The 279,989-nt window shown below is 55.3% G+C and overlaps 2 protein-coding genes across 2 annotated transcripts; both read right to left on the bottom strand.

Moving 5' to 3' along the window:
* Positions 1-36,396: 36,396 nt before the first annotated feature.
* HSD3B7 (hydroxy-delta-5-steroid dehydrogenase, 3 beta- and steroid delta-isomerase 7) lies at positions 36,397-55,442 on the bottom strand. Its single transcript, XM_009910728.2, has 6 exons — positions 55,276-55,442; positions 49,138-49,293; positions 42,859-42,967; positions 39,566-39,665; positions 37,860-38,022; positions 36,397-36,894 (listed from the first exon to the last, which is right to left on the bottom strand). Exons 1-6 carry the CDS (start codon positions 55,421-55,423, stop codon positions 36,452-36,454), a joined length of 1,119 nt encoding a protein of 372 aa, XP_009909030.1. The 5' UTR covers positions 55,424-55,442; the 3' UTR covers positions 36,397-36,451.
* A 9,931-nt stretch (positions 55,443-65,373) lies between these two features.
* COL26A1 (collagen type XXVI alpha 1 chain) lies at positions 65,374-268,528 on the bottom strand. Its single transcript, XM_054167110.1, has 18 exons — positions 268,377-268,528; positions 239,601-239,723; positions 220,316-220,423; positions 170,877-170,888; positions 165,000-165,007; positions 125,833-125,850; positions 113,769-113,830; positions 96,420-96,573; positions 92,394-92,438; positions 87,271-87,387; positions 86,405-86,557; positions 81,378-81,470; positions 77,734-77,795; positions 73,535-73,597; positions 70,765-70,809; positions 69,419-69,463; positions 67,845-67,929; positions 65,374-65,546 (listed from the first exon to the last, which is right to left on the bottom strand). Exons 1-18 carry the CDS (start codon positions 268,526-268,528, stop codon positions 65,374-65,376), a joined length of 1,518 nt encoding a protein of 505 aa, XP_054023085.1.
* Between the last annotated feature and the right edge of the window lie 11,461 nt (positions 268,529-279,989).

Raw genomic sequence — 279,989 nt, 5'->3', positions numbered from 1 at the left:
ATTTCTAGTTCTGCTCCATCCTCCCCAGTCCTATCCCTCCCTGACACCCTCAAAAGTCCCTCCCCAGCTTTCCTGCAGCCCCCTGCAGACCCTGGAAGGCCACAATGAGGTCTCCTCAAAGCCTTCTCCTCTCCAGCCTGCACAACCCCAACTCCCTCAGTCTGTTCTCACAGCAGAGCAGCTCCAGCCCTCTGCTCCTCCTCATGGCCCTTCTCTGGACACCTTCCAGCACCTCCAGATCCTTCCTGGCACAGAGGCTCCAGAACTGGCCCCAGAGCTCCAGCTGTGGTCTCAGCAGAGTGGAGCAGAGGGGCAGAACCCCCTCCCTGGCTCACTGCTGGCTCCTGTTGAGCTTCTCCTCCCCCCACACCCCCAAGGCCTTTCCTTCAGGGCTGCTCTCACTGAAGCTCAGTGGAAAACTTTAGTCTGCTGGATGAAACGCTGAATTCAGCACACAGAGATTGTGGTGGAACCTCAATGCTGAATAGTTTGTGTCTTTACCAAAAGTTGGGGGGGGAAAGCCAGAAGCAGTGTCCTGAGAATGCAGGGAGCTCAAATGAAGCTCAAAAGCAAATTCATTTCAAGGGGGAGGCTGATTGCTGGCTCCCAAACCAATTGTCTGTTTGTGTTTCATAGTTCAGAAATGCTGGAGATGCTCAGGGCTTTGGCCAAGATACCTTTGCCTGTTTGTTTCTTTGCTTGTTTGTTTGTTTGTTTGAGGCATTTGGATTTTTCAGGGACAAACAGGGCAAGCATTTTCCACACAAACCAGCAGGGTTTTTGACAGCCTCTCCTCTCACCTTTCCTTGGGCATTTTCCTTCTCATTTTTTTCTTGGCCTCCAGCTTCCCCAAGGGGAGGGATCCACAGCCTACCTGAGTGACAGCCTCAAGATCAGCCTAACCCAACCCCACTCCACCTAACCACGGCTCTGTGGGCAGAGCAGGGATATTCCTGTGCTCCCTCAGCCCTTCTTTCAGAGACTCACAGAATGTTAGAGGTTGGAAGGGACCTCCAGAGACCATCCAGTCCAAGCTCCCTGCCACAGCAGCATCCCCCAGGGTAGTCCACACAGGAATGCATCCAGGTGGGTTTTGAAAGTCTCCACAGGAGGAGACTCCACAACCTCTCTGGGCAGCCTGCTCCAGGCTCTTCACCCTCACTGGAAAGAAGTTAATCCTCATGTTGAGCTGAAACCTTCTCTGGTCAAGTTTGTCTCCATTATTCCTTGGCCGATTACTGTGCACCCCCAAAAGAGCTTGGCCCCCCTCCTCTTGCCCCCCACCCCTCAGCTATTGATAGATGTTGATCAGAGCCCCTCTCAGCCTTCTCCAGACTAAACAGCCCCAGGGCTCTCAGTCTCTCTTCACAGGGGAGATGCTCAAGTCCCCTAAGCATCCTCCTGGCTCTCCCTTGGACTCTCTCCAGCAGGTCTCTGTCTCTGGAACTGGGGAGCCCAGAACTGGACACAGGACTGCAGGTGGGCAGAGCAGAGTGGGAGAAGCAAATGGTTTCTCCTGCATCATTCTGTGCAGTATTCCCAGAGCAAGAGCTTCCATCACTTACTATGTGAATTGCTTGATAAATTGATCAGTTTGAGCATTAAAATGTTAAAGTGTAACTCCAGCATCTTTACCATGAGCCACCTGCAGCCATGACTAACAAACTTCTCACAGCTCAAATTTACTTTCCACTCAAATTTACTTTCCCTCAGCCTTTACTTCAGTTCAGCTCTGCTCAAGGTTCTGCAGCTACCAGGCAATGGTGTCTGGGGGACATCTGCTGAGTGCTGTATGTGGCTTGCTCTTCACTGAGCCAAGCACAGAAGGCTTTTGCTAGGAAGCTTCCTCCTGAGTTGGCTCAGGCTTGGAGGTGCACCTCAAGCGCTTCTCAGTGAGCCTCTGAGGAAAGGTTCCTCCCTTAGTCACATCCCCCAGGGCAAGGCTGCCCAGGTCAGTGAGCATTCAGATTTCCAAAAGCATGGCTTTGAGCTTCTGGAAGCTGGAGGTTAAGAAGGAGCCAGGAATGGGTGAAAAGAGAGGATGGCTGTAGTGCTGCAGGGAAAAAAGGTGACAGTCCCCAGGGCTTTAAATCTGAGGTTTTCCTACAGAGAGCTGGAGCAGATCCAGAGAAGGCCACAAAAAGTGATCAGGGGACTTGAACCTCTCTGCTGTGAGGCCAGGCTGGGAGAGTTGGGGTTGTTCAGCCTGGAAGAGAGAAGGCTCCAGGGAGAGCTTCTGGCGGCCTTTCAGGGCTAAAAGGGGAGATCAGAAAGCTAGGGACAGTTGTTTTCAGGGCCTGTTGGGACAGGCTGAGGGAGGATGGCTTGAACTGAAAGAGGGAGATTGAGAGTGGGGAGAAGGAGAAATGTTTGACCCTGAGGGTGGGGAGAGCCTGGCCCAGGCTGCCCAGAGAGCAGGGAGAGGTTTCCTCCCTGGCAGCAGTGCAGCTCAGGTTGTCTGGGGCTGTGAGCAGCCTGCTCTGGTTGGGGATGTCCCTGCTGACTACAGGGGTCTGGACTGGGTGAACTTTAAAGGTCCCTTCCCACCCAAGCCAGTCTGGGATTCTGTGCTTTCAGGCTCCAAGGAATTTGTGCTTTTAAGTTGCAAGGCAAAGGAAGAGTTTACAAAAGGAGACTGCAGAAGACAAGCTGCCCCCAGGGAGTTCCAGTTAATGAAGCAGGGCTGTGTGGGGATTCCCAGTGTGGATTTAGCTGGGGGCAGGAGGGGCAGTGTGCCCCTCTCAGCCTCTGCTGACGCAGGGGTGCCCCTCTGCCCCTGGCACCCTCCTTGTTACAGCCACACCTGGCCCTGAGCGCTGTGGTTCCCGTGCCTGGATTCCCTCTCTGCTCCTTTGGCTTTAGCCTGTTAGGCTGCAATTTGGGTGTTTGTCAGCAGCACCGAGCTGCCCTGTTTGTACAGGAAATCGATGTGCTTTAGCTCTTAAGTGCTCTCACTCCAGCCTTTTGGAAGCTTCCTCCATAAATAACAACACAAGCCAAAGCCAGGTGTGTGTGCCCAGCTACCCAGCTCCACAGGGCTCACACCAAGAAGTCAGGAGGTGCAGCAGGACCACATCTCCCAGCCATGAGCTGCAGCAGGAGCTGGAAGGAATTATCTCTGAGCCCTAATTTCCACAGAGAGAACTTCACCCTGGCCTGCAAACGTTTATTCTCACAAAGTGAGCCTGCTGCAGAAGCAAAACACTCAGCCTTTTAATGTCTTGTATAATTAAGGGCCACTTGATTTTCTCCTTTTATTAATGACTTACCTTTAGCATTAGCCTGATGACACAGTTGTGTAATTTCATGTGGAATGCATTATTCAGCTTGCTGCTGCCTTACAGAAAGGTTTTGACAGGCTGTAATGGGTTCCAGGACAATAAAGCAGCTTTTTTTTTTTCCCCCTAAATGCTGGGAAGGAACTTGGAGGAAGTGAGGTGACTCCTTGGAGCAGTTGGATGGGATTAATGTTTTAAAAGGAAGTGTAACCCAAGGGGAAAAAAAAACACAGCAAAGGCAAATGTGGTGTTCAGGCCCCAGTTCAGAGCAAGCATTTAGGCATCTGCTGAAGTCTCACAGTGAAGCTCCACAGCCACAGCCTGAGTTCAAGCAATTCTTTACCCATTGCATGGTGAAGTTTCTAGCAAGACAGAGAGCATCTTCTATTAAACCAGGATTAAACTGTGTCCACTTCTGGGACCCCCAACACAGAAGGACATGGAAGTGTTGGAGAAGGTTCAGAAACAGCCAAAAAGATGATCAGAGTGGGGCAGGCTGGCAGAGCTGGGGCTGTTCAGCCTGGAGAAGAGAAGGCTCCAGGGAGACCTCAGAGCAGCCTTCCAGTACCTGAAGGGGCTGCAGGAGAGCTGGGGAGGGACTCTGAACAAGGGCTGGGAGTGCCAGGATGAGGAACAATGGCTTTGAGCTGGGAGAGGGGAGAGTGAGAGTGAGGAGGAGTGGATGTAGTGAGACTCTTTAGAGTGCAGGTGGGGAGACACTGGAACAGGTTGCCCAGGGAGGCTGTGGATGCTTCCAACCTGGAGGTGTTCAAGGGCCAGAAGAGACCACAGCAGTGCTGGCAGGGCTGGAAGCCCTCTGCTGTGAGGCCAGGCTGAGAGAGTTGGCCTTGGGCAGCCTGGAGAGGAGAAGGCTCCAGGGAGAGCTTCTGGTGGCCTTGCAGTGCCTCAAGGGGAAATCAGAAAGCTGGGGACAGAGTTTTTCTCAGGGCCTGTGGTGCCAGGCCAGGGGGGGATGGTTTGAACTGAGAGAGGGATATTGAGAGTGGAGAGAAGGAGAAATGGTTGACCCTGAGATTGGGGAGAGCCTGGCCCAGGCTGCCCAAAGAGCTCTTGTTGCAGGTGTCTCTTCTCACTGCAAGGGGAGCTGGGCTGGGTGACCTTTGAAGGTCTCTTCTAACCCAAACCGTTCTATGATCCCTAGCAGAAGGGCAATGCTTAAGCCATGAGGGCTTTTCTTGCCATCCTGCCTCCAATAAGCAAATCCCTTGGAGAGATGCACACAGAGGGGAAGAGAGGTCTCCACTGGAGACAGTGGTGTTTGCTCCCTGCCCTGCAGACCATCTCAGCAGCCCTTCCAGGGCCTTCTGGGTCCTCCTGTAACCTGCATACAGGAGGAGGCCGTGGGGAGGAGCTTCTCCCATGTCCTGTCCACATCAGGCAGCACTGATCTGCTTAAATTATGATCTTGCAATTAAAAAGTGTATTAAAAATCTTCTGCTGGTGCTGGAGTGGGAAGCTGCAGTAGTAAATCAGCTGGCTACATGGAGACTCTCAGACAAGGCAGGAATTATTCATAACCAATTATGTAAATTCCTCTGGAGCTGTAACAGCAAAAAAACATCCCAGAGCCCTGCACAAAAAGTGGGTTGGTTTGGTTACCCCCAGAGAAGGAGAAGCACTCTCATTGTTTAAGTCTGGTCTGTAAATGTGTTAATGGATCCACTCTGAGGCATCTGAGGGGAGAAGGAGCAGACACAACCTATTAGCTGCCCATGTCCCAGTCATCATTGAATAAATTGACTTTTATTGTAGCCAAAAGTAAGAAATCTTCTGGGATAAAAAAACCTTTTGCTACTTGGCTGCTGATAATTGGAATCAACAACTCAAGGAACTGGGGAGGCAAGCTCAGCTCCATGCTTTTAGAGCGATTTGCAGGTGATGTGTTGCTGCCAGCTCTGCGCTCCCCGGGCTGGGCTCTGGTTGTGTTTTCATGTGTGGCTCTGGCCTGAGTGGGGGGGGTCATGGGACACACTGTTTGATCTGCTCATGGCCAGCCCTTCTCTCTGTGAGGCACTGAATCTTGTCTCTCTTGATGTGACTCAACAAAGATAAAATCACCTTTGCTGCTGGCCCAGACAATGGCTGATGGCTATTGGGCAGCGCCAGAACAAGAGGACACAGTCTCAAGCTGCGCCAGGGGAAGTTTAGGCTGGAGGTGAGGAGAACGTTCTTCCCAGAGAGAGTTGTTAGCCATTGGGATGTGCTGCCCAGGGAGGTGGTGGAGTCACCATCCCTGGAGGTGTTCAAGGGGGGATTGGATGTGGCATTGGTGCCATGGTTTAGTCATGAGGTCTGTGGTGACAGCTTGGACTGGATGATCTTTGAGGTCTCTTCCAACCTTGGTGATTCTGTGATTCTGTGACCCCCCTGGATAAGGACTCTTGGGAAGGTGCATAGATGAAGGTTCTCACCAGGCTGCAGCTGCCCTGGATAATGGGCAGAGGCCTCTGCTGTCCATACTCTCTGGAATACACATACCTAAAAACTGTATAAAAGGTCTGAGCAACTCCTGAGGAGAAGGAAACCACAGGAAAAGGAAACAAGGAGAGAAGGCAGAGGCCAGGGCAATGCTGCTCTGAAGAAGAACAGAGAGAATACCAGGAGACATAAAGGAGAGAGACATCCCCATGGAGCCTGGAAGAAGCAGACCAAGAGGAAGCCTCTCTCCATGTCCTAAGTTCCACCTGCTGCAACTCATGGAGCTGAAGAGGCTGCTCAGAGGACAGCACAGCCAACAAGGACAACATCTCCTGCACGCCAAAGCAGCAGCAGCCTTCCTCCACAGACTCAAACTGGCTTGGGGGTGAGTGGTGTAGTAATATAATTTCTTCCCTCTTCTCTCTCCCTCTTCCCTCTCTCCCTCTCTATTTTCTCTCTCTCCCCTTCTGATCCATCCACTTTATTCTGTTAATAAACAGCCTCAAGGGCTGTTGATATTTTGGCCTCATTTGTGCCTCTAGTTTCATGCCATGGGAATATTCAAAAGAGCTGAGGCTCTTTCCCTCTCTGGACTAAGACACTCTCCCAGATGAAGCTCCCTGTCCAACAGGTCCTGTCCTCTGCCTTGGCTGGTGGCTGGCAACCTGATTGCATGGAAGTACCCTTGGCTGAGGCACACAGACAGGCAGAGGTTCAGCTGATGCTGAAAATGGTGATGGTTGGCATCATGATGACAGGCTGAGAGAGCTGGGGCTGTTCAGCCTGGAGAAGACTCCAGAGAGACCTCATAGTGGCCTTCCAGTACCTGCAGGGTAGAAGCTGGGGAGGGTCTGTTCAGAAGAGCATGTGGAGATAGGACAAGGGGCAGTGGTTTTGAACTAGAGCAGGGTAAGTTTAGATTGGACACCAGGAAGAAGTTCCTCATTATGAGGGTGGTGAGACACTGGAATGGATTGCCCAGAGGAGCTGTGGATGCCTCACCCCTGGAAGTGCTTAAGAACAAGATCCATGAAGCTTTGAGCAACCTGGGCTGGTGGGAGGTGTCCCTGGCCATGGCAGGGGCTTGGAACTGCATGAGCTTTATGATCCCTTCCAACCCACTGTGTGAATCCATGATCATAACTCATGCTTGGCCACTATGGTCTTTAAGGTCTTTTGCAACTGAAATGATTCTTTAATTGTAAGATTCTGTGATTGTGTGCCAGTGGTGCTGGGGCAGATGGCACAGTGCCTGCTGTCACCATGGCTGCTCTCCCTCTCTGGCTTCAGACACTCCTGCTTGAGGCCTGACCTCCCCATGACTGGAGCCACCTTCCAAGGCCACTTCAAACCCATAAAGTTGTTGCCCTTGTCAACTCTTTGGGAGCCTCAAAGCAGAACCAACAGACCCTCAAGTTTTGAGGGAAATGTGTGGTTTGGGCACTAGTTCAGAGGCCAGGAAACTGTTAGGTAGCTCTGCTCTGCGAGACTGAATCAGTGCCTCTATCTCTCTGAACTGGTTTCCACCCACTCCTTCTCCTGCATAATGAGGCTGTAAGCTCTGCAGGGCAGGGACCATCTCTTTATGAGCTGTTTTGTGTAACACCTAACACAATGGGCTGCCAGCCTCCCCTGGGGCCTGCAGGCACTGCTCTCGCCTGGATAATTAGGATTTTCTTAGGCACCACTGCAGTACAACCAACCAGGCTGTGGTGCTGCTGCTGAGGTTTACCCTTGGCTCAGTCCTGCTTGCAAGCCAAAGGCACACAGCAAGCAAAGGTGCAGCACATGCACCATGGACCTTGTGTTGTAGGCTGAGGCTAGAGCAGAGCAGATCCTCCTGTGAGCCTACAGAAGAGCAGATCCTCCTGTGAGCTTAGAACAGATCCTCCTGTGAGCCTGGAACAGAGCAGATCCACCTGTGAGCTTAGAACAGATCCTCCTGTGAGCCTGGAACAGAGCAGATCCACCTGTGAGCTTAGAACAGATCCTCCTGTGAGCCTGGAACAGAGCAGATCCTCCTGTGAGCTTAGAACAGATCCTCCTGTGAGCCTGGAACAGAGCAGATCCTCCTGTGAGCTTAGAACAGATCCTCCTGTGAGCCTAGAGCAGAGCTGATCCTCCTGTGAGCCTAGAACAGAGCTGATCCTCCTGTGAGCTTAGAGCAGAGCTGATCCTCCTGTGAGCCTAGAGCAGAGCTGATCCTCCTGTGAGCCTAGAGAAGAGCTGATCCTCCTGTGAGCCTAGAACAGAGCTGATCCTCCTGTGAGCTTAGAGCAGAGCTGATCCTCCTGTGAGCCTAGAGCAGAGCTGCTCATCCTGTGAGCCTAGAACAGAGCTGATCCTCCTGTGAGCCTAGAACAGAGCCTTCTGTGAGCCTAGAGCAGAGCTGATCCTCCTGTGTGCCTAGAGCAGAGCTGATCCTCCTGTGAACTTAGAAGAGAGCTGATCATCCATGAGCTTAGAACAGATCCTCCTGTGAGCCTAGAGCAGAGCTGATCATCCTGTGAGCTTAGAACAGAGCCTCCTATGAGCCTAGAGCAGAGCTGATCCTCCTGTGAGCCTAGAGCAGAGCTGATCATCCTGTGAGCTTAGAACAGATCCTCCTGTGAGCCTAGAGCAGAGCTGATCATCCTGTGAGCTTAGAACAGAGCCTCCTATGAGCCTAGAGCAGAGCTGATCCTCCTGTGAGCTTAGAGCAGAGCTGATCCTCCTGTGAGCCTAGAGCAGATCCTCCTGTGAGCCTAGAGCAGAGCAGATCCTCCTGTGTGCCTAGAGTCAAGCTGATCCTCCTGTGAGCCTAGAGCAGAGCTGATCCTCCTGTGAGGAGAGCAGTCACCTGTGTGAGTTTAGCACAGAGCTGATCTCCTGTGAGCTTGTGCTGAGGGTGGAAGGGCTCTGCTTTGCTCCCAGCTCAGCCACTCCTCAACTTACTACTTTATTACTTCTCCCCAACGTTTCCCTCCTGTGAGCAGTCTAATTAGCAGCCAGGTCCATTAGAGAGCTGTGGGATATTAACCAGAGACCAGGAGTGCCAGCAGATAGTGGAAGGAATTAGCCATGGCAAATTCTGTCTGATTCCTCCTTGCCCTTGCCCAGCTGTGAGGAGCTTCTTGCAGGACTTGTTTCATGTGCTGTGCCCTGGAAAGCCAAAGCCAGGGACAAGCACCAGGATTTCAGGTGCCAAGGTGTGTGTGTGCCCATCTGGCCAGGCCTGGGTGCCTGTGCCAGGTGCCAAGCTGTGTGTGTGTGCCCATCTGGCCAGGCCTGGGTGCCTGTGCTCACCTGCATCACAACTGCCTTGACTTTTCCCCTTCCCTCCTTTCTTTTCACTCCTCAGGACTGCTCTTTGTTTCCTTACTCTCCTCCTGGCCATTTCCTCCTTGGTGCCCATGCTGTAGTTCCCCCAGCAGAGCTCTGCCAGGAGTGCTGACAGGAACCAGCACAGCTTTGATGCAACAGCATAGTCCTGGAAACCAATCAAGAAAGAAAGAAAGAAAGAAAGAAAGAAAGACAAAAATTTCAAACTACTACTCCTGAGGAGCTTGCCCTTGTAAAGCTGCTCTGTAATTAGTGTGGGAGCCAAGATAGGGAAGATAATGAGGAGACAGCCCTGAATAACTTGGGGGAATTACAGCAGGTAATAATGCACTGCACCACTGCCAGACAGGGTTAGACAGACAGAGTGGCTGTGGGGCTTGGCCTGGGTTCTGCATTGTCTTAGGGCTGCTCCACCGCTGCCAGACAGAGGAAGGAGAGTGAGGAGTGGGTGCAGGGAGCCCTCCTGCCCTGGGCTGCACCTTCATGGCTGGCGCTGGGGGCCAGCAGTGTGAGTGAGGCGGTTCTTCCTCCCTGCTCTACCCTCATGAGACTCCACCTGGAGTACTGCCTCCACTTCTGGGACCCCCAACACAAGAAGGACCTGGAACTGTTGGAAAGGGTCCAGAAACAGCTAAAAAGATGATCAGAAGGGCTGGAGAACCTCTGCTACAGGCACAGGCTGGCAGAGCTGGGGTTGTTCAGCCTGGAGAAGAGAAGGCTCCAGGCAGACCTCAGAGCAGCCTTCCAGTACCTGAAGGGGCTGCAGGAGAGCTGGGGAGGGACTTTGGACAAGGGCTGGGAGTGCCAGGATGAGGAACAATGGCTTTGAGCTGGGAGAGGGGAGACTGAGACTGGAGATGAGGAAGAAATTCTTTGCAGTGAGGCTGGGGAGACTCTGGCACAGGTTGCCCAGGGAGGCTGTGGATGTCCCCTCCCCAAAGGTGTCCAAGATCAGGTTGAATGAGACCTTGAGCAAGCTGTGCTGGTGGGAGGTGTCACTGCCCATGGCAGCAGGTTGGAACTGGCTGAGCTTTGAGGTCCCTTCCAACCCAACCCATGCGGTGATTCTGTGATCTGTGGCTCCTTGCTCCCCTCACCCTGCAGTATGGTGAGGCTCCAGCTATGCCTCTTGTCTGAGAGCTCAAAGTGGCTGTTGAAGAGTGGCCTCAAACTTGCTGTGATTTCAAGGATCAGCTTTCCCTTCCTGTGCCTGCTGGGCCATGACATCTCAGCCACAAGAGGATGCAGAGGTGGCAGCAGCTGCCCCCTGCAGCGGGATGGCAGCGCGGTACCCAGCGATGCAGAACAGCCAAAGGGTTACCAAAACAAAGAGAGATCCTCCCCCCCAAAAAGCAGAAGTGTTGCTGTCTCTGAGGGGAGTGTCAGCTCGGCTCTGCTGCTTATGGTAAACAGTTGTACACAAGCTCACATCCTCAAACAGGGAATCTCAGTGCCAGGAAGCCCATGCAGCCTTGGCAAACAGATGGTGTGGGAGCGAGCTCCCGGGGAGCGGCTGCCCTGCCGCGGCTGTGCCTTGCCAGCAGAGCCAAGCCAGGATCCTGCTGCTTTCCTTTCACAGCCACCTTCAGCAGGGCAGGAGGAGCTGGCTAAAAGCAGCCTGCAGAGGAAGCGTGCTGGGTGCTGCTGCAGCCAGCCTGCCTCCAGTACCAGAGTGAGCTTGTCGAGAGCTGGCATGGGCCCCTCCGCGCTGCGGTGCAGACATATCCCTTGGGTGTAATAACAATGGGGAGATGAGATAGGCAGGTTTCAGAGGCTTTGGAGCAGTAGGGTGTTAAGATAATACAGGCAATCAAGCTCAAAATATATCTGGTGGTGGTTTCTAACCCTCCTGGTATTTCTCCTCAGGGTTCAGTGTGTTAGAAGAGACCAAGGGCATGTTTTAAAGTGTGCAGAACCCACAACCAGGAGTAAAGATTTCCAAGGATCTTAGCACTCATTCAGACAAACAGGAATCAGGCTGTGGCACAAAGATGCTCTGCAAACCAGGGGCTGAACTGGCTGGGAAATCCAGCTTGGTTTATTTTGCTCTGGAAAGACCTCAGCTGGAGTACTGTGCCCAGCTCTGGGGCCCCCAGTGCAAGAAGGACCAGAGGAGGCCACAAACATGATCAAAGAACCTCTCCTATGGGGACAGGCTGAGAGAGTTGGGTCTGTTTTGCCTGCAGAAGAGAAGCACCCAGGAGACCTTGGAGCTACATTTCAGTATCTGAAGGCTGGGTACAGACTGTTTCCAAGGACTTGTAGTGATAGGATGAGAGGCAATGGTTTGAAACTGCAGCAGGGCAGAGTTGGGTTGGACTTCAGGAGGAAGCTCTGCACAGTGAGGCTGGGGAGACACTGGAGCAGGCTGCCCAGAGAAGTGATTGAGGCCCCATCCCTGGAGGCATTCAAGGTGAAACTCGATGTGGCCCTGGGCAGCCACACTGGAGGTGTCCTTGCTGCCTGCAGGGGGATTGGACAAGATGACCTTGGAGGGTCCCTTCCAACCCCGTGCATGCTGTGACTCTCCGATTCTTCCCAGTGCTGTTGCTTTGCTCTCCATCAGGACAGGATCTTTGCATCCTTTTCAGCAAAGCCAGAGGTATCTGAAGGCACAGATGCACACTTCTGTTCTTAAACTGGATGCTTCTGTTGTGCAAGGGGGTTCTAACTCCAGGCTGGGGACACAGGGCTGCTATACCTAAGGCTGACTTCAGTCAGTCCTCCAAACTGAATCCTCAGCGTCAGCCACTTCACTTTTCCACTTCACCTTTAAGATGCACTCAAATACTCTGTGCCTACCTGAAATCAAAGGGGAAAGACGAGTGTGAGGTGTGCAAGCACTGGAAATCCAGGTAAAGCTGAGGAGCTGCCCTGCATAGCAGCACTTTCCAGGGGCACTCATTACCTCTCCTCTAGTGTCCTGCCACTCAGAAGCCGTCGGAGCAGAGCACGCTGCAGCTAAGTGCTTTTAAATTGGCATCTTAAAACTCCTCCTGTGGCTGCCTCTGTTGATTGTGAATCCATTGGGGTTGTGTCTCGTTTTTCCTTTCTGCTCTACCAAGATCCAGAGTTTTGGCTCCAGCACCCTCATCAGCTGTAATTACCCTGCCCTTTTACATGGAAAATGTGATCAACCTCAGCTTGCCTAAGCTGCTTCATCCCTCTGCACCTGTGGCTATGGAGGGACTGGCTCATGCTGGAAATTCTGACTCTGGCTATTATTAATCCTAGGAACTGCAATAAAAGAAGAACTTTTTTTTTGCCCCCTTTTTCTTTCTGTGTTTTTTTTTTTAATTAGTGCTATTAAAAGCAGGCTGCTTCCTGATGAGCTGCTAATCACCTGTCAGGGTAGTGCCAACGGGCAGTGCAAAGTCTGAGCCAAAGTCAGGGGGGTTTGAAAGGATGGAGGTGGTGAAGGGGTGGATGGGGTTGTCTGAGGGTGAATATGGCCAAGGGAAGTCCTTTCACTCCCTGCTTTAGACTAGACTAGACGAGACTAGATTAGACTAGTATGGAATGGAATGGAATGGAATGGAAGGTTTGGGAAGGGAAGTTTTGGGAAAGGAAGATTTGGGAAGGGAAGATTTGGGAAGGGAAGGTTTGGGAAGGGAAGGTTTGGGAAGGTTTGGGAAGGGAAGGTTTGGGAAGGTTTGGGAAGGTTTGGGATGGGAAGGTTTGGGAAGGTTTGGGAAGGTTTGGGATGGGAAGGTTTGGGAAGGTTTGGGAAGGGAAGGTTTGGGAAGGTTTGGGAAGGTTTGGGAAGGGAAGGTTTGGGAAGGGAAGGTTAGGGAAGGGAAGGTTTGGGAAGGGAAGGTTAGGGAAGGGAAGGTTTGGGAAGGTTTGGGATGGGAAGGTTTGGGAAGGGAAGGTTTGGGAAGGTTTGGGAAGGGAAGGTTTGGGAAGGGAAGGTTTGGGAAGGTTTGGGAAGGTTTGGGATGGGAAGGTTTGGGAAGGTTTGGGAAGGGAAGGTTTGGGAAGGTTTGGGAAGGGAAGGTTTGGGAAGGGAAGGTTAGGGAAGGGAAGGTTTGGGAAGGGAAGGTTAGGGAAGGGAAGGTTTGGGAAGGTTTGGGATGGGAAGGTTTGGGAAGGGAAGGTTTGGGAAGGTTTGGGAAGGGAAGGTTTGGGAAGGGAAGGTTAGGGAAGGGAAGGTTTGGGACGGGAAGGGAAGGGAAGGTTTGGGAAGGTTTGGGAAGGGAAGGTTTGGGAAGGGAAGGTTTGGGAAGGGAAGGTTAGGGAAGGGAAGGTTTGGGAAGGGAAGGGAAGGGAAGGTTTGGGAAGGGAAGGGAAGGGGAGGGAAGGGAAGGGAAGGGGAGTGGAATAGAATAGAATAGAATAGAATAGAATAGAATAGAATAGAATAGAATAGAATAGAATAGAATAGAATAGAATAGAATAGAATTAACCAGGTTGGAAGAGACCTTTGAGATCATCGAGTCCAACCTCTCACCCAGCACTATCTAACTTTCTTTGAGTCCTTCTCAACTCTCACAGCCAAGTGTCAACACAGTGTCACAGAACCACAGAATTCTTCCAGTTGGAAAAGCTCTCTAAGGTCATTGACTTCAACCAGCAACCCAACACCCCCATGGTCACCAAACCATGGCCCCAGGTGCCATGGCCACACATTTCTTGAAGCCCTCCAGGGATGGGGACTCCACCACTTCCCTGGGCAAGCTGTTCTCATGCATTTCTGGGTTTCAGTGTTGGTGGTGGCTAAACCTAAATGACCTTTGCAAGTCAAGAGCTCAAGGTGAGCTGTATGGCACTCAAATGTCAGGAGATCAGCTCACTGCCTACATCCTGTCGTGCTGCAGTTGACACCAGAGTTTGGTTTCTTCTGTGGCTTCCTTTTCAAGAATGGTTTCTCTCAATGAGGCCAGAAGGAGCAGCTCTGAAGGTTGGCTCTTTCAAATGACTGTTTTGACTGCTGCTTTTGGTGCTTCAAAGAAATTCAGGGTAAAGAGACAAAAGTTCACAGTCTCTGTGCTCAAACATAGGCACAGAGACAACAGGAAGAGTTCCCAAGTCCTGCAGCATCCCAGCAAGGCACTGTATGTCCTCTCCTCTTCTGCCACACGTGTGCCTCTGGCCTAAGACCCATGCTCAGATTAAGGCTGGCCAAGGAGCTGATGCATTTGACACACCAGAGGGATGTCAGCCAGAAGGACCTGGGGAAGAAGCAGAAGTGGGCCAGGTCCAAAACTTGGGTCAGGGCAATCTTCAGAATCACTCCAGGCTGAGGGATGAAAGGCTGGAGAGCAGCCCTGAGGAGAAGGGCTTGGGGGTGCTGGGGGTGCAAAGCTGGACAGGAGCTGGCACTGAGCACTGCCAGCCCAGCCCCAGTCTGGCCTGGGCTGAGCCCCAGCAATGTGGGCAGCAGGGGCAGGGAGGGGATCCTGCCCCTCTGCTGTGCTCTGCTGAGACCTCCCTGCAGTGCTGGGGCAGCTCTGGAGTGCTCAGCACAGACAGGGACCTGATGGAGCAGGGCCAGAGGAGGCCACAGCAATGTTGGCAGGGCTGGAAGCCCTCTGCTGGGAGCCAGGCTGAGAGAGTTGGCCTTGGACAGCCTGGAGAGGAGAAGGCTCCAGGGAGAGCTTCTGGTAGCCTTGCAGTGCTTTGAGGGGAGATCAGAAAGCTGGGGACAGAGTTTTTCTCAGGGCCTGTGGTGCCAGGCCAAGGGGGGATGGTTTGAACTGAGAGAGGGAGATTGAGAGTGGAGAGAAGGAAAAAACTTGTTTACCCTGAGGCTGGGGAGAGCCTGGCCCAGGCTGCCCAGAGAGGTGGGAGATGCTCATCCCTGGCACCAGTGCAGGTCAGGTTGTTTGGGGCTGTGAGCAGCCTGCTGTGGTTGGGGATGTCCCTGCTGGCTGCAGAGAGGTTGGGCTGGATGAACCTTAAATGTCCCTTCCCACCCAAACCAGAATGTGATCGCAGGTCCACATGCATGAGTAAGCTCAAGCAGCAGCTCTCATTGCTGGACTTTCTCTCAGTCCCCACTGCTCTGTGTGCGTCCACACAGCTGTCCCAAAGCCCTGCTAAGATTCCCTGACTGCAAGCCTCAGAGATCCACTGTCAGGAGAGGTGGGGCACAGATGTTGCTGTTGCAATCCCAAGCTGGTCTTTCCACCACCACTGCCTGGGTGGCACAGCAACCACAGGCTCTCAGCATTAGCAGCAATTGGTGGGTCCCAGATTTAGCTCTGTCACCACAAACCCTGTCTCCTGCTCCAGCAGACTCCAGCTTTAGCAAGTGGCAACTCCCTTAATTACACATTTTTATCTCCTCCACCCCAGCTACTGCACTCAGGGCTGGGGGAAGGGAGGCAAGCAAGGAGAAGGAGTCAAAGGGGGGAAGTGCCTGTGTGCAAGGAGCACCACAGGTCCATCTTGCTGGCACCAGCAAAACTTTGCTCATTGCTGCACAGTTTTAGCAGAAGCCCTGGCCAAAAGATTTTCCCCTTCTGTTTGGGCTGCAGTTCACAGCTGTGTTTGGATACTGCTCTCTATCCCCAGCCTTTTTTCCTGCTCAGGGAAGTTTATTGGGAGGCCTTAATACAAGACTTGGTAGTGCCATGACCTTGTCAATGGCTTTGAGCTGGAAGAGAGGAGATTGAGACTGGAGATGAGGAAGAAATTCTTTGCAGTGAGGCTGGGGAGAGCCTGGCACAGGCTGCCCAGGGAGGCTGTGGCTGCCTCCTGCCTGGAGGTGTTCAGGACCAGGCTGGATGAGGCCTTGAGCAGCCTGTGCTGGTGGGAGGTGTCCCTGCCCATAGCAGGGGGCTGGAACTGGATGAGCTTTAAGGTCCCTTCCAACCCAACCCATTCTGTGATGTGGAAGTTGAGGCAGAGGACGTTCCATGCAAACAGGAGGGGAAAAAAAGTTTTCCCTGTGAGGTGCCAGAGCCCTGGAGCAGGCTGCCCAGGGGGGTTGTGGAGTCTCCCTCCCTGGAGGTATTCCAAACCCACCTGGATGTGTTCCTGTGTGAGCTGCTCTGGGTGACCTTGCTGTGGCAGGGGGTTGGAACTGGATGAGCTTTGGAGGGCCCCTTCCAGCCCCTCACATTCTGTGACTCTGTTATGTGGTTCACCTTTGCTGGCCCAGCATTGTGCCGCGCTCAGCACCACCTCCCTGCGCATCCTCCCGTCCCGGCTGGGGGCTTTGCAGCTCCCTTGCGCTTCCCTCCTTCTCTTTCTTTCTCCTCTGCTGCCCTCTATGCCCAGCCCGGCTGCGCCGCGCAGCACGCCCGGGCCCGGGCTGCTGCATAGGCACAAACCCTGCGAGCTGCTGCGCCCTGTGCGCACGGGGAGCTCAAAGGAGAAGCGCAGCAGTGTGCTCCAACATGCGCAGGGGCAGCGCTCCTGCGGATCGGCCCGAGCAGCAGCGTGACCCAGATTTGCCAAGGTCTGTGTTGCACAAAGGCTGACAGGCGCTGACAGCAGTGTGTGCCTACACAGTTAATAGCGCTGCTAATTCACGGCACCGCACTTGCTGTTGGCATGGCTTGGAACTGATTCTCTTTCTGCTGTTTAGCCCTAGTCAGCTCGCTGGCCATCCTCCTCCCAGGTGGCACGTCTGCTGCCAGCCCTGCCTCCCAGCACCATGCTCCTCCTGGGAGCACGGCCAGGGGGCTCAGGTGGAGCCTGCAGGCTCCAAAGCCTCCTGTCCTGTCCAGTGCAAGCCCACTCCCTGCCTGGGAGGAGTTGCCCTAATCTCTTTCCATCTTACAATCACAGAACTGTCAGGGTTGGAAGGGACCTCAAGGATCAGCCACTTCCAACCCCCTGCCATGGCCAGGGACACCTCACACTGCAGCAGGTTGCTCACAGCCACCTCCAGCCTGGCTGCAAACACCTCCAGGGATGAGGCTTCCACCACCTCCCTGGGCAACCTGTGCCAGGTTCTCACCACCCTCATGGGGAACAACTTCTTCTTAACACTCAGCCTGAATCTACCCACTTCTAGTTTTGCTCCATCCCCCCAAGTCCTATTCCTCCCTGACACCCTCAAAAGTCCCTCCCCAGCTTTCCTGGAGCCCCCTTCAGATCCTGGAAGGCCACAATTAGGTCTCCTCAGAGCCTTCTCCTCTCCAGACTGAACCACCCCAACTCCTTTAGTCTGTCCTCATAGCAGAGCAGCTCCAGCCCTCTGCTCATCCTCATGGCCCTGCTCTGGGCCTGTTCCAGCAGTTGCTCTCTGTGAATAGAGAGGGGGCAAATAAATATTTCATTCCTTTATAGATGTGTTTCCCTTTTCTGTTTTTCTTTTCTAATCTCTTCAGATTGCTGTGGTGAAAGCCTGGCCCCATGGAAGGCAATTGCTGATTTCAGTGCAGCCAAGATTCACCTTAAGTGACTCTGCCTAAAAGTTCAGTGTCTAGTCCAAGGTAAGCATAAAGGCTCCTTTTATAGCCCCTGTCGAAAGACACTGGCAGCAGCAACTCACCCTCCCCTTCCCAGATAGCTATCTTGGGATGGGATGGGATGGGATGGGATGGGATGGGATGGGATGGGATGGGATGGGATGGGATGGGATGGGACGGGATGGGATGGGATGGGTAGCCCTCCACCAGTGCCAGTTTCTATCTCCATTGACGATGGTGGAGGCTGAAAGTCTGAACTTCAACTTCCAGGTGGCTCTTTTTTCAGTTGTAAGTGAAAAGGATGACTCAGAATCAGAGAGACACAGACTGGTTTGGGTTGGAAGGGACCTTTCAAGGCCATCCAGTCCAACTCCCCTACACTCAGCAGGGACATCAGCAACTAGAGAAGGTTGCTCAGAGCCCCAAACAACCTGGCAGGGATGGGACATCTCCCACCTCACTGGGCAACCTGGGTGAGGGTCTCAGCACCCTTCTCTCCAGTCCCAATCTCCCTCTTTGAGTTCAAGCCACCCCTCCTTGTCCTGTCCCCAGCTTTCTGATCTCCCCTTTCAGCACTGAAAGGCCACCAGAAGGTCTCCCTGGAGCTTCTCTTCTCCAGGCTGACCAACCCCAGCTGTCTCAGCCTGGCCTCACAGCAGAGGTGTGGAAGGATTCTGAACATTTTGTGGCTTCCTTTGGACTTCTTGCAGTGTGCTGCCCCTTCCTGCCTCCCTGCCAGAGATGAGGGCTCCAGTGGGATGCTGACCTGCTGAAACACTGCAGATATTTATTGCTGGACCAAAACCTGCACCTGGTTTCTGCCATGGCCTTGGGCACTCCCCTGCAAACCACACTCAGGTGGCCTTGGGTTGTGCCTTGCTCTGGTTGCTGCTGGCATCACTGAGTTAATCCAGGGCTCCAGAAGCAGCAGCCAGTGGTGCAAGTGTCTGCTGAGCAGCATTTTGCTGGGTGGTGCCAAGGGAAAAACTGAACCATTGGGTGGGTTTCAGGTTATGCTTTCCTCAGTGGAAAAGCTGGGCACAATCTAAGGACACGAACAGCTTTCCAAACCCAGTTTCTTTCCAGCAGTGAGGGAGAGAGCAGTATTTTGACTGCTAATCTCTCAAGGTGTGCAGCAATCACTCATCTTTCAGGTCTGAGGGACAGTAAATGGCTGCTTGGGGATCTTTGTGTGTGCCTACCCCTGGTGGTCACCAGGAGCTTGGGAGTTCTGAATGAAAGAGCCTTTAAGACATGTCCCTGATTGGTTTCCCACAAAACTGAGGATGCTGACTGGGAGGCACTGCCAACAAGGACAGTCTCCAAGGAGGCAACTGCCTGATGGGATGAATTCCTTTAATTGCAGCAGGAGTCTCGTTGGAATTGCAGTGTGGGCTCCTGGCTGTGGCCAGGGGGAGGCTGCTGCCAGGCCAGGGTGGCCATAGGTGCTGAATTAGAGCCCTGAAAGCTGCTGAGATGTCCTAACTGACAAATGAAAGGGAGAGAAGTTTCTTGGCTTTAAAGGAGTCACCACAGAGGAAAAGTCAACACAGAGAAGAAAATCAAACCTTTGTTCCCCTGAATCATGGAAGTTATTTCCTCTGTGGGTGTAAATTGATGGAGGAGACTCTGATTTATCAGGTAGGGATCTGGTCTAATATGTCATAAAAGCTTCCAGTTTTGGCTGTAACTCAGTCCTGTAGGTAGTCACACAGAGGGTTTTGCAAGGGGATCAGAAAGCAGGGCTCTTGGGAACCCCAGGGAAAATAAACACAGCCCAAAAAGCTGTGAGAGATTGCCTGACAGCCTCTGGTGAATGAGAAGTGACTCAACTCCAGGTTTTTCTCTCTCACAGCCATAAAAAGCAGGCAAAGGAGGCTGCCCCTTAACAGCTCCTCTGCGGCATCGCTGCCCCTGCTCGACGCAGCTCCCATGAGCTACCAACTGGGGCCTGGGCTTGATTTAGAGCTGTTTGTTCACCTCACCCTGCTGACATCTTTTAGTGCAACCTATAAAAACGAAGGGGTTTTCTTAAGCTGAGGAAATGAGGTTATGTGAGATGGATCCAACATGGAGGGGAGCATTCCAGGCTGCACTGTAACAGGCAAGGGAACCGAGGCCCGGCAGAGGCTGCCCTGCTCCAGGCCTCCCTGCCAAGTCCTCTGCACACAGGGCAGAAAAATGCAGGTTCCAGGGAAGCCTGCTGCATGTCCAAACCCAGCTGCATCATAGAATCATGGAAGTGGTAGGTGTTGGAAGGGACCAGTGGAGGTCAGGCAGTCCAACCCCCCTGCCAGAGCAGGGTCACCCAGGGCAGGGTCGCTCGGGAACACAGCCAGAATGGTCTTGAAAGTCTCCAGAGAAGGAGACTCCACAACCTCTCTGGGCTCCAGCACCCTCACACCAGAGAACTGTCTCCTCATGTTGAGGTGGAACTTCTTGTGCTCCAGTTTGTAACCCTTGACCCTCAGCCTGAGTGGCTTTTGATCATTTTGTCATGTGTGAAAGATTGCAGAAGCAGGGGAAAAAGGGTAATAGAGGCAGTACAAAAATCCAAAGAAGAGGTCTGCTTGAGGTACTCCTCTCATGGCCAGGTCTGAAACACAAATGTGTGCAGTCAGACACAAATTTCCTGTGGCTACAGGGACAAGACTCATCCCTGGAACTGTTTAAGCTGGGTGAGGCTTTGAGCAACCTGATCTAAAAGCCTTCCAGTATCTGAAGGGGGCCACCATGGGAGCTGGGGAGGGACTATTGATAGGGCCTGTGGTAACAGGACAAGGGGCAACGGGTTGAAACTGGAGCAAAGCAGATTCAGATTGGGCATTAGGAAGAAGTTCTTCACTGTGAGGGTGGTGAGGCACTGGAACAGGTTGCCCAAGGAAGTTGAGGACATCTCATCCCTGGAGGTGTTCAAGGCCAGGCTGGATGAGGCCTTGAGCAACCTGGGCTGGCGGAAGGTGTTTCTGCCCATGGCAGGGGGTTGGAACTGGGTGAGCTTTAAAGTCCCTCCCAGCTGTGGAAGCCATTCTACGAGTCTCTGACTTTGTTCCCCATAGATGAAAAAGGAAACTGAGGCCAGAGGGTGGGGGGATGGTGTGTCAGATTTTACGGTGATTTGATGGGTAGAGAAGAGATTTATCCAAGAGAGTCATCCTCCTGACTTTAGGACCTCATGGAATCCCACCAGTTCTGGAAATGTCAGCTCAGGATAACTGATTAAGGAAGTGTGGAGCTTGCTGGCACAAAGTGGTGATGCTCAGACAGGCAATGACAGGCCATTAATAGCCCCAGCACTATGGATTTGCATTAACTGTTTGGAGGTATTTTGTAAGCCCCTTGGCCTCCTGTCAAATCTCTAAGCTGGTGCATTGTTCCAGCACTGGAGTAACTTCTGTTGGTGTGAGTCCAGAGCTGTTGTGGTTGTGCAACCCCACCAGGTCCTTGCTCTTCTGCTGGTGGTGTTTTGCATGGAGGTCCTCTCCTACCTTTTGACAGCAGCCATTCGCTTCGCCTGCACCCACTCGGCCCCGCTGTGCTTCTCGGAAGCGGGGCAGGGGTTGGGCAACTTCCACCCAAGCATCCATCCCTACACAGCAGTTAATTGCCATCATTGAAGTTTCCCAACACCCCCACAGAGTGTCACTAAGGTGGCTTATCTGTGATAACCAGTGCAGACCGGTGCAGGAAAGCCCAGCAGCAGAGCTGTGTCATGCAGTCTGCTGACTGAACATCACCCCACGGTCCTCAGGGTGTAGCTGCTCCAGCCCTCAGCTTCCTGCTCCTCCCCACACTGTTCCTCTCCTGCTTGGATGCCCAGTGGCTGTATTCTGATCCCAGTACCTGCTGGAGCTGCCTTTGACAGCTCACCATGATGGGTTCCTTTGTGATGTGAGCAAGCTGGGCTGTAATCTCACCGAGTCCCCTCTGTTCCCACCATGCCTGGGTGGGTGCCTGCCACCTCAGAAGCTCGCTGCTGCATCACTCCCATCGCTGCAGTCACCTCATGCAGAAGGAGCTCACATGTTGCCCCATGTAATCTTTCTTCTAGCTGACATTTCTCCTCCTCCTCCTCTCATTTATCTCAAATCCCTTCCTTTTCAGATCCCTTCATCTCCTCCTGCTCTCAGTTTTTAAGCCTCCTCTTCTGTGACTTACTGTCTAGAACAGCTTCCCTCTGTACTTCTCCCCCCTTTCAAATCCTCCCTTAAACCACAGCCACTTCAGCAAGTCCTCCTTTTCAGAGGCAGTAATCCCCAGTTATGCCATAGCCCACAAACATTATCAGGAGTCATGTCAAGCATGTGTACTTCCTCTGAGGTAGGCCTGTGAGGTTTCTGAGGGAGAGCAGAGCTTCAACCTCCCCTTGAAATGTAATAGAAACCAGGCACCTAACTCCCTTTGGTTTAGAAGTCCTCATTCTCCTCCTGGAGCACTGGGGTATGGGTCTGGGGGATGTGCTGTGGTACTGCTGTACAGTGCTGGGGGAGTCTGGTGTGGAACCACAGATTCAGAGATTCTAAGAATGGTTTGGCCTGGAAGGGACATTAAATATCATCCAGCTCCAACCCCCTGCCACCAGCCCAGGTTGCTCAAGGCCTCATCCAGCCTGGCCTTGAACACCACCAGGGAGGAGGCAGCCACAGCCTCCCTGGGCAACCTGTGCCAGTGTCTCCCCAGCCTCACTGGAAAGACAGAAACATGAGCCATCTGAATGCACAGCAGGGTGCCACTTAAGGGCATGTGCCCACTATTAAGGTTGATTTGAGGGTGTCTCATGGGGCTGGTTCTTGCTCAGTTGCTCATTTCCAGGTGTGACTGTGGAGAAAGGCAGAGCTTGCAAGTGCTGTGTCTGTCTTGTGCTAAGGATGCCACACAGTCAGTCCCCACATCCATGTAAGTCGTTTGGGTTACTCCCAGTGGGAGCAGCAGGACTGTAGACACTTTGCTTCTGGGATACTCACTGTGCAGCAGGTTTGCTACTGGTCACAGCTGCCAAGCAGGTGCTTTAGGCTGGAGGTTAGGAAGAAGTTCTTCCCAGCAAGAGAGATTGGCCATTGGGATGTGCTGCCCAGGGAGGTGGTGGAGTCCCCATCCCTGGAGGTGTTTAGGAAGAGCCTGGATGAGGCCCTTGGTGCCATGGTTTAGCTGATCAGATGGTGTTGGGTGAGAGGTTGGACTTGATGATCTCAAAGGTCTTTTCCAACCTGGTTAATTCAATTCAATTCTATTCTATTCTATTCTATTCTATTCTATTCTATTCTATTCTATTCTATTCTATTCTATTCTATTCTATTCTTCTATTTCCTCTGTTCCCACTGAGGCTGTGGGACCCCTGTACAAAAGGTGACTTGGAGCATCCAGGAATACTTAGCCTGCTGTGCTCCTCAAAAGAGATAGGAGCTGGGATTGAAGAGGCTGCTGGTGTGGTCATAAAGAGGTTCAGGACTAGAATTAGACCTAGGTGTGACTATAGGATAAGTGGGCAAAGAGGGCATTCAGGTGATGCTGGGTCTGCTCCTATGCCCACTAGAGACAGGCTCTTCATACTGGGGCCCCCAACAGTCATGCACTTGGCCCTGCCCTGCACTTCTGCTCTTACTGAACTCAGTGGTAAAATTTCTGTGGAGAGTCTGTAAAGTCTCCTGTCCTGAGAACATCTGAGAACTCTCAGCCTCCCAGTTTTTAATCCATTACTTGTGTTCCTCATGTTGTGATTTAAATCCAAGGAGCATCCTCCCAGGCTGGGAGCAGCAGCTGACACCCCTCAGGCTGTGCTGCCAGCCAGCCAGACCTGGCCAGGCTGCAGAGCTGGGCACAGGGAACCTCATGGAGCTCGGCAAGGGCAAGGGCAGGGTCCTGGCCCTGGGGAGGAACAACCTCCTGCAGCAGCACAGCTGAGGGGGAACCTGCTGGGAAGCAGCTCCAAGGAGAAGGAGCTGGGAGTGCTGGGGGACAACAAGGTCCCCATGAGGCAGCAATGTGCCCTGGTGGCCAGGAAGGCCAATGAGGTCCTGGGGTGCATGGAGAAGAGTGTGGCCAGCAGGGCAAGGGAGGTTCTCCTCTCTTTCTACTCTGTCCTAGGAAGGCCACATCTGGAGTCCTGGGTCCAGTTCTGGGCTCCCCAGTTGAAGAGAGACAGAGAACTGCTGGAGAGAGTCCAGGGCAGGCTGCAGAGCTGCTGAGGGGCCTGGAGCAGCTCTGGGAGCAACAAAGGCTGAGAGCCCTGGGGCTGAGAGCCTGCAGAAGAGCAGCCCCAGAGGGCAGCTGAGCAATGCTCAGCAAGGGCTAAAGGAGCTGTGGGGGGCAAGAGGCTGGGGCCAGATTCTGCTGAGTGGTGCCCAGGGACAGCACAAGGGGCAGCAAGGGGCACAGGGTGGAAGCCAGGAGGTTCCATCTGGAGATAAGGAGACACTTCTTTACCAGAGAGGCTGTGGATTCTCCTTCACTGGAGACTTGCCACTGTGCTCCTGAGCAAGCTACTGTGGGTGCCCTGCTTTAGCAGGGGCTTGGACGGGATGCTCTAGAGAGGACCTTTCCAAACCCACTATGCTGGAATTCTGGGATCATCAGAAGCAGTCTCCCAGGGACTCTGTTTCTTCCTGCTGCAGCTCCCAGGTGACTCTGCCTGATAAAGGAACTCCCCTGGTAAATGAGAAGTGTCAGGCATGGGCAGTCCTTCATGAGAGATCTGCTAGATTCAGCTCCATTAGAAAACAATCTACTGTGTCAGTGTTTGTCCAGTGGAGTAAAACACAACCGTGCTGGGAAGGAGCTGGGAGTGCAGGCCAGGCTCACCCTGGGCTCATCCTCCCCAAGCTGGAGCTGACAGCAGATCCAAGGCAGCACGCTTGAGGGATACATTCTCCTCCATTAAGAAGATGAAAGGTAAAAGGAGGACAGGAGACTAATTCTGATCAATTGCCAGAATTACAAACACAGGGAGAGGGGCAGAAACCTGCTGTAAATTGCCTAGTGAGGCCGTGCTGGAGCTGGGGATTAAACCCAGGTCTGCAAAATTCCAGTCAATTACTCTGAGCATGAGGCCACTTGCAGCTGCTGACTCCCTGCTCCAGGTACTGCTCTCCTGAAGCAGCAAAGCTGTTTGCAGAGTGTGAGAGTGGCACAATTTGGGCTTGTCAGCAATGCTCTCCTAAAGCCCTGCAATTCCCCAAGCCCTTGAGTAACTGCAGGACGCAGCATCACCTACCTGCCACACGCTGTGTTGGAGGAACCTCTCAGCTCCTGAGCTCCTGGGCAGGATTTCTGCACTGGGTCAGGCTGAATGGGGTTCAGTGGCTGTGGTTTGGGCAAGAGGGAGGATTTAATCTGGAAGAGGGGAGACTGAGACTGGAGATGAGGAAGAAATTCTTGAGAGTGAGGCTGGGGAGACTCTGGCACAGGTTGCCCAGGGAGGCTGTGGCTGCCTCCTGCCTGGAGGTGTTCAGGGCCAGGCTGGATGAGGCCTTGAGCAGCCTGTGCTGGTGGGAGGTGTCCCTGCCCATGGCAGGGGCTTGGAACTGAATGATCTTTAATGTCCCTTCCAACCCACCCCATTCTGATTCTCTGAATGAGTGAGTGGAGAGGGTGAGCAGTGAGGGAGGGTGGGTTTCCCATCACAGGAGACCTGGATTTATTTCCCTCCCTTCCTTGCCAGTCAGAATCCATTCTCTTCATTTTTATTCTTCCATGCTGTGCCACCTTTCAAATCCATGGTACATTTAGCTTTTGATTTCCCTTTAATACCTTTTAAAGTGATCTAATGCAGACAGATGGCAGACAGGGAGGGTTACTGTCCTTTGATGGGGAATACCCAATTTAATAACCCATCCTCAGACAGATTGCCCCCTCCATGCTTCCACAAATGGAAGATATACTCAGCTGAGATGCCACAGCAGTAAAGCTTTATGGGCTGCTCCTTTACAGGCACTCTCCCCCTCCCCAAGGCTTCCTACCACGCTGCAAAGGGAAGCAACCCCCCTGCTTGGGAAAGCCTACAGAGCTGCTGTGGCAGTTGGCAGGATTCAATGCAGATCTATGGAAATTGCTGGGGGGTGAGAGGGGGGAGAGCATTTTGATCTTCAAATAGGACCTGGCCTGTTCTCATCTTGTCTTGTCAAGGCTGTTTTGAGTATTTGTTGCCACCTCCCTCCCAGTTGTTTTTTCCCTTTTCAAATATCTCAAGCCTCTCAAAAAGTTTGGAGGCTTTTAAAGATAAGGATCAGATTGTACGTGTTTTGCACCCTTAGTTCTCATGCCTTTGCCATTCAGGTTTGCAGACTTCTTCCCCTTCCACAGGGCTCTCACAGGCTCTGAAACAGACATTGACATTCTGGAGGAGAGGCTGAGGGACCTGGGGCTTGTCAGTCTGGAGGGAAGAAGACTTAGAGGGGATTTCATAAATGCTTATCAATAGCTGAGGGCTGGGGGTCAGGAGGGAGGGGACAGGCTCTGCTCACTCTGCTCCCTGGGATAAGACAAGGAGCAATGGATGTAAGCTGCGTCACAGGAGGTTCTACCTCAACATGAGGAGGAACTTCTTTACTGTGAGGGTCACAGAGCCCAGGAGCAGGCTGCCCAGAGAGGTGGTGGAGTCTCCTTCTCTGGAGCCTTCCCAACCCTGTCTTGGTGTGTTCTGTGTGACCTGAGCTGGATTCTATGGTCCTGCTCTGGCAGGGGGGGTTGGACTCGATGATCTCTTTGGGTCCTTTCCAACCCCTGTGATCCTGTGAATCTTATCCCATAATTTGACTCTAGGAGCCAGGACATTAAGGAAATTGCCAAATACCTATAGGAGTTTGCAGCCTTAAGGTTAATACTGAGTGCTTCTCACTTCTTCAAGCCTCCTGAGATTCTGATGTTCTGTCTAAAACCACCCAGACCCTGATGGTCTTTAAAGGTGGGAAGACAGTAGAAAAGTAGTTCCTGGGGAGAAGAACTGACTGCAAAGCAAGGATCCAGTTTCCAGTTTGAACCTCTTTAAATGTCAAATATTTTCAGGTCTAACTACAGCTCCCTGAAAGGAGGCTGCAGTGAGGTGGGGGTCAATCTCTTTCCTTAGGATCAGGGGCTAGAAGGAGAGGAAATGGTATCATAGTATCAGCCATGGTTGGAAGGGACCACAAGGATCACCTAGTTCCAACCCCCTTGCCATGGGCAGGGACACCCCACACTAGATCAGCCTGGCCAGAGCCTCATCCAGCCTGGGCTTAAACACCTCCAGGGACAGTGCCCCAACCACCTCCCTGGACAACCCATTCCAGGGCTTCACCACTCTCATGGGGAAGAACTTCCTCCTCACCTCCAGCCTGAACCTCCCCACCTCCAGCTTCATTCCATTCCCACTAGTCCTGGCACTACCTGAGATCCTGAGAAGTCCCTCCCCAGCTTTCTTGTAGCCCCCTTCAGATACTGGAAGGCCACAATGAGGTCACCCCAGAGCCTTCTCTTCTCCAGACTGAACAGCCCCAACTCCTTCAGTCTGTCCTCGTAGGAGAGGTGCTCCAGCCCTCTGCTCCTCCTTGTGGCCCTTCTCTGGACACCTTCCAGCACCTCCAGATCCCTCTTGTCCTGGAGGCAGTACTCCAGGTGGGGTCTCACCAGAGCTAAGTAGAGGGCCTGAAATTGTGCCAGGGGAGGCTTAGGTTGGAGATGAAGGAAAATGTCTTTGCTGCAAGAGTGGTCAGGGATTGGCAGAGGCTGCCCAGGGAGGTGGTGGAGTCCCCATGCCTGGAGGGGTTCCAGAAACCTGTGGCCATGGCACCTGGGGCCAGGGTTTGATGGCCATGGTGGGGTTGGGTGAATGGTTTGATTGGATGATTCTTTGGTTCTAAGGTTTCATTGCTTGGGTTTTTTGGGGTGTTGGGTTTTTTTTTTTTCCTTCCCTGTTCCTTTTTGCTTTGCTGGTGAAATGAAGAATTTGATTTAAGGTTATATGCCTGGAAAAATAAAGCATTTAATTTACATTTTACAAGGCAGTTATTGCAGGTTAATTAAATATCAATTGAGTGTTATAGGCCATATTAAGATTTATTAATAATCCAGCAGATAAATCTCTTTGGAATTCAATTAAATGAAAATCACATAAAAATATATGTGCAATTTTATTCCTAGAATGCATAAAAGCTGTGAATTACAGTGCAGCATTGTGCAGGAAGTTGATTAATGGGAATTAATTGCTGAAATGGGGAAAAATCAATTTCAGCTTCCTGTGGCAGACAGAAGAAGCCTGGTGTCCATCTGCCTTTCCTTGGGAAGCTGGGTTGGTGTCTGCACTTGAACCATCTCCATGCCATAAGCTGCCTCATGGACGGAAGTGTGCTCCCTCTTCTTTCACCTGCTTTAGCTCAGCGTTTTAGGCCTGGGGGAGAGGACCAGCTCAGTGCTGCCAGTTCACCCTGGGGAGCTGACTGTGTGACTGGAGAGCCTGGAGAGGAAGGAAGCAGCAGGCTGAGCCACTGGAGGGAATCCTTCACCCTGAAAGCACAAAGTGGGGGCCTGCCTCCTGTCACAGGCTCTCTGGAAGGGAGAGGATCAGGAGTCTATCACAGAATCACAGAATGGGTTGGGAGGGACCTTAAAGCTCAGCTAGCTCCAGCCCCCTGCCATGGGCAGGGACACCTCCCACCAGCCCAGGTTGCTCAAGGCCCCATTCAAGCAGTCATTGAACATCTCCAGGGAGGGGGCAGCCACAGCCTCCCTGGGCAACCTGTGCCAGTGTCTCCCCAGCCTCACTGGAAATATTTTCTTCCTAATCTCCAGTCTCAGTCTCCCCTCCTCAAGCTTCAGTCCATTCTCTTTCACCCTGTCACTCCCAGCCCTTGTAAAAAGTCCCCTCCTGGCTTTCTTGCAGACCTCCTTCAGTTACCAGAACGCTACTCTAAGGTCTCCCTGGAAAATTCCCTTCTCTAGGCTGAACAGACCCCAATTCTCTCAGCCTGTTGAGAGGTTTGGGAGTGTTTGTACCAAAGGATGTTGGATACCTTTGCCCTGGATCCTTTCTCAACTCCCCTTTGAAGCATTTGCAGGGTGCCACAGCAGCACTGTCTGCAAACTCAAGAGCACAAGGGCGTGCTGGGCTTTAGCCAGGAGGGTGAGTGGTTCTAGGCCCATTTGGGGAAGCAAAGCTTCTGATGTCAGAGATGAGGCTCAGGAACTGGACTTGGAAAAGTCTCTTTCCCATCTTTGCAGCAGGACTGGGGCCTGGCGTGCTGCCACCTGCTCCCCGCGCATCCTGTGCTAGCTCCTGTCAATATGAGATTATGTTCCAATTACAGGACCAGACTGACTGGTTTAACTCCTACCACGAATCTATTTTCCTTCATTACCATGCACTAACCCTGTGACTGATGTACCAGACACCAAAAGAGAAGGTCTCTGCCCAGAGGGCTTTGTCTGAGAGAAACACGCCGGGAGCGGGCGGCAGGCAACGGCAAATGCAGATGAAGGAGGAACTTGGTGGAGCTTTTCGTTTTCATTTGGGGAGTCTTTGCTCATTTGTGTTTTTGGCTTGAGTTGGAACACTACTGAACTTGCTTCCTTCAGACATTGCACAAGAGCAGAGGCTTCCTTAGGAACTCAAACAGGGTTAGGCCTGTGGCTTTGGGAAGCGTGTGTGCGCTGGGGGGGGTGAAGGCTGAGCTTGCAGCAGAGAACAGCAGAGAGAGGACCACAGTGCAGCTCAGATGCCAGCCCCAGCAGACACCAGGGCTCGTGCTGGGGAAGTCTGACCATGCTTAACACATAGAAGAGGTCCTTCTGTCAGTGCACTCCTTCTCCTCCTCCCTGCCCCTCTCTGGTGGAGAACTCCTGCGTCTGTCTCCTCTGTGCTTCAGCTCTGCTTCTGCCTGCAAGAGTTGTCAGGGATATTAGCATTAAATACTTACTGCCTGGCTTAACTAAGGGGTAAGATAGGATTTAATTTGTATGGCTGAAATCCAATTATATAATGGAGCCCCTGGGGGAAGCAGTTATACCTGCTGAATCTCTTGGATGAGTAATTGTGCACAAAGGCTCCTCTCCAGAAGTAGAAACAGAGCTCTCTCTCTCTCTCTCTCTCTCTCTTATTTTTCCCTTTCATTTTTTGGTGTGTGTAGGGTTTGGGCTTGGGGTTTTTTCTTTCTTTCTTTCTTTTTCTTTCTTTCTTTTCTTCTTTTGCTGCTGTTACATAATAGTGTTGAGACCCTGAAAAGAAAAGCCCACGACAACCCAGTGCAGCAGAAAGAATTAAAGCAGTGCCAGGAGAAAACAAGTTATAATCTGATAACATCAAGGATCTAAGAGGAAGTCTGCAGCAGCCCTAGCTCGGAGGAGCCAAAATGCAGGGCAGCCAAAGGAAGCTTACTCATCCTTTTGGATAGCAGCAGCGAGCCTTTGCTGTCTAACTTTTCCCCCCACTTCCACCACGAGCAGGGAAAGGGAATCCTCTGCGTGCTTCAGTCAGGGCTTGGGAGGTGGAGAGGTGTAACAAAAAGAACGGAGCAAGCCAACTAACGCAGGCACTTTAGACAAACGCTGCACTTAACTACCTCTATCACCCCTGCTCCTTATCCTGCGTGTCATCTGCAGCCTGATAAGCATCAGAATCACAGGTGATGATGAACAGGACAGGAACAAAAGCGTGAGGAGGTTCCCAGCAAGGTTTCTGAAAGCAGGCAAGCTTGTAAAGCATCGGTGCCTAGGAGGGGGCAGGGCCTTGACAGCTCTCCCATCAGATACTGGCAGCACCTCCGAATCCCACGAAGCCCTACACCAAGGGCTCTGCAGGGACTGGGGCAGCAGCTCTTGCCCTTGGACAGGTTTCCTCCAAGGTCAGAGTGCTGTGTTTAAATCTGGTTTTAAAAACAGAAGGCAAACTTTTTATGCTTTTCCTACTGAGTTCTGAATGGAGAAAGAGCAAGAGAGAGAAAGAGAGAGAGAAAAAGAGAGAGAAAGAGAGAGAGAAAGAGAGAAAGAAAGAGAGAAAGAAAGAGAGAAAGAAAGGAAAGAAAGAAAGGAAAGAAAGAAAGGAAAGGAAAGAAAGAAGGAAAGAAAGAAAGGAAAGAAAGAAAGGAAGGAAAGGAAGGAAAGAAAGGAAAGAAAGGAAGGAAAGAAAGAAAGGAAGGAAAGAAAGGAAGGAAGGAAAGAAAGGAAGGAAGGAAAGAAAGGAAGGAAGGAAAGAAAGGAAGGAAAGAAAGGAAGGAAGGAAAGAAAGAAAGGAAAGAAAGAAAGGAAGAAAGAAAGAAAGGAAGGAAGGAAGGAAGGAAGGAAGGAAAGGAAAGAAGAAAGAAGGAAAGAAAGGAAGGAAAGAAAGAAAGGAAAAAAAGAAAGGAAAGAAAGAAATGAAAGAAAGGAAGGAAAGAAAGAAAGGAAAGAAAGAAAGGAAAGAAAGAAAGGAAAGAAAGGAAGAAAGAAAGAAAGAAGGAAAGAAGGAAAGAAAGGAAGGAAGGAAAGAAAGGAAGGAAGGAAAGAAAGAAAGGAAGGAAAGAAAGAAAGGAAGGAAAGAAAGAAAGGAAGGAAAGAAAGGAAGGAAGGAAAGGAAGGAAGGAAAGAAAGAAAGGAAGAAAGAAAGAAAGGAAGGAAAGAAAGGAAAGAAGAAAGAAAGAAGGAAAGAAAGGAAGGAAAGAAAGAAAGGAAAAAAGAAAGGAAAGAAAGAAATGAAAGAAAGGAAGGAAAGAAAGAAAGGAAAGAAAGAAAGGAAAGAAAGGAAAGAAAGGAAGAAAGAAGGAAAGAAGGAAAGGAAGGAAGGAAGGAAGGAAGGAAGGAAGGAAGGAAGGAAGGAAGGAAGGAAGGAAGGAAGGAAGGAAAGAAAGGAAGAAAGAAAGAAAGGAAGGAAGGAAGGAAGGAAAGAAAGAAAGGAAAGAAGAAAGAAAGAAAGAAAGGAAGGAAAGAAAGAAAGGAAAAAAGAAAGGAAAGAAAGAAATGAAAGAAAGGAAGGAAAGAAAGAAAGGAAAGAAAGAAAGGAAAGAAAAGAAAGAAAGGAAGGAAGGAAGGAAAGAAAGAAAGGAAGGAAAGAAAGGAAGGAAAGAAAGAAAGGAAAGGAAAGGAAAGAAAAAGAAAGGAAAGAAAAAGAAAGGAAAGAAAAAGAATGGAAAGAAAGAAAGGAAAGAAAGAAAGGAAAGAAAGAAAGGAAAGAAAGAAAGGAAAGAAAGAAAGGAAAGAAAGAAAGGAAAGAAAGAAAGGAAAGAAAGAAAGGAAAGAAAGAAAGAAAGGAAAGAAAAAGAAAGGAAAAAAGAAAGGAAAGAAAAAGAAAGGAAAGAAAGAAAGGGGAAAGAAAGAAAAAAAGGGGAAAGAAAGAAAGAAAGGGGAAAGAAAGAAAGAAAGGGGAAAGAAAGAAAGAAAGGGGAAAGAAAAAGAAAGAAAGGGGAAAGAAAAAGAAAGAAAGGGGAAAGAAAAAGAAAGGGGAAAGAAAAAGAAAGGGGAAAGAAAGAAAGAAAGGAAGGAAGGAAGGAAAGGAAAGAAAGAAAGGAAAGAAAGGAAGAAAGGAAGAAAGAAAGAAAAAGAAAGAAAGAAAGGAAGAAAGAAAGAAAGAAAGAAAGAAAATTTCTACAGAGTCTTTACTGGAGATGAAACCATGACCCCCAGAGCAGCCAAGGCAAGCCCCAGCCTCCACAGCCCACAAAGTCTGAGACCTCCACCCCAGCCCCAACCTCCTCGTCCGGGCAGGTCTTGCAGTCGGTTTAAAAAGCAGCTAAAGCAAATGGGTTGCACCATTGGAAGCGAGGAGGGGAAGGGACCTGTCTCACAGCCTCACAGCTCCATCCAGTGGCTCCTTCTTGGCAGGAGAAACCCAAAGCTGCGGAAGCATGAAACCGGCTCAGATCAAGCTCGCTGCTGCGCTGCGGCCAAGGTGCAGGAGAGGTCTGGTGCAAATAGCTTTGTCAAAGCCTTAGCCAGCTGCCAGCTGCCGTTTCGATATGTGGTGGGTTAAAATTCTGCCCCCCGACCTTACCTTTGCCAGCCCTGCCCAGCTGGCAGCACATGGCAGCTGTATTGACGGGCAAACTCCAGTCTGCAAAGGGATACAATGAATGTGTACAAGATACCCAGGAGCTACAATAGTTGCAGGGATTTACAACTAACAACCAGTACAAGAACCCTGCTGGGCAAAGACCTGGGGAAGCTACCAGCTTCTCCCTCCCTGCCTCCCCCTGACCCCCCTGTACAAAAGAAGGGAGGAGAGAAAGGAGCAGAGAAGTTAATACCAAAGCAACGCAGCCAAGGTCAGGCAGAAGCAAGTTAGTTTCTCTCCCCAGAGTGAAGAAGTGGGAAGAGAAGAAAAATTGGTTTGGTGCAACCAGTTTAAGTTCCTCATCTCTCCAAGGGGAATGTTTAGCATTGTCTTTATGTCCCTTTTCACACCCCACAGTGATGTATTTACATTTCACTACTTTCTGCTCAAGATCTGTGGAAAAAGATGTTAAAGGCATAGCCTAAACCTGTCACAGAATAATGGGGGGGGGGGGGAAACCACCAGCAAACCACAATCAAACAAAAAAAGCCCCACAACAACCCTGCAGAGATCATCTGTAGAGAAACAGAAACCCAACAATCTGCCTACTCCTTATCACAAAAACCTTCTGGCACAAATGGTAGGAGACAGAAAGTAGAGAGCTGGTGATTTACACACTTCACCTGAAGGAGAGAAGGCTCCAGGGAGACCTCCACCTTCCAGTACCTGAAAGGGCTCCAGGAGAGCTGGGGAGGGACTTTGGACAAGGGCTGGGAGTGCCAGACTGAGACACAATGGCTTTGAGCTGGGAGAGGGGAGATTGAGAGTGGAGATGAGGAAGAAATACTTGGAAGTGAGGCTGGGGAGAGCCTGGCACAGGTTGCCCAGGGAGGCTGTGGCTGTGCCCTGCCTGGAGGTGTTCAAGGCCAGGCTGGATGAAGCCTTGAGCAAACTGTGCTGGTGGGAGGTGTCTCTGCCCATGGCAGGGGGCTGGAGCTGGCTGAGCTTTAAGGTCCCTTCCAACCCAAACTGTTCTGCTATGATTCCCAAATTCTCTGTGAGAAGATTGCTTTGTTCCCCCCCAGATTTATTTGTTACATGGAGTTACTAATGAATTGCCAGAGCTCTTGAGCCTTGGTTTGAAAGCTCATTTTGCAAAGAACTCTCTGGTGAGTGTGGATTTCGGTGAAGTGAGCTTGGCAGCTCACACCATACTGCTTCTCTTTCCTTCCTGGGTAATTACTGTGGCTAACAAGAGCTGAATTTTGATCACTTCCATCAAGGGCACCGTGCTGAAACTTGCTTTTTCCAGGAGTATTAGGGAGCTTGTAATTAAAATAATCTTTTCTTTGTGCATGTGCACACTTTTGCTGTAGGAAAGCTCCAGAGATGGCTCTGTGCTCACAGAGTACAGGATGCCAGCTGAATTAATCTGAGATGTGAAGCAGGGTTGTAGAGAGATCCCTTTCCTCCAAGCTCAAGTGAAAACTGAATGTATGTGGTTTCACATTGGAAACTAAACCCTCTCTGGTGCCACATTGGAGACTGAATCCTCCCTAGTGCCACTTTGGAAACTGAAGTCTCTCTGGTGCCATGTGTAGGTTTACCAGTCATAGAATCACAGAATTCTCAGGGTTGGAAGGGACCTCAAGGCTCAGCCCATTCCAATCCCCCTGCCATGGCCAGGGACACTTGCATGAGGCTTCCACCACCTCCCTGGGCAGCCTGTGCCAGGCTCTCACCACCCTCCTGGGGAACAACTTCTTCCTCACAGCCAATCTCAATCTCCCCATTTCTAGTTCTGCTCCATCCCCCCAGTCCTATCCCTCCCTGACACCCTCAGAAGTCCCTCCCCAGCTTTCTTGGAGCCCCCTGCAGATCCTGGAAGGCCACAATGAGGTCTCCTCAGAGCCTTCTCTCCAGCCTGCACAACCCCAACTCCCTCAGTCTGTCCTCACAGCAGAGCAGCTCCAGCCCTCTGCTCATCCTCGTGGCCCTGCTCTGGACACCTTCCAGCACCTCCAGATCCTTCCTGGCACAGAGGCTCCAGAACTGGACCCAGAGCTCCAGCTGTGGAGCAGAGGGGCAGAGGGGCAGAGGGGCAGAATCCCCTCCCTGGCCCTGCTGGCCACACTTCTCTTGCTGCAGCCCAGGCTCTGCTTGGCTCTCTGGGCTGCAAGTGCTCCCTGCTGGCTCCTGCTGAGCTTCTCCTCCCCCAGCACCCCCCAAGGCCTTTCCTCCAGGGCTGCTCTCCAGCCAGTCCCTGCCCAGCCTCAATCAGTGCTTGGGATTGCCCTGCCCCAGCTGCAGGACCTTGCCCTTGGTCTTGTTGCACCTCCTGAGGTTGTCCTGGGCCCAGCTCTGCAGCCTGTCCAGGTCCCTCTGGATGCATCCTTGCCTCCAGCTGTCAGATGCACCACACAGCTTGGTGTCATCAGCAGCCCTGCTGAGGCTGCACTCAGTGCCACTCTCCATGGCACCAACAAAGCTGCTCAACAGGACTGGTCCAGTCCTGATCCCTGAGGGACTCCACTTGTCTGTGGCCTCCACTTGGCCATGGACCATTGACAGTTTTAAGTCCCTTTGTATGCCTTGAGACCAGCAGAGCTGGTAAACTGAAATAGCTTCCTCTTGGCTTGTGTGGGTGGATGCTTCACTGAACTGGCCAAGGACTGGTGGTGGATGGAGCTCAATCCAGCTGGTGGCCATCCAGCAGTGGTGTTCCCCAGGGCTCAGCACAGGCCCCAGGTCTCTTTTATCAGTGATCCAGACAAGGGGATCCAGGCAGCCTCAGTCAGTTTGTAGATGCCACTGAGGTGGATGTGCTGATCTGCTGGAGGGCAGGAGGGCTCTGCAGAGTGACCTGGCCAGGCTGGATCAATAGGCCAAGGCCAACAGGATGAAGTTAAACAAGGACAAGTGCTGGGTCCAGCTAGTGGGTCACACCAACCCCATGAGTGCTCCAGGCTGGGGGCAGAGTGGCTGAAACTGCCTGGTGGGAAAAACCCTGGGGTGCTGCTTGACAGCAGCTGAAGATGAGCCAGGGGGTGCCAGGGTGGCCAAGGCCAGCAGCATCCTGGCTTGGATCAGCAGTGGTGTAGGCAGCAGGACCAGGGCAGGGATTGTTCCCCTGTACTCAACACTGTTGAGGCCACACCTGGAATGCTGGGTTCAGTTTTGGGCCCTTCATTACAAGAAGGACATTTAGAAGACATTTGAAAGCTGTGATGCTGAGGTTTAGTTGGCACAGCTTGAGACTGTGTCCTCTTGTTCTGGTGCTGGCTGCCTGGGTGAAGAGACCAACCCCTTCCTAGCTACAACCACCTTTCAGGTAGTTGTAGAGGGCAATGAGGTCATCCCTGAGCCTCCTCTTCTGCAGGATAAGCAACCCCAGCTCCCTCAGCCTCTCCTCACAGGGCTGTGCTCCAGACCCCTCCCCAGCCTTGTTGCCCTTCTCTGGACTCCTTCAAGTGTCTCAATGTCCTTCTTAAACTGAGGGGCCCAGAACTGGACACAGGACTCAAGGTGACACAGTACTCAAGGTGTTTAGGAAGAGCCTGGATGAGGCTCTTGGTGCCATGGTGCTGGGTGACAGGTTGGACTCAATGATCTCAAAAGTCTTTTCCAACCTGGTTAATTCTATGCTATGCTATGCTATGCTATGCTATGCTATGCTATGCTATGCTATGCTATGCTATGCTATTTCCAGTCAGGTATCATATTCCAGGTGTTAAGAATCACAGGAAACATCCTGGGAAAGGTAATTATTATTTTCCCTTGTAATAGGATCCCCAACAGGTCAGGAACTCACTGGTCTTTCCTTGTCTTCCCCCAAATCATCCCTGAAGCACCCCTGAGTGCATGAAACCAGGGCCAGGGAGAGGTCCACTTGCCAAATATGGAAAGAGAGAGAGGCTCAACAGGCTGTGAAACAGAACTGGTTCACCAATTTCACCCTAAAGGTGTCTGCTGTGCACCCTCTCCCATCTGAAACCCATCCTTCTTGCTCCCAGCAGTCAAGCCCAGGCAGTGGTGGCAGCATGGGAGTGAGAGTTCAGCAGCCCCTGTGGCTGTGTGCACACAGCTGTGTGATTGCTCTCTCCTGACCACAAACCTGCTGCTTAGTTCTTCTTCTGATCACCAAGCCGGGGGGGTTCCAGGTTTCCTGCCGCTGCTCTCAGCCACTGCACAGTTCTGTACTTGCTCTCTTGCCAGGTGAAGAGAGGTTTGTACCCAAAGTGCCTGGAGGCTTTGTCTGTCTCATAGGAGAAAGTGGTGATGATTGTGTGCAGCAAAGGCAAGCTGAGGAAGGGCTTTGGCTTCCAGAAGGGATAGAGGATGAGCTTCATGACCCTGTGCACCTGTATCATTAGCCACACCTTCCAGTAAGGGATGTGTGAGCCCAGTCTCACTGAGGGGTCCACAGAGGACAGCAGCTGGAGCTGGAGCTGAAGGCTCTGCCCTGTTGGAGTGTCATCATAGCAATAGTACACTTGTCCTGCCAGCAAGTCTGGTTTCAGCTGCAGGTTCCTGGCTGCAAGAACATGCATCCATGCAACGTTCCCTGGGGAAACAAGAGGGGGAGAAAAACAAGAGCTCAGGAGGAGCTCAATGTCCCTGTTTACTGCAGAATGTTGGCTCTGCTGGGGCCAGCACTGTGAAGTAGGGAGAGCACTCCCCCTCAGCTCTGCTGCAGGGAGACTGAGAAGTTAATGCAGACCTCCAAGATCCCTCAGACCTTTGGTCTCCCTCTGAGCCGCACAATTAATGTGCCTTGTGATCCCGGCTCCAGCCAAGCCAAAGGGCAGGGCCTTGGAGTGCCAGCAGGATGAATGGCAGGCAGTGCACCAGGGCTCTCCTCCTGGCTCTGCTGCAAGCCTTTGAAGACGTCACTTGATCTCCCTAGGCCTGATTCTTCCCTAACAGCATTTCCAGACTGCTGTTATCTGCTCTTTTTGAGAAAGACATCCAAGTGTGCTGCAGAGGAAGAATGGAACCCATGGGGAGTTATGCTCCCCTGCAATGACTTCTGCAGCTCTGTCTGCAGGCCTTGTGAGTAGTTTCTTGTCCTTGCTAAGACAGTCACAGAATTGTCAGGGTTGGAAGGGACCTCAAGGCTCAGCCAGTTCCAACCCCTCTGCCATGGCCAGGGACACCTCACACTACAGCAGGTTGCTCACAGCCACCTCCAGCCTGGCTGCAAACACCTCCAGGCAGGAGGCTTCCACCACCTACTTGGGCAACCTGTGCCAGGCTCTCACCACCCTCCTGGGGAACAACTTCTTCCTCACATCCAATCTCAATCTCCCCACTTCTAGTTTTGCTCCATTCCCCCCCAGTTCCATCCCTCCCTGACACCCTCAAAAGTCCCTCCCCAGCTTTTTTGTACCCCCCTTCAGGTACTGGAAGGCCACAATGAGGTCTCCCTGGAGCCTTCCTGGCAGTTTGTGGTTAAGCTGACCTGGCAACTGCTGTGTGGCTGAGCCAGCCTGGGGGCACTGTGTGCAGGGTGACCTATCCCTCACTCACCCACATAGGTGTAGTTCCTCTCAGTGTCCTCAGGCTGCAGGTAGTTCAAGACACCACTGCTGGCCTTGGCAAGGCAGTAGAGCTCCTGCAGGAAGGTTGCTCTCTCCCCATACACTGTGTTTGCACGGATGACACAGGTGGTGAGCTTGCCACCATTGCTGAGCTGTAAAACCAGGCAAGGATGTGGGTGAGTGGTAGGCTCAGAGATGAACTCTGCAGTGGTGCTGGGCTTGCCAGATAGAACCAAACCCTGGGAGTGCTGGGCCAGAGGAGTCAACATCTGCAGAGGTGCTTGGGACACTTCAGGCTTGGTTTGAAAATGCAAGGAGGTGCTCAATTTGAGTTTTAATTGCTGTTGGCAGTGTACCTGCAGCCATGTGGTGCTCACTGAGAGCTGCTGGATCTCCAGCACTAACACTGTGGTGCTGGTGGCATCAACTCTTCCACAACTGTGATGTATAAATGAGTGTTTTGCTCATGGCAGGGGGGTTGGAACTAGAAAATCTTTAAGGTCCCTTCCCACCTGAACCATTCTATGAATCTGTGATTGGCATCCTGGGCTGCATCAAAAGCAGCATTGCCAGCAGGGCATGGGAGGTGATTCTGCTCCTCTGCTCCACTCTGCCCTGCTCTGCTCTGGTGAGACTCCAACAGGAGTACTTTGCCCACCTCTGGAGCCCCAACACAAGAAGGAACTGTTGGAGAGGGCCCAGAGGAGGTCATGGCCATGGTCAGAGGCTGGAGAACTTCTCCTGTGGGGACAGGCTGAGAGAGTTGGGGCTGTTCAGCCTGGAGAAGAGAAGGCTCCAGAGAGACCTTAAGGCAGCCTTCCAGTACCTGAAGGGGCTCCAGGAGAGCTGGGGAGGGGCTGTTTCCAAGGGTCTGTGGTGGTAGGACAAGGGGCAATGGTTTGCAGCTGGAGCAGGTTAGATTTAGATTGGACATTAGGAAGAAGTTCTTTACTCTGAGGGTGGTGAGCCCCTGGGATGAATTGCTCAGAGGTGTGGTGGAGGCCACATTCCTGGCATTATTTAAGACCAGGCCAGGTGAGCACTGAGCTTCCTGCTGTGGTGGAAGGTGTCCCTGCCCGAGGCAGGGGGTGGGAACTAAATGATCTCTTCCCACTGAAGCCTTTCTGTGATTCAGGGATTTGTGGTAACGAAAACCACGTTCCAGAGCAAGGCAGCTACAGTGGCTGGCATCAAACTGTAACCCAGAGAGAAGGATGCTCTGGGCAGTGATCTGGGACACAAGCCTCATTTTCCCATTCTGCCCCATCCTGTACAGGAGCTGATGTCTCTGCTGATAGTGCTGGGAGCCTAAAAGGAGCAGCCAGCTAGCACAGGGCAGGGGCTGACTCTGGGCACAGCAGGATTTTTGGGTGTTAAAGCATTGGGGCACATCTGAGAAGTGTCCCTTTCTGCAGGGTGAGCTTGGTGAACCTGGCTTCTTAGGCCCTACTTGAGCACAGCTCTTTCCAAGGCCACACTGCTGCTGGCGGAGCTGAAGCTCAGGCTCAAAGGCCATCAGCACCCTCTGGTCTTGGCACAGCTTGTCAGCTGCCAGGAGATGTGGGGACAATGTGGTTTATGCTTCAGGTCAAGGCAGCAGCTGGATCCACACTCAGACCTGAGCTGTGGGAGCTTCTTGACCATCTCTGTCCCCCCACCCACCCTGTGCTGGGGCTCTGCCGCTGCTCGCTGTACCTTTGTGCCGTTGGCTTCCAACACAAGTTTCTCTGCCGCGGCCTTCGTCTTCCCGTAGGGCAGCTCCACTTCCCCACTGTACTTGGTGTCCTCATTGCCTCTGAAACAGAAGGTGGTGAGGGACTGTGGAAGGGAGCACAGGGGCTTGCAGACATTTGTCACACCATGGAGTCATTCAAGCTGGAAAAGGCTTCTAAGGTCATCAAGTCCAACTGCCAGCCCAACACTGTCGTGACCACTAAACCATGCCTGCAAGTGCCGTGTCTCCAAGTGCCATGTCTGCAAGTGCCATGTGTCCCTGGCTTTTGAGCACCTCCAGGGATGGGGACTCCACCACTGCCCTGGGTACTCTGTTCCAGTGTTTGAGAACCCTTTAAGTGAAGAAATTTCTCCTGAGTTGTAGAAACCTGATGTGGTGGGTTAACACCCATCCTGAGAAAAACAAAGCAGGCTGGAGGCCTTGCAGGGGCTTTGCCCTCCCTGCAGGGTGTTTTCCCCCTGGGAAACTGAGTCTGTTCCACTCCCCCCTCCCTGCCCAGCTAGGATATAAAAAGCAGGGCATTGCAGTCATTAGGCTCCTTTTTGGCTCCTGCCTCTCCTGGACAAGAGCTACTGCAGCTGCTTTCCTGCTCTTCTGCCACGTGGTTGGGCCTGATCCTTCTCCCTGCTGCCTCTGTGCCTCTTCAGAGAGAGACTGGTTTTGTATTCTCATTTTTTTTCTCCCCCTCCCATCCATCCTTGTGAGGGGCTGGAAGGGATCTCCAAAGCTCATCCAGGCCAACCCCCTGCCAGAGCAGGGCACCCAGAGCAGCTCACACAGGAACACATCCAGGCAGGTTGTGAATATCTCCAGAGAGGGAGATTCCACAGCCCCCCTGGGCAGCCTGCTCCAGGGCTCTGGCACCTCACAGGGACAAAATGATTCCTCCTCTTGTTTCCATGGCACTTCCTCTGCCTCAGCTTCCACCACTGCCCCTTGTGCTGGCATTGGGCATCCCCCAGCAGAGCCTGGCTCCAGCCTCTGGGCACTCAGCCTGCACAGCTTTAGCACCAGCAATGAGGTCACCCTCAGGCTCCTCCTCTCCAAGCTCCAGAGCCCTCAGCTCCCTCAGGCTCTCCTCATCAGGAAGATCTTCCACTGCCTTCAGCATTTTTGTGGCTCTGTGCTGGACTCTCTCAGCAGTTCCCTGAGGTCCTTCTTGAGCTGAGTGGCCCAGACCTGGACACAATACTCCAGGTGCAGCCTCACCAGGGCAGAGCAGAGAGGGAGGAGAACCTCTCTCATCCTGCTAACCACAGCCCTTCTAATCCACCCCAGGATGCCCTTGGCCTTCTTGGCCACAAGAGCACATTGCTGGCTTGTGGTCAACCTCCATCCACCAGGACCCCCAGGTCTGCCCAGGTTTCACCCTGCACAAACCCCAGACTCTGCCAGGTGTGAGGAGTTACCTTGCTTCTGGTGCAGGTGGGGCTTGGCTGCAGCTCTTGGAAAGAGCAAGTGGCCTGTGATGAGTTCATGCAGCAGATCTGCAGCTGAGGGGATTGGGAGATGCTGGGAGAGGAAGCTCTGAGCTTGGACAACTCACTCACTCTTTCTGCTCAGGTCTCCATGCATAAGGCATGGATGGTGCTGCTGCCTTTCTCTGTCCTGCTTGGCAGGCTGGGCTCATGTGTGGCAGCTATCCCAGCTGAAGTCAGGCTCTTCCATGTGTGCTACAGCAATGCATCAGGAGCAGCAGAAATCACACAGCCACAGAGTGCCAGCTCAGAAGGGACCTCAGGGATCATCCAGTCCAGCAGAGCACAGCTGAACTGAGCTGGCACAGCACCCTGCCCAGCTGAGGCTTCGAACTGATCCACCACTTCCCTTGGGAGAGGATTCAGCCTCTGACTGTTCTCAGGAGGAAACATCTTCTCCTGCAGTCCAGTTGGGTCCTCCCCAGCAGCAGCCTGTCTCCATCACCTCTTGTTGGCACTCCTTGTCAAAAGGGAGTCTCCAGCCTCCTGGAAGGCACCCTTTATGTGCTGGTCCATGGTAATAAGGTCTCCCTCAAGCCTTCTCTTCTCAAGGCTGAACAAGCCCAGCTCTCAGCCTTTCTTCCCATGGCAGGGCTGCCAGCCCCCTGGTCATGCCTCAGGAGCAGCAGCAGCACTTCAGGAGTAGCAGAAATGCTGGCAGCCTCCTCACACACCCAGGGCCTTCAGCACCCAACTCTCTTCCCTGTGTTTCCAGGTGATGAGCAAGAAGCAAAGCAGCCAAGCAGCCAGAAAAGAAGCTTGATTGCATAGGGCCTGCTGCCAGCCCAGGTGAGGCCCAAGACAATCTGGGGCCTTGTCTAGAAATCCTGGTTGTAATGAACTGCCCTTTAGGGTTGGTTTTTTTTTCCCTTTTCAATCCCAGTTTATTTTTTGCCTCACAAAGCTCTCAGGAAGCAGCAGCAGCACAAAGGGCCAGAGCTGCCTGCTGCTCCTGGGCTGCTGAGCTCTGCCTCTGCTTGCCTTCCCCCACCCCTTCTGAAGCCTGGTGGTAACAAAGAGCTCAGCACAATGCTCTTGCTGCTGTTCAAAGCCATCTGAGCCTGGGGCAGGCTAAGCAGGCTGCAGCAGCATTGTCAGAAGGCATCTCGGCAGAGGCTCTCTCAGAGGCACTGGGACTGACAGAGGCATTTCCTATGCTTGTGGGATGCTGAGGTGTGAGCACTTCCCCTGCACACATCACCCCCTCCAGACACCAATCAGGCTTTGTCTGTGCCACTGCCCAAGTATCAGAAAGCAAAGATGGAGAAGGGGGACAGAGGGGGAAAAAAAAAGGCAGGGAGGATGCTGGACTGTGAGGAAGAGGAGTGGAAGAGATTGGGGGAGATGAGGAGGAAGGGGAAAGCTTCACCACCTGAGCATCACTGAGCTGTGTAGTAATACAGGCACAGAAAGGGTTGGGTTGGAAGGGACCTTAAGCATCATCCATTTCCACCCCCTGCCATGGGCAGGGACACCTCCCACCAGCACAGGCTGCTCAAGGCCTCATCCAGCCTGGCCTTGAGCACCTCCAGGCAGGAGGCAGCCACAGCCTCCCTGGGCAGCCTGTGCCAGAGTCTCCCCAGCCTCACTGCAAAGAATTTCTTCCTCATCTCCAGTCTCAATCTGCCCTCCTCAAGCTTCAATCCATTCCCTCTCATCCTATCGCTCCCAGCCCTTGCCAAAAGTCCCTCCCCAGCAAAATCCCCAGCTGGTTGCTATTTCCTCTCTGTCTAAGCAGAGATCCAGAGTGCTGGAGCAGATCTGCTCAGCCTCACCTGAACATGGGCTCACATGAAGTGTTGGGTCCCACTGCAGCGATGGAGCTGGTGTAGACAACATAGGGGATGCTCAGGGCACAGCAGGCCCTTAGCACATTTTCAGTACCTGTGGGGCAGGTGGGGAAGGACAAACATGAGTCACCTTTGCTTGGTTCCTGCTGTGCAAACCCTCAGCACCACATCCACACAGCTTTTAAACCCCTCCAGGGACTCCACCACCTGCCTGGGCCAGTGCCTGAGGACCCTTTGTGGGCAGACATTTCTCCTCAGGTCTGTTTGCACAGGGCTGGGTGGTTTATAGCATGGGAGCAGCAGCCAGAGCTATAGCTATGGAGGTGGCTTCCCCTCTGTGGCTATTGACAGCTGACTTGGACCCAATGGTTGCTAATAAGAAGGAAGCTGATAGCTCTGCAGAGCAAAGCTCCACATCTTCCACCTCTTTGACTCATGAGCAGACTGTCAGATGGTGAAGTCCAACCTCCTGGCCAAGGAGCAGTGGTTAGCTGCATACCTTGCTCTGCAGGATGACATGAGGGTGAAACCACTGCAACAGACTCTTGATGGCTGCAGAGTTTTAAATCAAGAACTGGAGGCAGCTTGCAAGCCCCCACAAAATCCAGGTCAGTCTGAAGCATGGTTTCACAGGCTCACAGGATGTTAGGGGTTGGAAGGGAGCTCTGGAGATCTTTGAATCCAACTCCCCTGCCAGAGCAGGAGCATAGAATCCAGCACAAGTTGCACATGAATGCATCCAGATGGGGCTGGAAAGGCTCCAGAGGAGGCTCCACAACCTCTCTGGGCAGCCTGCTCCAGGGCTCTGTGAGCCTCATAGGGAAGAAGTTCCTCCTCATGTTGAGGTGGAGCCTCCTGTGCTGGAGCTTCTATCCATTGCCCCTTGTCCTGCACAGGGTGCAATAGAGCAGAGCCTGTCCCCTCCTCCTTCACCCCCAGCCCTCAGATATTGATAAACATTTATTAAACCCCCTCACAGCCTTCTCCTCTCCAGACCAACCACCCCCGGGGCTCTCAGCCTCTCCTCACCAGTGCTCCAGGCCCTTCAGCATCCTTGGAGCCCTCTGTTGGCTTTAGGAGAGGTTGTTGTGGCTGAACTTGTGGGTCTGTGTGGGGGTTTGTTTGGCTGGGGTTTGGAGTTTGGAGGGTGGCTTTAAATGATTTGTGGCTCCTCCAGGGATGCTTTTTGTGTTCATTGTGGGTTTGGTTCAGGTTGATGCTACAAGAACTTCAGTGACAACAGCATAAGGAAGCAGTGATAGGCTGAGGGGCAATGGGCTTAGGGCTTAGGTTGTGCCAGGGGAGGACATTAGGAAAGATTTCTTTGGTGCAAGAGTGGTCAGGGACTGGCACAGGCTGCCCAGGGAGGTGAGGGAGTCCCCATGCCTGGAGGTGTACAAGGAGCAGTAGATGTGATACTTAGGGTGAGGAGAGGCTGAGGGAACTGGAGGAGTTGGAGGAGGCTGAAGGGAGACCTCACTGCTCTCTACAGCTACTTGAACAGAGGTTGTAGTGAAGTGGGGGTTGGTCTCTTCTCCCTAGTCTCAGGTGATAGAAGGAGAGGAAATGGCCTGGAATTGTGCCAGGGGAGGCTTAGGTTGGAGATCAGGAAACATTTCTTTGGTGCTGCCCAGGGAGGTGGTGGAGTCCCCATCCCTGGAGGTGTTCAAGAAATGTGTGGCCGTGGCACCTGGGGCCAGGGTTTGGTGGCCATGGTGGTGGCAGGTTGATGATCCTATGGATGATCTTAGAGGCCTTTTCCAACCCAAGCAATTCTGTGATCCTATGAACCTACAATGTGGTTTAGTGCTCATGGTAGTTGGATTACAGCTGGGCTCCATCCTAAAGGTCTTTCCCAACCTTAATTATTCTGTGCCTCTATGCTAACCATGGCTGCACACTGAGGACCTTCACTCTGATAAGGCAAATGATAAAGGAAGCTGCTCACAGGGTTGGGTTCTGGGAATCTCCAAATCATTTATAGCTGGCTAACAGTCTTTGCCCTTTAGCTTTGCTCCAGACCTTGTGCTTGTTCCCTCTGCTGGTACAGGCACAGCCTGACATCATCAGGGAAATCCTGGAGTTTAGGATCATTTCAGAGGGTAGGAATGAAAAGGAAGACTTGGTGGGAAAGAATCAACTGGTTTCTCCAGGAGCCTATCACAACCTGTAAAGCTGACTGAGCACCCCCCGTGGTGAAACCCTGCTGGAAACAGCTGAGCTCAAATCCATTCAGCACAACAAAAAAAGCAGATTAAAAACTCTTTAAGTGACTGGATGGAAAAAATAATGCTTGTAGAAGAGGGCTCTCTCTTCAGGCTACTCAAGCAGGCTACAACAGGACTGGGCAAGCAGTGGTTGAAACAGAGGAGAGGATCAAAGCAGAAGGTGTAAATTTGGGGCAGAAGTGGTAATTAGCCATAGCCACACTAACGCTTTCCAGCAGGGTTATGGCTTGCTGGAGGACAGGGGAGCTGGCCCAGGAACTCCCAGCCCTTAATTCTGGGCAACCAGGCTTTTGAAAAGGCATCATCCAATTTAGCCACAAATTGTTGGGCTTCAGGCAGTAATTGGATGTATTTCTGTGTTACAAGAGGAGCCAGCCAGAGGATTACAGAGGTGACCTCTCCTGACCCTGCTTTCTTCCACGGAGCCTACAGCAGGTAGCAGCCACAATTCACTTTGGTTCTTTGACCTGCTATGATCTCCATGGAAAACTTTAATCTTTCAATTCAAGATGTCAAAAAGTTCTAGTGAGGGCAGCAGCCTCATCTCAGGGAGGCCTGCATGAAGCCATTCGAGGGGAGGCAGGAAGGCAGCACAGCTGCTCTGGAAATAAGGCTGCTGTCGAGACACCTCAGGCTGTGCTGCTCAAAGGGACACTCGGTCACCAGCCATGCTGGACAAAGCTTGGCTTGTGTGGTTTGCTGGGAGTGCCACAAACATCTGCAGGAAAGCTGAGGAGGGACTGCTTAGAAGGGCTTATAGTGCTAGGATGAGAGGCAATGGCTTGAAACTGCAGCAGGGCAGAGTTGGGTTGGACATCAGGAGGAAGCTCTGCGCAGTGAGGCTGGGGAGACACTGGAACAGGCTGCCCAGGGAGGTGGTGGAGGCCCCAGTCCTGGAGACATTCAAGATCAGACTTGATGTGGCCCTGGGCAGTCTGATCTAGATGGAGATGTCCCTGCTGCCTGCAGGCAGCTTAGAGAAGATGACTTTTGAGAGTCCCTTTCAACCCAATGCCATCTGTGAATCTATGAAGTGAACAGTTTGAAGACTGAGCTGGACAGGGTGCTGGGCCAGCTCACTTCAACTCCACTGTTACCCAGAATGGTTGGGTCAGATGATCCTTGAGGACCTTTTCAACCTGGTCTTCTATGACTCTACGATCTGCAAGAGGTTTCACAGAATCACAGAACTGTCAGGGTTGGAAGGGAGCTCAAGGCTCAGCCAGCCCCAACCCCCTGCCATGGCCAGGGACACCTCACACTGCAGCAGGTTGCTCACAGCCACCTCCAGCCTGGCTGCAAACACCTCCAGGCAGGAGGCTTCCACCACCTCCCTGGGCAACCTGTGCCAGGCTCTCACCACCCTCCTGGGGAACAACTTCTTCCTCACATCCAATCTCAATCTCCCCACTTCTAGTTCTGCTCCATCCCCCCAGTCCTATCCCTCCCTGACACCCTCAAAAGTCCCTCCCCAGCTTTCTTGGAGCCCCCTGCAGATCCTGGAAGGCCACAATTAGGTCTCCCTGGAGCCTTCTTCTCTCCAGCCTGCACAACCCCAACTCCCTCAGTCTGTCCTCATAGCAGAGCAGCTCCAGCCCTCTGCTCATCCTCGTGGCCCTGCTCTGGACACCTTCCAGCACCTCCAGATCCTTCCTGGCACAGAGGCTCCAGCACTGGCCCCAGAGCTCCAGCTGTGGTCTCAGCAGAGTGGAGCAGAGGGGCAGAATCCCCTCCCTGCCCCTGCTGGCCACACTTCTCTTGCTGCAGCCCAGGCTCTCTGGGCTGCAAGTGCTCCCTGCTGGCTCCTGCTGAGCTTCTCCTCCCCCAGCACCCCCAAATCCAAGGTTTGGTTTGCTGATTAGGGCAGTTCTCAGGGTCCCTTGCTGTCTGCCTGAGCCTCTCCCCACTGCAGTACCTTGCTCCTAGCAAGCAGAAAAGGAGGAAGAGTCACAAAGCCATCAAGAGGCAGCAGGAGCCGCGGGGCTCTGAGCGTCCTCAGTGCACACACACAGGGCAGGCTCTTAAAAGCATCTGGGTTTGAAAACATCTCCAGCAGTGAAAGGAAGGGTGGAATTCAAATGCTGTCCTTGAAAGTATCAGCAAATAGCAGAAGCCCTAAGCAGTAATTGGGTTTGAAAGAGAGAGACAAAAATATATCTGAATGTCCTTCCTTGTGCTTAACAACCCTGTGAGCAGCCAACAGCCCCAGGTGCTGCTGGCAGTGCTGCCCTAATGGGGCTTCATTATTTGTATCTCCTCTGCTTGTTTCCCACATTTAGGAACACATTTTCTATAAGCAGACTTCATACCCAACAGGAAGTCAGCTCTTGGAGATAGGAAGAAAGCCTTGTGGAGCCCTCAGTTGTGTGTGGCTTGGAGGCAGGTAGCAGTTGTGAGCTCTGACTGCGATCAAAATCACATCCTTGGTGCAGTGTGGGTGCAGTTCAGCTGCTCTGCTCTGGTACTGCTGGGGTTTGGAGGGTGCTGGAGCCCTGGAGCAGGCTGCCCAGAGAGGCTGTGGCATCTCTCCTTGTGTGGAGAGCTTCCATCCCCCCTTGGCCATTGTGCAAGCTGCTGTGGGTGCCCTGCTGGAGCAGGGGGTGAGACTGGGTGAGCTCCAGAGGTCCCTTCCAGCCCCACAGTGCTGGGATCCTGGGATTATGGAATCATAGAAGTGTTGGGATTGGAAGAGAGCTTTGAAGTCCATCAAGTCCAATTGCTCACCTAGAGCTCACAATCCCACCACCCATCCTATATGGCATACTGGAGAGCATTTCCCCTGGACGTCTCTGGCACATTATACGCTCTCTAGAATGAGGTTAACTTTTCATTGCTGTCCTTGTCCCTCCTCAACAACTGCTCAATAGTTTTGTACATCTGTAAGCTTGCTCTGAACCACCTCAGTGCCATTAGTGGAAGCTAAGTGGAGCATCTCTTTTAGGAGGAGAGGCTGAGAGGCCTGGGGCTCTTCAACCTGGAGAACAGACAGAGAGAGCATCAAGGGTGGAGGGTGGAGGTCATGAGGATGGGGCTGGGCTCTTTTCATCTGAGGACAGGGAGAGAAGGGACAACTGGCACAAGTTAGAACACAGAAGGTTTCCCTTGAAGCACAGATGCAGTTCTGCTGGTATGGTCTTGTACTGGGGAGTGTGTTGAGGCTGATGGACACTGGACTAGGCTGCCCAGAGAGGTTGCAGTGTTTCCTTCTCTGGAGACTTTCAAAACCCATCTGGATGTGTTCCTGTGCATTGACCTACAACCCCAGGCAGTGCTACAGGCTGGGGTCAGAGAGGATGGAGAGCAGCCAGGCAGAAAGGGACCTGGGGGTACTGGGTGACAGCAGCTGAACATGAGCCTACAGTGTGCCCAGGGGGGCAAGAAGGCCAAGGGCATCCTGGCCTGCATCAGGAAGAGTGTGGCCAGCAGGAGCAGGGAAGTCCTTGTGCCCTGTGCTCAGCACTGCTTAGGCCACACCTTGAGTCCTGTGTCCAGTTCTGGGCTCCTCAGGTCAGGAAAGATGTTGAGATGCTGGAAGGTGTCCAGAGAAGGGCAAGAAAGCTGGGGAGGGGTCTGGAGCACAGCCCTGGGAGGAGAGGCTGAGGGAGCTGGGGTTGCTTAGCCTGGAGAAGAGGAGGCTCAGGGGAGACCTTCTTGCTCTCTGCAGCTTCCTGAAGGGAGGTTGTAGCCAGGTGGGGGTTGGTCTCTTCTCCCAGGCACCCAGCAGCAGAACAAGAGGACACAGTCTCAAGCTGTGCCAGGGGAGATTGAGGCTGGAAGTGAGGAGAAAGTTCTTCCCAGCAAGAGATATTGGCCCTTGGGATGTGCTGCCCAGGGAGGTGGTGGAGTCCCCATCCCTGGAGGTGTTCCAAATAGGCTTGGGTGGAGCCATGGTTCAGTTGTCAGGAGGTGTTAGGTGATAGGTACTGGGTGATGATCTCTGAGGTCTGTTCCAACCTGGCTGATGCTGTGATTCTCTCTGAGCACACCTGGGAGTGAATTTAAGGCTGAGAGGAATTGCTTGCTTGAAAGAGCTTACCCCCAACGTTGACAGCTCTCATTTCCCAGAAGGGTTTGGTGCTCCTGTAGTCCACCAGAGCAGCTGTGTGGATGACCACATGAACCCCCTGCATGGCAGCAAGGAGCAGGGCAGGGTCTCGGATGTCTCCTCTCATCACTCTCACTTGAGTGCTGGCTGCAGAAAGAGAAGATAACAGAGATGCAGGAGAGGATACAAAGCAGCATCCTTAGGGCCATGAGGCTGGTGAGGGGTTTGGAGAGCATGGATTGTGAGGGGAGGCTGAGGGAGCTGGGGTTGGTTAGCCTAGAGAAGAGGAGGCTGAAGGGAGCTCTCTACAGCTCCCTGAAAGGAGGTTGGAGTGAGGCTGCTGTTGGCCTCTTCTCCCATGTAACTAATGACAGGACAAGAGGAAGTGGCCTGAAGCTGCACCAGGGGAGGTTCAGGTTGGAGAGCAGGAGAAATGTCTCTGCTGCAAGAGTGGTCAGGCACTGGCACAGGCTGCCCAGGGTGGTGGTGGAGTCCCCATCCCTGGAGCTGTTCAGTCCTGGTGGCACTTCAGGACATAGTCTAATGGTCATGGAGGTATTGGGTAGAAGGTTGGACTGGGTGATCTTGGAGGTCATTTCCAACCTGAATGATCCTCACCTTCCTGCAGGATTGAGGATCCTGTTTGGAAAGCTCTCTTTGCAGGGTGAGCTGAGGAACACTCTGACTAATGCCTGTGTTATTTGAATACCTCACACCAGGGGAGAAGACTTCCCTGCCTCTGAGCCCTGAGAAGCTAGATCTGAATCTGGTGTGACCCAGCACAGCACTTGGCCAGTCTGCAGCAGCTGTGAGTCAGAATGTTTGTGTCTGTCACTGCAGAGCTCCAGCATGCACCCAAGGAAAGCACTGAGCAAAACTGGGAGTCTGGGCGCCCTGTGGAACACTCCAGGCTTGGGGCAGGGTGGCTGGAAAGCTGCCTGGTGGAAAAGGACCTGGAGGTCTTCTTATCTGTGGCTGGAGATCAGCCACAGTGTGCCCAGGTGGTCAGGAAGGCCACCAGAAGCCTGGCCTGGAGCAGCAATGGTGTGGCCAGCAGGAGCAGGGCAGGGATTGTGCCCCTGGGCTGGGCACTGGGGAGGCCACAGCTGGAATCCTGGGTTCAGTCCTGGCTCCCTCACTCCAAGAAGGACATTGAGGGCTGGAGCAGGGCCAGAGAAGGGCAACAGAGCTGGGGAAGGGTCTGGAGAGCAGGGCTGGGGAGGAGCAGCTGAGGGAGCTGGGGGTGTTCAGCCTGGAGGAGAGGAGGCTGAGGGAGACCTCCTTGCTCTCTGCAGCTCCCTGAAAGGAGGCTGCAGCCAGGTAGGGTTTGGGCTCTGCTCCCAAGGAACAAGGGGCAGCAGGAGAGGAAACAACTTCGAGTTGCCAGGGGAGGTTCAGGTTGGACATGAGGAACAATTTCTTCCCCCTGAGGGCTGCCAAGGCCTGGCCCAGGCTGCCCAGGGCAGTGGTGGAGTCCCCATCCCCAGAGGGCTTTCAGAGCTGTGGAGATGTGGTGCTGAGGGCCGTGGTTTGGTGGTGCCCTGGAGGTGTTCGTTAGTGGTTGGACTTGATGACCTTAAAGGTCTCTGGCAACCAAAAGGATTCTCTGCTTCCATGATTTCAACCCTGGGGCTTCAGAGCACAGCCTGAGCACCATGTGTGTGAGCACCTGTGGGGTAACAGAGAGAGGAGCAGTAGCTGGCAGGGCTTTGTCAGGAGCAAATCAAGGCAGATCTCCCCTGCTGGTGTGGCAGCTCAGCAGCCCCTGTGGGTGTTGTGGGGCAGGTTGATGTGCCCTGGGGGCCAAGAAGGCCAAGGGGGTCCTGGGGGGCATTCAGAGGAGTGTGGCCAGCAGAGCCAGGGAGGTTCTTCTCCCCCTCTACTCTGCCCTGCTGAGACCTCACCTGGAGTATTGCACCCAGCTCTGGGCTCCTCAGCTCAGGAGGAACAGGGATCTGCTGGGGAGAGTCCAAGGGAGGGCTCCAAGGATGCTGAAGGGACTGCAGCACTGCCTGGGGAGGAGAGGCTGAGAGCCCTAGGGGTGGTTAGTCTGGAGAGGAGAAGGCTGAGAGGGATCTGATCAATGTCTATCAATAGCTGAAGGCTGGGGGTGAAGGGGGAGGGGACAGGGACAGGCTCTGCTCACTGTGCCCTGTGACAGGACAAGGAGCAGTGGATGGAAACTGCAGCACAGGAGGTTCCACCTCAACATGAGGAGGAACTTCTTGACTGTGAGGCTCCCAGAGCCCTGGATCAGGCTGCCCAGAGAGGTTGTGGAGTCTCCTTCTCTGGAGCCTTTCCAGCCCCATCTGGATGTGTTCCTGTGTGACCTGTGCTGGATTCTCTGCTCCTGCTCTGGCAGGGGCTTGGACTGGATGATCTCCAGAGGTCCCTTCCAGCCCCTGACATCCTGTGAGCTGTGAGCCTGTGTCATCTATTGATTTTAGGAGGGCTTTGGAGAGCCTGTGTCATTCTCAGAGGCAGGTCAGTGACACATAGTCTAAGGAGACCACATCAGGCTGGCTGAAACACAGTTCCCAGGGAGCTGCCAGCTGTGGTAGGTGGCTGCCCTGGGGCTCTGCAGGGCTTATTGCTGTGTTTGAGTCTTTTTGATCATTTTCATCAAGAACCTGGCAGCTTTCTCATTAAATCAGCAGATAACATCAGGCTGGGAAGGAGCTGGAGTACGCTGGAGGATTAGAGCAAGAGCTGAACAGAGCTAACAGAGCCTGGGAAAAGAGAAGGTGAAAGCTGAGTGGGACAAGGGGAAGGTGTGGGGCTGAGCAGGTAGCAGGTGCTCAGGAGAGAGCTCAGCTGGGCCAGGGCAGCTCAGCAGCTACTGCCCTTCAGCGGCGCTGTCAATGGGAAACAGGCAGAGCTCTGCCGGCAGGGGCAGACCGGAGAGGTTTGGAGGACAGAAGAAGCAAATCCATCAGCTCTGCTCAGCGCTGGGAAGGCCACAGCTGGCCTCCCCTCTCCCTGGTGACCTGCTCCCAGGGGACAGCATAGCAGTGCCCAGAGCCACAGCCAGCACAAGCTGTGGAAGGCAGAGGTGGCTTAGCCTGAGGCAGGAAAGAGCATGGAGTGGGAAGGGAGTGGAGGTGAATCACACAATGGGAGGGGTTGGAAGCACCTCTGAAGATCATCCAGTCCAACCCCTTGGCCAGAGCAGGGTCACCCAAAGCAGATCACCCAGCAACACCTCCAGGTGGACCTGGAGGGAACCCATCCACCCCTCCAGGCAGCCTGCTCCAGGCTGTGCCACCCTCAGGGAGGTTTCTCCTCTCGTTTAGATGGGAGGCTCATGCAGCACAGCCTGGCAGCATGAACCTAGCTCAGCTGTCTGGTTAGAGGAGAGCTCAAGGATTTAGGCTGCAGCTTGGACTGTGCCAACAGCAGCTGCCTGCTGGGGCAGACACTGGCTGCTCGAGGTGGCTTGGGAACAGAGTGAAATATGTCTTGGGAAGGTCCTGGCCAGGCTGCTTCTGCCTGGGGGTGAAAGCAACAGGGGTTGGGATGGTCCCTCAGGGCTGCCTCTGCCTCCTCCCTCTGAGACTGGCTGTGGAGTCAGGCCACAGACCTCTCCTGGAGGAGAGCTCCTTAGGGCAGCTCCTTGAGGTTCAAAGAGGTTTTTTCCTCAATTATGGCTTGTTTGAAGGCAGTTTGGCTACCTGAAGCCTGGGGAAACCAGCCTGGTGAGTTCATCAGCCAAGGCAAGGTTTCTGAGAGTGGTATTTCCATGGAAGTCTTTTAAACTGCTTGGAGAGTCCTCCCCAGGGCCAGCTCCTGGCAGATGGGACCTCCCTGCTCAGTTAGCTTCTCTCCTCTGAGGCAGGCTGAAGAGCTGGCCACTTGCAGAGAGGGCTTCCCAGCCCACCCTGAGCACTGGGAGCTGCTGTGGCTTGGTTGGAGTGGGTATTCCCAAATCCAGCACACCAGGCTGCTTTTCCCCAGCACACCTCTCTGTGCTCGACCCTGGTGGAGCATCAGAGGGTTTAACTTGATGCCTTTGAGGGCATTTGGTGAGGCTCATCTCTTGCCTTCTCCTGCACAGCACAGGATGGGTTCTGCAGGCTTCCCTGGTGTCTGATATGCATTTCACAGCACCTGTGGCAGATGCTGAGTTTGATTCTGTTATTGTCAGGGGGTTTGAGCTGTTTTCCTCAGAGTTGGTAGCTGGTTGGAGCAGTGCAGGAGCTTGTGGGGGTTGTCCCTTTGCTGTTTGACAGCTTGAGCAGAAGCTACCAGGGTAGCCAAGCTCCCATGTCAGGTACTCAGGGTGCTCCTTACTGATGCAAGTGAGGACTTAGCTGCTGGGACCCCACTCTGCAGGTCTTTTTGCTCTGATTTAGTCCTATGCTGAAAACTCTCTCAGAGCTGGAAGTTCTTTTTCATGCACCCAGGTTCCTACCTCATGAGCGTAGCTGTGACAGCATCTTCAGACTAGGGGTTGTGGAGTCATAGAATCCTTCTGGTTGCAAGAGGTCTTTAAGGTCATCAAGTCACAGAATCACAGAATCACCAAGGTTGGAAGAGACCTCAAAGATCACCAAGTCCAACCTGTCACCACAGACCTCATGACTAGACCATGGCTCCAAGTGCCACATCCAATCCCCTCTTGAACACCTCCAGGGATGGGGACTCCACCACCTCCCTGGGCAGCACATCCCAATGGCTAACAGCTCTCTCAGTGAAGAACTTTCTCCTCACCTCCAGCCTGAATTTCCCCTGGCACAGCTTGAGACTGTGTCCTCTTGTTCTGCTGCTGCTTGCCTGGGAGAAGAGACCAACCCCTTCCTAGCTACAACCTCCCTTCAGGGAGTTGGAGAGAGCAATGAGGTCTCCCCTGAGCCTCCTCTTCTCCAGGCTAAGCAACCCCAGCTCCCTCAGCCTCTCCTCACAGGGCTGTGCTCCAGACCCCTCCCCAGCTTTGTTGTCCTTCTCTGGACACCTTCCAGCATCTCTCAATGTCCTTCTTAAACTGAGGGGCCCAGAACTGGACACAGGACTCAAGGTGTGGCCTAAGCAGTGCTGAGCACAGGGCACAATGACCTCCCTGCTCCTGCTGGCCACACTGTTCCTGATGCAGGCCAGGATGCCCTTGGCCTTCTTGCCCCCCTGGGCACACTGTAGGCTCATGTTTAGGCAGCTGTCTCACCACCAAACCACAGCCCTCAGCACCACATCTCCACAGCTTTGAAACCTCTCCAGGGATGGGGACTCCACCACTGCCCTGGACAGCCTGGGCCAGGCCTTGACAACCCTTCTGGGGGAGAAATTGTTCCTCATGTCCAGCCTGAACCTCTCTGGACACAACTTGAGGCCACTGCTCCTTTCCTATCTTTTGTTCCTTGGGAGCAGAGCCCAACCCCCACCTGGCTCCAGCCTCCTCTCAGGGAGCTGCAGAGAGCAATGAGGTCTCCCTCAGCCTCCTCTTCTCCAGGCTGAACAGCCCCAGCTCCCTCAGCTGCTCCTCCCCAGCCCTACTCTCCAGACCCTTCCCCAGCTTTGCTGCCTTTCTCTGGATGTGTCCTTCTTGGAGTGAGGGCCCAAAACTGAACCCAGGATTTGAGCTACAGCCTCACCAGTGCAGGGGTGATGATCCCATCTGTGCTCCTGCTGGCCACACCACTGCTGCTCCAGGCCAGGCTGCTGGTGACCTTCTTGCCCACCTGGGCACCCCCTGGCTCCTCTCCAGCTGCTCTCACCCAGCACCCCCAGGTCCTTTTCCCCCATGCAGTTTGCAGCCACTCTGCCCCAGCCTGGAGCCTTCCTGGGGTTGTTGTGACCCAGGGTCAGGACCCAGCCCTTGGCCTTGTTGAACCTCACCCTATTGCCCTCAGCCTATGCATCCAGCTGTTCAGGCTCTCCTACACTCAAGCAGATCAGCACACCCAGCTCACTTGAAGCCATCTGCAGACTTCCTGAGGGTTCCTCTGTCTCCTTGTCCAGATGATCAGGAAAAACATTAGAGTGAACTGCCCCCAGTGCTGAGTCCTGGGGAGCTCCACTTGTGAGCAGCCACCAAGTGGAGCTACCTCCATTCCCCACCTTGCTTTGGGTCCTGCCATCCAGCCACTCTTTCCACCCTGCAAAGCCTCTCAGTAGGAGCTGCTGCTGTTTCCTTACCTGTGCTGAGCTTTTCTACTTCTTCTCTTGGTGCTGAATCGAAGACTCTGACCTCTTGGATGTAGTCTTGTTGTGACAGCAGCTCTACAATCTTCTCCCCAAGGAAACCACATCCTCCTGTCACCAGGTACACCCAGGCTCTGTCCATTGCTGAAGAGCTTTTTGTGGCTCAGGAGCAGGAAGAAGGCTGCTGCCAAGATCCCACCAGGCACTGTGAATTTCTCAGGCACTGTGGCTCCTAAGCTAAGTCTAAAGTTTAGCTGTCCTGTAAAGCCCCTGGCTGAACATTAACCCCCTCCAGTTACACATAAACCAGGCTTTCACTGCCCCACTCACAGCTGCTGCCACAGACAGCCCAATGCTGTGTCCAGGCCACTTCTGGCCTCTCTGACGCAGCCTTTCCCTTCTACCACGGCAGGCTACAGCCAAGGGCACCTCCAGCTTTCCTGGATGCCTGGATAGCCTCACTCCAAAATCTGGATGCTTGAACTTCTTCATCCTGGCCAGGCCCTGCCAAAGGGCCAGGCTGCCAGCTGGGGTAGCCTGGAGCTCTCTGGGTGCTGCACAAAGGAGGTGTGCCTTAGAGATAGATGTGCTCCTCTGGAGATCTGCCCTCTTCTAGTGCGAAGCTACAAAGACCTTGCTCCCATGGCCTGGTGAAGATCCAGCCAGGGCTGAGCTGTGCTGGGCATGATGTGGTTTAGGGCAACAGAGCTGGGGAAGGGTCTGGAGAACAGGGCTGGGGAGGAGCAGCTGAGGGAGCTGGGGGTGTTCAGCCTGGGGGAGAGGAGGTTGAGGGAGACCTCATTGCTCTCTGCAGCTCCCTGAGAGGAGGCTGGAGCCAGGTGGGGGTTGGGCTCTGCTCCCTAGGCTCAATAGACCCAGAGGAAAAAGCCTCAAGCTGTGCCAGGAGATGTTTAGGCTGGAGATGAGGAAAATTTTCTCTGCTGCAAGAGTGGTCAGGGACTGACACAGGCTGCCCAGGGAGGTGGTGGAGTCCCCATCCCTGGAGGGGTTCAAGCAAGCTGTGGCCATGGCACTTGGGGCCATGGTTTGGTGGCCAGGGTGGTGCTGGGCAGAGGTTGGACTGGATGAGCTCAGAGGGCTGTTCCAACCCAAACAATTCTGATTCTAATACAAGCAGGGTCAGGAATGAGCACTTGCAACTCCACAACAGCTGCCTCAACCACTTTGCTTAGCTCATATGGCTCCTGAAGCTGGAATAAATGCAAACAGCAGGGCGCTCACACACTTTCTTAGGGCAAGGCTCTCTTCAGCTGAAGAGCAGGAAAAGCTCTACCACAAGCAATGGCTTCACACTGGAGAAGAGCAGATTTAGATTGGATGTCAGGAACAAGTTCTTTGCCAGGAGGCTGCTGGAACACTGGAACAGGTTGCCCAGGGAGGTGGTTGGAGCCCCCTCCCTGGAGGTACTCAGTGTGAGGCTCAGCAGGGCTCTGGGCAGCCTGATCCAGTGGAGGAACAAAGGTGGCTCCGGTCCTGCCCCTGGGGCACTCTGATTCACACAGTGGAATTGCTCTCCACACTTCAGCCTGTGGTAGGTGAGCAGAGAAGGGCTCCCAGGGGACCCCAGCCCACTGCAGCCTGAGTCAGCATCTGTACCCCATGCACACAGGCTGGGGCTGGAGCAAGCTGGATCCTGCTGTGGGAACAAACCCACCTGAGCTTCCCAGGCAGCCCTGGCCAGCAAGGCAACTGCTGCTCTCTGCCTCTTGTGAAGACAAAGCAAGCAGGGAGAGCTCAGCAGGATGTCCCTGCTGAGTGCAGAGGGGGTTGGACTGGATGACCTTTGGAGGTCCCTTCCAACCCAGACCACACTGTGACTCTGGGATCATTCAGCAAATTGCTGCAGTGGTTAATTCTCATCATGGCTACAAGCCCACACTGCTGCCTCCTGTCAGCCAGAGGGGCTGAGCTGCTTGCTCCTGGCTGGGCAGGCTGTGTGCTATCCAGTCTGTCTGTGGATAAATAGGAAAGGGAGTTGGCTTTGTCTGTGGGAGCCTGGTCTTGTCCTAAGGCGGGGTGGTGGTGGTAAGTCCTGCCCTGTGACACAGTTGTTTCTCTGCTTCTCTCCTGAGGCCTCTCAGAGATAGACTCAGGACTAATCAGCACTGCTCAGCCACCAGGCTCGCTATGATGCCAGGCAAAAGGTTCCCTTAGGTCAGTAGAGGTCAGAGATGTTCCAGGCTATTTTTGAACCAACTTGATGCTGGTTTTGGTGAGCTGTAGACACTGTCCTGAGAGAAGTAGCAGCAACAGACAGCTTAAGGTAACCACAGAATCAGAATGGTCTGGGTTGGAAGAGTGTGGCCAGCAGGACAAGAGAGATTCTCCTCCCCTTTACTCTGCCCTAGTCAGTCTGGAGGCCTGGGTCCAGTTCTGAGCTCCCCAGTTCAAGAGACAGAGAACTGCTGGAGAGAGTCCAGGGGAGGCTGCAGAGCTGCTGAGGGGCCTGGAGCAGCTCTGGGAGCAGCAAAGGCTGAGAGCCCTGGGGCTGAGAGCCTGCGGAAGAGCAGCCCCAGAGGGCAGCTGAGCAATGCTCAGCAAGAGCTCAAGGAGCTGTGGGGGGCAAGAGGCTGGGGCCAGACTCTGCTCAGTGGTGCCCAGGGACAGCACAAGGGGCAGCAATGGGCACAGACTGGAAGCCAAGGAGGTTGCTTGTGAAGAGGAGGAGAAAGTTGTTTGTTGTGAGGGTGCTGGAGGCCTGGAGCAGGCTGCCCAGAGAGGTTGTGGAGTGTCCTTGTGTGGAGAGCTTCCAACCCCTCCTGGGCATTGTGCTGCTGGGCATTGTGCTGTGGCTGCCCTGCTGGAGCAGGGGTTGGCCTGGGTGATTCCCAGGGGTCCCTTCCAGCCCCTCCATGCTGGGGTTCTCTGGATGTGGAGAACATAACTCTCAGAGACATTTTTACCTCTCATTCCTGTTGGCCTGGCTTTAAGATTCAGCTGCAGGGCACCTTGCTGCTGAGCATGTGGTGGCAGAGGGGCTCAGGCAGTGCACTCACAGAGGTTTCTTTGTGAATTTCTGTATTTGTCTCCTCATCAGCTCCTGCTGGGGGCCAGGCTGCTCCCCTCTGCCTCTGCTGTCTCCTGAGCTGTGTGGAGCCTTAGGAGCAGCACCACTGCCCCTCGCTGCGGTCACAGCCAGTGGCCACTGTGGCCCCGAGACCAACCTTGGGCCTGATGCTGATTTGGTGCTTGGCAACCAGGACAGCCCCAAACGTCCTGAGAACTCCATTTAGCCTTTACCCAGCGGCTCCCAGCCTGCAGAGCAGTGATTAGCAGCACTGCCTGCCCGCAGGGGCCTTTGGCAAGGAGAGATGGATCGGAGCTGGGGGCGTTAGGACAGGGAAGATAAATCCAGCCTGAGAGACCCAGGGAAGTGCTGCCTGGGAATGTCTGGCACCAAGCAACCTTGAGAATGTCCTCATCAGGGATGCACAAAGCTGTCTGAAGCAGAGGGCCTGATGCTGTGGATGTCTCTCAGTGTTGACTGAACTCAGCCTTTGCCACACTCTTGGTGTTTGCATATCTGCAGGATAATCTGATCAGGAGGGGGAAAGGTTGGCTCTGATTTACATAGCTCCTGCTCTCCTCAGGCTGTCAGAAACAACTTCAGAAACCAGAACTGTCACAGGCACAGCCCAGGTCCTCTCCTGCAGCCAAGGCTCATGCAGAGCAAAGCCTCCCTCTGCAGGGACAGACGAGTGCTCTCCACAGCTCCCTGAGAGGAGCCAGCTGGGGGTTGGGCTCTGCTCCCCAGGCTCAGGTGATAGACCCAGAGGCCTCCAGGGTGGTCAGGGAGGTGGTGGAGTCCCCATCCCTGGAGGGGTTCAAGAAAGGTGTGGCCATGGCACCTGGGGCCATGGTTTGGTGGCCATGGTGGTGCTGGGTTGAAGGTTGGATCAGATGAACCTGGAGACCTCCTTCAGCTGAAGCAGTTCTGTGATTCTAAGGGGTAGGTATGCCCCAAGTGGGCAGTTGTTCCCAAACACAGCACTTGTTCCCATCACAGGAAGGTTAAACAAGCCCCAAGGGTTCCTAACCACATCCTCTTGCAGCAGTTTGAGTTGTCACAAGTGACTCTGGGAGGCTCCCTGAGCCCAGAGGCAAATTCAGAGGATGCAGCACCTGAGCACATGCTCTGGAAGAGGCAGATGACCAGGAGGTACCAGGGGGTGCAGGAAGGGGGCCTGGGCTGCTGTGGCACTTAGAGGAGCCAGCTCCAACTTCCCTGAGCTGTAAGGGAACTTATGGGGAAGTGAGGCAAGGAGCAAACAACAACAGATTGAATCGATGCTCCTCATCACTGCAGAACTCTCTCTGCCTTGATCCCCCCTGGTACAGTCTGCTGCAGCCATCCTGACCCCAGAGTGCCCAAACTCAGCTGGGGCAGAGCTGTGACACCTGGAGGAAGCCTCTGCCACATCCAGGTAGTGCCTTGCTCTGCTCTGCAGTGCAAGATGCTCAAAGCTGACACTGCTGGAAGGCTTCCCTAGGCTGCTGCAGGGGTTAGAGGGCTCTCCATGAATGTGTCTGCACTTGGTGAGTGTGGCTGGGAATGCAGAGCAGTGCTGAGGAGTGCCCCAGGGATGCATCTCCAATCTCTGAGGTGAGGCTCAAGCTTGCTGAAGCAATACCTGCACAAGAGTCAGTCCCATCACCAGGAAACATGAGGAGAAAGTTGTTTGGTGTGAGGGTGCTGGAGGCCTGGAGCAGGCTGCCCAGAGAGGCTGTGGAGTCTCCCTCCCTGGAGAGCTTCCAACCCACCCTGGGCATTGTGCTGCTGGGCAAGCTGCTGTGGGTGCCCTGCTGGAGCAGGGGCTGGGCTGGATGAGCTCCAGAGGTCCCTTCCAACCTGGAGTTCTGTGACTTGATCCCAGGGTTTAGTTCCTATTAGGTTGCCCACCCCTAGGTCACAACCTGCAGGCTCTCCTGTGAACCAAGGGCTCTGGGATTCTGGCCAAGGACACTGTCAGATTTGACTTTAGCTAATGAAGGTCCTTTTTGCCCTTCCACCCCACAGAGGATGAGCAGAAGCAGGACCTTTATCCCCAGTCTCAGAGACCTGCAAATGCAAGGTCAGAGAAAGCTGAGGTGGCAGGAAAGAAAAACAGACAGCAAAAAAACCCAGCCCAGGTTCCAGGAGTTTGCTCTGGGCTCTGAGCAGGACACCCAACACCATCTCCACTTACAGAATGTTTATTTCTCAGTGCATTACATGAAAGGTCTTTGGTATTTGTGGGCTCTTGAATACTGTCCCCACTCTGCTCTGCAAGAAAGGCTGAATACAAAACATTCCATACACAGTAACAAACCCCATAGCAAATAGAGAGCAATAGATACTTGGAACAATAACATAGCACTATGAAAACAGAGAAGGAACCATGCCAGAGGTGGAACAGACAGGCTGTGCTTGCAGCACGCAGGAGAGCCTGCCAGGGATGACTCCAGCCTGACAGAGGAGGCTTCCTCCTGCCCCAAGTGTGGAAGTGACACCTGAGTGCAGGATGCTGCACACTCTGAGAGGGTGCAAAGCTTGCTACAGGGAGAGGAGCTGGGACTGTCTGCACACACACCAAACACACTGAGAGAAAGACAGAGCTGCTGAGGCAAAGGGTGGGAAGGTGAGCATGTCCTTCCACAGGGGGGGATGTGCTTTGTGGACCATTACAGCACCTGGGGATTGCTTGGTTGCAATCACAGAAAGGGTTGAGCACAGCCCTGCAGCACCACCGAGCCCCAGCCTGGGCTGGGGTCTCAGGAGCTGCGAATGTGTAGGAGCAGAAGGGATTTCCAACAAACTGTGTCCAGAAGGGATTCCAGAAGCTGATTGTCCTTTAGAAGCCTTTGTCACAGTGCTCAGGTTCCTGCATCCCAGCAGTTCATGGGCAGAGAACCCCAATCCCCAGAGCCAAGCTTGCCAGACAGCCACCTGTGAGCCTCCTGCTCTGCTCCACCAGTCCCTGCTGGCTGAGGAGCTGGGGCTGGTTCCCAGGGGCTGACCCTGCTTGGTGGCACAATTATGGTGGAGTTTGCTGGGAGCAGCTGAGGGCTCTCCTCTGCTCCTGTTTCCCTGGGCTGCCATCAATTGTTTACAGTAAGTGCAAATGTGATACCCTGGAGAGAAGCATTCCCCACCCCCAGGGAGTGCCAGACTGCTGCTGAACATCACAGGGCAGAGAGGGTTTTGGCTGTGCAGCCTGCTGCTGCTGCTGGGTAGCTCAAGGCAAGGAAAAATGTGTTACAAGCACCAGGAAACCCCCAGCACCAAGCCAGGACAAACAACACAGCTGAGCTCAGAGGAAGAGGTTCACAGAAAGCCTTAGAAAAGGAGGACAGGAACACAAGTGTGGCAGTGCACAGGATGCAGGGAGGGGGAAGCACTAAACAACTCAGTTGAGAGCAGGCAGCCAGGCAGTAGAGCCTGAGGGAGCTGAGAGCTCTGGAGCTTGGAGAGGAGGAGCCTGAGGGTGACCTCATTGCTGGTGCTAAAGCTGTGCAGGGTGAGTGCCCAGAGGCTGGAGCCAGGCTCTGCTGGGGGATGCCCAATGCCAGCACAAGGGGCAGTGGTGGAAGCTGAGGCAGAGGAAGTTCCATGGAAACAAGAGGAGGAATTTTTTCCCTGTGAGGTGCCAGAGCCCTGGAGCAGGCTGCCCAGGGGGGTTGTGGAGTCTGCTTCTCTGGAGATATTCCTGGATGTGTTCCTGTGTGAGCTGCTCTGGGTGACCCTGCTCTGGCAGGGGGTTGGCCTGGATGAGCTTTGGAGGTCCCAGCCCCTCACATTCGGTGACTCTGTGATAATTCTCCTCTCTAAGGTACAGAGCACAGCAAGATGCACTCTGTGCCCTGGCTGAAATGGATCCTGGTCTGGCAAATGTGGCTGGAGTGGTTTGCTGAGCCATGCATCCCATCAATGGCACCTGCCAGGCTGTGTCCACCTTCCAAACAGAACCCAGCTGGGACTGCACTGCAGTGTGCTCCAAGCCTGGTGTAAGCAGAGCTGAGGGAGAAGGTCCATTAGGTCCAGCCCAGCTCTCCCCCAAATTACAGACACAGCACCACCAAGGAGAGAGATGGAGAGGACAAAGCCAGAAGTGTGGGGAGAACAAAAGCCTCACCCAGCCCATGCAGGAAGCTGCAGAAGGCAGGGATTGAAGTGGTTGCAAGCCAAAGCTCCTCAGCCTTTTGACAGCTGCCCTGGCAGGGCCCTGCAAACAGCTTCCATGAAATCTCCTTTACCAGGAGCTTGTTTGCAATCATTGACAATCCCCAGTGCCAGGCAATGTGGATGACTCCAAGAGAGCACTCAGCAAGCTAATGCAAGAGTTTTGAGTTCAGGAGGAGCAGCTTGGAGGCAGAAACTGCTCCTCCAATCCAGTGTGAAAGCTGCAAAATGCAGGGGAAGTGAAAATGGCCTCACTGTCCTCTCCTTCCCCACATCCAGCCCTGCAGCTACAGGAGCAGCAGAGCCAGGTTTTGCCACTTCCCTTTTCAGAGCTGCTTTGGTTTGGGTTGGTTCCTGCAGATGCCATGAGGCAACTTTCTTAACGTGGCTCCAGCTCGCAGCAGTCTGCCCAGCAGACACATCCAGTCTGAACTGGGATTTCTCCTCAGTCTTCCAGGCCTGATTCCCCTACAGCTGCTGGGAAGCAGGAGGGGTTCTCTGCTGGAAGAAGACACAGTAATGTCCTTCTGATCAGGACCAAGATGGTCCCCATTCAGGTCATCAAGTACCTCTCAGTCCCTGCCTGGTGATCAGCCTGGAGAAGGGCAAACATCTTTAATTTGTTAGCATTTGATTCTCAGATGGAAAGCTCATGCCAAGAAGAGCATCAGTGGCTGCACCACATTCAGCTGTCCACCAACAGAGCTGTTGCCCTCCTGGTAGGCAGTGGAGGGCCAGGGGCTGCTGCACAGCACTTGAGTCCTTGACCACGCACTGGCAAGCTGGGCCCTTGGTGTTTGTGACTGGCTTCAGGGTGAGAGCTGGCTGCCAGCCCTCTCTAGTTCAGCATCACACACAGGCATCAGAGCTAGCACTGGATCTGGAGTTGGTGCTGGGTCTGACACTAAGATGCATTCAAGGAGAGTTGATTTCATTCTCCCCAAAGGATTATAACTGTAGGACAACTGCTAGAGGTCAGCAAGCTGCTGGGCTTGGGCAGCTGGAGCTGTTTGCTTGTCTCTGAGTGTCTCACGCCGCACTTCAGAGCACAGGCAGGCAAAGCAGAGCTGGAGCCTGAAGCATCAGCCCTTGGCAGCACTCCACACTCACTTCAGAGGCTTAAGGAAAGAGGAGCTCCTGGGTGCACCTTGCCCTAACTCCCCAAACTTTTGTAATGCTTTGGAATGGCCAAAGGGAAACTGGAGCATGGTGCTGACTCCTGAGTGAGCTCCACCACTGGTGCTAGCCAAGCAGGGCACAATGCATTCACTGCAGCCTCCAAGCCTGCTGACACCAAGGCTGGTTATTGTCTTGCTGTCCAGCACTGAAGAGGACAAGTTCCTGGTGCATGCTCAGCATCCCCTTGCAGCATTTCACCTATCTGATGGTTGCACTTCTAAAGCACAGGGCCAAAGACAGACCTTAGTTGTTGATTTGTGAAGGTGCCATGCTCTTGAGAGGGCAGATCTGGGGCCTCTGGCACCTGTGTAGGTGTGCAGTGATTAATTATGGACACAGAAAGTTACTCCACTGTGTGGCTAACACTGGGCTGTCAGAGCTCCTTCCTGTTTGGGGCAGCAATACTGCAGCACAGTTTGCCTCTGCCAGGTTGCTGTATCTTGCCCTAGGCAGCAGACAGGACAGGACCAATTGTCCTGGCTGGTGCCATACAATGACACAAACCAACCCAAGCTGCTCTCTGCCATCCTGGGCTGGATTTGAAAACTGTCAGAAGGGGGTAGGTGAAAAAAATAAAGCAAGCCATGAGCACTGCTTCTGTTGCTTATTCTCACCCCCTCCAACACAGCTCACTGCCTGCAGGAGTGCCAGGGACTCCTCCAGCTGGGTTTGCACAGCAGGTGCAGTGCTGCCTCTGTCCCTGACAGGCAGGTTCAGCTTCTTCACCCTGGAGCTGGGACTTCCCCCCCCCCCAGGAACAAGTTATTGCAAGAGGTAAAATGACTTTGTTTTGAACTCCCAGTGCCAGATAAGCTCTTGACAAGGCTCTAACTCCTCAGGCTGTGGTTTGCTCCTATGCTGCCCCCAGCTTTCACTGGCAAGGCTTTACTCACAAGATCAAGAACCAAGGGTGAAAATACTTTCCCTTGCTGGTGGTAGGGTTCAGAAACTTCTGCTGCTCCTCAGGTGAATTCTCTCTGCAGGTATAAACAAGCTGAGCACAAGGTAGGAAACTTCTTGCACAATTCCATCCTCTCACATCCAGACTGCTCTGTCTTTTCACAGGAGCAGCCTAATCTCACTGAAGACAGAGAGAAAGTCAACGTTGCCATCACCATTTGCATCCAAAGTCCTCTCTCAGCCAGCCACGAACAGAAATGATGCCACAGGGAAAGCCAAGGTTGTGATGCTAAACTCCAGAGCAGCCTGAACCTGCTGAGCAACAGCCTGAAGTGTTCTTTGAACATCCCAATTTGTTGTTTGCTTCAAAAAGAAATCCTTGCAGGTGAGGAAGCTTTGATGGCCTGTGGGAGTGGTGTCTCCACCTAGAAGCCAGCACAGCACCACCACGGGAAAGGAAAGCAGGTGCCAAGGGGCAAGGGTAAGGCTTGGCTTTGAGTCTAGGTGGGACTGGCTGTCTCCTCCAGTTAAGCAGTGCTTTAACTGAGTGACCTCCAAGGCCAGTGAGGAAACAAGGGGAGGATTACACTCCTGAGGCACAGGCAGGAGGTGTCCTTTCTGCCACCTGGCATTCCAAAGGCAAAACAACAACAGCAAGAAAAATATTCATAGGACCCTCTCTGAGCTATGGATGAGACATTCCCTGCAACCAGGGGAGAAACCCCAGCTGCCAGCACTGCAGCCTCCTACCCACTCCACTTGCAGGCTGCCATCAAGCAGCGGGGGAGCGGATCTGTAACCGGGCAGCAGGCACGGGGAGCACGCAGAGGCTGCTACTTCATCCGGCCGCTTCTCCTCCTGGCTTCGCCCTCGTCCAGCAGCGAGGAGAGGATCTGCTGTGCCTGCGGCTGCGGGGGTCCTCCGCGCTTGATCTTGATGCTGGGCCGCAGGGGGGAGCCCGGGATGCCGTCCTGTCCGGAGCCTGGCTCAATGGAAGACAAAGAGTCTGTAAGGAGAGAAAGTCACGGGAGAGAGAGCGCCATTGAAAGGGGAGGCTGCGGAAGGAGCAGCAGTGCCCTCCTGAGCCGTGCCTCCCCTGCAGGAGGGGTGCCCCCCCGGCTGCCTCTCCAGCCAGTCACCAGCAGTGGGGCTTCAAGTCTGCTGCCGGCACACCACTGCTGACTCACAGCCTCACAGAATGCTGTCAGGGGTTGAAAGGACCTCCAGAGATCACCAAGACCAACCCCCTGCCAGAGCAGGGTCACCCACTAACACATCCGGGGGGTCTGGAAGCTCTCCACACAAGGAGACTCCTCAGCCTCTCTGGGCAGCCTGCTCCAGGCCTCCAGCACCCTCACACCAAAGAAGTTTCTCCTCGTGTTGAGGTGGAACCTCCTGGGGTCCAGCCTGTACCAGTCCTTCCTTGTCCTATCACTGGGCACTGCTGAAAAGACCCTGGCCCCTTCACCCTGACACCCACCCCTCAGATATTGCCAGAGATCCATAAGCTCTCCTCTCAGCCTTCTCTTTTCAAGACCAAACAGCCCCAGGTCTCTCAGGCTCTCTTCAGAGCAGAGATGTTCAAGTCCCTTCATCACCCTCAGGGCTTCCCCCTGCTCTGTCTGAGCTCTTCCTGCCCCTGCTCCCAGCTGGACTTCCAGTTCCAAATTCCTCTTCTTTTATTGGTTAGAAATTTGCTGCTCAGCACTGCCCACAGCCTCCTGCTGTTGAGGGATGGGGCCAAGCGGAGGCTGAGGGTTTGAGGAGTCTAAAGGAGACTGAGCAAGAGGATTGATCCACCCCAGGCTACAGCCAAACTGGCAATGAAGAGTGGAATGGAATGGAATGGAATGGAATGGAATGGAATGGAATGGAATGGAATGGAATGGAATGGAATGGAATGGAATGGAATGGAATGAACCAGGTTGGAAGAGACCTTTGAGATCACCAAGTCCAACCTATCATCCAACGCTATCTAATCAACTAAACCATGGCACCAAGCACCCCATCCAGTCTCAGCTGTCCATTCCCTCAGCATGCTGGTGGCAGCACTCACATCTCCTCCTTCCACAGCCTGCAGCTCTACAAAGCTAAATAGATTTGACTGCAGCCACTCTTGATTTCCCTAGCAGCCAGCCACAGATGCTGGGCAGTGCTGCCTCATCAATTTTAACGCCCCAGTTGCCTCACACCATCACAGAATGCCAGGCTGGAAGGGGGCTCAAGCACCAGCTGGGCCAACTTTGCTAGGCAACAGCAGAGTTGCCATGAGCTGGCCCAGCAGCCTGTCAAGCTCAGCCTTAAAACTGCCCAGTGTAGGGGAACCCTCTGCTTGCTTCCCTTGGGAGAGGAACAACGTGAGGAGAAACTTCTTTGCTGTGAGGCTGCTGGAGCCCCTGAGCAGACTGCCCAAAGAGGTTGTGGAGTCTCCTTCTCTGGAGACTTTCAAGACTCACCTGGATGTGTTGCTGTGTGCCCTGCCCTGGGTGATCCTGCTGTGGCAGGGGGGTTGGTCTGGCTGACCTGTGGAGGTCCCTTCCAACCCCTAATGTTCTGTGAGTCATGATTATTCCAGTGTCTAACTGTTCTCACAGTGAAACATTTTCTTCTTCCTTCTGCCATCAGAGATGGACATTTGCTCATTTCCCTGCCAAGAGCTCACCCTCAGAGGCCAGCCCTGCAGCCCTGCTTTGCTCCCATCCAGCAGCACTTCAGCTTCAAGCCAGTGTTTGGCTGCAGCAGGAATTGCACTGCCTTGGCTGGAAGCAAACACTGCTGGAGCAGCTGGAAGGGCCCTCCTGCTGCAGGGAAGTGGTCTGCTTGCTGCTCTGCTTTGCCTTGCTGCTTGGCTGGCTGTGCTTGTGGGAAACCATGGTGAGTGTGGAGCTTCTTGGGAACATGAGAGCATGGGCTCAGCATCCCTGCCTGGGTCCTCAGCACGGGGCTGGGGCAGGCTGCCCAGGAACTGGTGGTCAAACCCCAGCACAGGATCACAGCTCACAGGATGTTAGGGGTTGGAAAGGACCTCCAAAGATCATAGAATCATAGAATCAATAAGGTTGGAAAAGACCTCAGAGATCATCAAGTCCAACCTGTCACCCAACACCTCCTGACAACTAAACCATGGCTCCCAGTGCCACATCCAATCCCCTCTTGAACACCTCCAGGGATGGGGACTCCACCACCTCCCTGGGCAGCACATCCCAAGGGACAGAGAGCTCAGAGCCTGGGAGGGTTGTGAAGCACCAAGCAGGTGCTGGAGGAGAGCCCCCAGCTGCCCAGAGCAAACCCCAGCACTGCTTACCGTGGATCCCTATCATGTGCTCAAGAATTAATACCCTCTCAGCCAGGATCTTCAGGGCTTCTCTCAGCTGCTGCACACCTTCCCCCTGCAAGAAGGAAAAGACAACCAGCATTGGCAGCTGCTGCAGAGCAGGCTTCCTGCTCACAGTGCTGCCTCCATGGCGCCCAGCTCTGCGGTGTGGATGTTAAAAGATGCAAAACAAAGCAGGCTGGAACCAGCTGGAGCTTTAAGGCCCTTCCAACCCAGCCCTTCTGTGATGCTGTGCTACTGTGAAAGCTGCAGGGGCTGAGGAGGGGGATGCAGGAAAGCAAACTCCTCACTTGTACACCATGTTTGCAGAGCCTCTGACCCAAAGCCAAGCCTTGGTCCTTACAAAGCTCAGTCCCTGCTCCTGCAGAGAGCCCAGCCCAGGCTGGATGCTCCTGGCAAGCCTTTAGCACATGCAGCTTATGTTAACAACCACTCTGAGCCACCTGCAGGAGAGAGAGCTTTGCTCTCATCTGACCTCTGCCACCTGGAGAAGAGGTTTTGTTCTCATCTGGCCTGTGCTCTGAGCACCAGTGAGCTCCTTGGGCTTCCCCTGGGTTGGTACACCAGGGAGCTGGGACGTGTGGCTAACATCATCTTGCTGCTGCTGAACTGAACAGAGGGCTGCAAGCCCATCTTGATGGGCTTCATGCTGCTTCTGGCCAGCTCCTAGCTGGGCCACATGCTGCCCAAAGCCTGGCCACATACTTTCATGCATACTCAGGCTGCAGTTTGCTGCTCCCATTGCCTTAGGTATCGGCTTGAAGGGACAGAGAGATCACAGAATGTGAGGGGCTGGAAGGGACCTTGAAAGCTCATCCAGTCCAACCCCCTGCCAGAGCAGGAGCACCCAGAGCAGGTCACATAGGAGCACATCCAGGCAGGTTGTGACTATCTCCAGAGAAGGAGACTCCACCACCCCCCTGGGCAGCCTGCTCCAGGGCTCTGCCAGCCTCACAGGGAAAGAATTCTTCCTCCTGTTTCCATGGCACTTCCTCTGCCTCACTACACTGGGAAGTGTTTTAGAATGGGAGTGCAGACATTTGAGGAAGAAATTCTTCACTGTGAGGGTGGTGAGGCTCTGGCCCAGGCTGTTAAGAGAAGCTGCAGATGTCCCATCCCTGGAAGAGTCTCATGGGACTTTGAGCAGGTGGAGCTGTCTGTGGCAGGGGGGTTGGAATGTGATGATCATGAAGGTTCCTTCCAACTCCCACTCTCCACACATGCAGTTTGATCTCTTCTGAGAGTCTCTCTCTGACCATGTGGGAGGGACAGCGGGGCAGTAGCTCTCTGTGGGATGGACAAGCCCTGGGGCCTGAGGAAGTGTTCAGAGCTTGGTGAGAAGGGCAGCTGGCAATATGGCCAAGGAAACCTCACAGACCAGGGCTGCTTGCATGTGTTGAGACCAAACCCAAGCCTCAGGTCAGCCCTTGCTCTGCAGCTGTAGCTGTGGACAGGTCCCAGGTCCTCCTCAAAGCAGCCTACCCCAGGGAGTGTGGCTGAAGCAGGGTAAAGAGACAAAAAGGAAAGTAACCCAACATGCTTACATCAGCACCTTTGTCACCTTCCTCACCCTTCTTGCCTGGCTCCCCCTGAAACAGACAAGAAAGAGACATTTGCTTCCGTGTGACTCTTGCATCCCTTCCCTCCCAAGGACCAAACCAAAGGCAGAAGCATTCCACCAGCAGAAAGCAAAGTGATTCCCTGGCACTGCAAGAGCCAAAGTGCTCTTGTGAGCATTGTCCTTGCTCCCACCACCTTCCCAGGAGGTCATCACCGTGTCTAACCCTGGGGAACTCATCCAGGAGTGGCCAAGCTGCAGGAGGGGTGGCTGCCATGCCCTGGCCTCATGGCTGGAGAGATCTCAGTGAGAGATGCTTTGATCTCACACTGTGGTTAGAGCCCTGCTGCCCTCCTCCACACCTGCACATGCTCAGCTTTGATTTAGAACATGGAATCCTCCATTCTGCTCTCATTAATCTCTGAGGATGCTCATTAAGCTTTTCTTGAACAAAGCTCCCTCTGTGCTGTCAACCTCAGCCTGGTGTCCCCCCCTGACCAGGAGGTTCATGCATGGGCAGATGACATGGAGAGATCAAACCAGGGTGGTGAAGAGGATGGACTGGAAATGCCTGAGCTCCTCAAAACTCGTTGCACATCCCTGAGATACCTTCAAAGCAAGGGTGGGTATGGGAGGAAGGACTGAAGAAAAGAGTGTGTGAAGCCTACAAAATGTTGAATGAATGTGGAACACTTAATGTGGCGTCAAGGAAGAGAAGAGAAACCTCCCAGAGGACCTTGGACCTCTCTGGATGCTGCAAGCCAAAAGCTCCTAACTTGCTCCAGCAGCTCACTTTCATCCAAGCCTCATCTCCACTGCTGTGTCTGCACCCCAGCCATGTGTGCCAGCGCAGAGCTCTCCTGTGTGCACTGCCAAGGAATCTCCTGGAGACATCTTCATCTCATGAGAGGGTTCCCAGCTCAACTTGGCAGACCTCAAGGTGCAAGGGGGGGGTTGCAAGCACCTTTGAGTTGTTTGACAGTGCCCACCTTTGGGCCCTGGTAGTGCCAGAACCTCATGGGGCAGGGAGGGAGCTTCTGCCTGCCAAGGGGTGGCTGGAGGGGATCTGCAAGCAAAGCTCATCTCCACTCTGGCCATGGCACCTTCTTGATCATGGCATTTCAGCAGCATGCTCCATGTGCAGGAGGGCCATTTGCAGAGGAATAGGTTACGGTGAGGTTGCCCAGTGGTGCACAGATGTCTAGGCTGGAGCAGTGTTGCATCTGGCTGAGCTGCCTGAACCAGCTGCAGCCCAGCCAGGGCATATTTGAGGTGCCAGGGAGGCACCAAACCCATGTGAGCCTTGCAGACACCCACAAGTCCAGCACTTACAGGAGATCCCTTAATGCCCCTCTCTCCAGGCAGCCCTGCTTGCCCCTGTGGGAGATAAAGGCAGAGTCAGTAGGAGATCATTTTGCACTTGACAAGAACACAGAGGAGTTTTCACTGCTGGAATGAAGATGGTTAATGAAAACTCTTACCCTGGGGATAATGTGACAGACCCCTGCCTCTCCCTGGAGCTTGCCACTGGGAGGCAGCAAAAGGGGGCCCTGGATGTGTGTCAGGTGTCAGCTCCAAACCACACCACACTTTGGTTCTGTTCATCATAGTATCATCAAGGAATCAGTCAGGGTTGGAAGGGACCACAAGGATCAGCTAGTTCCAGCCCCCTGCCATGGGCAGGGACACCCCACACTAGATCAGCCTGGCCAGAGCCTCATCCAGCCTGGGCTTAAACACCTCCAGGGCTGGGGCCTCAACCACCTCCCTGGACAACCCATTCCAGGGCTTCACCACTCTCCTGGGGAAGAACTTCCTCCTCACCTCCAGCCTGAATCTCCCCACCTCCAGCTTCATTCCATTTCCCCTAGTCCTATCACTACCTGAGATCCTGAGCAGTCCCTCCCCAGCCTTTTTGTAGCCCCCTTCAGATACTGGAAGGCCACAATGAGGTCACCTCAGAGCCTTCTCTTCTCCAGACTGAACAGCCCCAACTCCTTCAGTCTGTCCTCATAGGAGAGGTGCTCCAGCCCTCTGCTCATCCTTGTGGCCCTTCTCTGGACACCTTCCAGCACCTCCAGATCCCTCTTGTCCTAGGGGCTCCAGAACTGGAGGCAGTACTCCAGGTGGGCAGCTCACTCAGCTCAGCACCCTCTGACAAGCAGCAAGGCTCTGAACTTGGCAACAGGCAGCTGCACTACCCCAGGAAGGCCTTTGGCTGCAGGTTGCATCCTTCTCTCCAGTCAGAGCCAAAGGGCTGATGCTGCCCCACACAGCAAGCAGAGCCCAGCATCCCCAGGTGCTCTGATTTGACCTGGTCCTGCTCCACACACATCTCTGAGCTAACCCCAGCAGCTGCTGAGCAAAGCACACCCCCAGTACTTTGGGGGTTTTTCCCCTGTTTTTCTCATTTCCATCTTGTTCTCAGTGGGGATCTTTTGGTCTTTCTAAATGGCAGCTGCTGGTTTGGGGCAGAGTGAGAAGCCATCAGACTGAGCATCTTGCTTCTCTCCCTTTTACCCTGCAGTGTTGGTTTCCCACTCTGAATCCCACTGGGGCAGGGCAGACTCCCTGAGCAGAACAGCTGCAGATTATTTCATGGCAAAGGAGGAGCTTGGGAAGTGGAGGCAAGACCTGAAGGAACCTTTAGAAACCCACTGATGAAAGAGCTACATATTTACAGGATCCAAGCATGCTGGGGTTGGAAGGGACCTCTGGAGCTCACCCAGTCCAGCCCCTGCTCCAGCAGGGCACCCACAGCACAATGCCCAGCAGCACAATGCCCAGGAGGGGTTGGAAGCTCTCCACACAAGGACACTCCACAGCCTCACCCCTTGGCCTGTCACAATAGGCCCTGAGAAAAAGTCTGTCCCCAGCTTTCTGATCTCCCTTTTCAGCCCTGCAGGACCACCAGAAGTTCTCCCTGGAGCCTCCTCCAGGCTGACCAAGCCCAGCTCTCTCAGCCTGTCTCACAGCCCTGGCATCATCAGTTGCTGCTTAATCTCATGAATGTGAGAAGCAGCAGACTGGAGTTAATCAGCTGCCATTTGTCTCATCTCTGTCAGACCTCCCTCTGTCTGTGGGGCTGAAAGAGTGAGCAGAAGTGAAGGAGAGGAGGAGCTGTCACAAGGGGGAACCATGTCTTCTGTAGCCACCCATCTACAGGTGGTGACCTCCATTTGCACCTCCATCTATGTGACAAGAAGAGAGAAGAACCACCTGGGAGCAAAGGGAATGGCTTCCTGTGGCACAGGGCTGTGCCAGTGCAGCCAGCACTGCAGCCTGCCAGCACCTGAGGGTGCCAGGCAATATTTTTCTCTTTATCTTCCTTTCTTTGACCCTGCTCCACACTAAGGGCTTTTAGCAATGGTCCTCACTCCCTGTGTCCACTGTGTGCAGGTCTCATTGCTGACTGATCCTCCACTACATCCTACATTCCCAAACAACTTTGTCCTCCTAATGGCTCTCAGAGGAGATAGCAAAGACTTTCAAAGCCTTTTGGAGGGCCAGAGGGAGCTGAAGGCTCACATGGAGCTCTGAAACCCTTCCTGCTGCTGGGCTGGCACTCACACACTGACATCCCTGCTGCATTGGCCTCTGCTGTCTTCAGACTTCAGCAGACTTCAGCAGTTTGGAAGCAGCATCCCAGCAGCCCTCCCACCTCAGGTTAGTTCCTCACACCTGACAACTCCTCAGGAAGAGAGGTGCAGCACACAAGCACAGGAACAACATCATTTGACCTGGGGAATGACTTTGGTTCAGGAAAAGCCTGACGAGCTTTTACTGCCTCAGTGTCACAGAAGCAAGACTTCAGTGAGCCCATCCCAAGTATTCCACACCAAAGAGCTTCACTGGCAGAAGGAAGCTGGTCTCCACAAGGCTTCCATTGCTACCTGCATGTCTCTATGGAACCTCTGCTCTGCAAGCAACTCAGCCCTCCATCTCTGCAGCCAGCCAGCAGCTTGGCTCTTGCAGAACACCTACAAACTCAGCATCCAACATTGTTCCCAGCTGTAGTTCCACTGAGTTCAAAAGCTGCCCACAACTTCTGAGGCATCACCCCAGGCACTGCTGGGGACGTCTCTGTGCATTTGAGCCTTACTCTCTCTCCTCGGTCTCCTTTGGAGCCTTTTGGTCCAGGTTGGCCTGGAGGGCCTGGCAAGCCCTGGAAGAGATGGAAAACAAGAAGGGATTAACTTCTGCTGTGCATCCTTGGTGTTGCTGCAGTGAAGGCCTGCAGGTGTAGTGAATGCAGACCACACTGATCCTGCACACCTCATACACCCCTTGAGCAGCTGGCCTGGGTTCTCTTTTACCCTCAAGCCACAATCATGGAAGCTCTGCAGAGATCCTGAGACCTACAGTTTGTGATCATCACAGAATGAGAGAATGGCTCAGGCTGGAAGGGACCTCAGAGATCTTCTACTTCAATCTCCTTGCCATGGGCAGGGACATCTCTCAACTAGCCCAGGCTGCTCAAGTCCTCATCCAGCCTGGCCTTGAACACTCCCAGGCAGGAGGCATCCAGGACCCCCCTGGGCAGCCTGTGCCAGAGTCTCACCAGCCTCCTATTGAGGAACTTCTTCCCCAGCTCCACTCTAACCCTACTCTGCCTCAGCTTCAAACCATTTCCCCTTGCCCTGTCTCCAGACACCCTCAGGAAAAGTCTCTCTGCAGCCTTCCTGCAGGATCCCTTCAGGTCCTGGCAGGCTGCCCTGAGGTCCCCCTGGAGCCTTCTCTTCTGCAGGCTGAACACTCCCAGCTCTCTCAGTCTGTTCTCTCAGCTGCTGAAGTGAGTCCAGAGGATCCCTGTGGCCTCCTCTAGACTCACTCCAGCAGCTCTGTGTCCTTCTGCTGGGGACACCAGAGCTGGAGGCAGTACTGGAGGTGGGGTCTGAGCAGAGCAGAGCCAAGGGGCAGAATCCCCTCTCCTGCCCTGCTGCCCACACTGCTCTGGCTGCAGCCCAGCACACAGCTGCCTGAGGGCTGCAGGAGCCCAGGACAGAGCCTGCATTCCCACTTGGATTATGTTTCATAGCACCACAGAATGGCCTAGGCTGGAAGGGACCTTAGAGACCATCTGCTCCAACCTCCCTTCCGTGTGCAGGGACACCTCTCAGTGTCCCCCTGCTTGGGTGTTGTGATGCACTGCAGGCTGCTGATGCAGCATTTAAAGAGTGAGTGTGACAGGATGGGTCTTGCTCTCAGGAAGAAATGAACACCCAGATCCTGTGGCTAGCCTAAAGATCTCCCACTACTGCCCCCCACTACTTTCCCCCTCCTCACAGCTGCCTCGCTGGGTGGCAGGGACAAGCACATACCAGGAAACTCATTGGACTGTGCAGTGGAAATGATTTTGAAGCTCTTCACTCACCCTCAAAAACACTTTTCAGATGAAGCCCAATCTGTGCTGTCATTCTGCTCCCTGGGTTGAGCAAATCCATGCAGGTCACCAAGGGAGAAAGAGGGCAGGGGCTCCACATGGCCACTACTTGAACTGCTCTGCAGAAATCAATCCAAATTCCTCACCTGCCCACCCAGCACAGCCCCAGCTAGAATCCAGCCAGGGAGAGGACAGTCTGGCCTCTTTGCACCCACTGTGGCAGCTCCCCAGGATGATTTTTCCCACCCCAGATGACCTGGTTCAATCCCTTGGAGACTGCAGCAAAGGAGACTTCTGCTCTGCTCAGCACCACTGGTAACAGCTCTGGGCAGCCTGATGATGTCCCTGCTGGCTGCAGAGGGGTTGGACTGGATGAGCTTGGGAGGTCCCTTCCAAGCCAGACCATTCTATGATTCAAGCCCTCAGCCCCCAGAAGCCCCCATCTCAATGCCCAGGGGAATGGGCTCTGAAGCCACCACTGTGAGGAGCCTCAGCACTGGCTTGTGGCCCAAGGAACTGGGCACTAGTGTTTAAAGGGGCACTCTCCAGTTCCAGGTGGGAGGCAGTAATTCTCACCATTAACAGGTTGGTCCTTGGCAGCAGTCAACTCTACCAGCTCACCACCAAGCCACACAGTGACTGGACCTCCACAGAATCCCAGAATCCCAGAGTGAGAGTTAGAAAGAGTCTCTGGAGCTCACTCAGCCCAAGCCCCTGCTCCAGCAGGGCACCCACAGCACAATGCCCAGCAGCACAATGCCCAGGGGGGTTGGAAGCTCTCCACACAAGGACACTCCACAACCTCTCTGGGCAGCCTGCTCCAGGCCTCCAGCACCCTCACAACAAACAACTTTCTCCTCCTCTTCACATCCAACCTCCTGGCTTCCAGTCTGTGCCCCTTGCTGCCCCTTGTGCTGTCCCTGGGCACCACTCAGCAGAGTCTGGCCCCAGCCTCTTGTCCCCCACAGCTCCTTTAGCTCTTGCTGAGCATTGCTCAGCTCCCCTCTGGGGCTGCTCTTCTGCAGGCTCTCAGCCCCAGGGCTCTCAGCCTTTGCTGCTCCCAGAGCTCCTCCAGGCCCCTCAGCAGCTTTGCAGCCTCCCCTGGACTCTCTCCAGCAGTTCTCTGTCTCTCCTGAACTGGGGAGCACAGAACCGGACCCAGGACTCCAGCTGTGGCCTCCTTAGGGCAGTAGATGAGGAGGAGAAGTTCCCTGCTGGCTGCACTCTTCATGCACCCCAGGAGACCTTTTGCCTTCTCAGCCACAGGAGCAAAATGCGGCTCCAGCTTAGCTATGTCTCCCCTGAGACAACAGCAGGCCCAGAGACTCAGGTCTGATTTAGGAGGTCAGTTGTGGCTGCCAGACAATGTAGAGCACCCAGCAGTCTTGGCTCCATGTCAGTCATGCTGCATGAACAAAGCTGAAGTGTCCAGAAGCATCCTTTGCTCTGGGCAGCTCTCAGCAGTGCCTTTGGCTCTGTGGTGGGATGGGGATGCTCTGTTAGCATTAAACCAAGCAGATTTCTGCTGTGCTGCATGGGCTACAGCAGGCTGCAGCAGCACAGAGCCCCCCTGTGAGTTCCCTTCCATCTAATCACCTCCAGCCACAGCTGCCAAACCTCCTGCCACCTTCACATCTCTCTGGAGTTTCTCCTCCTTCCCCAGAGCATTGCCCAACTGAAAGGGTTCTGCCACTCTGGCAAACTGCTGGCCACTGCTAGCCACTGCAGGCCACTGCTGGCCACTGCTCCTTCAACCTCATCTCCTTTCTCTAATTTTGAGCAATTCCAAACCTCCTCTTCTCAGGATCTAAGAGAAATCCCTCTGCCGACCTAATTAACCAGGGAGACCTCAGAGCAGCCTTACAGTATCTGAAGGGGCTCCAGGAGAGCTGGGGAGGGGCTTTGGACAAGGGCTGGGAGTGCCAGGATGAGGGGCAGTGGATTGAAGCTTGAGGAGGGAAGATTTAAGCTGCAGATTAGGAAGAAATTCTTTGCAGTGAGGTTGGGCAGACTCTGGCACAGGCTGCCCAGGGAGGCTGTGGCTGCCTCCTGCCTGGAGGTGCTCAAGGCCAAGCTGGATGAGGCCTTGAGCAGCCTGGGCTGGTGAGAGGTGTCCCTGCCCATGGCAGGGGGCTGGAGCTGGATGAGCCTTTTGGTCCCCTCCCATTCCATGAATGAATGAAGCTTTCTTTCTGTGCTCTTGAGTCACGTTTCTCTTTCTAGTCCCAGTAGAGTCCTTTGAAATATTTGCTTAACCTCCACATTAAGAAATATTCTTCCCCAAACCAGAGTCTCCTGGTGTCAGTCAGCCACCTCTTGGAGCACTTTGGCAGCTCACTCTTCTTCATGACTTCACTTCTTTCCACTCAGCAGCTTCCTCATCCCCTGTGAGTACTTACCAGCAATGTGAGGGAGCTGCTCACACTCCAGGGTTACCTCCCCCTCCACACCTCCTCTATCACCAAATCCCCAAGCTGGTGGCAATCTGTGCTGTTGGCTTGCCTGGCAAGTGCTGCTGCCCAGAAGCCAGGCTGAGCAAATTCCCTTGGGGGAGCTGGTGCAGTCCCAGCAATGCCTTTGGGATCTTTCTGTGTGTTCCAGAGGGAAGGCTGTGGGGTTTCCACCCCTGGCTTAGCAAAGCCTGTGTCAAACCCTCGGCATCAGCTCAGGCCACAGTGCAATGTTTTGACACAGCAACAGCAAGATGTGCTCTGACTAAGGGCAAAGCTGCAAGGTGCAACCATTTCAACCTCTCAGCACAACTCAGAATGGAAAGAGGGGGGAAAAAAAGTACTCAGATCACCAAAGTTTCACAAGGAACAAACCACCAGATGCAAGCTTTAGAAACCACTCACTCTCTGCAGCAAGCAGATGTCTCACACCTAACCCCCAACTCCCCAAAGCACTGAAGCACTCACCTGTGATCCTGGGACTCCTGCAGGTCCTGGGGGCCCTTTGGGTCCGGAGGCACCTGGGGGCCCTGGTGGGAATCAGCATTTGAGACAATTTTAAGGCGATTCAGAAGGCAGAAGCCTGAATTCCATTTGCATGAACTTCCCTTCCTTGTCCTTTAGGAGCAAGCTCTGCACCAGGAGGGCAGTGGAACACTGGTACAGTGGCTTTTGGCTGGCCTTAGCTGAGTCTTGGTGCCATGGTTGAGTTGATCAGATGGTGGTGGATGATAGGTTGGACTGGATGATCTCAAAGGTCTTTTCCAACCTGCTTAATTCTATTCTATTCTAGTCTTGTCTATTCTATTCTATTCTACCCTATCCAATCCTACCCTATCCTATTTCTATCCTATCCTATTTCTATCCTATCCTATCCTATTCTATCCTATTTCTATCCTATCCTATCCTATTTCTATCCTATTTCTATCCTATCCTATCCTATCCTATCCTATTTCTATCCTATCCTATTTCTATCCTATTTCTATCCTATCCTATCCTATCCTATCCTATTTCTATCCTATCCTATCCTATCCTATTTCTATCCTATCCTATCCTATTTCTATCCTATCCTATCCTATCCTATCCTATTCTATCCTATTTCTATCCTATTCTATCCTATTTCTATCCTATCCTATCCTATCCTATCCTATCCTATTCTATCCTATTTCTATCCTATCCTATCCTATTTCTATCCTATCCTATCCTATTTCTATCCTATCCTATCCTATCCCTATCCTATCCTATCCTATTTCTATCCTATCCTATTTCTATCCTATCCTATCCTATCCTATTTCTATCCTATCCTTTTCTATCCTATCCTATCCTATCCTATTTCTATCCTATCCTATCCTATCCTATTTCTATCCTATCCTATTCAATCCTATTTCTATCCTATCCTATCCTATCCTATCCTATCCTATCCTATCCTATTTCTATCCTATCCTATCCTATCCTATCCTATTTCTATCCTATCCTATCCTATCCTATTTCTATCCTATCCTATCCTATCCTATCCTATCCTATCCTATCCTATCCTACCTTCTGTGCTCCTTTCTCTTGTCCCTTTTGTGCAGGGGGTGAGGGGGAGGCAGGGGGTGAGAAGCTGGCAGCTCCCCCTGGTCCTTGTGCTGTTTGTTAGTTGCCAATCCCTGTCACTGTTGTCCCCCCTGGGTATTTTGTACACATTCCTTGCATCCCACCCTGGGGTGCAGTTCTGGCTTGTAAGTACAGCTTCAATTGCTTCTACCTGAGCTGCTCTGGCACAGTTAATGCTGGGGGGAACTTCAACCCACCACAACTGCACATCCCACTGTAAATATCGATTCTAACCATACACCCAACATGCTTGGGGCACTTTTCATATCAATAACAGGTTATTGAGATTTGTATTGATTATTCCCACATCATTACTAAATTAAGGAACATTACATACCCTTTAGCACAGAGGCAGACCAGCACCCAGCCCGTGCTGGCACCCTCACAGCCTAGCACAGAGCAGCAGCACCTCCCTTTCTGGGTGGAACTCTTTGTGAGTAATGAATTCATTGCCTCCTCGACCTTAGTGGTTCCTGCTGAGCCTCCCCCCGTGGCCGAGTGCCGGTGTGCACCAGGGGTTTCTCTCTGTCCCTGCTGTTCATGGAACCATAGAATCAACCAGCTTGGAAAAGACCTCAGAGATCATCAAGTCCAACCTGCCACCCAACACCTCCTGACAACTAAACCATGGCTCCAAGTGCCACATCCAATCCCCTCTTGAACACCTCCAGGGATGAGGACTCCACCACCTCCCTGGGCAGCACATCCCAAGGGCCAATCTCTCTTTCTGGGAAGAACTTTCTCCTCACTTCCAGCCTCAATCTCCCCTGGCACAGCTTGAGACTGTGTCCTCTTGTTCTGGTGCTGCTTGCCTGGGAGAAGAGACCAACCCCCACCTGGCTACAATCTCCTTTCAGGAAGCTGCAGAGAGCAAGAAGGTCTCCTCTGAGCCTCCTCTTCTCCAGGCTTGTGGTAGTTTTAGGCTATGCCTTTAACATTTATTGACAGATCTTGAACAGAAAGCAGCAAAATGCAAACAAATCACTGCTAGGTGTAAAAAAAGGGAAATAAAGGCAATTCTAAACAATCCCCTTGGAGAGATGAGGAACTTCAGCTGGCTGTACCAAAGCAATGTCTCTTCCCTTCTCGCTGCTTCGCTCTGTGTGGTGGTCTGCAGCTATGCCTTTAAAATTTGGTCACAGGTTTCAAGCAGAAGAGTGGCAAAGTGCAAACAAATCACTGCTGGGGGTGAAAAGGAAAACCAAAGATCATTCTGAACAAGTGCTGCTGTAAGTTTGGCTGTACCAAAATTCTCTGCCCTCTTTTCACCTCTTCTCTGCTCGCTTCGGGCTCTGTAGGGAGGCAAATCTGCTGCTGCCCGACCTTGGCTGCAGTGTTTTGGTGAAGTCTAACTGCTGCTTCTTCTCTGCTCTTTTCTCCCTTTTGACAGGGAGTGGGGGGCAGAGGGAGAGCTCCCCAGGGCTTCTGGACCAGCAGGGTTCTTGTGCTGGTTGTTAGTTGTGTATCCCTGCAACTATTGTAGCTCCTGGGTATTTTGTACCCATTCATTGCAGCCCACTGCAGACTGGAGCTTGCCTGTCAATACAGCTGCCCTTTGCTGCCAGCTGGGCTGGGCTGGCAGAGGTCATGTTGGGGGCAAATTTCAGCCCACCACACTCTGGAGAGAAACTAACTTGCTTCTGCTTGACCTTGACTGCATTGTTTTGGTATTAACTCCTCTGCTTTCCTCTCCTTTCTCCCTTTTGTACAGGGGGGTCAGGGGGAGGCAGGGAGGGAGAAGCTGGTGGCTTCCCCTGGTCTTTGCCCAGCAGGGTTCTTGTGCTGGTTGTTAGTTGTGTATCCCTGCAACTATTGTAGCTCCTGGGTATTTTGTACCCATTCATTGCAGCCCACTGCAGACTGGAGCTTGCCTGTCAATACAGCTGCCATGTGCTGCCAGCTGGGCTGGGCTGGCAGAGGTCATGTTGGGGGCAAATGAAGGATGATTGTTAAACTGTTAAATATTGCCTGAATAGAATCATAGAATCACAGAATTGCCAGGGCTGGAAGGGAGCTCAAGGCTCAGCCAGCTCCAACCCCCCTGCCACGGGCAGGGACACCTCACACCACAGCAGGTTGCTCACAGCCACCTCCAGCCTGGCTGCAAACACCTCCAGGCAGGAGGCTTCCACCACCTCCCTGGGCAGCCTGTGCCAGGCTCTCACCACCCTCATGGGGAACAACTTCTTCCTCACAGCCAATCTCTATCTGCCCACTTCTACTTTTGCTCCATCCCCCCCAGTCCTATCCCTCCCTGACACCCTCAGAAGTCCCTCCCCAGCTTTCTTGGAGCCCCCCTGCAGGTACTGGGAGGCCACAGTGAGGTCTCCTGGGACCACTGCTCATTCCCCCAGCAAATGGCAATTCCAGCCATACCAAACCTATCTGACCAGCTTTGGGGCAATTTTCCACACTAAGAAGAAGTCATTAATATTTTTATTACCATTCATACCTGCCATGCTATTCATGTCATGCATTCCTACACCCCACAGCAGCAGCTCACTTAGGTTTCTTACCTGGTGGCCCCACAGGGCCTGGGGCTCCCCGTGGTCCTGGCAGGCCGGCCATGATGGTGTCGATGACGGTGGAGGCCAGCTGGGGTTCTCCATCTGTGTCAGAGAGCAGAGCAGTTAGTGCTGGGCTGCAGGCCTCCTCCCCACACTCCTTTGGTGCCTGGTGCTGGCCAAGGGCAGGCAGAGCTTCAGCTTGTCAAGTTTGGGCTCTTGGAGCAATTGCAGAATACAGAATGAAGCAGGTTGGAAAAGACCTTTGAGATCATCCAGTCCAACCTCTCACCCAGCACCATCTGATCAGCTCAACCATGGCACCAAGGGCCTCATCCAGGCTCTTCCTAAACACCTCCAGGGATGGGGACTCCACCACCTCCCTGGGCAGCACATCCCAAGGGCCAATCTCTCTTTCTAGGAAGAACTTTCTTCCTAACACCCAGACCAAACCTCCCCTGGCACAGCTTGAGACTGTGTCCTCTTGTTCTGGTGCTGGGTGCCTGGGAGAAGAGACCAACCCCCACCTGGCTACAACCTCCCTTCAGGGAGTTGCAGAGAGCAAGAAGGTCTCCCCTGAGCCTCCTCTTCTGCAGGCTAAGCAACCCCAGCTCCCTCAGCCTCTCCTCACAGGGCTGTGCTCCAGACCCCTCCCCAGCTTTGTTGCCCTTCTCTGGACACCTTCCAGCAGCTCAACATCTTTCCTAACCTGAGGGGCCCAGAACTGGACACAGGACTCAAGGTGTGGCCTAAGCAGTGCTGAGCACAGGGCACAAGGACTTCCCTGCTCCTGCTGGCCACACTGTTCCTGATGCAGGCCAGGATGCCACTGGCCTTCTTGGGCACCTGGGCACTGTCTCAGAAGTGCCTTTCTCCACAGCTGGAGGCCACCATGCAGCAGTGCTGTCCCTCTCCTCTTGGCCATGATCCCAACCTTACTCATGTCTCCTGGCACTCTCTTTAAGCCATGATATTCAGGGGAACCCTTTGCAGCAGGAGCCCACAAACCTCTCACTGCTGGGCTGATGCCAATCCCAAGGGACAGCAGGGAGATCAGGGGGGCTTTGCTTGCTCTGCAGAGGCCAGCCTGAAGGACAGAAGGTGCAATCCCCAGCAGTGTTAGCAGACACATTCTGAAGCCTTTTCAGCTTCTGGAGTGGTGTCAGTGAGAGAGAGAGGACCTCAGGCTGGTTGTTCAGAAGCAGTTCCTGGGGAGAGCTGTGAAGCTGTGTGTATGCCAAGGATGAGAGCCTCTCTCTGCAGCGCCCTCCTGGCAGCAGCACAGCACAGGAACCATCCCTCTGAGAACCAACATCTCATGCCCAGAGCCCCAAAGCAAACAGGTATTTCTTTGACTGTTGTTTCCAACCCCATCCATCTTCCCAGCCCTGAGACAAACCAGCTGAGGCTGTTTTCATGTGCAGAAGGAAAGGTACCCCAGTGAAGTGTGTAATCCAATTAATCTGAGTTCTATTTGACCATGTCAAAATCCATCACAGCTTGGGAGGAAGATGGAGCTGGGAAATGAGCATCAAGCACCAGTGAAGGCAGTGACAACTGCAGAGCCTTTTGTGTTTAAAGAGCAATTGGTCAACAAATCCAAGTGCAGGAGGGAGAGGACGGGCTGCAAACAACCAGGGTTTAATTTCTGCTGGAGCCAAGCCAGGGAGAAGGATTTGGGTTAGGAAACATTCCAGCTGAATGGCACAGCATTGCCATGGCAGAGCTGCTCCCACAAATCCACCCATCCTGACTTTTGACTCAGAGTTATTTAGGAAAGGTGATTCCATAGCTCTGGCACAGAAGAGAGCTCTGCTCAGCAGCCTTTCAGCTCAGCAGCCCCTGGTTTGGCTTCTGCAGCACACAAGTGTGGACATGCAGGAAGCCCAGAGTGGCTCCCTGCTCAGCTGCCTGCCCAGGCACAGCTCAGCCCAAGCTTCCCCTCCAGGCTGAGCTCTGAATGAAATACATTCAGTTTTGGGTCCCTCACCCCAAGAAGGACACTGAGGGCTGGAGCAGATCCAGAGAAGGGCAACCAAGCTGGGGAAGGGTCTGGAGAACAGGGCTGGGGAGGAGCAGCTGAGGGAGCTGGGGGTGTTCAGCCTGGAGCAGAGGAGGCTGAGGGAGACCTCATTGCTCTCTGCAGCTCCCTGAGAGGAGGCTGGAGCCAGGTGGAGGCTGGACTCTGCTCCCTAGGCTCAGGTGAAGGAAGGAGAAGAGATGGCCTGAAACTGTGCCAGGGGAAGGTTAGGTCAGAGGTCAGGGACTGGCCCAGGCTGCCCAGGGAGGTGGTGGAGTCCCCATCCCTGGAGGTGTTCCTGGGGCCATGGCACCTGGGGCCAGGGTTTGGTGGCCATGGTGGTGCTGGGTTGGTGATTGGACTGGGTGACCATAGAGGTCTCTTCCAACCCAAGCAATGCAGTGGCTGTATGCAATGGGATGGCAGGGTTAAACTCCAAGCCTCACATTTCTTAAGGGCCTCTCTCCATGCTCCCATCTCAGCAGGGAGGACTCCTGCTCCTTACCCACAGGGCACACTCCGGGGCTCTCTGTGGCTGGAGGCTGTCAGAGCAGCTACAAAGTAGTTACAGCAATAAATGGGAGCAGGACCCTTCCCTTCTCAGCCACCTCCTGTGCTGCCCCAGGCTCTGCTGGGCACAGGGCTGTGTCTTGTTCCAGTGCTTCTGGATGCACCAAAAGCAAAGGCAGGCAACTGTCTGCATCATGTGAGAAGATCTGGGAGCAGAGTTTGCTCCAGGAGCTTTCCAAGCCCTGGCCAAGCGAAGAGGAAGAGCACAGCAGCCTGGCCTGGGCAGGTATGAGCACCTGTGGTCCCTGGAGGAGAGGGCAAGCACCCTGCAGAGGGCAAAGCTGAGAGCACAGCAAGGTCCTGCATGAGGCAGTGCCATCTGCTCAGGCAAAGCTTCTCACACACAGCTCTCAGCAGCACTGAGAGCCATCGGTGTGGTCTGCTACCAGAAATGCTGCTCCCTTCCTCTCCTGCTCAGCAAGAGCTAAAGGAGCTGTGGGGGGCAAGAGGCTGGGGCCAGACTCTGCTCAGTGGTGCCCAGGGACAGCACAAGGGGCAGCAAGGGGCACAGAGTGGAAGCCAAGGAGGTTGCTTGTGAAGAGGAGGAGAAAGTTGTTTGTTGTGAGGGTGCTGGAGGCCTGGAGCAGGCTGCCCAGAGAGGTTGTGGAGTGTCCTGGTGTGGAGAGCTTCCAACCCTCCCTGGGCATTGTGGTGCTGGGCATTGTGCTGTGGGTGCCCTGCTGGAGCAGGGGCTGGGCTGGGTGAGCTCCTGAGTCCCTTCCAACCTCTCCAAGCTGGGGTTCTGGGACACAACCCTTCACAGAGTTACATTTCCATCTTTTGCTCTTTTCCCTAAAAATTGCCCCAGCTTGAGCATGCTGCAGGGCTCTGGGCTGGCTGCAGGCCACAGCTGATCCACTCATTCCCTGGTAGCAGATGAAGCAAGAGCTCCCTGCACAGCAGCCCAGCTTGCACAGCAGTTTAGCTTCTGCCCTACACCTAAGGTTTGTGAGGGCCAAATGGCCTTGATTTGTTGTGACAGGATGGAAATGAAGCAAGCCTGTCATCATTTCTTGCTGCTACCTGATCTGGAGGGAGGCAACTGGGAGCAATTTTTTAACCACAGCACAGGGAAGCTGTGAGAAATGATTTTTCTCCCCACTTTTTGGCTTCTGCCTGCTGATAAACATTGCCAAGAGGAACTTGTGATTACCACAGGCAGATGCATTAACCATCATCTGCAGGCAGAATCAAACCCTGCTCCACTACTGCTGAGCTGATTGAGCTCTCTCACATCTCCCCAGGTCCACATGCCCATGAGCTGGAATCTGCTTCCCTCTGCTGTCAGCAGCTGGGATCCTGTGTTGATGGCTTTCAGATGTGCTCCATGCAGAGCACAAATGCATTCAAATGAAACCTACCCAGAGCTCCCAAGGCCAGGCTTTACTGGTTGTGAAGGATCAGCTTCCCACCAACCCAGGCCAGGCAAAACCATAGAATTGTTTGGCTTGGAAGAGACCTCCAGGATCACCCAGTCCAACCTCAACCTAACACCACCATGGCCACCAAACCATGGCCACATGTTCTGGAACACCTCCAGGCATGGGGACTCCACCACCATCCTGGGCAGCCTCTGCCAGTCCCTGACCACTCTTGCAGCAGAGGAAGTTTTCCTCATCTCCAACCTAAGCTTCCCCTGGCACAATTTCAGGCATTTCCTCTCCTCCTATCACTCATCCTAGGGAGAAGAGACCAACTCCAACCTCACTGCAGCCTCCTCTCAGGGAGCTGCAGAGAGCCAGGAGGTCTCCCTCAGCCTCCTCTCCTCCAGGCTGAACACCCCCAGCTCCCTCAGCTGCTCCTCCCCAGCCCTGCTCTCCAGACCCTTGCCCAGCTCTATTGCCTATCTCTGGATCTGCTCCAGCCCCCGCAGAGTTCTTCTTGGAGTGAGGGACCCAAAGCTGACCCTGGACTCAAGGTGTGGCCTCCCCAGTGCCCAGTGCTGGGTGCCAGTCTCTAGCCTGGTCCTGCTGCCACACCACTGCTGATCCAGAGCAGGATGAGGATATTCCTGACACAGGCAAAAATGAGGAACTAAGTCACAGCTCTTCTGGAACCATGAGTGAGAAGAGGGTTTGGGGCACTTATGGTTGTTCCCCACACCTGCTTTGCTGGGTTCATCACAGCTCTGAGGAGGTAAGTTGGTGTCCTCCCAGCTTCCAGCATTGAGTAGCTGCTGTGCAGAGGATCTCTGGTGAAACTCAGAGCTCAGCAGGATCATGAGAGGCAATGGGTAGAGAAATGCAGCAGAGGTGAACCCCTCTGGCCTCTAAGCCTTACAGGTTTCACCTTGAGCAGGACCTTCCAGGAGACACACACAGTGGTTGCCCAGCTGTCCCCAGGGAAGGCAGGGCTCTGGCAGGGAGGTGGGAGGAAGGTCTGGGCTGCTCCATGCCTGCCCACTCTGCTGCTGTCCCACTGAGGAATGGCAGCCAAGGAGCAAACTTACTTTCTTTCTCAGCTGTGGGCTGCAGTGAGTAGAGGACTCCTTGCTGGAAGGTCAGAGGAAGGCTTGGGGTGGCTGGTGGCCCTGGAGGACCTGGGGGACCTGGGATCCCAGTTTCTCCTGGAAGTCCTCTTGGTCCTTGAGGTCCCAGCAGCCCTGTGCAGAGGCAGGGGAGGATGTGTCAGTGCATTTGAGGATGTGCCTACGAGGCTACCCTGTAAGAGGGCAGTAAGAAGACAAAGCTTCTGTCCTGGGCCACTCTCAAGTTCCAAAGCTCTCTTGAGCACACATTCACAAGGCTCAGCCTCTCAGATGGGTACAAAGCACAGAGCCTGAGCTCTGGTTCCTGCTGTGTGGCACTGCCTGCATCAAAGGCTTTGGGAGCACGCTGGGGGTGCAGCAAGCCTGCTGGCTGAGGCATGGGCTGCCCTCTGCAAGACCCCTGCCAGCCTTCTGCTCCCCTTCCACTCAGCAGCATCTCCACTTGGCCATCTGACAGCCTGCACAGAGAGGGAGGGGAGATCAAACAGGCACAGAGGGAGAAGCAGGGAATGGTCTTCTCCAGAGGTGACAGAGCAGGGACTGAGCAGGACGGGGAGACAGGACCCTGCTCGGCACCCCTCTGGAACAAGCTCCCTCCAGCTCTGCAGGGCATCCCAGGGGCAGTCATTGCTCCTGGAGGTGCTTGCCTGCTCTTAGAGCTGCTGGCTGATTTCAGTGCCCAGGGGACTTGCTGGAATGGATTCAATACCAGCTCAGGATGTTCAGCATCTTGTGTTTCTGCAGCCTTCTATGGTCTGTTGGCACAGGGCATTTGGGTGAAGTGAACTATCTCCCATCCTGGAGCACTGCCCTGCTCCAGCACTTACCTGGGGGCCCTGCTGGGCCTCTCTCACCCGGTTGTCCCTTCTCTCCTTTTGGCCCTGGTGGCCCTGGAAGACCAGTTGGTCCCACTGGGCCTGGAGGACCAACCTGTCCTGGCAGCCCTGAAAACATTAGGAAAGGAAATTAATCAGAGGCTAGGACACTGCTGAGGTCAGAAGTCTTTAGCAACCCAGAAACCAGGAGAAGGACTCAAAAATGCAGGAGGGGAAGATGGAGCTCTGCACAGACAGGGTGGTCCTGGTGGCAAGAGCTGGCTGGGGAGGGGGCAGAAGAGTCAGCCTGGACCTTGTGCTCCCCTTTGTCCTCCAGTCTAAAGAAACAAGAATGTCCCTGTGCACAAGGCCACCCTACAGAGTCACAGAATCACAGAGTCCTTCTGGTTGGAAGAGACTTTAGGGGTCACCAAGTCCAGCACTGCCAGGGCACCACTGAACCCTCAGCACCACATCTCCATGGCTCTGAAACCCTTCCAGGGATGGGGACTCCACTGCTGCCCTGGGCAGCCTGGGCCAGGCCTTGACAAAGGTTTTGGGGAAGAAATTGTTCCTCATGGCCAACCTAAGCCTCCCCTGGGGCAACCTGAGGCCATTTCCTCTTGTCCCGTCTCTTGTTAGCTGGATGTGCACCTCCAGTGTAGCTGTGCACCTCCAGCAGGGATGTGCTGGTCAAAGCTAAACTGAGGCCAAGCTGTCCCTGTCCCAGGGTCTGAATGGCTCTGGGCAGGCTCTGGCTGACCCCTCAGGAACTCCTTTGCAGCTTCACCCAGCCCCGTGCCAGCTCCCCAGTGGTGCCAGTGTCTCAGAACACACCACAGCTAGGAGCAAAGGCAAAGCAAACCTTGCCTCCCACTTGCCTTGGCTGATCCCTGCCTGCCCCCCAGAGCCTCTGCCTCAGCTGTTTCAGCTCCCTGCTGTTTGCTCTCATCTGCCAAGAGGACCTCGCTGTGCCCCAGCAGGTTGCAGCCCACTCCTGAGCTGCCTTAGATGCCAGATCAGCAAACTGAGAGCTGAGCAAACTCATCTGGGAGCAGCACCAGCACAACCCCAGCCCAGCAGGATGCTCCTTGGCAAGGCTTCTCCAAGCCCCAAGGAGCCTACCCAAGGTTCAGGCAGCATTGCAGTGAGAGAGTGACTGCTGCTGCTGCCACCGAACAAACCCTTCCTGGCGGTTTCTTTAGACTAAGGAATATCACAACAGCAACTTCAGAGTGTTCTGGAGGAAAGCTCTGTGCCCTTGGCCTCAGGGAAGCAGGAGCTGCTTGGGAAAGATAGTGTCCAAACATCAGGGAAGCCTTCAGTGCCTCGGAGGGGTGGTGAGCTGGTCTGCCTGCCCACACTAAAACAGAGAAGTGGCAGAGCCAAGGGAGTCAGAGGGTTCTGAGCTACCAAAGATCATAGAACCAGAGAATGCATCAGGCTGGAGGGAACCTTCACCCTGCTCATTCAACATGCAGGCAGCAGGGACACCTCCACCTCCATCAGGTTGCTCAGGGCTCCATCAAGCTTGACCTTGAATGTCTCCAGGAATGGGCAACCTGTTCCAGTGTCACCACCCTCAGGGGGCAGAACTTCCTCCTAATGTCCAACCTAAACCTCCCCTGCTCCAGCTTCAAACCACTGCCCCTTGTCCTGTCCTTCTAAGCCCTTCTAAACAGTCCCTCCTCAGCCTTCCTGCATATCCCCTTTAGATATTCAAATGAAGCTCTGAGGTCTCCCTGGAGCCTTCTCTTCTCCAGGCTGAACAGCCCCAGCTCTCTCAGCCTGTCCCCAGAGGAGAGCTGCTCCAGCCTCTGATCATCTTTGTGGCATCCTCTGCACCTGCTCCAGCAGGTCCAAGTCTTTCCTGTGCTGGAATCCCCTGAGCTGGACCCAGCCCTGCAGGTGAGGTCTCCCCAGAGCAGAGCAGAGGGGCAGGATCTCTCTCTCCAGCTCTGGCCACACTGCTTTGGATGCAGCCCAGGCTGCCCTTGGCCTTCTGTGCTGCTAGTGCCCATTGCTGGCTCCTGTGCAGCTTCTCCCCCACCAGCACCCCCAAGCCCTTCCCTGCAGGGCTGCTCTCAATCTCATCACCCCCAGCCTGGACTGATACTGATCATTGCCCTGACCTAGGTGCAGGACCTTGCACTTGGCCTTACTGAACCTCCTGAGGTTCAATTTGATGCAGGCTACTTAGTCAGAGGAAGATCTTCCTGAGTTCCAAGTTCAGTGCAGTCAGAGCTCAAGTCTTAGGCTCTGCATTGTCTGACTGTGACCATCAGAGGAGAAGTCATTTGCTGAGAAGCCTTAGCCCTGTCCTTCCCCAGCCCTGGTATCAGAGGAGGTATTGGACCCTCCAAGAACAGTGCCTGGAGAAGATGCTGCATTTGGGGATTGGAGAAGAAGGGATGGGAATAGGAGAAGAGAAGGAAACCAGAATCAAAGAGAGAGAGTTTTGATTGGAAGAGACTTTAAAGGTCATCAAGTACAACCATGTACCTAAAGGAAACTGGCTGGCCTGGGCTGGTTCCCACCCTGGCTGTTGGACAAACCACTTGGGGCAACAAACCTTGTGCCAGCCAAACATTCATCCAACAGCTCTGCATTTACCAGAACAGGGAATTACCCTCAGGAAAGGCTGAGAGACCTGGGGGTGCAGGGCCCTGCAGAAGAGCAGCCCCAGAGGAGCTAAGGGAGCTGTGGGGGGCAAGAGGCTGGGGCCAAACTCTGCTGAGTAGTGCCCAGGGACAGCACAAGGGGCAGCAAGGGGCACAGAGTGGAGCCCAGGAGGTTGGATGTGAAGAGGAGGAGAAAGTTGTTTGTTGTGAGGGTGCTGGAGGCCTGGAGCAGGCTGCCCAGAGAGGTTGTGGAGTGTCCTTGTGTGGAGAGCTACCAACCCCCCCTGGGCATTGTGCTGCTGGGCATTGTGCTGTGGGTGCCCTGCTGGAGCAGGGGCTGGGCTGGGTGAGCTCCAGAGGTCCCTTCCAACCCCTCCATGCTGGAGTTGTGTGACTTGATCCCAGGGTTTAGTTCCTATTAGGTTGCTCACCCTTAGGTCACAACCTGCAGGCTCTCCTGGAGCTCTTGTTCTGGGTCTCACCTGTCAGGTGATGCTGCACTTGGCAAGCTCAGGCAGGGGATTAGGAGCCCGTTTAAGAGAGGAAGAGCCTTTGGTGCCAGCATCACAAATGGCTTCTCCACCCTACCAAACCCCTCCAACACACCTGAAACTTCATTGCAGTGAATTCCTTCCAGCAGAGAAGGAGGAGCAGAACTGCAAGGCTGCCACACTGTGCTGCTGAGGTGGGTCAGAGCATCTCCCTTCTACAATCAGCCTCAATCCTTCAGTTCAACCTCTGCAAGTCACTGCTGTGAACTTCTGCAGACCACAAGCAATCACTTGCTGCCAGCACCCTCAATCACCCTGCTGCAGCAGAGCCAGAAAGGAACTGGCACTTCCTCCCCTGGAGGTGGAAAGTGCTGCAGGAAAGGCTGGGAGAAGCAGCAGTGAGCAATGTGTCAGGCAAATGCTCACCCTGCTGCCAAGTGGAGTTACCAGCACGGAGGAGACAAGTGCAAAGGGAAGAGGAGAGGGGAAAGGACTCAGGGGGAGAGGGGGAGGGAAAGGAACAGCCCCAGCCTTCTGCTGGCAGAAAGCAGTGCAGGGGCATTCAGAGAGCTGAAGCCCATGGAGAGTGTTTGTCCTCTGAAAATAGAAAAGAAAGCCATGGGGCAAAGCAAAAGCAGCAGCAAGAAGGCAGAGGGGGAGGACCAGGCTGCTGGAGACCAAATTACATGTGCTGAGACCTGGATTTTCTTCCTGGCCCTGTCACTGACCTGTCATCAAGCCATCAGCTGTTCCCTTTCCTTGCCCAAGGCTGCTGCTGAGCAGCAGCAGGGCACACCCTGCCTGTATGGAGCTCAGCAAAGCCATGCCCAGAGCACCCCCAGCAGCTCCCAGTGCCCTGCAGGCACCACTGAGATGACAACAGTGTTTGCTCCAGAGGAACAGGGAGCTCCTGTGGCCAGGGAAGCCAATGGTGTCCGTGGGGGCATGAACAGTGGGTTGGACATGATGATCTTGAAGGTCTCTTCCAACCTGGTCTATTCTATTCCATTCCATTCCGTTCCGTTCCGTTCTACTCTACTCTATGAACCAGTGTGGGCAGCAGGTGGAGGGAGATTCTTCTCCCCCTCTGCTCTACCCTGCTGCTCTGGGAGCAGCAAAGGCTGAGAGCCCTGGGGCTGAGAGCCTGCAGAAGAGCAGCCCCAGAGGGGAGCTGAGCAATGCTCAGCAAGAGCTAAAGGAGCTGTGGGGGGCAGGAGGCTGGGGGCAGACTCTGCTCAGTGGTGCCCAGGGACAGCAAGGGGCACAGAGTAGAGCCCAGGAGGCTCCATGTCAAGTGGAGGAGAAAGTTGTTTGTTGTGAGGGTGCTGGAGGCCTGGAGCAGGCTGCCCAGAGAGGTTGTGGAGTGTCCTTGTGTGGAGAGCTTCCAACCTCCCCTGGGCATTGTGCTGCTGGGTATTGTGCTGTGGGTGCCCTGCTGGAGCAGGGGTTGGAGTGGGTGAGCTCCAGAGGTCCCTTCCAACCTGATCCATGCTGGGTCTCTGGGATTCTGTGAAGCAGTTCACAATGCTTTTATTCCACAGTCTGCTCTGATGCCAGACAAGGAAGGGATTGGTTCCACCCTCTCCTGCACTTCTGTGCTTGATCCAGGGTTGGAGTGGATGATTGTGACAGGTTGGACTTGATGATCTTTGAGGTCTCTTCCAACCTCAGTGATACTGTGATCTCCAGAGCTCCCTTCCAACTCCTCCATGCTGGGACATTGTGATTCCATCTCACACACCCTGCTTGCTCCAGCCAGGCATCCTCCATGGGGCAGAGCTTTCCATCCTTCTTGTGCTGGGAGCCATGAAGGTCTCCAGGATGAAGCTGGCATTTCCCCTCTCAAAGCAGAGCCGTCCATGATGCAGAAGCAAGGCAGCCCCTCTGAAAGGCAGCTCTCTCTCTCTCCCTCTGTGTCTGTGAGGCTGCAAACCACTGAGGCCCCTTCTGCTCTTTGGGACATGTGCACAGGACTGGCCATGGCCACATTTGACAGAGGAAACAGCAGAAGCCATCGACTTACCCTGTGGGATGAGCTGCTCCTCTGCACCTCTGTGTCCTTTGGGCTCTAGTTAAGAAGGTCAGGGGAAAGAAAGAGACAAAAAAAACAACAAACAAACAAAACAGAAAGGAGAGAGCTCTGACAAATGAGGCCTCTTGCTGCCAAGTGGCTCAGGCTGAGTGTTTGTTTTCTCTGCACTCAGTGAGATGTGTCCTGTTGATTAACAAGCTGGTGGGGAAGGCCAGCAGAGCAGCTGCCTCGGCAGCCCTGAGCGCTCCTAGCTGATGGCTGTGCTCAGCCCTGGGGCTCCCAGAGCAGCCACCCACCCAGAGAGACGGTAGCAAGCTCTGCTGGCCTGCAGCCTGCTGAGGTGTCAGCCAGCCTCCCGTGTGAGCCCAGCCAGCAGCTCTCCTACCACTCGCAGCATCCAGTCCCTGTCAGCTGCCTCCGTGTCAGGCACCGAGCTTCTGCCCTTGCTTGGGAGCCTTGGGGTCACCCAAGCTAAGCTTTGGCTGGAAACTGGGAGCAGGGCAGAGGAGGCAAGGTCTCACCAAAACCTCTGGGGGAGGGGGTGGGGGGGAGCAGAGTTTCAGCTTCCCACAGCCCCAGTCCTTGCAGGACACTCAGGTTTGGCTTCCACCTCCTCTGACACCACACCTGGGGAAAGATCTCCTGAGGTCTGCAACCTCTGCGAGTGAACCTGGGGCCAGCTTTGAGCCACAGGTCACAACCCAGTGCTGAAATCATGCAGAATAGGCAGCAACCCCATCCCCCCTGAGCCCAGCTGCCTGAAATTCCCTGCATTTCCCCAAGCTCCACTGTGGGCTGGCTCTGAACTGTGGATAGGAACTGGTGTGGGCAGGGAAGGAAGCCTGATATGGACCCAGACCCATGAAGCAACCCCACAGGTCCTTAGCAAAGCAGGGGCCAGCGAGCTGAGGCAGGGCTGGAGCAGGCAGTCAGGTGTCAATAGGCAACTCAGCTAATTACTCCTAATTGCTGCAAGACACTCTGCTGACCTGAAGGGCTCCAGTGCCTGCCTGGGTCCCACTTACTACTCTGGGGCTGTTATTCCAGGCTGGTTGGAAAAGACTTCAAGATCTTCAAGTCTCATCATCTCCCTGCACAGAGACCATGGCCCTAACCTCCTCATCCAAACAGCTCTTAAACCCCTCCAGGGATGGGAGACTCCACCACCTCCTTGGACAGCCTGGGCCAGTGCCTGAGAACCCTTGCTGGGCAGCATTTTGTCCTAATATCCAACCTGGACCTCCCCTGGTGCAGGGGAAAGTGTAACAGCAAGCAAGGACCTGCTCAGGGACCTGTTTTCTGGAGGTGATCGCCTCCTGGATGTGCTGCAGGGCTGGAGGGTGATGAAACTGAGGGTGGTGAGAGCTGGCCCAAGCTGTCCAGCAAGATAGTAGAAGCCTCATCCCTGGCACCATTGCAGGTGAGGTTGCTTGGGGCTCTGAGCAGCCTGCTCTGGTTGGGGCTGTCCCTGCTGAGTGCAGGGAGGCTGCACTGGATGACCTGTAAAGGTCTCTTCCAACCCAAAGCATTCTGAGTCATTGACTCCATTTAACACACTGCTGCCTTGGCACCTGCAGGCAGGGACTAGGTGGCCTTTAGATGTCCCTTCCAACCCAAAGCAGTCTTTGATTCTGTGACACTGGAGAATGGAGACCATCTCCTGATGTAAGGGCTCCAGGAGATCCATTCTGCTTTGCATCCCTGCCTGGGGGAGTGGCATCTGCTGCTCCTGGCTGAGTGAGAGCTCATCCTGTGCAGGGAGCCTCTGAGAGGAGAGGGCTCGGAGCAGAGGGGACAGAGCCACCCCTGCTCTGCTGGCTTGGCTCTAGGGGAGTGAAGGGCAAGTGCAGAGAGCCTGTGACAGCAAAACTAAACGAGATGGAGGAGGCAGAGTGAGCACACCATGGACACTGGGGGGAAAGGGCTCTCTCCTTCCATTGCTGGCAGCTGACACTGTGGGTCTGAAAACACTTTGCAGAACACATTGTTAGTGAACCTCCCTCCACGTTGTGGCATCCTGTCAAGTTCTAAACATGGACAACATCTGCTCTGTGGTGGCTGCTCCAAGGCTGCTGCAGGGCTGCCACAATAAACTGCCTCAGTCCAAGACACAGAAAGAAAAGATTAAGGGGGGGGGGGGGGGGGGGGGGGGAGGGGAGCAAACTAGGCCCTACAGAGGGTAAAGAAGTGCTGTGGGAGCAAGCAAAGCCACTGACAGGCAGGGCTGTGGAAGCAGAGGGCTGGGATCCTGCAGGGAGAATGCCAAGGTCAAGGAATTCAGCTGCAGGGGGCTCTGTCTGGCCAAGTGGGCTCCCAGGCAGCATTTCCTCTGCAGTGTATTTTGTTGTGGTGCCACAAGAGGGACCATAAAACAGCCCAGTGTGTTTATGGGACACTGAGCAAACACAGCTCAGCCTGCAGCTGATGTTGTGATTCCCTGGGAAAGTTCTTCCTCCTAATAAAAGCCAGGATCGTGCCCCCCCCCCCCCCCAGCACTCTGACTCCCTGCACTGCCCACAGGCAGGGGAATGCTGCAGCCAGCACAGGGTAGGTGAGGCTGAGCTCTCCCCCTCTGATCCCAGTGGCTCTCTGGAGATCCCTCAGGAATGTTTCAATCCATCCAGGCCCCCAAATCCACAGCCTTGAGGCTTGAACCACGGGCACCTGAGCAGGCAGGCAGGCACAGAGACCCAGCTGAGCTGAACAGAATCCACCCTGCCCAGCATCCAGCGCCGCGGAGAGGCTGCTGCCACAGAAATCAAGGCAGCAGCAGGCCACTGGGGCTGGCACAGGGGGCATCAATGGCTCAGGTGTTGAGCTTAGCTGCTTTGCTCCAGGAAGAAGCCTGCTCAGCACTGCCTTCACTCAAGGAGGGGCACAGACATGGGGAGAAAAGCCGAAAGTTCCTCTCTCTGAGCGAGTGGTTGGCCATTGGGATGTGCTGCCCAGGGAGGTGGTGGAGTCCCCATCCCTGGAGCTGTTCAAGAGGGCATTGGATGTGGCACTTGGTGCCATGGTCTAGTCATGAGGTCTGTGGTGACAGGTTGGACTGGATGATCCTCGAGGTCTCTTCCAACCTTAGTTATGCTGTGATACTGTGAGAGTAACCCCCACCCCTGTGTGGTCAGTGGGAAGGGGCCCAGAAGAAATCCTACCCAGCTTGCTGCAGCTAAAAGGATGGCTTGAGGTGGGGATAGAGAAGGCTGAATTCCTTCATCATCCATCAGGCTGCACAATCAGTGTGTGACCATCCCTGTGCCCACAGCTGGGCAGAGAGGGAGGGAGAGGAGGCAACAGCAAACCTCCAGACTCAACAGCCCCTGGTTTGGAGGAATCCTCTCCCTGTAGCTCAACAGTCACAGAACCCCAGCATGGTGAGGTTGGAAGGGACCTCTACAGGTCACCCAGCCCAAACCACTGCTCCAGCAGGGCACCCACAGCACAATGCCCAGCAGCACAATGCCCAGAGGGGGTTGGAAGCTCTCCACACAAGGACACTCCACAACCTCTCTGGGCAGCCTGCTCCAGGCCTCCAGCACCCTCACAACAAACAACTTTCTCCTCCTCTTCACAGCCAACCTCCTGGGCTCCACTCTGTGCCCCTTGCTGCCCCTTGGCCTGGCCCTGGGCACCACTGAGCAGAGTCTGGCCCCAGCCTCTTGCCCCCCACAGCTCCTTTAGCTCTTGCTGAGCATTGCTCAGCTGCCCTCTGGGGCTGCTCTTCTGCAGGCTCTCAGCCCCAGGGTTCTACCCCTAGGTCTCTCAGTCCTTATGCCTGGGGGATACAATAATGCCAATTCTGACCCTAAAGGAGTGACCAAGAACTCTCCAAACACCTCTCCAGAGGGAGGTTTGCCTGCTGAGCACTGTCCCTTGCCCTGAGTAGCTGCAAGAAGCAAAGCCAAGGTGTCCATGCTAAGGGTGCCAAGTGCAGGCATGGAGCCATCCCTGCCAGACTGTGCCCTGTGCCCACTGCCTCTGGGGATGGGTGATGTGGTGAGAGCAGGCTGTGCTTACCAGCAGGCCCCACTCTTTTCCTGAGCACAGTGCCAGGGTTCAGCAGGGGAAAGGCATCTGGCAGCAGGTCTCCATACCAGGTGGCAGTAGTGCCAGTGATGGGCAGGTTGTTCTCCAGCGCTGGGCTTCGCTCCGCAGCCTCCAGCAGGAGGATCTAGAGAGGGGACATGGGGAAAGCAAAGAAGGTCAGTGGGGTGGTTTCATACAATGTCTCAAACCCAAAGAGGTCCTGAAACTCCACTCCTTGCCCTCAGGAGCTGTGACTGTCTCTGCACCACAGAGTGCAGAGCTTTGCTGTCGAAGCTGTGTTGGTTTTCCGGGCAGGGGCAGGGAGTGGTGTGGGAAGCTGCTGTGTTAAGCTGCAGGAGAGTCCCACACAGGCCCTCAGAGGAGACCACAAAGATGATCAGAGGCTGGAGAACCTCCCCTATGAGGACAGGCTGGGAGAGTTGGGGCTGTTCAGAGAAGGCTCCAGGGAGACCTTAAAGCAACCTTCCAGTACCTGAAGGGCTCCAGGAGAGCTGGGGAGGGACTTTGGACAAGGGCTGGGAGTGACAGGATGAGGTTGTGTTTTGTTACAGGGAATCACAGTCACAGCATCCCAGCATGGTGAGGTTGGAAGGGACCTCTGGAGCTCATCCAGCTCAAGCAGGGCACCCACAGCACAATGCCCAGGAGCACAATGCCCTGGGGGGGCGGGTTGGAAGCTCTCTAGACAAAAGACTCCACAGCCCCTCTGGGCAGCCTGCTCCAGGCCTCCAGGACCCCCACAGCAAACTGGCTGAGGCTCCACTCCATCCCATCACCCAGGTCATTGGTGAAGATGCTGAATAAGACTGGACCCAGTCCTCACCCCTGGGGAACACCAAGAGCTGCAGGCCTCCAAACAGGCTGCACTGCTGATCAGAATCACAGAATCACAGAATTGCTTAGGTTGGAAGAGACCTCCAAGATCACCCAGTCCAACCTTCAACCCAGCACCACCATGGCCTTTAAACCCTGTCCCAAAGTACCATGGCCACATGGTTCTTGGTCACCTCCAGGGATGGGGACTCCACCACCTCCCTGGGCAGCCTGTGCCAGTCCCTGACCACTCTTGCAGCAAAGAAATTGTTTCCCATCACCAACCTAACCCTCTCCTGGCACAATTTCAGGCCATCTCCTCTCCTTCCATCACCTGAGACTAGGGAGAAGAGATCAAACCCCCACCTCACTCCAGCCTCCTTTCAGGGAGCTGCAGAGAGCAATGAGGTCTCCCTCAGCCTTCTCTGCTCCAGACTAAACATCCCCAGCTCCCTCAGCTGCTCCTCCCCAGCCTTGCCCTCCAGCTTTGCTGCCCTTAGAGCTGTTGTGTCCCTCTGCCACTCCCCTCTCCCTAGGACAGGTGCCAGGCTGTGGTGACAACTTTGGTTTATTAACATTAGCCAAACTTTCTGAGCTCTATCTTTTAGGCAGTGCTCAACCCACCTCACCTCCTTTTTGCTTCCCAGTGCTCAGAGAGCAAGAGTCTGGATCCATGGATAAAGATCCTCGCAGCAGAGGAAGAATGTTGCAGCAGCTGAGGTTCAGTCCCCCTGCACTTAGCCCCGCTCCCAGTTTAATTAGTTTCTGATTCACCCCTCCAGGCCAGTACATTCTGCAGGAAGTTGCTCATTTCTGGCTCTGCTGCAGTGCTGGCTCTCACCATGCCTCATAACACATGAGTGATAAACCTTCTAACAACTGCAACTCAAACCCAAAGAGGCAGAGCCAAGGCACTCTCACTTCTAATTGCCCTGTGACTTCATTAGCTAAAGACAACCCTGAGTGTGGAAGCTGAAACTTCCAGGGATTTAGTGGAAACTCTGAGCCATATTGCCTTTCACTTCCCTTTTCCCTCAATCACTCTCTGCTGAGCTGCTTTCCAAACAGGAGGAGACAACCCTGAAGCAAACCCCCACGGCCCTGGGGAGCTTTGTGCTTAGAAAGCAGATTCTGCTTGCTCAGAAGTCTCCTGGAAAGCTGCCCTGCAGAGTGCCAGGGGCCAAGCCAACTGCCAGGTGAGTGGCAGGGTTGCTGCTTCATCCCAGGGGCTGCCAACCCTTTGGCTGCCCCACTAAGAGGGTGGTGCTGATAGTGGTCTGGCAACTGGGGCAAGATCCATTTGGAGCAGAGGTCGTGGGCCTTGGCACCACACAACAGTGCTCCAGATGGGGAAGGCCTCCTGAGGAGGAATCTGGAAACCACTTTGTTCTGCCACCCTTGCTGGGTGGCCAGGAAGCCTTCTGGTGTGCCAGCCTCCCAGTCTGCTGTCACCATGGCTGACAGCCCTCAGGCTGTGCAGCCGTGCAGCCAGACCTGGGCAGGATGCAGAGCTGGGCAGAGGAACTTTGTGAGGTTCAACAAGAACAGTGTAGAGTCCTGGCCCTGGGGAGGAACAACCTCCTGCAGCAGCACAGCTGAGGGGGGACCTGCTGGGAAGCAGCTCCAAGGAGAAGGAGCTGGGAGTGCTGGGGGACAACAAGGTCCCCATGAGGCAGCAATGTGCCCTGGGGGCCAAGGAGGCCAATGGGGTCCTGGGGGGCATGGAGAAGAGTGTGGCCAGCAGGGCAAGGGAGGTTCTTTTCCCCCTCTGCTCTACCCTAGGGAGGCCACAGCTGGAGTGCTGGGTCCAGGTCTGGGCTCCTCAGTTCAAGAGAGACAGAGAACTGCTGGAGAGAGTCCAGGGCAGGCTGCAGAGCTGCTGAGGGGCCTGGAGCAGCTCTGGGAGCAGCAAAGGCTGAGAGCCCTGGGGCTGAGAGTCTGCAGAAGAGCAGCCCCAGAGGGGAGCTGAGCAATGCTCAGCAAGACCTAAAGGAGCTGTGGGGGGCAAGAGGCTGGGGCCAGACTCTGCTCAGTGGTGCCCAGGGACAGCACAAGGGGCAGTGGGTACAGACTGGAAGCCAGGAGGTTGGATGTGAAGAGGAGGAGCAAGCTGTTTGTTGTGAGGGTGCTGGAGGCCTGGAGCAGGCTGCCCAGAGAGGTTGTGGAGTGTCCTGGTGTGGAGAGCTTCCAACCCCCCCTGGGCATTGTGCTGCTGGGCATTGTGCTGTGGCTGCCCTGCTGGAGCAGGGGTTGGAGTGGGTGAGCTCCAGAGGTCCCTTCCAACCTGATCCATGCTGGGTCTCTGGGATTCTGTGAAGCAGTTCACAATGCTTTTATTCCACAGTCTGCTCTGATGCCAGACAAGGAAGGGATTGGTTCCACCCTCTCCTGCACTTCTGTGCTTCTCTGCAAAGTTTGATCTGTCTGACCTTCCAGGAACCACACCAAGAGCTCTGCAGACACTGAGGAGGTTCCTCACTAGAGCTGTCCTTAATTCACATTGGCATGGGACACAAGTGTGCCTTGAAGACCTTTCCTGAAGCCCTTCAGACTATGATGTTGTGCTCTTCCTTCCCAGCAGAACAACAAAGGATGGCACAGTGTGTGCCCAGGTGGCTAAGATGTCAACAGCATCCTGGCTTGGTGTGGTCAGCAGAAACAGGGCAGGGATTGTGCCCCTGGGCTGGGCACTGGGGAGGCTGCACCCCCAAGTACTGCGCTCACTTTTGGGCCCCTCACTCCCAGGACACTGAGGGGCTGGAGCAGGTCAAAGCAGAGCAACCAGGCTGGTGAAGGGCCTTGAGCACAGGGCTTGTGAGGAATAGCTGAGGGAGCAGGGCTTGTTCAGTCTTCAGAAGAGGAGGGTGAAGAGAGACCTCATCATCCTCGACCACTCCCTGAAGGGAGGTTGGAGCAAGGTGAGGGTCAGTCTCTTCTCACATGCAACAACTGACAGGAGAGGATATGGCCTGGAGTTGTTCTAGGGGAGGTTCAGGTTGGATATTAGGAGAAATTTCTCCCCAGAGAGGTTTCTCAGGCACTGGCCCAGGCTGCCCAGGCAGGTGGTGGAGTCCCCATCCCAGGAGGGGTTTCAGAGCCACATGGATGTGGTGCTGAGGGCTGTGGTGCAGTGGCAGTGGCTCAGCAGCAGTGGTGGCACTGTGAGCTCTGGGGGAGGAGCTGGGCTTGGTGATCCCAAAGCTCTCTTCCAACCTCAGCAGCTCTATGGTTCTATGACTCTAAGGGCTGTCTTGGACAGGCTGGGCCTGGTCTCTTCTCACAGCTAATTATTGATAGAACAGGAGGGAGCAGCCTTAAGCTGCAGCAGGGTAGGTTTAGACTGGACAGTAGGAAACATGGAGAGAGTGGTCAGGCACTGGGATGTGCTGCCCAGGGAGGTGGTTTGGATGTGGTACTTGGGGCTATGGTTTAGGGGTGACCCTTGCAGAGCAGGGTTCTGGGTTGGACTGGGTGATCCTGAGGGGCTTTCCCAACCTGAATGTTTCTGGGATTCTGGGATTCTGTCTTTTGCCAGAGCCCAGCAGTGCTGGGTGAGGAGGTGATGGGAACTCAACGGCAGGAACGGTCAGAGAGCAGCAAGCTGCAGGGGTCTGGGGCCCTCCTGGGCAGCATGAACAGAGCTCTGCCGAAGGTTGCATCTGGAGTGGAAGAGCTCCAAAGCTTTTTTATGGTGATAATAAAAGTGTGTTACCACATAATCAACACAGCACAGTGGCAAGGGTGTCCTGTTCATTAAAACAACATGTTCTGAACCAGGGCTCTCCTGATAAAGGCTGGAAAAGATTGCAAGGCATGCAGAGAACAACCCAGCCAGGACTAGAGATACTTAGTGGTCGTTAAGGCTCCAGCCATAGGAGCAAGTTTCTTTTCCCTGAGCACAAACTGATCGAGGTCAGGAAGTCTCCAGGCATGAAACTGCTGAGAAATTCTACTTTTTATGGTGAGGATTGAAGGAGTGCCCAGAAGAAATGAAGCAGAAAGAAAAAGAGTTCTCACATCTGCGAGATCCACGGAGCCAAGCTAAAGAGAGGGAAGCACAAGGGACTTGGTGACACTCAGAGCCTCAGGCTACACAAGCAGTGTCCTCTCCTGAGCCAGCACACAGGGGGCCTCAGGCCTCCTTGCAAGAGCTCTGAGCCATCCATCTACCTTCTGTCACGTCCTGTTTTTCTGAAGGCTGCCACTGCTGCAGTCAAGTGGCTCAGGGAGAATTCCCACTGCCCTTAAACAAACACCAAACAAAGCAGGAGTCTCTCACCCTCTGAGTAAACTGCTGGGAAATGACACCAGCAAGGCTCACAGCCAGCAGGAGTCAGCAAAATGTGCAATGCATTAAAGGCTCAGAGCTGAAGCCCTGGCGTTTCCTAGGCAAGAAGGTTGAGGCAGAGCAAGGGACAGAGCGAGGGAGGACACCGAGGGAAGAACCACCTGTGGCTTGGATGGGAAATCCTCGGCAGAAGCAGTGCCCTCCTCATTGCTGGGGCCACTGCCAGTGCCAAGGCTACAGCTCTGTGAGGAATGGGGCAGAACACACACCAAAGCCACCACAGAAACGATATGTGTCTTGGTGCCATGGGTAGTGTTACACAACCAACCCACCCACCAACCTACTAACAGACCAACCAGCCATCCCACCATCCCACCCACCAACTGACCAACCAACCTACTAACAGACCAACCAGCCATCCCACCATCCCACCCACCAACTGACCAACCAACCTACTAACAGACCAACCAGCCATCCCACCAACCCACCCACCAACCTACTAACAGACAAACCAACCAACTAGCCAGCCAATCATCAACCAACTAACCAGTCAGCCAACTAACAAACCAACCAACCAAGCAACCCAACAACCAATCCACCAACTAACCCACCCACCCACCAACCATCCCATCAACCATCCCACCAACCAACCAACCTACTAACAGACCAACCAACCAACTAGCCAATCATCAACCAACTAACCAATCAGTCAGCCAACTAACAAACCAACCAACCCACCCACCAACCAACCAGCCACCCATCCCACCAACCAACCAACCCACCAGCCAATCAACAAACCAACCCACCAACCAACCAATAATCCAACCAACCAATCAACCCAACAACCAACCAACCCAACAACCAACCAACAAGCAACCAACCAACCCAACAACCAACCAACAAAACAACCAACCAGCTAGCCAATCATCAACCAAACAACTAACCAATGAATCAATCAACCAACTAACAAACCAACCAACCCACCCACCAACCATCAATCAACCAACCAACCAATTAACCAATCAATCAACCAACTAACAACCCAACCAACCAACCCACCAAGCAAGCAAGCAAGCAAGCAGCCACCCAACCAACTAACCAAGCAACCACCCAGAGCATGCCCAGAGAAGCCCCTGCAGGGGTGTCAGGAGGGAAGATGCCAGCAGCAGCCATGGAGGCCTCACTCCAGGCCATGCAGAAGGTGCAGCATGGCCTCAGCTCACCAGGACCTCCTGCCTCTGGCATTCTGCACGTGTGGAGGCACAGTGTCAAACCTGAGCCTCCATGGAGACACTGAAGTGGAGGCTCTGGGCACTGGGATGCCAGTGGCACGGGGGCTGTCTCTGGGCTGCAGGAGCAGCTGAGCTGGCACGAGAGGAACCGGAGCTGCCCCTCGGTGCAGGAGCCGGCGAGTGAGCGGGCAGGGGGCAGGAGGGACGAGGCAGTGCTCTGGCCAAGGAGCGGGGCCAGTGGCAGGGCTTATGGCCTCCAAACCTCAGCCCTGGGCCCTCCCAGCCCCACAGAGCTGCTGGGCTCACCTCTGTACAGGGTCTGGTGCTTGCTCCTCTCCCATGGCTCAAAGCCTGGCTCCTTCCTGTGGGGCCTGCTCTTCATGCAGGGCTCTCAGCAGGGACATGAGTGTTATGTGCCTGAAGCTCAGTCCCAGCTTACTCAACCCACCTCCCCCTCCTCCCTTTGCCAGCATAAACTTTCCCAACTTGAGGCACATACCACATCTCCTGCGTCAGATCAAAAGCTCAGCCAGGGACAATGGGAAGGGGAGGAAGGTTTTCATCTTCTTGAGATGGTTGGTGTCAGAGGACCTTGTTTTTGGCTTGCAGTGGCTCTCAAGAAGCCTCTTTTGGTTGTTCCCACACATCAAATGAGGATTTCATAAACACTGCCTCCTCCCATCACATTCCTGATGGCCTGAAGACTCATAGGTGCTAGAAAGGAGGGAGCCAGGCTCCCAGAGATGTCCAGATTGATAGAGCAGGGCTCAGAATGCTTTGACTTTGGATAGAAATCCATGGAGATGCAGAGGGAATCATTTGAGACAATCCAGATGGATATTATTAATTAACAAGCAGGTCTCCTGAAGCATTGATGCAATTAACTCCCCTCCAACCCTCTTGAAAGAGGAGGGAAAGAAGCTGCCTGGATCCAGCTCACCAGCTAAAAATTCCAGTGGAAAACGAGATTCCCCTCAATTTGTAAAGATAGAAGGTGATTAATTGTGGTAATTGCATAACTTGTTGGACATATCTTTCTTGAGAGCAAAGCATTTGGCACTGCAGAAGAGCTTTTTAACCATTCATGAAGATGTGTACAGATAAGAGCCATGGCCAGAGGGCTGGAGCTGCTCTGCTGTGGAGACACAGTGAGGGAGTTGGGGTTGTGCAGGCTGGAGAGGACAAGGCTCCAAGAACACCTAACTGTGGCCTTCCAGGATCTAAAGAGGGCTACAAGAAAGCTGGGGAGGGACTTCTGAGGGTGTTGGGTAGTGTTAGGACTGGGGGGAATGGATCCAAGCTAGAGGAGGGGAGACTGAGATTAGACATTAGGAAGAAGTTGTTCCCCAGGAGGGTGGTAAGAGCCTGGCACAGGTTGCCCAGGGAGGTGGTGGAAGCCTCCGGCCTGGAGGTGTTTGCAGCCAGGCTGGAGGTGGCTGTGAGCAACCTGCTGTGGTGTGAGGTGTCCCTGGCCACAGCAGGGGGTTGGAGCTGGCTGATCCTTGAGGTCTCTTCCAACCCTGACGCTTCTATGATTATAAGACCCAGGGCTGAAGAGGGAGCCTTACAAAACCTGATGGAGAATGGCCTCTCCCCGGCAGCAGCACGACACAGTGAAAGCAAAGCTCCAATACAGATGCAAGCAGCTGCTTGCAAAAGCCCAGAGACATCGTTGGCCATTGGGATGTGCTGCCCAGGGAGGTGGTGGAGTCCCCATCCCTGGAGGTGTTCAAGAGGGGATTGGATGTGGCACTTGGTGCCATGGTCTAGTCATGAGGTCTGTGGAGAGAGGTTGGACTGGATGATCCTCGAGGTCTCTTCCAACCTTAGTGATACTGTGAGACTGTGATACTGTAAAGATCATTGAGTCCAAATGTCAACCCAAGACCACCATGGCCACTAAACCCTGTCCCAGAGGGCCACAGATGGGGACAGTTTTGCAGGGTTTCCTGAAAAAAAGAGGGTGAAAAAGTGACTGCGTGGTCAGCAGGGATCCTCTGGAGGGGACCCAGAGCAGAGACAGCACAAAAGCTCTGGGAAGCCTGAGAAATCTCATCTCAGGATGGAGCACAGGCAATGATCTTCACACCACTGATGCTTGGCTTCAAACAGCAGCAGGGAAGGAAGGAAAGGCAATGGTCCTTGGCTGGAGAAAGGGAAGCTGAGGAGGGGAGACCTCATTGCTCTCTGCAGCTCCCTGAGAGGAGCCTGGAGCCAGGTTGGGGTTGGGCTCTGCTCCTTAGGATCAGGGGATAGGAGAGGAAATGGCTGAAATTGTGGCAGGGGAGGGTTAGGTTGGAAATGAGGAACAATTTCTTTGCTGCAAGAGTGGTCAGGGACCGGCACAGTCTGCTGAAGGGCTGCTGGAGCCCTTCCACATCTAAGTTCTTCCCCTGGCTCTAACACCTTGGGGTGCCAGTGCTGGCAGACAGCATGGGCTCACAGCAGCACAGCACACAATGGTCAGCAATATCAGAGAAGCTTCCCAGGTGGCTCAGGGTGCAGTGATGCACTAGAATCATAGCCCTGTCTGGCTTGGGAAAGCTCTCAGAGATCATTGAATCCAAGCAGCAACCCCACACCACCACGGCCACTAAACCGCGGTGTCCCCAAGGGCCATGGCCACAACTGTCAACCACCTCCTGGGATGGAGACTCCACCACCTCCCTGGGCAGCCCCCTGTAGGCCTAGACCACCCTTTCAGGGAAGAAATTGTTCTTCATATCCAGCTTAAACCTACCCTGGCACAACTTGAGGCTGTTTCCTCTTGTCCTATTGCTTGTTCCTCGAGAGAAGAGTCCAACCCCCACCTGGCTCCAGCCTCCTTTCAGTGCGTTGTGGAGAGCCATTGGTCTCTCCTCTGCTCCCTTTTCTGCAGACCCAGCTCCCTCAGCTGCTCCTCCCCAGCCCTCTTCTCCAGACCCTTCCCCAGCTCTGTTGCCTTTCTCTGGACCTGCTTCAGCCCCTCAAGGTCCTCCTTGGCATGAGGAGCCCAAAACTGAACCTAGGATTCAAGGAGCAGCCTCACCAGTGCCCAGCACAGGGCACAATCCCTGCCCAGCTCCTGCTGGCCACACCATTGCTGATCCAGGCCAGGCTCCTGGTGGCCTTCTTGGCTACCTGGGCACCCCCTGGCTCCTATTCAGCTGATGTTGACAACCCCACTTACGTCCTTTTTCAGACAGTTTCCATCCAACTCTGTGCCAAGCCTGGAGCCTTCATGGGGTTTTTGCTGTGGACAGAGTGGCTGAGAGCAGCCAGGCAGAGGGGGACCTGGGGGTCCTGGTTGGCAGCAGCTGAACATGAGCCAGCAGTGTGCCCAGAGGGCCAAGAAGGCCAAGGGCATCCTGGCCTGCATCAGGAACAGTGTGGCCAGCAGGAGCAGGGAAGTCATCCTGCCCTGTGCTCAGCACTGCTCAGGCCACAACTTGAGTCCTGTGTCCAGTTCTGGGCTTCTCAGGTTAGGAAAGATGTTGAGCTGCTGGAAGGTGTCCAGAGAAGGGCAACAAAGCTGGGGAGGGGTCTGGAGCACAGCCCTGGGAGGAGAGGCTGAGGGAGCTGGGGTTGCTTAGCCTGGAGAAGAGGAGGCTCAGGGGAGACCTTCTTGCTCTCTGCAACTCCCTGAAGGGAGGTTGTAGACAGGCGAGGTTGGTCTCTTCTCCCAGGCAAGCAGCACCAGAACAAGAGGACACAGTCTCAAGCTGTGCCAGGGGAGGTTCAGGCTGGAGGTGAGGAAGAAATTCTTCATAGAAAGAGTAATTGGCCATTGGGATGTGCTGCCCAGGGAGGTGGTGGAGTCCCCATCCCTGGAGGTGATTAGGATGAGGCACTTGGTGCCATGGTTGATCAGATGGTGTTGGGTGAGAGGTTGGACTTGATGATCTCAAAGGTCTTTTCCAACCTGATTAATCCTATTCTATTCTATTCTATTCTACCACCTGATCCTAGAGAGCAGAGCCCAACCCCCACCTGGCTGCAGCCTCCTCTCAGGGAGCTGCAGAGAGCAATGAGGTCTCCCTCAGCCTCCTCTTCTCCAGGCTGAACACCCCCAGCTCCCTCAGCTGCTGCTCCCCAGCCCTGTTCTCCAGACCTGATAGAACAGCTCAGATCAAATTCTGCACTCCAGCTCAAAGCAGGAGCTGGGATTAATATCCCCCTGCCATGGCTGGCTGGTGGAGCTGATCAGAAGGAGCAGACTGTCAGAGCCTGCCTGCACTCCTGCCGGCACCGCCTGCCACACTCACTCCTGCCCCTGCAGCTCTCCTGAGCATGGCTCAGCCCTGTGACACAGGAGGGCAGCAGCAGCCTCAGGAAATGCAGGAGCGAAGGGCTGCAGCTCTCCCCACCGAGGGGCTGGGCTGGCCTGGGGAGAAAGCTTTCAGATGAAAGCCAAGCAAGGCTCATTCTGCTCGGCCACCAGGGAGGCTCCCTGCAGGGCCAGCGCTGCTGCACTGACCTCAGGTCAGCTGTCATGGCAGAGAGGTGAGAGGAGAGGAGACTCGAGGAGAGGAGACGAGAGGAGAGGAGAGGAGAGGAGACTCGAGGAGAGGAGACGAGAGGGAGAGGGAGAGGGAGAGGGAGAGGGAGAGGGAGAGGGAGAGGGAGAGGGAGAGGGAGAGGGAGAGGGAGAGGGAGAGGGAGAGGGAGAGGGAGAGGGAGAGGGAGAGGGAGAGGGAGAGGGAGAGGGAGAGGGAGAGGGAGAGGGAGAGGGAGAGGGAGAGGGAGAGGGAGAGGGAGAGGGAGAGGGAGAGGGAGAGGGAGAGGGAGAGGGAGAGGAGGATTGAACCTGATTCCATCTCCAGTCCCATTCTTTCTTGGAGAAACTTCTCCTCCTGCCACAGGGACAAGCTGGAGCAGAGGAGTTTGCTGTGCTGCAGAGCTGAGCCATGGCTCAGCCTTCCCTCCCCAGGGGCTGTGTGAGCTCCAGTCCCCCATGAGTCATTCTTCATTCCATTTGCTCTGTGGTCATTCTCACTTCTCACCTCCTGATCCAACTCTCATGTTACAAAAGGCTGAAGGTTACTTCTATTACCTCACTTGGATGCTGATCTTACAAGCTGGATGAACCAGCTCATCCCTGAGTATGAAATAGGAGACCATGGCAGGTTGCAGCCCCATTTTTTAGGGGGACAGCTACAAAAGCTTGCAGAAGAGGAATGGGGAAAGAAGAAACCACAGCCTTGTAGCCTCTTCTCCCGTGGCTGTACTCATGTTTCCTTACCCTGCCCTTCACTGGAGGACAAATCCAGGTTTTCCATCTCCTCACACCTGCCCCAGGAAGGCTCTTGGCTCCCACTGCAGAGGTGTGAGGACAAGATCAGTTTTCACCTGGCCCCAAGCTCCTCTAGTAAAGCAAAACTTCCCACCCAGCACTGACCTGCCCAGGTCTCCACAATGCCTCCAGGGGTACCTGTCCTCACATTTCCTTCACCCTTGGGCCTTGCAGCATTTAGCAGAAGCCTACCCTGGCTGCACTCTCCTCCAAGCCCTCACAGCAGGTACCAGTGGTCTGAGCTGCTTGAAGCTCAGTGGCTGCATTGAGCTTGGTGACCATTGCCATTCCCTGAGCTCACCAGGGTCATGCTGGGATGAAATTCAAAAGAGCAAAAGCAGCAAAGCTCTTTGGCTTCATTTGTCTCCAGAAGGAGCAGAACTTCCTCACCCTGAGGTGCCCAGGTTGCCCAGGGTCTCTCTGTCCTGGCTGTGGAATCTCTGCAGGGAAGGAGACTCCACAACCTCTCTGGGCAGCCCTCACACCAAACAAGTTTCTCCTTCTCTTCAGATGGAACCTCCTGGGTTCCACTTTCTGACTGCTGCCCCTTGTCCTGCGCCTGGGCACCACTGGCAAGAGCCTGGCCCCAGGCTCCTGCCCCCCACCCCTGAGCTATTGATGAGTGCTGCCAGCCAGTGCAATCCAGCTTCATTCTGGGAGGCCAGCTCACTGACCTGGGCACATTTTTGCTTGCAGGCTAAGACTCTTCAAGCAGATTTGGGCAGGTAGGACCTTCCTTTTCCTCCTCCACGAAGCCCTGCCAGGGCCCTAGCTGAGTGCTGCCCAAGGCTGGTGCTGAGCAGCAGAAGCCATCAGGTCTCTGATGTCCCAGCAGGCTTTGGTTACCATTTTCCAGTGAGCCTAATACAGAGAGTCCTGGAAGGTGCAGGAAGGTGCAGCTGGCTACAGGCTGAGCCTGGGAGGGCTGATTTCCACCTCCCTGAGGCTGGTCCCATGCCTTGCTTGGGTTCAGGACTGCAGACACAGAAGGAGGTCAGCCACACTCTCCTCTCCGAACGCCTCCAGCTCCTTGCTGCCAAAGAGCAGGCACCTGCCAGGCCCTGCAATCCAGCTCCTCTTTGTCCTTTGCACCACAACAGTTGTTTTCACTCCAACACTTCTGCTCCCCAGAACTTCAGTCCCCCCACCCCTGTAGTGAGATACAACTGGGAAGGCTTTGAGCATGTTCCAGACAACATTGCTCACCCCGTGTCAGCACAGACAATTCCCAAGCTGCCATCACCTCATGCACTGGCCTCAGAACCACCACACCTCCACCACCCTCCACCACAAAGGCTTCTCCTCAAATTCTTTCATGTCACTGATAACCATCAGTTAATGAATAATAGCAGCAGCCTTAAGTGGACCAAGGTACTGCATCCGACAGCCAGGACTGGGCTGTCACAGGAGGGACCACAGAGCAAAGGGGAGGGACTGACTCAGCTGCTTTGTTGCTAGACTGGAACCACTTATCTGAGTCCCAGGAGGCAGAAAGGAGAATCACAGAATCACAGAAACATGCAGGCTGGGAAAGCCCCTCAGGATCACCAAGTCCAACCATTGACCCTACTCTGCAAGGCTCACCCCTAAACCATAACCCCAAGCACCACAGCCAAACCACCTTCAAACACAGCCAGGCTTGGTGACTCCACCACCTCCCTGGGCAGCACATTCCAGTCCCTGACCACTCTTGAGGGGAAAAACTTCTTCCTACAGTCCAGTCTAAACCTCCCCAGTGGCAGCCTGAGGCCATCCCCTCTTGTTCTGTCACTAATGAGCTGTGAGCAGAGACCAGCAGCAGCCTCTTACAATGTCCTTTTAGGTAGCTGTAGAGAGCCAGGAGGTCTCCCCTCAGCCTCCTCTGTTTCACTCTCACCATCCCCAGCTCCTTCAGTCACTCTCCATCAGATTTATTCTCCAGGCCCTTCCCAGCTTCCTTGCCCTCCTCTGCCCTGGCTCCAGCACCTCCACATCTCTCTGGTACTGAGGTGCCCAGAACTGGACACAACACTCCAGGTGTGGCCTCCCCAGAGCTGAATCCCAGGGGACAATCCCCTCCTTGCTCCTCTGGACACAGCATTGCTGATCCCAGCCAGGAGGCCTTTGGCTTTCTTGGTGCCCTGGGCACACTGCTGGCTCCTATTCATCTGCTTGTCCATGAGAGCCCCCTGGTCCCTTTCTGCCAGCAGCTTTCCAGCCACACTGCCCCAAGCCTGGAGCACTGCTTGGGGTTGTTGTGCCCCAAGTGCAGGACCTGACACTTGGCCTTGTTGAAGCTTCTCCTGGTAACTTTGGCCATGGATCCAACCTATCCAAGCCCCTCTGCAGAGCCTCCCTGCCCTGGTGCAGATCAACTCTCCACCTAACTTGGTGTCATCTGCAAACTCACTGCTGACACACTCTGTGTCTTCATCAAGGTCATCAATAAAGATGCTAAACAGAAGTGATGCCAGCACTGAGCCCTGAAGGAGCACCACTTGTGACCTGCCTCCAGCTGGATTCAACTCCACTGAGCACCACCCTTGGGGCCTATTTGCCCAGCCAGTGCTTCACCCAGCAGAGCCAAGCCCAGCCAAGCCACCAGCAGCCAGTTTGTCCACGAGAGGTCTGTGGGGAGCACTGCCAAAGGCTTTGCAGAAGTCTAGGCAGACAATACCCACAGCCTGCCCCTCCTCCAGCAGTCACTCAGCCTGTCACAGGAGGTCAGGTTGGGCAGGCAGGACCTGCCCTTCATAACCCCATGCTGGCTGGAACTGACTCCCTGCTTGTTCTCTCTGTGTTGTGTAATGGTGCTTGAGGTGCCCTGCTCCATGCCCTGCCCTGGCACTGCCAGCTCTGTAGTTTCCCAGATCCTCTTTCCTTCCTTTCCTGTAGATGGGAGTGACATTTGCTGCCCTCCAGTCCATTGGGAGCTCCCCAGAGAGCCAGGACTTCAGGAAAGTGGCTTGGGGAGCACATCTGCCAACTCCCTCAGCACCCTTGGGTGTAGCCCATCCAGCCCCACAGACCTGTGTGTGTCCAAGTGGTGTAGCAGCCACTGACCACTGCCTCATTTATTGTGCTGACTTCATCCTGATTCCCCTCCCTGACTCCTAGCTCATGAGGCTGGGAGTCCAGGGAGCTGCTGGATCCACTGCTAAAGACTGAGGCAAAGCAGGCATGGAGCACCTCAGCCTTCTCCTCATCCTCAATCACTCTGTTTCCCTCTACATCCACCAAAGGATGGAGATTGCCCCCAGGCCTCCTTTTGTTGTTAAGGAATCATTGTCCCTAACAGCTGTGCCCAGGCTGAGCTCTGGCTGTGCTTTGGCTCTCCTAATTTTCTTCCTGCATAGCTCTACTATATCTTTATAGTCCTGATGAGAGACCTGTCCCCTCTTCCAAAGGCCACAGACTCTCCTTCTGCTCTTGAGGTCCAGCCCAAGGTCCCTCCTCGGCCAGCCAGATGCCTTCCCTGCTGTGTTGATTTTTGGCACACAGGGACAGCTGCCCCTGAGCCTTGGAGGCTTCCCTCTTGAAGTGTGTGCAGCCTGCCTGGACTCCTAGATCCTCCTGGGTGGCCTCCCAAGGGACTTTGTCCATCAGTCTCTTGAACAGGTCAAAGTTTGCCCTCTGGAAGCCCAATGTGGCAGTTTTACTGCCCCCTCTCCTTGATTCCCCAAGGACAGAGAACCCAAATATCTCATACAATCATAGAGCTCTTAGGGTTGGAAGGGACCTCAAAGACCATCCAGCTCCAACCCCCTGCCATGGGCAGGGACACCTCACACTACAGCAGGTTGCTCACAGCCACCTCCAGCCTGGCTGCAAACACCTCCAGGCAGGAGGCTTCCACCACCTCCCTGGGCAGCCTGTGCCAGGCTCTCACCACCCTCATGGGGAACAACTTCAATCTCCCCACTTCTAGTTCTGCTCCATCCCCCCAAGTCCTATCCCTCCCTGACACCCTCAAAAGTCCCTCCCCAGCTTTCTTGGAGCCCCCTGCAGATCCTGGAAGGCCACAATTAGGTCTCCTCAGAGCCTTCTCCTCTCCAGCCTGCACAACCCCAACTCCCTCAGTCTGTCCTCACAGCAGAGCAGCTCCAGCCCTCTGCTCCTCCTCATGGCCCTTCTCTGGACACCTTCCAGCACCTCCAGATCCTTCCTGGCACAGAGGCTCCAGCACTGGCCCCAGAGCTCCAGCTGTGGTCTCAGCAGAGTGGAGCAGAGGGGCAGAATCCCCTCCCTGGCCCTGCTGGCCACACTTCTCTTGCTGCAGCCCAGGCTCTGCTTGGCTCTCTGGGCTGCAAGTGCTCCCTGCTGGCTCCTGCTGAGCTTCTCCTCCCCCAGCACCCCCAAGGCCTTTTCTCCAGGGCTGCTCTCCAGCCAGTCCCTGCCCAGCCTCTATCAGTGCTTGGGATTGCCCTGCCCCAGCTGCAGGACCTTGCCCTTGGTCTTGCTGAACCTCCTGAGGTTGTCCTGGGCCCAGCTCTGCAGCCTGTGCAGGTCCCTCTGGATGGATCCTTGCCTCCAGCTGTCAGCAGCACCACACAGCTTGGTGTCATCAGCAGACCCTCCAGCAGATCAACTCCTGCCCCCAGCTTGGTGTCATCAGCAAATTTACTGATGATGGACTCAATGCCCTCACCCAGATCATCAATAAAGATGTTAAAGAGCACAGGACCCAGCACTGATCCCTGGGGCACACCACTAGTGACTGGCCACCAGCTGCATGTGGCGGTCTGGGTTGAAAGGGATCTCCAAAGCTCATCCAGTCCAAACCCCTCTGTAGTCAGCAGGGACATCCTCAACTAGATCAGGCTGCCCAGAGCCCTGCTGAGCCTCACCTTGGATATCTCCAGGGATGGGGCCTCAGCCACCTCCCTGGGCAGCCTGTTGCAGCGTTCCAGCAGCCTCAGTACTCCAGCAGACAGAAATGAGCTACTTGTGGTTCAGCAGCAGCTGCACTCTTGTGGCAGCAGTGAGCATGGTCTGAAGACATCACCACATGGCAGCCAGCAAACACATCACCAGAGCTGGCCAGGGCAGACAGGGAGGGAGGACACAGAGCAAGAGCAAGCCCCTAACAGGCAAAGGCAGTGATGAGCATGAAGGCAACACAGGACAAGGGATTGCAGAGAATCATGGAATGGATTTGGTTGGAAGAGGCCTTTCAGATCTTAGCTTTCACACCCCCTGAGAGCTCAGAATCAGCAGCACAATCATGAAATCACAGAATCATTTATGTTGGAAGAGGCCTTTAAGAGCATCAAGTGCAAGCATTAACACAGCACTGCCAGGGTACCACTGAGCCATGGCCCTCAGGATCACACCTCCAAGGCTTTGCAATCCCTCCAGGCATGAGGACTCCACCACTGCCCTGGGCAGCCAGGTCTCAGTCTGCACTCAAGTATAGTAACCCTTGTGTAGCTTAAATGCAGCTCAGCCTCCTCAGGTCTGAATGTCACTTGGGAGGAGCTGAGCTGAGCTGAGCTGAGTGGTGGAAGAGACAATGAGAGCAGAGATGCAGAAGATGTGGAGATTGGCTGAGGGGGGCCAGAGGTGAGCCATGGCCCCTGCAGTGCTGCCCACCCCTCCTGGGGCAGAGCCACCACTCCCTTTCTGGGGAGAGAAGGACAGACCCCTGCTCTCTCCAGGGGTGCCAATTTGCCATCTTTTTCAGCAAGGACTCTTGGAAATGTCAGCCAGAGGGCAGAAGGGAGGCAGGGGCTTACCTTGGCCTCCAGCGTGGTCAGCCTCTCGCTCATGTCCGCCAGCCTCGTGCAGTTCATGCACTCTGCAAAGAGCAAAACAAAGGCTCTCAAAGTTCTGTGGGCTTTCCATTGTCATCCATGGCTCTCTGTCTGCAGATCCTGATCCCTTCTTGACCCAAGACACACAGAGAAGCGGTTCAAGATCAGCTATGGGGGGGAAATAGACATTTGAACCCACTGTGCAGGTCAACAGCCACATGCCACCAGCCTCGCTCGGAGGTGCTCAGGGGGCACAGCAGGCTCCCACCAGGCAGGGGGCAGAAGCAGAACAGTTCAAAGACCCTTCATGGTGTCCCTCAGCAAAGACACTTATCTTACAACCACAGAATCATGGCAATGTCTGGGTTGGAAAAGGCCTCTAAGATCATTGAGTCTCCCCAGCCTGGCCACTAAACCAGGACCCCAAGCACCATGGCCACTCCTTTCACAGTCTCACAGTATCACCAAGGTTGGAAGAGACCTCAAGGATCATCCAGTCCAGCCTGTCTCCACAGACCTCATGACTAGACCATGGCACCAAGTGCCACATCCAATCCCCTCCTGAACACCTCCAGGGATGGGGACTCCACCACCTCCCTAGGCAGCACATCCCAATGACGAACGACTCGCTCGGTGAAGAACTTTCTCCTCACCTCCAGCCTAAACTTCCCCTGGCACAGCTTGAGACTGTGTCCTCTTGTTCTGGTGCTGCTTGCCTGGGAGAAGAGACCAACCCCTTCCTGGCTACAACCACCTTTCATGTACTTGTAGAGGGCAATGAGGTCCCTTCAGGGAGTTGGAGAGAGCAATGAGGTCACCCCTGAGCCTCCTCTTCTCCAGGCTAAGCAACCCCAGCTCCCTCAGCCTCTCCTCACAGGGCTGTGCTCCAGACCCCTCCCCAGCCTTGTTGCCCTTCTCTGGACACCTTCAAGTGTCTCAATGTCCTTCTTAAACTGAGGGGCCCAGAACTGGACACAGGACTCAAGGTGTAGCCGAACCAATGCAGAACACACGGCACAATGTTGCTCCTGCTGGCCACACTATTCCTAATGCAGGCCAGGATGCCATTGGCCTTCTTGGCCACCTGGGCACACTGCTGGCTCATGTTTAGGCAGCTGTCAATCAGCATCCCCTGGTCCCTCTCTGTTTGGCAGCTCTCAGCCACTCTGACCCCAGCCTGTAGCTCTGCCTGGGGTTGCTGTGGCCAAAGTGCAGCCCCTGGCACTTGGACTTGTTGAATGCCATCCTGTTGGCCTCTGCCCATCTGTCCAGCCTGGCAAGGTCCCTCTGCAGAGCTCTCCTACCCTCTAACTGACCAACATCTGCTCCCAACTTGCTGTCATCTGCAAACTTGCTGATGACTGACTCAATCCCCTCATCCAGACCATCAATGAAGATGTTAAAGAGGATGGGGCCCAGCACTGGTCCCTGGGGCACACCACTGGTGCCTGGCTGCCAGCTGGATGTGGCACCATTCACCACCACTCTCTGGGCTCAGCCTCCAGCCAGTTCCTAACCCAGCTCAGAGTGCTGCTGTCCAAGCCAGGGGCTGACAGCTTGGCCAGGAGTTTACTGGGGGGGATGGTGTCAAAGGCCTTGCTGCAGTCCAGGCAGACCACATCCCCAGGCCTCCCCACATCCACCAGGCACTCACCTGATCATAGAAGGAGATCAGGTTGGAGAGGCAGGACCTGCCCTTCCTAAATCCATGTTGGCTGGGCCTGAGCCCTTGGCCCTCCTTCAAGTGCACAGTTATTGCTGCCAGGATAATCTGCTCCATCACTTTCCCTGGCACTGAGGTCAGGCTGCCAGGCCTGGAGTTACTGGGTTCCCCTATCTGAACCTTCTTGTGGATGGGGACCACATTGGCCAGTTTCAGTCATCTGGGACCTCTCCAGGGAGCCAGGGCTGGAGGAAACTTGTTTTTTAAGGCCTGTGGTGTGGCTCAGTTGGTAGCACATAAGACCCTTAATGGGAAGCTTGTGAGTTCAAGCCTGCAGTGGGCACTATTGTCCTCCCTCCTCTAGTCATGAGGTCTGTGGTGACAGGTTGGACTCGATGATCTTTGAGGTCTCTTCCAACCTTGGTGATACTGAATACTGAAAATGATGGAGAGCGGCTTGGAGCTCATCTGCCAGCTCTCTCAGCACCCTAGGATGGATCCCATCCGCTCCCATGGACTTGTGGGTGTCCAAGTGGCTCAGGAGGTCCCAAACTCCTTTCTTGAACACCTCCAAGGATGGGGACTGCACCACCTCCCTGGGCAGCCTGCACTGAAGCAGGCTGCTATGGTACTGGCTGCTACCTCCCAGGACATCCCCCACCTAGCTCTCAGCTGTACCTCTCCTATACTGTGCCCTGGAAAGCAGTGAATATACAAAATGCCAGCTCTGTGGAGTTCTGCTCCACCCCTGGGCTCCCAGGCTCTGCTGCCACCCCTGCAACAAATCATCCACCTCAGTGACAGGGAAAACAGTCCAAGAGAAATGCCAGGGCAAATGCAGAATGAAGCTGCAGCTCCCAGTGCTTTCCATTGCTTTCTGTGGCATAGAAGCAACAAATGCCTGTGTCAGCATTCTGCCATGCACCCTGTCCTGCCTGGGCAGGGGTCTCCACAAGAACAAAAGTTAATAAAATCTCAGAACCCAGCAAGGTGAGGTTGGAAGGGACCTCTGGAGCTCACCCAGCCCAACCCCTGCTCCAGCAGGGCACCCACAGCAGCTTGCCCAGCAGCACAGTGCCCAGGGGGGGTTGGAAGCTCTCCACACAAGGACACTCCACAACCTCTCTGGGCAGCCTGCTCCAGGCCTCCAGCACCCTCACGATAAACAACTTTCTCCTCCTCTTCACATCCAACCTCCTGGCTTCCAGTTTGTGCCCTTTGCTTCTTGTGCTGTCCCTGGGCACCACTCAGCAGAGTCTGGCCCCAGCCTCTTGCCCCCCACAGCTCCTTTAGCTCTTGCTGAGCATTGCTCAGCTGCCCTCTGGGGCTGCTCTTCTGCAGGCTCTCAGCCCCAGGGCTCTCAGCCTTTGCTCCTGCCAGAGCTGCTCCAGGCCCCTCAGCAGCTTTGCAGCCTGCCCTGGACTCTCTCCAGCAGTTCTCTGTCTCTCTTGAAGTGGGGAGCACAGAAGTGGACCCAGGACTCCTGACTAGGGCAGGTTAGAGGGGGAGGAGAAGCTCCCTTGAGCTGCTGGTCCTTCTTGGCTGCAAGAGTACACAGCTGGCTCACGCTGAACTCGGGCTCTGAGGCCATGGTTAATGGGCTCTCAGTGCAGTAAAAAATGATCCCTTGATGCAGAGGAGATCACTTATCTAAACACAAGACCTGCTGCTCTGCCTCTGTTTGCACTTCAGCATTTTTAAATGAGTGAAGGAGGAAAAAAGACTGCACAGAGGATTTAATCCCAGAACTTCCCATTCCCAGCTCCCAGAGCAGCTTTCCAGACTGGAGCACTCACCCAGCAGGAGCTCTGAAGCACAGCAGTCTATAAACAGAGAGAAATGACCTGCAGCATGAGTTGTGCCAGAGAATAGAGCATCCCAATTCAGGTGATGAATTTCTACCATCTCTTGTGCCATGGAGCAGAGATGCTTCTCTCTGGGCACTGCTGGCTCCTCGAGGGCCAGAGCAGTTTGCATGGAAGCAGGACCTGACCCTGCTATTGCCACAGGGCTGGGGAGGCTGACCTGTAAAATTCTTCAGCCTCTTAATAGAACACTCAGGTGAAGCTCAGGCTGGGGTTCATGGAATCATAGAATGGTTTGGGTGGGAAGGGACCTTGCAAGGCCAGCCAGACAACCCCCTGCAGCCAGCAGGGACAGCTGCAACCACAGCAGGTTGCTCACAGCCCCAAACAACCTGAGCTGCACTGCTGCCAGCCATGGGGCAGCTCCCAGCTCTCTGGGCAACCCAGGCCAGACTAAGTCTCTTTCTTGGAGTTCAAACCATCCCCCCCTTGGCCTGTCCCAACAGGTCCTGAGAAAAAGTCTGTCCCCAGCTTTCTGATCTCCCCTTGAGGCACTGCAAGGCCACCAGAAGCTCTCCCTGGAGCATTCTCTTCTCAGGGCTGAACAACCCCAACTCTCTCAGCCTGGCCTCACAGCAGAGGGCTTCCAGCCCTGCCAGCACTGCTGTGGCCTCCTCTGGCCCTGCTCCCCCAGGTCCCTGTCTGTGCTGAGGGCTCCAGAGCTGCCCCAGCACTTCAGGGAGGTCTCAGCAGAGCACAGCAGAGGGGCAGAATCCCCTCCCTGCCCCTGCTGTCCACACTGCTGGGGATCAGCCCAGGCCAGGCTGGGGCTGGGCTGGCAGCACAAAGGTTGGACTGATGCAGGGGATGTTGAGTAACCTCAGTGCCTGCCTATGGGGAGGAGTGGGGAATGCCTTCTGGCCTGGCTAAACCCAGGTCTCCATTGTCCTCCCTTCACAAGTTTTGTCCTGTTCTGCACAGGCAGCCCCAAGGAGTCTTCCCCCACAGACACTGCAGTTTTCTGCAGCACCAGGTGTATGCTGGTGGCTCTCAGACCTCAAAGCTGTTGGCTCCTGGCTGGGAAGGTCAGGAGTCTCCACTGGTCCACGTCAGTCAGTTCCAGCCTAAGAAGATTGCTTGAGTGCCAGTGGCAAACAGCAACCCGCTGCATGCAGCATCCAAAGCCTTTCTCTCATTGCCCCTCCATGAGGAGCTGCAAATTTGCAGATGACACCAAGTTGGGAGCAGATGTTGGTCAGTTGGAGGACAGAAAGGCTCTGCAGAGGGACCTTGCCAGGCTGGACAGATGGGCAGAGGCCAACAGGATGGCATTCAACAAGTGCCAGGGCCTGCACTTTGGCCACAGCAACCCCAGGCAGAGCTACAGGCTGGGGTCAGAGTGGCTGAGAGCTGCCAAACAGAGAGGGACCTGGGGGTGCTGATTGACAGCTGCCTAAACATGAGCCAGCAGTGTGCCCAGGTGGCCAAGAGGGCCAATGGCATCCTGGCCTGCATTAGGAATAGTGTGGCCAGCAGGAGCAGGGAAGTCATTGTGCCCTGTGCTCAGCAGTGCTTAGGCCACACCTTGAGTCCTGTGTCTAGGTCTGGGCTCCTCAGGTTAGGAAGGACATTGAGACACTTGAAGGTGTCCAGAGAAGGGCAACAAGGCTGGGGAGGGGTCTGGAGCACAGCCCTGTGAGGAGAGGCTGAGGGAGCTGGGGTTGCTTAGCCTGGAGAAGAGGAGGCTCAGGGGTGACCTCATTGCTCTCTCCAACTCCCTGAAGGGAGGTTGTAGCCAGGAAGGGGTTGGTCTCTTCTCCCAGGCAAGCAGCACCAGAACAAGAGGACACAGTCTCAAGCTGTGCCAGGGGAGGTTTAGGCTGGAGGTGAGGAGAAAGTTCTTCACCGAGCGAGTCGTTCGTCATTGGGATGTGCTGCCCAGGGAGGTGGTGGAGTCCCCATCCCTGGAGGTGTTCAAGAGGGGATTGGATGTGGCACTTGGTGCCATGGTCTAGTCATGAGGTCTGTGGAGACAGGTTGGACTGGATGATCCTCGAGGTCTCTTCCAACCTTAGTGACACTGTGACACTGTGATACTGTGACACTGTGACACTGTGTGGCTTCCCAGAGGAGCCAGACACAGGGCTTCCACCTCCTGACAGGGAGCACTCTGCAGACAAAGCATCTGATGCTTGAGGAACACTGGGAGGATGGATTTCCTCACAGGTCAGGACTGACCTGGACTTTCTCCTAGGCAAGAGCAAACAACATTTGTTCAGCTGTGCTCTCTGCACGAGATCTTGGGCAATCTCTTTTGGCCTGCACTACCCCAGGAATACACAAGAGCCCTAAGTGCTTTGTCCCCTGGGGCAGGGAGGGAGGGAGGCCGTTGGGGCTGGATCTGCTGAGGGCTGTACAAAAGGGAATGATGTTCTGCTTGTAACCAGCTTCATGCTTTTGATCTTGCTCATCCCCACAGAGTGATAAGGCTGAACAAATGCTGTGCTCCCCAGAGCTGCACCAGATGTGCTGCAGAGAAAAGAAGCCATGGACTCCTCGTCTCCCTTCTGCTGGCTTGCACACACGAGTAACCCCCACAGGCTCAGAGAGACTGATTGGAACTGTCTGAAAACCATCTCTGAGCACGACCTGAGATGGATTGATCATTTCAGCTCTCCTTGGAGAGCTCAGCTCATCAAGAAGGGTTTGTACTACCCCTCTGCACGGGGCTGAATCAGCCAGCTGCCAGCGAGGAGGAGGCTGCTCCCCTCCAATCACCAATCAACCCCCCAGCCCCCTCTGCTCCTGAGGGCTGGCTCAGAGCCCTCCCAGGTGTGTTTGCAGCACACAAGGTTAGATCCAGAAGAATAAAATCAAAGAGGTGGGGAGGAAGCCGCAGTGCCACAGCACAGTGAGCTTTGGGCTAACATCATCTTCGTGTCAGCAATGTCTGGATGTGTTCCTGTGTGACCTGCTCTAGGTGACCCTGCTTTGGCAGGGGAGTTGGACTGGATGACCTCCAGAAGTCCCTTCCACCCCCTACCATTCTCTGATTCTCTCTGTTGAAACATGGAAAGCACAGCTCAGGTCAGACAGAACTCAGCCCAGGCTGGATTTCAACTCTGATCCTTTCCTTCATGAAGCACCCAGAAAGCCAGACCCACACCAAGGAACTCAGCCTGGGCCCAGAAGATATTTAACCAACCCAGGAAGTGGACATCCTGCTGCAATAGAGCTTCTTGCTAAGGCCACCCTGCCAGCTAATCCTTGGGACACCTTGGAGGTGTTCAGGAGGAGACTTGATGGGGTGCTTGGTGCCATGGGTTAGTTGTTTAGGTGGTGTTGGATTGGTTGATAGGTTGGACGTGATGATCTTGAAGGTCTCTTCCAACCTGGTCTATTCTATTCTATTCTATTCTACTCTATTCTACTCAGCTGAGCCTCAGAGGGATGATGCTCTCAGACACAGAGATGATTGCTCAGCCCAGCAGAGACAGAAACTTCATCCAAAGCTCACTCACAACACCCCAGGGACAGCCTGCTGCAAGGTCATTGCCTGTCCTTGCAGAAAGGCTGAGAATGGTGGTGACAAATCAAGCTAACAGAGCACTACCATGCACTGCAGGGTTCAGTGGCTAACCCTGACAGCTGGCAGCCCCAAGGCCTGGGACTGTGAGGTTGAAGCTAAAGCAATCTGCTGTTTTAAAATGAGCTGGAGCACCTCACATCATCATTCCACACCCAGAGAATGTAAGGCTGGGGCAAACACCCCAGCTCTCTGACCTGGAACTCCAGAGCAGATGCTTTCCATATCAGCAGAAATCCATCACTTGGGGCTGCACAGAACCACAGTCAGTTTCCCTCCAGGTCCCAGCTGGCAGACTTGCATTTTCCCAACTCAGCTCTGAGGCTGGAGCTGTGATTTCACTCCATGAAGCCCAACCTCAAAACACATGGCAGGATTTGCTTGAGAAGTGTTCCAGCAGGGAGGATAAATAATTGAGATAATGAGCAGGAGGCTGTCCCAGCAGATCCTGGGACACCCTCTCTGTCTCCTGCTGGCTCCTGCTGCACTCCCAGCACACCTCTGCACCCCCACCCTGCAGAGCATTGCAGCTGGAGGGGAAGGAAAGCCCTCATGTATTAGGGATGGGGTAGCCTCAGCCTGCTGGAAAACAACTCACATCCCCTGTGCCAGCAGGAACTCACTGAGCCTGCACCAGGAGTCACTGCATTTGACCAGCCTGGGACTGAAAGCTGAAGCAGTGCCCCCAGGGAGCAAGAGCTGCACAGTTCCACTGCTCCAGGCTGAAAGCCTCACAGGTCTGAAAACTCCTCACTCTAAACTAGAAACCTGGATCACAGGATCAGAGAAGGGGGGGTAGGAAGGGACCTCTGGAGATCATCCAGTCCAACCCCCTCCCCCAAGCAGGGTCACCTAGAACAGGTCACACAGGAACACCTCCAGACTCATCCAGACATTGCTGACATGAAAATGCCTTTAGCATCAAGACTGCCATGGCAGCCTTCAGGCAGCTGTGCTGGGCTAACCTGGGAAAATCCAGAACCCCAGCAAGGCTAAGCTTGGCAGGGAGCCCTGGAGATCACCCAGGCCAGCCCCACCTAAAGCAGAGAACCCACAGCAGCTTGCCCAGCACCACAGTGCCCAGGGGGGTTGGAAGCTCTCCACACAAGGACACTCCACAACCTCTCTGGGCAGCCTGCTCCAGGCCTCCAGCACCCTCACACCAAACAACTTGCTCCTCCTCTTCACATCCAACCTCCTGGGCTCCACCATGTGCCCTTTGCTTCTTGTGCTGTCCCTGGGCACCACTGAGCAGAGTCTGCCCCCAGCCTCTTGCCTCCCACAGCTCCTTTAGATCTTGCTGAGCATTGCTCAGCTGCCCTCTGGGGCTGCTCTTCTGCAGGCTCTCAGCCCCAGGGCTCTCAGCCTTTGCTGCTCCCAGAGCTGCTCCAGGCCCCTCAGCAGCTCTGCAGCCTGCCCTGGACTCTCTCCAGCAGTTCTCTGTCTCTCCTGAACTGGGGAGCCCAGACCTGGACCCAACACTCCAGATGGGGCAGAGCAGAGAGGAATGAGAACCTCCATCAGCTTGCTGGCCACACTCTTGCTAATGTACCCCAGCAGTGCTAACAACTTTTTCCCCATGGGGCTCTAATGATTTCAGGACAATTATCTCAGTGGCACTGAGAGAAGTGAAAAAATCACCCAGGGCAATGCTCAGGACAGGGCTGCAGGTCAGAGTTTGGTGCAGAACCACACAGAACCCTCCTGACACCTCAGTGCTGCCAGCCCACACTCCTCTGTATGTGCAGAGCCTCTGCAGAATATTCAAAGGGCTTTTGGTTTCCCTGCAGCCAGATGCTCAGGAGATATAAATTGCAGAGCTCAACCAAAGTCAAGGGATCAAGGCTCTGTCTCCCTTTTTTTGATGGATTACTCCAAAATTCATATTTCAGAGAGGAGGTGGAGGAGGTGGCTTGCAGCATATGAAAGAGGAGAGAAGTCTGGCCTCACAAAGCCTTTGTTGAAACAAATCAGCTCTTTGCAGCCAGCGTTTTCCAGGCCCTATTTTGCCATCAGAAGAAACTCCAGCCCTGCAGTGCAAATGGGGTGTAGCACACAGGCCAGCTCTGGGACAGAAGAATCCCATCTGCAGCTCATGCTTCAGCCTGCTTGGGGCTCTAAACAATCCTCTGCCCTCCTCCAGGTCTTAGCTCTCCTTTCATCCATCTGCAGGGTGTTGTTTCTTTGGTTAAGGACTGGAGGCCAGAGGATGAAACATGACCAAATGTGAGATGCATGTGGAGAAATAAATGAATGCATTTAATTGCTGTGATCAAAGCTGCCTGGCAGCTCTCCTCTTCCCCACCACTTCCATCACACTCTACAGAGATGGACAAAACTGGTTATCCTCCTGGTGGGGTGGGCAAACCAGAGCTGCATCAAGGTCATGTCTTATGAGGAAAGGCTGGGAGCCCTGGAAAAGAGAAGACTGAGAGGGGATCTGATCAATGGCTATCAACGTCTGAGGGGTGGGGGGCAAGAAGGGGCCAGGATCTTTGCAGTGGTGTCCTGTGACAGGACAAGGGGCAGGGGATGCAGCCTGGAACCCAGGAGGCTCCATCTCAACACGAGTAAAATGGTCATGACTGTGAGGCTGCTGGGGGCCTGGAGCAGGCTGCCCAGAGAGGTTGTGGAGTCTCCTCTGCAGACTTTCAAGACCCTTGAAATGTTCCTGTGTGCCCTGGCCTAGGTGACCCTGCTTTGGCAGGGGGGCTTGGCCTGGATGATCTTCAGAGGTCACTTCCAAGCCCTACCATTGCATGGTTCTAAGGTTCTGTGTCATCAGCCCATGCTGAGCAGCTCCACAACACACAATGCAACAGCTTTAAGTCCCCACCAGCAGCTCTGTGATCAGGACTGCTCAGAGCAGTTCTCCATGCACTGTGCTGTTCTGGCTTGGGATGCAAACCAGTGACACACAACTCAGTCCAGGATCATAGCATGGGTTGGGTTGGAAGGGACCTGAAAGCTCAGCCAGTCCCAGCCCCCTGCCATGGGCAGGGATACCTCCCACCAGCACAGCTTGCTCAAGGCCTCATCCAGCCTGGCACTGAACACCTCCAGGCAGGAGGCAGCCACAGCCTCCCTGGGCAGCCTGTGCCAGAGTCTCCCCAGCCTCACTGCAAAGAATTTCTTCCTCATCTCCACTCTCCATCTCCTCTCTCCCAGCTCAAAGCCATTGTCTCTTGTCCTGGCACCCCCAGCCCTTGTCACAAGTCCCTCCTCAGCTTTCTTGTAGTCTCCCTTCAGGTACTGGAAGGCTGCTCTAAGGGCCCCCCAGAGCTTTCTCTTCAGCAGGTCCAGTTCAAAGTGTGTTTTGCCTTTCAAAGGAAGCAGGAGACCACCTTTGCTGTTAGTAGACAACTTCCTCTAAGACAAGTTCAGATTAGTCTGAAAGAGTCTGGAAGAGGAAGAGTGAAGGCAGCTGACTTAGTCCAGGGACTCTGTTTCTGCACAAGGGAAAAAGGAGGAAGCTCAAAACTCCTGAGAGAAGCAGAGCTGACTTCTGCTGTCAGCTGGGTGAGCAGCTGAGATGCTGTGCACCTGAGGGCTTCTCTGGGGATGCTCACAAGATAATCCAGCAGAGCACTGCCCCTTTGCTGCCACACACACAGAGCTCAGCCAGGACACCCCCACACAGCCACACTGTCAGACACTTCAAGCCCAATTCCACCACAGAAACAGCAGCACAGATCCCCTGTGCCTACCTAGGTGGCCCTCCCTTGGGGTCAGCCAGCCTGGACTGGCATCTCCACCCCTCTTTGGTTTGTCTGATTCGACCCTTCCAGCCTCTTTCCCTGGATTCTGAGCTCCCCTAAGCAGTTTATGTTCTGGCCCTTTGCAAAAGCTTTCACCAGCACTGGTGGGGGAGAGCAGCCCAAGCCATAAATCACAGCCAACCTGGGATCTGCTTTTTCAACACCTTTCCCCTAATGAGACTCAGCTGTTGGCTGATGGCCTTTGCTAATTGTGCTTGTTGAGGACCAGGGAGGGCTGTGAGAAGGGCACAGGGCTGACAGCGGCCATGCAAAGCAGCAGAGCTGGAGCTGCGCAGAAGCCTCTGCTCTGAAGAGCAAAGAGCATCAAAGGGCTGCAGAGCTGCAGGAGGGAAGGGCTCCTGATAGCATCTTGGGTGCCCTGGCCACAGCTCAGGCCCCAGTGAGCTGGAGCAGGAACTCCTCTGTAAGTGGAAGCTCCCTGAGTTTCCTTTGGTGTAGGATCACCAAATGAGAGGAGCACAGAATGACAGAGGTTGGCAGGGACCTCTGGAGCTCACCCACTCCAACCTCCTGCTCCAGCAGGGCACCCACAGCAGCTTGCCCAGCACCACAATGCCCAGGGGGGGTTGGAAGCTCTCCACACAAGGACACTCCACAACCTCTCTGGGCAGCCTGCTCCAGGCCTCCAGCACCCTCACACCAAACAACTTTCTCCTCCTCTTCACATCCAACCTCCTGGGCTCCACTCTGTGCCCCTTGCTGCCCCTTGTGCTGTCCCTGGGCACCACTCAGCAGAGTCTGGCCCCAGCCTCTTGCCCCCCACAGCTCCTTTAGCTCTTGCTGAGCATTGCTCAGCTGCCCTCTGGGGCTGCTCTTCTGCAGGCTCTCAGCCCCAGGGCTCTCAGCCTTTGCTGCTCCCAGAGCTGCTCCAGGCCCCTCAGCAGCTCTGCAGCCTGCCCTGGACTCTCTCCAGCAGTTCTCTGTCTCTCTTGAAGTGGGGAGCCCAGAACCGGACCCAGCACTCCATTTGTGGCCTCCCTAGAGCAGAGCAGAGAGGGAAGAGAACCTCCCTCACCCTGCTGCCCACACTTTCCTCCCTGCACCCCAGGACACCTTTGGCCTTCTTGGCCCCCAGGGCACATTGCTGCCTCATGGGGACCTTGTTGTCCCCCAGCACTCCCAGCTCCTTCTCCTTGGAGCTGCTTCCCAGCAGGTCCCCCCTCAGCTGTGCTGCTGCAGGAGGTTGTTCCTCCCCAGGGCCAGGACCCTGCACTGTCTCTGGTTGCACTTCCTGAGGTTCCTCTCTCCCCAGCTCTGCAGCCTGTGCAGGTCTTGCTCTCACCTCAGCACACACAGACATGTGAAGGTCACACCAGCACTGAGCAGCTGCCTTCACAGTACAGAGGAGCCTGAGAGAGTCTGGGACTCACCCCCGAGCAGTCATGGAAGGAAGGATGGAGGAAGACAGCATCCTCCTCCTTGCTCCCTTCCTGGGTCAAATAACTCCTGAAAGCCACAGGCTGCTCACTTGCAGCACACAGTTCCTCAGCCCCAAGTTCAGAAGCAGCCCTGACAAAGCCCCACAAGACTTCCACTCAGTGTGACCATCAGCACAGCTCAGGTTCCTCACAGGTGTGAGCTGGAGGCTCAGAGAACTGACCACAGGGATTTGCTCTCTCCCACACTTCTCACAGCAGGATTCTACAGGCTGAAAGTTTTTGCAGCTGCAGAGGGACTTTTCCTGAGGGTATCTAGAGACAGGACAAGGGGGAATGGAGGGAGAGCAGGCTTAGACTGGAGCTGAGGAAGAAGCTCTTCAGTATGAGGAACAGGTTGCTCAGGGAGGCTGTGGCTGCCTCCTCCCTGGAGGTGTTCAAGGCCAGGCTGGATGAGGCCCTGAGCAACCTGTGAATGGTAAACTGGAGCAGGGCAGATTTAGTTTGGACATCAGGAGGAAGCTCTGCACAGTGAGAGTGGTGAGACACTGCAACAGGCTGCCCAGAGAGGTGGCTGAGGCCCCATCCCTGCAGACACTCAAGGTCAAACTCGATGTGGCTCTGAATAACCTGACCTACTGAAAGATGCTGGCCTCAAGGGGAGTGTGGGCAGCAGGGCAGGAGAGGGATCCTGCCCCTGGGCTCCGCTCAGACCTCACCTCCAATCCTGCCTCCAGCTCTGGTGTCCCCAGCAGGAGAAGGACACAGAGCTGTGGAGTGAGGCCAGAGGAGGCCACAAGGATGCTCCAAGGGCTGGAGCAGCTCTGCTGTGAGCCCAGGCTGAGGGAGCTGGGGCTGTGCAGAAGAGAAGGCTCCAGGGGGACCTCAGAGCTGCCTGCCAGGACCTGAAGGGATCCTGCAGGAAGGCTGCAGAGAGACTTTTCCTGAGGGTGTCTGAGACAGGACAAGGAGGAATGGTTTGAAGCTGAGGCAGAGCAGGGTTAGAGTGGAGCTGAGGAAGAAGTTCTTCAGTAGGAGGTGGGGAGACTCTGGCACAGGCTGCCCAGGGAGGCTGTGGCTGCCTCCTGCCTGGAGGTGTTCAGGGCCAGGCTGGATGAGGCCTTGAGCAGCCTGTGCTGGTGGGAGGTGTCCCTGCCCATGGAGCCATTCTCTGGTCAGTCTGTGATTCTGTGTCCCAGGGCTTGGACAAGGCAACCTCTGAGGGTCCCTTCCGACTCCCAGCATTCTATGGCTATGGCTCTCTGGTGGCTGAGGTAGTTCTCTGCCTATCAGTATGGAGCAGAACAGCTCCAGAACATTTGTGCTTCTCCCCATCACACACAGACCCTTCACCATCCCTGCCAGGAGAGCACTGCCAAAATGCCTCCATTTCACAGTCTCACAGTATCACCAAGGTTGGAAGAGACCTCGAGCATCATCCAGTCCAACCTGTCAACACAGACCTCATGACTAGACCAAGGCTCCAAGTGCCACATCCAATCCCCTCTTCAACACCTCCAGGGATGGGGTCTCCACCACCTCCCTGGGCAGCACATCCCAATGGCCAATGACTCTCCTCACCTCCAGCCTAAACCTCCCCTGGCACAGCTTGAGACTGTGTCCTCTTGTTCTGGTGCTGGGTGCCTGGGAGAAGAGACCAACCCCTTCCTGGCTACAACCTCCCTTCAGGGAGTTGCAGAGAGTAAGAAGGTCTCCCCTGAGCCTCTCCTTCTGCAGGCTAAGCAACCCCAGCTCCCTCAGCCTCTCCTCACAGGGCTGTGCTCCAGACCCCTCCCCAGCTTTCTTGCCCTTCTCTGGTCACCTTCAAGTCTTTCAATGTCCTTTTCGAACTGAGGAGCCCAGAACTGGACACAGGACTCCAGGTGTGGCCTAACCTGTGCTGAGCACAGGGCACAAGGACTTCCCTGCTCCTGCTGGCCACACTCTTCCTGATGCAGGCCAGGATGCTATTGGCCTTCTTGGCCACCTGGGCACACTGCTGGCTCATGTTTAGGCAGCTGTCAATCAGCACCCCCAGGTCCCTCTCTGTTTGGCAGCTCTCAGCCCCTCTGACCCCAGCCTGTAGCTCTGCCTGGGGTTGTTGTGGCCAAAGTGCAGCCCCTGGCACTTGGACTTGTTGAATGCCATCATTTGTAACCTCTCCCTCTCCTGTCTCTAACAACCCTGACCCTCAGCTCTCCTGGCTGCCTTTCAGAGCCAGCTCCAATCTCCCTCCTCCTGAGAGCTGCCAGCAGATTGCTTTTTCTCCTTGTGAAAGCTTCAGACTCCATTCTCAGGGCTGCTCTCCTCAACAGGGAAAAGAGCGCTTTCCTCTGTGTGTGTCCCTGGACCAGCAATGATTCACTGTGTGATTTTTGGAGTGGCTGTGAGAAAAACCTGAGTGCAAGTTTCAAGTGGAGGGGGTCGGGGGGGGGGGGAAGAAAAATGCTGCAATTTTTCAGGGTTTTGCAATATTTCCTCCAAATTGCTTTTTTGTGGCCTCCTCACTGAGCCCTCTCAGTCCTGGGTTTTGCAACAGCCTTCATTTCACAGCTCCAATTAAAACTCCAATGACCTAATTAAAGTCTTCAATGCAAAGGAATGCTTTGCTTGGGCTCCAGTGAAATCATTTGGGTTGACCCAAACCCATCTTTCACTGCTCAAAACCTTCACATTTTCCAGTGCAGTTTTTTCCTTCCCAATTTTTTCTCTTTTGGGTTTGGCAAATGAACCCAACCCAACCCCCCCCCCCAGCCCCCCCTGTTCCTCACCCCGGGTCTGCTCTTCCCCAGCTCCCTTCACTCACAGTGCTTTAGTTAACGTTTCACACATGCACACTCCCACACCACTCACTAATTTGCTCCATCACTGCTCTCAGCCTGGGGATTTGGGCTCCTGCACAGCCCCATGGAGCTCTTTCTCCCATCTGGAATTAGCTCATGATCTATTCCCAGGCAAGCAGGAGCTGTGAGATCCGTGCCCGGGGCGGCTCTGCCGCGCAGGTGGAGCAGGGAATGGTTGGGGGTTGAGGCAACAAATGCTGCTGGGAATGTAGGAGCTGCTGCCTCAAAGGCATTTGGTGTGCCCCAGGGGTCAGGAATGGGGCAAGTCTTGTTCAGCATCTCCATCAATGATCTCAGTACAGACCCTCAGCCAGTTTGCTGACGGTCCCAGGCTGGGAGCAGTGGCTGACAGCCCTCAGGCTGTGCTGCCATCCAGCCTGACCTGGCCAGGCTGCAGAGCTGGGCACAGGGAACCTCATGGAGCTCAGCAAGGGCAAGGGCAGGGTCCTGGCCCTGGGGAGGAACAACCTCCTGCAGCAGCACAGCTGAGGGGGGACCTGCTGGGAAGCAGCTCCAAGGAGAAGGAGCTGGGAGTGCTGGGGGACAACAAGGTCCCCATGGGGCAGCAATGTGCCCTGGGGGCCAAGAAGGCCAAGGGTGTCCTGGGGGGCATGGAGAAGAGTGTGGCCAGCAGGGCAAGGGAGGTTCTTTTCCCCCTCTGCTCTGCCCTAGGGAGGTCACAGCTGGAGTGCTGGGTCCAGGTCTGGGCTCCCCAGTTCAAGAGAGAGAACTGCTGGAGAGAGTCCAGGAGAGGCTGCAGAGCTGCTGAGGGGCCTGGAGCAGCTCTGGGAGGAGCAAAGGCTGAGAGCCCTGGGGCTGAGAGCCTGCAGAAGAGCAGCCCCAGAGGGGAGCTGAGCAATGCTCAGCAAGAGCTCCTTCCTTATGACACAGAGTGATGCCTAATGAGCCAGCAGTGTGCACTTGCAGTCCAGCAGGCCGCTGTGTCCTGGGCTGCACCAACACAAGTGTGAGCAGCAGCACAGGGAGGGGATTCTGCCCCTCTGCTCTGCTCTGCTCAGACCCCACCTGCAGCCCTGCCTCCAGTTCAGGTACCCCTTGGACCTGGAGCTGCTGGAGAGGGTCCAGAGGAGGCCACAAAGATGATCAGAGGGCTGAAGAACCTATGGGGCCAGGCTGGGAGAGTTGAGGCTGTTCAGCCTGGAGAAGAGAAGGCTTCAGGGAGACCTCAGAGCAGCCTTCCAGTACCTGAAGGGCTCCAGGAGAGCTGGGGAGGGACTTTGGACAAGGGCTGGCAGTGCCAGGATGAGGAACAATGGCTTTGAGCCAGGAGAGGGGAGATGGAGACTGGAGATGAGGAAGGAATTCTTGGCAGTGAGGCTGGGGAGACTCTGGCACAGGTTGCCCAGGGAGGCTGTGGCTGCCTCCTGCATGGAGGTGCTGAAGGCCAGGCTGGATGAGGCCCTTAGCAGCCTGTGCTGGTGGGAGGTGTCCCTGCCCATGGCAGGGGGTTGGCACTGGCTGAGCTTGAAGGTCCCTTCCAAGCCAACCCATTCTGTGATTGTATGATTCTACTGGACCTGGCTGAGTATTTTGATCCCAGTTGGACCATGGATCCCACTGTGCTTGAAAGCTCATCCTAAACTGAGATGTTCTCACATCCCTTCCAGAGCAGACTGCTAGGAGAAGCAGTCAGGGGAACAGTGCAGTCAAAATGTGGTGCAATGAACCAGGAAATGAGGAAGCAGCCAGAACAAGAGGCACTGAGGCTCACCATAACATCTGGAGGGACTCACAGCAGAAGTTCTGCACCTGTGTAGCACAGGTCAGGGAAGCTCTCACAGTCTGGAGCCAAACAACTTGTGCTTGACTGGAGAATGCCTTTCAGAAAGGCCCCCCAGAGCCAGCCAGCCCTCAGTGACCTGCATGCAGAGTGAGCCTTTGTGGAACAAATGTGCATCTTGTCTCCAGCTTGGATTGCAGACTTGAAATTCTACCTCTGCCTTGAGTTTTGTCACACCTCAGCCTCCGAGGCTGCAAGACACCTTGGGGTTAGAAGCCTGCACAAAACACCCTGGAGGGGTTCCAAAGCTGTGGAGATGGGGTGCTGACCTGGCAGTGCTGGGGTAAGGCTTGGACTCCCTGAGCCTCAAGGTCTCTTCCAACAAAACAGTTCCATGATGCTAAGTCCCTGTCACACCTCAGAGATGTTACATGGAGCATGCTCAGTCAAGCACCAGTGGTTCCACCTCCAGAGCATTTAGCACTGGCTTGCTTCAGCCAAGACTAAAAATCAGCTGAAAGACCAAGAAAGGAAACAATTGTTTAAAGAGCTGAGAAGGATGAGCTGAATTCAGAGGCATTTGGCTCTCTGAACAGCAAGGACCATGCTTGCCCAGGCTTACTGCAACTCTCATTCCTTTTACAGCCTCTCACAGCTGAGCCCTGGGGCTGAGAGCCTGCAGAAGAGCAGCCCCAGAGGGCAGCTGAGCAATGCTCAGCAAGAGCTCAAGGAGCTGTGGGGGGCAAGAGGCTGGGGCCAGACTCTGCTGAGTGGTGCCCAGGGACAGCACAAGGGGCAGCAAGGGGCACAGAGTGGAGCCCAGGAGGTTGGATGTGAAGAGGAGGAGAAAGTTGTTTGGTGTGAGGGTGCTGGAGGCCTGGAGCAGGCTGCCCAGAGAGGTTGTGGGGTGTCCTTGTGTGGAGAGCTTCCAACCCCCCCTGGGCATTGTGCTGCTGGGCAAGCTGCTGTGGGTGCCCTGCTTTAGTGAGGGGTTGGTCTGGGTGGTCTCCAGAGGTCCCTGCTGACCTCAGCCTTGCTGGGATTCTTGGACCATTACTCTGCTAATTGCCCTTTGCTGGCCTTTATCTAACCCCCTTGAGCCCTGCAATGGTTCTTAGAGACCTGGGCAACAGAAAGAAGATTTCTCCCACATTTCTCTGCAGCTGCAGCTTTGCTCTCTGAGGCACCCATGGACACTGGGAGGAGCCCCAGCAAATCCCTCATGCCTGCTGACCTCCATACCCTGCAGACCAAGGTGACACTTGCATGGGCTTGGGGACCAGCACAAGGCTGTGTCAGGAGCTTTTGTTTCTGGGTGAGAAAGAAACCAGCCTCCTAAAGGGAATGTTCTTGGGGTTAGGCAGCAGCACTTAACTCAGATCTTCAGCTCCCCAAGACAGCTCCACCAGGCTGCTCCTCTGCCTCATTACAGAATGGAAAACCAGAGGGTGGCCATCAGCAAAATGCTTTCCAGAATGCAAAATCCTTCTGTTTCACCCAGAACTCACCAAGTGCTTCCCAAAGGCAGGGCTCCATCAGCTCCATGGTGGGACCTGCTCCACACTCAGTGTGGCTCTGTTTCCAGTGAGCCACCAAGGCTCACTGCAGCAGCAGTGTCCCTTAAGAGGCACCATGCTGGTGGCAGCTGGAGGAGCTCCATCTGCTTCCACCTTGAAAGTCTCCTCTACAAGAGGCTTAACTGGCAGGTTGAGAGCCAGGAGTGCAGGGCCAGCATCCGGGGAGACTTCTGCTGGGGCAGGGCCAGCACTGGCTAAGGCTGGGCCCCAGCCAAGCTCCTCTCCCACGCCTCTCGCCCCACAACCTCAGCCTCACTATTAGGTTACTCTCACAGCTGTGGAGGATTTGACCATGAATTCTGACCCTCCCTCTGAGCACTGATGAGGAACAGGGAGAGCAGCCAGCCAGTGCAGAATGGCCACATGCAGAGCGGTGCAATTTGTCTGCACAGTGAACCAAGAAGGAATTGGATACCTCCAAAGACACCTTCGTGTGTCCCCCCCCACCCCAGCACCTTGTTCTCATAACAGTGCAGCATCAGCTGCCACTTCTGAGCACCAGGCAACAAGAACCTGGCCAAGAAACTCACACCAGGGCTGGAAACTCACACAGAGAGCTTCAGAGGCTGGCTGCACAGCCACTGCTGGCTGCTGCCCCACGTTGCTGCTGGCACCACGGTGGTGTTGGCACTTTGAAACAAGCCCAGGGCCAGAGTGCAGCTGGAGCATCCTCCTCCTGCAGGCAAAGGAGCTCTTAGGTTTCACACCCCCTGGGAGTTTAGAATTAGCAGCACAGTCATGGAATCACAGAATCATTTGGGTTGGAAGAGACCTTCCAGGTCACTGGGTCCAAGCTTTACCCCAGCACTGCCAGGGCACCACTGAACCATGGCCCTCAGCACCACATCTTTGTAAACCCCTCCAGGGATGGGGACTTCCCCCTGGGGAAGAAATTGGTCCTCATCTCCAACATAAACCTCACCTAAGACAACTTGAGGCCTTTTCCTCTTGTCCTACCTCTTGTTCCTTGTGAGAAGAGACCACCTCTGGACCCAACCTCCTTTCACAGGGAGTTGCAGAAAGCCAGAAGGTCTCCCCTCAGCCTTCTCCAGGCTGAACAACCCCAGTTCCCTCAGTTGCTCCTCACATGACTTAGCTCTGGATACTTCACCAGGTTTGTTGCCCTCCTCTGGACCTGTTCCTGCACCTGAGTCTCTCCTGCATTGTGGTGCCCCAAAACTGAACCCAGGATTTGAGCTGTGGCCTCATCAGCACTGAGTACAAGGGCATAATCCCTGCCCTGCTCCTACTGCCCACACCATTGCTGCTCCAGGCCAGGCTGCTGGTGACCTTCTTGCCCACCTGGGCACCCCCTGGCTCATCTTCAGCTGCTGTCAACCAGCACCCCCAGGTCCTTTTCCACCAGGCAGTTTCCAGCCACTCTGCCCCAGTCTGGGCTTGTTGTGCCCCAAGGTCAGGACCCAGCCCTTGGCCTTGCTGGACCTCATCCCATTGGCCTTGACCCATGGAGACAGCCTGCCCAGATCCCTTTGTAGGCTCACTGCAGAGCCTGATCCTCTTAACCTGTGAAGAATACAGAATTAACCAGGCTGGAAAAGACCTTTGAGATCACCAAGTCCAACCTCTCACCCAGCTCCATCTGAGCAACCCAACCATGGCACCAAGTGCCTCATCCAGGCTCTATAAACACTTGAAGGTCATCTCTCACCATGAAATGTGGCTGGAAGACACTTGTAAGTGATTCACACCAAAGTTAATTGCCTGGACCCAAACCACCACAGCTCACAAAACCTTTCCATGTTGGGAACTGGCTTCATGCTGAATGGCTGCCAGGCTCCCACTCACTAGCACCCCAGGAACAGTTTTCTCCTCAGCAAATGGGGATTGCTGTGTAACACAACACCCAGCATGGCAGCCACAGTGACTGTCAAATGCATCTGCTCTGAGATTAGGACATGCCCAAAGGGGTTCAGGCAGCTGAGAAAGTGCAAAGTGCAGCTACAGGCCCAGCAAGAGACACATCAAAATAAAGAACCAGCCAGGCCCCTCCAGAAGTGTGAGGAACAGCCAGGGTGGGGATGCCATAGAAATGTCCACATGATGCAGTGGGTCCAGAGAAGGGCAGCAGAGCTGGGGAAGGGTCTGGAGAACAGGGCTGGGGAGGAGCAGCTGAGGGAGCTGGGGGTGTTCAGCCTGGAGAAGAGGAGGCTGAGGGAGACCTCCTTGCTCTCTGCAGCTCCCTGAGAGGAGGCTGGAGCCAGGTGGGGGTTGGGCTCTGCTCCCTAGGATCAGGTGATAGACCCAGAGGAAAAGGCCTCAAGCTGTACCAGGAGAGGTTTAGGTTGGAGATGAGGAAAAATCTTTGCTGCAGGAGTGGTCAAGGACTGGCCCAGGCTGCCCAGGGAGGTGGTGGAGTCCCCGTCTCTGGAGGGGTTCAAGCCACCTGTGGCCATGGCACCTAGGGCCAGGGTTCGGTGGCCATGGTGGTCCTGGGCTGATGGTTGGAGTGGATGATCCCAGAGGGCTGTTCCAAGCCAAACAACTCTGTGATTTGCTATACACTGCTGGCCTTCCATACCCAGGACACTGGGGCTGTCCCCAGCAGGAAATCCCTGGGCTGCCTCCAAGGGCTGTTGGCAAATGAGGACTTCAATGGTGACAACTGCACCTGTGGAAAAGCAGCCTCCTGTTCTAGCCCCTTTGGTGCTGTGCTAAATCATCAGCCCAGGCTTTGGCTTTCACAGCTGAGAGAGACACATCTGTGAGGCTCTGGGGTTGCATGTGGTTTGTATTATCCCCTAGCACAATGTGGCTAAACCAAGGCTGTCCCACACTTGCCCAGCTCCTCCCAGCACCTCATCTGGCAATCTGAACCTGATTTATGAATGGGGGTGGATGGTAGGGGGCATCTGGGACACTTCACAGACGGAAACTGAGGCAGGGAGGGATTCAATAATTAGCCCCAGACTTGCACAATGAGTCAGCTGCAGAGCAGAGCCCATTGCCTGTGCAGGAACACCTAATGTCCCAGCACAGAGGGAGGTGACTCCTTCCCCCCACAGAAGTGTGCAAGCAAGCCCCAACAGCTCCCCCATGTCTGCACTCAGACAAAGCCTGGGGAGGAAGAGTCACCATGGACCCTGGGGGCAGTTCTGGGCCCTCCCTGCAAGAAGGACATTGAGGGCTGGAGCAGGTCCAGAGAAGGGCAACAAAGCTGAGGAAGGGTCTGGAGAGCAGGGCTGGGGAGGAGCAGCTGAGGGAGCTGGGGGTGTTGAGCCTGGAGGAGAGGAGGCTGAGGGAGACCTCATTGCTCTCTACAGCTCCCTGGGAGGAGGCTGGAGCCAGAGTTGGGCTCTGCTCCCTAAGCTCAGGTGGATACTAGGCCTGAAATTGTGCCAGGGGAGGGTTAGGTTGGAGATTAGGAAAATGTCTTTGCTGCAGGAGTGGTCAGGGACTGGCAGAGGCTGCCCAGGGAGGTGGAGGAGTCCCCATCCCTGGAGGTGTTCAAGAACCCTGTGGCTGTGGCACTTGGGGCCATGGTTTGGTGGCCATGGTGGTGCTGGGTTGCTGGTTGGAGTGGATGATCTTAGAGGCCTTTTCCAACCCCTCAAGTTCTATGATTCTGTATGCCACAGCACAGCCCCCCCTGGCAGAGAGCTGCCTCTGCTCTCACAATACAAATGCAGGCCAGGAGAAGGGTTAACTTCCCTGCAAGTTCTTCTGCTTTTTCCACATCAGTTGATCTAATAAAAAAGATTGATTCTCCCCACAGACCTGGCCCTGCTGTAACAAATCATCTGGTTGGACACCAAGGACTGTGTTCAGATAGCTCAAATTCCACTTGAGTCCCTGAAACTGAAGCTGAGTACTTAGAAGCAGCCAATGGGAGCCACCAGCCAGAGACACCCACCTTGGGCAGCACTAGAAATGGCTGAGTGTGGCCAGAAGCATCTGCAGATCTTTCTGTCCTGCAGTGCTTATGAGCCTGGAGGAACAGCACAGCTTCCTCCAGACCTTCTGGAAGCTCAGCAGCAGCTCACCCTTCTGAAGCACTTCAGTTCTTAAGCACAGCACCTCACCACCTTCCCCCCTTGCCCCAGACCAGCTCACACTACCATACAACTGCTTGGGTTGGAAGACACCTTGAAGACCATCGAGTCCAACCTTCAACCACCATGGCCATTAAACCATGTCCCCATGTTGCCTGGAGCAACATTGCCAAGGTCTTGGGATGCAGATCACCACGGGGCAGGAACAGCTGATGACCAAATTCAAGCAGCTCAGCCACTTGAGGGAGGGCATTGGCAACTCCTTTGGCCTGAGAACCATCTTCAGCCAGATCTCTACTGCAGCTTCAACCAAGCCTCCTTCTCAGCTCTCTGTTATTCCTTCTGGTCCTACCTATATCAAAGATAAGGAGATTGGATGTGGCACCTGGTGCCATGGTTTAGTCATGAGGTCTGTGGTGACAGGTTGGACTCGATCCTCGAGGTCTCTTCCAACCTTGGTGATACTGTGAGACTGTGATAATAGAGGCTGCAGTTGGAAGAAGCTGATTTGAGCAGACTGCTGTCCTTAGTCTTCCTGTTCTGCACTTTCCTGTGTGTTTCCTACTTTAAAAGAGAACACAGAATGCTCTGAGCTGGAAGGGACCTCCAGAGCTCATCCAGTCCAAGCTCCTGCAGTCAGCAGGGACATCCTCAACTAGATCAGGCTGCCCAGAGCCCTGTCCAGCCTCACCTTGAATACCTCCAGGGACGGGACCTCGACCACCTCCCTGGGCGACTTATCTCCAGGTGCAAAACCAGAGAGGAGGACTCCACCTGCCTTCCTAAACCAGCCTGAGGCCCATGAAGACCTCAGTATTCAGGAAGAAGTTGTTCCCCATGAGGGTGTGTGGTGGGTTAAGGCCCATTCTGAAAACAAAAAACACAGCAGGGTGGAGGGCTTGCAGGTACTTTGCACTCCCTGCAGGGCGCTTTCTAACACACACACACCCTGCAAGCTGAGTCTGTTCCACTCCCCGCTCCCTGCCCAGCTAGGCTATCAAAAGCAGGGCATTGCAGCTATTAGCTCTCCTTTTGGCTCCTGCCTGGCTCACCAAGAATGTGCTGGGTTGAGGCAGACCCCTCCCCACCACGGGCACAAATAACGACGCAGACAAAGGGATTGCAAAAGTGCTGGGAAGTTGAAAGGGAAAGCGGTGAGTGTGTACAGAGAGCCAGAAGCACTGACAGAAGAACTCCCAAAGCAGACCCAGGAACATCCCATCCCCACCTGGGTGGCACGCAGCAGTTTGGGCTGGGTGCCCTCTGCTGTGTTCGTCCGAGGAGTGTCACAGTGTCACAGTGTCACAGTGTCACAGTGTCACTAAGGTTGGAAGAGACCTCGAGGATCATCGAGTCCAACCTGTCACCACAGACCTCATGACTAGACCATGGCACCAAGTGCCACATCCAATCTCCTCTTGAACACCTCCAGGGATGGGGACTCCACCACCTCCCTGGGCAGCACATCCCAATGGCCAACGACTCGCTCAGTGAAGAACTTTCTCCTCACCTCGAGTCTAAACCTCCCCTGGCACAGCTTGAGACTGTGTCCTCTTGTTCTGGTGCTGGGTGCCTGGGAGAAGAGCCCAACCCCTTCCTGGCTACAACCATCTTTCAGGTAGTTGTAGAGGGCAATGAGGTCTCCCCTGAGCCTCCTCTTCTCCAGGCTAAGCAACCCCAGCTCCCTCAGCCTCTCCTCACAGGGCTGTGCTCAAGGCCTCTCCCCAGCCTCGTTGCCCCTCTCTGGACACCTTCTCGATGTCCTTCTGAAACTGAGGGGTACTTCCTGTGTCCAGAAGTCCAGCCCAGTGGGTGGACACAGGAAACCAGGTATTTCATCCCATAATTCCCTGTGCCACTATAAGATCCAGCACAGGGTCTGGCACTGCCTCTTTCTTCCCTCTCCACCACCCAGTAACTTGGGGGAGATGTCTCCCAGGGGGATGGGCAGTCTCAGGCCCATCCTGGAACTGGCTGAGCCTTGAGGTCCCTTCCAGCCCTGACAACTCTTGTGATTCTATGATGATTTGTCTGTGAACCACCAAGCACTTTCACCTGGGAAGCACAACAGGTGAGGAAACCACCTGCCTGAAGGGTAAAAGAGGAGAAAGAGAAACGCTAAAGCAGCAGAGGAAAGCATTGTCCTGGGAGCCCAAGTTCACAGCGCTGCAGGCTGCCGGCGCCGCCGCAGGGATGGCCAGGAGCCAGCAGCAGCACACAGCAAACCCTCCTGAAGATGCTAACTGCAAACAATCCTCAACAAGGTTTGACAAGAGCCTGTTTGCTGTGCCAGCGTCTAGAAACACCCCACTGCAACCAAACAAACAGGACTGGCTGATGCCTGGGGTATGGTTTTGGTTAGCTCGGGGTCCCCGTGGCTCCGTGTGCCTGGGAGCTGAGCAGCAGGCTGCTCTGCTGCCCTCCCACTCATCCTCCCTGGGTAAAACAGGACATGTTGGTGCAGTGACCATGGAGCAACCCAGGCACAGCCTGGAGTATTGTAGGACCCTCAAACATGCACTAAACCCCACACAGATTCCTTTGGAGGGCTGATGCTGCCATATGGCTCCAGCTCTTCTGTGTCACCTCAAGCTTCAAAGCCCCCAGGGAGTGCCAAGGGCCAGGTCCCACAGTCCTGGAGCACCCTGCTGCAGGGCTCCAGCACCCTCACAACAAATTTCTCCTCCCCTTCACATCCAACCTCCTGGGGTCCCGGCTGTGCCCACTGCTGCCCCTTGTGCTGTCCCTGGGCACCATTGAGCAGACTCTGGGCCCAGCCTCTGGCCCCCCACAGCTCCTTTAGCTCTTGCTGAGCATTGCTCAGCTGCCCTCTGGGGCTGCTCTTCTGCAGGCTCTCAGCCCCAGGGCTCTCAGCCTTTGCTGCTCCCAGAGCTGCTCCAGGCCCCTCAGCAGCTTTGCAGCCTGCCCTGGACTCTCTCCAGCAGTTCTCTGTCTCTCTTGAACTGGGAAGCCCAGACCTGGACCCAGCACTCCAGCTGTGGCCTCTCTAGGGCAAAGTTAGAGGGGGACAAGAACTTTCCTTGCCCTGCTGGCCATCAGCAGAGCACCACTGGAACGGTGCCAAGGCCAAAGAGCTGCACAGGGCTGCAGGGTCAGCCACACTGTCTTGTGATTGTGCTCTCTGGAGGAGACCTGCTGTGCAGGAGACAATCAGTTGAGTCTCTCAGTGCCTTTCCATGTTTGAAGACTTAACTAAAGAGCAACCAAGTGTGTCCTGCAGGAGGTTCTGGGAATGAGTGGCCACAGGAAATGGGTGGGAGACAGAAGCTACAGTGAGTCACACAGAGTCACAGAATGCATTGGGTTGGAGGGGACCTTTGAAGGTCATCTTGGCCAAACCCCTGCAGTCAGCAGGTTGACCAAGGCCAGATCAAGTTTGACCTGGAATGTCTCCAGGGATGGGGCCTCCACCACCTCTCTGGGCAACCTGTTCCTCTTCAGTTCTGACTACCTTGCATCACTACAAAGCATCCAAGCTGACTGCAGACCACACCAACATCCTCAGAACCAGGTGGGTTTGCACCTTCAACTGGATGATAGCAGAACTACCACACAGGAGAATCTCTTTCATTATTCCACCATTAACACCAGCTACAACCCCCAGGCTCTGCTCCTGGAAACACAAGGAGGAACTTTTCACTGTGTTCTGTGTGACCTGTGCTGGATTCTATGCTCCTGCTCTGGCAGGGGGGTTGGACTCAATGAACTCCAGAGGTCCCTTCCAACCCCTAACATCCTCTGATCCTGTGAGACATTCAAAACCTGTTCTTGTGTGACCTGCCCCAGGTGAGCAGGAGAGCTCTGGCAGGGGGGGTTGGACTGAGAGTACTTTCGAGGTCCCTTCCAGCCTCCAGCCTCGACTTCGAGGAGCAGATAAAGATTCCTGGTTTAGTCCTTTTGACTTAAAATGAGATAAATGGTTTCTGCCTTCTGCAAGAACTGCAGAGTCAACAGAAACACCAAGGGCCAAGTCCAGAGGAATCCTGTGAGTAACTCAGAGCCAGGCAGCATCCCCAGGGCAGCGCTGGAAGCATCTCCCACTGCGCCACAGCTCCAGGCCCGAGACCGGTGCCAGCCACAAACAGGTTTACAAGGTCCTTTGTGTGACAGCCACAGGAAGGAGAAAACTAAATCACAGGAATTACAAAAGCAAAGGCAATCAAGGGCAAAAATCTCTTCCCCAGCCCTGCACAGGGAATCCAGTCCTGGACAGCTGCCTAAATCCCTGCATCCGCCTCGCGCTGGCTCCGGCCTCGCTGCTCTTGGCAGGTGAGACAGCAAGAGGCTTATAAACCCAGCCCTGGATTTTATAAGTTTCATAAACATTTCTTTCCCAACACTGCAGGATGAGGTAGTCTCTGAGGTCCCCTGCCAGAGAGCAGTGTGGGCTGACTTGGAAACAGAGTCCCCACCTGCTCGTGGCAGCCGCTCCGTGCATCTCGGCTCTGTTTCATGAGCTGAGCAGCACTGTTTTATTAGCTGACAATTAGCTTAGGTTGATTTAATTAAACAAAATTGATGACATTACCTCCTCCTCTTTCTCCTTTTTTTTTTTTTTTTGTTTGTTTTTTTATTGTTGTTTCTTCCAGGGCAAACCTTGTGCAGGGCTAACAGTTTGGACAGCTTGGAGCCAGGCTCAGGGAAGTGATACCCCAGATCTCCGTGTCGAGAGGCACAGCAGGTAACTCCACATCAGGGGACACAGAGCTGCTCTAGAAGGGGTCCAAAGGAATCACAGAGCATCATAGCATCATGGAATTGTTGGGGTTGGAAAAGGCCTCTAAGGTCATCCAGCCCACCCCTCAACCCAGCACCACCATGGACACCAAACCCTGGCCCCAAGTGCCATGGCCACAGGGTTCTTGAACACCTCCAGGCATGGGGACTCCACCACCTCCCTGGGCAGCCTGTGCCAATCCCTGACCACTCTTGCAGCAAAGAAATTGTTCCTCATCTCCAACCTAAATCTCTCCTGGTACAGCTTGAGGCCTTTTCCTCTGGGTCTACCCTGAGACTAGGGAGCAGAGCCCAGCCCCCACCTGGCTCCAGCCTCCTCTCAGGGAGCTGCAGAGAGCAATGAGGTCTCCCTCAGCCTCCTCTCCTCCAGGCTCAACACCCCCAGCTCCCTCAGCTGCTCCTCCCCAGCCCTGTTCTCCAGACCCTTACCCAACTTTGCTGCCCTTCTCTGGACCTGCTCCAGCCCTCAATGTCCTTCTTGGAGTAAGGGACTCAAAACTGACCCCAGGATTCAAGATGTGACCTCAGCAGGGCTGAGTACAGAGGCACAATCCCTGCCCTGCTCCTGCTGCCCACACCATTGCTGCTCCAGGCCAGGCTGCTGGTGGCCTTCTTGCCCACCTGGGCACTAGTGGCTCATGTCCAGCCAACTGTCAAGCAGCACCCCCAGGGCTTTTTCTGCCAGGCAACTTCCCAACCACCCTGGCCCAAGCCCCATGCCTGTATCCTTGCATGGCATTGCTGTCACTGAAGTGCAGGACCTGGCAGAAAGGCAGCTCTGGCTTCCTGGTTAATGACAGAGGTGATGGTTACCTGGACACCAGACACCACTACCAGATAAGGTTAAATGGTTTAAGAAGTTGCCACCTTTGTTTCAAGACTGTCTGCACCTCACAGATGGATAATAAACCAGACAGCAAAGAGGCAGATTAAAAACCTGTCCCTGAGGAGCTGATAAGCACTGAGAAGATCTCCTCTTAGCCATCAGCAGATCTTCTGTGCTCTGTTGATGCCAGCAGATTTTTGTCATCAACTTTAAGCTTCAGGTAAGGACTCAAACCAGCAGAGTGAGGGAGGCTATTCTCTTCCTCTACTCTGCCCTAGGGAGTCCACAGCTGGAGTCCTAGGTTCAGTTCAGGGCTCAGATTAATGGAGACAGAGAACTGCTGGAGAGAGTCCAGGGGAGGCTGCAGAGCTGCTGAGGGGCCTGGAGCAGCTCTGGGAGCAGCAAAGGCTGAGAGCCCTGGGGCTGAGAGCCTGCGGAAGAGCAGCCCCAGAGGGCAGCTGAGCAATGCTCAGCAAGAGCTAAAGGCGCTGTGGGGGGAAAGAGGCTGGGCCCAGACTCTGCTGAGTGGTGCCCAGGGACAGCACAAGGAGCAGTGGGCACAGAGTGGAGTCCAGGAGGTTGCATGTGAAGAGGAGAAAGTTGTTTGGTGTGAGGGTGCTGGAGGCCTGGAGCAGGCTGCCCAGAGAGGTTGTGGAGTGTCCTGGTGTGGAGAGCTTCCAACCCGCCCTGGGCATTGTGCTGCTGGGCAAGCTGCTGTGGGTGCCCTGCTGGAGCAGGGGTTGGGCTGGGTGAGCTCCAGAGGTCCTTTCCAACCTCTCCATGCTGGGTTCTGGGATTCTAGGATGAACTTTCCCATGTCCCAACTTTCCATGTCCCATCCTGCACCAGGGCAGAGCTCATTAGTTAATTATCTCTGCAGATCTCACAGCAGAGGCTGTGGCTATGACTCTGGAGGATGGATGCTGATGACTGTAACAGTAGGAGACACTTGGGTGCAGTTAAGCACAGACAGTGCTGTGCTCCAGTGGCCATTCCTCAAGCTCTGTGTTGCCTTTGACACTGACAGAGCCTGGAGAAGCCAACCTCCACCATCAGTTCTAACTCCCTGGCAGCAACAGCTCTGATCCCTCTGACTGTCATGGACCAGTTCCCCTGATTGCAAGTTTGACAGGTTATACAAAACCCCCAAAACAACCCAGTGGTGGAGCTGCAAGCAGGCCAGCCCCACAATTAGGCTCTCCATTTTCACACCCTCTTGATCAATGGTGGGGGAATGGAGAAGCCTTCCAAGAGCCTTGTTTGGAATGAGTGGAGCCATATTGATGAAGCAGTTTGGAGAGGGCCCAGGAATCCAATTGAAAGTTTAAACAATGCAGCTGCATTTTATCATCCTCTATTGTCAAGCCTGAACCAAAATAGCTCCTAAACAGAGCCACATGTTTTGCCTGCTGCCCAGGAAAAGAAAAGCCCTGAAGGTGCACTTTAAAGCCCTTCCCTGCAGGGGGGGAGCCAAGAGTCTGCAGCCCCAGGCGATTGGTAGGACCCAGCAGGATTTCCCCGGAGCCTCGACAGGGGGCTGCAGGGTGTCTGTAAAAGGAACTGCATTTGTTACAGCAGAGATGGCTTAGGGGAGTGATGGACCTCTGCTGCCTACCTCTTCATCTTCCACAGATGGCAGCAGCAAAGGTCAGCCAGGGAATCCCAGCAGGGCAGGAGTTGGAAAGGAGCTCTGGAGCTCACCCACTCCAAGCCCTGCTCCAGCAGGGCACCCACAGCACAATACCCAGCAGCACAATGCCCAGGGGGGGTTGGAAGCTCTCCACACCAGGACACTCCACAACCTCTCTGGGCAGCCTGCTCCAGGCCTCCAGCACCCTCACAACAAACAACTTTCTCCTCCTCTTCACATCCAACCTCCTGGGGTCCACTCTGTGCCCCTTGGCCTATCACTGGGCACTACCAGAAAGATCCTGGCCCCTTCATCCTGACACCCACCCCTCAGATATGTATAAACATTGCTCAGCTGCCCTCTGGGGCTGCTCTTCTGCAGGCTCTCAGCCCCAGGGCACTCAGCCTTTGCTCCTCCCAGAGCTGCTCCAGGCCCTTCATCACACTCCTGGCATCCATTGGACCCTCTCCAGTGTATTCTTGTCCCTCTCAAACTGGGGGCTCAGAAGTGGTCCCAGCACTACAGATGTGGCCTCCCTGGGTCATAGCAGAGGGGGAGGAAAGCTTTCCTTGCCCTGCTGGCCACACTTTTCTCCATGTACCCCAGGACCCCACCGGCCTTCTTGGCCCACACGGCACATTGCTGCCTCATGGGGACCTTGTTGTCCCCCAGCCCTCCCAGCTCCTTCTCCTTGGAGCTGCTTCCCAGCAGGTCCCCCCTCAGCTGTCCTGCTGCTAGGTGTTCTTCCTCCCCAGGTGCAAGCCTCTACACTTGTTCTTGTTGAGGCTCATGAGGTTCTCCTCTGCCCAGCTCTCCAGTCTGCCCAGATCTCACTGGATGGCCACATAGCCTTCCAGTCCATCAGCCAAGCCTCCCAGGTTGGTATCATCAGCAGCCTTGCTGAGGGTCCCCTCAATTCCCTCACCCAGACTGCTGATGGAGATGCTGAGTAAGGATGGAAGACCCTCCTCAGCATCAGTGGAACCTTCAGTGCAGGGAGCATCAGCAGGGCTGTTCCTCACCCTGTCTATCATGACTGAACATTGCCTGCTGCCTTCTCCCCTCAGGACCTGGAGACAGATCTAATGGGGGTGCAGCACCTGCCCCAGTGTCACTGAGTCACCTCTCACTTTGGAGCTACCACAGAACACAGGAGGCTGGCAGGGAGCCTCCCAGCCCATCTTGCCCATGTCCCCTGCAGCCAGCAGGGCCTTCTCCAACTGGATCAGTTGCTCAGGGCCCCACATTTGACCCTGAATGTCTGCAGGGATGGGGCCCCAACCTTACCTCTTGCCTCTGGGGATTAAGATATGATGAAGAAAAACTTTTCAGTTAGAACCCTCTGAGAAGCAGAGCTCTGCTCACTCCAGCAGATTGGTCAAGATACACAGAAAAAGTATAACAAGACTTAGAGTTTTTAATATCCAAGGGTTCAGCCAGCTGGAAAATGAGGAAAAAACCTCTGCTTTTGGGCTTGTCCAGGGCTCAAATGGCCCTGAGGACTTAGGGGGTGCAGCCCACACAAATCACACAGGATTCAGCCTCCTGCACTTGTTAAGATTGCAAGACTCAGATCCATGCTGAGCAAAGTCTGTTGAGCCTCTCCCACAACCACTGAAGTGTCCAAGCTCCCTTCTGCATCTCCATAACCCCAGAACCAGCACAGAAAATCCCTCCAGGACTGGGACCCTCCATCTGAACAGCTCTGGTGGCTCAACCTTCACACATGCTGAAAGCAAGAGGCATTTTAATTGGATCTGTCAGGAAGAGCTTGCAGAGGGGTCAGATCCCTGCCCCCTAGTTGTGGATGTGGTAGATCCTCTCCTTGCATCTCCTGGAATCACTGAATCACAGCACAGTGTCTTGGAAGGGACCTTCCAAGCTCATCCAGCCCAACCCCCTGCAGCCAGCAGGGACATCCCCAACCACAGCAGGTTGCTCACAGCCCCAAACAACCTGAGCTGCACTGCTGCCAGCCATGGGGCAGCGCTCTGGGCAGCCTGGGCCAGGCTCTCCCCAGCCTCAGGGTCAACCATTTCTCCTTCTCTCCACTCCCAATCTCCCTCTCTCAGTTCAAACCATTCCCCCCTGGGCTGGCACCACAGGCCCTGAGAAAAACTCTGTCCCCAGCTTTCTGATCTCCCCTTGAGGCACTGCAAGGCCACCAGAAGCTCTCCCTGGAGCCTTCTCCTCTCCAGGCTGCCCAAGGCCAACTCTCTCAGCCTGGCCTCACAGCAGAGGGCTTCCAGCCCTGCTCAAGCACTGGCTGCTGTGCACCACACTCTGGTATAGGAGGAAGCAAAGTCCCTGCAGATGCACTGTCTAAGGGAGTGCTTTACCCAGCCCAGATGAGCACACACAGCCCAAGCCTGGCCAAAAGCCAGAACCTACCAGCAGGAAACTGCAAGTGTGGAAAATGTGACCCTTGGATAAGGAGAGGGAAGTGACCTTAGTGCCATGGCAAAGGCATTCACTCCCTGACTGCACACCTCTGCCTCCTGGAGCTCAGCACTCTGCTTGCTGCAAAGCCTCTGCCTGCTGCAAAGCCTCTGCCTGTCAGGCTCTGCTGCATGGAAATCCTAACTGGGGCCAGCTCTGGGTGATGCTCTCCAGTGTCACTGATGCTTTCACCTGTGCCCCTGCCCTCATGCCTTTGCCCAGAGAACACTGCTCCAATCCCAACTCCTTTTGCTCTCTTGGGACCACTACCAAGAGGTTTTCTGAATCATTTCCTTCATGCTTTGGCCCTGGGCTTCAGTGAAGAATCTTGTCCAGTGTTCTCCTCAAAGTCCTACTCTTAGTGGAGGAGATGCTCAAAATGCTGAGCAGCTCCCCAGGAGCCAGCAGTGCCTCCTGCAGCCCTCAGGCAGCTGTGTGCTGGCTGCAGCCAGAGCAGGGTGGGCAGCAGGGCAGGAGAGGGGATCCTGCCCGTGGGCTCTGCTCTGCTCAGACCTCACCTCCAATCCTGCCTCCAGCTCTGGTGTCCCCAGCAGGAGAAGGACACAGAGCTGTGGAGTGAGGCCAGAGGAGGCCACAAGGATGCTCCAAGGGCTGGAGCAGCTCTGCTGTGAGCACAGGCTGAGGGAGCTGGGGCTGTGCAGCCTGCAGAGGAGAAGGCTCCAGGGGGACCTCAGAGCTGCCTGCCAGGACCTGAAGGGATCCTCCAGGAAGGCTGCAGAGAGACTTTTCCTGAGGGTGTCTGGGGATAGGACAAGGGGGAATGGTTTGAAGCAGAGGGATAGCAGGGTTAGAGTGGAGCTGAGAAAGAAGTTCTCCAGTAGGAGGCTGGGGAGACTCTGGCACAGGCTGCCCAGGGAGGCTGTGGCTGCCTCCTGCCTGGAGGTGCTCAAGGCCAGGCTGGATGAGGCCTTGAGCCACCAGGTCTAGCTGAGAGGTGTCCCTGCCCATGGTGGGGAGACTGGAGCAGATGACCTCTGAGGTCCCTTCCAACCTGAGCCATTCCATGACTGAGAGAGAAGTGCCAGCAGTTTAGCCTTGACTTTCTGTTAGCCTTCCTTACCCCTCCTCCTATCCCTTCCTCCTATGCAGTTCCCTGGGGGCTGCCCTGTTCCAGCCTAAGTCTCTTTGGTTTCCACTGAAGCTGGGGCTGTGTTTTAACTGGAATGGAGTTGCCTTTTCTGATGCACAGCTCCAGCTTCCCCAGCTCCCAGCTGCTAAGGAAGCAAGAGCTCAGTGCTGCTTACTGACCCCTGCACACTTCCCTCTCAGGGCAGCCAGCTCCAAGCACCACTTGGCTTGTGGGCCTCAGATACCTGCCTGGTGCACTTAAGCAGAGAGAGCCTAAACCATCTGTGACAGGAGCATGAGAGGAGCAGGAGGCACTAACCCATCCCCAAGCTAGGCTAGCACATTTTTCATCTGCTAAATCATTGTTTTCAATTAACTGCTAGCAAGAAAATACAGAGTGAGGGAGTCTGGCACATTCCTGGGCAGGCACAACCCTCTGCTGCCCACTGGGAACACACCCAACAACTGCAGAGCGAGAGGAAATGTCTCCAAATGGCCACAAATTCCTCTCCCCTCAACCCACACAACCACTCCAGTGGCATCTGTCTGGCCCTGCTAGCCCCCTGCCAGTCTGAGTGGTCTGGCAGCCAGAGAGCCTCGTGGGAAATCCCAGAGCCCCAGCATGGGGAGGCTGGAAGGGACCTCTGCACATCATCCAGACCACCCCCCCTGCTCCAGCAGGGCACCCACAGCAGCCTGCCCAGGAGCACAGTGCCCAGGGGGGTGGGAAGCTCTCCAGAGAAGAGAGCTGCTCCAGGCCTCCAGCACCCTCACAGCAGGGAGGTTCTTCCTCATGTTTAGGTGGAACCTCCTGGGATCTGGGCACTGCCCCATCCCCTGCCAATGGCCAACCCTCCCCTTGCCCCCACTGCTGAGGAGTAACAGAGCTGCTGGAAAGAGCTGCAAAGCAGTTTGTAAGGTTCATAAAAATATTTCACCAAGTCAGTTTGATTTCCAACCCTCCCTCAATAAAGGCATATTTATAGCCTCTTTCCACACTCCTCATCCATTTATCCAGCTGCAGCTCCTCTAGGAGACACTTCAAAGGGTTGCAGCTCCAGGCACCCACTCAGAGCCCCAAGCTCCACTGCTGAGCTGCCCAGGCTGTGACTCACCACATTTGTCTTCAGAGGCAGAAACTGCAAAGCCAAACCAGAAACCTGCTCACAACCTCCTGCTCAGCTCCATGGGCAAAGGGCTTCCACATGAGCCCTGGTGGCTGGAGGGAGATAAGGAAAGGAGCAGAGGGAGGAGGTGCTGAAACCTCTTAGACATCTGAGTGTGGCCTGGGGTTATAGAATCACAGAAGGGGTTGGGTTGGAAGGGACCTCCAGAGCTCATCCAGTCCAAGCCTTCTGCAGTCAGCAGGGACATCCTCCACTGGATCAGGTTGCCCAGAGCCCTGTTGAGCTTCACCTTGAGTATCTCCAGGGTTGGGGCCTCCCTGGGCAGCCTGTTCCAGTGTTCCAGCAGCCTCCTGGTGCAGAACTTGTTCCTCACATCCAGTCTCAATCTGCTCTGCTCTAGTTTGAAGCCATTGCCCCTGGTCCTGCCCCTGCAGGCCTCTGGAAGCAGCCTCTCTCCATCCTTCTGGGGCTGCTTCATCTGCTCAGAGACAGAAGCACTCCAGGTCTCACTTGGAGAGCAGAGCAGCCATCAGATGACTTCCAGAAGAGGAGAAGGCCATTCTCTGAGTTCAAGCTTTCACACCAGTCCTCTGCCTCCACTGCCCCCTCCCTGAGGTGCAGGACACCCCAAGAAGAGGGCAGCCTGCTGCAAGAGCAACCTCACCAAGAGCTGCTCTCACCGTGGTGCTCCTGGGGGTGGCAGTGGGATTCAGACAGCTGCATGTCACAAAGCTCACATAAAGCTGCTGCTCATGCTTGGGTCACAACCTTCTGCTCACCAGCCAGGACTCAAGCCTGGAAACAAAGTTGGAACTGCTGAGCTCCAGCAAGGGACAGAGTAGACTCAGCAAGCTGGCTGACAATACAACCCAGACAGAGTGGCTGACAGCCCTCAGGCTGTGCTGCCACCCAGCCAGACCTGCACAGGCTGCAGAGCCTCATGGAGCTCACCAAGGGCAAGGGCAGGGTCCTGGCCCTGGGGAGGAACAACCTCCTGCAGCAGCACAGCTGAGGGGGGACCTGCTGGGAAGCAGCTCCAAGGAGAAGGAGCTGGGAGTGCTGGGGGACAACAAGGTCCCCATGAGGCAGCAATGTGCCCTGGGGGCCAAGAAGGCCAAAGGGATCCTGGGGTGCATGGAGAAGAGTGTGGGCAGCAAGATGATGGAAGTGCTCCACCCTCTACTATGACTTAGAGAGGCCACATCTGGAGTGCTGGGTCCAGTTCTGGGCTCCCCAGTTCAAAAGAGACAGAGAACTGCTGGAGAGAGTCCAGGGGAGGCTGCAGAGCTGCTGCTCTTAAAGAACAGAGCACTTTCAGTCTCAAAGTCAATCAGCACAGGAGAGAAGTTGGGGCTTAGTTTGCTTTGGTTTTTAACATTTCAAACCAGGTGTGTGGTGGGTTTGTGGCTCTTAAAAGAACTATTTGAGACAGACTTTGGTTATTAGAAGCCTAAAATGCTGACCAGAGCTGGAATTATGCATTTAATCAGGAATTAATACCCTTTATTCCTGGGACTGGTGTGGGATTCACAGGGTTTTGGGTCAGAGGAGGTTGAAAATCAGAGGTCAGCCTCCTTTTGCAGGGCTTTTCTGCCCCAGTAACAGCTGTTCCTAGGGCAAAAATACCCCAAAAAGGTCCTTTTCAGGCAGGGTTTTCCCTTTTCTGGTGGTTTTGTGACCCTTAAAAATACTATTTGAGAAAGAAATTGGTGGTTTGAAGTCTGAAACTTAATGAATAACTCATCAGGAATTAATAACCTGTATTTCCAATGTGGCATTCACAGGATTTTAGGTCAGAGGAGGTTGAAAATTGGAGGTCAGTCTCCTTTTTAGGGCCTATTCCCCCCAGAAACAGCTGTTTCCAGGGGAAAAGGGAACCAAAAAGGTCCTTTTCAGCCAAGCTTTTCTCTTGTAGGGTGGGGTTGTGACTCCTAAAAGTACTATCTGAGAAAGAAATTGGTGATTTGAAGCCTGAAACATAATTAAGTACTCATCAGGAATTGATAACCTTTGATGGTGGTATGGGAGGCAGGGGGTTTGGGTTCACTGAGCGTTGTGCTTGCCCTGGGAGATGAGCACCTATCACCCAGGGGGTGAAAAATCAAAGAGCTTTTGGTCAAAGTGGTGGCAGGTGTGTCTTTGATGTCAGCTTCTGAGGTGCTGGCAGTGGCTTTGTCTCAGGTTTTCCCCCCTCAGCCAGCAACAAGTGGCCACACCTCGAGTCCTGCGTCCAGTTCTGGGCCCCTCAGTTTAGGAAGGAGGTTGACTTGCTGGAACGAGTCCAGAGAAGGGCAACAAAGTTGGTGAGGGGCTTGGAACACAGCCCTGTGAGGAGAGGCTGAGGGAGCTGGGGTTGCTTAGCCTGAAGAAGAGGAGGCTCAGGGGAGACCTTATTGCTCTCTACAACTACCTGAAGGGAGGTTGTAGACAGACGGAGGTTGGTCTCTTCTGCCAGGCAGGCAGTACCAGAACAAGAGGACACAGTCTCAGGCTGTGCCAGGGGAGGTTTAGGTTGGATGTGAGGAAGAAGTTCTACACAGAGAGAGAGATTGGCCATTAAAATGGGCTGCCTGGGGAGGTGGTGGAGTCACCATCACTGGAGGTGTTCAGGAGGAGACTTGATGGGGTGCTTAGTGCCATGGGTTAGTTGTTTAGGTGGTGTTGGATTGGTTGATGGGCTGGACTCAATAATCTTGAAGGTCTCTTCCAACCTGGTCTATTCTATTCTATTCTATTCTATTCTATTCTATTCTATTCTATTCTATTCTATTCTATTCTATTCTATTCTATTCTATTCCAAGCATGGATGCACACACTGCAGGTGGTACTTCCAAGGTGACAAACCATCAGCCAAGCCTTGACACTTGCATTGGATCAACCTTGCAAAACCCCTGAATTTCTCTGTCTCAGTGGAATTCTCTAGCTGCTGCAGAAGGTAGTGATGCCCAAGTGGAAAGCAGGCCCATGGAGCATGAGGTGAAACCATTCCTGGTGGCTTTTAGGACTGGGGTAGAAGACACTGGAAGGTGTCCAGAGAAGGGCAGTGAGGCTGGGGAGGGGTCTGGAGCACAGCCCTGTGAGGAGAGGCTGAGGGAGCTGGGGGTGTTCAGCCTGGAAGAGGCTGAGGGAGACCTCATTGCTCTCTGCAGCTCCCTGAGAGGAGGCTGCAGCCAGGTGGGGGCTGGGCTCTTCTCAAAAGGCACAAGAAACAGGGTAAGAGGAAATGGCCTCAAGTTACACCAGGGAAGGTTTAGGTTGCACATGAGGAACAATTTCTTCCCCAGAGCATTGTCAAGGCCTGGAGCAGACTGCTCAGGGAGGTGGTGGAGTCCCCGTGCCTGGAGGCATTTAGCAGCCATAAAGATGTGGTGCTGAGGGCCATGGCTTAGTGGTGCCCTGGTGGTGTTGGGTTAATGGTTGGACTGGGTGATCTAAGAGGTCCCCTCCAACCCAAATGTTTCCATGATCCCATGATCCTTATTCCCATGGTTCCATGATCCTCATTCCTAGGATTCTGTGATCCTCATTCCCATGACTTTGGGATCCTCATTCCCATGATTCTATCATCCCTGTTCCCATGGTTCTGGGATCCCTGTTCCCATGACTCTGTGATCCTCATTCCCATGATTCTATCATCCCTGTTCCCATGGTTCTGGGATCCCTGTTCCCATGATTCTGGGATCCCTGTTCCCATGACTCTGTGATCCTCATTCCCATGACTGTGATCCCTGTTCCCATGGTGCTCCCATCCCATGCTTTACTCCTCCTGCCAGCTCAGAGCCTGCAGCACAGTTCCTGTCCCAGGCAGGAGCAGCTAATGCTGAGTCTGGGGAAGCCAGGGAAGTGTCAGGAGGTTTCTCAGAGCTGATGGCTGCTCAGGAGGCAAATCCAGCTGCTGCTTTCCTGTTCAAGCTGGAGCAGCACACTTCCAAAGCAGTCTGTGGCCATGCCTGGAACAATGAGGTGTAAATAAATTCAAGCCTTATCTTGGACAAGCCTCTGAGTGTCTCACTCCCTGCTCAGGCTCTTCAGGAAATGGGGGAGGGGGAGGCAACCTTCCCAGGACTCTGCAGTCAGAGAAAGGGAAAGGGAATACAAGGAGTAATTGAAAAGCAACCTTTGGCCAGGCAGGACAAGCAGCCCTGGCTGCAGGGGAGCAGGAGAAGCTCTTTGGATTCTGGCACTTGCCCTTCCTGCAAGGTAGAAGGAATTTGGCTGCCACACAGCTGTGGAGCTGACTGGCACAGGCTGGCTGCCTGACTACAGCCAGGGATGTCCCTATCATCTGAGGGCCACCACTCATCACTGCTCTCCATATGGACACTGAGATGCTGACCACAGCTCTCTGCAGTGCTTTCTTAACTCCCCAGTGAAAGAGCAGAGCCTGCAGTCCAGCCCTGACAATTCTATGAGCCTGTGACTAAGTTTTCAGATGAAAACTACTTAAACTTTGCTTGGGGATAATAGAATAGAATAGAATAGAATAGAATAGAATAGAATAGAATAGAATAGAATAGAATAGAATAGAATAGAATAGACCAGACCAGACCAGACCAGACCAGACCAGACCAGACCAGACAAGACCAGACCAGGTTGGAAGAGATCTTCAAGATCATTGAGTGAGTCCAACCTCTCACCCAACACCATCTGATCAACTAACCCATGGCACCAAGCACCCCATCAAGTCTCCTCCTGAACACCTCCAGGGATGGGGACACCACCACCTCCCTGGGCAGAACATCCCAATGGCCAATCTCTCTCTCTCTGTAGAACTTCCTCCTCACTTCCAGCCTAAACCTCCCCTGGCACAGCTTGAGACTGTGTCCTCTTGTTCTGGTGCTGGGTGCCTGGGAGAAGAGACCAACCCCCACCTGGCTACAACCTCCCTTCAGGGAGTTGGAGAGAGCAAGAAGGTCTCCCCTGAGCCTCCTCTTCTCCAGGCTAAGCAACCCCAGCTCCCTCAGCCTCTCCTCCCAGGGCTGTGCTCCAGACCCCTCCCCAGCTTTGTTGCCCTTCTCTGGACACCTTCCAGCATCTCAACATCTTTCCTAACCTGAGGAGCCCAGAACTGGACACAGGACTCAAGGTGTGGCCTGAGCAGAGCTGAGCACAGGGCACAATGACCTCCCTGCTCCTGCTGGCCACACTGTTCCTGATGCAGGCCAGGATGCCCTTGGCCCTCTTGGCTGCCTGGGCACACTGCTGCCTCATGTTCAGCTGCTGTCACCCACTACCCCCAGGTCCCTTTCTGCCTGGCTGGTCTCAGCCACTCTGCCCCCAGCCTGTAGCTCTGCCTGGGGTTGCTGTGGCCAAAGTGCAGCCCCTGGCACTTGGATTTGTTGAATGCCATCCTGTTGGCCTCTGCCCATCTGCCCAGCAATCCTGTTCTTGCCTCTTGTCTCTATGGACTCACAACTGCTTATTGCCTTCCTGCTTGTGAACTGGGAATGCAGAACTGGTTCTGGAGCAGAGCAGGAGTGCTAGACACTGCAGGCTGAGGTCTTCCTTTCCTCATTGCTGCAGGCTGTAGAAACTCAGGCAGGCATCTCCTCATCCCAGAGGAAGCCCCATCCATGCAGAGCTTCCTGACAGCTCCTGGCCCCTCTCTGGAATGTGTTTAATTTAGAAGACAAAAAGAGGGAATGAGCTGGGAGCAAGGAGAGAAGAAAGGAAGAGAGATTCCAGGCCCAAGATTTATGGAGACGCAGGTCAGTGGGAAGAGGGAATTCATAACTCAGGGTTATGGGGTTCCATGTGTGCATGATGGGAAGTGGCCTTCACTTGGAAATCCAAGAGGCAGAGCTGCTAAGGGGGGATGAGCAGGCAGCAAGCAAAGCCAGGTGTGTGGCTGGATGCAAAGTGATGCTCACTGCCACACCACTGCACTTGCATTGCCCTCCCCTGGCTCCTTCTCAGGAGAGAGATGAGGCTGAGCCTGTTTGGAGGTTGGGCTTTTAACTTGCCCCTTCCAGTGTTTTCCAGCTGCAGATCTAGGAAGAAGCAGAGCCTGTCCCTAACCCAAATGAAAGCTGCTCAGGTTACAATCACAGATTCACAGAATGGGCTGGGTTGGAAGGGACCTTCAAGCTCATCCAGCTCCAGACACCTGCCATGGACAGGGACACCTCCCACCAGCACAGGTTGCTCAAGGCCTCATCCTGCCTGGCCTTGAACACCTCCAGGCAGGAGGCAGCCACAGCCTCCCTGGGCAACCTGTGCCAGAGTCTCTCCAGCCTCACTGCCAAGAATTTCTTCCTCATCTCCAGTCTCAATCTCCACCCTCCCAGCTCAAAGCCATTGTCTCTCATCCTGTCACCCCCAGCCCTTGTCACAAGTCCCTCCCCAGATCTCCTGGAGCCCTTCAGGTACTTAAGGTCTCTGTTAAGGTCTCCCTGGAGCCTTCTCTTCTCCAGGCTGAACCTGAGCCAGGGTGAGCCTTCCACCTGCAGTCATTGCAGCAGATTGGGCAAAATAAGTGCAGAGCTCCAGTGAAGTGTTACTGTCAGCTGCAGACTGACATCTCCCATGGGTGCAGCCCCAGCCCTGGCCAGAGGTGGTCCAGCCCCTGCAGCACCAGAGCTCTCCATTCCACAGCCTGCAGCTCTTCCCTTCTGTTTGGAAGCTGCTCTCATCAGCCACCCATCCCCACCCCAGAGCTGCCCCCTTCCTGCAGCCTGAAGCACCAGAGGACAGCAAGCCCAGTGGGTGCAAGCAGTTCAAATCCCACATTGTGGCCACTGAGTGTCTGGGCCGGGCTGGAAGTCTGCACCACAGCTCAGGAGGTGAACTCCCAACCCCTGAAATCTGCTGAGGAGCAATGGAAGAGATTTACAGTCACTGATGGCCTACAAATCAGGGAGGTGATCTGAGCTCTGCCACAAACACTGAGTGCCAGGTGAGAAGGTCCTGGAGCCCCTCTCATTCTGAGACTCTTTAATCAGCCTGGGTTTGGAGCCCACCCTGCAGGGGTGGTTGAGTGGGATGAGGACTGCACATTCTTGCTGAACCAGGAGCTCCCTGGTGGCCTGAGCCTTTCACTGGAGAGCCTCAGTGCTCTTTGGCTCAGTCCTTGAAGATGAGCTGAGGGGAAGCATCATCTGCTGGGTTAGCTGGCCCCCTGCTCACCATGCTGACATCCACTGCTCCCCCATGGAAGCTGCAACAGCTTCCTGCACCTCAGAGTCAAACCCATGTTAAGAAAGAGTCCAAGACAAATGTTAGGTGCAACAAAGACCACAGGCATCTGCCTCTGCTCTTTTCTTGTCTTCATACAACCATAGAATTGTTTGAGTCAGAAAAGGGATCCAGGATCATCCACTCCAACCTGAGCCCAGCACCAGCATGGCCACCAAACCCTGGCCCCAAGTGCCATGGCCACACCTTCAACACCTCCAGGCATGGGGACTCCACCACCCCCCTGGGCAGCCTCTGCCAATCCCTGACCACTCTTCCAGCAGAGAAAGTTTTCCTCATCTCCAACCTACACTTGGCACAATTCCAGGCCATTTCCTCTCCTTCCATCTCCTGAGCCTAGGGAGCAGAGCCCAAGCCCCACCTGGCTCCAGCCTCCTCTCAGGGAGCTGCAGAGAGCAAGGAGGTCTCCCTCAGCCTCCTCTGCTCCAGGCTGAACACCCCCAGCCCCCTCAGCTTCTCCTCCCCAGCCCTGCTCTCCAGACCCCTCACCCTTCTTTAGCACATGATAAATACATTACTCCATTACAATTGAAAGAAAGGCAGCAAGAGGTTAAGGTTTGGTCTGTTGGAGCCAGACAGGAATCAGAACCAACTGCCCCATGCTCTCTGCATGGCTCTGTGAACCTCACAGGTGTAGTATCTGAACATCCCATAAATATGATCCACCCAGTTCCCTGTGGAACAGACACATGTAGTCCCCATTCCACAGACAGGGAAGCAAAATGCCTTGCCCCAGCTTGCAGAGCCTGTGGCAGAGAGCTGCCCTTTCCTCCAGGCTGTGTCCCAGCTGGCCATGGCTGCTGCCCTGTGATGCCATCCAGGCATGCTGCTCTCAAACAGTGTGTGCACAGATCCAGAACAGCTTGGAAGGGAGCTGAGGCTCTTCAGTTGGGAGAAGAGGAGGCTGGGAGCTCAGTGCTGGTGATGAAGCTGTGCAGGGTGAGGGCCCAGAGGCTGGAGCCAGGCTCTGCTGGGGGATGCCCAATGCCAGCACAAGGGGCAGTGGTGGCAGCTGAGACAGAGGAAGTGCCATGGACACAGGAGGAAACATTTTGTCCCTGTGAGGGTGCCAGAGCCCTGGAGCAGGCTGCCCAGGGGGGTTGTGGAGTCTCCTTCTCTGGAGATATTCCAAACCCACCTGGAGGTGTTCCTGTGTGAGCTGCTCTGGGTGACCCTGCTCTGGCAGGGGGTTGGCCTGGATGAGCTTTGGAGGTCCCTTCCAGCCCCTGGCATGCTGTGATTCTGGGATTCTGTGAAGAGGTGATGGACAAATCCATGGAGGGCTACAGAATGGAAAGAAATCATCTCCCAGCCATGGCCATGCCTTGCTGGGCACAGGCTGGCAGGGCAGGCAGGAACTCTACTATGCACTCTCCTTTTTACTCACTTTCCCTGAGGCATCAGCTCCTGGCTGCTCTCAGAGACAAGAATCTGCTCCACCATGACAAATGTGATCCCTGGGCCCTCACACCTCACAACCTGTGGACTACACCTTGAAGCCTGAGTCCAGTTTTGTGCCTCTCACTGCAAGCAGGACATTGAGGGGATGGAGCAGGGCCAGAGAAGGGCAACGAGGCTGGGCAAGGGTCTGGAGAACAGGGCTGGGGAGGAGCAGCTGAGGGAGGAGAAGAAGATGAAGTAGTAGAAGAAGTTTGGAGAAGAGGAGGCTGAGGGGAGATCTTCTGGCTCTCTGCAGCTCCCTGAAAGGAGGCTGGAGCCAGGTGGGGGTTGGGCTCTTCTCCCAAGGAACAAGTGATAGGATGAGAGGAAATGGCCTCAGGTTACACCAGGAGAGTTTTAGGTTGGACATGAGGAATATTTTCTTCCCCAAAAGGGTTGTCCAGGCCTGGCCCAGGCTGCCTCAGGCAGTGGTGGGGTCCCCATCCCTGGAGGGGTTTCAGAGCTGTGTAGATGTGGTGCTGAGGGCCATGGTTTGTGGTGACCTGGCAGTGCTGGGGTAAGGCTTGGACTGGATGATCTGAAAGGTCTCTTCCAACCCAAAGGATTTTATGATTCTATGACTCATTCCCCATCTGCTATCCTTAGCTTCCAAGACAAGGATAATTGATAAGGAATTTCTGCTCTGTATCACAAACTTATGAAGAGCAGAAATGGTTCTTGTTTAACCCTCCTTGGAGTCTCTTAGGGAAGCTGCCAGCATGAAGAGAGGAGAGAGAGGGATAGGATGAGTCCTTATCTCATCTCAAAGCAACTGTTGCACCTCACCAGTGACCTCTTGGACCCCCAGAGCAGGGCTGCTAAACCAGGCAGCTTGTGAGGGGTTTGCAGCAGGAAAATCTTACTTTAGTTCTCTGATGATTTTCCTGCCCTTTGGGATAAAGAAGACAGACAGCAGGATCATGGAAGAGTACCTGGAAAGTGTCTGCTCTAGCAGGAGTAAGCCTCTGCTGCTGTCTCCAGCCCATAATGCTGGGGGCTGAGTGCCAAGTGGCTGTGTGTCAAATCCTCCTTGTAGGCACCTGGTGGAAGCTCCACCAGCAGCTGCTCCAGGAGGATGAGCTGGAAGGCCATAAGGGATTGGGCCTGGGGCCAAGGCTCAGCCTTGCAGGGCTGCCTTTGATCTGCTCAGACAGCACTCTGGAGGCAGCAGATGATGCCTGGAGCTAAACCTCACTCTGCTGTTGCACAAAGTCACCCAGAGACCTTCTGCAGCACTTCAGGCTGAGGAGCAGACACCCAGGACCCAGCATCCAGCACAGGGGATGAACCTGCTCAGGAAGGAAGCAAGAGAACACCCCAGGGACTGCCCCAGGAGAGAGGGGCTGCACTCAGTGAGAGGGGACAGCCTGTCCTGGGCAAAAAGGACAGCAGCCACAGGGAGAAGGCTCAGCCCAGCCCCTGTCTGGCCAGCAGAGGTGAGAGCCACTTGGCTGAAAGCTTTTAGCTGCTGCTGCAAAGTCAGCCTCAGGCACAGAAGTGCTGAACAGTGCTGGGAGTGAGAACCCTGAAGGAAAGAGAGTGTGTGGATGGCCAGGAGCACATAGAGATGCTGAGAGAAACAGCTGTGGAGGCTGGAGGAGCCCTCTGAGATCACCAAGCCCAGCTCCTCACCCAGAGCTGACAAAGCCACCACTGCTGCTGAGCCACCAAACCACAGCCCTCAGCACCACATCCATGCAGCTCTGAAACCCCTCCAGGGATGGGGACGCCACCACCTCCCTGGGCAGCCTGGGCCAGTGCCTGAGAACCCTTGCTGGGAAGAAATTTCACCTAATGCCCAACCTGAACCTCCCCTGGCACAGCTGGAGGCTGTTTCCTCTTGTCCTGTCAATTGTGGCAGGTGAGAAGAGACCAACCCCCAGCTGGCTCCAACCTCCTGTGAGCCCAGAGAGCCAAGCAGGGCCAGGGAGGGGATTCTGCCCCTCTGCTTCACTCTGCTGAGACCACAGCTGGAGTGGAGCTCTGGGGCCAGTTCTGGAGCCTCTGTGCCAGGAAGGATCTGGAGGTGCTGGAAGGTATCTACAGAAGGGCCATGAGGAGGAGCAGAGGGCTGGAGCTGCTCTGCTGTGAGGACAGACTGAGGGAGTTGGGGTTGTGCAGGCTGGAGAGGAGAAGGCTCCCAGGAGACCTCATTGTGGCCTTCCAGGATCTGCAGGGGGCTCCAAGAAAGCTGGGGAGGGACTTTTGAGGGTGTCAGGGAGGGACAGGACTGGGGGGGATGGAGCAGAACTAGAAATGGGGAGATTGAGATTGGATGTGAGGAAGAAGTTGTTCCCCAGGAGGGTGGTGAGAGCCTGGCACAGGTTGCCCAGGGAGGTGGTGGAAGCCTCCTGCCTGGAGGTGTTTGCAGCCAGGCTGGAGGTGGCTGTGAGCAACCTGCTGTAGTGTGAGGTGTCCCTGGCCATGGCAGGGGGTTGGAACTGGCTGAGCCCTGAGGTCCCTTCCAGCCCTGACAGCTCTGTGCTTCTATGATTCTGTGCTATGCTAGTTGTGGATGATGAGGTCTCTCTTCACCCTCCTCTTCTGAAGACTGAACAACCCCTGCTCCCTCAGCCATTCTTCACAAGCCCTGTGCTCAAGGCCCTTCACCAGCCTGGTTGCTCTGCTTTGGACACCCTCAAGCACCTCAATGTCCTTGTTGGAGTGAGGGGCCCAAACCTGACCCCAGCATCGGAGGTGCGGCCAGAGCAGCCTGCGCTGCCGTGTCCCACCCCAGCTCCTGGCTCACCAGCTGCTAGCAGCACCAATTCAGCTTCATTTCAGTCATCACTGCCTGGGATGTGAGGAGTCCCTGCAGAGCCTGGTGGGGAATCCTCACTACAAAGCCAACACTGGAAATAAACTCTCAGCTCTTGCCAGGCCATTGCCATAACCACACATGGGCCACAGCAGCCACACTTCCCAAACCAGCTGCACAGAGCCTGTGAGCATTCATCTGTGACCTGGCTACAAAGAGACCTCAGAGCAGCCTTCCAGCACCTGAAGGGCTCCAGGAGAGCTGGGGAGGGGCTTTGGACAAGGTCTGGGAGTGCCAGGATGAGGCACAATGGCTTTGAGCTGGGAGAGGAGAGACTGAGACTGGAGATGAGGAAGAAATTCTTGGCAGTGAGGCTGGGGTGACTCTGGCACAGGCTGCTCAGGGAGGCTGTGGCTGCCTCCTGCCTGGAGGTGTTCAGGGCCAGGCTGGATGAGGCCTTGAGCAGCCTGTGCTGGTGGGAGGTGTCCCTGCCCATGGCAGGGGGTTGGAGCTGGATGACCTTTGTGTCCCTTCCAACCCAAACCTTTCTATGAATCTAAGAATCTATGAATCGATGAAGATGAAAATTCCCTGGGCAAGGGCAGATGAAGGTCACTACAGGAGGATTCTTTCTGCACATTCTGAAGTCACAGGGGAGCCAATTACACAGGATCACAGCTCACAGGATGTTAGGGGTTGGAAGGGACCTCTGGAGTTCATTGAGTCCAGCCCCCCTGCCAGAGCAGGAGCAGAGAATCCAGCACAGGTCGCACAGGAATACATCCAGACAGTGCTGCAAAGGCTCCAGAGAAGGAGCAGCCTGCTCCAGGGCTTCCCTCACAGGGAAGAAGTTCCTCCTCATGGGGTGGAACCTCCTGTGCTGCAGTTTCCATCCATTGCCCCTTGTCCTGCACAGGGTGCAGCTGAGCAGAGCCTGTCCCTGTCCCCTCTCTCTTGACCCCCAGCCCTCAGACACTGCCAGCTGAGCCCTGCACAAAGCACTGCTGCCTCAGTAGTATTCCAGTAGCTGTGACAGCTTCTGGATGGCCCCAGGAGTTAGGAGGCTAATCCTCATCCTTTCCTGAAGGACAGAACTGCAGCCCAACGAGGAAGGCTGGAGGGCTTGTGGGAGGGAAAAGCCATCAGAGCTTGCTGCAGGTAAGGAATTATCAACCCCTCAGGGAGCCCCTGTGGGATTCCCAGGTAATCATCCCAGAGCAGTGGGAAAGGCTCCAGGTCCAGCAGGAAAGGGGAAATGGATCCTGCTGTGTTCAGCCTTCAAAGGCTCAGTGCCTGCAGCCCCTTGGCCAGGCACTCCTGCTGCTGGGGTTCATCCTAAGGCATTGCTTGGAGAGGCATCCACAAAACAGAGTCAGAAACAGAGAGAGGCTGCAGCACAGGCAGCCACCAAGAGCTGCTGCTGCTCCCTCAGCAAGCTGTGAGCTGACTCCAGCAGTACCTCATCAGGGAAGGGCTCTGCTTTGACAGGGCTCTGGGTTAGGAGTTGGCCTCTGGGCACTGCAGGGCTCAGCACACAGCCAGGCAGGAGCAGTGCTGCCTTTTCTCCTGTCCCCTTTCTGTGTGTTTTGGGGCTGGGGCTTTTCCTGTCTTGCTTTATGCAAAGTGGTTAGAGAGCAGCAGCAATGCAGAGCACCCTTGCCAAAGGCCAGTGCTGGCAGGCAGCTTCAGCAGACAGGGCTCAGAGGGGAAGGGGATCCAAGGCTGTCTCCAGCGGCTGAACAAGTGCAGCAGCCTGGGAAAGCAGCTCTGGGCACGGGCTCAGGCCACAGGGTTGGGGCTTTTCCCTTAGTGCCCAGGAGCCAAAATTCTTACAGCTGCTTAAAATATCCTCTTCAAGTGTCCCTGGAGTGTTCCTGGGCCTGCCCAGAACGGCCCTGGAGCTCAGGCAGCATCACTGGAGGCCCTTCTCAGCAGCAGCATAGAATGGGAACAGTTGGAAGAGACCTTTAAGAGCACTGAGTCCAACCCTTACCCCAGGGCACCGCTGAGCCAGGGCCCTCAGCACCACATCCCCAGGGCTCTGAAACCCCTCCAGGGATGGGGACTTCACCACTGCTCTGGGCAGCCTGGGCCAGGCCTGGACAACCCTTCTGGGGAAGAAATTGTTCCTCATGTCCAACCTGAACCTCCCTGGGTGGAGGTGGACTGACCTCTTCTGCTGCTGTCCCTGCACCTCTCCCTGCAGCCCTGGCCTCAGTCATGCTTTGGGGACTGGACTGCAGAGCGGGGCTGGACTCTCAGCTTCACACCTGCACACCCACACCTGCACTCACCTCACACCTGCACACCCACACCTGCACACCCACTTCACACCTGCACACCCACACCTGCACACCCTCACCTGCACTCACCTCACACCTGCACACCCACTTCACCCCTGCACACTCACCCCTGCACACTCACCTCACATCTCCACACCCACATCTGCACCCTCACTTCCACACCTCCATACTCACACCTCCACACTCACACCTTCACACTCACTTCCACACCTCCACACTCACCCCTGCACACTCACCCCACACCTGCACACTCACCCCTGCACACTCACCTCACACCTGCACACTCACACCTGCACACTCACCTCACACCTGCACACCTACACCTGCACACCCACCTCACCCCTGCACACTCACCCCTGCACACTCACCTCACACCTGCACACTCACACCTGCACACTCACCCCACACCTGCACACTCACCCCACACCTACACACTCACCCCACACCTGCACACTCACCCCTGCACACTCACCTCACACCTGCACACTCACACCTGCACACTCACCTCACACCTGCACACTCACCCCTGCACACTCACCCCACACCTGCACACTCACCTCACACCTGCACACTCACACCTGCACACTCACCCCACACCTGCACACTCACCTCACACCTGCACACTCACCCCTGCACACTCACCTCACACCTGCACACCCACACCTGCACACCCACCTCACACCTGCACACTCACACGTGCACACTCACCTCACACTTGCACACCCACTTCCACAGCTGCACACTCACTTCCACACCTGCAAGCTCAGCTTCAAAAGCTAACCCTTTCCATCAGGTCTCGCACTCTGATGTTGCCCATGGCCAGGCTGAACTCCTCATCATTCCTGCTGCTCCCTGGGCTTAGAGGGAACTCTTCTGCCCCCCACCCATCACTGCCAGACAAAGATGAGGAACAGGAAGCATCCCAAGCTGTAATCCTCTCTCTGTCTTTCAGCAAGGTGGCTTTGTGGTGGCCTGGGGCTAGAAGCTGGAGCGAGGACACAAAGCAAGAAAGCCAAAGCCAGGTGAAATACAAACACAACCCCCTGACAGCTATCCCCAAGGAAGACCACAAAGAGTATCTCACAAGTGTTGATCTTTTCTGAGCTTCCCTGAGTTCAGGTTTCCTGTCTGTAGGCTGGGAAATAACAGCTTCCTTCATTTATCTTAGTCACTTAGCCCAGGGCCTCTGCTGCAGCTTGTGCTGCTCCCTGACCATTCCTGCCATGGAGTCAGCATCAGCTCTTCCACACAGCACTGCTGGGCTGTGGCAAAGCACTGTCCAAGACAGCCCTTAGGACCATGGAATTGTTTGGGTTGGAAAGGGCCTCTAAGCTCATCCAGTCCAACAGCAGCCCAGCACCACCATGGCCACCAAACCCTGGCCCCAGGTGCCATGGCCACAGGGTTCTGGAACCCCTCCAGGCATGGGGACTCCACCACCTCCCTGGGCAGCCTCTGCCAGTCCCTGACCACTGCTGCAGCAAAGAAATTTCTCCTGATCTCCAACCTAAGCCTCCCCTGGCACAATTTCAGGGCATTTCCTCACCTGATGCTAGGGACCCCCACCTGGCTGCAGCCTCCTCTCAGGGAGCTGCAGAGAGCAAGGAGGTCTCCCTCAGCCTCCCCTTCTCCAGGCTGAACACCCCCAGCTCCCTCAGCTGCTCCTTACAAGAGCTGCAGCTCTGAATTTCAGATGCTTTGCCATTCAACTCCAGCTGCTGGAGCACATCCCTTTCTTCACAAGCCAAATTAAATCCCTGGCCAGAGCAATTTTGCTGCTGATCAGATGGATCAGAGCCTTGTGAGAAGATCTTCCTCTTGCTGTGCTGCCCCAAGGCTGCAGAAGGCACACATCCCTGCAGGCTTTAGTCTTGGAGCAGCATCTCAGTGAAGTCTAATCCACATCTAATCTAAACCTACTCCTCTGCTGCAGTGACACTCAGCCCAGATCTGAATTGGAGATTCCAAAGGCTGACTCCATCCTCTCCTGTTTTGTTTCTCCAGTCAGGAAGAAGGTGGTCAGGCACCAAATGCACCCTCAAGAAGTTGGCTGACAACACCAAGCTGTGTGGTGCTGGACTCAGGTGAGGGCAGGGATCCATCCAGAAGGATCCTGACAGGCTTGAGAAGTGGCCATTGCTCAACAAGTCACAGGGCAAGGTCCTGCAGCTGGGTCAGGCCAACCCCAAGCACAAATCCAGGATGGGTGCAGAGTAGGGTGAGAGCAGCCCTGAAGAAAGAGCCTTGAGGGTGCTGGGTGCTGAGCAGCTCCCCAGGAGCCAGCAGTGCCTCCTGCAGCCCTCAGGCAGCAGTGTGCTGGGCTACAGTCAGAGCAGTGTGGGCAGCTGGGCAGGAGAGGGGATCCTGCCCCTGGGCTCTGCTCTGCTCAGACCTCACCTCCAATCCTGCCTCCAGCTCTGGTGTCCCCAGCAGGAGAAGGACACAGAGCTGTGGAGTGAGGCCAGAGGAGGCCACAAAGATGCTCCAAGGGCTGGAGAAGCTCTGCTGTGAGCACAGGCTGAGGGAGCTGGGGCTGTGCAACCTGCAGAGGAGAAGAATCCAGGGGTACCTCAGAGCTGCCTGCCAGGACCTGAAGGGATCCTGCAGGAAGGCTGCAAAGAGACTTTTGCTGAGGGTGTCTGAGACAGGCTAAGGGGGAATGGTTTGAAGCAGAGGAAGAGCAGGGTTGGAGTGGAGCTGAGGAAGAAGTTCTTCAGTTTGAGGCTGGAGAGACTCTGGCACAGGTTGCCCAGGGAGGCTGTGGCTGCCTCCTGCCTGGAGGTGTTGAAGGCCAGGCTGGATGAGGCCCTGAGCAGCCTGTGCTGGTGGGAGGTGTCCCTGCCCATGGTGGGGAGATTGGAGCAGATGACCTCTGAGGTCCCTTCCAACCTGAGCTATTCTCTGATTCAAAGGCCTCATGGCTGATGGTGACTTGGGGGCTTGACAGATTCAGGGTTTCTCTCACCACTTGGAAGCAGCAACTCAAAGACCTCACTGAAGAATTCATTTGCTAAATGGAGCTGCAGGGGAAGGTTGGGGTGGGCAGCATTTCATCTCCTGAGCTCACCACTTACCAGGAGCACTGGGAAGACTAAGTCACTGCAAAAATAGAGATGAGATCTCAGACTTAATCCTGAGGTGAGACATGAAACCTCAGCACAGCAGGAGTCATGAGCCAGGCTGACATCAAGCAGTTGTCTCCACCCCAGCTCCTTTCTCCCTCCTCTAAGTCTGGGAATGCTGCTTGTGCCAGGTGGAGGCCCAGGCACTGCCATGCCTTTAGATCCCCCTTGCAGAGCCAGTAATGGTCAATGCAGAGAGCAGCCCCAGGGAGTCTCCAAGCATGCAGGAATGCCAGGAGGGCTTCCACAGCCAACTTCAGAAAGGGAAGCAGCAGGGAAGCAGCAGGGAAGGATCCTGCACAAATTCCCAAGAGGAGGAAAGTCCTTGAGATGATCTCACTGCCTTTGCCTGAAGGCTTACTTTCTCCTAGCATGGGGAGGAGCTCCACAAGCAGCTTCATGGGAGACTTTGCTGTGGCCTTTCAGTATTTAACAGAGGCTGAGCAGAAAGCTGGAGACAGACTTTTGAGCAGGGCCTGCTGGGATGGGACAAGGGGGGGTGGCTTGAACCTAAAAGAGGGAGATTGAGACAGGAGAGAAGGGAGAAATCTTTGACACTGAGGGTGGAGAGCCCCTGGCCAAGATTGCCCAGAGAGGTGTGAGCTGCCCCATGGCTGGCACCAGTGCAGCTCAAGTTGTTTGGGGCTGTGAGCAACCTGCTCTGGCTGGGGATGTCCCTGCTGGCCGCAAAGGGCTTGGACTGGATGACCTTTAAAGGTTCCTTCCAACACAAACCATTCCATGATCCCTTCACCCTTGCCCAGCAGGGGAGCAGAGCTGCCTCTGCAGCAGCTTTTCCCCACCCCTCCCACCTGAGCTGCTTTCTGACCAGCGCTTGCAGTGCCACAGCTCTCCTCAACGCAGACAGGGCTAACAGTGCCACCCTTTGCAGGAAGGCACTTCAGTGATTCCAGCAAAACCTTCTGGAGGAGTTAGGCCTTGTTATTATAACTGAGAGCTGCTGACACAGAGTGGAGCTTTCCCCTGCCGGCTGCAGGGCTGGCTGCACGCTGCAGACATTCCTGAGCGCGCCGCCTGCGAAGCCCGCAGGCCAGCTGCCTCCAATTTGGGGCTTACCCTGCTGCAAGGCTATGTATGCACCATGGTATTCTTAACCTCTGTGGCTTTGCCTCTCCCCACAGCTTTCAGTCCTGTAATTGAGATGATGAACTGGTCCCTGGGGTACTTCTTTCAAGATGCCACGATCGAGACGCTCCAGCACCGATGCCTGAGGCTGGAAGAGCTTTGAAAGCAGCGCTGGGAGCAGCAGGCCAGAGCCACGTTCCAACCAGAGTCACCTTTGGGCTGCCATTCGTGGAGGGAGTGACAAACGCAGGGCAGGATGGATTAGGCCCAGAGCACACAACCCAGTCAGCCAGGCAAAGAGCTCTGCCATAGCTTTTGGGTGCTGACAGCTCAGTGATAGTGGAGCTCAGTTCCTCACTGTGCTGCAGAACACAAAGCAGAGCATCCAACCTGGAGGAGGGGAAGCACAGCCTTGGTGCAATCCATCACATTTCCAACTGACAAATAACTCAGGCTCATAAAAGGAAAGAGGAAGTGGAGCTTTAATCCCCTCTCCTCTCCTCCTCAGTGGAACATTTTTGAAGGCTGCATTTGCATCCTGGCCCAGGGATCCCTGCTCCTGCTACAGGCTGCTGTGTGTTCGTGGCTTCACCGCCCCAGCCCTGCTGCAGCATGCTCGGAGTGTAAGGCAAGAAGGAATGAGGCACTTGGGAGGAAGAGAGACATAGGAAATACCCTTGAAAGCAAGGGAGTCTAAGATCTTATCCCACTTCATAATGCAGCAGAGAAAGGAATTAAACACACTGACCACATAATCAAGAGGAGTTTCAGAACCCTCCCCTGCTCCCCAGCCAGAGTGCTGGTATCACATAACCCTGGCCACAGCCTGCGTGTCTGTGTTTGGTCTGGTCTCCCTAGGTTGCCTGTGATCACTGGGCAGAGTGAAATCACCTTCTGGATCTTCATCAGCTCCTGTTCTGAACAGACCCCTGGGGAAGCCTTTCCTGCTGCTCTGGCTAGAAAGGAACCTTGCTAGACAGGGCTGGCTCTCGGGGGTCCCGCGGCGCTGCTCCGCGGAGCGGCTGTGAGCCCCTGCAGCACACGGCCTGGGGCAGGCACCACAGCACCTCCACCAGGGCAGCGTTTGCCCACAGGCCTTGCACTTGCTGGTGGCTTTCTTCAGTCACAACGAGACTGGGCAATGGGGTCAGGGAGCAGTGTGATGCCCTGGAACTCCATGAGGAACCAGTTTGGGACTTGCTGAGCCACTTGGACACTCACAAGTCCATGGGAGCGGATGGGATCCATCCTAGGGTGCTGAGAGAGCTGGCAGATGAGCTCCAAGCCGCTCTCCATCATTTTCCTCCAGCCCTGGCTCCCTGGAGAGGTCCCAGATGACTGAAACTGGCCAATGTGGTCCCCATCCACAAGAAGGGTCAGATAGAGGAACCCAGTAACTCCAGGCCTGGCAGCCTGACCTCAGTGCCAAGGAAAGTGATGGAGCAGATTATCCTGGCAGCAATAACTGTGCACCTGAAGGAGGGCCAAGGGCTCAGGCACAGGAGCACAATGCCCAGGGGGGGTTGGAAGCTCTCCACACAAGGACACTCCACAACCTCTCTGGGCAGCCTGCTCCAGGCCTCCAGCACCCTCACACCAAACAACTTTCTCATCTCCAGGTGGAACCTCCTGGCTTCCACTTTGTGCCTGTTGCCCCTCATCCTGTTGCTGGGCACCACTGAGAAGAGTCTGGCCACAGCCTTTTGACCCCTGTGCAACACAGATTGATCAGCACTGATGAGATGCCCACAAGCGCTGCTAAGATCACTTATCCATCACTTGGCTCTAACCTGGCATACAACTGGGAACTGTGTGCCTGAAGAGAGCTGTGTGAGATGGAGGATCTCTCCCCTCTGCATCATCATCACAGACCAGAGAATGTCACAGAGGCACAGAGCAAAGCCTGAGACTAAGCAGCAGCTCTTCTGAGTCACCACAGAATGGTTTTGCTTGGAAGAGACCTTGAAGATCATCCAGGCCAACCCTTAACCCAGCACTGCCAGCTCACCACTAAACCATGGCCCTCAGCACAACTCCACAGCTCCATCCTAACCAAAAAGGCTGAGCTATGCAGTGGATGCCTTCAAATAACCTCCACAGAGTCACAGGTGATCTCCCCACCCAGAGCTAGCACCAGCAGTAGGCATGGAGTAGCTTCAACCTCAGGGAGCCTCCAGCAGCGCTGGGCTCTCCTGGCTGCCCTGCGGAGCGGCCTCAGCTCGGAGCAGCAAACACCCTGCCAAACTGCATGGAAAAGGGGCCACAGCCTCCTGCTGCAGCTGTTTGCTCTGCCAGGCAGTTGGCAGAGGAAATTAGAAGAGCTGAAAGGAATTGCTGACACCCAAGTTGCTGTGGTCAGAAGAACATTTGTTCAGTGTCCTGTGGAGGGTGGGGAAGGAGGACTCGCAAGGGACTGGAAGAGCAGAGGAGGAAAGTGGTGAAATTGAAGCCTGACCTCAGTCACTGCCCAGGAAACTCCACCAGGAATGGAAACTCCAGGAGTGAGAAGCAAGGAGGAAGAACTGCTAGGAGTGGAAGATGATTGAATCATTGCTGGCACCACTTGGGACAGCATTGCTTGAATGCTGGCACTGCTACACCTCTGCTCACGAGTCTGGTAGAGGCTTTTGGAGCCCATGGGCTCTGTCTGGAACTTCTTGCTCCTTGGAGCTGCCTCAGTCAGCAAGGCAGCTGGGAGTGAGCAGACACTGCCAGGCTGAGGGGACTGGGCCTTGCTGATGAATTATTCCCTTAGGTTTCTGCTTCTGCAAGAGGAAGGCTTCTCCATGCAACCACAGATCATTAGGGTTGGAAGAGACCTGTACAGGTCATCCAGTCCAACCTCCCTGCAGGAAGCAGGGACACCTGCAACTAGATCACAGAAAGGGAGAGTTTGGAAGGGACCTCTGGAGATCATCTCATCAGGGGCACCCCCAGCAGCTTGCCCAGGAGCACAAGGCGGGGTTGGAAGCTCTCCAGAGAAGGAGACTCCACAACCTCTCTGGGCAGCCTGCTCCAGGGCTTTGTCACCTTCACACCAAACAACTTTCTCCTCAACTTCAGATGGAACTCAGGGCTCTCAGCCTTTGCTCCTCACAGAGCTGCTCCAGGCCCCTCAGCAGCTTTGCAGCCTCCCCTGGACTAGAGATGATCTGGAGGGCTGGAGCTGCTCTGCTGTGAGGACAGACTGAGGGAGTTGGGGTTGTGCAGGCTGGAGAGGAGAAGGCTCTGAAGAGACCTAATTGTGGCCTTCCAGGATCTGAAGGGGGCTCCAAGAAAGCTGGGTGTCAGGGTGGGATAGGACTGGGGGGGGGGAATGGAGCAAAACTAGAAGTGGGGAGATTGAGATTGGATGTGAGGAAGAAGTTGTTCCCCAGGAGGGTGGTGAGAGCCTGGCACAGGCTGCCCAGGGAGGTGGTGGAAGCCTCCTGCCTGGAGGTGTTTGCAGCCAGGCTGGAGGTGGCTGTGAACAACCTGCTGCAGTGTGAGGTGTCCCTGGCCATGGCAGGGGGGGTGGGACCCTGACAAATCTGTGGTTCTGTAACCTCAACACCAGAAGGTATTTGCCTTCCTGAACCTACAATCCTCATCCCAGGCTCTTCCCACAGCTGCAAGCAGACAGTCACCAGCCACAACACCTCTGAGAGCAGAAGGGAGGAGGTGGTCCAGGAGTGCTGCACAAATGGGAGATGACAGTCATCTCCCACATGTCCATGGTGGGGCTGGGCACATGTGTGGGTGGGTCCTAGGTCAACCCAATGACATCAATTTCTCCCCCAGCCCCTGCTGGCTTCATTCCCTGCAGCTGAGAGCTTAGACTTGCCAGCAGCTCCCTCCCCAGCCCAGATTTGCAGGTTCAGAGATGGCCTTGGGTGGAAAAGAGCCCTCAAAGGTCATCTTGTCCAAGACCCCTGAAGGCAGCAGGGACACCTCCAGCTAGAGCAGACTGCCCAGGGACACAGCCAGGCTGATCTTGAACGTCTCCAGGGGTGCAGCCTCCACCACCTCCCTGGGCAGCCTGCGCCAGTGTCTCCCCAGCCTCACTGTGCAGAGCTTCCTCCTGATGTCCAACCTAACTCTGCCCTGCTGCAGTTTCAAACCCTTGCCCCTTGTCCTGTCACTCCAAGCCCTTCTCAACAGTCCCTCCCTAGCCTTCCTCTAGGTGCCCTTCAGATATTGAAATACACCTCTGAGGTCTCCCTGGAGCCTCCTCCTCTCCGGGCTGAACTCCAGCACAGCTGCCAGTCCCACTGCTCCGCCAGCCACTTCCACAGCGCTTGTGCCAAGGGTGGCCTGACCGCCACGAGTGGGCTGCAGCTGGGCACAGGGCACAGAGCCCCCGGGGTAACTCCTCAGGGCAAGCTCTCCGCTCCCAGCACGCAGGCAGGCGACTCCGAAGCGCCAGGGGGAGCGAGGCAGGCAGGCGGAGGGGCAGGAACCTCCCATCCCTCTCACCTCTTTAGCAGCTGCTGAATAAGCCTTTTTGTACACATTGCCCAACAGAGAGGAACAGAGGCTTTGCTGAGTGTAACTCAATAAATTTGGAGGGAGGGGATGCCAGCACACACTTCCAACCCCACCGCTAAAGAGGGAAACCTCCCTGGAAATTACAGAGGAACAAATCCTAAGCAGGCCCCGGGGACCTCTCTCCTTTTCATCCAGAAAGCAATAAATGTCACCGGGCTGAGCAGCAAATCACTCACAACAATGCAGCTTACCCAGCAGCCTGTCAAAGCAAACCTCTGAGTCACTTCACCGAGGGGATGCTATTTCAGGCCCCGTTGCTTTTGGGGTGGGGGTGTGGGGGCCGAGGCTCATGGAGTGCCAGTGGCTCACATTCTTCTCCTGTGCTTGCTCACGACAGGAGTGATTCTTGGCCAGGTTCTTGGCTCAGGTTTGGTTGTTGTTGGGTTGGGGTTTTTTCATTTCATTCTGAACTGCCTCCCTGACCTCCAGCTGTGGGGCCAGGGCCTTGGCAGCATCTGCCCAGCCTCTCCCTTCCCACGGCAGCATCAGCTCTGCTCTTATCATTCCTGACATGTTTGCCTAAGTGGCTCTTAAAGCCTTCCAAGGCTTGGAGGCTCCACAACCGCTTCAGGCGAGCCCCGTGTGTGTGTTTCACATGAATCAGCAGCTCATCCCCAGCCGAGTGTTCGCTTAGGTCCAACACAAACGTTTCAGGCGTGCATCCTGACGGGGAGAGACTGCAGAGCACAGGTCCGGAGGCGCCCACTGCCCACACGCCGCTCCCAGCCCTGCTCCCCGGCACCCCCCAGGAGTGCTCAGCGCCCTGGCACCCGCTTTGGCAGCCACCAAACCCAGCCAGAGGAGGGGAGGAAGTCTGCAGAGCAGGCAGCTATTGGGAGCACGTTTTAGGTAATGGTTACAAACCACTCCGAGGTTTAATCACTCAGAGCTGCAATTGCAGGGCAATTTCCTCTCACCCAGGAGCCTACTGCACCACACACCACAGGGCTTTGGGGGAGCCCAGTCTTCCCCCAAGGTTTTAGCTCATTCCACATTAATGCTCACATTCTTACCACACTGGGAATGTAAATTACAGTCTGCACTTTCAGCTGGGATCGTGCAAAGATTTCATCTGCTTGCTCTGCCCTGGGCTTCAGGCCTCTCTTTAACCCCTTCCTTTAAAGTCGCTTCAGCTCTCGGCACACTTCACGGCTCAGCTTTCCACCAGTCCCAGCTAGCAAGCACTGAGCTGAGTCAGCTCACTGAGAAGGCAGCACCAGCCCTGGATTAGAATCATCTGGGTTGGAAAAGCCCTTCAGGATCACCCAGTCCAACCATTCCTTACCTCTCCCAAGGCTGGTGCTGAACCATGTCCCTCAGCACCACATCTCTGCCTCTTTGGAACACCTCCAGGGATTCATCCACCTCCCTGGGCAGCCCTTTCAGTGAAGAAGTTTTTCTGATTCCCTAAATGTCCCCTGGGGCAACCTGAGGCCATTTCCTCTCATCCTATCACTTCATCCTTTGGGAGCAGAGCCCAACCCCTACCTCACCCAACCTCCTCTCAGGGAGCTGCAGAGAGCAATGAGGTCTCCCTCAGCCTCCTCTCCTCCAGACCAAACACCCCCAGCTCCCTCAGCTGCTCCTCCCCAGCCCTCTTCTCCAGACCCTTCCCCAGCTCTGTTGCCCTTCTCTGGACCTGCTCCAGCCTCTCAAGGTCCTTCTTAGAGTGAGGGACCTAAAACTGAACCCAGGATTCAGGTGTGGCCTCACCAGTGCCCAGCCCAGGGGCACAATCCCTGCCCTGCTCCTGCTGGCCACACCATTGCTGCTCCAGGCCAGGCTGCTGGTGGCCTTCTTGCCCACCTGGGCACCCCCTGGCTCAGCTTCTTCTGCTGTCAACCAGCACCCCAAGGTCCTTTTCTGCTGGGCCTGTACTCAGCCCTTGTGCTCAGCTCTGGGGAGCTCACACTTCAAGTACAGAGTTCAGTTCTGGGCACCTCAGTACAAGAGAGATGTGGAGGTGCTGGAGCCAGGGCAGAGGAGGGCAAGGAAGCTGTGAGGGGCCTGGAGAACAAATCTGATGGTGAGCAACTGAAGGAGCTGAGGATGGTTAGTGTGAAACAGAGGAAGCTGAGGGGAGACCTCACTGCTGTCTACAACTACCTGCAAGGAGGTTGTGGAGAGGCTGCTGCTGGTCTCTGCTCACAGGTCATTAGCGACAGAACAAGAGGGGATGGCCTCAGGCTGCCACTGGGGAGGTTTAGTCTCGACAGTAGGAAACATTTTTTCCCCTCAAGAGTGGTCAGGGTTTGGAATGTGCTGCCCAGGGAGGCGGTGGAGTCACCAAGCCTGGCTGTGTTTGAAGGTGGTTTGGCTGTGGTGCTTGGGGATATGGTTTCAAGGGTGACCCTTGCAGAGCAGGGTTCTGGGTTGGACTTGGTGATCCTGAGGGGCTTTCCTAACCTGAATGTTTCTGTGATTCTGTGACTCTGGGCAGTTTCCATCCACTCTGCCCCAAGCCTGGAGCTTTCCTGGGGTTGGTGTGACCCAAGTGCAGGAGTTGGCACTTGGCCTGGCTGAACTCTGCTTCTCACAGTTCTCTCTTTTGATCAATTTGCCTTAGTCCATTTGGCTCAGCATGGTTGGTTGCCAGCTTGCCCAGCAGCAGCCTCATCAATCCCATCCCCAGCAAATCTTGGGGAGTCTTCTCTGGACTCCTACCCTTCCCCCTCAGGTCTGAGATGTTCTAAGCTCTCTCTTTGTTTTTTAAAGAGATTTATACCAGTGTCTGCTTTGGGCCATTTGTTCTCCACATGATTTAGTAGTTGTTGTTTCTCTCTACCTCAAAGCCCTTTGTCTCTCTCAAACTCTTCTTTAATCCATTTCCTCTCAAGCTTATCACTTTCTTGATTTCATGCATTTGGTCAAAACATGAAGAGCAGATAATGAGAACCACCCCAAAAGCCTGCAGCAAAGGGAGCCAGTGCCAGACTCCCCATGTCAGGAGCTGTAAGCACCCCTCAGGAAATGCTTTTCATCAGCTCCTTGGGTTCCTTCCCAAATTCTCAATCCATTTGCCAGCTGCCTGTGATTTCTCACCACCTTGCTGATGGCTTTGTTTTGCTTTGCTTTGCTTTACCTTCTGTTTGTTTTACATCCACTTCCCCATGCAGTATACTTGGGGTAAGCCTTTCACTGAATTGCTTTACACAGGAAAATCCTTGTTGGGGCTTTTTCCACCCCCCTTCCTCTCTCAGTTGCTCCTGGGATGGTTTATTTAAGCCATTCCCACCACCAGCCCAGGCTGAGCTGCAGCCTGACAGCAGCTTTTTGTCTGTGTAACAGAGCACAGCCTTTGGACTGAGCACTGCTTTCTAATGGCAAAAACACGTCCTGGTGGCAGGGGAAGAGCTGTGACAAACTGGAACCTCTTGGCTGACAAAAGTATTCTGGAGGTTTCTATTTACATCCTGATTTACAACCTCCCCCAGCCAGGGCTGCAAGCTGCTCGTTAGTGAAAGCCTTGATTAAATCATTGCCTGATTTTCATCAAAAGGAAGTGCAGGGTGAGCTGTGAGTCACTGCAAGGCTGACACAGACCTGCTGCCTGGCAAAGCTCAGCTCCTCCAGCCAGCCAGATCAGCTTCACCCAGACAAGGAACGCCCGAGGTGACCACCCGCAGCCAGCTGGTGACCAGCCAGGGGCTGCCCAGCTGGCCAAGAAGGCCAACAGCATCCTGGCCTGGCCAGCAGGAGCAGGGCAGGGATTGTGCCCCTGGTGAGGCCACAGCTGGAGGACTGGGTTCAGTTCTGGGCCCTCACTCCAAGAAGGACACTGAGGGCTGGAGCAGGTCCAGAGAAGGGCAACAGAGCTGGGGAAGGGTCTGGAGAGCAGGGCTGGGGAGGAGCAGCTGAGGGAGCTGGGGGTGTTCAGCCTGGAGGAGGCTGAGGGAGACCTCATTGCTCTCTGCAGCTCCCTGAGAGGAGGCTGGAGTTAGGTCTCTTCTCCCAAGTAACAAGTGATAGAAGAGGATAAGGCCTCAAGTTGCGCCATGGGAGGTTTAAGCTGTTCATGAGGAACAATTTCTTCCCCTTGAGGGTTGTCCAGGCCTGGCCCAGGCTGCCCAGGGCAGTGGTGGAGTCCCCATCCCCGGAGGGGTTTCAGAGCTGTGGGGGTGTGGAGCTGAGAGACATTGGCTTAGTGGTGGCCTGGCAGCGCTGGGTAAGGGCTGGGCTGGATGGTCTGCAAGGTCTCTCGCTACTGCAGCAGCTCTGGGGCTGGCTCTGCTCAGGCAGGTGTGATTGCAGCTCAGGCTGTGTCCCAGGGGATTTGCTAAGAGCTTCACAGCCTGGGCAGCGAACCAGCCACAGTCCAATCCTCTCATTCTCGTGCCAAAGGGGGGCTCATCCCTTCCTGGAAAGCTTTGCTGCTTACAATTGAGAACCAAATTATGGATTGCAAATGACTTTTCCTCCACATCTCCCCCCTTAATGAAAAAAACATCCCTGCCTCTGCCTCTGAAAAGAGCTGAAAGAACCAGGAGAGCACAGCCTGCCAAGTCCCAGATGAAAGAGGTCCTGCACATCAAACAGTCGCCCCAGCAGACTACACCAGGGGGCTGAGGTGCTGGCTGCTCCTGCGCGCAGCGGTTACCTGCAGCGCTGCGCTGCGCTGCCGGCTGCTGCCAGCGGCGCCGGGGCCGTGCCAGAGGCTGTCCCTGGCTCCCTCCCTTCCCATTCATCCGCACGGGCAGGCAGCAGGGGAGCTGGCAGGGCAGCAGGATGTATCCTGTTCTCCTGTGAACATTCGACACAGCTGGGATGGTCGTTTGGAGGCTCGGTACAGAGCGCGGGGCTGGGGAGGTAGCCGAGCTCGCTCCCCTGCCAGACCAAAGCCTCCGAAAGCTGCTGAGTCAGCGCGGAAGGGGAGGCAGCGCCGCGGCCCCAGGCGCTCACAAGGGACTGCCCTGTCCTTGGGCGGGCAGGAGGGGGACCGGCAGCGCAGCCCTCCGGCCCGGCCTGCACACAGGCTGCGGTTGTTACACACGTCTGAGCTGCGGGATGGATGCTTGGACCCGGGTCAAGGACAGTTGGGAAAGAGAGGTGCTCCAAGAACGAGCCCACAGAGCCAGCCCAGCTCTGATAGCAGAGGGAATTTACTGCATGGAAAAACCTCCACATTCTGGGAGCACACCTGGGGCACCAGCCTTGGAGACAGACCCCAACTACAGCTGCTGGAGGGAGCTTTCAAGAACCTCATCATTCAAGGCACTTGAGCTGGCTGGGAAAGCTTGATCTGGATCTACCTCAAATCAGACCCAGGACAAGCTGAAACTGTGACCTCTCCATCAGGCAGATGCCCCTGGATGGCTCCTCCAGCACACAGCTCCTCTCTGTCAGCACACAGCACCTAAGCCAGCACCATGCTGAATGAAAGAGTATGAGCAAGGCTGGCAGGGGCCAACACTTAGGACCTTTCATTGCCTAAGGTTACACAACCCAAAGAAGGTCACCAAGGGCAAGGGCAGGGTCCTGGCCCTGGGGAGGAACAACCTCCTGCAGCAGGACAGCTGAGGGGGGACCTGCTGGGAAGCAGCTCCAAGGAGAAGGAGCTGGGAGTGCTGGGGGACAACAAGGTCCCCATGAGGCAGCAATGTGCCCTGGGGGCCAAGAAGGCCAATGGGGTCCTGGGGTGCAGGAAGGAGAGTGTGGGCAGCAGGGTGAGGGAGGTTCTTTTCCCTCTCTGCTCTGCTTTAGAGAGGCCACAAATGGAGTCCTGTGTCCAGTTCTGGGATCCCCAGTTGAAGAGAGACAGAGAACTGCTGGAAAGAGTCCAGGGGAGGCTGCAAAGCTGCTGAGGGGCCTGGAGCAGCTCTGGGAGCAGCAAAGGCTGAGAGCCCTGGGGCTGAGAGCCTGCAGAAGAGCAGCCCCAGAGGGCAGCTGAGCAATGCTCAGCAAGAGCTAAAGGAGCTGTGGGGGGCAAGAGGCTGGGGCCAGACTCTGCTGAGTGGTGCCCAGGCACAGGGCAAGGGGCAATGGGCACAGACTGGAAGCCAGGAGGTTCCACCTGAACATGAGGAAATCATTGCTCTGCAGGAAGGACAGGATGAGCTGCCTCTAATGGGTTAAGTAAGGAAAGTGGTTCATAGTGAAGAGAAGCAATTGAAATGCACAAGAGAAAGCAATCACTGTCACAGCATCACAGGGTGCAGCCCTGCCTGAAAAGTTGCTTAAATAATGCATTCAGGGAGGCATAACTGAGGACCACCATGCCCTCAACTCCCTTTGGTTTATCTGAAGAAAGAAGGAGGGATGCAGACATACCCCAGGAGTCATGCTGAGGCTGCTTAGGTGGAGTAGGAGTGGATGGGAGGATGAACAACAGCTCAGCTTGTGACCTGCTAAACAAGACACCACTCACAGGACACAACACAAGGAACAAGGACTGGATGACCTTTGAGGGCCTTTCCAACCCAAACCATTCTGTGATTCTTTGTCTCAGCTCTCCAAGTCCAGCAGCAGCCAATGGCTCCTGCCTAGAATCATAGAACTCAATCACAGAACTGTCAGGGTTAGAAGGAACCTCAAGGCTCATCCAGTCCCAACCCCCTGTCATGGGCAGGGACACCTCACACCACAGCAGGTTGCTCACAGCCACCTCCAGCCTGGCTGCAAACACCTCCAGGCAGGAGGCTTCCACCACCTCCCTGGGCAACCTGTGCCAGGCTCTCACCACCCTCCTGGGGAACAACTTCTTCCTCACATCCAATCTCAATCTCCCCACTTCTAGTTTTGCTCCATCCCTCCCAGTCCTATCCCTCCCTGACACCCTCAAAAGTCCCTCCCCAGCTTTCCTGGAGCCCCCTGCAGATCCTGGAAGGCCACAATGAGGTCTCCTCAAAGCCTTCTCCTCTCCAGCCTGCACAACCCCAACTACCTCAGTCTGTCCTCACAGCAGAGCAGCTCCAGCCCTCTGCTCATCCTTGTGGTCCTTCTGCGGACACCTTCCAGCACCTCCAGATCCTTCCTGGCACAGAGGCTCCAGAACTGGCCCCAGAGCTCCAGCTGTGGTCTCAGCAGAGTGGAGCAGAGGGGCAGAATCCCCTCCCTGGCCCTGCTGGCCACACTTCTCTTGCTGCAGCCCAGGCTCTGCTTGGCTCTCTGGGCTGCAAGTGCTCACTGCTGGCTCCTGCTGAGCTTCTCCTCCCCCAGCACCCCCAAGGCCTTTTCTCCAGGGCTGCTCTCCAACCCAGTCCCTGCCCAGCCTATACCTGCACACAGCAATCCTTGCCCTAGAAGCCCTCCCAGTCTCCAGTGGTCTGTGATTCAGCAGCTGCCCTGGCCTGTGCTCAGTGACACTCAGTGTGGTCCCTCAGTGACCCAGCATCTGCTCCCAGCTCCCCAAAGATGCAAGCAGATCCCTCTGGTGACAGCTCACTCACTGCCTGAGGGCATCTGCCATCAAAGCAGCTAAATGTCTCCCGGAATGGTTGATGGAAACTGAACATTTGCCATGTGAGCCAGCAGAGGAGGAGCAGCAGTGTGCCAGCTGCCTGGCTCCAGCCTCTGAAGAGGTAGCAGCAAAGAGCCATCCTCTCCTCCATGCCACTGTGGTGTCCCTGGAGGGAGAGCAAACAGCTCTGGCTGGAGAGAGAGATCACAGAGTCACAGCATGGTGGGGGCTGGAAAGGACCTCTGAAGGCCATCCAGTCCAACCCCCCTGCCAGAGCAGGTCACACAGGAACACAGCTAGGTGGCTGTTGAAATTCTCCAGGGAAGGAGACTCTACAACCTCTCTGGGCAGCCTGCTCCAGGCTTCTCTCACCCTTACTCCAGAAGCTGCTTCTCACATTCAGATGGAACTTCCTTATGTTCAACTTCATTCCTAGTACCTCCTGCCCTGGCCCTGGGGACCACTGAGAAGGGCCTGGCCCCATCCTCCTGACCCCCAGCCCTGAGGTATTTGTGAGCACTGATGAGATCCCCCCTGACCCTCCTTCAGATGGGAGATAACAGAGCCCAGAGAGTAGAGGAAACAGCTTAAGGACTATTCATCTGACATGTTTTTGGGCAGAGATCCAAATTGGGGCTAAATTGGGGCTATGGATTAGGGAGGTTGCGACATATCTTTAAAGTCACAACAACAGCGCCCCAGAGGCAGAAGCCAGGAGCCTGATGCTTCCAAAATCCCAGTGACTCAGAGGCTGGTGGAGATGACACCAACAGCACAGCCAGGCAGGGGTGAGCATGTCAGGAGAGGAGGAACTCCCCAGTGTGACTTGCTGAGCAGCCAACATGAGCAAATGCTGTGGTGTTCCCATCTTCACAAGCAGGAGAGGCATAATTCCACACATCAGAGGCTCAGGAGCATCCTGATCTGATCAGATCTGAGAAGCTCTTGAGAAAGGAGAGCACAGATTCTGGGGCCTCAGAGCAGCCAGACTCAAAGTGCCCTGGAGAATCTCGATGAGAGCTCCACTGCATGTCCTGGGAGCTAAGCACTGAGACAAAGGGGAGGCCGAAAGGAACAGCCACAGCCACCACAACTGGGAGCCAGGCAGGGCTAGGAGTCAGAGCAGGAAGGTCTGCTCCAGCAGCCCCAGGTGCCTGCAGGGCAGCAGTCTGTGTCAAGCTCACACACACCTCCATCCTTCCCCTCTGTCCTGCCCTGGGGAGGCCACATCTGCAATACTCCGTCCAGTCCTGGGCTCCCCAGTTCCAGGGCTTGCTGGAGAGGGTACAGAGAAGGGCTACAAAGATGCTGAGGGGGTCTGGAACATCTCTGTCAGGAGGAAAGGCTGAGAGGGTTGGGGCTTTTGGGTCTGCAAAAGAGCAGCCTGAGGGGGATCTCATCACTGGTGATCAAGGGTGGGGGCCAGGAGGCTGGGGCCAGGCTTTGCTCAGCGGTGCCCAGGGACAAAGGGGCACAAAGGTGAAGGTGAGAAGCTCCATCTAAACAGGAGGAGAAACTCCTTTAATTTAAGGGTGGCAGCACTGGAGCAGGCTGCCCAGAGGTGGTGGAGTCTCCATCTCTGGAGACTTTCAAATCCCACCTGGATGTGTTCCTGTGTGACCTTCTCTAAAGGGACCCTTGGCAAAGAGTCAGACTGGATGATCTCCAGAGGTCACTCCAACCCCTACCATCCTGTGACTGCTACAACACAGGTTCAGGCTCATCCTGGGAGCCAACTGGAGTTCTGAGTAAAGAGAGCAACCCCCAGGAACAACAGCCCTGAACACTGGGCAGCTCCAGGGGCTGCTGCAGCAGCGCCCATGGAGGAGAGCCAGGCAGCAAAAGGCTCAGAGGCCAGCTGCAGAGCCAGAGAGCAGGTGGTGCCCAGGAAATAAAGCCAGGGAAGCTGAAGGATCTTCTCTTGTATGGTCTGCTTACACCCAGGAAAGAATACTGGCCAGCAGAAGGATCACCAAGGGGTTAAGCAGATCCACACTGGGTGCTGGTAAACACACTGCCAGCTCCAGTGAGTAACTGGGAAGAGCCCAGGCCCACTGGGTGAGGAATGGCTCAGTTTCTGCTGACATCTACTGACTGCTCAGCTCAAGGCTCTCACAGTCTCTGGATCACACAAAAAGAAACTCTACAAGGAGTGGAAGAGAGGACAGCTGGAGTGGGGGCATGTAAGGAAGCTGCCTGAGCAGCAAGGGACCTGGTGAGGAAAGCCAAAGCTCGGCTAGGATCAAATCCAGCCAGGGAGATCCAGGGGAACAGTAAACATTTCTGTAGGTATAGTGATGGTGAAAAGAAGCCTGGGGAAGGTGTGGGTCCCTCAGAAAGCAAACAGCTGAGCTGGTGACAAGTGACATGGAGAAGGCTGAGGTGCTCAAGGACGTCTTTACCTCCAGCTGCACTCCTGGAATCATGGAAGATAATGGCAGGGACCGGAGGAAGGAACTGCCCATGGTGAGTGAGGATCAGGTTGTGACCATCTGAAGAACCTGAAAGTGTTCAAGTCCATGGGACCCAATGGGATACACCCATGGGTGCTGAGGGAGCTGGGGAGGAGTTTGCTAGGCCACTCTCCATCATACTCCAAAAGTCCTGGCAGTCTGGGGAGGTCCCCAGGGACTGGAAAAGGGGAAACATAACTCCCAGTTTCAGGAAGGGAAAGAGATGACCCAGGGGGCTACAGGCCAGGCAGTCACAGTGTCACAGTATCACAGTATCACCAAGGTTGGAAGAGACCCCAAGGATCGAGTCCAACCTGTCTCCACAGGCCTCATGACTAGACCATGGCACCAAGTGCCACATCCAATCCCCTCTTGATCACCTCCAGGGATGGGGACTCCACCACCTCCCTGGGCAGCACATCCCAATGACGAACGACTCGCTCGACCTCGAGGATCATCGAGTCCAAGCTGTCACCACAGACCTCATGACTAAACTATGGCACCAAGTGCCACATCCAATCCCCTCCTGAACACCTGCTCCTGGATCATCAGAACAAGAGGACGCAGTCTCAAGCTGTGCCAGGGGAGGTTCAGGCTGGATGTTAGGAAGAAATTCTTCCCAGCAAGAGAGATTGGCCCTTGGGATGTGCTGCCCAGGGAGGTGGTGGAGTCCCCATCCCTGGAGGTGTTTAGGAAGAGCCTGGATGAGGCCCTTGGTGCCAGGGTTGAGTTGATCAGATGGCGCTGGCTGAGAGGTTGGACTGGATGATCTCAAAGGTCTTTTCCAACCTGGTTCATTCTGTTCTGTCAGAGCACATCCTGTGAAGGCAGGCAGCAGGTTCCTAGATAGCCTCAGGATGTGCTGAGCTTATGGAGCCAGGGACCTCTTTCCTAATCATTTTCCCCTATCTCAATCCAGGCTGATAATTTGCAATTAGAGCTGTGAAGGGCTCCAAGTGAAAAGCCCTTCCCTCAGATGTTGCTGTTGCTAGTCGACCTTCCAAGGGGGAATCAGATCCAGATGAAGGCAGAGAGAAGTCCAAATCAATCAGCCTCTGACAAGAACTGGAGCCCTCCAGCAAATCCAAACAAAGCCTCTGGATGGAGGGAGGCATGAATGCAATTAAGTGAGGAATCCACAGCCCTTTCTTTCCCTTTGTAAATGTTGTTTATTTCCTTAGCAGGTTACCAAAACGGTGACACACTGAAAACTCAACAACCCTAATCACTGGCCTAACAAGGTCTAAGTGATTCCAGGTCCCCCGAAGGGAAGTCAGCTGCTCTCAGCTCCCCAAGTACTGCTTGTCCCTGTCAGAGCAGTCTCGGCTAATGCCTGTTAACCCCTAAAGCCCTGCACTGGCTGATGGGGCATGGAGAGGCAAACCCTTGGCCCTCCAAGGTTCACATTTGTGGCTAGGTGGAGCCTGGCAGCTCTTTGATTGGCAGCCAAGGGAAGGGACTCAGGGCCCTCCCGAGGCTTAACCAAACTGCTACGAAACAAAACATCAGCAAAGTGATTTTCCCTTGGTTTAATGTGGTTTGCAACATTAGGTTTATTGTTTTGTGGCTTTCTGTGTGCAGAGCATGTGTTTGCAATATGTTGGTAACCTTCTGGGGGCTTAAAGCTACAGCAGAATCCCTTTCAAGAGGAGGAAGGCCTGAACAAGGAGGAATGCTCCAGGGAGGTTGTCACCCCCTGAGCCCTCTGGCAGGAGGGACACTGAAGGTAAAGCAGAGGCACTGATCCTGGCTGGGGAATCCACTCTTGCCAGACATCACCTTGGAGAAGTGTTTTGGCTCTCTGATGAGCCAGCACTGCTCTCCTGTAGAACCACAGCATGGGTTGGGCTGGAGGGGCCACAAAGCTCATCCAGCTTCAGCCCCCTGCCATGGGCAGGGACACCTCCCACCAGCACAGCTTGCTCAAGGCCTCATCCAGCCTGGCCTGGAACACCTCCAGGCAGGAGGCAGCCACAGCCTCCCTGGGCAGCCTGTGCCAGGCTCTCCCCAGCCTCACTCTCAAGGATTTCTTTCTCACCTCCAGTCTCAATTTCCTCTCTTCTTCCAACCTGGCCTTGAACACCTCCAGGGAGAGGGCATCCACAACCTGCTCCAGTGCCTCACCACCCTCTTCGTCTTCCTGCTCTCCAGCCTCAGTCTCCTCCCTTTCAGCTCAAAGCCATTGCCCTTCATCCTCTCACTGCAAGCCCTTGTCAAAAGTCTCAGCTCAACACCAGCTCACTAGGTTTTCCCAAACAAGGACAGGAGGAGTCCTTTTCAGGGTTGAGATGATCCCAGCTGTTTATCAGGGGATTCATCAGCTCAACCAGTCCCCAAACACCACACCAAGACTTTGGGGTGACAAAGGGGGAAAAAAGTAAAATCAAGCCTGAAGCACTTTGAGGCCCAGGCAGAACTGGCCACTGGACCACAAAGGGAGGCAGGATGGAGGAGGAGGAGGAAGGAATGAAAGCAAACAACTACTGAGATCCTGGCTCCAGAGGTGGAAGAAGGAGCAGAGCTCCTGGAGGAGCAGTTACCTGATCCTAACACAACACTGCTGGGAATCAAGAGGGGGTTTTGGAGACAGGCACACAGGAGGAGCAGCCACCAGCTGCATGCCCACAGGCTGGGCAGGCTGAGATGCTCACAGCCTGCTTTCACCATCCACAAAAGAAGGTGGCTGTGCTTAGGGCTGTCTGCTAAAGCCTGACACCCAGATCTGCCTGGGTGATTTGGCTACAAGCTCTCTCCAGTTTGGGTGGGGAGACTGCAAGGCAGTGAGGAGCAGTGGAGCAGACACAAAGCAAAGCTGGATGTGTAAAATGAACGGCAGGGGGTGGAAGGCACCTCTGGAGATCACTGAGTCCAAGCCCCCTGCCAGAGCAGGGTCCCACAGGAACACATCCAGGGGGGTTTGGAAAGTCTCCAGAGGAGACTCCCCAGCCTCTCTGGGCAGCCTGCTCCAGGCCTCCAGCACCCTCACACCAAAGAGGTTTTTCCTCCTCTCCAGATGGAACTTCCTGGGTTCCAGTTGGTATCCCTTGCCCTGTCATGGGACACCAGTGCAAGTCACCTGGCACCTCCATCTGGTGCCACCCTGCAGATATCTATAACCATCCCCAAGATCACCCTCAGGCTGCTCTTCCCCAGACAGAGCAGCCCCAGGGCTCAGCCTTTCCTTGTCAGACAGATGTTGCAGTCCCTCATCCTTGCAGCCTTTGCAGGACTCTCTCCAACAGTTTCGTGTCCCTCTGGACCTGGGGAGCCCACAACTGGACACAATATTCCAGATGTGGTCTTCCCAGGGCAGAGCAGATGGGGAAGAGAAGCTCCCTTGCCCTGCTGGTCACACTCAGTGCAGCCAGCAGACCATGGGGCACATTGCAGGCTCCTGGATGCAGCACTGCATCCACTATAGCCCAGGCAAAGCTGGGGAGTGAGAGTCAACCCTCTGTGCAACATGAGAGTCCTGAGTGGGCTCCTGGCAGGCTCCTGTCCCCCAGGTTCTGGCCTGAAGCAAGCAGACAGAGGAGAAGCTGCTGGCAGGGCGCTGTGTGCAGTGAGACTCCCTCCCCTCACACCTCCCCCAGAGAGCCTGGCTCCCGGGGCCAGCCTCAGGAGAGGAAAGAGGCTTTAACTGTCCAGCTCCTCCTGGCAGTGATTCACCAGGTGCTTCAGCAGCCTGCAGGAGAGCAGCAATGAATCAGGCAGGGACAAAGGCCAAGAGCACTAATCCATGGCAGCAACACGCACAGGGGGCTGGGGCTGCAGCAGCCATGAGCTCCTGTGCTCAGCCCAGGGCTGCAGGAGGGCTTTGTGCCCTGGCACTGCCCCCTCAGGCAAAAGGCCACTCTGCCTTGGGGCTGCTTTGCTTACAAAAGGCCTCCAAGGTCATCGAATCCAGGCCTCACCCCCAGCCCACCGTGGCCATCAAACCCTGTCCCAGGTGCCATGGCCACAGCTCATAGAATGGTTTGGGTTCAAAGAGACCTCCAAAGCTCATCCAGTCCAACCCCTGCACTCCTCCACTACATCAGGTTGCTCACAGCCCTGTCCAGCCTCACCTTAAATACCTTCAGGGCTGGAGCCTCAACCCCCTCCCTGAGCAACCTGCTGCAGTGTTCCAGCAGCCTCCTGGCGCAGGACTTGTTCCTCACATCCAATCTCAATCTGCTCTGCTCTCATTCCAAACCATTGCCCCTGGGCCTGTCCCTGCAGGCCGTTGCAAACAGAAGACCACAGCCTGCACAGCAGAGCTCTGCCTTCCATGTCAGCCCCTGCAGAAGGGCATCCTGGCCTTCAGCTGCCTTCTCACCCATTTTCTTCATGCCAACACCAATCTCTTGTCTACTAATTGTGGCCTCCTCACATCATAAGTTCTGAATAAGTCAGCTAGAAATGGGCCAAGATCCAGACTCCACATCCAGAAGCAGTGGCCTTGGCTGCTCAGGAAACTCAGGCACCTGATGAGAAGAACTGAGCCAGCAGTGCCTCTGAAGGTGAGGATGGGCACTTCAACCAGAACCAGACCTTTAAGATCATCCAGTCCAGCTGTAACCAACCTACCCTGGGCACTAAACTGTATCCTGAAGCACCACAGCTACAGCTTCTTGAACCCCTCCAGGCATGGGGACTCCACCACCTCCCTGGGCAGCCTCTGCCAGCCCCTGACTCTCTTGCAGCAAAGGAATTTTTCCTCATCCCCAACCTCAGCCTCCCCTGGCACAATTCCAGGCCATTTCCTCTCCTTCTATCAGCTGAGCCTAGGAAGCAGAGCCCAGCCCCCACCTGGCTCCAGCCTCCTCTCCAGCAGCTGCAGAGAGCAATGAGGTCTCCCTCAGCCTCCTCTTCTCCAGGCTGAACACCCCCAGCTCCCTCAGCTGCTCCTCATATGAAGCCCTCCAAGCCCCTCTCCAGCCTCCTTGCTCTTCTCTGGACACCCTCCAGCCCCTCACAGGATCACATCTCACAGGATGTCAGGGGTTGGAAGGGACCCAAAGAGATCTTTGAGTCCAACCCCCTGCCAGAGCAGGAGCATAGAATCCAGCACAGGTCACACAGAACACATCCAGACAGGGCTGGAAAGGCTCCAGAGAAGGAGGCTCCACCACCTCTCTGGGCAGCCTGCTCCAGGGCTCTGGGAGCCTCACAGTGCAGAAGTTCCTCCTCATGTTGAGGTGGAACCTCCTGTGCTGTAGCTTACATCCATTGCTCCTTGTCCTACACCAGGGAGCAAGTGAGCAGAGCCTGTCCCCTCCCCCAAGGTCTTTCCTATCCTGTGGCACCCAGCACTGGACCCAGTGCTCCAGCTGTGGCCTCACCAGGGCTGAGCAGAGGAGCACCATCGCTGCCCTGCTCCTGCTGGCCACACTGGGAGCACTGCCTTGCAACTTGAAATCAATGAATGCTGCTTTATGACCTGTTTGGGACAGGGTTCCATGGACCAGGGTCAGTTCCCCTTTTCTGTGGTGGCAGATTCTGCTTCCCTCTAAAGGTGTCTTGCTCTAGCTGACAGCTCCCAGCCTGCTGTTTGATGCAGTGGCAAAGTGTGGGAGCAGCTGGGACACTGTGGACCCCATGGAGTGCCATCACCTCCAGGGTAAGGAAAAGCCTTGCTTTTGGGAGAACATCTTCCAGAGGAACAAGAGAGTTGCAGGTTGGTTTCTCAGGAGCCCAAGCCCTAGGTTAGGGGTGAGAGCTGACCAGAGAGTGTGCCTCTGTGCCTGCATTTTATTTTGCCTGGGTGTGATGGGGGTGTTCAGGCTGGAGAGGAGGAGGCTGAGGGAGAGCTCATTGCTCTCTACAGCTCCTGAAGGGAGGTTGCAGTGAGGAGGGGGCAGCCTCTTCTCCCTGGTGTCAGGGCACAGGAGCAGAGGAAAAGGCTCCAAGGTGCCCCAGAGAGGCTCAGGCTGGAGCTCAGGAAATCTTTCTGCCCTGGAAGGGCTCTCAGACATTGGGAGAGGCTGCCCAGGGCAGTGCTGCAGTCACCATCCCTGGGGGGGTTCCAGCAGCATGGAGCTGGTGCTTAGGGCCATGGTTTGGTGCTGAGCCTGCAGTGCTGGGTGAAGGGCTGGGCTGGGTGAGCTTGGAGGGCTCTTCCCACAGGATGTTTCCTGTGACTCTATAATAGAATCATAGAATCAACAAGGTTGGAAAAGACCTCAGGGATCATCGAGTCCAAGCTGTCACCCAACACCTCCTGACAACTAACCCATGGCTCCAAGTGTCACATCCAATCCCCTCTTGAGCACTTCCAGGGATGGGGACTCCACCACCTCCCTGGGCAGCACATCCCAGTGGCTAACAACTCCCTCTGGGAAGAACTTTCTCCTCAGCTCCAGCCTGAACCTCCCCTGGCACAGCTTGAGACTGTGTCCTATGACTCTGTTCCCCATTTTGCTGGAGTTGCCTTTTCAAATGTCCCTCAGCCTTTGCCATATTAAAGGCAAAGCAGAGTGCAGAAATCCCTTGGCAAAGAGGTTCTGCACCCAGGGAGCAGGTGGATGGATTTAGAACAAGTGCAGGAGTGTGAGGCTCTGTCCGACCTGAAGTCAGCAGCTCCAAGTCTGATCCTTAGACCACTAGAGGTCCACAGAGCTGTTTCTGCTGAAGCACTGAGGCCTGCACACCTCCAACAATGGTTTTGACTCCTTTGACCTTGGGAGGTTGCAGGGTCTGGGTTCAAGGCTCAGCCTGCTCTCCACACATCTGCTTGGCTGCATTACTGCACAAGGAGTTTTACAAAGCCCCTTCCCCTTTGGGCTGTGCTGTGATATCAGCTCAGCCATGAAGCAGTTTGCAGCTGACACCTAGGGCAGGAAACACCAAGCAAGGCAAAGCAAACTGCCAAGCAGGCTGCAGACAGCACAGAGGGTGTGGGAGCCAGGGTTCCTTGGGCATCAGCAGAGCACAACTCCCTCTGCTGTGAATGGAAGCTGAGCACTGCCTGGGAGCCAGGGATGCAAGGCTCTGAGATGAACCTGATGCCAGTAGCCACAAAAGAGCCAACCCAAGGCAGCACAAATGAAGAGCCCAAAGCCAAGCCAGAGTGGAAGCAACCAAGAGGCTGTAGTCACTTTGCAGAAGAGACCTTTTTGTTCAGGCTCAGCTGTTAACATGAGCCAGGCCTACAGTTTGGCATGAAAGGGACAGGTGGGGAGGGGGAGAAGAAGGGGGTCCCAGAAGGATAGTTCAAGGTGAAGCCACACTACAAAGAGAAACTCTAGCAGGTGGGCAGAGGGTGTCAAATGCTGCCTGAGCACACATCCCTCACTGTTATGATAGGCACAGCTGAGGAAAACCTTGGGAGCCAAACCCCCAGGGCTGATGCCACAGCAGCAGGCTCACACTGCACTCTATTGCAGGGGGGTGCAAGAAAAGAGTCTCCAGACTACAAAGATCTTCCCTCCTTGGGGTCCTACCCAGCTGCAGCTCCACCAGGCTGGTCAAATGCTCCCAGAGGGATGACACAAGACAAGAAATCTCCACTGCAGGGGCAGAAGGAGTAACAGGAGCAGATGAAGTATGGAAGAAAGATCTTGCTGTCAAACAGCCTTTTCCTGAAGAGAAATGAGAACCCAACTGTAGGACACAGGTTCCCATTCCCTGTTCACATGAATGGGGGCAGGCAAGAGAGAGCATCAGCTGGAATGATGTCAAGGAGGTTCTCCTGCCCCTCTGCTCTGCCCTAGAGAGGCCACAAATGCAGTGCTGGGTTCAGGTCTGGGTTCTCCCCAGTTCAAGAGAGACAGAGAACTGCTGGGGAGAGTCTAGGGCAGGCTGCAAAGCTGCTGAGGGGCCTGGAGCAGCTCTGGGAGCAGCAAAGGCTGAGAGCCCTGGGGCTGAGAGCCTGCAGAAGAACAGCCACAGAGGGGAGCTGAGCAATGCTCTGCAAGAGCTAAAGGAGCTGTGGGGGGCAAGAGGCTGGGGCCAGACTCTGCTCAGTGGTGCCCAGGGACAGCACAAGGGGCAGCAAGGGGCACAGAGTGGACCCCAGGAGGTTGGATGTGAAGAGGAGGGGAAAGTTGTTTGGTGTGAGGGTGCTGGAGGCCTGGAGCAGGCTGCCCAGAGAGGTTGTGGAGTGTCCTTGTGTGGAGAGCTTCCAAACCCCCCTGGGCATTGTGGTGCTGGGCAAGCTGCTGTGGGTGCCCTGCTGGAGCAGGATGCTGGCCTGGATGATCTCCAGAGGTCTCTTCCAACCTCTCCACGCTGGGGTTCTGGAACTTTCTGTAATGCAACTCTGCCAAAGACAAAGCAGAGTCAATGTCTGAACCTGTGCACAACTTGTGAAGTGGTTCAAGGATGTTTAAATTGGTTTGGTTTGTACAGTATTGGGCAAAGGTGAAGGAGAGACAAGCACACATGCACAGCTCTCTTGGGACACTCTCTCTCTGGTGCCCTTCTGCCCTAAAACAGCCTCTTCAGAGACTGCTTCCTACTGAAACCTCACCATCCACTTACTCATATCCTGCCCACATAACCATATCATAGAGTTACAGGACCACAGAGTGTTAGGGCTTGGGAGGGCCTTACAGAGACCACTGAGTCCAAGCCCCCTGCCAGAGCAGCTCACCCAGGGCAGGTCACACAGGAACACAGCCAGGAAGGTTTGGAAAGTCTCCAGAGAAGGAGACTCCTCTCTGGGCAGCCTGCTCCAGGCCTCCCACTACTGAAGTTTCTCCTTATCTTGGGATGGAGCCTCCTGGGTTCCAGCTTGTCCCTGCTGCTCCTTGTCCTGTCATGGGCACCACCAAAGAGCCTGGCCCTTTCCTCCTGGCACCCACCCCTCAGATTTTGATAGTCATTGACCAGATCCTCTCTGAACCACTCAGAAAATCCCAGTTAGCAAAATGCTTTGCAATCACAGAGCATCTCCTAAGTATCAGGAGAGTTCATTCTCTCCTTTTTCACCTTCAGGAGGCACCCAGGTGGTTTCCTGCAGCTGCACTGGCTCTAAAGCAACTACAAGCACTGCATTTGGCTTTGCTGTCTCCAGCAGCTCTTCAGTCACCATTGTAAGTAGAGGGAAGGCAGCAGTTTGCCTTCAAAGGTAGGTCCTGCAGATAAGCTTTGCCTGGTGCCCTGAGGCTCAGAAGCTGTTCCTCCTGCTGGGTTTTTTGCTTGCCAGCACAGACACCACAGGGCTGTCCTGGAGCACAAGGGCTGTACAAGAAGCCACATCAATAAAGCAATATCTGAGCCCCTGCAGCCTTCCCACACATAACTTGTCTTGATGGAAGTGAAGAGCAGCACTCAGGGTAGGCTCTGGCTGAAGCAGGCAGAGCTCACTCTCCAGCTGAGAAATTCAAGGGGCAGCAAACAAAGTCACAGAGAGGCTGGAAGGGACCTCCAAAGCTGACCCAGTCCAACCAGGATCACCTGGAGCAGGTCACACAGGAACTCAGCCAGGCAGGTTGTGAATATCTCCAGAGAGGGAGCCTCCACCACCCCCCTGGGCAGCCTGCTCCAGGGCTCTGGCACCTCACAGGGACAAAATTCTTCCTCCTGTTTCCATAGAGCTTCCTCTGTCTCAGCTTCCACCACTGTCCCTTGTGCTGGCATTGGGCATCCCCCAGCAGAGCCTGGCTCCAGCCCCTGGGCTCTCACCCTGCACAGCTTTAGCAACAGCAATGAGGTCACCCTCAGGCTCCTCCTCTCCAGGCTACAGAGCCCTCAGCTCCCTCAGGCTCTCCTCATCAGGAAGATCTTCCACTGCCTTCAGCATCTTTGTGGCTCTGTGCTGGACTCTCTCCAGCAGTTCCCTGAGGTCAAGCCCCAGAACTGGACACAGTACTCCAGATGTGAGCTCAGCAGGGCAGAGCAGAGGGGGAGCAGGACCCCCTCAAGCCAACAGCAAGAATGGGGCTGCTGGGAGCCCACTCTGCTGCCTGTGTAACAAAAGCACCTGGGCTGAGCAACAGCAGCCTTTGGGGGGGGTAATGCACAGCTACTGACACCCCCCTTTGGAAGGGCAAAACCTCCTCCTCTGCTGCCTGGGTGCAGGGTTGGGTGCAGGGCTGGGGGTGCAGGGCTGGGTGTTCAGGGCTGGGTGCAGGGCTGGGTGTGTGCAGGGCTCGGTGCAGGGCTGCAGCTTCTCTGCTGGCTGCTGGGGGCAGCTGCTGCCTCCCGGGCAGAGGTCGCCGGCGGTGTCTGAGTCGCAGCGGTGCAGAGCCAGAAGGTTTGGCTGAGCAGCTGGGGGCTGGAGGGCAGGAAGCTGGGGGCAGGAAGCTGGAGGCAGAGCACTTCTGGCCAGAGCTGGATGAGTGAGGACCAAACATACTCCCTAAATAATCCCCGGAGGAGGAGAGCCAGGCTGGGGCTGTGCCAGAGGCAGATCCTGAGGAGGATGATAAATCCAGGGGAGCTGTGTCCGGGAGCAGCACAGCACAGCTCTCACTGCTGCCTCTGCACAGCCTGGGCCTGCAACAGCAGCATGTGCTGGAAGGGTGCTCTGGGGGCTGCAGCAGAGGGCTTCTGTCCCCAGCTCTGTGACCAAGGTCCTTGGCAGACCGTACAGAAAGCCTCTGAACTTCTCTGCCAGTGCAAAGGCACAGGGTGAAAGGGAGCTGGGAAGGGGCTGAGGAACAGGGCTGGGGAGGAGCAGCTGAGGGAGCTGGGGGTGTTCAGCCTGGAGAAGAGGAGGCTGAGGGAGACCTCATTGCTCTCTGTAGCTCCCTGAGACAAGGCTGGAGGTAGCTGGGTGTCCAGAGAAGAGCAAGGAGGCTGGTGAGGGGTTTGGAGAGCATCATGAGAGGAACAGCTGAGGGAGCTGGGAGAAAAGGAGGCTGAGGGAGACCTCATTGCTCTCTGCAGCTCCCTGAGAGGAGACTGCAGCCAGGTGGGGGTTGGGCTCTTCAGGTGATAGACCCAAAGGAAATGGCCTAAAATTGTGCCAAGTTTAGGTTGGAGATGAGGAAGAAATGTCTCTGCTGCAAGAGTGGTCAGGGACTGGCAGAGGCTGCCCAGGGAGGTGGTGGAGTCCCCATGCCTGGAGGGGTTCAAGGAACCTGTGGCCATGGCAGCTGGGGCCAGGGTTTGGTGTCCATGGTGGTGCTGGGCTGAGGTTGGACTGGATGAGCTCAGAGGGCTTCTCCAACCCAAACAATTCTGTGATCCCCTGTCTCAAGCCCTCCCCCTCCCTGTCTGGGTTCTTTGTATCTGGAGCAGCTGTGAGGGGGATGAAGCACCAGAAAATTTCAATACAATTTAGGCTGATTTACTGAAAATGAAGCAGTACCAAAAGCAAGGCCAGGCTGCTGGGCTGGGCCCCCAGGCCTCAGAAACCTCCAAACACAAATCATGCAATGAAACCCAGCCACTCAGGCAGCTCAGCTCCAGGCAATTAAATCAAGCAGCCAGACAAGACAAAAAACACCCTGGGGTCCCCTGGGGCTCCCCCTCCCCAGCCCACAGCCTGAGACGCTGCATCTGCCTGACCACGCCAAGAACAATTCAGATACTGCTCCTCCTTATCAGGGCTCAGGGTAAATCCTGATGGCAAGGGCCTGGAGACAGAGCACTCTGCCAGCAAACCATTTCCAACCCAGATGGGCTTCACTGTGCCTGCAGCTAACTGCCCTGCAGAGCACCACCCGCCCTGGCTGCAGCCAGCCCTGCAGAGCATCCCCTGCACGCTGCAGGGACACCACAGGCACCTTCTGTCCACAGCCTGCTGACAGATCTCAGGGGCAGGAGCCCACCTGTCCAGCACAGTCTCACAGTATCACCAAGCTTGGAAGAGACCATCAAGAGATCATCGAGTCCAACCTGTCACCACTGACCTCATGACTAGGCCATGGCACCAAGTGCCACATCCAATCCCCTCTTGAACACCTCCAGGGATGGGGACTCCACCACCTCCCTGGGCAGCACATCCCAATGACGAACGACTCGCTCGGTGAAGAACTTTCTCCTCACCTCCAGCCTGAACCTCCCCTGGCACAGCTTGAGACTGTGTCCTCTTGTTCTAGTGCTGCATGCCTGGGAGAAGAGACCAACCCCCACCTGGCTACAACCTCCCTGCAGGGAGTTGCAGAGAGCAAGAAGGTCTCCCCTGAGCCTTTTCTTCTGCAGGCTAAGCAACCCCAGCTCCCTCAGCCTCTCCTCACAGGGCTGTGCTCCAGACCCCTCCCCAGCTTTCTTGCCCTTCTCTGGACACCTTCCAGCATCTCAACATCTTTCCTAACCTGAGGAGCCCAGAACTGGACACAGGACTCAAGGTGTGGCCTAAGCAGTGCTGAGCACAGGGCACAATGACCTCCCTGCTCCTGCTGGCCACACTATTCCTAATGCAGGCCAGGATGCCATCGGCCTTCTTGGCCACCTGGGCACACTGCTGGCTCATGTTTAGGCAGGTGTCAATCAGCACCCCCTGGTCCCTCTCTGGCAGCTCTCAGCCACTCTGCCCCCAGCCTGTAGCTCTGCCTGGGGTTGCTGTGGCCAAAGTGCAGCCCCTGGCACTTGGACTTGTTGAATGCCATCCTGTTGGCCTCTGCCCATCTGTCCAGCCTGGCAAGGTCCCTCTGCAGAGCCCTTCTACCCTCTAACTGACCAACATCTGTTCCCAACTTGGTGTCATCTGCAAACTTGCTGATGACTGACTCAATCCCCTCATCCAGATCATCAATGAAGATGTTAAAGAGGATGGGGCCCAGCACTGATCCCTGGGGCACACCACTGGTGCCTGGCTGCCAGCTGGCTGTGGCACCATTCACCACCACTCTCTGGGCTCAGCCTCCAGCCAGTTCCTAACCCAGCTCAGAGTGCTGCTGTCCAAGCCAGGGGCTGACAGCTTGGCCAGGAGTTTGCTGTGGGGGATGGTGTCAAAGGCCTTGCTGAAGTCCAGGCAGACCACATCCCCAGGCCTCCCCACATCCACCAGGCAGTCACCTGATCATAGAACGAGATCAGGTTGGAGAGGCAGGACCTGCCCTTCCTAAATCCATGTTGGCTGGGCCTGAGCCCTTGGCCCTCCTTCAGGTGCACAGTTATTGCTGCCAGGATAATCTGCTCCATCACTTTCCCAGGCACTGAGGTCAGGCTGCCAGGCCTGGAGTTACTGGGTTCCTCTATCTGAACCTTCTTGTGGATGGGGACCACATTGGCCAGTTTCAGTCATCTGGGACCTCTCCAGGGAGCCAGGGCTGGAGGAAAATGATGGAGAGCAGCTTGGAGCTCATCTGCCAGCTCTCTCAGCACCCTGGGATGGATCCCATCCGGTCCCATGGACTATTCTACTCTACACTATACTATACTATCTCCACAGCTCTGAAACCCCTCCAGGCAAGGGGACTCAGCAGCCTGCTCCAACCCTTGACAACCTTTCTGGGGAAGAAGTTCTTCCTTATGTCCAACCTAAACCTCCCCTCACACAACTTGAGGCTGCTTCCTCCAGTCCTGTCCCTTGTTCCTAGGGAACAGAGCCCAACCTCCCCCTGGCTCCAGCCTCCTCTCAGGGAGCTGCAGAGAGCAATGAGGTCTCCCTCAGCCTCCTCTTCTCCAGGCTGAACACCCCCAGCTCCCTCAGCTGCTCCTCCCCAGCCCTGCTCGACCTGCTCCAGCCCCTCAGTGTCCTTCCTGGAGTGAGAAGCCCAAACCTGACGACAGGTCTCAAGCTGTGTCCTCACCAGTGCTGGGTACAGGGCAATGATGCCTGCCCTGGCCCTGCTGGCCACACCATTTCTGTCCCTCTCTGTCCCTCTCTCCCACACTCTCCAGGATTCCTGACTGTTTTTCAAGAGCCAGTCTCAATGGCAGAGCAGTGGCAGGGGAAAGCAATCTGAAGAGCATCCAACTAACTTCTGAAACCCTTAACAGCTCTCTGTGCTCTGCTGGCTTGCAGCAGAAGGTGACTTTGGGGAATGCAGAAGATGAGGATTAAACATCCAACCCTGATGCAAGGGCAAGTGAGTCCTCCCCACAGGTATCAGCAGAGCTGGTTCAGCTGCTGAAGGAAGATGTCTCATTTCAAAGGGCTCCACTGCTTAGCTTTTAAATTGTCTCTGGAAGAAAAGGTCAAACTAAGCAAAAGTAATGTGAGTATGAAGCAAGGCCAGCTGGGGAGAGCAGATAAGAGCAGCTCTGAGGAGAAGATTTGGCATCTGTTGCACTGCTTCATCTGGGTTTGCTGCACCCCCACAAATGGTGACAGAGCTCTTCCCTGCAAGAGTTCCCACAAGCAAAGGCATTGATCACTGGAGCTTCCCAAAGGAGGAGCCCAGAGTGGCTCCAAGGCAAACAAGCTGAGTACCAAAGGGAGGAGGAAGGAGTCGTAAAATTCCCATCGTAAAATGCCAGGAGGGCTGAAGGAGATCAGCTGCAGGCTGACCTGGAGAGCTTACTGCTGAGCTGCCTTCTCCAGCCCGGGGGTGACTGCAGCAGCTGCTCAGCAGCTGGAGTTACACAGCCAGGCTGTGTGCTGCAGGCAGGAGCAGGCAGGGCAGCCCCTGCCAGGGCCCATTCAGCACACAGCTCCCTGCCTTGTGCAGCCCTGGGCTCCACCATTGCCATTCAGACCCAGGCTCCCTGCTGGAGCTTTGCCAGTGTCCTCCTGGGGTTAGTGCAGCGGAGTAACCTCCAGTTCCAGTTCCAGGGGATGAACCACTCAGACCCAATACCCCACACAGCCTCCCCTGGGCAGTGGGGCCGTGCCAGATGGCTGCACGATGGGAAAGCCAAACTGGAGCCTGGGAGCAGCCATGCTCAGAGGGGACAAGGCTCAGAGGAGCCTGAAAGAAATGCTCTCAGTAGGTTCAAACCAGAGAGCTGCCCAGCATCTGTGCCTCCCATAGGGAAAGGGCCATCAGAAAAGTCTTGGCACCAGATGTGTAAAGTCTGCTCTTGAGGACCTTTTCCTGCTGGAGAGCAGCAGGGCTCAGCAGCTGGCTGCATTGTGGCTGTGTTACAGATGCAGAAACAGGCAAGGATGAAAGTCAACAGAGTCACAGAACACAGAAAGGGTTGGGTTGGAAGGGACCTTAAAGCTCATCCAGTTCCAAGCCCCTGCCATGGGCAGGGACACCTCCCACCACCTCCAGGCAGGAGGCAGCCACAGCCTCCCTGGGCAACCTGTGCCAGAGTCTCCCCACCCTGGAAGGCTGCTCTGAGGTCTCCCTGGAGCCTTCTCTTCTCCAGGCTGAACAGCCCCAGCTCTCCCAGCCTGGCCCCACAGGGAAGGTTCTGCAGCCTTTGTGGCCTCCTCTGGAGCCTCTCCAGCAGCTCCAGGTCCTTCTTGGGCTGGGGGCCCCAGAGCTGGAGGCAGTGCAGCAGGTGGGGACTGAGCAGAGCAGAGCAGGGGGGCAGAATCCCCTCCCTGTGCTGCTGCTCTCCCTGCTCTGGCTGCAGCTCAGCACTCAGCTGGCTCTGGGCTGCCAAGGACCAGTGCTGGCTCCTGGGGAGTTTGTCACCAACTGACACCCCCAAGGCCTTCTCCAGGCTGCTCTCAAGGAGAATGAAACCTGCACAGGAGTGTGTCTGTCAGCACTGACTAGCATGGGAAATGAACTTGGAGCTGCAGGCTTTGGGATGTCTGAGTGGCAGTGGTGGCAGCAGGGTGATGGTTGGTTGCTTGCTTGCTTGGTTAGTTGGCTGTTAATGGCATTCCTTAACCTGAACCACCAATGGTAACTAGTGCAAGCTGCTTGGATTTGGCAGCTCATGATGATCTTCCTTGGTCCCTCCCAAGCTCTACCATTCTGGGGTTCTGTAAACTCATGAGTTAAAGGTTGCAGAAGGCTTTGCCTGCTCCTGGTGTGAGCAGTGAGTGCTCATCTCATGCTGGGGCTGGCTGCTGAGCCCTGAGGCCTCCATCTCCTAGCTCCCTGGCAGTGCTGGGCCATGGGGAATGCAGAAGCACAGAAGCTCTCTGGATGCCTTCTGAGGAGCTCCCATGGCAGGCACCAATGCCTGGCTTCACCCTGTCCACTTCTTCCCCTTTTCTCTCTGAAGAGATGAACTCCTCCATGTATTTTTAATCCTTTTCCCTCTTGGAGCTGCCAAGAAACCAAAGCCTGTTCTCAACAGCAGCCATTTATGTCCTTGGGCTGAAGCACTAACCCAACCCAAGCACTGCTGCCCTCTGCCTTCTGCTGCCTCTCCAGGCCCTCAGCCCAAGGCTGGGTGAAAGCTGGAGGTCTCCCTTGCCCTGCCCAGTGGAGCTGGAGGCACAGCCAGGGCTGCCCCTGCTCAGCCAGCCCTGCACACGCTCCCAGCAGCAGCTCCTTTCTGCTGACAAGGGAGTGGAAATTGATAGAGGCTGCAGGCAGCAAGTGACTGCCTGTCTGGCAGCACCAAATGGCAGCTCCTGAGCTTACTCTGCTGGACAGGAGCTCTTCAACTCTTTCTGTCTCAGCCCAGCACTCACAGGGCTGCTACAGGTCTCCACCACTCCAGCCAGCCTTACACCAAGGCTCTCCCACTGCCTTTGGCTGACTGCTGCTGATTCAGAGTGCTGACACCACACCAGGACCTCCTCAGCTCTGTCCTGACTGTCCAAGTGTGTGCTGGACAGACACCTTCTGAACAACTTAGAACTTCAGCTCTTGCTGAGCATTGCTCAGCTCCCCTCTGGGGCTGCTCTTCTGCAGGCTCTCAGCCCCAGGACTCTCAGCCTTTGCTGCTCCCAGAGCTGCTCCAGGCCCCTCAGCAGCTCTGCAGCCTGCCCTGGACTCTCTCCAGCAGTTCCCTGTCCCTCCTGAACTGGGGAGCCCAGACCCGGACCCAGGACTCCAGATACAACCTGAGTAGAGGGGGAGGAGAACCTCCTTTGCCCTGCTGCCCACTCTTCTTCATGCACCCCAGGACACCCTTGGCCTTCTTGGCCACCAGGGCACATTGCTGGTACCAGAGGAGGTTTAGGTTGGAGCTGAGGAACAATTTCTTCCCCAAAAGGATTGTCAAGGCCTGGCCCAGGCTGCCCCAGGGCAGTGGTGGAGTCCCCCTCCCTGGAGGGGTTTCCAGGCTGTGTAGATGTGGTGCTGAGGGCCATGAAGGGGCTACAAGAAGGTCTGCAGGGACAGGATGAGAGGCAATGGTTTGAAATGAGAGCAGAGCAGATTGAGATTGGATGTGAGGAACAAGTTCTGTGCCATAAGGGAAGTGGAACCCTGCAACAGGTTACCCAGGGAGGTCATTGAGGCCTATCCCTGGTCAAGGTCAGGCTGGGCAAGGCCCTGGGGAACGTGCCCTAGTGGAGGATGTCCCTGCTGCCTGCAGGGGCTTGGACTGGCTGAGCTTTGAAGGACCCTTCCAACTCAAAGCCCTCTGTGACCCTGTGGTCTGGTGGTGACCTGGCAGTGGTGGTTAATGGTTGCATTCAATGATCTCAAAGTTCTCTTCCAACCACAGCAACCCTGTGGCTCTGTGTGGCTGCCCCAAGAAGATGAGCCAGGCTGCAGAGGACAGGAGGCACCAGCCCAAAGCAGCTGCACCAAGAGGAGCCAAAGCTCTGTGTACCCCTGGACAGGCAACCCCAAACACCCAGACAGTGCAAACCCCTCGTGGAGCATCAGACAGCTGGATCCTGGCTTGGGGAAATGTATGCATTGCTAAGAGGGATTCTGTCCTGCTCCCCTTCTGCTGCTGAAGATACACAAACAGATTGCAGAGCAGCCTGCAGAGCTATTACTCATGGATCTCTTCCTTCCCTGGGATTCACAGCTCCATTCCAGACCTGTCATGGCAAATGCTGCCTGCTTTGCTAAGTAATCCACCAGAAGGGGGTCCCCAGCCCCCTTGCTTCTCCTGCTAGTAAGGAAGGAACAATCCCTGCCAGCTGCTACACAACCTGGTGTCCATCACAAGCTGCACCATCCAAGTGCCCACACCTGGCTTTGCTTTCCACATCACACCTCAAGAGCCTCTTACATAGAGACTTCCTTCTCTTACTCTACACACAGAGCATTGAGGCCAGGAGAAGGACACTGAGGAGCTGCAGCAGGTCCAGAGAAGGGCAACAATGCTGGGGAAGGGTCTGGAGAACTGGGCTGGGGAGGAGCAGCTGAGGGAGCTGGGGGTGTTCAGCCTGGGGAAGAGGAGGCTGAGGGAGACCTCATTGCTCTCTGCAGCTCCCTGAGAGGAGGCTGGAGCCAGGTGGGGGCTGGGCTCTGCTCCCTAGGCTCCCTTCCCTTCCCTTCCCTTCCCTTCCCTTCCCTTCCCCTCCCCTCCCTTCCCCTCCCCTGCAGTGGCCCAGAGGGACAGCTGTCCCAGTGCTGCCATTGCAGAGCCTCCCTGGTCTCAGGCAGAGCCTCAAGGCAGCAGTGTTTGCCCAGGGGGAAGCAGTGCTCCAGCCGAGGCTGCTAGAGCTGCAGTGTCCCTCCCCGGCCTGCAGGGCAGCCCAGGGAACTCTCTGAAAGAGCAAGGAAATGACTGCAGGGCCCAGGCAGGAGCTCACACGGCCTGGGAAGTGGCTCCCTTGGCCATTCCAAGGCACTGACATGGAATGTGCTTCTCTGAAGGTGGTGTTGGAGCAGGGACAGCCAGCTGCTGCAGCAAGGATGGGATGTGAACCATAGAGTCACAGAATCAGCCAGGTGCTGATAGGGAAGGGCAGGGCAGGGCAGGGCAGGGCAGGGCAGGGCAGGGCAGGGCAGGGAAGGGCAGGGCAGGGCAGGGAAGGGAAGGGAAGGGAAGGGAAGGGAAGGGAAGGGAAGGGAAGGGAAGGGAAGGGAAGGGAAGGGAAGGGAAGGGAAGGGAAGGGAAGGGAAGGGAAGGGAAGGGAAGGGAAGGGAAGGGAAGGGAAGGGGCTGCCTTGCACTAGCCCAGAAGCCTGCAGCTCAGTTGCAGGACCATTGGGAAGCAGGCAGTGGTTTGCACTCCAGAAGCTCAAGGGTTAAACTCTGAGCCTAGCCATTTCCAGAGTATCACTTTCCTGCTCACAAGCCAGCAGCCCTCCTGCATTTACATAAAACCCCCCAGGGAAGGCAGCTGCAGAAAGCATGCACAGGAGATGCCTTCCTCAGGTGGTTGAAGAATAGGAGAGAAGATATGGCTGGATTCATCCTCTAGTTCCTTTCCACAAGGAGCAGCTGGAGAAGAGCTAAAGGCAGAGCCTCCAGACCACTGTGCAGCCCCAGGTGGATGGCTGTGACCCCTCACTCACCTTCCCTCCACCTGAAGATGCAAGCACAGGAGAGGAGCCCTTGCAGCTCCCGTAGCCTGGAGGAAGGTGGTAGAGGAGATGGAAACAATCCTTCACCAACCACCATGGCAGCACAGCTGCAATTCAGCTTAGTGCCAGCTGCAGAGAGCCTTCTCCAGGTGCTGCTGCTCTCCTACACAAGAGTCTGCCCACAACATCTACAGCCTGGGGTCCCACAGCCAGGGAGGTGAGAGGAAACAACTCCCTCTGATTCCTCCTCCCACACCCCAGGCTTCCCCAGGCCCTGCTGTGACTATGGCCTGAAGTTGTAGCAGATGAGGGTTGGGTTGGAGACTAGGAACAATTTCTTGGCTGCAGCACTGGTCAGGGACTGACACAGGCTGCCCAGGGAGGTGGTGGAGTCCCCATCCCTAATGGGGTTCAAGCAAGCTGTGGCCATGGCCCCTGGGGCTGTGGTTTGGAGGCCATGGTGGTGCTGGGTTGAGGGTTGTCCTGGCTGCTCTTAGAGGCCTTTTCCAACCCAAACAATTCCATGATTATTCCCTGTTAACAGTGCAGAAGAAGAGAGCAAACTGATGTGGAGTACAGACAGAAGAGCCTGGCACAGCTGGTGCTGTGGACAGGGACTTCTTACTGGCAGCCAGAAGCAGCTGTGGCTGAGGGCACTGCTGGGAGCTGCTGGGAGCCACCAAAGACTGGCCTCAGAATCACAGCTGAGCAATGGTTTGGCTTGGAAGGGGCCTTACAGGTCACCTAGCTCCAAAGCCCCTGCCGGGGGCAGGGACACCTCCTAGCAGAGCAGCAGCCAAGGCAGCAGCACCCCAAAACTGTGAGTGGTGCTGCTCCTGGCCTGGGCTGTGCCTTAGCCACTGTAAAAGGAGAGGAGCAATGGCTCTGGGGGGAGAAAAAGGAGAAAGAAAAGAACCAGAAGCCTAAGAGAGAGGAGGGAGAGGAATGTGGAGCTGGCTAGATGAGAAAACCTAGGTGAATATATCTGATCCTTCCTCCCCAGCCTGCAGAGCTTTGCTCTGGGAAAAACATTTGCTCTGGAATAATTTGCATTTGCTTCCAAGCAGATCTGAGCCCAGCACTCCAAGCCCCACTGCAGGAACCAGCAGAGAGCAGAACAAAAGGTGGCAGCTTTGCCCTCACTGTGCTCAGAGCCTGCCTGGCAGGGGGGGCTGGGAGCAGTGCTGGGAAAGCAGCAGCAGAGCCCGGGGGAGTCCTGCACCACCTGGCACAGAATGTCCAAGGGTGTGGTGGCACCACCATGGACATGGGAGCCTGGCAGCAGAGCAGCAGCAAAGGGGATCCACAGGTGCCACAGGCTGGATGTGCAACCTGTTGTCAAGAGATATCCCAGAACCACACAGTCCCAGAACCCCAGGGAGGGGTGGAAGGGAGCTCTGGAGCTCACCCAGCCCAGCCCTTGCTCCAGCAGGGCACCCACAGCACAATGCCCAGCACCACAATGTCCAGGGGGGGTTGGAAGCTCTCCACACAAGGACACTCCACAACCTCTCTGGGCAGCCTGCTCCAGGCCTCCAGCACCCTCACAACAAACAACTTTCTCCTCCTCTTCACAGCCAACCTCCTGGGCTCCACTTTGTGCCCCTTGCTGCCCCTTGTGCTGTCCCTGGGCACCACTCAGCAGAGTCTGGCCCCAGCCTCTTGCCCCCCACAGCTCCTTTAGCTCTTGCTGAGCATTGCTCAGCTGCCCTCTGGGGCTGCTCTTCTGCAGACTCTCAGCCCCAGGGCTCTCAGAGAGATGCTCTGCTCCCTTCGACACCTTTGCAGCCTCCCCTGGACTCTCTCCAGCAGTTCCCTGTCCTGCTTGAACTGGGGAGCCCAGAACTGGACCCAGCACTCCAGTGTGGTCTCTCTAAGGTCAGAGTAGAGGGGAAGAAGAACCTCCCTTGCCCTGCTGCCCACACTCTTCTCCATGCACCCCATTGGCCTTCTTGGCCCCCAGGGCACATTGCTGCCTCATGGGGACCTTGTTGTCCCCCAGCACTCCCAGCTCCTTCTCCTTGGAGCTGCTTCCCAGCAGGTCCCCCCTCAGCTGTGCTGCTGCAGGAGGTTGTTCCTCCCCAGGGCCAGGACCCTGCCCTTGCCCTTGGTGAGCTCCATGAGGTTCCCTGTGCCCAGCTCTGCAGCCTGGCCAGGCCTGGCTGGCTGGCAGCACAGCCTGAGGGCTGTCAGCCACTGCTCCCAGCTTGGGACCATCAGCAGCTGGCTGAGGCTCCACTCCATCCCTTTGTCCAGGGATGCTGAATGAAACTGAGCCCAGTCCTGACCCCTGGGGCACTGCACAAGCTGCAGGCCTCCAGCTGCACTCTGCACTGCTGACCACAACTCTCTGAGCTCTGTCCTCCAGCTAGTTCTCAGTCCACCACATGATGTTCAGAGAGATGTGGTTTAAAGCTTCATGTGAAGCAGAACCTCTTGTTTCAAGCCATTATCTAGACACAGACTTGCTGAAGGCCATCTCTGGGTGGAGAGCTGCAGAATGTGTTCTTCCCAGGGACCTTATCCCTCTCCCATAAAAATCCCATAAAGGCTGAGGCAAAGGAGAGCCTCACATCCAGTCTGTGGTCTCTGCCTAACCAGCTCTGGATCACATTTGCATTTCTTGCATTTCTTCTACTTTCCCTTCCCTGGCTGCATGTCAATGCCCTTAAGGTGATGAAAAAGCTAAGTTACTCCACATGGAGCAGCAGTGGGAACATTCCCCAGCTTCCAGAGTTCAGTCCTCCAGGACAATCTGAAGATTTGCTTCCTGCAGCACTTCAGCCCTTGAGAGCAAGCTGATTTCCACTGGGCTCTGCCAGCTTCCATATGGCACTGCTCTGGAGTGCTGATGCCACAGGAGAAGCACACATGAATGGCTCCCTGGAGCATTCTCCTCAGTGGCCACAGGCCAAGGGCAAGGCCCTGCTGGCAGCCTTACCCCTGAGGCAATGGATTGATCCTTGGGCTCAAAGCTCCTCCTCTAGGCAGGATTGTCACTGATGGGCCATGCCCTGTGCAAAAGATGTGCTTAGCTGTCATGGACACTTAGCAGAGAATCGTAGTATCAGGCAGGGTTGGAAGGGACCACAAGGATCAGCTAGTTCCAACCCCCCTGCCATGGGCAGGGACACCCCACACTAGATCAGCCTGGCCAGAGCCTCATCCAGCCTGGGCTTAAACACCTCCAGGGACGGTGCCCCAACCACCTCCCTGGACAACCCATTCCAGGGCTGCACCACTCTCATGGGGAAGAACTTCCTCCTCACCTCCAGCTTCATTCCATTCCCATTAGTCCTGTCACTACACTTGAAGCAGAGACTCCAGGAACAGCAGCAGATGGCTTTCAGAACACACACTCAGCAGCAGGATCCCTCATCCACAGAAACCATTCCTCCCTGCAGAGCACCTCCTGAAACCATTCCTCAGTGCAGAGGATCTCCTAAAAGCCAGACCCCAGTGCAGGGTGCTAAGCAGACTCTTGCCTGCAGCACCAACTCCTTCTCCATAACTTTCCTGCAGCTCCCATGCACCTCCAGCCTCCTCTCCCTGTCCCCATCAGCCCAGGAAGGGGACAGGAGCCAGGTGAGTCTGCAGCCCCTTGGCCAGCTCTCCATGTTCCAGGAAAGGAAGCAAGCTCCACCTGGGCAAAGAAGAACATGAAACCAGGCTGCAGACTTGGAAAGATGGGCTGAAGGGGGAGCTGGAATGGGAAGAAAAGCTGTAGGGATAGTGAGGGACAACACATGGAGGAATCTACAGCATCCTGCCCCAGGCTACACAATTCCTGGCCGCATCTCCTGTCCCTGAGCAGGAAACACTTTGGATGAGTTAAGCCCCTGGCCTAGGTGCTGCTGTGGAGCTGGATCTCTGCTGTTCTCCATCTGTTTGTACTTGAACTGGTCAAGTGTCTCACAACAGTAAAAGTGTCTCTGAAAAGCCATGAACAGGGAACCCTGGGACACTGCAAGTGGATATGTTAGAAGCAGGAGTGAGGACAAACTTTGGCTGACATCATCTGGAGCTGCAATAACCCTCTCCTCTTATGTTTAATAACCATTAAACACTAAAGAGAAAGAGGTCTAGGTACAAACCCAGCAAACACAAGCTGCAAAGGGCCCTGAGGACTTCCACAGACTGGAATCAGAATTGTTTGGGTTGGAAAAGGCCTCTGAGCTCATCCAGTCCAACCTCAACCCAACCCCACCCTGGCCACCAAACCCTGGCCCCAGGTGCCATGGCCACAGCTTGCTTGAAGCCCTCCAGGGATGGGGACTCCACCACCTCCCTGGGCAGCCTGGGCCAGTCCCTGGCCACTCCTGCAGCAAAGGAATTGTTCCTCATCTCCAGCCTCAGCCTGGCACAATTCCAGGCCATTTCCTCTGGGTCTATCACCTGAGACTAGGGAGCAGAGCCCAACCCCCATCAGTTTTAATTGCTGGAGCACTCTTAATACCACAAATCATTGCAGTGGAATCATCTTCTTCATGGCCTTGCTGCACACAACCACTTTGGTTACTGATCCCTGTAGATGCTCTAACAGTTTGTGGAGCAGCTCAGTCATCAGTGTCACAATGCACCTAAGCATGCTCTGCACAGGGCATTCACTGGGCACCCCCAGGTTTCCTTCCATCCAACACTTTGCAAGTGACAGCGCAGCAGGGGGAATGCAGAGGAGCACTGCAGCAGAGAGATCATTCCCTGCTGACAGGGACAAAGAGGCCAGGAGAAGCAGTGTGAACACAGCCACGTGGACACAAGGCTTGCTGGGATGCTGACAAGCTGGGCCTGGGCACCTTGGGATTTCTGATCACAAAGGTCAGGAGAGGAGTTCTGGTTCCAGAAGGGACCTGACATCACTGTGGCACACAGGGACAGCTGCCCTGATTGCTGTGTTATCAAAAAGCCAGGGATGGGAGAGGGAACCAAGGCTTAGGGCTTCTCCACTGAGAATTGTGGCCACCAAAGTCTCCCTTTCCCTGCACACCAGCTCAGTGTGGACAGCTGGAGCTGACAGGCCCAGAGGCACAAGTGCCCCTCGGGCTGCAAGCACTGAGGGCAGTGTGAAGTGGCTCTTCAGTGCCTCTCACAGAACACAACAGCTCCTGTGCCAGCAGCTGCCAGCTCTTGGGCAGGCATTAGGAGTTGTCCCTAGAGACCTGCAGTGCAGACAGCTCCCAGGATACAAACTAATGTGATTATGGGGGGGGGGGAAGAAGATCATGAGAGGCACAGGGATGATCAGAGGTAGAGCCACACAAAGTTATGGGCCTGAAGCAGAAGATTTGCCCTCAAGGGGACACACAAGCAGAGTAGTTAGAGAATCAGAGAATGTTGGAGGTTGGAAAGAACCTCTAAAGGTCATTGAGTCCAACCCCCCTGCCAGCGCAGGACCACCTAGGCACACATTCAGATGAGTCTTGAAAGTCTCCAGAGGAGGCTCCACAACCTCTCTGGGCAGCCTGCTCCAGGCCTCCAGCTCCCTCACACCAAAGCAGCTTCTCCTCATGTTGAGGTGGAGCCTCCTGGGTTCCAGCCTGTCCCTGTTGTTCCTTGGCCTGTCCCTGGGCATCACCAAACAGAGCCTGGCCCCTTCCTCCTGACCCCCACCCCTCACACATTGAGAGACATTGATCCCCTCTCAGCCTTCTCTCCAGACTAAACAGCCCCAGGGCTCTCAGTCTCTTTTCACAGCAGAGATGTTCCAGCCCCTTCATCCTCCTCATAGCTCTCTGTTGGACTCTCTCCTGCCTCTCTTGACCTGGGGAGCCCTGACCTGGCCTCAGTTTTGCAGGTGTGGTCTCAGCAGGGCAGAGCAGAGAGGGAGAGTAAAGCATTCCTGAGGTGAGGATAGGGACCTGGGGGCAAAATGCACAAGAGGCATCTGCAGAGCCAGGGAGCAGGGGTTGCAGATGGCAGCCTGCTGCAATGCAGCTGCCTGAGGAATGCTTGCTGAGAGGACCTGAGCCCAAACAGCAGTGCAAAGGGAAGAACATTCTTGCCACATTCCTTCACTTGAGGCCTGGGTGAGGCCAGGAAAAGCACAACAGAATATGCTATGGGGAACAGCCCTGCATGGCTGCTTGGCCCCAGCAGGCCCCTTGCAGCTCCTGACTCTGCAGTTCCCAGCAGGTACCTGCAGGCTATAGGGTACCCCAGGTGGCAAGCCAGCAATTCCCAGCTCCTCCTGGAACTCAGCCCAGGCCGAGTGTGGGAACTCTGGGTTTTAACACAAGACTTGTTAGCAGAGGAGCTCTCCCTGGGAAGCCATGGAGCTACCCCTAAGGAGCTGGCGGGGGATGGGACAGAGGTGACTGCTGAGTGGGGTGTTGGGCACAGCAGATGTGACAGCCACCCCCTGAGCTTGCAGGGCTTCAGTCCTGCCCAGCAGGATGCTGACCCTCAGCACCTTAGCTTCACTCCACCACTCATGCAGAGTGGCAGCAGGGCCTCTAGGCAGAAATTCACTGCATTAAGGAATCCTTAAACAACTCCAAGCTCACCCAGGCCAACCAGCAACCCAACCCCACCATGGCCACAAGTGCCATGGCCACACAGCTCTTGAGCACCTCCTGGGATGGGGTCTCCACCACCTCCCTGGGCAGCCTGGGCCAGTCCCTGACCACTCTTGCAGCAAAGAAATTGCTCCCAATATCTAACCTAAAGCTCAGCTCCTGTAACCAAAGCAACAAGGCTGCTCCAACCAGGGCCCACCCCCACCCCCCACCCCCAGCCCACAGGGATCTTGTTGCTGTGAATCCTCCTGAAATCCAAGCCTCTGGGCACCACAGGGAAGTTTTCTTCCCACCCCCCCACCCCTAAACCAAGCTCCCCAAAGGAGCAAGCCCGTTTTTGCAAGGGCTGCCAGGTACCAGCCCTGGTGTGACCTTGCCTGAATCACAACTGGCCCCAAGAGCCTTCCTCTCCAGTTCTGGGCTCTGGGTAGATGGCTACAGCACTGCCCTGGAGAGCCAGCGAGGCAGAAATAGGAAATGAGATGGAGAATGGGGAGGAAATTCCATCTCCCAGCACAAAGAAACCAAGAGGCAGTCACAGAATTCTCCTGGTAAGAGGTAAAGGAATACAGAGGCAGGAGAGAAAGCTGGGGAGGCAGAAATCTCTTGTGAAACTTTTACAGTTTAACCACTGAACAAGCTCCTTGCTGCACATAACTCATACCTGAATTGTGTGTCTAGACATGACATCACAGGGAGCTCTGCCTGCTCTGCCTGCCCTGCTCTGCTCAGCCTGCTCTGCTCAGCTCTGCCTGCCCTCCTCTGCATGCCCTGCTCTGCTCAGCTCTGCCTGCCCTCCTCTGCCTGCCCTGCCCTGCTCAGCTCTGCCTCCTCTGCTCTGCTCAGCTCTACCTGCCCTGCTCAGCTCTGCCTGCCCTGCTCTGCCTGCCCTGCTCAGCTCTGCCTCCTCTGCTCTGCTCAGCTCTGCCTGCCCTGCTCAGCTCAGCTCTGCCTGCCCTGCTCAGCTCTGCTCTGCTCAGCTCTGCCTGCCCTGCTCTGCCTGCTCAGCTCTGCATGCTCTGCTCAGTATGCCCTTCTCTGCTCTGCCTGCTCTGCATGCCCTGCTCTACCCTGCTCTACCCTGCTCTGCCTTGCTGGAGGAAGTTTACAATAACCAGGAGTTGGAGTTGCTCTGCTGCAGGTCAGCAGAAGAGGAGGAAACAGCCAAAGCCCCTTGGAATCAGCTGCTGGTGGTAATGGCTCCAGTTGGTGCTCTCTGTCAAGGAGACAAGACCTAGGGAATGCTAACAGGCAGCCTGAGAGCAGCTTCCCCTTCCCCAGCGTGGCCAGCCCCACAGATATCTCCACATCTCAGGCAGCTTTGGTATGGTTCATATTAAAGCACTGAAGGACAGCCAGGGAAGCAAGGGCAAGAAAAAACACCTGCTGCAGGGAGGGGGTGGCTGCAGACACACCAGGGCCTGCCCTGTGCCCACACCAACCACCACTGAGCCAGAGTCAAAGCAGGCCCTGGGGCTCAGCTGGGCTCCCAGCACAGCCCAGAGCGTTCTCACTGCTGGGACATCAACCCTGAGGCTACCACAGCTGGAGCAGCAGCACAACTCTCCTGCACCAGCCACTGCCTGCAGGAAGGAAGCCTGTGGGGATGAGAGCTGCTGGCCAGGGGACTCCAGTCACAGGAGGAGCTGCAATCAGTGCCCTGAAGAGCGCAGCCTGGAGCATCCTATTGCACCAATGAAGTGGAATTTGGACATGGGAATGAGGGCAGAACTCTGCAACCTGAACACTGAGTGATGTTTGGGGTTGCTCTGGGGGTTTTGTTGTGGTTGTTTGGGGTTTTCTCACCAGCACTGTAAGCAGATGATGGATGCCAGAGCCAGCCAAGGAGGGAGGATCAGGAGGACCCCTTGGTGCTCATCCAAATTGTCTTTCTGGCAGCAAGCACAGAGAAACCCAGGAGCTGTCACAGCCAAGGCAGCCTGAAGAGCAGCCTGGATCTGCAGCTGCCTTCACAGAGCATTAGAGGTTGGAAGGGACCTCCAAGGGTCATCCAGTCCAACCCCTGCCAGAGCATGGTCACCCAGGGCAGGTCACACAGGAGTGTATCCAGGGGGGGTTGGAAAGCCTCCACACAAGGAGACTCCACAACCTCTCTGGGCAGCCTGCTCCAGGGCTCAGCACCCTTACAGTAAAGAAATTTCTCCTCATGTTGAGGTGAAACCTTCTCTGTTCAAGCTGTTGGTCCTTGTCTTATTACTGCACAGCACCAAAAAGAGCTTGGCCCCCTCCACTTGCCCCCCACCCCTCAGATATTGATAAGACATTGATCAGATCCCCTCTCAGCCATCTCTTCTCCAGACTAAACAGCCCCAGGGCTCTCAGTCTCTCTTCAGGGGAACTTCTAGTTCATAACAAGCATCTCACAAGGCACAGGGCTGTCACAGACAGGGAAATCATCCTCCCAAGGAGCAAGCAATACAAAGAAAATGGCCTCAACTGTACCAGGGGAGGTTTAGGAGTGTCCTTGTGTGGAGGGCTTCCAATCCCCCCGGGCATTGTGCTGTGGGTGCCCTGCTGGGGCTCTGGGGTTCCATGGTGAGCTTGGTTTTGGACAACCTTTAATAAAAGACTTCATCAAACTGCATGAGGCTGAAGCATCACCATGCAAACAGGTGGTGCTGGGTTCCTCAAGCACTCAGGCAGGAAAGGCATTAAGGAATGGCTCTGTGGAAGTCTCCTGTCATGAAGTTCATCAGAGGCTGATCCATTTTCCTCTGGACTCCTAACATCTGCTTCTCGCTCCCGATTCGCCTCCCTCCTGGGTACTGCATCCAAATCCACAACTAAGATGCAAGTTTGCATTTCATTTTGAGCCCAGCAGGCTTGCAGCAATGAGGTTACAAGACCTTTCCAAGAAGCCTGGAGGGACTTGTTGGCTAGAGTTTGGATTTCTGGCAAGCAGCTCACTCCAGCTCCTGCCTGTAATGAAGTCAGGGCTGGGTGCCGGGCTGGCGGCGCTGCCTCGCGTGGCTCCGGCTAATCATCACGGGAAGGCACAGATGGTGCAGGCTGCACCCCGCGCTGCGGAGCGGCGGGGTGCGCAGCCCGCGGAGCGGCGGGGGTGCGCAGCCCGCGGAGCGGCGGGGGGCGCAGCCTGCGGAGCGGCGGGGGTGCGGAGCGCGGGGTGCGCAGCCTGCGGAGCGCCGGGGGTGCAGCCTGCGGAGCGGCGGGGGTGCGGAGCGGCGGGGGGTGCAGCCCGCGGAGCGGCGGGGGTGCGCAGCCCGCGGAGCGGCGGGGGTGCGGAGCGCCGGGGGTGCGCAGCCCGCGGAGCGGCGGGGTGCAGCCTGCAGCAAAGGCAACACCAGGGCATGCTGCAGATGCAAGCGCATCAGCCATGTGTGCTGCCTCGACAGCAACATTCCTGCAGCATTTGGGCCTGGCTGGTTGCTGAGGAACACAGAGCGCAGCCATGGGCCTGCCTTTGGTGTGCTGCTGGCTGAGCCTGGCAGGGGCATGCATGCCTCCTGCTGCTGCTGCTGCACGCAGAGGCTGAGAGACAGAAAGCCATAGAATGGTTTGGGTTGGAAGGGATCTTAAAGCTCACCCAGTTTGTGATGGCTGTTAGGCTCTGTGTTTGCTTTCCCAAGGGCTCTGGGGATGTTCTGCGCCTCTCAGCTCTGCATTTCTTCAGTCACAAGTGACAGACTTCATAGATGCACAGAATGGTTGGGTTGGAAGGGACCTGAAAGCTCAGCCAGTCCCAACCCGTGGCAGGTACACCTCCCACCAGCACAGGCTGCTCAGGGCCTCATCCAGCCTGGCCTTCAACACCTCCAGGCAGGGGACAGCCACAGCCTCCCTGGGCAACCTGTGCCAGTGTCTGCCCACCCTCACTGCAAAGAATTTCTTCCTCATCTCCAGCCTCAATCTCCTCTCTCCCAGCTCAAAGCCATTGTTCCTCATCCTGGCACTCCCAGCCCTTGTCCAAAGTCCCTCCCCAGATCTCCTGGAGCCCTTCAGGTACTGGAAGGCTGCTCTAAGGTCTCTCTGGAGCCTTCTCTTCTCCAGGCTGAACAACCCCAACTCTCTCAGCCTGTCTCCGTAGGGGAGGCTCTGCAGCCCTGTGATCATCTTTGTGGCCTCCTCTGGACCCTCTCCATCAGGTCCATGTCCCTCTTATCCTAGGGGCACCAAAATGGGACACAGTTCTTATCCAACTCAGGTCCAACAGGAAGTCCCCACAGGAATGAGCAGTGAGGTGCAGGACTGCCCAAAGCAGGGGCTTGAATCATTTTGGGCAATGACTGCCAAAGCAGCAGGACTGCACAAGTATGGAGTTAGATCTCCTCATCCTTACCTGGTGGTGAAGATCCTGAGAGGTGGCTGAAGGGCAGCCTGTGCCAGAGTCTCAGCACCCTCCTACTGAAGAACTTCCTCCTCAGCTCCAGTCTGACCCTGCTCTGCCTCAGCTCCAAACCATTCCTCCTTGTCCTGTCTCAGACACCCTCAGGAAAAGTCCTTCTGCAGCCTTCCTGCAGGATCCCTTCAGGTGCAGGAAGGTTGCTCAAGGGTCCCCCTGGGGTCTTCTCTCCAGGCTGAACACCCCCAGCTCCCTCAGCCAGCAGCAGAAATTCCTCCACCTGCCTCACCCCTGAGCTTGGCTCCAGCTCAGCTTGCTACCAACTGCACAGCCTTCTTCAGCCTTTCCTTTTGTCTCCCAACACCTTCTTAACACCTGGAGGTGCAAACAGCCTGCACTGTCAGCAGCTTTGTTTCACCTTCACAGGGTGAGGTGTGCTGCTCTCTGGGAAGTCTCCCATCCTAAGCAATTTCCTTTCCTCTTACATCCTCAAACTTCAGCACCATGAGATGCTGCTCCATCACTCGTGCTCTGACAAATCATTATCAGAGCAGGAATCTCAGGATTCTCCTCCCCTTTTCTCCACACTCACCACCCCCAGCTCCCTCAGATGCTCCTTCCCAGCTCTGTGCTCCAGACCCTTCCCCAGCTTTGTTGTCTTTCTCTGGACCTGCTCCAGCTCCTCAGTGTCCTTCTTGGAGTGAGCCCAAAACTGACCCCAGGACTCAAGGTGTGGCCTCATCAGTGCCCAGTCCAGGGGCACAATCCCTGCTCCTGCTGGCCACACCATTGCTGATCCAGGCCACCTGGGCTCCCCCTGGCTCATCTTCATCCACTGTCAACCAACACCCCCAGGTCCATTTCCCCAGGGCAGTTTCCAGCCCCTCTGCCCCACACCTGGAGTGTTTGTGGGGTTGCTGTGACCCAAGTGCAGGACCCAGCCCTTGGCCTTGTTGAACTTTGTGGTTCATCAGCTTTGCTGAGTGCTTCAAGCTTGCTGCCCTTGCTGCTCTTCACAGGACCACAAGTACTCAAAGCAGGACCCCAGAGGCAGCTCCAGTCACCCACTCACACTGTTTCTGCCCCCAGGTGCCCCTAGCACAGCCCAGCCCATCAGCATTTACCTGCTCTGCACTGCAGCAGATACAAAGAACCCCCAGAGACTCCCAGCTTCAAAGCAGAAGCCACCCATGCAGAGGTGAAGACCCTGCCCAATTTCACAGTGCTTCACCATTTGGGGTCTTTCCAGCAGTTCCAGGCAGGTGATTGCTGCTCTCTGGGTTTTCATGCACTAAACCCAGTTAGATGGAGCAGGAAGGGTGAGGAAGCAGCAGCACTGACAGAGACATGGCAGTGCTACACCTTGCACCCATTCTGTGTGGTGGCAGAATCACAGAATGGGAGGGGCTGGGAAGGACCCCTGGAGACCATTGAGCCCACCCCCATTGCCAGAGCAGGGACACCCAGGGCAGGTCATGAGCTAATGAATCCAGATGGGTCTTGAAAGTCTCCAGAGGAGACTCCTCAGCCTCTCTGGGCAGCCTGCTCCAGGCCTCCAGCACCCCCACAACCAAAACATTTCTCCTCATGTTGAGGTAGAACCTCCTGGGTTCCAGTTTGTATCCAGTGCTCCTTGTCCTGTCCCTGGGCACCACCAAACAGAGCCTGGCCCCTTCCTCCTGTCCCCCACCCCTCAGATATTGAGAGACATTCATCAGATCCCCTCTCAGCCTCCTCCTCTCCACACTAACCAGCCCCAGGGCTCTCAGCCTTTCTTCATAGCAAAGATGTTCCAAGTTCCTTCATCATCCTCATAGCTCTCTGTTGGACTCTCTCCAGCAGGTCTCTGTCTCTCTTGTGTTAGGGAGCCCAGAACTGGACACAGCATTGCAGCTGTGGTCTCAGCAGGGCAGAGCAGAGGGGCAGCAGAACCTCCCTGCCTCACCAGTAGGAGCTCAGGTCAGCTCTCCATGAAGTCTGTCACACAGAGCTGAGAGGCACAGCAAGCACCCAGAGCATTTGGGACAGCAGACACAGAGCTCACCAACACCACAGAGCTTATCCACACAGCACCGGGGTTCGATGGGAGCTGAAAGCCTTGGGCAGTGTAAGAGTGCAGCTTTGCTGAGCGTGTGAAGATAACATCTGCAGACATTCAGCCCTCCCAACATCCTGGCCTTAGGTGCTGAGTAAAATTCTCCCTGCTCAGATTAAAATTGTCCTCAGAAAAGTGGAACTACTCAGATGCTGGAATGCAGTGTCAAGAGCTTTGGGAATGTGACAGGGGGTTGTTGGGAGCAGGGATTGGGGTTTTTGCCTGAAGAGAAGATGAACATGGAGGAATTGTTCAAGCAGTGAGCCAGGGCTGGTGCCAGAACTCGCTCTCAGCAGGCTGCTGCTGCTTCCAATGGTGACCACACAGCCCAGGAACTCCTCAGGAAATGTGATCAGGGGTGACAGAAGCAGTGCCTGAACAGTCAGAGGGGGAGGGGAGGGGACAGGATAGGAACTGGGTGACACATTGGAGAGCAGTGTGGGAAGCTTGTGGTGTCCTCAGGAGGAAGTAGAACATCTTCATGGAGTCACAGAATGGGTTGGGTTGGAATGGGCCTGAAAGCTCATCCAGTTCCAAGCCCCTGCCATGGGCAGGGACACCTCCCACCAGCTCAGGCTGCTCAAGGCCTCATCCAGCCTGGCCTTCAACACCTCCAGATGGAGGCAGCCACAGCCTCCCTGGGCAACCTGTGCCAGAGTCTCCCCAGCCTCACTGCCAAGAATTTCTTCTCCAGTCTCAATCTCCCCTCTTCCAGCTCAAAGCCATTGTCCCTCATCCTGGCACTCCCAGACCTTGTCCAGAGTCCCTCCCCAGCTCTCCTGGAGCCCCTGCAGGTACTGGAAGTTCTTCCCAGAGCAGCAGGAGCAGGAGGAGCAGGAGTTGTTTGCACACAAGCCCTTGGGAACAGTCCCTCCTCAGCCTTCCTGTAGGTCCCCTTCAGATACTGAAATGCAGCTCTAAGGTCTCCCTAGAGTCTTCTCTTCTCCAGGATTAAAACTCCCCAACTATCTCAGCCTGAGGTTCTGCAGCCCTCTGATCATCTTTGTGGCCTCCTCTGCACCCACTCCAGCAGCTCCATGTCCTTTCTGTGTTGAGGACTCCAGAGCTGGCCCCAGCCCTGCAGGTGAGGTCTCCCCAGAGCAGAGCAGAGGGGCAGGATCCTCTCTCCAGCTCTGGCCAAGCTGCTTTGGATGCAGCCCAGGCTGCCCTTGGCCCTCTGTGCTGCCAGTGCCCATTGCTGGCTCCTGCCTGACTGCAGGATGCTGAGCAGAGCTGCAAACATCAGGACTCTTCCAGGAAATCCCTCCCTGCACAACCTGTCCCAGTGTTTCACCACTCTCATTGGAAGGAACTTCCCAATGTCCAACCTGAACCTACCCTGCTCCAGTTTCAAACCACTGTCCCTCATCCTATCACCACAGGCTCTTGTCCAAAGTCTCTCCCCAGCTCTCCTGGAGCCCTTCAGGTACTGGAAGGCTGCTCTAAGGTCTTCCTGGAGCCTTCTCTCCTCCATGCTGAGCAGCCCAAACTCTCCCAGCCTGTTCTCCCAGAAGAGGCCAGGCTGAACTCTGACTTGGAAACAGAGGTTCAAAATGAGAGCAAAGTCAGCTTCCACTAAAAGGATCTCTGAGCAGAGCGCTTCATCAGAGCTTCATCAGTGCAAGGATCTGTGCCAGAGCCAGACCTGACTTCTCCCTGTGCCACACTGGCAGCACAGACCTGCACAGGGCACTGAGATCACCTCCTCTGGCAGAACTTCACTCTTCAAATGGAAGCTTTGCTTTGTGTTGGGCTCTGCTGAAGTGGGGAAACAATGTGGTGCTAGGGTTTAGCAGCAACAGGAAGAGAGAGGGATGCCCCTTGCCTCCCCCTGCCTTCTCTGATGCTGCCTGGTGCCCAGGGTGAGTTGGAAGCTGCTCAGTAGCAGCACAGAGCTCTGCCACTCGCTGTGTGTGACACAGTTGTTTCCAGTGGGTGGCTGTGAGGAAGAAGGAGAACCAAGAAGGCACTGAAGCACTTGATAAACAAAGACCTGACAGGAGCTCAGTGCTGAGCAGCAGCACTGTGACACTGTGGCAAATGTTACTGCACAGTCTTCACACAGACCAACAGTTCAGTGCTTCACAGGGGAGCAAACCAAGACCTGGAGAAGCGAGGTGCCACCAACAATCCCCGCTTGGAATACCCTTCCTTCAGAGACCTTGAATGGGCTTTCATGCAGTGCTCATCAGATTGTGATCATGATTGCATTTGCCAGCTTCAGACTTTCCTGGCAGCATTGGTTTGCACCTCCCCTCCTGACAGCGAGGAACTCTGTGAGCCAGCAGGGGAAAAAGCCAGGAGGGATTTTTGCACTCTGTCCTACTGAAAGTCCTGGGGTTGTGCTGCTGCTTTGAAAACTGCAAGCTACTGGGAATCTAAGAGGCCTGGGAAACACCAGGAAGGGCAGAGGCAAACCATAGTCATTAGGACTAAACAGAAATATGCCAAGCACTGAAAGGGGGCAGGGAGGGAAGAGAAGTTCTCAAATGAAAGCACTGCTTGACCCAGGCTGCTCAGATTTCCTCCCCTGCTTGTACTCTCATGGAAAGAAAAAGCCAAAGGGAGCTTGGGCTTGCAATGGCATCACTGCAGAGGTGCTGAGGTTACTCTTGGAGCTGCTCCTTGCTGTCTCACTGGCTACTGTCCCAAGTCCAAGCAATACACACAGACAAGAAAGAAATCTATGGTAGAGTTGTGAAGTGAAATGAGACCTTGCCTAGCTGGAGAGCTCCAGGGAAGGGGTGAGCCCCTGAACTTGTTGGGGACACTCTCCTTGCTCCCAGGAGATTACTTTGAACTTTCAGCCATATAGGGGAAAAAAAGAGGCTAAGTTGAAATGTCAGCATCATCTTGGCTTCAAATCAATCAGCTTGATGCATGATTGCAATAGCTAAACCACTTCACCTCTGCACTGCCCTCCTCCATATGTTCTTTATATCAGCAGTCAGCAGGCTGGGTGGCTCAGTGCATTCATTTCCTGTCCTAGGCCTGGGCTCCAGTTTAAACAAAACAAAACAAAACCCCCTAAAACTGGGAAATAAAAGCTTAGCATCTAGTGACAGTTAAATTCGCCAGGCTTGTTTGTATCCCAGAAAGCTGCACGAACCTCTTTGGGAAGCCCTCAGCCAGCTACCCAACCAGCTGGCCACCATTCCACCAAAGCACCACGGGAATGAGAGACCTTTCAAAGCCTGACACACCTTTGCTGTGAGGGGAGACAATGAAGGGAAGCAGGCAGAGCCCCAGGCAGAGCCCTCTTGGAAAGGGAAAGCAATTGGAGGCAGCCAGCCCCACCTCAGTGAATGGACAGCAAAATCCTCACCTCCCAGCGCTGGGCTTCCTCCAGACCATGCTGCTCTCTGTCAGCTACAACACAAGAGTGGAACTCCCAAGAGAAATTAAAGCCAAACAATGTGCAGCCTCCAGCACTAATTCAGGTGCCTGGCAGCCAGTGACAGCCAAGTGGTCACTGTCTCAAGCTGAACTCATTAGCTGAGGGTCAGACATTCGGTAACAGCCAGACTGCAGTCAGCAGCTTGCTCTGGCGGGGCGCAGGATGCTGCTGTGGGAGGGGAGCTGCTCACTGGAGCTGCGGCAGCAAGCCAGACACTGGATCATGGAACGGGTTGAGTTGGAAGAGACCTCTAAGACCTGAGCCCATCCCTCAACCCAGCACCGCCATGGCCACCAAACCATGGCCCCAAGTGCCACAGATACAGGGTTCTTGAACAGCTCCAGGGATGGGGACTCCACCACCTCCCTGGGCAGCCTGTGCCCATCCCTGGCCACTCCTGCAGCAAAGAGATTTTTCCTCATCTCCAACCTAGCCCTCCCCTGGCACAGTTTCAGGCCATTTCCTTCCCTTCTATCAGCTGATACCAGGCAGAAGAGACCAACCCGGATCATGTGAAGATAGCCTCCTGCCAGGGAGCTGTCGAGAGCAATGAGGTCTCTCCTCAGCCTCCTCTGCTCCAGACTAAACAACTCTGGTTTCCTCAGCCCTGTTCTCCAGACCCTTCCCAGCTTTCCTGCCCTTCTCATCAGGAGCCTGTCAGACTCTGGGGCTAGACATCCAGGCTGGACTGCTTCCCTGCCATTCAGGAGATAAGAAGGATGGGCGAGAAGAAGTCCACGTGTTGGAAATAGCTGCACTGCAGCCTTTGAGGGACTGCCAGTTCTTCAACTTGGTTTCCTTGGACTGCCCTCCCTCCAGCCTACCTTCCCTCAGAAAATGCTGAGAGAAAGAAGTTTCAGTGGCCAAGGAAGGCTGCATAAAAGCACAGCTAGCAAAAATAATCCTTCATCCAAAGAGGCTGCAGTGCCTCCCCCAAAGACATTGCTCCAGAACGGAGCAAGCATCACCTCTGTCACTTGGGATTAAAGAAGAAATCCATTGATAGCATCTCCCAGGCCTCAAGATGCGTCCCTGGAAGCTGGATGAGGCTTTGAGCAACCTGGGCTGGTAGGAGGTGCCCCTGCCATGCCAGTGGGGTTGCAACTGGATGATCTTTAAAGTCCCTTCCAACCCAACCCATTCTGTGATTGTATGAAGAGAGCAGCACCAGTCTGAGGAGGGGACCCTGCAGCCATGGCCATGCACACACAGCTCCCCAAACCACTGCCTGCTTGACCAGTCCACTGTCTCCTGGCTTGGTCTGTCCTACTGATGAGAATGCAACCAGGGCCCACTGGGGAAGATGTCTCTGGAGACAGGAGACATCTGGAGGTGGAAGCTCAGAGTCACTGCAGGAACTGCTGGCAGGTGGAGACCAGCAGCAAGTGTCAGAGCGTTCAGGTGTTTGCCACACAGCCGGAGGGCAAGTGACAAACAGTGCAGGCCACCAGGTGCCCTCGCTGCCACCTACCTCACAGCTGGCAGAGCACCAGCTGCACGCACAAGTGACAGGAAATGGTGAGGAGAACTCTTAACACCAAACCCCCAAAAGAGGAAAGGGTTTGGAGTTGCTGCCCTGCTAATTCGCTGTGGCTTTACCACTGCACTCTCTGTGTTTGCCTTCAGTTGTTTCCTGTGTTCTTTTCTCTGCTGCTTTCAGGAAGGACCCTCACAGATGCGAGCATCCTGCCCCCAGCGCAGCTGAATTTGCAGCAGGAGAGACTGCAGCAAGGAGAGAGCACAAAGTATCAGGTTGCCAAAAATCCCTAACAAACTCTTCTTGGCCTCTTCTGCTTACAACTCCGAGAGCCCCTAAGGCTAAGCACTAGCAAAAGCAGGCAGCAAAAGCCTCAGTTTGAAACGTGCTGCTCTGGGCAGCCCCAGGAGCTGCGCACAGCACCGCAGCCAACACTGCTGCTGGGAACGCAGGGGCACAACCCTGCAGTATTCAAGCAGGGTCTTGCTGCTTGGTTCCCTTCCTCCTCTCTCGAGCCCAGCGCTGGTGGCAGTGCAGAGGTTGAAGAGAGGGGAGGAAAGAAAGCTACAAAGAGTCTGACCCGGGACAGCAGGGGCTGGCTACTGGCTTCTGCTCACAGCCCGCAGCCCATAGCCCAGCCCAGAACAGCTCCACCTTCAAAACTGACTGCCGGACATTGTCACCTGGCTCCGCAGCCCTGCCCCGGCGGCGTCCGCGCTGCCTTCCCCGAACAAGCTTCGGTTGCCTTTGTCTTCCCACTGACCTCTGCTGAGGCAGCTCTGGCACTGCAGGACGGAGCTGGGCTCTCTCCTTCGCGCCAGCAGCACCACCGAGCTGCAATGCTTCCTGCTTCCCAAGCCTGCACACACAGGGCTGCTGCACACACAGGGCTGCTGCACACACACAGACCTGCTGCACACACAGGGCTGCTGCACACACACAGAGGCTGCACAAACACAGACCTGCTGCACACACAGGGCTGCTGCACACACACAGACCTGCTGCACACACACAGACCTGCTGCACACACACAGAGGCTGCACAAACACAGGGCTGCTGCACACACACAGAGGCTGCACACACGCAGAGGCGCTGCGCACACGCAGAGGTGCTGCACACGCAGGTGCTGCACACGCAGAGGCGCTGCGCACACGCAGAGGCGCTGCGCACACGCAGAGGCGCTGCACACACGCAGAGGCGCTGCGCACACGCAGAGGCGCTGCGCACACGCAGAGGCGCTGCGCACACGCAGGTGCTGCACACACGCAGAGGTGCTGCACACGCAGAGGTGCTGCACACGCAGAGGTGCTGCACACACGCAGGTGTTGCGCACACGCAAGTGCTGCACACGCAGAGGTGCTGCACACGCAGAGGCGCTGCGCACACGCAAGTGCTGCACACACGCAGAGGTGCTGCACACACGCAGAGGCGCTGCGCACACGCAGAGGTGCTGCACACACGCAGAGGCGCTGCGCACACGCAGAGGCGCTGCACACGCAGAGGTGCTGCACACACGCAGAGGCGCTGCGCACACGCAGAGGCGCTGCACACGCAGAGGCGCTGCGCACACGCAGAGGCGCTGCGCACACGCAGAGGTGCTGCACACACGCAGAGGCGCTGCGCACACGCAGAGGTGCTGCACACACGCAAGTGCTGCACACACGCAGAGGTGCTGCACACACGCAAGTGCTGCACACACGCAGAGGCGCTGCACACACGCAGAGGCGCTGCACACACGCAGAGCTGCTGCGCACATGCAGAGGCGCTGCGCACACGCAGAGGCGCTGCGCACACGCAGAGGCGCTGCACACACGCAGAGGCGCTGCGCACACGCAGAGAGGTGCTCCACTCCTCAGTCAGGTTCTCAGCCAGGCTGAGCTGCAGCTCCTTTGGAAGCAGAATCCCTCTCCCCCGCAGTGACAGGGAAATGCCAAGCTGCACACAGCAGCTCCTCTTTCCCAGGCTTGCTTCCCTGAGCAGCATGTTAAAATTCAAAGTTCCCTCCTGCAGGCTGCAATTTCAGGGAGCTTTGCTACATTAAGCCTTTCCTTAAGCTTCTGGGAAGCTGTTGTTCCTTCAGCAGCCCAAAGCCACTGATCCTTGCAACCAGCCTTCTTTGTGGGTGTAAGCAGACAACTTCCTAGCTAGGAATTTGCCTGAACTGCACGATTAGCACCAAGATATCACAGTACTGAGGTAATGAGATGCACTCACAAACAGCTAGAGATATCTTAGAGATGGTGGATACCCCAGGGAGCCTTCAGCAGCCAACACACAGGCTGCCGACCTGAAGTAAACAAACAGAAAACCCAAAGCTCCGTTTCTCTCCTTCTCCTAAGCCATGGACACTCAGGGCACAGACTGAGCAGAGGTCTTAGCGCCTGCTGCACCTCTGTGGAGAAGCAGGACTTTTGCCAGAGCCCCAGCAGCAACAGTTAAAGCAGAAAACATCAGGAAATGCTAACCCTGTCCTTTTTGTCCATCAGGATGATAAAGGGAAAAGACTTTCCCTTCTTCCAGCTCTGGAGGAGCCCTCAGTCTTCCTCCCTGTGAAAGGCCAAACCCCAAGCCCACAGCTGGGGTTTCAGCACTGTGCAACCCCAATGGTGCACCAGCCAGGGGAGGGCAGGAAGGGGCACTGGTGCCCAACTCAACTCAGCACTCTCTGGGAACAGAGACACCACTGTGCCCAACAAGGCAGAAACCTTTCACCAGCAGCCATCCAGGGCCCAGCAATGGACAGCAATGGCAGAAGGCTGCAGAGAAGCAGCAGCCTTCTGTGGAGGACGCACATTTCCTGAGGGCCTGTGCCATGGGGACAGAAGACAGGAGCGCACACAGGTCAGCACTGAGTACCCATGTCTTCATTTCTTCCCCCTGCCTCATGCCAGCTGCTGTGCAGCACTCCGTGTGGTGTTTTCCAAGCCCACCCTCCAAGCCTGTGTGAACATTCAGGCAGCGACGGGCAGTGCAGAGCAGGGGGATGCTCCTGTGCTTGAGAGGTGCAGGGCAGGTGAAGGAACAAAGCCCAGCTCAAGCCAAGCACAGAGCCTGTGCTGCCCTGCAGGGGCAGTGCACGGCAGCTGACTTACCCTCCTCGCAGTTGCTCCCCGTGAAGCCAGGACAGCATCTCCACTCCAGCGCCGTCACCGTGCGGTAGGACATTTTGTATGTGGGCCTGATGAGAGTCCTGTAACTAACACAAGCCACAAGTCAGCAGCAGGCACCCTGCCACCTGCCCCCTCACAGCACAGCCTCCTGCCTGCAGACAGGCCCAGAGCACCCAGCTCCAGAGGAAGGAGACACAGAATAGCAGAGCAAGGCTGCCCCACAGCATAGATCACACAACCCCCACTGCTCTCCTGAAGCCCTCTGCTCTGCAGGCTCTTCCCCACACCTCTGCCTCCAGCAACACAGAACCACAGAACTAACCAAGGTTGGAAAAGGCCTTCAAGACCATCAAGCCCAACTGTGGTGGGCTGAAATTACCCCCAAGATAAAATGGCCAGACCAGCTCAGCTGCAAGCCAGTGAAGCTCTGTTTCCAAGCACGCTCAAGTCTGGAGCTATGGAATGTGTCCAGAATACACAACATGCACAATTTATTAACAGCACAAGAACCACTCTGGGCAAAACCAGGGGGCTGCCAACAGCTCCCAACTCCCCCCCTTGTACATGGGACAAGAGAAGGAAGAGCAAAGAGTAGCTGTTAGCACTTAGGCACTACAAAGGAACACAGCCAAGGACAGGATGCCAGTAGGAGCTCCAGGTGGTGGCTGCCAGAGCAAAGGACAACCAAAGAGAGAGAGAGAGAGTTCCCACAACTGACCTTGGGTTGGTTACCAATAGGATGATGTAGACCTTAGCACTAGCACTGGTTAGGCCACACCTTGAGTACTGGGTCCAGTTCTGGGCCCCTCAGTTTAAGAAGGACATTGAGAGACTTGAAGGTGTCCAGAGAAGGGCAACAAGGCTGGGGAGGGGTCTGGAGCACAGCCCTGTGAGGAGAGGCTGAGGGAGCTGGGGTTGTTTAGCCTGGAGAAGAGGAGGCTCAGGGGTGACCTCATTGCCCTCTACAACTACCTGAAAGGTGGTTGTAGCCAGGAAGGGGTTGGTCTCTTCTCTGTAGCACCCAGCACCAGAACAAGAGGACACAGTCTCAAGCTGTGCCAGGGGAAGTTTAGGCTGGAGGTAAGGAGAAAGTTCTTCACTGAGAGTCGTTACCCATTAGGATGTGCTGCCCAGGGAGGTGGTGGAGTCCCCATCCCTGGAGGTGTTCAAGAGGGGATTGGATGTGGCCCTTGGTTCCATGGTCTAGTCATGAGGTCTGTGGTGACAGGTTGGATTTGATGACCTTTGAGGTCTCTTCCAACCTTGGTGATTCTGTGATACTGTGATACTATTTTCCCTTTTGCATCCAGTGGCAATCTATTTACATTCTACCAGGTTTTGCTCAAGATCTGTGGAAAATTTTCTAGGCACAGCCTAAAACTACCACACAAACCTCCCACCCAGCACCACCCAACCAACTGAACCATGGCACCAAGTGCCTCAGCCAGCCTCCATTTAAACCCTTCCAGTGATGGTGACTCCACCACCCCCCTGGGCAGCACATCCCAAGGGCCAATCTCTGTCTGTGAAGAACTTCTTCTTCACCTCCAGCCTAAACCTCCCCTGGCACAGCTTGAGACTGTGTCCTCTTGTTCTGGTGCTGCTTGCCTGGGAGAAGAGACCAACCCCCACCTGGCTACAACCTCCCTTCAGGGAGTTGGAGAGAGCAAGAAGGTCTCCCCTGAGCCTCCTCTTCTGCAGGCTAAGCAACCCCAGCTCCCTCAGCCTCTCCTCACAGGGCTGTGCTCCAGACCCCTCCCCAGCTTTGTTGCCCTTCTCTGGACACCTTCCAGCAGCTCAACATCTTTCCTAACCTGAGGAGCCCAGAACTGGACACAGGACTCAAGGTGTGGCCTGAGCAGTGCTGAGCACAGGGCACAATGACCTCCCTGCTCCTGCTGGCCACACTCTTCCTGATGCAGGCCAGGATGCCCTTGGCCTTCTTGGCCCCCTGGGCACACTGCAGGCTCATGTTCAGCCTACCAGTACCCCCAGGTCCCTCTGCCTGGCAGCTCTCAGCCACACTGACCCCAGCCTGTAGCACTGCCTGGGGTTGCTGTGGCAAAAGTGCAGCACCTGGCACTTGGATGTGTTCAATCTCCTGCCCTTGGCCTCTGCCCATCTGTCCAGCCTGGCAAGGTCCCTCTGCAGAGCTCTTCTACCCTCTAACAGATCAACTCCTGCCCCCAGCTTTGTGTCAGCTGCACATTTACTGATGATGGACTCCATCCCCTCCTCCAGATTATCAATAAAGATATTGAACAGATTGGGGCCTAGCACTGATCCCTGGGGGACACCACTAGTGAGTGGGCACCACCAGCACTGTGCCTTGTGGAGGTCTCATCCTAGCAAGGCACTGCAAGAAGCAGAGATGTTGACTTCTTTCCCTTACCAGCGCTGATGTGGATTCCTCTGCTGCTGATCACTGCCTGGCATTAGCCTTTCCTAACTCAGTGCTAACATAGGTTCCAAAACATCACTGCCACAGAAGCCTCCTGGGTGTCTTCTCTTCACCACCACCCCCCCTCAGATCTGGGGTGTACTGCCACAATTATATGCCAAAGACAGAACCAGAGAATAGTTTGAGTTCAAGAGACCTGAAAGGTTATCTAATTCCAACCCCCTGCCATGGACAGGGACACCTTCCACTGGCCCAGGTTGCTCAAGGCCCCAGACAACCTGGCTGTGAACACCTCCAGGCTTGGAGCCTTCACTACTTCTCTGGGCAATCTGTTCCACCCTCATGGGGAAGAATTTCCTCCTACTGTCTCATCTAACTCCAGCTTATTCCAGCTTGAAGCCATTACCCCTTGTCCTGCCCCTCCATGCCTCTGTACAAAAGCCCTCTCGAGCTCTCCTGACTCAACACCACACCAGTGATCTCCAAGGAGCCTTTCTTGCAGCTTGCTGACCCATGCTTCAGTTTCTTCCCTCTGAACTAGGGCTGCACTCTCCCCCACCAAAGCCAAGGCTCTCACATTTGGCAGCTCTGTGTGCCCCACACAGCACCCCCAGGTCCCAAGCAAAGCACCAGCACCACCATGCCCCAGTGGAGACTGAAGGGTTACAAATGTGGCACTTCAGGACAGGGCCTAGTGGTCAGGGGGGCATTGAGTAGCAGGTTGGACTTGACCTTAAGAGTTCTTTCCAGCCTTCATGATCCTCTGACCTCTGCAAGGCACCAGTGACTCTGAAGTCAGCACCAAGTGGACAGTTGCACAGTGCCAGCTTTGCTTGGAAGCCAGCAGCCCTTCAGAGCTGGCACAGCAGAGCTTCCCCAGCACACAGCCAGACAGCTCACTGCTGCTGCTGCTGCTGCTGCTCCCCACGCTCAGAGCAAGCACAGAAGTTGCTCTCCACAAGCTCCCCTCGAGCTTCTACCCTGATTTAACAGCCAGAGGAATTTGGCAGGCACAGGGAGAGCCTGAGGCTTCGGGATTACAGCCTTGCAGGCTGCAGCTTTATGCTTCTCTCCCCAGGCCAGGCAGACAGCAGCCCCAAGCCCTGGAGCCTCCTCAGGGATGAGCCTGATCCCGCGGTGCCCAGAGCCGCCGGGAGACAGAGCGCACAGCCTGCTCCTCCTGCAGCGCCACCCCGGGCTGGGAGCGAGGCCAAAACAGAGCCAGGAACTGCATGAGTTCCATCCCAAGCCCCTCCAAGGGCTGGCAGGCACAGGTGTACAGCAGGACAGCCCTGTGGCGATGTCAGTACCCCGAGGAGCAGCCCCAAAGGTTTGGCTGGAGAGACTGCCCACATGTCCTGCAGGGGAGGCCATGGTTAAGCTGTCCTGGGGAAACTCATTTCATAGGATCACAGAATGGGTTGGGTTGGAAGAGACCTGAAAGCTCATCCAGTTCCACCCCCCTGCCACCAGCCCAGGTTGCTCAGGGCTTCATCCAGCCTGACCTTGAACACCTCCAGGGAGGAGGCAGCCACAGCCTCCCTGGGCAGCCTGCGCCAGAGTCTCCCCACCCTCAGTGGGAAGAATTTCTTCCTCCTCTCCACTCTAAATCTGCATTCCTCGTGCTTCAATCCATTGTCCCTCATCCTGTCACTCCAAGTCCTTGTCCAAAGTCCCTCCCCAGCTCTCCTGTAGGCCCTTCAGGTACTGAAGTAGACCCTTGCTGATTCTTCATTCCAGCTGTCAAACACAGGACGCAGCCTCTCCCATTGCCACCAACCTTCCTCCCCAGCCGCCTGCTCTTGGGAAGGCATCAGGCAGCGCTGGGAGGGCAACTCTCTCTCCTGAGGACATCACAGCCCCATCTATGAGCTGCCAAAAAGCACTCCAGGCCCTGCTGATACTGGCAGCTCGCCTCCAGGCACTTGTCTCACACAGGCTGGGCAGAGCCAGCTCGTCCCTCCTGCCCTTCGTGCTTCTGCCTCCAGTGGGATTCAGGAGGCTGCAGTCAGGAGCAAGCTTGAGCACTTGGCCCCACAGTGATGAGGGCAGAGCTTCAGTGCTTCTGCTCAGAGACACCCAAGGCACAAAGACTTCAATGTCCTGCTGAGGGTCTCTCAGAACAGCTCTGGCAAAGACCAGGACCGGAAGCCAAGTCTCCAGCCTCCCAGTCCTGGCGCTGGACTCCAGACATCTGTCCACACGGAGGCCCCCAACCCTCAGTCAGAGGTTCACAGCTTTGTCACTGGCACCACAGCTGGAGCTGACCTCCAGATGAAAGCCTGCAGCCTTCTCACCAGTGGCCAGAGCCAGCGAGCCTCCAAGCACTCTGTGATTCCAAACCCATGTTTCTGCCAACACCAGGATGTTAAAGCTCTCTCAAACTTCATTATGAAGTGTGGAGAGTGGCTTGAGCCAGACTGGAATCTTGGCAGCGGCTCTGTGCCGGGGAAGCAGCTAGAGCTTAATCCCCCAACGAGAGAGGACCTCTCAGGGCATGACAAACATGGGGCTCAGCTGTCACAGCCTACCACCCACCCTGAATTTCCTGGAAGAGTCCTGATGTTTGCAGCTCTGCTCAGCATCCTGCAGTCAGGCAGCTGAAGTGGCCCCAGCTTGCCTGCTCCCATTTGCTCTGAAGTTGCTCTAAAGCTCCTCACAGCATCATTTTCCCTCAACTGTGTGACAGAGCACTGTGGTTAGAGAAGAGGACTTGGGGGTGCTGGTGGGGGAGGAGCTGGGCAGGAGCCAGCAATGGGCACCGGCAACACAGAGGGCCAAGGGCAGCCTGGGCTGCATCCAAAGCAGCTTGGCCAGAGCTGGAGAGAGGATCCTGCCCCTCTGCTCTGCTCTGGGGAGACCTCACCTGCAGGGCTGGGGCCAGCTCTGGAGTCTCAACACAGAAAGGACATAGAGCTGCTGGAGTGGGTGCAGAGGAGGCCACAAAGATGATCAGAGGGCTGCAGAACCTCAGGCTGAGATAGCTGGGGAGTTTTAATCCTGGAGAAGAGAAGACTCTAGGGAGACCTTAGAGCTGCATTTCAGTATCTGAAGGGGACCTACAGGAAGGCTGAGGAGGCACTCTTCCCAAGGGCCTATAGTGATAGGATGAGGAGCAATGGTTTGAAACTGGAGCAGGGGAGATTTAGGCTGGACATGAGGAAGAAGTTCTGCACAGTGAGGATGGTGAGACCTTGGAACAGAGAGATGGTGGAGGCCCCATCTCTGAGGCCATTCAAGGTCAAACTTGATGTGGCTCTGAGCAACCTGCTCTAGCTGGAGGTGTCCCTGATGATTGCAGGGGGGTTGGACAAGATGACCTTTGAGGGTCCCTTCCAGCCTGATGCATTCTGTGATACCTTATCACATCCTGCAGCTCCAGGAGGGCAGCAAAGGAAACTCCTTAGCAAAGCATCACCAGCATCTGACACCTGAAGTGTTGCAATCAAAAGAGGGTAAAAACCATGGACAAAGGAGAGGAAAAGAAGAAACCTGTTCAACATCAGAAGCCTGAGAATGAAGATGTGTGGAAAACACAACAGACAGGAAAGAAAGGATTAGCAGCAGAATGGGGAAGCTTTCCCTTGGATGCCACCCAAGCCACAATCACTGGCACAGAAATCTGCAAAACCACAGTAAGAGGTTAGGATGAGCCACAGCCTGCACCTCAGCTTCCCAGGCAGCCAGAGGATCTGCTCAGCATGCAGAGGCCTCTCAGCACAAGGCTGAGAAGCAAAACATCAGGAGCTGCCACTCTACTCAAGAGATGGTGTCCTGTGAGGAAGGGCTGAGGGAACCTGGGGATTTAGTCAGCAGAAGAGGAGGCTGAGAGGAGACCAAAATGTCCTCTAGGGCTGCCTCAAAGGAGCTTGGAGCCAGGGAGGGGTTGGTCTCTTCTCACATGGAGCAAGTGGTAAGACAAGAGGAAACCACCTCAAATTATGGCAGGGCAGGTTCAGGTTGGGTATTAGGAAGTATTTCTCCCCAGCAAGGGCTCTCAGACACTGGTCCAGGCTGCCCAGGCAAGTGGTGGAGTCCTCATCCTCGGAGGTGTTTAAGAGCTGCATGGACATGGTGCTGAGGGCTGTGGTTTGGTGGCAGTGGCTCAGCAGCAGTGTGAGCTCTGGGTGAGGAGCTGGGCTTGGGGAGCTCAAAGGTCTCTTCCAAGCTCAGCTCAGTTCAATGATTCTGTGATTTCCCAACATGTCAGCTAAGGCTCTCAGCAAGGTCCTGTCATGGTAGGGCCAAAGGAGCCCCAGCCCAAACCCAGACAAACCCTGATGTGTCCAGACATGGTGCTGGGGTAACCTGGGAAGAGGGACACAGGAGAGGCCCCAACACCCCTGGTGAAGAAGCCCAGAGCACCTCTGCTGGCCACTGCTCCCAGGCCAGGCCTAGGCTTATGGCTTCTGTGGCCACAGCCTGGCAGAGTCCCTTCTCTTGGGTAACTCTGTGCTGGCTTCAGCTGCCCTACTGGCCCAGTTGGATCTGAGGCAGGATATCTTTGCAGGCTGATCTCTAGTCATCTTGCCTTGCCTGAACCTGCTTGCACCTACCTGGCTTGAAGTTGCCTCGACTGCCTGGTCCAGAGCCTGGGATAAAGCCAGGAGCCTGCACACTGCAAGCCAGAGAAGCCACAGGCTTAGGAGCTGGAGCCAAGCCTGCTTCCCCTTGCAGCTAGAAATTTGCCATGCCTCAGTTTCCCCACGAAAGCCAAGAGCCCTTGGCAATAGCATTGTACAGCCTCTGTCCTGCTGGAGCCAGCCCAGCCCCCAGCCTGTGTGGCCTTCCTGCCTGCAGCCAGCCCTGCCTGCAGCCCTGCCTGCCTGTGGTGGCTTGAAATCTCCCCCCAACATGACCTTTGCCAGCCCAGCCCAGCTGGCAGCAAAGGGCAGCTGTATTGACAGGCAAGCTCCAGTCTGCAGTGGGCTGCAGTGAATGGGTACAAAATACCCAGGAGCTACAATAGCTGCAGGGATTCACAATTAACAACCAGCACAAGAACCCTGCTGGGCAAAGACCTGGGGAAGCTACCAGCTTCTCCCTCCCTGCCTCCCCCTCACCCCCCTGTACAAAAGGGAGAAAGGAGCAGGGAAAGTTGTTAGGCTTAACCACAGCAATGCAGCCAAGGTCAAGCAGAAGCAGGTCAGTCTCTCTCCAGAGTGAAGCAGCAAGAAGGGAAGAAGAACTGTTTTGGTACAACCAATCTTGTGGCAGATCTCTCTCCAAGAGGACTGTTTGGAATGATCTTTATTTCCCTTTTTTACACCCAAGAGTGATTTGTTTACATTGTGCTACTTGTCTGCTCAAGATCTGGGGAAAAAATGTCAAGGCATAGCCTAAAGCTGTCCCAGAGGCACCTGAGAGCACCCTAGAGGCACCTGAGAGCACCCTAGAGGCACCTGAGAGCAGCCCAGAGGCACCTGAGAGCAGCCCAGAGCCTCCCCAGCTGCTGCACAGCAGCAGCACTCCCTGCTTGGGTGCAGCCAGCTGTGAGTAATTGATTCTTTGCCTCTCTGGCTTGAAGGCCCTTGTGAAGTCTTCCCCCCATGGTCCAGAGCCATTTTGCTCCTGGGGGTTCTCTCTCTCTGATATTCCTCCTGGTTTGCTTAGGTTGTTAACAATGGCTCTGTTGCCTGAATCCTGCACACTCCCACTGTAAAGCCATATCCCACCCCTGCAGCCAACCCATGCAACGTGCTCCTGGCAATCTTTCATGTCAATAACGAGTTGCTAGTGTTTTCATGCACACCCATTTGCCACATCCTTGGTGAATCCAATCTACTCCACAACAGGTCCCAGGGAGAGGGCAACACTGAGACAAGAGCCCAGAGAGCACAGCTCGAGGCCACTGCTCCTCCTAGACCAGATCAAACACTCAGAGCCTGCCTGCTTGGTAGGAGAGAGGCTCCAGGAGCTCACCAGCACACACCAGCCCTGGGGAAACGGCGTCCCCTGCTCCTGCCCCTGCGAGCGGGAGCTCAGGAGGGGGAATCTGAGGAGGGAGCCCCTGAGGAGTCCTCAGCTGGGGAGGGGGATGGAGCTCAGCTGGGGAAGTCAGGACATGCTAAGGGATGGCAGCCAAGCAGCCTCACAGACAAGAAGCTCAACAGGAGCTCTCAGTGTGCACTTGCAGCCCAGAAAGCCAATCAGAGCCTGGGCTGCAGCAAGAGAAGTGTGGCCAGCAGGGCAAGGGAGGGGATTCTGCCCCTCTGCTCAGCTCTGCTGAGACCCCAGCTGGAGTACTGCCTCCAGTTCTGGAGCCCCTAGGACAAGAGGGAGCTGGAGGTGCTGGAAGGTGTCCAGAGAAGGGCCACGAGGATGAGCAGAGGGCTGGAGCACCTCTCCTGTGAGGACAGACTGAAGGAGTTGGGGCTGCTCAGTCTGGAGAAGAGAAGGCTCTGAGGTGACCTCATTGTGGCCTTCCAGGATCTGCAGGGGGCTCCAAGAAGGCTGGGGAGAGACTTCTCAGGATCTCAGGTAGTGCTAGGACTAGGGGGAGTGGAATGAAAGTGGAGGTGGGGAGATTCAGGCTGGAGGTAAGGAGGAAGTTCTTCCCCATGAGAGTGGTGAAGCCCTGGAATGGGTTGTCCAGGGAGGTGGTTGGGGCGCCAGCCCTGGAGGTGTTTAAGCCCAGGCTGGATGAGGCTCTGGCCAGGCTGCTCTAGTGTGGGGTGTCCCTGCCCATGGCAGGGGGGTTGGAACTAGCTGATCCTTGTGGTCCCTTCCAACCCTGACTGATACTCTGATACTGTGTGCTCCCCTAGCTCTCAAGGAAGCATCACTGAGCACAAGAGCCAGGGGGACACAAGCAGGGCACAGTTCCTGGCTCAGAGCCTCCAGCAGCAGGCCAGAGTGGTGACCCCTGGCAGGGGCCACACAGGAAGGGCCTCCCCCTCTCTGGATTTCCCCTGCCCTTTGGCACTGCCAAACAAAGCTGTTTGCAGAGCAAGCCCAGAGGAGAGGGGAGGTGTGCCACATTGCCACAGCCCCAGAGCTGGGCAGCTGGTGAGAGGTGCTCGTGGCGGCTGCCCTCCCAGGAGACCTCCCGACCTGCAGCAGCCTCTCTCCAGCTAGCTCCAGCCCCAGGCTTGAAACATTCAACTTCCCTCACAGGTGGGTTTCAGGATAACAAGAGGACTGAACCTGCCTTCTTTACTGGCAAAGAACCCAGGTACCAAGGAATGAAGGCTTTCCCTCACCCACTGCCCTGCTGGCAGCGCAGCCCCAGCTCAAGCCCCTAGGCCTGTTCATAGAATCACAGAATCAATGAGGTTGGAAAAGACCTCAGGGATCATCAAGTCCAACCTGCCACCCAACACCTCCTGACAACTAAACCATGGCTCCAAGTGCCACATCCAAGCCTGGAAGTGACTCCACCACCTCCCTGGGCAGCACATTCCAATGGCTAACGACTCTCTGGGAAGAACCTTCTCCTCCCCTCCAGCCTAAACCTCCCCTGGCACAGCTTGAGACTGTGTCCTCTTGTTCTGCCACTGGTTGCTTGGGAAAGAGACCAACTCCCACCTGGCTACAACCTCCTTTCAAACAGGCACAGCCTCTCCTCATCAGAACAAATGCCACCTCTGCATGAGAAGACCAGAGCAAAGCTCGTGGCAGCTCCTCTGGAACCCACAGAATCCTGCAGTCGCTGAGGCAGGCAAAGCTCTCCGAGGTATTAAGCCCAACCTTATACCCAGCACCTCCATGATCACCACACCATGTCCCAGAGTGCCACAGCTGCTTTGGGTTTGGTCACCTCCAGGGATGGGGACTCCACCACCTCCCTGGGCAGCCTGTGCCAGTCCCTGACCACTCTTGCAGCAGAGTAATTTTTCCTGATCTCCAACCTAACCCTCCCCAGCACAGCTTGATGCCCTTACCTCCTGTCCTGCTGCTGCTTACACCAGCCTCACCCCAGCTTCCATCCAGGTAGCTGTAAATAAAGGTCTGCTCTCAGCTGCCTCTTCTTCAGGCTAAACAATCCCAGGTCCCTTAGCCTCTCCTCACCAGACCTGCTCTCCAAGGCCCTCCCCAGCTTCATTGCCTTCTCTGTGCCAGCTCCAGCACCTCAGTGCCTTCCTACACTGCCTGATTCACAGATGTGCCAAAAATCTACAAGTCCCCACAGCAAACAAGGCTGTTGGGAAACCAGGCTTCAGATCCATCAGCTGAAGTAACCTCATCTTGGCTGCCTTGGGAAGAAGGGAGGTGGGAAAGGGCTGGGCAGGTCTTGGCAAAGCAACACCACTATGGTGTGGGTGCCCCCAGAGAAGTTGCTTCTCAGAGAAGCTATCAAGAACACACTTGGTCCCCACCATCACTATGCCCAGTCCAGACAGAGCAGCATAAAACCACCGTGAGAGGGACATGGACCTGCTGGAGTGGATCCAGAGGATGCTGTGAAGTTAATCACAGGGCTGGAAAACTTCCCCTATGGGGACAGCCTGGGAGGGTTGGGACTGTTTAGCCTGGAGAAGAGAAGGCTCCAGGGAGACCTTAGAGCAGCCTTCCAGTACCTGAATGGGCTCCAGGAGAGCTGGGAAGGAGAGCTGGCCAACAGCTGGGAGTGACAGGATGAGGGGTGATGGATTGAAGCTTGAGGAGGACAGACTGAGACTGGAGATGAGGAAGAAATTCTTGAGAGTGAGGGTGGGGAGACTCTGGCACAGGTTGCCCAGGGAGGCTGTGGCTGCCTCCTGCATGGAGGTGTCCCTGCCCATGGCAGGGGGTTAGAACTGAATGATCTTTAAGATCCCTTCCAACCCAAACCATTCTGTGACTCTGAACCATAACTCAAAGCCTACCAGACACCAATCACACCAGGCAGCTTCTCTGGGCACACAGAGCAGAGAACATCCCCTCAGAGCAGTGCCACAGCTGGCACAGGGACAAGGAGGACCTTTGCCATCATGTCTGCTCTCAGAGCAGTGCCACAGCTGGCACAGGAGGACCTTTGCCATCATGTCTGCTCTCAGAGCAGTGCCACAGCTGGCACAGGAGGACCTTTGCCATCATGTCTGCTCTCAGAGCAGTGCCACAGCTGGCACAGGAGGACCTTTGCCATCATGTCTGCTCTCAGAGCAAGGCAGAGGCCATCACACTGTGAGCCAGCCCTGTGCTCTGCTGTTTCCTGCAGTCCCCCAGGGCAGAACATAACCAGAGGAGTCTCCAACCTCCTCCTGCAGACACTGGAGCAAACACAAAGCCTGCAGCTGCAGGAGAGCTGGAGGCCACTGTACGTGTCTCCTGCCTCTGCCAAAGGGGAGGAGGAGGACTCCTCACCTCTGAGCACGTCTGGTCTGCACCACTCACCCAGGCCAGAGAGCAGACACCTGCACACCTCCCACCCCAAGTGTACAGAGCTGTGCTTGACAGGCTCTCAGCCCAAAGAACAAAGGCCCCAGACACAGCTGTTTCTGTGCCTGTACCAGAGCAACCAGCAGCTCCTGTCCTGATGAGCAGACAGCTCAGAGCTCCTGCAGAGCAGCACTGCACTTCCCTGCCAGAGAGGGGAAGAGTGCCTGCTCAGCAGGTCTGGACAAGAGCAAAAGGCCTTCAGTTAGCAGCCTGAGGAGCCCTGTGCACAGTGCAGGAATGACCACAGAATGGATCTGACTGGAAAACATCTCTAAAGCCATCCAGTACCAACACAACCCCACCATGGCCACCCCTTTCTGGAACACCTCCAGGGATGGGGACTCCACCACCCCCCTGGGAAGCAGATGGCCCTTCCCCTGTGCCCAGCCAGCAGCACCCAGCCACCCACACTGCTCCCAGGGCTGGGAAGCCACCTTTGTGCTCCAGCTCCGTCTCTTACACACCAACAGCCTCCATGGGTCCTGCTCAGCCTGCTTTTATACTCCCTGTGTGCATGGCAGAGACTCTTTCCCCAAGCCTTGACCCCACATCTTGGAGAGGGATGAGGGAATTCAAGACCCAAGAGTTTGTGTGTGACTTCAAATAGCACTGCAATAAGCTCTGGGAAGTATTACTCAATTGACTGGAAAGAAAGAAAGAAAGAGAGGAGGATTTCCCTGTGGTGTTACTACTTCTGAAACTGAGGAGAAACATCACTCCCCGGGGGGACAGATTCCCCTGCTTCTCCTCCTGACCCTGCAGCAAGAGAGGCTTCAAAAGCAGAGAAGACCAAACTGGATGGGTGTGCAGAACTCTGGCTTTGTTATTCTGCAGACTAGCTCAGAAAATCCCTTTGGGAGCAGCAATGTGCTCAGCTAAAATGGAAACAACAACAAGAGCACACCCAGCACTGGAGAACACACCACAGGGAATGAGCCATGCAAGATGTGCTGCCTGAGACATTCAGTGGCACCAAAAGCACAGAGCTCTGTGGTGAGGCCAATGGTGTCCTGGGGTGCATGAGTAAGAGTGTGGTCAGCAGGGCAAGGGAGGTTCTCCTCCCGCTCTGTTCTGGCCTCCTCAGGCCACATCTGGAGTCCTGGGTCCAGGTCTGGGCTCCCCAGTTCAGGAGAGACAGAGAACTGCTGGAGAGAGTCCAGGAGAGGCTGCAGAGCTGCTGAGGGGCCTGGAACAGCTCTGGGAGCAGCAAAGGCTGAGAGCCCTGGGGCTGAGAGCCTGCAGAAGAGCAGCCCCAGAGGGCAGCTGAGCAATGCTCAGCAAGAGCTAAAGGAGCTGTGGGGGGCAAGAGGCTGGGGCTAGGCTCTGCTCAGTGGTGCCCAGGGACAGCACAAGGGGCAACAAGGGGCAGAGGGTGGAGCCCAGGAGGTTGGATGTGAAGAGGAGGAGAAAGTTGTTTGTTGTGAGGGTGCTGGAGGCCTGGAGCAGGCTGCCCAGAGAGGTTGTGGAGTGTCCTTGTGTGGAGAGCTTCCAACCCCCCCTGGGCATTGTGCTGCTGGGCATTGTGCTGTGGGTGCCCTGCTGGAGCAGGGGTTGGGCTGGGTGAGCTCCAGAGGTCTCTTCCAGCCCCTCCATGCTGGGATTCTGTGAATCTTCAGCTTCTCTGAAGACAGAAAGTGCTGCAGAGACAAGATGCTCCAAGGCTGGGGTGAAACAGCTGTGTGACCACTGAGCACAGCAGAAAATAGCAGGATAAACACAGCCTGGCTGGGAACATTCCTTTTGCTAAGATTAAAGGAGTAGGAGAGGAGTCAGAATATCCAGCCCCCATCTGAAGCAGCATGGTTCCAGGGAGGAGAGAGGGATTTTCTCAGCAGCAGCAGTTAGAAGCAGAAAATGTTTGAAGCAGTCAGTGTTTGTGTCTGGTGACTGTTAGCTGGGGCCCTGCCAGGCTGCCCCTCACATCCCTGCCCTGCCCAGGATCCAGGCTGCCCCTCACATCCCTGCCCTGCCCAGGATCCAGGCTGCCCCTCACATCCCTGCCCTGCCCAGGATCCAGGCTGCCCCTCACATCCCTGCCCTGCCCAGGATCCAGGCTGCCCCTCACATCCCTGCCCTGCCCAGGATCCAGGCTGCCCCTCACATCCCTGCCCTGCCCAGGATCCAGGCTGCCCCTCACATCCCTGCCCTGCCCAGGATCCAGGCTGCCCCTCACATCCCTGCCCTGCCCAGGATCCAGGCTGCCCCTCACATCCCTGCCCTGCCCAGGATCCAGGCTGCCCCTCACATCCCTGCCCTGCCCAGGATCCAGGCTGCCCCTCACATCCCTGCCCTGCCCAGGATCCAGGCTGCCCCTCACATCCCTGCCCTGCCCAGGATCCAGGCTGCCCCTCACATCCCTGCCCTGCCCAGCATCCAGGCTGCCCCTCACATCCCTGCCCTGCCCAGGATCCAGGCTGCCCCTCACATCCCTGCCCTGCCCAGCATCCAGGCTGCCCCTCACATCCCTGCCCTGCCCAGCATCCAGGCTGCCCCTCACATCCCTGCCCTGCCCAGCATCCAGGCTGCCCCTCACATCCCTGCCCTGCCCAGCATCCAGGCTGCCCCTCACATCCCTGCCCTGCCCAGGATCCAGGCTGCCCCTCACATCCCTGCCCTGCCCAGCATCCAGGCTGCTCCTCACATCCCTGCCCTGCCCAGGATCCAGGCTGCCCCTCACATCCCTGCCCTGCCCAGCATCCAGGCTGCCCCTCACATCCCTGCCCTGCCCAGGATCCAGGCTGCTCCTCACATCCCTGCCCTGCCCAGGATCCTGCTTTACCAACCCCAACAGCCACACACCAACACTGCAGTCAAAACTAGGCTGATTTTGGCCAATTATGGTCACAGAATCACAGAATGTGAGGGGCTGGAAGGGACCTCCAAAGCTCATCCAGGCCAACCCCCTGCCAGAGCAGGGCACCCAGAGCAGCTCACACAGGAACTCATCCAGGCAGGTTGTGAATATCTCCAGAGAAGGAGACTCCACAACCCCCCTGGGCAGCCTGCTCCAGGGCTCTGGCACCTCACAGGGAAAGAATTCTTCCTCCTGTTTCCATGGCACTTCCTCTGCCTCAGCTTCCACCACTGCCCCTTGTGCTGGCATTGGGCATCCCCCAGCAGAGCCTGGCTCCAGCCCCTGGGCACTCACCCTGCACAGCTTTAGCACCAGCAATGAGGTCTCCCTCAGGCTCCTCCTCTCCCAGCTACAGAGCCCTCAGCTCCCTCAGGCTCTCCTCATCAGGAAGATGTTCCACTGCCTTCAGCATCTTTGTGGCTCTGTGCAGGACTCTCTCCAGCAGTTCCCTGAAGTCCTTCCTGACCTGAGGGGCCCAGAGCTGGACACAGGACTCCAGATATGGGCTCAGCAGGGCAGGGCAGAGAAGATCTGTGGAGAAGTTCACAAAGTCATAGAGCAGAGCAGGCCAAGGGAAGTGCTGTTCTCATCTTAGAGGTGAGGAGGCATCACCTGACTAAAACACAAGCCTCAGATCTCCAGCAGCTGCATGCAGGTCTCTAAGCCTTGCCTGGGCTCTGGGACCACCCTTCCAGGGCAGCCTGGAGGAGCAGGGGTCCTAAGCACGGCAGGGCTGTGCTGCTGCAGCAAAAGCACTGCTCAGGAGAAGGGGCCTGGGTTCACAAGGAGCTGGGAGCAACCACCCAGGCAGCAGAGCCATAGAGATTAGGCTGCTGCTGAAACACCAAGCCAGGGACTTGCTCCCTTCCTTCAGCCAGAGCAGAGGCCTGAGGCTTGTGAGCACACTGAGGAGCTGCAGCCAGGCTGCTGGAGGGTTGCCTGTTGACTTCATAGCATGACAAAGCAAAGGCTGAAGCTGAAGCCTTCCCTACACAAATGGAGAGAGTTCAGGGAAGCTCAGGGGAAGTCTCCAGCCAAGACTTGCTCCACTGCAGCTCAGCACCCAAGCTAAACACAGAGCCTGGGGTGGAGGGCAGGAGCAGAGGAAGCACAGCTGCCGGCTTCCCCAGGGCAAGGGAGCAGGCAGCAGGGACAGCACACCAGGCAAGCTGCTGGCCTGGGGACCTCACAGATCCTCCTCTGGCAAAGGCTTGACCCTGAGCTGTGGCTTCTGCAGGGAGGGAAAGAAATCTAACAGGAAGGAATAGGAGACAGGAAATGGATTCAGCCCTCCTCTGGCCCCAGAGGTGTCTGAGCCTCTAGCAGGGAAGCCCTCAGCTGTCACCAGGAGCCTGAGAGCTGCCCTTGCTTTGCCTGTAGCCTCCTTTGCTAGGGAGCAGCCTGAGAAGGGGCACTGGCAGTGTCAGGAGGACAGAGCCAGGCTCTGCTCAGGGCTGGCCAAGGACAGGGCAGGGGGCACTGGGGGCAAGCTGGAGCAGAGGAGGTGCCAGGGGCACAGGAGGGGAATCTTTGTCCCTGTGAGGGTGCTGAGCCCTGGAGCAGGCTGCCCAGAGAGGCTGTGGAGTCTCCTGCTCTGGAGACTTTCCAAACCCTCCTGGATGTGTTCCTGTGTGCCCTGCCCTGGATAACCCTGCTCTGGCAGGGGGTTGGACTGGATGGTCTCTGGAGGTCCCTTCCAAGCCCTAACCTTCTGTGATCCCATGGCAGACAGTGCAGTCACTGCCTTTGAAGGGTGCCAATTGCTTTGCTTGTGCCTCCTCTCTCTTACAAAGGGAACAGAACGTTAGTGTCCTCCACCTCTTCTGGCAGATGAAGAAGGGTTCTGGTAGGTTCCTTCCAGAAACACAGCTCCTGTCAGCTGAGTTCTCCCCAGCTGAGCTCCCAGACATCACCAAGCCCAGCTTCTGCCACAGTGTTCTCACACAGAACCAGAAGCTGAGAAGTCTGCTGCCACCCTGCATTGTCTCCAAACAATTGGGCTCAGGCAAATGAACCAAACCACATCTGAAACTGCAAACATCCCATGGACAACACTGTCCCAGCTGCAGGCACAGCTCCCACAGGCTCTGCCTTAGCAGTGCAGGAAACAAGGTGCAGGAGGAGCTGCAGGAGCCCACAGAAAGGCTCTGCACCAGCTCCAGCTACACCAGTAACAGCAGCAGCTCTTTGGGACTGAGGAGACTGCAGCGATGTTAACAAGGGACAATGAGCAGCAAGGGCTTGGGCAAGCCTGGGAGCCAAGGTGACAGCCCACAGGCTCCTGAGGACAATGATGGGTGTGAAAGGCCTGGGAAACTCACCAGCTGCCACAGCAGTGTGGCCATGGCAGTGTAACATAGGAAGAGCTTCAGCCACGGCCTTGCATGGAAGAGGACCAGAGGGACACCAAAGCAGACACACTGCCAGGGCAGAAAGCCTCCACTGACCACTGGCCAAGGAGAAACTGGAGAAGCAGCAGTGGTAACTGCCCCAGGGGAAAGGGCAATTCCAGAGGAAGAGCCACAGGGACAGACTGGGAAGGAAGATTGGAGATTAGGAAGGAATTCTTCAGCACAAGGCTGCTGAGGCACTGCAACAGCCTACCCAGAGGTGTTGTGAAGCCTCCAGGCCTGGAAGGGCTTAAAGCCAGGCTGGATGGGGCCCTGAGCAACCTGCTCTAGTAGGTGGTGTCCCTGTCCACAGCAGAGGGTTGGAACTGGATGATCTTTGATGTCCAATCCAACCTAAACCATTCTGTGACCTCTGGGTGTTTCCATGGGTAGTGCAACCACATTCTGGAGCCTTGAGCAGCCTGGGCTGGTGGGAGGTGTCTCTGTCCATGGCAGGGGGTTGGAACTGGATGAGCTTTAGTGTCTAATCCCACCCAAAGCATTCTGTGACCTCTGGGTGTTCTCATGGGCAGTGCAACCACATTCTGCAAGGTTAGAAACCTCAGGAGGACCTCAGTCAGTCGGTGCCCTGGGGGTGAATTGGTCCCAGTGACAGCAAGATGAGTGAGCTTTGGGAGCTAAGGGATGGCCTTGGCTCCTTGGGAAACTGCTCCAGAAGCCAGGTGTGAAGTCAGAGCACAGTGGCTGCTTTGCCTCTGGTCCCAGCTGGCTGGGCAACACTCTTCTGCTCTGGGAATGTCATTCAGAGAAGGCAAAAGCACTCTGTGCACTGGAAGGTGCAACCTGGGGATAACCACTGCACTCATGGGGCTCTTCCTCTTCAATGTAGGTGAGGCCTGAGGCTGTAAACAACTGAAAGGCAAAGCAGAGAATCACAGAAGGGGGAAGGGACCTCAAGGCTCAGCCAGTTCCAACCCCCTGCCATGGGCAGGGACACCTCACACCACAGCAGGTTGCTCACAGCCACCTCCAGCCTGGCTGCAAACACCTCCAGGCAGGAGGCTTCCACCACCTCCCTGGGCAGCCTGTGCCAGGCTCTCACCACCCTCCTGGGGAACAACTTCTTCCTCACATCCAATCTCAATCTCCCCACTTCTAGTTCTGCTCCATCCCCCTCACTCCTATCCCTCCCTGACACCCTCAAAAGTCCCTCCCCAGCTTTCTTGGAGCCCCCTGCAGACCCTGGAAGGCCACAATTAGGTCTCCTCAAAGCCTTCTCCTCTCCATCCTGCACAACCCCAACTCCCTCAGTCTGTCCTCACAGCAGAGCAGCTCCAGCCCTCTGCTCCTCCTCCTGGCCCTTCTCTGGACACCTTCCAGCCCCTCCAGATCCTTCCTGGCACAGAGGCTCCAGAACTGGCCCCAGAGCTCCAGCTGTGGTCTCAGCAGAGTGGAGCAGAGGGGCAGAATCCCCTCCCTCACCTGCTGGCCACACTTCTCTTGCTGCAGCCCAGGCTCTGCTTGGCTCTCTGGGCTGCAAGTGCTCCCTGCTGGCTCCTGTTGAGCTTCTCCTCCCCCAGCACCCCCAAGGCCTTTCCTTCAGGGCTGCTCTCCAACCCAGTCCCTGCCCAGCCTGTATTGGTGCCTGGGCAAGTTTTGGACAAGTCACTGTCACCCTGGGGAGAGGGCAAGCTGTGCTTTGCTGTGTCTCTAAAGGACATTGAGAGGCAGAAGCAGGTCCAGAAAAGTTCAGCAAAGCTGGGGAAGGGTCTGGAGAACAGGGCTGGGGAGGAGCAGCTGAGGGGGCTGGGGGTGTTCAGCCTGGAGAAGAGGAGGCTGAGGGAGACCTCATTGCTCTCTGCAGCTCCCTGAGAGGAGGCTGGAGCCAGGTGGGGGTTGGGCTCTGCTCCCTATTAACAAGAAGAGGAAACAGCCTCAGGTTGCAGCAGGGGAGGTTTAGGTTGGAAATGAGGACCCATTTCTTCTCCAGAAGGGTTGTCAAGCCTGGAACAGGCTGCCCAGGGCAGTGGTGGAGTCCCCATCCCTGGGAGTGTGCCACAACCATGCAGATGTGGTGCTGGGGGCCATGGCTGAGCAGGGGACTCTGCAGTGTTCACTGCCAGGCTTGACAGTCCTGAAGGTCTTTTCCAGCCTCAGTGACTCTCTCTGGCTCCACACCAGCACTGGGCACCACATCCCACTGAGCCACCGAGCTCAGCTTCCTCCAGGGTTTGAAAGCTGCCCAGCACAGGGAGCAGTGCAGGGGGCTGGGCAGCAGGGGCAGGGAGCTGGCTTACCTCACCAGGTTGGCACAGGGCCCTGGCCAGCGGCAGCTCTGGTAGACTCTCTGGATCACTGTCTCTGAGCCGTTCTGCACCTGGCAGGACACTGTCCTGGTGACTGTGTAGTGACACCAGTGCCTGCAGAGAGAGAGGACACTGTTAGCCCTGCTCACACAGCCCCGCTGAGACAGACAGTAAGGGATAGTAATCAGAGAGCTGCACCAGACCAGGCAGCCTTCTGGTAACATCCCTGACCTGGGCTCTAGGGAGGCAGCAAACTTCCCTGAGAGAAGGATCTGGCTGACATCTGGGGCCCTCTGTTCCCCTCAGGAGGGAATCACCAGTAACTATTACCTTCCTCCCAGAGAGGTGGTGCTGAGGGCTGTGGCTTAGCCCCAGCCTTGGCAGAGTCAGAGAATGGTTGACTCTGGAGATCTTTCCCAACCAAACCAAGTCATCTCTATGACCTGCTCTGCACTGACACTTGGCTCTGGCTCAGCCACCAGGGCTGCAGCTCGGCAGCAGGCTCAGGGCACAGGGATTTCATGGCAGGCAGAACAAGCTGCAGGGACACAGGAGGGGCACAGGGCAATGGCAGAAGCCTGTGTCCCACAACAATAAACCAAACCTTCTCCTCAAGCTGCCATGAGCAGCTGTGTGCACAGAGACAACAGCTAAGAGCACAAAGGGCAAACCACCCTTCACCTGGTGCTGAAACCAGAGAGCTCCATGAGGCTGAAGGCTAAGTGACCCAAGAGGAACAGCATCACATCACCCAGCACAAGGTGAGGAGAAGGGCAGCTGCTGGAGGCAGACCTGCAGCAGCCAGAGGGCATCTGGTAGCCTCTCTGCTCTGGTTAAAGCACACTGGCAGCTCTGAGCACAGCTCCTACAGAGGGACTGCAGACTAACCCTTCCTCTCCTTAGCTTTGCACAGATCCAGCTTTAAAGCCATCTTGCTCCCTGGAGGATTGTTTTCACCCAGTGTGGGAGTCTGGCACTCCATTTGTGGATCTGGAGCCAAGCAGGTGGCACTGTGCAGGCTGCCTGTGTCAAGAACTGCCAGAAAGAGGATTCTCAGCTGCCTACAAGGCTGGGCAGGGCAGGGCAGGGCTTCAGCTGGTGCTGCTGGCACAGGCACAGATCTTCTCTCCAACACAAGCCCAAAACTACTCTTGTCTCTAGGGCTGCCACGTTTGCTCTACCTGGCCCTTGGAATAAGCAGTTCAGGTACACACATTCCCTCACAAACCCAAGGGATATGGCAGGCAGGTTGATCATTTCTGCCTTGGAGAAGCCTTCCCTGACATGGAGACCTGGTGGCCAGACCCTGTTACAGCCTAGTGACAGAGCCCTGGGCAGTGCTTGGAGGTAAAAGCTGCTCCCATGCTGCAGAGCACAGGACAGAAGCCTGCACAGTGCCAGCTGCTTGCCTCCAACTCCACAAATGGAGTGCTAGAGGGATTTCCACTTTCCCAGGCTCATTTGTCCAGATGACCTGCCCAGGGACCTGTTATAAAGGGAATCAATCATTATGGGATGTGAGAAGCTTTCCTCAGGCTCTCCATCCATTGCTTTCCTTGCCTGAAGCCATCACCTGGGTTTGGCCAGGCTGAACAGAGCTGCCCTCTGCTCTGCCCTAAGGAGGCCACAGCTGCAGTGCTGGGTCCAGGTCTGGGCTCCCCAGCTCAAGAGAGACAGAGAACTGCTGGAGAGAGTCCAGGGGAGGCTGCAGAGCTGCTGAGGGGCCTGGAGCAGCTCTGGGAGCAGCAAAGGCTGAGAGCCCTGGGGCTGAGAGCCTGCAGAAGAGCAGCCCCAGAGGGGAGCTGAGCAATGCTCAGCAAGAGCTAAAGGAGCTGTGGGGGGCAAGAGGCTGGGGCCAGACTCTGCTCAGTGGTGCCCAGGGACAGCACAAGGGGCAGCAAGGGGCACAGGGTGGAGCCCAGGAGGTTGGATGTGAAGAGGAGGAGAAAGTTGTTTGTTGTGAGGGTGCTGGAGGCCTGGAGCAGGCTGCCTAGAGAGGTTGTGGAGTGTCCTTGTGTGGAGAGCTTCCAACCCCCCCTGGGCATTGTGGTGCTGGGCATTGTGCTGTGGGTGCCCTGCTGGAGCAGGGCTTGGGCTGGGTGATCCCCAGAGGCCCCTTCCAAGCATGATGCAGTCTGTGACAGCCCATGGCAAAGCAACAGATCCCTCAAATCTAGGGGCAGCCTTCCACCCTCCTCAGGAGAGCACCATGGCAGTCACAAGTGTGTCACCTCAGCACCCTGAGGGGGTGCTCTGAAACAGAGCCACCACAGTGTGGCTCAGGAGGGCAAACCCCAGCAGTCAGACCCCAGAGTCACTCAGATAACCCAACAGGAACATGGATTCCTCCAGCCTCTGTCTTGACCAACAGAAGGAGGAGTTTGTGTCCAAAGGCTCCCAGCCCAGGGATGGAAGGTCCCTTCCCCTTGCAGGACACTCTTGGCTTCCCACAGGCACTGCCATGTTCCCACCAGTGCAGCTTTTAGGTGTCTGGTGTTCACCCTGGCACAGGGAACCAGAAAGCCAGGAACATCCCTGGCCAGGAGGTGCAGCAGGATACACAGCCTGCAACTCACTGTAGACAGAACTGCACAGCCACTGTGCCAGGAAGAGCCAAGCAGACAAAACCACCCTAAGAGTCCTCTTTGCAAGCCAAAAGGCAGCAAGAGCAGGCCCCAGAAGGCAAACAGGCTGCAGACAAGGTGAGGAAAGGCCCCATCGTGGCTTGCAGAGATTATAAACGACCCTTTCTATTGCACACAGATGCAGCAAGAAAGGTTCAGGGCTTGCCCTGGCATGCAGCCAAGGGGGCAGAGAATGCACTGCTCAGAGTATTCCAAGCAAGCAAACCCAATGAGCCAGGCAGGAGCTCTTTCAGGGCTCATCACCAGCAGATTGAGCACAATGCCCCCCAGCATCCCCCGGGACTGGTTCCTCACTGCTTTGCTGAGAGGCAACTCCTGCCTGCTCTGTTTCCCCCCAGCCATTTCCAGGGAGACTCCTCCACTCACACCCTATTTAATTCTTGGAAGACTTTCATGGACAACTGAGGATCTTCAGACCATGACCTGCAAGCTACTGACTGAGAGAGTTTCAATGCAGGGCTGCAGACCAAGCCCTCAGCTCCCGATCACAGCGAACACGCTGTCCCCAGGGGCAGTGCGAGTGGATGCCAGCAGACAGTCAGTCACTGTACTGGGGAGGTTCAGGATGGATCTTTCAGGCCAACTAGAGCAACAAATTCATCAGCTTCCTTCCATTTGGAGACACTGAAAGCTGCTATTCTGAGCTCCAGCACTCCCCTCCCCCAGCAGACGCTGCGAGGGAGCTGCCTGCTCTCTGCTGACTCAAGAGCAGCAGTGACACCAGAGGGGACCAGCAAGCCCAACAGCCCAGGGCATGCAGGGAGCAGGCTGGGAGGACCTCAGAGGGCAGCTGGACTTAACACAGGGAGCTTGAGCTGCATTTTACTCCTGGGCAGGAAGGGAGCCCTGTTCTGCACCCCAGCAGTGTCCTGAACCTGCTGCTCAGCAGAAGCCTTGTTTGGATGAACAGTTCCTCCCCTGGAGACTCTGGATGTCTACAGCCTGTAATCCTACAGTGGGACAGACAAGCAACTGCTGAGGGCAGGGAAGTGTAAGGTAACAGAGTCTGGAGCGAGAATGCTGCAAGCTGCACCAGAGCCTTGCACTGACACATCAGAGCTTCACTGCTGGCCAGCAGACTGAAGCAGCCCAGAGCAAGCACTTCATGGACAGGAAGCCACTGACAGGCAGCAAGCTCCCTCCTCCCCCTCCTCACAGCTCTGCTCCCCAGGCCATCCCTCCACCCCTCCAGCCCTGGTGGATGCTTAGAAAGACTCACACCACAGCAGCCCCTAAAGCAAGGTTTGCTTCTTCCCTAGCCCAAACTGCTGCTTTTCGCCAAGCTTCTCAGCCTTCTAGGTGCCCCTGGAGGACCCGTTGTGGTCTGCAAGAGAAAAACCCACTGGCTGGTAGTAGGCTTCCTTTGGCTGGCCAAGTGATCTCCAGCTGAACAATGGCAGAGGCCAGCAGGCTGAGCTCCTCACTCGGGACTCAGCCAGCAGCTTGGTTAATCAGCGAAGCAGCCACATTCCTGCCTAATCACTTGGTGCAGGGGGCCAGGCTCAGCTCCACACACAGGCCTGACCTGCTGCTGTGCCCCTGTGAGGACAGACCTACAGCAGCAGCACCTACCACACACAGCCCCTCCTGGCAGCTGTGCACAGCCACAGCTGATGCCCCGGGCGGGCAGGACAGGCTGAGTGCCCTGCAGGCCAGAGCCCTGCAAAGCCCTGTGCTGAGAGCTCAGCAGATGGGTTTGGTGCTTCTGATGAGTGCCCTGCAGGCCAGAGCCCTGCAAAGCCCTGTGCTGAGAGCTCAGCAGATGGGTTTGGTGCTTCTGATGAGTGCCCTGCAGGCCAGAGCCCTGCAAAGCCCTGTGCTGAGAGCTCAGCAGATGGGTTTGGTGCTTCTGATGAGTGCCCTGCAGGCCAGAGCCCTGCAAAGCCCTGTGCTGAGAGCTCAGCAGATGGGTTTGGTGCTTCTGATGAGTGCCCTGCAAAGCCCTGTGCTGAGAGTTCAGCAGATGGGTTTGGTGCTTCTGATGAGTGCCCTGCAGGCCAGAGCCCTGCAAAGCCCTGTGCTGAGAGCTCAGCAGATGGGTTTGGTGCTTCTGATGAAGGCACAGATCATAGAACTGCTGAGGTTGGAGGAGACCTTCAAGTTCAAGCACTCCCCCAGAGCTCACAGTGCCAGCACTGCCATGAGCCACAGCCCTCAGCACCACATCCAGGCAGCTTTTGCACTTCTCCAGGGATGGGGACTCCAGCACCTGCCTGGGCAGCCTGGGCCAGTGCCTGAGAAACCTTTCTGGGAAGGAGTTTTTCCTAACAGCCAACCTGACCCCCACCTGGCACAGCCTGAGGCCATTGCCTCTTCTGCTGTCCCTTGCTGCATGTGAGAAGAGACTAATCCTAAACTGACCCCAGCTTCCTTTCAGGGAGCTGTGGAGAGCCATGAGGTCTCTTCTCAGCCTCCTCTTGTGACTAAACAACCCCAGACCTCTCAGCCCCTCCTCTCAAGAGCTCTTCTCCAGACCCTTCCCCAGCCTTGTGGCCCTCTGGACATGCTCCAGCCCTCAGTGTCCTTCTTGGAGTGAAGGCCCAAAACTGCAGCTGGTATTTGAGGTGCAGCCTCAGCAGTGCTGAGGGGAGGGAGACAATCCCTGCCCTAGACCTGCTGGCCACACTATTCCTGATTCAGGCCAGGATGCCATTGGCCTGCTTGGCCACCTGGGCACACACTGGCTCCTCTTCAGCCCTCACCAAATGCCACACAGCTCCAATCACCAAGACTCAGCTGGCCAGGACAGAAGCCAGCAAAGTCTTTCTGGGAGGGATGGAGAGAAGGTGGGGGGAGAGAGGGTTTGTATGCAGGGTGGTTTGAGCAGCACCTGCTGCACAGGCCTGGGCATGCCCTGAGCCTCTCCACTCCAGCACATGCTGAGCAGGCTCTCCAGGTTGGCATTTCTGCTGCTTGTGATTCGCCCCAAAGCTTTGTGCTGTCCAAACAACTGCACTGAATTATCCTCTTGTTTCCACAGGGATAAGGCTCTGTGTGTTATACTTAGCAGAGATCAACATTTAGGGCACAGCAAACAGTAGGAGTGTTTGGATAGCTAGAGAGATTTCCCCAAGTTCCCTCATAACATTTTTCACTGCAGCTATCAATTTCCCTGCAGCCCCAGAGAGGAATTTCAACCAAATCAGAAGGTTGCTGACTTTCCCTGGGGAAAGGTTGCCTTTTCTTGCTGCACAAAGCCAAGTGAGGCCTTTTCTCTGTGCAAACAGCAGAGCAGCACACTGCCTGTGCCAGCAGAGCCATCCACACCTTGGGTGCTGCAGCCCACCCCTAGCAGGGCTTAGCTGCTTCCAGACTGAGGCCAGGAGCAGGAGCTGCCCTCTACATGCCAAGGAATCCAGATCCAAAGGCTGCCAGGTTCCCTGGGTTCTCTCTTCCTGAGCCACCCAGTTCTACATAACCACATTATTGCCTTCCTATTCCCAAATACCTCTCCCTGACTCTGCCTGCCTCTCACCAGGATGAGGTTTACCAGCTGATTCAGCTGGTTGTGACCAGATGGTTCCTTACTGCTGGACCCAGCTACAAACCAAACTATCTCAGCACCTTCCTGAAAAGCTCAGGTGAAAGCCAGGCTGGCCTGAAAGTTCTGCTCCTCTTGACCACATCAGTGCTGTCTGCCAGGGACAGGACAAGAGGCAGAGCAGAACACAGGAGCTTCCATCCACACAGTACAGGAAAGGTCTACAAGAAACCTGGGGAGGGACTCTTGATGAGGGCTTGGAGCAACAGGAGGAAAGGGAATGGACTGGATCTTGAGGAAGGCAGGTTGAGACTGGAGATGAGGAAGAAATTGTTGGCAGTAAGGCTGGGGAGACTCTGGCACAGGCTGCCCAGGGAGGCTGTGGCTGCCTCCTGCCTGGAGGTGTTCAAGGCTAGGCTGGATGAGGCCTTGAGCAGCCTGGGCTGATGGGAGGTGTCCCTGCCTGTGGCAGGGGCTTGGAACTGGCTGAGTTTTGAGGTCCCTTCCAACCCAAACCATTCTGTGAAGTACTTTGAGGGTGCTAGAGGCCTGGAGCAGGCTGCCCAGAGAGAGTCTCCTTGCCTGGAGAGCTTCCAAAACCCCCTGACCACTGTGCTCCTGGGCAAGCTGCTGAGGGTGCCCTGCTCTAGAAGTGAGGTGAGATTGGATGATCCCCAGAGGTCTCTTCCAGCCCCTACCAGGCTGGGGTTCTGAGGGTCCCCCCAGGGAACTGTTTTTAGGGTCCAAGGCTGTCATTCAGCCAAGAGCTGTGAGCAGTCTGCCAGGACTGCACTGTTGGGAGCTGGTGCCTGATGCAGCTCTGGAGCCTGATGGAGCAGTGCTCAGGAATCCACGCCAGGCCACCTGGCAGGCAGGAGGGGTGAGGGCAGGGCTCACTTCAAAGCAGAGTCTGCTCTTCCAGCACAGGCTGAAGGGGTCTGCAAGTCAGAGGAGAGGGCCAGGCCCAGTAATCTCTCTGTCAGTGCTGATGTTTCATGCATGCCTTCCCCCCAGCCAGGGCTTCAGAGGCACTAGCAGAGGTCACCCCGACTGCTGAGCACAGCCTCTCATCCGCCTGGGGAGAGGAGCAGAGCTGGGAGCCAGCTGGGGCTTCTGAAGCCAGCCAGCAGCCCTCTGAAGCAGGAATAAGACAAGTTGCAGGTCTCCCACTCTGCTGTGTTGGTCAGACTGAGATTGGAAGGAGCTCCAAACTTCCTGCAGCACCACAACCCTCAGCCCTGCCACGAGAGCTGGGGAGAAGTGGCCACACAAAGAAGCTGTGGCTGGAAGGGTGAGTTGGGACAATCCATCTGAGTGCCTCCCAACAGCACAACCCCTCCCAGGGGACAGCACCCTGTGTGCTCAGGGCACTTCCAGCACTCACTTGACAATAAGCCTCAACTTTTCCCACACGAAGTGGACTATCAGAGGCTGCTGCAGGGAGTTTAGTCCTAGAGGATTCTTTCACCTTGGGAGGCAAATGCAGCTCAGGCTGCACAACAGCTTTAATCTTCAGCTAGGTCTGCAGCCAAGCCCTTTGAACTGTGCTTCCCTTGCCTTGTTGGGGGCATGGCTGACCTTCCAAACAGTGCTGCCTGGGGGGCTGAACTCACCTCAGTTCACAGGAAACTTGCCTTGTCCTCCTGCACCCACTGATGTTGCAGGGCTCATTCATGCAACAAATCCTCCCTGCACATCAGCACTGACAGGAACACAGAACAGGGCAGAGGCAGGTGAGGACTTCCAGGGGGAGCAGACAGGTAACACCAAGAATAACTGAATCATGTTCACTCCTAGAGTCACAGAATTCTTCTGGTTTGGAAAAGGCCTCTGTTTGGCTCTGAGGTCACCCAGTCCATCCTCAACCCAGCACCACCATGGCCCCAAGTGCCATGGCCACAGGGTTCTGGGACACCTCCAGGGATGGGGACTCCACCACCTCCCTGGGCAGCCTGTGCCAATCCCTGACCACTCTTGCAGCAAAGAAGTTTTCCTCATCTCCAACCTAACCCTCCCCTGGCACAGTTCCAGGCCATTTCCTCTCCTTCTATCACCTGATAGAAGGGAGCAGAGCCCAACCCCCACCTGGCTCCAGGCTCCTCTCAGGGAGCTGCAGAGAGCAAGGAGGTCTCCCTCAGCCTCCTCTCCACCCTCAGCAGTCCCAGCTGCTCAGTCCATGCATGCATCAGTTTGTGCCTGCAGGAGGGGAAAGAGGTGGGAAGGCAGAAGGATGATTCCTCTAGCCTAAAGTCCCTCTGATTTCCTCCCAGCACCCTGCTCCTCCCAGCTTGCTGATGGCCTGTTCCCACTCAGTCAGACAGCAAATGTGGTTGCCCTGAACCATAACTCCCTTCATCAGGAAAAGGAAAGCAGTCAGCCCATGACTGAGTGTTCAGAAATGAGAGGGGGGAGTTCCCTCCTTTGAAGTGCTTTGCTCTTGCAGCCATTCTCCCTGGCACTGAGCTGTTCTGCTGCTTATCACCGAGGAGAAGACAGGAGCTCCAAGTGCTCCCAGGGGGGTGAAGAGGAAGTGTGCACAAATATCCCTGGAATCTTTGCTAAATTAGACTGGCTGGATGGAATTTGGCACTCAATATCCATGCAGGGTGGAAATCACACACCAGGACAACCTGGCTGCTGCTTCTGCAGCACAAAAGCTCCTGGAGTTGGAGCCTTTCAAAAGGAGAACCTGAGGCTGAACATTTTTGCACAGCTGGGTGGCCTGCTTGTGGCTTTCTCAGACCTTCACACTGCCAGCAGAGCCAAGGTGCTGCTTTGTGCATTCCTGGAAAGCTTGACCTTGAAGGGAGGGTGAGGTCAAGGGAAAAAAACATCCTTAAGACATTGATTGAAAGCACAAAGGTGGGATTTGGATCAGCAGCTCTTGTCTGAAGCACAGCCCTGTGCTCCCAGGCAATGTTTGCCACTGGGCTCTGTGTCCTCTTCTGAGATCACAGAATGCTCTGGGTTGGAAGGGACCTCCAGAGCTCATCCAGTCCAGGCCCCTGCACTCAGCAGGGACATCCTCCACTAGATCAGGTTGCTCAGAGCCATGTTGAGCCTCACCTTGACTATCTCCAGGGCTGGAGCCTCAACCACCTCCCTGGGCAACCTGTTGCAGTGTCCCAGCAGCCTCCTGGTGCAGAACTTGTTCCTCACATCCAATCTCAATCTGCTCTGCTCCAGTTTGAAGCCATTGCCCCGGTCCTGTCCCTGCAGGCCTTTGCAAACAGTCTCTCTGCAGCCTTTTTGTAGCCCCTGCAGGTATTGGAAGGCTGCTGTAAGGTGTCCTTGGAGCCTTCTCTTCTCCAGGCTGAACACCTCCAGCTCCCTCAGCCTGTCCTTGCAGTAGAGGGGCTCCAACCCCCTGATCATTTCCATGGTGCTCCCCCAGGTCCATTCCTTCCTGTTGGGGGAAGATGTGACCTGGAGCTCCTGAAGCTGAGGACAGTGGCCCTGCTCTTCAGCACAGACTCTCTTGTAGCAGAGTCAGCACTTCTAAGCTGGCACCCACATCAACTCATTCAGAATTAAACTCTCACTTTGCATTAGCAGCAGGAGGAGCTTGAAGTGGAAAAGCAGGAGAGTGATAGACACCTGCTAGTCCTCAAACATTGGTGGAGAGAGAAGCATGAAGAAAATCAGCACAAGGGGTCAGCAACCCTCCAACAGTATCTTCTGCTTTCCTAGAGCTCCTGTTGTGGCCCCACAGTCTCCTCTACCACCCATGAAGTCAGTCCCCAGAGCTGTCTTTAACTCCTCTTGGCTGGAAAGGTGTCAGGGAAAAGGGACCTGGGGGTACCAATGGACAAGCAGCTGAAGATGAGTCAGGGGGTGCCCAGGTGGCCAAGAAAGCCACCAGCAGCCTGGCCTGGATCAGCAATGGTGTGGCCAGCAGGAGCAGGACAGGGGTTGCCCCTCTGTGCTGGGCACTGCTGAGGCTGTACCTGAAATCCTGGGTTCAGTTTTGAGGCCCTCACTCCAAGGACATTGAGAGGCTGGAGCAGGTCCATGGCCACAGCTTGCTTGAACAGCTCCAGGCATGGGGACTCCACCACCTCCCTGAGCAGCCTCTGCCAGTCCCTGACCACTCTTGCAGCAAAGAGATTTTTCCTCATCCCCAATGAGAGGACAAGAGGAAAGGGCTTCCAGTTGCCCCAGGGGAGGTTTAGGTTGGACATTAGAAGAAACTTCTTCCCTGAAGGGGTTCTCAAACACTGGAAAAGGCTTCTCAGGGAGGTGACTGAATGCCCATCCCTGCGGGGTTTCAAGGAGGCAGAGATGTGAGGCTAAGGACCATGGTTTAGCACCAGACCTCAGGGAGTTAGAGAATCATTTGAGTCAAATGATCTTAAAGGTCTTTTCTGAACCACTCCATGGGTGTAGACAAATGCACCTGGTCAGACTGCTTTGAGGGCAGCAACTCCTCCTTTCCCTTTTGGGTCTGTCTGCTCAGCCATGGGCATCACTGAGCCCAGGTGCCCAGCAGCCAGTGTTTGCATCAGGGACAGCTCCCACATGCCTGTAGCCAACAGCGAAGAACTTCTCTCCAGTCACTGCCCCACTGCTGTGCCAGGTGGTTCTGAGAGCAGGCTGTGCTGTGTGCAGCAGCAGAGCAGGTTGGCTTCCACTTGCCCAGCTCAGAGGCAGGGACACCTCACACCACAGCAGGTTGCTCACAGCCACCTCCAGCCTGGCTGCAAACACCTCCAGGCATGAGGCTTCCACCACCTCCCTGGGCAACCTGTGCCAGGCTCTCATCACCCTCCTGGGGAACAACTTCTTCCTGACATCCAATCTTAATCTCCCCACTTCTAGTTTTGCTCCACCCTCCCCAGTCCTATCACTAATAGACCTTCTGTGTCTGTTCTTCTCTTGACTGTGTATCAGATCAGTTAAATACAGACTGCACACTGAACCTCCAGGAGGATCCACACAAGGCCACAGATAACAAAAACAAAGCCTTGCAAGAGCTCTCTGCCTGAGCATCCAAAGTGTTAAGCAGTCTGGGAAACAAGCCCCAGAGCCTGTGTGTTAATTTGCTGCTGGAATTGAAAGCTTTTTTATTCCACTGCTGCCCTGGCTGGCAGAAGGCTGCTCCTGGGTGTAGCTGCAATAAAGAAGCCTTTGGAAAGCCATCCTATTGTTCCAGTCACACCCCTGGGAGTTCCATGGGTAGGGAAGCAGCAACATCAAAAATGAGATCTGTTGTGTGATCAGAGAGCTGAGCTTGCCCTTTGCAACAGGCAGTTTTGATTCAAGTGTGTGCTGGGAGAGAGATCAGAGGCAGGGAGCTAAGGCAGGAGGATGTCTCAATAGCTTTAAGGTTAATAAATTCCTGCTTGCACAGCCTAAACCTCTCAAAAGTCTTCCCAGTGTGGCAGGCTGGCAGTGCCCTTACAGACAAACCCCCAGGGGTGGTTAGGGGATCACAGCTTTCCTCTCCCTGCCTCCTTCTCAAGCCAGTCATTCCCAGCACCCCCCCAGGGCAGGGATGAACTGAGCCAAGTCACCTCCCAGCTGCCAGTCCCCAGCCCTCCTGAAGCGCTTCCTCTGCACCCAGGGGAAGCCACCGTCAAAGCTCAGGGAGAATGTAACACAGCTTGGATGTGGTAGTTCCAGGCACACAGTGATCTGCCAGCCAGGAAAACTCCTTCTCACCTCTCTCCAGACTCCCACCCTGCCAGCTGCACCCATCCAGTGCCATCAAAAGGAGCTACAGACAGTCTGCTGCAGATCATCCCCTCTGCAGCCAGCAGGCCCTGAGCCCTGCTAGTGAATGGCTGCTCCTGCCTCAGCAAGCCCTCACATCACCCTGGCTAAAGCAGGGCACCCACAGCAACTTGCTTGGAAAAGACTCCACAGCCTCTCTGGGCAGCCTGCTCCAGGCCTCCAGCACCCTCACAACAAACAACTTGCTCCTCCTCTTCACATCCAACCTCCTGGCTTCCACTCTGTGCCCCTTGCTGCCCCTTGTGCTGTCCCTGGGCACCACTCAGCAGAGCCTGGCCCCAGCCTCTTGTCCCCCACAGCTCCTTTAGCTCTTGCTGAGCATTGCTCAGCTGCCCTCTGGGGCTGCTCTTCTGCAGGCACTCAGCCCCAGGGCTCCCAGCCTTTGCTGCTCCCAGAGCTGCTCCAGGCCCCTCAGCAGCTTTGCAGCCTCCCCTGGACTCTCTCCAGCAGTTCTCTCTCTTGAGCTGGGGAGAACCCAGACCAGGGCCCAGCACTCCAGCTGTGGTCTCTCTAAGGTCAGAGTGGAGGGAGAGGAGACACAGAACCCTCCACACTCCACCTTCCACCTACAGAGTGTACAAAGCCATCTAGCCATGCAGTGCTCTACCTGCCTGCTTCCAGTTTAAAAGACTGCTGTGTTTTTAACACACCTCCCTGAGCTGTCACTGGCTCTGGAAGCAGCCTCCATGCCCCACTGCTGGCCAAGAACAATGCTTTGCTTCCTCCTTTCGAATCTTGCTGCAGTTCAGTTTGCTCATTAGGAAAAGAGAAATATCAATAATGAAATGGGGGGGGAAAGAGAGAATTGTGAAGCACAATGAAGAAAAAAATCTCCTCTGCTGAGAGCAGAAACACCAACACCTCCCTCCCTCTCTGACTAAACCATTCTTGAGCCATCCAAGGGAGCACCGCAGGGCCTCGGTGCTTGGGAAGCCTCTGCCTGGAAGGGAGATGCTCATGAGGGAGGAGAGCTCCACTTTGGGATCCAGGTGGGAAATGGTTTTGATTTGGCCAAGTAACAGCAGCTGAAAAGGAGAGAGGGGAGCAAAAAAGCAGCCCCTCCAGAGCTGTGGAGGCAGAGCAGATTCCTCAGGAATGATAACACTGCCCTGAAACATTCCCCAGCACTCCTGGGAAAGCTGAGCAGGAGAGAGCAGCCCCAGGCAGGAGAGGGGCGACAGCAGGAGGGCCAGCGGCAGATCCGGGCCCAGGCAAACTCCTGCCCTGTGCTGGGGGCAAGCTGAAGGCTGGCAGACTCCGGGGGGGTTGCAGGGAGCTGGGGGAGAGGAGGGGGAAGGGGGTTGCAGGGAGCCAGGGCGGGGGGGAATGGGGGTTGCAGGGAGCTGGGGAGTTGCTGAGCTTTACAGCTGGTTGCTAATGCAAGAGAGCAGAAGGAGCCAGCACCAGCTCCACAGCAGCATCCTGACCACAGCTTTGGTAACTCTGCAGCACAGAAGGATCCAAGCTCCTGCAGCAAAGGCTTGGCAGGCCCCCCAACAGCTCTGCTGGGATCACTGGGGACAGGACCCCCAGTCTGCCTGCACAGCAGCAGTGGCTGACACTAGCTACATCCACACTCCACTGCAGACACCTGCCAGTGCTTGTGGCAAGCTGCAGGCAAAGCCACAATGCCAGGGGACTTGTTCCCTTCCTCTTCTACTTAGAGATTTCCTCAAAAGCAGAACAGCAGCTGGAGAGAGCTGCCCCTGCCCCTCTGCTCTGAGCTCACCTGCAGGGCTGTGTCCACCTCTGGAGTCCTCAACACAAGAAGGACCTGGAGCTGCTGGAGCAGATCCAGAGGAGGCCACAAAGATGATCTGAGCCTGGAGAACTTCTGCTATGGGGACAGAGAGCTGAGGCTGTTCAGCCTGGAGAAGAGAAGGCTCCAGGGAGACCTCAGAGCAGCACTTCAGTATCTGAAGGAGACCTACAGGATGTTTGGAGAGGGACTGTGGGGATAGGGCAAGGGTTAAAACTGGAGCAGGGCAGAGTTAGGTTGGACATCAGGAGGAAGCTCTGCACAGTGAGGCTGGGGAGACACTGGAGCAGGCTGCCCAGGGAGATGGTGGAGGTCCCAGGCCTGGAGGTGTTCAAGGTCAAACTTGATGTGGCCTTGATCAACCTGCTCCAGCTGGAGACATCCCTGCTGCAAGAGTCCCTTCCAACCCAGAGCATCCAAACAGCCACCCCAAGGAGAGAGCAGCACTGCCCTGACCCATCCCTGTGGAAGCACGCAGGGATGTCACCCAGCAGCCAGCTCACTGAACCCATCAGTGCTGGGTGTCAGGGCAGTGGCTGGGACAGACTCTCCTCACCTGCATCCTGCTGCAGAAAAAACCCAGAGTGAGCTTCAGCTGGTTGGACTCAGAGCATGGAGCAGAGTGTGACACAACAAGCACTGAACTGCTCCTTCCTTCCCCAGCAGGGCCCTGGGCAAAGACAGGCACTCACTCAGCTCTCACTGGCAACAGCCACATGGGGAGAGGGCAATCCCAGTCACAGAGTCACACTATGGGTTGGGTTGGAAGGGACACAAAGCTCAGCCAACTCCAAGCCCCTGATATGGGCAGGGACACCTCCCACCAGCACAGGCTGCTCAAGGCCTCATCCAGCCTGGCCCTGAACACCTCCAGGCAGGAGGCAGCCACAGCCTCCCTGGGCAACCTGTGCCAGAGTCTCCCCAGCCTCATAGTAAAGAGCTTCTTCCTAAGCCCCAGACTAAATCTACCCTGCTCTAGTTTCAAACCTTTGCTCCTTGTCTTATCACCACAGCCCCTGAGGTCCCTGACCCAGGTGCAGCCAGCAGGAGCTGACTTCCCAGGCTCAGGGAACTCAGCAACTCCTCCAGCTGGCAGCTGGCAGCTCAAAGCTTACTTTCAGCAAAATTCTGCAGTCATCTGCTTTGAAAGCCTCCTGTCTCAGATGCCAACCATCACTGGGCAGGGCCTGGCAGACTTCATTAGAGCTTGACTTTCAAAAGACATTCCCCAAGGAAATGATTATGTTGCTGGGGTCCTTGCAATAAATTTCCACCAGGTTTGGTTGCAGAGGTCTTGAAAGGGCTTTAGCAGACTTTAAATTACCCTGTCAGGACCCAGAGTGTTTCCCTGGTGCTTGGCAAGGTGGGATCCTCCTCTTCCTGCTTACAACAGAGGCTCCTTCAGAGCTGCTCCACAGCCTACAGGTGAAGAACTCCTGCACCCTTGTCCCCCACATGTTTGTTTCCTTTGTGAGGTGCATTGGTGACTTCCAGCAGCAGTGGCCCAGGAGCCAGCAGGAGTCTGAACCGCTGGGCCCTGGCCTGTTCTGCCTTTCCTGCTTCTCAGCAAACTAGCCAGAGCTGACCTTGAGATAAGCAAAACTAATTCCTGCATGTGCTTTTTGAAGCCTAATAACATCTCCTTTCCTTAATAACTGCCTTCCTTTCTCTCTCTAACCCCCTTCCTGGGAAAAAAGGGAGGTGGGGAGGGGGAGAGAGGGGGTTACAGGGAGGGAAACCCTCCTCCAGGAGGGAATCTTCTTGTGTTATTTTTCTTTGCTATTTCTGTATATAGTTTGTAAATACTGTATAAATTGTGTTATATATATAACCTGCATTCCATATATGCTTGTCAATATAGCTTGCTTCTCTGAGTGTAGCTGTGGTTTCTTACTCTGCGGGGCAGGGAGAGCTAGGCCCTCTCTCAATTCACCACACCAGGTTATCAAAGCCAAGAGCTGGCAGCTCCCAGGCAGCTCCCTGCTGTGCTCCAACCACTGCATGGCAACAGAGCTCACAGCAGCCCAGCCCAGAGCTGCTCTGCCCCCAGGCTGGCACAGACTGGTAGTGCCAGCTGCTGCAGGCATGTCTGCACTGACGCCAGCAGGCAGAGCTGCTCCTGCAGGTAGGTTGCACACCCAGCACCCTTCCAGCCTTGCCTGGCAGCTGGGGACAGCAAAGCACCGCAGCCTGTGCCATCATCCAGCCTGCCCTGCTCAGCACCTCCTGCTCCCACCCCCAGCTAGTGCTCCAAAATAACTCTTCCTCTGCAAAGACACCAGAGTCCTGGCAGAGTGGGGTTGGAAGGGACCTCTGGCACTCACCCAGCCCAGCCCCTGCTCCAGCAGGGCACCCACGGCACAATGCCCAGCACCACAATGCCTGGGGGGGGGGGAGTTGGAAGCTCTCCACACAAGGACACTCCACAACCTCTCTGGGCAGCCTGCTCCAGGCCTCCAGCACCCTCACAACAAACAACTTGCTCCTCCTCTTCACATCCAACCTCCTGGCTTCCACTCTGTGCCCCTTGCTGCCCCTTGTGCTGTCCCTGGGCACCACTCAGCAGAGTCTGGCCCCAGCCTCTTGCCCCCACAGCTCCTTTAGCTCTTGCTGAGCATTGCTCAGCTCCCCTCTGGGGCTGCTCTTCTGCAGGCTCTCAGCCCCAGGGCTCTCAGCCTTTGCTGCTCCAGGCCACTCAGCAGCTTTGCAGCCTCCCCTGGACTCTCTGCAGCAGTTCTCTGTCTCTCTTGAGCTGGGGAGAACCCAGACCTGGACCCAGCACTGCAGATGTGGCCTAAGGCAGAGTAGAGAGGCAGGAGAACCTCCCTTGCCCTGCTGGCCACACTCTTCTTCACACATCCCAGGACACCATTTGCTCTCTTGGCCAAGAGGGCACATTGCTGGCTCATGGGGAACTTGTCCACCAGCACCCCCAGGTGTGTGGAGCTGCTTCCCAGCAGGTCCCCCCTCACCTGTACTGGTGCAGAAGGATGTTCCTAAGCTGCTCTCCTGCAGGGATTTCTCCTCCCCAGGCAAAGCCTAGCTCCCAAAAACTAGTTTCAGTCATCCATTCTTGGAGAGCTGCAGCACACAGGGAGCAGAATGACCTCCATTCTGTAAGAGGGGAAGTTCACAGGAGTGCCAAATGTTATCATTCATGGATTTATTACCTAACCACACCCTCATGTAATGCCCCCAGAGCCTTTCCTTCCATGAAGTATCAGCATTCCCACTTGATCTCGAGGAAAGGAAAGAGGGAGAGAGAGGAGCTACAAGGCTCGGCCCCCAGCCCTGCTGCTCCTCTACAGAATTGCACTGCAGAGAATGCTTTCACTTGGGAAAGAGGGTGAGGGGAAGGAACAGAACTCTTATGGCTCAGCCAGCTGATAATTAAAAGCAGCTAAATCCAGATGAGTTTAAGCTGCAGATGAGAATCTGAGCTCCTGAGCCGCCGAGCTGCTCCGCCGGCAGCAGCCAGGGTCACTCGCCCAGCTGGCCACTATTGTTCTGCCCAGGGAAGCCCTGGCAGGAATGCAGGTTTAACAAAACACAGAGATTAGGCAGAGCAAAGAATGCAGCTCCCCCCTCGCTGGTTAGGTTAGGAGTTTGCCACGCTGAAATCCTGCAGCTTAAGCACATCAGATTCTCTGGCTTGTGCTGCCGGTGCCAGACACAAGCTGACAGCTCAGCTCTCCGGGGGGCTGCCACCTCAGCTCTCCGGGGGGCTGCCACCTCAGCTTTGAGTCCCTCAAAAGCACAAATCAAATCAAATAAATAAACATGTTAAAAGCCCCCCTTCTCCCCCCCCCCCCCCCCCCCCGAGTGGACTGACCACTGGTTACAGCAGGGTTTGCTTGGGCACAGAGGGTACCAAGTGAGAAAAGCTCTCTACCTCCCATGGGCCAGGAACTGCTCAGGGCAATCCAAACCAAGGCAGAGGCTCAAGGGAACACATTTTGAGAGCCTTGCACCACAGGAGCTCACCTTTGAGTGTCTCAGAGCAGCCAAGTCTGCCAGGAGGAAAGCTACCAACCAGTGCCCAGATACAGCATCACAACAGCAACCAGACTGCTCCCACAGAGGGGTAGGGGTTGGAAGGGACCTCTGGAGAGCATCCAGTCCAACCCCCTGCCAAAGCAGGGGTACCTAGAGAAGGTCTCAGAGGAACAAGTCCAGGCAGGTTTGCAGTGTCTCCAGAGATGGAGACTCCACAACCTCTCTGGGCAGCCTGCTCCAGGGCTCTGTCACCCTTAAAGCAACTCCTGCCCAGATGGAGTTCAGATGGAGCTCCTGTTCAGATGGAACTTCTGATGAGGATGTTTGTGCCCTTGCCCTGTCATTAGGCACCCCTGAACAAGGCCTGGCTCCATCCTGCAGACACCCATCCTTGAAGGACTGATCAGCACTGATGAGACCCCCCTCAAGCTGCTCTTTGTCAGACCAGAAGTCCCAATCCCCTCAGCCTTCCCTCACCAGAGATGTTCCAGGCCCTCAAGAATTCCTGAGAACTGAGGATCTGTTCCTCTTAAGATCTCCTAAGAATTCAGAAGCAGGACCTGGAGTTCAATTCACCATGCACACAAGAAGGTGACAGGAACAGATCAGAGAGATGCTCCCACAGAGCTCCCCAGGGACCTTGCAGGAAGAGCTCTTCCATGCACAAAGCAACTCTGGCCCTTCACTCAACACAGCATATTAAGTGGACAGATAGTTGAGACTCAAAAGTAGATCTGCAAAGGACAGAGTCCTTGGAGAGCTGTGTGTAAGAAGGTTAATAAGCAGCTTGGTTACAGCTCAGAGTGAAGGGTTGATGTTCAGAGACCCCAAGGATTCCTAAGCTCCCCTGCAGGGCTATGGTAGTTTGCATTCTGTGAAGTGCAGCTCAGAGGTTGGAAGCATCTAAGCTCCTGCTGCCCTGGCAGGGTCTCACTTCTCTCTTCTCTTTCTCCCTTCACCAAAACCTAAAATGGGCCAGTGCCCCTGGAACAGGCACAGCTGAGACACAGAGCTGCTGACAGCCACAGCCAGGCGTTGGCTTCCAGGAGAGCCTTTGCACATCCCAGCACAGCAACAGAAAACCTCCTGCTGGTGGCACTTCCACTGCCACCTGAAAATGCAGACAGCCCCAAGTCTGCTCGAGAGACAGTGATGAGAGCAGTGAGCAGGGTGGCAGCAGCCAGGCCAGCTCTGGGAAAGCAGGAGGAGGCAAGAGGAAAGATGGGAAACCAGGCAATGAGGCAGGAGGAAAAGAGGTGAGAGGCAGGGGTGTTCAGCCTGGAGAAGAGAAGCCTTGTCCCCAGCAGAAGCAGCACTTCCAACAGCTGAGAGCTCCCAGCACCACACTCCTGAATGGCTAAACAAGCCCCAGGGGGGTGGGAGCCAGGTGCTGATTGACTCCAGGCACATGAAGTGAAATCTTTGTGCAAGGCCTGCAGGGATCGACTCCATCTCCCAAGGTCATCATGAGAGGGCCAAAGGAGGGTTCAGCTCCTTTAGCACCTCAGCTGCTGCCTTTTCTTGGCACCAAGCAGCTCTAAGATCCAACACACACAGGGGAAGCAACATCCTGCTCCAGTTTGCACACACAAAAGCAGTGAGTGCAGTACTCAGGTCCTGCAATCACATTTGCTGCATCCCTTCCTCACTTCTGCAGGGTCTACCCCAAAAACTCTCCTCTCATGCAACAGGCATCATCCTGCACTGCCTGGAGGTGCTCAAGAACTGTGTGGCCACGGCACCTGGGGCAGGGGTTAGTGGCCATGGTGGTGGTGGCTTGCTGGTTGGACTGGATGATGTCAGAGACCTTTTCCAACCTATGATTCCATGATTCTCTTCCCACCACACACCCTCGGTGTTTTCATTCCACTGAGAAGAGGAAAGCAGGAACCAAGAGGGGGCCAGGGGAAGAGGAACACCACCCAGAAGAAACAGGAGCAGATCTCTTCACAGGCTTGCTAGGTCTTGGTTACAGAACCACGTCCCAGGGGCTGCTTTCCTGCCTCATGACTTCCTTGCACTGCATTTCTGAGATGCTCTCAGCAGACAAGTGCCTATCACCCAGCACAACTCCTGGGCACTTCCACCCCATTCCTAGGGGCAGAACAGGTTGAGACTGATTAAAAAGACATCTGCCCACTCAATGTGGTGGCAGGGCTGGGCATGAGCAGATGCATGTCTGGGCAGTTGTACCAAGTTTTGGCAGATGGTGGTTGCTCAGCACAAAGGTGGCTGGGGGTGGCCTCCATCTGGGCTGGTGGGAGGTGTCCCTGCCCGTGGCACTGGGGTTGGAACTGGATGATCTGTAAGGTCCCTTCCAACCCAACCCATTCTATGAGCCCTACTCAGCTCTCACAGGACAGGCAGGAGTCACATAGATCACAGTAGTAAAAGAAGCTCACAGATACCTTCTCAGCTTTGAAGAGGTTTGAAAACCAACTGCTATGACCCAAGTGGCAGATTCTAGAGTCTCTGTTCCAGCCAAACCACACAGATGTGGAAGAGGAGACTGATCTCTCATAAGCATGAGACATGAAGCTGCCTTCAGGTTCTGTCTCAGCAGCATCCACCATGTGTGCCACCAGGAGATAAGTCACTTCTGAACAGACAGAGAGTTGCTTCCTCTGCCTGAGCTGTGATTCCTCTGCTTTGGAAGCTGACCAGGAGTCTCAGGCCTGGAGCAGCCTCCTTTCTGAGCTCCTCTCCAAACAAACCAGCTGCTTGCAGACAGCCAGGGCTAAACCTTACACCCAAACACCCTCTTACACATCTGCTCCTTGCCAAGAGGAGGAAAACAGCAAACCTGGCTAACCCCAATGCCTAAACCATGGAATAAATTGGAGGCCAACAAATAATTGTCTTTCCCTAGAAGAAAAGAGAGCTGGGGAGGAGCTTTTTGCAAGGGCCTGCAGTGATAGGCCAAGGGGCAGTGGTTTGAAACTGGAGCAGGGGAGATTTAGGTTGGACATTCATAGAATGGGTTTGGGTTGGAAGGGACCACAAAGCTCAGCCAGCTCCAGCCCCTGCCATGGGCAGGGACACCTCCCACCAGCACAGGCTGCTCAAGGCCTCATCCAGCCTGGCCCTGAACACCTCCAGGCAGGAGGCAGCCACAGCCTCCCTGGGCAACCTGTGCCAGAGTCTCCCCAACTTGTCAAGAATTTCTTCCTCACCTCCAGGCTCAATCTCCCCTCTTCCAGCTTCAATCCACTCTCCCTCATCCTGTCTCTACAAGCCCTTGTAAAAAGTCCCTCTCCAGCTTTCATGTAGGTCCCCTTCAGGTGCTGGAAGGCTCTGATCATCCTCATGGGCTCCTCTGGAGCCACTCCAGAGGAAGTTCTGCACAATGAGGGTGGTGAAATACTGCAACAGGTTGCCCAGAGAGGTGGTGGAAGCTGCTGGAACCCTAACCCATCCCTGGAGACGTTCAGGGTCAGACTTGGTGTGGCTCTGAGCAATTTGATCTAGTTGGAGGTGTCCCTGCTCAGTGCAGGGGGGGTGGACAAGATGCCCTTTGAGGGTCCCTTCCAACCCTATGCAATCTGTGTGAAAACCACCAAGGAACAACCTCACAGCTCCCACCCTGGTTCCTGCCTGCAGTAGCATTAAGGACTCTAACTGGGCCCCATGCTGTGCTGTGCACAAACAGCCCAGGCAGGAGACCCTCAGCAGGGTGTCTGTGATGCCTTGGCTGGCACAGGCTGGCTTTGTGCTTTGGCCTCCACACAAATGTTCTGCCTGGGGGGAATTTGAGCACTGTCTGCACCACGCTAATTAAAATGGAGCTGAGAGCTTGGAGCCCATTGCAGAAATGAGGGTGGGTGCAGCTTAGCCTCACCCTCCAGGACAGCCAGGCCATGCTTCACCAAACAAGAATGCTTCCAGACATGCTAGAGGTCTAATGCAAGAAAGAAAAGAGCATGAGGAGCTGCTCCATTATCCTGGTCCACCAGGCCTCTGTGCTTACAGGCTGTGCTCTCTCAGCCTTTCTTCTTTCCCCCTCCTGTCATAGAATCAGAGTTGTCAGGGTTGGAAGGGACCTCAAGGCTCAGCCAGTTCCAAGCCCCCTGCCATGGGCAGGGACACCTCACACCACAGCAGGTTGCTCACAGCCACCTCCAGCCTGGCTGCAAACACCTCCAGGCAGGAGGCTTCCACCACCTCCCTGGGCAACCTGTGCCAGGCTCTCACCACCCTCATGGGGAACAACTTCTTCCTAACATCCAATCTTAATCTCCCTCTTTCTAGTTTTATTCCATACCCCCCCAGTCCTATCCCTCCCTGACACCCTCAAAAGTCCCTCCCCAGCTTTCTTGAAGCCCCCTGCAGATCCTGGAAGGCCACAATTAAGTCTCCTGGGAGCCTTCTCCTCTCCAGCCTGCACAACCCCAACTCCCTCAGTCTGTCCTCACAGCAGAGCAGCTCCAGCCCTCTGCTCCTCCTCATGGCCCTTCTCTGGACACCTTCCAGCACCTCCAGATCCTTCCTGCAACAAAGGCTCCAGAACTGGACACAGGTGGGGTCTCACCAGAGACCCTTTATCAAGACACAGCCCAATAAAACAGAGAGGAGAGCAAATATTCCATGGCCCAAGTGTCACAAAGCTTCCCTTTGCCATGACGTTTCCCTATGGTTTTAGTGCACTGCCAAGCCCAGCTCTGAGCAAGTGACCCAATAAGGGCTATTGAAAGGATCACATCTGTTAATTTATCCAAGGGGAGCACAAGTTCACTGCTACCCATTGCTTTGCCTCTCTGCTCCCTTTTTCTTCTCAGAGCTGGTAAAGGAGACCTCCATGAGAGGAAATGATTCACACAAGCAGCTGGAAAGGCAAGGCCCTGGGAGATTTCCTAAATGAAGACAAATTTATTGCAGCAGCTTGCAGTCAGCTCTGGCATCTCAAAGCCTTTCCAGTTCTGCTAGGTCCTCACACAGCCACCAGCTTCACTGCTCATTGCCTTGAGAAGCTCCAGCACTGCTCCCCACCATCAGATGGGGATCATATGGCTGCAGAGCCCAGAAAGCAAACAGCAGAGAGTTCCAGGGATTCAGGCCTCCTGGGTTAGGGCACCTGAAAGGGGAACTAGTGCAGAGGGCTCAGCATGACACAGATCCCAGTTGGTTTGCTTGACATCCTCACACAGCCCATTGCCAACCAGAGACCTCAGGCAATGAGCAGAATATTAGGGGATGGAGGGAATGACTCAGAAAGCAAGAGCCTCTCAGTAAAAGAGAGAAGAACCACATCTCTGCACAGCTTTGTATTCCACACCTGCTTAAGAGCCACAAGAAGTTCAGAATTTGGGGCTGAAATCCAGTTGGGATCATCTTTATGTAAATCACAGAATGGTTTGGGTTGGAAGGGACCTTAAAGACCATTTAGTTCCACCCAACCTGCCATGGGCAGGAACATCCCTACTAGACCAGGCTGCCCAAGGCCCTGTCTGGCTTGGCTTTGAACACTGCCAGGCTTGGAGCCTCCACAGCCTGTCTGGGCAACCTCTGCCAGTGGGGCAAATCCATCTTCTTCTAGACTGAGGCCAATAACTACTGCTTTGGAATTGCCAGCAGGGTCTGGGTAACAACAGCTTGGACATGCTGTCCTTTGCAGTCCTGTGCTTCTGATCTTCACTGACTGCAAGGCATGTTTAGGCTGAGGGGAAGGTGTGCTGAAGGTGCATCTCTCACAGCTGGGCCTTGCATCTACCACAGCTGACTTTGGTGATGCTTCTGATGCAGCAGTGAGTTATCCTACATCGCTTTCTGGATCATGTTTGATGAGTTTCTTTCAGCTGCCTCCATCCCACATCCAAAGAGGTTTCCAGGCTCAGAAGCCCCTAACTCCCATCCTGGAATCCACAAGGAATTGCATCACTGATTTGAGCCACAGGAAAAGAGGCTGAGGAGTTGAGCTGGGAGAACACCAGCTCCCAAGACACAGATGCATGCAGGAGGCCTGTAACAACCGAGCTGCTGCCAGCATTTCCTTCACTCAGCAAAGCTCCTCATGTCCAGGTCTGGAGGACAACAGCAGCTCCTTGGCAGGCAGCCCCTCCATCCTTACTGCTTGGGTCAGACCCACTTCCCATCCCCACTGCCTAGCCCAGCAGCACCCTGCTGCATGTGGCCTTCAAACCCCACTGTGAGGCTGCTGCAGCGCACACCACCCCAGCTCAGGCTGCTGCTGGGATTGCACTCCTCAGTACTTGCACAACCCCCAGAGAAGTGCAGAGCAACTCAAGCACAGGCAAGGACAGACTGCAAGTGTCCCTGGTCTAACAGCCTTGACCTGAAGCCAAGCAGAAGCTAGAATGTTCCATCTGACAGGAGGAAAGCAAGCAAGCACCATTCCACCACCACAAACATTCTGCACTGGCATTTTGAAGGTGATTTTTTTCCCTTCAAACTTCACTCCACTCCACTCCCCACCAAGCTTTTTGTGCTGCCCAAGGCCTTTGTTTTCTGCCAGAAAACCACAAATGTTCAGCAGTTCTCAGCAGTCCATCTCTGAGGCACTTTGGGTACCAAGGCCTGTAGCAGCTATTGAGTTCTGAAGGCTTTTCTAGATAGGAGACAAAAAAAATCACAGCAACTTTTCTATCCCCAACAGAACTCTTCTGCAAAGCTCATTCTAAAAGCAATTGATAGCAGACTGTGAAACAGCCCAGCCATGGCTTCACTGCTGAGCAAGCTCAGAGGAAGACAACTCTTCAACATCTTTGTTGGTGCCATGGAGAGTGGCACTGAGTGCAGCCTCAGCAGGGTTGCTGATGGCACCAAGCTGTGTGGTGCAGCTGACAGCTGGAGGCAAGGATCCATCCAGAGGGACCTGGGCAGGCTGCAGAGCTGGGCCCAGGACAACCTCAGGAGGTGCAACAAGACCAAGGGCAAGGTCCTGCAGCTGGGGCAGGGCAATCCCAAGCACTGATAGAGGCTGGGCAGGGACTGGCTTGAGAGCAGCCCTGAAGGGAAGGAAAGGCCTTGGGGGTGCTGGGGGAGGAGAAGCTCCACAGGAGACAGCAGTGAGCACATGCAGCCCAGAGAGCCAAGCAGAAAATAGAATAGACTAGACCAGACTAGGGTGGAAGAGACCTTCAAGATCATCGTGTCCAACCTATCATCCAACACCACCTAATCAACTAAACCATGCAACCAAGCATCCTGTCAAGCCTCGTCCTGAACACCCCCAGCGACGGCAACCCCACCACCTCCTCAGGCAGCCCATTCCAATGGGCAATCACTCTCTCTGTGTAAAACTTCCTCCTAACCTCCAGCCTAAACCTCCCCTGGTGCAGCCTGAGACTGTGTCCTCTGGTGCTGGTTGCCTGGGAGAAGAGAACAATCCCCACCTGGCTACAACCTCCCTTCAGGTAGTTGTAGAGACCCCTGAGTCTCCTCTTCTGCAGGCTAAGCAACCCCAGCTCCCTCAGCCTCTCCTCCCAGGGCTGTGCTCCAGACCCCTCCCCAGCTTTGTTGCCCTTCTCTGGACACGCTCCAGCAACTCAACCTCCTTCCTAACCTGAGGGGCCCAGAACTGGACACAGGACTCTAGGTGTGGCCTAACCAGTGCTGAGCACAGGGCACAATGACTTCCCTGCTCCTGCTGCCCACACTGTTCCTGATGCAGGCCAGGATGCCCTTGGCCCTCTTGGCTGCTTGGGCGCACTGCAGGCTCATGTTCAGCCTACCATCAACCAGCACCCGCAGGTCCCTCTCTGCCTGGCTGCTCTCAGCCACTCTGACCCCATCCTGTAGCACTGCCTGGGGTTGCTGTGACCAATGTGCAGAACCTGGCACTTGGATGTGTTAAATCTCATGCTCTTGGACTCTGCCCATCTGTCCAGCCTGTCGAGGTCCCTCTGCAGAGTCTCTCTACCATCCAGCAGATCAACTCCTGCCCCCAGCTTGGTTTCATCTTGCAGCAAAAGAAGTGTGGCCAGCAGGGCCAGGGAGGGGATTCTGCCCCTCTGCTCCACTCTGCTGAGACCACAGCTGGAGCTCTGGGGCCAGTTCTGGAGCCTCTGTGCCAGGAAGGATCTGGAGGGGCTGGAAGGTGTCCAGGGAAGGGCCACGAGGAGGAGCAGAGGGCTGGAGCTGCTCTGCTGTGAGGACAGGCTGAGGGAGTTGGGGTTGTGCAAGCTGGAGAGGAGAAGGCTCCCAGGAGACTTAATTGTGGCCTTCCAGAATCTGCAGGGGGCTTCAAGAAAGCTGGGGAGGGACTTTTGAGGGTGTCAGGGAGGGATAGGAGTAGGGGGGATGGAGCAAAACTAGAAGTGGGGAGATTGAGATTGGATGTGAGGAAGAAGTTGTTCCCCAGGAGGGTGGTAAGAGCCTGGCACAGGTTGCCCAGGGAGGTGGTGGAAGCCTCCTGCCTGGAGGTGTTTGCAGCCAGGCTTGGAGATGGCTGTGAGCAACCTGCTGTGGTGTGAGGTGTCCCTGGCCATGGCAGGGGGGTTGGAACTGGCTGAGCCTTGAGGTCCCTTCCAACCCTGACAGTTCTGTGAACTGCAGGATCATGGTGTGTCTTGTACCAGCTGTAGAGCATCACACCAGTATGCTGCAAAGCACCAAAGCCTGGAGGTGCAGCAGTAACCTCCAGGGCTCTGTCCTGCTTGTGCTTGGCTGATGGTACCCAGAAGTGCCAGAAGCCACTGGACAAAGCACTTGCTGAGAAGTTGCAGAAGAGAACGGCCATGATGAGGCCACATTCCTGGAAACATTCAAGGCCAAGCTTGATGTGGTCCTGAGCTAGCTGATCTAGCTGATCTAGCTGGAGATGTCCTTGCCCATTGCAGGGGGATTGGACAAGATGACCTTCAAGAGCCCCTTCCAACCCCATGCGTGCTGTGCAGTGTCAGCTAGCAGGCTTGGCGGAGCCAGGCCATGGCTGGGCTCAGCGATCTCAAAGGTCTTTTCCAGATGGCACAACTCTGTGGTTCTGTCAGCAGTGGTCACCTGCCCACCACACTGCATCCTCCACAGGCTCTCCAGGGCAGAGGCCAGCAAGCTACCATTGCTCCACACAACTCAGGTGCCACTCAGATCCCCTCTTTAGATGGCAAAAGGGACACTGAGCAAGGTGAGCACCAGTTCAGTCCAGTCTGATCCAGCCCCCTGGGAAAAAAGGCTTCGCACCCACACAGATCAGCATTTGAGAGCTAAGAGCTTCCCCTTCTTACCCAGCAGCTATCCCAACCTGCACCCTGCAGCAGGTTCCCTCCAGAGGTCCAACTCTGTGCCTGGGTAATGTTTCCCCACACAGATTTTCCCATCAGAAAGAGAAGCTCTCAGATGTTTGCCAACAACCAAGCTCCACCACTCCATCCAGGGGAGACGAGAGCAGGCAGAGATGGTTTCAGTGTGTGACACTGACTAAGCACTTGCATTCTCATTTCTAAGCATCCATCACTGAATTTTTTTTCCCCCTCCCTTCTCTTTTTTATCTCCCCTTCTGCTTTCAGCTAGAATGGGAGAGTCTCACATGGCAAAGTTCCACTGGACAGAGAGAAAAAAGAAAAGGAAAAAACCCAACCAGCTCCATCAGCTTTCCCAACACCATTGTTTAGATCAGCTTTAGATGGTTTTGTACAACACTTTATGGGCTTGGAGAGGGACACGTTCCCCTGCCAGAGCATCAGCTATCCAAACAACTGAGGCATGGGAAAATCCTGCAGGAGTGTGAGCTGAGGAAGGTCTTTGGTGAGCAGAGCTGGAGCCCATGCAAGCGTGGTAGCCGTGCACAGAGATCTGCAGGCTAATAGACATGTAAGACAAGTGACATGTGGTTCTCATTGCAGCTCATGCTTCGGGAAGGGGTATCCTGGCCCACAGCCAGCTGGGATAGGTTTATCCCATTACTCTCCTATAATTTTCTGCCGTTTCAAACCCTTTGACAGTTACTGCAGTTTAACATCACACCCCCTACAGACTGAGGGCTGTTTGACAGCCCAGCAAACAAAGCCACCCCCACTCCGAGATGAAATAGGCACCAGATGTGCTAGCGCCCGCTGCCCTTCTCCCGGGACAGGCCGATGGAGCGCTGCTGCCGACGCCTTCGCCCAGCCCCTAGCCCGAATCAGCGCTGCTAAAAGCCCTCCCCCACGGCAGCTTAGCACCACAGAGCTGCTGAGGTTGGAAGAGACCTTTGAGATCAAGTCCGACCTTTGCCTAGAGCTCGCAACCCTACCACTGCTGCTAAGCCGCTGCTGCTGAACCAAGTCCCTCGGCACCACATCCAGGCAGCTTTTAAACACCTCCAGGCATGGGGACTCCACCACCTCCCTGGGCAGCCTGGGACAGTGCCTGAGAACCCTTGCTGGGAAGGAATACTTCCTAATATCCAATCTTAACCTGCCCTGGCACAGCTTGAGGCCATTTCCTCATGAGCTTAACTCATGCAAACTAGGTATTAGCAAGGGGAAGAGGGAAAGAGGGAGAGACAGGATGGACGAGCCCTGAATGTTAAATTCCCCAACTCCTCGTTTAAGGGGATTGCAGGAGGGGAAATAAATAGGGAAATAGTGAAACTGAAGAACAACTGGAGGCAGGTTAAGGCAGTCTCTGGCTTCACACAGTGCAGGTCATTCATCTGAACAGCTGTTTCACCTCGGGAGAAAGGCCCGGAGAAAGGAGAGGGGAGAGGGAGACGCCCGAGTTGTTTGCAGCAAGACCAAGAGTGATCGCCGTCAAGTTTGTAGGCAAGGGGTTTGGGCTGGCGGCAGGGAGAGTCTGGGTTTAAAGAGCTCTGGGAGAGCTGCGGCTCCGGAGCGGAGCTCTGTAACGAGTGACTTTCCTTTGTTGAGCTGAACAAGTCCTCCTGGCAGCCGAGGGCCAGAACAGTTCCCTCTGCCGGCATCACCAGGGTCGGCCTCGGGAGGGTCCGCGGCCGGGCACGGCACACGCTGCCCCATGGCCCCTTCCCCTCGCCGAGGGGCCGGGGGGCAGAGCCCGACGCTTTCATCTGCCGGAGCTCAGCTCCAGTAGCTCCCAGTCCCAGCCCAGGTAGGCAGCCCCCACGCCAGCTCGGAGAAGCCCCTCGCACCCTCCCCGCGCATTGCAGCCCCCCCACCCCCACCCCGGGCATCGCCGTGTCCGCTGTTCCCCCCGGCAGGGTCCGTCCTGCTGCCCGGGGGCCGGACCCGGCCCTTACTCACCGGCGAGTGGCGAAGCCGCTGCCCGGCGAGCCCGAGCTCTGCTCCGGGTAGTTGTGCTGCAGGGTGGACGCCGGGAACTGGTAGAGGAAGCCGGTGCCCAGCGCGCAGCCCTGCAGGCAGCAGCACCAGGACAGGAGCAGGGCGAGCTGCATGGTGGCGGCCGCGGGCTGCTCCCCCTGCCCGCTTTGGCTCTTCTTTTCACGGCACGGCAGCAGCGGGACCCCCCGCGCCTCCACCGCTCGGAGGTGCCCGCGGGAGCGCCGGGGCCAGCGAGGCGCAGCTGCGGCTCCCCCAGCAGCCCTGTCCCGGGCGAGCCGAGCGCGGCGGCCGCTGCCCGCGCAGGGTCCGCAGGCAGCGCAGGGTCCGCAGGCAGCGCAGCTCTTCGCGCCCAGGGCGCACACTCGGCCCTCGCCTCCTTTTCAAATTTGGCGAGGCTGGTCCGGCTCCGTCAAAGCGGGGGTGGGGTCTCGGCGTTAACCCTTGCCGGGCCGCGCCGCGCACCCCGCTGCCAGCCGCTTGCCCGAGGCCGGGAGCCCCCCGGGGGAAGCAGAGCCCGGGGGCCGCCTGCGCACGGAGCGAGCCCGGGGAGCCCCGGCTCGGGAGCAGGCAGCGAGCACCTGGGGACCCGAGCCCTGACCCCAGGAAAAGCGTCCCCGACACGGATCACAAAGCCCGGTGTCCCTGGACAGGCTGCAGAGCTGGGCAGAGGGACCCTCAGGAAGGTCACCAAGGGCAAGGGCAGGGTCCTGGCCCTGGGGAGGAACAACCTCCTGCAGCAGCACAGCTGAGGGGGAACCTGCTGGGAAGCAACTCCAAGGAGAAGGAGCTGGGAGTGCTGGGGGACAACAAGGTCCCCATGAGGCAGCAATGTGCCCTGGTGGCCAAGAAGGCCAATGGGGTCCTGGGGTGCATGGAGAAGAGTGTGGCCAGCAGGGCAAGGGAGGTTCTCCTCATCTTCTGCTCTGCCCTGGTCAGACCACATCTGGAGTCCTGGGTCCAGTTCTGGGCTCCTCAGTTCAAGAGATACAGAACTGCTGGGGAGAGTCCAGGGGAAGCTGTGAGGATGATGAAGGGACTGGAACATTTCTGCTGTGAAGAAAGGCTGACAGCCCTGGGGCTGTTTATTCTGGAAAGGAGAAGGCAGAGAGGGGACCTGATCAATGTCTATCAATATCTGAGGGGTGTGGGTCAGGAGGAAGGGGCCAGGCTCTGTTTGGTGGTGCCCAGGGACAGGACAGGGAACGGGGACAGGCTGGAACCCAGGAGGCTCCACCTCAACATGAGAAGAAGCTTCTCTGGTGTGAGGCTGCTGGAGGCCTGGAGCAGGCTGCCCAGAGAGGTTGTGGAGTATCCTTGTGTGGAGAGCTTCCAACCCTCCCTGGGCATTGTGCTCCTGGGCAAGCTGCTGTGGGTGCCCTGCTCTGGCAGGGGGCTTGGATGATCCCCAGAGGTCCCTTCCCACCCCACTCTACAAAAGCAAAGAGCTCTTCCCCTCATGGGCAACACAACCCTTGCAAGATGCAGCAACTGGAAAACCATCCCTGGGAGATCCTGGGAAAGGGGCTGGGTTCGTGCCCCACAGGTGGGAGATCACCTACCCCTCCCCCCACAGTGCCCACCTCCAGAGCCTGCACACAGAGATAAACAGCCCCTGGCTGGAGCCTGGAAGCAGACAAGTTTAGACTGCAAGAGAGGCACCAGGTTTTCAAACAGCTGCTCTCATTAATCACTGGAGCAAGCCACAGGGGGAGGCAGAGGTGCAGCTCAGCTTGGCCCCCCTGAGGCTGCCCCACAGCTGCCCACAGGGTGTCCCAGGTCTTCAGCTGGAGCAGGCAGTGGATCAGCACTCTCTGGGATCAAAGGGAGCTCCAAAGGCTTGCCCCAGTAACAAGGGGCCACCAAGCATGCTTAGAAACAGCCACATTTACAGAGCCCTCAGGGCCTGGAACTGGGACAGGACCTTCTGCCCCCAGCCCTGGCTCAGGACAGCCTGAGCACCCTTCCCTCAGTCTCTCCTCACCCTCAGCAAGAAGATCATCTTCTTTTCCCTTCTCCCAGCCCCAGGAAAACACAGAGCTCCAAAAAGCTCCCCCTAGGATGTTCAGCCACTCAGCCATTTTGCTCAGTCAGTCCTCAGGAGTCTCACTCCCTGGTGTCCCCTCTCAGCAGGGCTACAGACTGCCCCAAATTCCTCCTTCTCCTGGGAAAGCAGCGAGAAGGGGCAGCACACCCACACCACCGGGCAGCTCTGCGAGCCTGCCCTGACCTTGACTGTGGTGACCACCCTCAGCCTGTGCACAGCCACACGGGGCACAGCTGGACAGACTCACAGACGGTTAGGGGCTGGAAGGGACCTCCAGAGTTCACCCAGTCCAACCCCCTGCCAGAGCAGGGTCACCCAGGGCAGGTCACACAGAACACATCCAGGTGGGTTCTGAATGTCTCCAGAGCAGGAGACTCCACAGCCTCTCTGGGCAGCCTGCTCCAGGCTCTGGCATCCTTCTGTTCCCCTGGCACCTCCTGTGCTCCAGCTTGCCCCCAGTGCCCCTTGCCCTGTCCTTGCACATCCCTGAGCAGAGCCTGGCTCCAGCCCTGCACATCTCTATCCCCAGCAATGAGGGCAGCCCTCAGGCTGCTCTGCTCCAAGCCCCAGCTCCCTCAGCCTGTCCTCTCAGGGAGATGTTCCACTGCCTGCAGCATCTTGATGGCTCTGTGCCAGCAAGCAGAGCCCTACCCCTGGCTGTTTGTGGCAGCTCCAGGCTGTGTGCTGAGGGCCTGGTTCAGCTCTTTGTGCCAAACATCAAATTCCCTCTCCTGGCAGGCTGGGGTAGATCATTTATCAGCATTTAATAGCACCAGTGGCTCTCTGAGTCCTTCTCCTGGCTTGGGTTAGCACCTTCAGAAGCTCTTTGTAGTCTTCAATCTTAACTGTCCCAGGAGCATTTTATTTTGGGTTGCATGCTGCATTTTCTGCTTCAGCTTTCAGTGGCTTTGCAAGACCCTGGGAGCCACTAAACCCAGGTAGACAAGACACAGTCCTGGCAAATTATCAGAGACATCTGCAGGAAGCTGAAGTTCTTCCTATTTCATGAACTGAGAAACTGCAGAGCAGAGGTCAAATGGTTTGGCTCCAGACTCCAAAGAGGTAAAAGCAGAGCCAGAGCTCAGGGCTCCAGGTTCCCATTGCTTCTGCCCTGTCCCCAGTGCACTCTTGCTCCTGCTCTCCATGGCTGATGCAAAATGAAACTGAGGATCTGACCTCCAGGCTGGTTTTGGCAGGGGAGAAGAAAGGGTGCTGCTGCCTGCTGTCAGGGCAGAGTTAAGGATGAGATTTCATTTCACTCCTTTGCACTGCATGTGCAGAGCACAAACACAGCAGCAGTAATGAATGAGCTTTTTTCCTCCCCATGGTGCTTTCCAGGGCAACATATTTGAGCCCTTTCTCCAAGAGATGCTGATGGATTGGAAGCAGAGTGGTGGAGGTGACACAGACAGCCAACACAAACATCACCCATCCCATTTATCAGCTTGGAGAAGAGAACCCTGGAAGTCTGACCAGACCCATTCTTACAAACCAGACATCATTCATTTCAAGACATAAAGCTACACTTCTCAAGTGGCCAGCAGGACTGGAGAGGAGATTGTCCCTCTGGACTCAGCACCAACGAGGTCACAGCTTGAGCACTGGGTTCAGTTCTGGGCCCTCACTCCAAGAAGGACATTGAGGAGCTGGAGCAGGTCCAGAGAAGAGCAGTCAGGGCTAAATCAATTAACTGGATGGATTTCCCCAGGTCACTTCAGGATGGCAGAGGCAGGCTGCACACAGGGAGAAAGAGGCACGAGGCAAGGGCCAGGTTTTCAATTTCCCAACCCTCTTGAATTTGCCATCATGAAAAAGCAGTTCCTGGAGTGCCTTCCACCCACACACTGCTCACCTTCCATGCAAGTGGCAGCCTCCCAGTGCCATGGCAGAGGAGCAATCCATCAGCCACGGGTTCCACACAGGCTGGAGTGGTTCTCAGCTTCCTGGCCCACTGAGCATTCCTGAGCTAGGACTTCAGCAAGCTCCAGAACTGCATTGCTATCCCAACTGTCCAGCACCACTTACAGCTTCATCAGAGCCTGTGGTCAGCTGGAGAAGTCAGAATAGAAGAACAGAATAGGGTAGGGTAGGGTAGGGTAGGGTAGGGTAGGGTAGGGTAGGGTAGGGTAGGGTAGAGTAGAGTAGAATAGAATAGAATAGAATAGAATAGAATAGAATAGAATAGAATAGAATAGAATAGAATAGAATAGAATAGAATAGACCAGGTTGGAAGAGACCTTCAAGATCATCGTGTCCAACCTATTATCCAACACCACCTAATCAACTAACCCATGGCACCAAGCACCCCATCAAGTCTCCTCCTGAACACCTCCAGGGATGGGGACTCCACCACCTCCCTGGGCAGCACATCCCAAGGGCCAATCTCTCTCTGTGTGTAGAATTGCTTCCAAACATGCAGTCTGAACCTCCCCTGGCACAGCTTGAGACTGTGTCCTCTTGTTCTGCTGCTGGGTGCCTGGCAGAAGAGACCAACCCCCACCTGGCTACAGCCTCCCTTCAGGGAGTTGGAGAGAGCAAGAAGTTCACCCCTGAGCCTCCTCTTCTCCAGGCTAAGCAACCCCAGCTCCCTCAGCCTCTCCTCCCAGGGCTGTGCTCCAGACCCCTCCCCAGCTTTGTTGCCCTTCTCTGGACACCTTCCAGCATCTCAACATCTTTCCTGACCTGAGGAGCCCAGAACTGGACACAGGACTCAAGGTGTGGCCTGAGCAGTGCTGAGCACAGGGCACAATGACCTCCCTGCTCCTGCTGGCCACACTGTTCCTGATGCAGGCCAGGATGCCCTTGGCCTTCTTGGCTGCCTGGGCACACTGCAGGCTCATGTTCAGCCTACCAGTACCCCCAGGTCCCTCTGCCTGGCAGCTCTCAGCCACACTGACCCCAGCCTGTAGCACTGCCTGGGGTTGCTGTGGCAAATGTGCAGCACCTGGCACTTGGATGTGTTCAATCTCCTGCCCTTGGCCTCTGCCCACCTGTCCAGCCTGGCAAGGTCCCTCTGCAGAGCTCTCCTACCCTCTAACAGATCAACTCCTGCCCCCAGCTTGCTGTCAGCTGCACATTTACTGATGATGGACTCAATGCCCTCCTCCAGATCATCAGTGAAGATATTGAACAGGCTGGGGCCCAGCACTGATCCCTGGGGCACACCACTGGTGCCTGGCTGCCAGCTGGCTGTGGCACCATTCACCACCACGCTCTGGGCTCAGCCTCCAGCCAGCTCCTGACCCAGCTCAGAGTGCTGCTGTCCAAGCCAGGGGCTGACAGCTTGACCAGGAGTTTGCTGTGGGGGATGGTGTCAAAGGCCTTGCTGCAGTCCAGGCAGACCACATCCACAGCCTGCCCCACAGCCACCAGGCAGTCACCTGGGCATAGAAGGAGATCAGGTTGGTCAGGCAGGACCTGCCCTTCCTAAACCCATGCTGGGTGGGCCTGAGCCCTTGGCCATCCTCTAAGTGCTGTGTGACTGCACTCAAGATGACTGTTCCATAACCTTGCCTGGCACTGAGGTCAGGCTGACAGGCCTGGAGTTTCCAGGTTCCTCCATCCAGCCCTGCTTGTGGATGGGCACCACCTTGGCCAGCTTCCATTCTGGGACCTCTGACAATGTTGTTAGAACCACAGAATCACAGGTAGGGGTTGGACAGGACCTCCACAGATCATGGAGTTCAACCCTGCTGCTGGAACAGGGTCATCCAGGGCAGGGCACACAGGAACACAGCCAGGAGGATCTTGAAAGTCTCCAGAGGAGACTCCTCAGCCTCTCTGGGCAGCCTGCTCCAGGCCTCCAGCTCCCTCACTCCAAAGAAGTTTCTCCTCATGTTGAGGTGGAGCCTCCTGGGTTCCAGCCTGTCCCTGGGCACCACCAAACAGAGCCTGGACCCTTCCTCCTGACTCCCACCCCTCAGATATTGATAGACATTGATCAGGTCTCCTCTCAGCCTTCTCCTCTCCAGACTAAACAGCCCCAGGGCTCTCAGTCTTTCCTCACAGGAGAGATGCTCAAGTCCCTTCATCATCCTCATAGTGTCCACTGGACTCTCTCCAGCAGATCCCTGTCTCACTGGAGCTGGGGAGCCCCAAACTGGACACAGTATTCTAGGGGTGGTCTCACCAGGGCAGAGCAGAGAGGAAGAACCTCCCTAGCCCTGCTGGCCACACTTTTCTTCATGCTCCCCAGGACACCATTTGCCATCTTGGCCACAAGGGCACATTGCTGTCCCATGCAGAACTTGCTTTCCACCAGGACTCCAAGGTCTTCCTCCATGGAGCTGCTTTCCTGCAGGAAGCTCCTGGTCTGCATGGGTCCTCCCCAGATGATGGTTATGGTAACACAGCTGTTACAGAGGAGTCCAACCAAACCAAAGGCTGAATGCTTGAAGAGACTGGGATGGATTTGCTTTGAAGCTAGGAGATAACCTGAATTTCCTGGGTTTGACCTGGGTTATATCAATCACAGCTGAACTCTAAATGGCCCAGAACTGACACAACTTCACTGAGCAGTTCCACACATGCAGGCTCGTGGAGCTGGGGTTGTTCAGCCTGGAGAAGAGAGGGCTCCAGGGAGATCTTAGAGCAGCCTTCAAGTACCAGGAGGGATCCTACAAGAAGGGTGGAGAGAGACTGTTGGCAAAGGCCTGCAGGGACAGTGTGTTGGTTTGAGCTCTACCTGGAGTTTAAAAGCCCAAATGGTAACTACTGGGGAAGGTAAATGGTTTACCTTCCCCAGTAAAGGTAAAACAAATCAGGTAGGGGAAGGGAGAGGTAAATTCACAAAAGCAAATGGTCTGGAATCCAGTTGGAAGCAGAAGAGGCAAATTTTTAACAAAACATCTATAGCAGTACCAGGGAAGGGTTCACAAAGGTGAGGGATAAGGGAACTTAGAGAAAGCCAAGCCTGGATGGCCTTGTGTTCCCTGGATGTGAATGGATTCAGTCCTTCAGCAGCCTGGATGCAGCATGGAGAGCAGCCCCCAGCACGTGGTCAGTGCAGAAGCAGCAGCCCCAGAGGAGCTCTCTGGAGCAGGGAGGCAGGGAGAGAGCAGTGGAAGCTGTGTGCCCTTGCTATAGGCTTGCTGGACAGGAAGGGGGAGTGGAACAGACCAACTCTGACCCAGAGGGGGAAAACCAAGCCTCTCTGCCCACCTGGATCAAGTTTCTTTTGTCCACCTGGGGGCTGGGTTCCTTTTTCAACCCCCATCAAGGACGGTGTAACCCAGCACAGACAAGACCAGGGGCAATGGCTTCAAACTAGAGCAGAGCAGATTGAGATTGGATGTGAGGAACACGTTCTGCATCAGGAGGCTGCTGGAACACTGCCACAGGCTGCCCAGGGAGGTGTTTGGGGCCCCATCCCTGGAGATACTCAAGGTGAGGCTGGACAGGGCTCTGGGCAACCTGATCCAGTGGAGGATGTGGTGCTGAGTGCAGGGGGTTGGACTGGATGACTTTGGAGGTCCCTTCCAACCCAGACCATGTATGACAGTGATGTTGATGAAGCACAAGAAAGGATCCAGAAGTCATGACCTTGGATGAGAAGTTTGCCTGAGTGAGATCTTGTGTGGTTGTTCTACAGTGATGTACTGCATAAAATAACTCAGGTTGAGACATTCAGCAGAGGGCAGATGTGGTGACTCAGGAGAGCAGTGGGACAATGAGCATGGCTGGTGGAGTCACACAGGCTCTGGGAGAGCTTCACATCACCTCTGATGTCAGGCAAACCTTCTCCCAGCGGGATGTGCACTGGAGGACACAGGCAGCCTGCGGACACTCCTCTGTGCCATCCAACTCACCAAGAAAGCAATAAAGGTTGCCCAGGGAGGCTGTGGCTGCCCCCTCCCTGTTCACAGACTGGTTGAATGGGGCCTTGAGCACCCTGGGCTGGTGGGAGGTGTCCCTGCCCATGGCAGGGTGCTGGAACTGGATGAGCTTTAAGGTTCCTTCCAACCCAGCCCATCCTGTGACTCTCTGACAGCAGCAGCTCACCCAGCAGTGACACAGCCAAGGCATGAAGAGGCCTCAGCCTGCAGTCCAACCTGCCAGAGCAGAGCAGATGTCACACCCAGCTCAGCTGTTTGTGCTGCACTTGAAGCTCTTCATGGCTCACTGTCCTCTCTAGGGATGTAGAAAACTCTTCCTGCTCTCTTTGAACAGAATCTGAGTTCCTCAAAATGTTTTAACTCCTCTGCTTGCCTTCCAGGAGCAAGCAGTGTCAGCCTCTTCTGACTTCCCCTGCAGGTCATGAGCCATAGTTCTGACCCTCTTTGGTATCCTCCTCTGGACTGGCAGCTGGTCCCATCTGTGGTACCCTCCATACCCGGCCCTCTGCTGAGGAGCTGCCCTTCTGACACCTGCCCAGCACTGCTCATCCATGGCTAGTTTGGAATCCATAGAGTCACAGCATGGGTTGGGCTGGAAGGGACCTTCAACATCAGCCAGTTCCAGCCTGCTGCCATGGGCAGGGACACCTCCCACCAGCACAGCTTGCTCAAGGCCTCATCCAGCCTGGCCCTGAACACCTCCAAGGAGGGGACATCCACAGCCTCCCTGGGCAGCCTGTGCCAGGCTCTCCCCAGCCTCCTACTGAAGAACTTCCTCCTCTGCAGCGCCTCTGCAGCAGCTCAACCCTCCCTGCCTGCTCAGTGACAGCTGCAAAGTGCCTGAGGGTGCCTGGCTCCCAGTCTGCTACCAAACCCTGCTGCGACCTCCTGCCTGCTCTGTTCTGCCACCCTCACAACTTAGACTCATGGAATCATTGAGGTTGGAAAAGACCTCCAGGATCACTGAGTCCAACCATTAACCCTACTCTACCAAGCCCAGCACCAAGCCATAGCCACTGCATCTGCACAGCTCTTAAACCCCTCTGGGGATGGGGACTCCACCACCTCCCTGGGCAGCCTGGGCCAGAGCCTCACAACCCTTTTCCTGCTGCCCAGCCTAAGCCTCCCCTGCTGCAGCTGGAGGCCATTCCCAGGGAGGGGACATCCACAGCCTCCCTGGGCAGCCTGTTCCAGGGTCTCCCCACCCTCACTGCAAAGAATGTCTTGCTGTTTTCCAATCCCACCCTGCTCCTCCAGCCTTAGTCCATTCCCTCTCATTCTATCACACCAAGCCCTTGTACAAAGTCCCTTCCCAGCTTTCTTGTAGGCCTCCTTCAGGTACTGCAGAGCTGCTGGTCCAACCTTCACCCAGCCCTGTGTGCTAGTGAGCAGCACTCCTGCCAAGGCACAGTGCCCTGCAGTTGTCTTTAATGAGTTTCATCTTTCTCCACTCAGATCACATCACCAATTTGTCAGGATCACTTGAAAGTTTAATCCTGCCTTCCAGGATTCCTGCAGCCCCTTCCAGCTTTGCCTCAGCTCCAGATTTAATAAGCCTGTTGGCTCTCCCATCACTGAGGGCACCAAGGGAGACACTGGAAGGTCTGTCTCCAGGGCTGGCTGTCTCCTTGAACCGTGTTCTTGTTCATTAGCTGTTCTCCAGAGGTTGTTCAATCACTGGGGGTTGCTGATCACTTGATGCTCTACAGGACATAAACACTGAGCTTACAACCACCCCCCAGACCACAGGCAGGCTTGGACTTTCACCACAGAACAAAGCACTTTGTGACATCCAGTGGAAGGAGCTACCAGAAACCAGGCTGTGAGGTTCAGTGGAGTCACTGACTACAGGCTGTCCACTTCTGCTGGTATCTAAATGCCAGATGTTCAGCCTGGAGAAGAGAAGGCTCCAGGGACACCTTAGAGCATCCTTCCTGTGTCTGAAGGAGGCTACAAGAAGGATGGAGAGAGACTGTTTACAGAGGCCTACAGGGACAGGACCAGAGGCAATGGTTTGAAATGAGAGCAGAGCAGATTCAGGTTCTGCACCATGAGGGTGGTGGAGCACTGGAACAGGTTGCCCAGGGAGGTGGTTGAGGCTCCATACTTGGAGATATTCAAGGTGAGGCTCAACAGGGCTCTGGGCAACCTGATTCCGTGGAGGATGTCCCTGCTGAGTGCAGGGGGTTGGACTGGATGAGCTTTGGAGGTCCCTTCCAACCCAGACCATTCTATGACTGTGATTCTCTGAGTGCTTACCTGATGTGAAAATCCATCCTGAGCCATGGTTCTCATGAAATGCAGACAAGCAAAGGCTTTCATGACCAGAGAACATCCCAGCTTTGGCCTCCAGCCCTCCTACTTTTCTGTTTCCCCATGGACCCTGGCTGCCTGCCTTGAGCAACCCAACATGAATGGAGTCTGGATTCCCTTTCTGTGTTGCACAAGTCACAGAACCACGGAATGGTGAGGTTGGAAGGGGCCTCTGGAGCTCACCCAGCCCAACCTCCTGCTCCAGCAGGGCACCCACAGCAAAATGCCCAGGGGGGGTTGGAAGCTCCCCACACAAGGACACTCCACAACCTCTCTGGGCAGCCTGCTCCAGGCCTCCAGCACCCTCACACCAAACAACTTTCTCCTCATCTTCAGATGGAACCTGCTGGCTTCCAGTCTGTGTCACATGAAAGGGAGTGGGCTCACCCCACCTCCTGACAAACACACAAGGCAGGGATCACACAAAGCAGGTAAGAAAGGATTTATGGCAACCAAAGCAGCATCCTCTTCCCAGCTGCTGCACAGCCCTGTGGAGCCAAGGTGCAGAGCTGGGGAGATGCCAGAGGAGGACTGGAGTCCCCTTTGTCCACACAGCAGATGAAAATGTTCCATCCATATTTTTCCAGCTTTTATGGATTTCCCACCTCCACCCCCAAATCTCCTGGGAGCTTCCCCTGTGGGCTGTGACAATGAGACCTAACCACAATAGTCTGCTTTTCTTAGCTGGCTTTCAGAGGCCCCCTGCAAGTTGGCTGTGGTCCTTCACAAGTTTTTGGGCTCCAAGCTGAAAACTGCTGCACTGTAGGCTTTGTACAGGGACCATCACCTCCTCAGCATGCTTCTGCCCAGCTCAGATCTGAAATGACCTCCAGCATTCTCACCTTAGCTGTCTGTAGATAAGGTGGATGAATAGAAGCTATGCTTTCTCCCTCTTCTCTGCTCCACCTCATTCCTCAGACCCCTTACTGACCATCCATCTGCCTCCATGCTGCCAGTCAGTGCCCTCTGGATCATCTCCAAGAAAGATATTGAGATGCTGGAGCAGATCCAGCAGAAGGGCAATGAAGCTGGTGAGGGGTCTGGAGAACAGGTATGGAGAGGAGCAGCTGAGGGAAGGGGGTTGTTCAGTCTGGAGAAAAGGAGGCTGAGGGAGACCTTGTTGAAAGGAGGTGAGAGCCAGGTCTCTTCTCACATGCAAGTGACAGGAGAGGAGGAAAGGGCCTCAAGCTGCACCAGAGGAGGTTTAGGTTGGACATTAGAAGAAACTTTGTCACTGGTAGGGCTCTCAAAGCCTGGCCCAGGCTGCCCAGGGAGGTGGCTGAATCCCCATCCCTGGAGGGGTTTCAAAGCTGCAGAGCTGTGGTGCTGAGGAACGTGGTTTAGCAGCAGCCCTGGTAGTTAGGGCATGGTTGGAGTGGATGA

This window comes from Dryobates pubescens, chromosome 13 (assembly GCF_014839835.1).
Source record: "Dryobates pubescens isolate bDryPub1 chromosome 13, bDryPub1.pri, whole genome shotgun sequence".
In the NCBI taxonomy this organism is placed as follows: Eukaryota; Metazoa; Chordata; class Aves; order Piciformes; family Picidae; genus Dryobates; species Dryobates pubescens.
The sequence above is the reverse complement of the archived record's forward strand: the minus strand, read 5'-3'. Positions and strand labels throughout refer to the sequence as shown.

What these genes read in the sequence shown, in the direction of transcription:
- COL26A1 (XM_054167110.1), bottom strand. Translation starts at nt 268,528, where the DNA reads ATGCAGCTCGCCCTGCTCCTGTCCTGGTGCTGCTGCCTGCAGGGCTGC. An exon ending in CAGGAGTCCCAGGATCACAG is followed by an intron (nt 73,598 to 77,733) that starts GTGAGTGCTTCA and finishes CATCTCTTCCAG; the next exon opens with GGCTTGCCAGGCCCTCCAGG. An exon ending in AAGGTGACAAAGGTGCTGAT is followed by an intron (nt 67,930 to 69,418) that starts GTAAGCATGTTG and finishes TCCTTCTTGCAG; the next exon opens with GGGGAAGGTGTGCAGCAGCT.
- HSD3B7 (XM_009910728.2), bottom strand. Translation starts at nt 55,423, where the DNA reads ATGGACAGAGCCTGGGTGTACCTGGTGACAGGAGGATGTGGTTTCCTT. An exon ending in AGTAGAAAAGCTCAGCACAG is followed by an intron (nt 49,294 to 55,275) that starts GTAAGGAAACAG and finishes CTCTTTCTGCAG; the next exon opens with CCAGCACTCAAGTGAGAGTG. An exon ending in TGGAAGCCAACGGCACAAAG is followed by an intron (nt 38,023 to 39,565) that starts GTACAGCGAGCA and finishes CTGGTTTTACAG; the next exon opens with CTCAGCAATGGTGGCAAGCT.